This window comes from Accipiter gentilis, chromosome Z (genome assembly GCF_929443795.1).
Source record: "Accipiter gentilis chromosome Z, bAccGen1.1, whole genome shotgun sequence".
Lineage (NCBI taxonomy): Eukaryota > Metazoa > Chordata > Aves > Accipitriformes > Accipitridae > Astur > Astur gentilis.
In genome coordinates, this window is record NC_064919.1 from 66,211,822 (window position 1) to 66,471,018 (window position 259,197).

The window sequence follows — 259,197 nt, forward strand, 5'->3', positions numbered from 1 at the left end:
GTGAGTTTGTTAACAGCTTGCTTGGCTGTGGAAACCACAATGAAACATCCTGCGGTCCTGACATCCACAAGCCCTGGCCGGGCATGGGGATTCTGCACATCACCAGTACAGCTGAGCTCCCTGTCACACCAGGGATACTTTTTTTTAATTTCAAAGTCTCATGCTAATATGGTTGGTAACACTTCTACAGGCTTACTGCTTGCTTGTTTCCGCCACGGTGGCTCCAGAGTCAGGGAAGCCATCTCCATGTTGGTGGAGGCAAGCCAGCCCCGACCTACAGCAGCGGAGAGAAGGAGGCATACCAGGACAAGAGCGGGTGCTGTTATTGCCAAGACCCAAGCATATGTGTAAGAAACTTTCCAGTCCTACAACTAGAGTTCACTTACACATCTTTCCAGAGAGGGGCCCCAGGTGCCTTCCGCACCAGCCCCTCCTCACTCATGGGACGCACCCCAACAGAAACCTGCCCGGGGGGAAAGCTGAACGCTAGCATGGTGGCAGAGCATCCCATGCTGGTACCTTATACTGCATCCTCTGTAAACCAACAAGTGCCCTGAACACAGTCTCACAGCCCTTCTTAGATGGTTTCTGTTGGAACTGGACTGCTTGAGGCATTCACTGGCAAATTTGCAGCCAGGCTCTCTGCAGTGACACAGCAGAGCCAGCAAGGGACAACCAGCACCTTCCCTGGACTTCTTTCATAACTAACTGCTTTTTTCTCATTTTGGTCAGCTCCTGGCATGCATGGCTATTCCGGGAGCCACACCATTTGCAGGGTGAAGACGCTCTGGTGAAGGACTTGCAGTGTCCTCAATTGCTCGTGGGCTGTGGCTGCTCTGCTGGCTGCCATACTTTTGCCATGCACCCCTCCAATGGGGCATGTTGGCCACCCCACAGCAGCCCACCCTGGCCCTCCTCATTCCCCTCTGCCAAGGACCAGTGCCCCAAGGTGCAGCAGACTCGTCTTCACCAATGGCTTCTCAGAGGGGCTCACATGGAGCATGTGGAGAAACAGCAAGAGCTTCTGCAATGCAGATTATTCATTTTAAATGTGTTTTTATTTCTTTGGCTGGTAAGATGGTTTCTTTTCTGTTTTATTTGCCGCTTGTCTTCCCTAGCTTGTATGCTGAAATTGGCACTTCATTTTCACTTCAATCCCAGCCTAATATTAATGCAGGCAGCGATGTAAGAATGTGAAAAAAAGAAATCCAATCCTTACGCTCTGTGAACCCACTGGTGATGGATTAAATACAACATTTTTCCTTATATATTATGGAAATACTTCTTGCATGTCTGAAGACACACGGTATTATCTAAAGCACCCTATTCAGACATGCAAGCTAAGTTGCCTCTGCTGTACTCTGAGCAAACAGGATTGGGCTAATGGTGTTTTGTGTAAATGAGGCACATGTTAGATTGAGTGCATTCAGGTTCTGTTTATCTAGTTACGATTTTTCTTTGCAAGAGCATTTCAGTCTCCAGTTTCCTTGTACAAATGTCCCTTGCACCTGGTATCTGGGGGATGGGGGAAGGTCTAAAGAAGCTCAAGATTTTACAGCTGAATTGAATACTGAGGAAAATGGATACCAAGGTCAGGCTAAGAATAAAGAAATTGATTCCAAGGGCAGCAGCACAATGGAAAAGGCCTAGGCTCCAGCAAAACATTTTCCTTATGGTTGTTCTGCTATATAAAAAAAAGCCAGTTGTAATAGAAAGTGACGACAGAAGGAAAATGTTATGGAAACTGAACATAGCAAAATTTTGCCAGTGATTTATTGTATATGTATTTTGATTGCTCCTATCCCACTGTTCAGCTTCTCTGCACAAAACTGTGGCGTGGCAGACCCTGGTGATGGATTCCTTCCAACAGACCCCTGCCAGTTCTCGTCATTGATCCAGACGTATACGCTGGCTCAGGAGCAAGAGGCTGCATCTACATCCTGCCATGAATATTTTCAGGAGTAAGCTATTTCACACTTTAGTGTTATTACAGTTTTGAATATGTGTATAATGCAGTACTGTATATCAAACCAACCCCTACATAATACTGCAGATGTGACCCATTCTGTTTCATCTGTGGTACTGAGGAATGGGAGGATAACAGCACAGAATTAAGAGGTTTTCTATTGTGGCTCTCCACTAATTATTACAATATTTTCAAGACACTACCACCAAGTGTCACATGGAATGTATTTATATTCAGATAGATTCTGTATTGTGTTAAAAATAAGCAGCTTCACTTAAATCACATGGATATCTGCTATATGCTCAAAAAAGCCTCTGTATGCAGCAGTGCAGAAGAAATGATGTAATTTTTTTCTTTTTTTTTTTTTTTTTTTGTCATAGCAAGAGGCTATGGAGTTTTTCTAATCCACAAGGAAAACCAGAAATGGTTAAGCAGTGGTTTGGGGCATCTGTAGGCCAGAAAGCAGAGTCTAAATTTGCACAAGGCATATGCAGTCATTTGCAGAACAGCTGATTTCACCTAAACAAACATAGGAACACCTTCAACTAGCTAAAAAGATATTCATGAAGCAGAAGGGGGTTTTTTGGAAAGAGATAGAGCTGCCCAGGCATTAGATCAACAGTGAATCTAAAAGCAATGTCACCAAACCGGGCAAGGAGCTTCCCAGCTGCCCATGGGTATTATTTTGCCACAGCTCCTTTTGACTTGGCTTTGAGTTGGTTGGTTCAGTTGCACAAAACCACTGTGGTTTTGGTGGTTGTTTCAAGCCATGCAAAAGATTCTTTAAAAGACAAGCTTGAAGAGAAAAGCAATAAGATGTGCTTAACAGGGGTGGAACCACAAAGCTTGTCTAGAAGTCACCCCAAAAAGCTAGAGGATGAGGTTTCATTGGTGCAGACCTGAGGCAGCTGGAGGGGGGCAGCCTCACACCCTGCCAGGCATGGGCTGGTCTGGAGCATCACCTCTTCTCCCACCCGAGTCACCCACGTCTCCGAGGGCTGCCACCCCCTCCTGATGCCGGCGGCCATGCTCGAATGCAGTTCCCTCGTGCTTCTGCAGGGAAAATGTCCTCGGCAAACCCCCCAAGGCTTTAGAAGCCCTTCCTGCTGTCATGTGAGAGGTCTACAGCCGGGACAAGGAACTTGCCCACAGGACCTGTGGATGGGGTAAAGCCCTCTCTACAGAGTGTTTGTATCAGTCAAACCGGTTTCAGAAACTATTGATCTTTATTCTTACATGTACAGAAAACACTTACTGTGCTCAAAATTACCCCCAAAACTTTATTATATAATTTAAAGTCTGTTTGCAAAATTCTTCATATGGTACTGTTCTCTCAAGGGCATTCCCTAAATTGATTTAACAGTTGTACACAGGTATAATATCCTCTATGAACTAGGTGTTTCCCATCATTTCCAGAATTCCACAATGTCTAAAGGCTTTCAGGACTATATAAAAAAACCAAAACTCTGTCTTAAAGATAACTGCCTTAATTTTTCTGTCCAACCCCCATTATAGAAAGGCTATACCCGAATGCAAGACCATTTACAGCTACAGAGCACTGCTGAAAACTACTTACCACTTTACCACCAGATGTTCCCGCACTCTACCTCTGCTCCTAATTCTGCTCTGAATTCTGCTAAATCTGGTTCAGTTCTGCATAGTGGCAACAAGTTCTGTAATCTGGTTTATGTGCTGTGTGAAAAAGCAATTATTTCATTTTCAACATGATACCTTTATATTAATTAAATACAGCTTTATTAATTCTTCATGCACCTTTTCTGTACCATTTGTTATTTGACGTACTTTCATTGTGTCCCTTTCTCTTTGGTGGTATGCCTGCAGGATCAGCCTGTGCTGGGAAGCTCCAGTGACACCGTTTCCCAGGGCTGGAGCCAAGCACATTCTTTGCATGGGCTCACATTCACACGTACCTCAACACCGGTGCTCACTCAGGGGGCAGAGCTCCGCATCCTATCGACCTTTGGATACTCCTTGCAGAGCAAAACATGTACATGTGTGCTGCTGGTCTTTTCCATACCACACAGCACGAGAGCTTTTCCAGCCCTCTAAACCATTCTTGTCTTCGAAGTCGCCCCTGAGTTTTTACCTTTTCTGTCACATCTGTGGGGTGGAGCAGTAAGAACTGAACACAGCCCTCCAGGTGAGAGCATACGCTTGATTTATATAATTGCACTGTGGTCTCTCATGTGTTATTCTTGAAGCTACTCATGATGGATCCTTGCGCCCTGGTAGGGTTGCTGACTGTTGATGTTGCTGAGCTAAGGTCTTCATCCATTTGTCCACAGTGATGACTTCCAGGTGACTTTTACATGCTTTGCAAAATTATACTCTGGGTCTATTTTCTGAATACCTGCACTTAATTACTGATATCTCCACACAGCACTATCCGTGAGCACAATGAATGAGCCCTGTTGGGTACTGAATCACTAAATTCATTGCAGATCTGCCCTGTAGACATGCCCTTAGCATCTGAAAAATAATGTATGCGTAGGACAGACCGTTACACCCCTACAGCTCAGATAGCAACACTGAGCCTCACCTGCCAAACTGCTGTCTTGTGTTCATCTTGCTTGTCTCAGCCTGGGAATTTCCTCTAAATCATTTCAGTGTTTGATTAACATTAATGTGAGGGTTATTGCAAGAGCTCTACTCAACTTCCTAGCTTAATTTTTTTTATTTTAACAAATATGTTATGGAATGCTAATTCTAGAGTGGGATTTGGTCCATCTCTTTTATTATTAAATGAAACAAAGCACCATCCTAAAGAAAATGTCAGTAGTTTGAAAGCTTTCTCCCTTTTTTTTAAAAAATTCTTGTCCAAAAAAATAATTTCAATTTCATGCAGAACAAAAGTTCTGGAGGAAAAAAGGATTGAGGGCAACTGAGGTATTTTTTCCTCTGTAGGTTTTTTTATGTTTAATTTCAACTCTACTCAAATATTTTTGCTTTAGCATTTTGACTTATAGTAAATATAAGTAAAACAGTAACCTTAAATGTTCATGTCATGGAATGAAATTCTAGTTATAATGAAACGTTGCAACATAATTAAAACTGTAAAGTTCAGATGACTCATTTTGACCTTTTCTATAGCAAATTTCATTGAAATTAACACATTCCTATGAGACAATGTGATTTAAATAAATTTGCTTTTTTTTTTTTTTTTTTTAAAGCAGAAACCTGTTCTATTAAAAACGCATCCAAAAATTCCCACTGTTAACCTTTGCCGTTTCAGCAATTTACAGCCTATTCTTCTTCTTTTGTGTCCCTTAGCCAGTTTCTGAAGCAGGAGAGTTTTTTCCTCTGTGTACTTGGCCACTTTGTTTCTTTTGTAGCTTCTCTTGGTGGACTGTACTAAAAGCTGTTGAAAGTCCAAATAATTTTTATCCCTATTAATTTATTAGTGCATTCTAGATGATTAGTGAGTCACCATTTTCCTTTGAAGAAAGTCTGCTAATTAGACTCCATTGTGATCTTTAGTGCTTTTTTATTGTTTTAATTTTAATTCAAACAATTAAAAAAAAAAAACTAGCATGCCAGATTTTCCAGGTCATTCACTTTTGAAGGTAAATGGAGCATTTTCCATGCATAAATTTGCAGATAAATTTTCCAGTTTCAATGAAGTTTTGTTTGCTTCAGTTCAGCCATTTCATCTTTAAGCCTTCTGGTGCTGCTGGGTGCCTTCCACTAAACCAGGTGGCTTAGTCCTTTACAATTTATCACTTTGCTTCAGTATCAAGTTTTCTGGGACACCTCTACCTCCAACAGCACCTCATTCTTAAAATAAAGTATGTTTTCTTAGCAAGAAAACCATGACTTTTTTTTTTTAATTATTTTTGTGGAAGCTGGAATAAAGAAAATTTGGTAGAACAATTTTGCTTATCCAGATAGCCTATTTCAGATACCATCAGCTTTCATACATACAAAGACTGAGCTCTGCTGTCATCTTCTCCAGTACTGTTTTTCAGCAGGGTAGGAACACTCACAGCAAATCAGCAGCCTGAGCATTGCTGGGCTTTTATAGACACTATGGAAAAGGGGAGGTAAAAGTGAGATATGAGGATAATGATAGTTTTTTGCAGAGGTTTACAGGGAGGTTCCTCAAAGTGTCATGGGACACCTGGCAGTAAGAAAAGAAAATATTAACCAGCAAACAGGATGAATAGCACAGAATTGTAATTAGTTAAGATGGGAAATCATCTAGTCCAGTCACTTCCAAAACTAGTGGAGTAACCTGACAGCGTGTCTGTCTTTGCACCTGTGCAAGCGCCTGGGCAATGACACAGGGATCACACAGGGAGGAGACAGAAGCAATTGCATGTACACTACAGATGTCATTCTTTATTAATTTCTTTATTTTATAGCTTGAAAAATATGTGTATTCCTACCTATTTGTTATCATTTCTTTGAGAGCAGAACTGAGCTTCAAGGGAAGAAGTGTCCTTTGATGAGGAGCAGAGGCCCATCAGGTTAGCTCAAGGAGGGAGCTGACAGCAGATAGGAACACCTGGATGAAGGCAACACCTCAATGAAAAGGTAGCATCACCTCTCTACCCATTATATCCTAGGAATAAATTCAGCACTGGGCACTAGGTATAAAGACACTGCAGACCACTTGCACCTGTCCCAATATGACATGGGGTTGGGTCAGGGTCCATCTATGTTTGCATGTTTGGTTTGGAGCAGCAGTGTGCTTGAGAGGTGAGTTAACACCCAGCCTGTCCCCAGTTCAAAGCAAAACTGCTGAAATGCCTGTTGTGCAGATTTTGGGCACCGACTGCTTTGATCTGTTGGTCTTTTTGACTTTTCGTAATGTAGGCAGAATCAAAGGTGGCTTGAATCAACTTTATTTCTAGAACTGATCCAGTTTTATAATCCTGTAGTGCATGCAGCCTGGAAAACAAGAAAGCCTCACACAAAATTCAGGACTCCCTGCACACTGAGCCTCCTTCTGAATCACTGAGTGTTTAAATAAGGGGCATGCCATCGAGTCCCAGGTTTTGCAGGGCTGCATGAGTCAACCATCTCTCCCTTCAGCGGCAACTGGGTTAAAAAGAATTTTCCTAAATTGAACATTTGCAGCAAAACATGGCAGAAAAAGCTGTCATGCTTTGTCCCTGTGAGAGGGAAGGACGTAAAATCTGAAAGCGGGTATCTCAGAGAAAAGTATGTAGGTAAGAAGGAAAAAAGCATCCCATTGAAATGTCTAATACCCATATTGCTGCAATCCTCATAAGAGCTTCAGAGATAAGATGAACCACCAGTTAAGATGCCAATGTCAGGTGGAAATCAATTACACAGCTCTTACAGTAAATAAAGACAGTACATAACAAGGGCAGGAGCAGACCTGTGTCACTTGCCACCCCATCCAGGTGCATATGAGGAACGCTGGATTGAGTTTTGGCCATCTCGTACCAACAAAGCCTGCCGTTGGCTGATGAGGAGCAGAAGATTGGAGAGCAGTTCTGTCTTCCACGGGAGCAGAGAAATGGCATCCACTGTCACTCTGACTTATCGCTCCTTTGCCTTCTTCCACAAAAGCCTTTTTACCCTTGTCTTGTTCTCCACCTACGCTGCTTTGTTGGGGGTCACAAACACTGAAACTAAGGAATAAAAGGAAAGACGTACCTGGGTCTCATTCATTTTTGTATAGGTCTTTCAGTATTTCTGGCAGGGAGATTTTTCTGGGCACTGGCCATGTCATGGGGTAATTGCGTTCGTGGAAGAACAGATGCAATATCAAGGAGGCTGGGAGAGTTTGTGGTCTGCACGCTTGAGGATTTGTTTCTGCCCACCCCTCCAATCCACAGACTGAGAGGACCCTGAGAGGAGGAGAAGAGTGACTGCAGATTTTACATGCCTCATATCGTGACAGTTGCGTCATAAACAAACGATATAAACAAGCTTAGCAGCAAAGGCTGTAAATGGCAACACTTGACAATATTAAAGGAATATGTACAAATTACATATATCTGAGGTTATAGCCACCCACTGTGCAGACCAAAATCCTCTGGCTCTTACGCAGCCCCTGGTGAAACCATTCCTTTTCAGTGGGATCATCACCCACCTTGGTAAGGCATTTGACATGCACCTGATGAGCTTTTTGAGCATATGACAAGGTGTTTTTCACCAGGCCAAGCCCCTTGCACTCTGCATACCACAAGAAAAAAACAGGCAGAAAATCAAAGAAGAAACTAAAAGCTAGTTCTCTATTTGTCAAAATCCTAATTCAGGACATCAGGCCTTTTTCTCTTGTATTCACGTGGAATGTTTAGAATATATTTCAGCGTAACAAGAATTACTGAAGCACCCTTTATCTGGAGAATAACTCACCCAACTTAAAAACATTCTGGGTGCTGATTACTGTTAGAGAAAATCTAAAATGGAAAAATTAAGGAATATACATTCAAACCAACAACGGACAGTTTTCAGTTCTATAGCTTTTATTTATGTAAGAGACCATGAGAACAATTTCCAGTCTTTTTTCCATGTTAACAGTGAACAATCCCTCCAAACGTGACTCAACAGCTACCCAGTCACATACATTTATATGTTCATACACATTTATCATCAGCTAATATCTGACATTTCCTTGGTGTGCTAATCCATATACATGAAAAAAACATGATTTTTAAAATGCTATTTTATCAGCGAGTCTTGACGTTAGGGTGATTTTTTTCTTTTTAATTTATTTTCCTCATGTTCTTACATCGTGTTGTTAGTCATAATTTACAATATAAGGTAAAAGAAAAATACCTCAAGTTCAGAAATTTGAGAGTGGGAAGAGAAACAGTAGGGAGGAAGACAAATTTTTTTTTTCCCCTTTTTTTCTTTTTACTTTCAGCTATGCATTTGCCTAATAAGCCCCAAGACAATTAGGATCTGATGCTCTGAGGTGTTTTTGCAGGGCCCGCCACAAAGCCTGCCAAAGCTGGCAGAGTCCAATTCCCTCAGCTTCCACATAGCTGTGTGCAGGGCTGGGGAGGTATCACACGGGGAAACCATTGCGCCTCTCCTCTGTGCTCCCACTTTTCCTGTGCTTTGCCAGTCAATGCAAGCAGCTGGGAGGAAACTTGCTCTCTTTTATTCTCCTGGGGAAAGACAAAGATGGCTACAGTCAGCCCTTCTGTACTATAGGACGAATACGGACACAGGCACCTTTTCACCACAAATACCATGCGTTTTCTTTTTAATAAATGGAGAGCTACTGCAGTAAGATGACAGCTCTTTCTTATCTCCCTTTCTCCCCCCTTCCACCTTTCCCTCCTCCCAACAAAACAAGAGACAAAAGAAAGTCTCCCTCTCTGCCCCTTCATTACCAGCTTGCTCCTGCAACTGCCTAATAAACTGATTAGGGCAGTGTTCTTTGTGAGATGTGCTGCAACAGTCCACCACAAAAGAGTGATTTTATTATATGGTGGAAAATATTAATTTTCTTGCTTTGTGTGTTTAATGGTGATAATGATTATGACCTTACATTTCCATGGTGTCTCTCCTCCCAAAGGACCTCAGCTTGCTTTATAAACCCACACCAACACACCAACTCTATGCAGGGATGGCTTTCTCTCCTATTAAAGCGCAGTCATCTTTGCCATGAGTGCAGCAGTGATGCAAAGCATTACAAGCCAGCCCTCTAGGACATCCCACCTGGTTCAGCTAGAAACAACAGCTGGGGAGCTGTGGATGGGGAAGGTGGATGTGGAGAAGATTACCTCTTGCTGCCAAGTGGCCCCAGGTTCAGTCTCACATGAACCAGCATTACTCGGCAAATAAATATGGTGTAACTCACCTCTGGAAGGGGACAGGGCATCTGCCTCTACAACTTAACAACTAGTCCCTGTGCCTCCCGTCACGGGACGCTGAGTTTGTCTGGGGTACATCGCTAGCAATGACAGGACTCCCTTTAAGTTTCTAGAGGAAAGGGAAAGAAGGTAAAGGGAAAAGAAAAGGGAAAGGGAAAAGGAAAGGAAAAGGGGAAGGAAAGGGAAAGGGAAAGAAGGAGCTGCCTGACAGAGGTAATACCAGCCCAGCTGTCACTGCACTGCCTGAACATCAGTTGAGGGAGTACAAGGAAGTAATGCTGGTAACCAAATTTAGCAGAACCTGTCTTCCAGCCAGAGTACTTTTGTGGGAGGGAGTTACAGTCACAGGGATCCTTCAGTTCACAAGGAAGCCCTTGGACCCTGGGGGACAGTGAGGTGGTTAAGGGCTGGAAGGAAATGGCTACAGTCGTAACCTTATTTTAGATATTTATTTTCTTTGGTTTTGCCCTAGATTTTTCTCTAGAGGCAAGCATGGTGTGCTGTAGCTACACCAGGTGCTGGGCATGTTGTGTGGCTCAGGCATATCCAAGCTGGCTCCCAGCAAGCCCAGCCAGGTACTGGGAGAGTCAAGAGGGGACAGGACAAAGTTCAGTGAGGGATGCCAAAGTGGTCCAGACAGCAAGTTAAATATCTGGGCAGTTAGCAGGGACTGTGCTTCATGCTGCCATGATTAGACTGCTGTTATGGCCTGCGTTAACCCCAGACAGACAGCTGGGGTATGGCAGTACTGGGTTGTAATGTCAGTGCCACAGAGCAGCAAGTTGGTGCTGACACACTCCTGCTGACAGCAAACAGGGATGTAATAAAAGGGAAAGAGGGGCTTGGAAATGAGAATTTTGCCCTTCCAACTCCTTCACATCATCCCCCTTTCTCCTCTGCAGATAGTCCTGAGCTCCTGCATTGTTTCTTGCCTATCCACAGTCACCCCTCTTCTCTCTGCACAATATCCTGCTAATGCAGCTTACTGGGAGCAGGCAAATAACAGCAAGTAAAACAATATAACTGATTTTTCTTTCACCTGCTTGCACTTATAGTAATATTAAATAAAATTACTTCAATCTTCTTTCCCCCACCCTACCAGTTTTGCTAACTGTTTTGCGCCCTGTATGCAAGGATGTGGTTTCTTTTCTGTTTGTATTAGCTCCCAAGTAAGATTTATTTTACCAAAGACCACGAGCTTGGCTGCTGCTATTTAGAGTCAATCAACAGTGGGATATAGCACTCAGGGAAGTGTAATTCTAAAGTGGAGTTGAGGATAAGACTATACAGCCCTGCAAATAGCCTGTTGTCATTTCCCTTCCTACAGAGCTGTGCAGCTGGGCTGGCAAGGATTGGTGCAGCCACAGAAAGAGACAAAAAAGCTAAATGCACAGGGTCTTGTAGTGCCCTAGAGTCTACACCCCACATAACTCCAGTGTCCTGCACCCTGTTTAACTCCAGGGTCCTTCTACACTCTCAAGATGGAACCAATAGAGCTTACATTTACTGTGAAGCAGCCCAGCTGCACTGCATAAGCTGTAAGGAGCAAGAAAATAACCAGTGAAATCAGTCAAATCCCACTCCGCAGCTCCCCCAGCCGATCTTGGCTACATCATCTCCCCCACGCAGCATGCAGCCGTGCAACACCAAGTCCTGGGTCCCTGGGGTCTCTGCCACCACCCACCCTCTACCTCCCCGGGGACCAGATGAAGATCCCTCCTGGGAAGCAGGAGGAGAGATGCCCAGAGCATTTGCAGTGAAAGCACAATTTCTGTGGAAAAGGAAATACTGATCTGCTTCTGTAGTGTCAGAAATGAGGAAATCCCTCCCCCTCTCCTAGTGGGGAGGAATGAGGCAATCCCACTGAGGAGGGGAAAAATCACTCTTTGCGCTTTGGAAGAGGTCCCCTGGAGACAACCCACTGTCACAGGCTTTGCCAGGTTTGAAATTTAGGGGTCAAGATTATTGCAAAGACCTGGTTGGAAAAAGGCAGCATCTTCAAAGATTGTTCTTCACCTGCCAGCAACAGAGCACGTGAAGGTGGCATCCCACAAAGCCATTCGTCACCTCTCTGTGTTAGATCAGGAGGATGTTATTTACCTGAAGTATCACCCTCCTGGTTACATATGAAACAGCTCTCCAAAAAACAAAGACTGTGAGGGGAAAAGTTTGGACTGGAGCTCACTTAATGCTTTCAGCATGCAGCAGATCAGCCTCTGGTCTTACAATTTAACTACAACCTAGTGGTCCTCCATGAGGACCACAAAAGACACCTGCCTAGTCGCTAGACAACTCCTTTGCCAATTTTCAGACTACTAGAGGCCATCAAAGATACAAAATAAAGAAAACCCAGAACTGTTAACAAAACTGCCTCTTGTTTACTAGCCTCATTCTCAGAGTTCACTGAATACTTTTTGCTGAAAGTTCAAAAAGACTTATTTTCTTGCTGGAGGAGGAAGTACAGAAATGCCAGACCAAGCTGTGAGAGGCTGAAAGCCGGTGCCTTTTCTAGGAAGCGTTAGGCACCCTCAGCTGTGCCAGTGCTTCAGCTCTCAGGGTGATACTAGGCTGAGGCACAGCCTCTGCCGTAAACATTTTTCTAGTGTTTTTTCCTCAGAAAACTCTGAAAACTGGCTGTTGTTTGTGAGATCCAGAGCTGAAAAGCAAGGCAACAAGTTGCTTCATTGATAGTTTTATGTTTGGAGCTTCATCTACTTTCAGATAAAGCAAGTAGTGTATATGGCAGCAGGTCCTGTCAAGTAGCAAAGAAATCTTAAGCCCAGAACAAAAAAAGCACATACTCTCTGTGTTATTTTTCTCCCCTTCAAAGTCCTGTATTGATTTTATTAAGCTCTCCCAAGACAGAAAATTGTGGCAAGGACAGAGAGTGCACTCATACACAGGTATTTTACAGGAATGTATCTGCCATGTTCTGTTCTTTTCTTTCTGCCCCTTGCTCCCCTACCCTGTGTAGTCTCATTTAACACATTTAACAGGTTTTGATGTTGCTGTTTTGCTTGGCACTGGCCGATGGTAGGGGAGGGTGTGCTCCGTGAGATGGGTCACTCCAAAACTGCCACAGCTGATTGAACTGTGAAACTGGGCAGACAGGAAAATAGGTGCTTCCTAATGCAAACAGACAAGGCACTCATATTTTAAAATGAGTTAAGCACTGATATTGGGAAGAAATTTTTTATTACAAGAGATTGCCACAGGTTTTGCAAATGACTAGGGACTTTGACAACTGGCTATCTTGCATCTAATACTTTTTAAATTTAAAACCCAATGTGAAAATGTGCCCTGAAATTGATGACCATTGTATGCCTGGCAGTTTCTCTTACCATTTGTAATGCAATAAAAGAGGATCAGATAAACACAGACATAACCTCTGCCACAATTGATAATGTAAAACATCCCTTGTATCATTTGTCTTTCCTTTAGGCAGTATACAAAAGACATAAAAATGAACAATTCATGCCTAAACAAAGAGGAGCTTGAAAGCAGTGCATGTCAGATGTTTACTCTAGGTCATTATTAGGGGGTTGAGTGGATTTGCCTATAAACACAGGTTACTTTGTGGGTAGGGAAATGTGAGAGATAAAGTGTTTTCAGGCACAAGACATCTCTTTTAAAGGCACAATGTTGCTTTTTCTAGCATGCACAGTAAGTTACAGATAATGTTTTTTTATGGGATATGAAATGCTGTCTCATGAGCAGTGTAAAACATAACGTGCTGTAGAAACAATGCTTTTTCTCTCCACTTTGTGCAAATGCCATTTTTCATTACACAGTGAATCTGAGCTTGCCTGGGATTGAAATGAGATCAGAAGAGCACCCTATGACAGATGGATATGCAAACCTCTGATGTGCTGAAGAAAGATCTACTTGAGACCACTGGGAGGTGTTCCTTTGGTAGCTTTCACTTGAATCTAAGTTTGAAACATGGGATCTTTCAAGCATGTCACATCTCTTTATGTTATCCATTTTAACCATTCTTATTCATTGCTGAGTTTACACCCAGTCCAACCAGAGGCAGCAGAAGAAAAAGCACCTAAACAAACAGAAAGAGCCTTGGGGATTCAGTAATGGGTACAGAGCGTGCATGCCGTAATCATTCTTTTGATTTGTGTTCAGATGTGTTTTCTACTTGCCTTGCAAAGAATGCATGCTTTCCCTCTGGATTGCAAATAATCTGAATCTGGATAAAACCATTACGAAGTGCCCTTCAAAACGCCGAGCCTGCATTTGAAATGAACGTGTGACAGAAAAGCTCAACACGAGGATTAAAAAACTTTGGTTAAATGCAGAGGAGCCGAAGCATAGCAAACATCCTGCTGTGGATTTTCTTTATTCTGTCCCTTTCCTGACTTCTCAGCCCTTCCTTTAAAGTGAGTCACCACTGTCTATGAGCGTGAAGATGAGGTATCTGTCTAATTAACCAAACAAAGCCAACACACACCAACATAACCCCTCCAGAGAGGAAACCTACTTCCTGGCAGTCCCTGCTGCCCTCTCCCTGGGGTCACGGCACGCTGTGCTTCCCACGCTGCAGCGCATCCCAGGTCTTCCCAGGAGGCTTTTCCATTCTCCCCATGGCTCGTGCGACTTTTTGCATGAATACCAAGCCAGGCACATTGTGCAGTCACGTTGCTGTAAGTATACAAGCAGACTGAAATGAGGTGATTAACATGGTTGCTTGGCAAATATTCATTACTTCTTGACAGGTATTCTTGCTTAGTGATGTTAGAGTGAAGGCAAGCATCCCAGTTAAAGGCACAGGAGGTTGAAAGGAGAAACAGCACGGGTGGATTCAACACCCTCAAGTGTTGCAATAAATGCAGGTTAGGTACATCTCCAGATTGCATGGGCAAACCTTTAACCACAGGACTTGGCAGTGGCATATAACTCGCACTAGACAGCAAACCATTTTTTCCTTGTTAAATGTATTTATTGCGTCTATAAACCAGCATTACAACCCTGCTTGCCATGCTCATGCCTGACGGAAGGGAGGGACTAGGCACCATGCTTGGACGAGTCACCTCAGTGCCACATGGGAGGGTACCTCTGGAAACCCTCCCTCTGTTGAGCTTCCCAGTGCAAACAGCACTGGCCAAGCCACGTTAGCCATCGTGGGGGCCCGGTGGATTGGCTGCTCTGCACAGGTAGTCCCTGGGCATAGTACAATGGGCCTTCATCCCAAGAGTACCCCCAGCCTCTCCAGATGTCTGCAAAGGAGCATCTCAGGTGTCTCCTTTGCAACTGCTGTCGTCAAGAAGTCCCAGGCTGAGGAAGGCTGGAAGTTCTGTCAAGCACACGGGAGGGAAAAGCAAGAAATAAATATGAATGTGCAATACATTGCACATGGGGTTTGGTTTGTAAAGTACCCTACTAGCAGCCATGGAAAAAGTACAAGTTTTGAGTCTGTGCCTAGCACTGGATTTTTTGTCCCAAGGGCTCCTAAGGAAACCAGGTCACACAATTTAGAGAGTTAGAAAAGGTCTTGTCCTGGCAAAACTGATCACATGTTAAAACAAATATAATCTGTAGATCTGCTTCTATTGCTTTTGTGATTTAGATAGATATTTGGTCTAGAATAACAGCTTTCTTCCTGAGTTCATTCTCCATCAAAGTCATTATCCTATGGCTGTAATATTCAGTCTACTGAATATTAGAGTCATGTCATAAATCCAGCTTCATACTTTCACAACAAGATGCAGTGAGAAGGGAAGACGGGATGAAGCCAACAGAGGATGGTGACACGCAAAACCTCTCAATCTTTTCTGCTACACCCTCTCTTATCTTTTGATTTTCACGGCTGTTGATAACACCTTCAGCCTTCCTCAGCCTGGGACTTATCCTTGACTCCTCCCCTTGGCTCTCATGCTCAGGCTTTCCTGTTTCTCTCTCTGTCATTTGCTGAAGTTCATCACTTGCAGTCCCTCAAAGACCACACTTTGGACCGCTCCCGTGCTTGCAGTTATTCCTTTGTCACCAAGAGATATGCTTGTCTATGGATCAGATTATACCTGTATGACTGATAAAACTTGGAGAAAAGGCCTAAGCTCATCTGCAGAATGCCGTGTTTCTTCCTAGTCCCTTCTCACTTATAGTCACTCTCCACCCTCCCGCCTGTGGAAATCTCACTGGACGAGGTCTTACTCGTGGCTTCCAAATATGGTGTTCACCTTCCCTGAAAGAAATCTATTATTGTGGCTGAAATACACATAAAATAGTCTTGCTTTGGCTCAGCAAGTCTCTGAAGCAACCTGGCAGATGTTGGTGGGAGTGGCAGTCTCGGCAAAGGCGCAGACAGCCCAGGACACAGCTCTGGCGGAGTTGTGCCGGAGTGGGGATTTATGGTATGCCAAATAAAGACCTCGGGATTTGGTGTCTCATCCAGTTCTCATTAACACGCACTGGGAGTCCTGTCACTAGCTCAGAGAGAAACTGGGCCAAGTCTTACACCCTTTTAAAGTTATTTAAAGTCTTGTCGCCATCAACATCCATTTGCCATGCTTCTAAATGTCAGGATTTAAAGTTGTTTTCCTCAGATGTTATTCAGTAGGTTTCCATGTTATATTCCAATTCACATGAAATTAAATTATACTATTCTATAAGGATCTATATTCTATAGGAACCATTGTCATATTCCCTTCTAATGGAATCAAGAACAAAATTCAACAAGCTTTTAAAATTCTATCTGCTAAAAAATGAACTAGTAATATGAAATTCCTCCCACATACTCCTACTCTAATGTTTCTCTAAAATCTATTTATCTTAGTCACGACCTTATGAGCATGAACAGAATGTGGCAAACATTTCTCAGTGTAAGAATGTGTCTAAACTTTGGAAAAAGTTGTTATAGCTGAAAAGGTATAATTTCCACACAGCATTCAGGTTATATACTGTGATAAAAAAAATACAGATGCCAGAGGAGATGTTACTTTGTGTTTTATACTTGAAATTACTCCTCTCTATTAATTTTGATGCAGTACTGCAAGTTACTGAGTGCTCTCAGCCCCTGTGGACATGAGTGGAAGCTGAACACCGTCAGTCCTTGCTAGCAGACATTCAGTAACTCACAGGAGTAAGCCCTGTAAGAAATAAATAATTTCCAACTGACAAAACTGCTCACTTAGGGTAATTTTCTGCTGATATTGAAGCAAAGGGGAGTTTTCCATTATCTTCAAGGATAACAGGACAGTGCCTTCAGAAAATAGTAATAAATTAGTAAGGGACACAGAAAAAGAGTGTTCTTAAGTGTGTTTTGGCATTTAATGAAAAATCTGAATAAGGAATAGAAAAGATTAAGAAGTAGCCAAAACAAATGTGTTGGTTGAACATTGGCTGATTCTACTAGAATTGATTGGATTTTTCTAGAACAGTCTTTATATTTCTTGGGGGATGAGTGCTAAACAATAAACAGGCTTAGATGAAGATATCATTATGGATTAATTTGCATCCAAAACAAAAACTGAACTGCCCAAGGAAAAGAAATAGCCTGTCCATAGAAACATTGGACCATCCTTATGTATGTTTTGGGATAGATCCAAGAACAATATGTTCTGGAAAAAAGATGATGTGCCAGAGAAGTTCACCCCTGGTCAGGCATTACCTAAACTCTGGAAATGTGTAATCTGAGATACCAAAAGTATGTCACAGGCATCTTCAGTATTTATGGATGCCATTTAGCAAGCATGAGGTCAGAGGCAATGAACTTGCTACATAATGTTGTTCCATGTTACCGCATATGATAAAAATGAAGAGGCTTTTTTCCATACTAAATGACAGTATTTATTACACCATATACTAACGCTAAAGCAGGGAACGGTGCGTACTTTGTCCACATTTCTAGTGCTAGTCTGGAAGGTGAGACATGTTACCATGCTTCAAACTGAGAAACCTATTTAAAAATGCATTTCTTTTTAATTTATAATTGTCGCTTTGAAGACCATTCCATAGTTGGGTGGCCATATCGAAAGTAATGTAATTTGCACTCCGTTTGGTGGAGCAATATACTGCAAGCACATTAAAATCCTTTCCGTTGACTTATGAGTCAGAGAAAGAAATGCAAGTCACACGCCTCTCACTTACCCAAAGTCTGCAGCAGCATGACTCTGCTGAGTTCACTCCAAGATGTCTGTCCTGAGAAAAGGTGCTGGTTATAGATGAGCTGTGAAAGAGTATCTCGACAGAGTTTAGAAAGACTCCTCCTAGGACTACAGATGTCCCTCCAGACTGAACGACTTGTACTCTGAGCTTTGTTTTTGCAGGATAAAAACCTAGAAGTTTACTTCAAAAACAACAAAACAAGACAAATCCCTGCCCAACAAATCCCAAAGTTTAGATTTCCTTCAGCCACCCATCATTCTGTAATCATCATCCTCATGTCAATGTCTTTCTCAGCAAAAAAACTCTTGTGTAATCAGATAAATTTTGGCCCCAAGTATTAAGTCACAGCTCAAGAAGTCCAATGAATGTTTCATCCAATAAATTTTTTACCTGTTCTCTAGCTATGACTTTCAATCAGATCTTTCTTTTTCTTTTCTTTTTTTCTTTTTTTTTTTTTTTTAAAAATTCCATTTCAGGATATTGTGTCTGATTTTTCCACAGATTTTGTAGATAGGCTAGACCTGGCTTTAGGAAAACCTGTCAAGGCTGAGATCAGTAAGGCCAGGAGAGGAAGGAGTATAATTAGGCTTAAAATGGAAATTCTGGTGGGTTTTTGGTTTTGAAGTAGCTGCTGGTGCTATGTGACATCTTTCTCCCCTCTTTAAGCGCAAAACTCCACCAGCCAGCAGCCCATAGGGAGTGCGCAGGACACAGAGGTGTGCATCCTTTTCTGGGATGACCTTCCTTATAGCTCAGTGTTTCTCTTCCAGTCCTTCATTATTTTTCCCAGTAGCAGGCTTTTCCTAGTGTCTCACTTGATTTTAAATTGCTCCAGCTTAAGCCTAAGACTTGTTTTGGTCACCATGGGTGTGGAAAACAGATCATCCCCTTCTGCAATTTTCTGTTTCTATGTTTATTAGGGTTGATTCTTCCCTCTGTCCTCTGCAAAGTAGGCTAAAATAACCTTGCATGGTTTGTTCACTTCCTTTCTAGACTGCTGGTCAGCTTTCATGGTCTCCTCTGGACTTTCTACTGTTATTCCACATGCTGCTCAAAAAACATCGCCCAACACAGGACTCAGCCCTGCTGCTGTGCAGGCGGTTCAGGCTCACTGGGGTTGAACAGAGTGGAAGGATTTCTCACACATCTTAAGTTTCTGTTTATACTACTATAACTTTTGCCAGTTTTGCAAGTATTTCCTCTTCCTCAATTCATGAGTCACAATGGTCCTCTGATGGTTTCATGAAGAACTTGTATTTTGCCAACTGGTCTCTATCCTATGTTAATTTGATGAAGTCTTCCAAAAAATAGTACCTTGCATTTTACATTATTGACACTCTACTTTTTCAAAGCATCTTCCCCAGCGGTCAGAATAATTTTTAATTTTAGCTTTATCTCCCAAATTATCTGTGGTCGGTCCCAATGACGTGCCTTTTGAAAATTTAATAAGCATACTTTATTTTCACCCATATATCTTGATATTGAAACTATTGAAGAGAACTGGACCAAGGACTGCCTTCTGCAGAACCTCACCGCCTACAACTTTTTCTAGTAGTATACCCTGGCTGTTTCTTGTCACCCAGATAGTATTGCCCCCATATTAGAGGCTGCCCCATCCAGGCCATTCTTACTTACTCAGGTTAGGAAAAGATCACATGAACTGGCATGAAAATGTCCCTAAAATCAAGATATTGGCTCACTCTCATTTCGCTGCCTGAAAACTGTTTTATCAAGTGGTGTTTGACTGACTGGCATTGTTAATTTTTGGTAAGCCTATGCTTGCTTCTTGTTTTCCCCTAGATATTTAAAAATGGTTTCTGTTAATTATTTCAACATTTTCCAGGAACTAAGAATAAGCTGTGAGCTCCATAATTCTGAACTACTCTTTATTTTATACCACTTCATAAAGATAGGCACTTTGATCTTTCCCACTCTCTGACATCTCACTTTTCCAAAGCAGGCTGCTAAGGATACTACCAATAGCACTGAGACTACATCCAATAGTCCTTGTATTACCCTCTGAATGAGGGTCACTGAGCCCAGGAAGTGTGAAAGCATCTGATATACATGCAAAAAATAACTGATTTACATGCGAACTCCTTGAGCAGTGCCTCATTGCAGTTCTTCATAGGGTGAAACCTGGTGGAGTTATATTGGCAGAGAAAAAGAGTGTCCTGCAATAGACAGCATCGGTTTGCTCTGGTGATTGACAAATTGTCCTACACAGGAGCCCTCTAATACTAACCCTATCTGTAGTTTGATTATGATCAATAGACAGTGTGATGAGCCTGTGAAAACTGCTGTTTGATTACTTTTACATGAAGGCAGTATAAAAATATTCAAGTACAAATTCAAAGTATCAAAATATGAGCTGAGAAGCTGGCAGATAAATTATTAGAATACAGTCTTTGCACTGCTAAACTTTTGAACTTCCATTGAACTTGTATATTAAGTATAGACAGTTTTTCCAAGAGGAAAATTCACTAGACAACCTACAATTTTTCTTTCACATATTTAAGAAGATGTTCGATCTGGTAAGGAAATAATAGTAATTTATGTCTTTGATAATTGAGAAGGATTATAGTTCTATACACAGAGGGAAGCAGCCATCACCTGCTCTCTGAGTCACTGTCCTATTAAAGAGGTAGATACCACCTTAACTGGATGAAACCAAGGAAGTTTCCATCTCCCTGTGAAATGAAAACATCACTATCAGCCTCTTGCTGTCTTGCTCCTGCTTTAAGACTTGGCAAAAATTAAATGCTCCTTCTTATTCATGGCCTTCTCCTTAAAATGAGACAGTCATTTCCCCTCATGTGTGCAGAAGCAGGCTCTAGGGACAGCTGTCCTAATAGTTACAAACCCACCTTCTTCAGAATGGGCAAATTTGCAATTCTCTGTCTGGCATGCTGCTCTAAACAAACTAGTACAAAGTAAATGATTATATATAATTCATGATACAGGTGAATTTTTTTACTATTGAACCTTCTGTGAAGGAAGACTGAATCCATTAAAAAGCATCATCTACTGTCAGCACATAGGGCACAAACTAAGATTTCCTCACCAGGTTTGTTTCATCCTACCTAAAGTACACATCAAGGAAATGAGATAAACAGGAGGACATACATGAAGGACTGATTTGCAGACAAGCCACTTTATTCAGCTATTCGGGGCACAGAGGTCATGCCTTTTTGACAGGAGAAAGGTCAACCCCTTAAAATCCTGTAAGCCATGAGATCTGCAGTTGAGCAGTGATGTTCAGGTGAAAGTGTCACATGTAGGGTGTGTGAGCATTTCATTCCATGAAAAACAGCACAGATTCAGGAAAAATGAGCTGCCAGGAGTTCTGCTTTCCCCACTTCCCCTGGGTCCAGCTCACCTGCACAACGCAGTGAGGTTAGATGGGACTGGGGGAATCTGAAGAAAAATGACTGCTAACCACAGACCTCCAGACTTTCTTTGGCCTTTTCGGGGGAAGGAAGAGGTGAATGATCCCACCAGCCCCCAGGCTGGCCACAGCAAGACCTTCCTATCTCCACTGAAACACCCTGACTGAGCCCTGCTCCTGGAGCTTCCCTGCTCCATTCCTTCTGATCTGTTGCTTTCTCACGCTTTGAGCTTCCCTGAATGCTCTCGTGCTCTGGAGCAGCCTTCCATGCATCTCTTTCCTCGCTCATCAGGAACATATCCTTTTCCATCCTAATCTTTCTTTCTGGTCCAGTTATTCAGTAATTCACACCTGTGACCTTCAATCCAGACTCCTTCAAAATGCAAATTTCCCACTAACTTAAACAGGATTTACATCAGTTCTATGTTAACTATTTTCAGGGTACTGAGGACTGCCCTACTCAAAGAAGCCATTGCACACACTGCTTTCTGCTGTAGTTATAAATGAAAATTTCAGTAGTAATTTTCTTTCCTCTTTTCTATTAACTTACAGAAGTGAGCATTGCACAGGTGAGGTCAGAGGTGAGGAATGATATTAATCTGGCAAAACACAGATCCAGGCAGATGGATTAGCCACCCAAAAGACCCTTAGCAGAGAAAGGAGAGAAATTAACACCGCCAACGTGGGAGCACGTGTATCCTAAAGCAGATGTGTGGTTGATGAACTGACAACTTCTGAGATGAAACCCATCTCAAATGAAGGTGCTCCCAAGATGACTATCTTCCAGACAGAGCGCCTTATGCTGGTCTCCCAAGAGGATCTCTATGAGTACCGATCTGCCTTTTCCAGGGTATTTGAACTTTAATTTCCAGGATATTATTGTAACTCAGTAATCTGCAAGATAGAAAACAGCGTGTGGCCAAAAACCCCGTCTGTTTTGAGAAGGCAGACCCAGAAGTATCACACTGCTCCCTCCAGCACTGCAGAAAGGGTTCACAGCTCTGCCACTCCCTGGGAGTTTCTTGAAAGGGCTCATGTCAGGGAGCAAACCTGGCATGGAGTCCCACAGGCTTGCAACAGTCCCCATCTACCTGAGCAAACATTCTGACCCACAAAAACTGGGTGGCTGCCTGCAAACCACCTGCAGGGAATGGTCCCTGAACTGTGTTTGGGGTCTGGGCCCCTGTCAGCCACCTTGGGCTGGGGCCATCAGGAGGACTTTGCCATTTTCATGTGATCCTGTCCCAGCACCTGGGAACACTCCTGGGCACAGCTTGTTTTACCCTGTCATCTGCAGTAATTTTTTTTCTTTCTCAATGCTCCATGCCCAGTTACTGCCAACTGCTCCACCCTTCATCTCCCCAAAAGTGGCAGCTTTAGTAGTTTAATGTCCTCTTTGCTGCTGGTCAGGAGGCAAGTTGCAAGCTATACTGAATATTCCCCAACAAATAATTTCCCTGCTGCTAAATCCACGGGCAGGAGCCACAATGACAGTATCTTTTCCATTGCTTTTCTTGTCATTTGTTTTGCTTCTAATGGTCTCCTGGCAAGGTTACAGGTTAAAATCACTCGCGCAAAGTGAGGCTTTCCTGCTACGGATAGAAACTGGTACAGGTAACTTCTTCCTTCTTCCTTTAATCATGAGTTTAAACCTGGACATACCTTTCCTGTCTAGCAAAGTTTGTCCAAAACATTCCTGTAGGATTGTTTTTCATTGGAAAATGCAAAGCAGTTAGAACTCAAACCCCCAGTAAGGCTGTGAGTGTATCTGCCACCCAAAAGACCACACAAGGGAAAAGTCAAATGCAAGGAGAAAACTCTCACCTCTTCAAAATGGAACAATTTTTGTCTTATCAAAATCAAATGATAAAGAATGAAGTTGAAATAAATGTTCTTTTGATTTTTCTCAAATTAGACTTTCGAAGCCAAGTCAAACAAAAATATTCGAAATCCCAGCTTTTTCCCCTGGTTTCGGCTCTGTTATGGTGGTCCTGCCTCTTGGGCAGTGGAAAATGAAGGTCTGGTTACTCCTTGCATGGCAGCTGATGTGCAGAGATGGTCAGGAGCGGCAGGTTGGCAATATCCTGGGCACAAGTGTGATGAATTTTTTTATCATCTTACCTGTAAAGAGATTGAAGTGAGGTAGGTCTATTATGTTGATTTTCCAATATAATAAATGCTACCATGAGAGAGTTGTTTAGGTATGGCATCTGCCTCATGAAACACCCCTCACCGAAGACATACTGCAGCCACCCTCTCCTACTGCCCTCATTTTAAATGAGAATCTCTTTCTCCTTTCTCCCCCTTCCACCACTCTTTGCCCTGAGGAAATCAGGATTAAGACATTTCTTTCTGCCTTCTTTGAAGTTTCCCAAAACTCCAGACCCAAAAGTCTTTTCCCTTTAGCAATTTTGGGTACTGTAATTGCAGTATGTACTTTACATGCAAATTTTAGTGATTAGGTTAAAATTAGTTTTTCCTTGAAGGTGAGCAGCAGTGTCCCCTGAAACAAAACCAATCTCTTTGAAGCAGATCGAGAGCACATAGGAAAGCATTGTTAAACTGAGTACCTACCTTATTGTATACCCTAGCAAACTTATGTACAGGAGTTTCAAGGGAGAATGGAGAGAATGACAATATTGAGGTAAAAGCAGCATGTGAGACTGACAGCAACTTTTTTGTTAGATTTTTTGTTGGATTTTGTGGAAAATAAATTAAAATCTTAAAAAATATAGAACTCAAACCATTTGGTTCTTGCTTGAACTGTGGAGTCATCAGCAGTTTCAGATCATAGCAGAGAATGTTGGTGGTGGTTTCATTTCGTAGCAAATAGTTGGTGAATCTCTAGCTCTTAGGAGCCAGCAAAGAAGAGACATGAAAGTAAATAAGATGTTAAAATAAAAAAGAATTGCCTATTTTTCCCCAGAAGACAGTTCTAGCCCAGCTTTACAAATCCACAAGTTGAGGCCAAAAATACAGGAGTTTCTATACTACCTTCCATGAGATCAGTGCATCCTGGAGACGCAGAATGCTAAATAAGACACCAACAACTCATTTGGCTTCCTTACGTAATGCCAAATGTAACTGGGTGAATCAGGCACCAAGCTGGGAGGCTTTTTTCTATTCTCAGCTCTGCTCATAACTGGCCTCACAGATTTTGGCAAGTTCTTCACGTCAGAATTTTCATATGAAGGGAAGGGTGGCTAGAACCAGTGTTTTTAAACACAGGGGTTAATAGTTATGTGTATAATTTTAAGTGATATTAAATCTGCAGCATCCAAGAAACATAATACCTCTGAACATTAGACTGTTTATTCACAAGTTTGAGTATGGGTTTATACAACAAACTCACACTCGCTGTTGTGGAAGTGTGTACCTCTGTCTTCCTATCTGCAAAACAGGGAGAACTTATGAAATAACCACTGCTGTGCAGCATGCACTGTAGAAGCATGTACCCCACCTAACCCTTCCTACAAACAAGCTATGTAATATTGCTGCTTGGAATAACTGGACTTGCTGGGCTGGGAGCATTTCCCATCCCTGCATTCTTTAACCAGTCTGAACAGTCTGATGATGCTCACCAGAAAAATCCCACACTCTCGCATGCTCTGGTTTGGATAAGTCCTCATCCTCACATGGTATAGTAAATCAAGATGGGAACACATATGGAACCCAGACAAATGGGTCCCATTTCACATGCTCCACTGAAGCATATGGAGGACATGGCACTATAACCCACAAGATGTAGCAAAATTCTCCAAAATCTAGGGAAGAAAAAGATCTCCTTTGGACTGATTCACACTGCAGTTGAGAAATCCAGTTACAGCAAGGGCTTCTGAAAAACCTCCCTTACCTGCCATATGATTTGCTATTACAGACATATGCAGACATATATTTAGCTTGGCTTTTGTAGAATTAGCCTGTCCAGTGCCCTTTTCCCACTGTGTTAATGCAACATGTGCAGAGGGCAGTAATTTTTCCCTGTTTTAGGCAGACTGAGAGGAAAGGCGGCGTGGTGTTCTCCAGAAGCCAGTCTGTAGAAGGTGAAGTACTTAGTATGAAAGATAGATCAGGAATGCTCCAACAGAAAATATTTTCATCAGGAGAGACCCCATAATCTGCTGAAGATCAGGAATGCTCCAACAGAAAATATTTTCATCAGGAGAGACCCCATAATCTGCTGATTTACGTGATCTTTATCTGTTTGGCAGGTTCTTGTTCAAGGTCCTGCTCCGGAAACTTTTCCTTATTTATAGGAGTGAAACAGCTCCAGCATGAGAAACTGAGATGTATTTGTGATACAGCTTCAGAGGTCTGGGAAAGCTTTACAAATATAGTAGTTGTAAGCAGGAAAGTAACATAAATTACACTAGCAAGGAAAGAGGCAAAATACCTGCCTTGGATAATCTTACAAAGTACGAGGAAAAATTAAATGTCTTTGAATCATGTGGCGTGATGAACTCCAGCTTAAGGTGCTCAGGGGATAGGCTGAGTCATTAGCATTATCCCTGGGGACTCCTGAGTGATGGGTGAGGAACCAGAAGTCTCAAAATGATGCAACAATCTGAACATGGGGAAAAGGGGAGGAGAGACAGGTCTGCTATCTCAGCATCTGTGAAAAACACTGTAATGCAAGGTTTATAAAGTGGCAGGGACGGTGATTCAAGCTGGTTTTACCCCGCACTGAAGAAGTTTTTGAATGTTTTCATAAAGACCAGCACAGACCCTGGCAGTAAAAAGCTAAATGTGTCCCCGACTTGTGTACTGAGGAAGGCCACTAATAATTTGCTGTGACTTGGTCACGGCTGCCTGGCTTTGTTTCCATCCCCTCTGTGTTTTTCATTGGGTACATTCAGGAACGCCACTACACCGGAGGACACGCTGGAGAGGAAATCCTCCAGAAAGCTCCCCGAGCGCACTGTCGTCAGCATCCCCACCACACACCTGACTTGTGGGCGTGGGATCATGCATGGGCATAACAGAGCTGCACCACATGGCATACGTGTTCAATCAAAACAACTCATATTTTGAGTATTAAATATTTAAAACAAGTAACACAGGAACAAGTTGTACCTCATGAATTATTCACAGTAATTTGGTGTTTTGAAAAGTGAATATTTGATAAACTGTGACTTGTTCGTGGACAATTTGTAATCAGAAAGAGGTGAAAATCATCAATACATTATTCATTACAAATTATTTGTTCATTTCTAGTGTCAGGTTATCCAAGCTGTTTACTCACGCCTAGAGCATCTCTCTACAGCTTTCAGACAGCACCGTGCGCCCGAGGGTGCCCCGGCCCCCGCCGCTCACCCAAGGCCGCGGGTGAGCGGCAGAGCCATGGAGCCATCCCTGCGCAGCCACCCCTTGCCCTTCCCCACTGCACCGGCGGTGCTGCGGCACTGGCTGCTCCCTCTGCAAACCTGCTCTGACCGGGGTGTGGGAGCAGGGGAAGCGTGGGGCAGCGGCATGGTGCAGCTCGAGGAGGAAGGAACATAAAAGTAACTCCGTTCCTCACCTTCCCCTTCTCCTCCACAGACAGAAAGCAGCCCCAGTCTGCACCCAGGCCAGGAGGTGGAACGAGTCGAGTGACTCGGTGGTTTCGGGCAGTTTGCAGGGTCAGGCTCCCCTGCAAGCTGGTGTTTGACTGGTGGTGATACAGGCTGGACCAGTGGGGCCCCAGCCCTGCTTGCAGCAGTGGAGAGAGTAATCAGGTCAGCAGGGCAGTGAAGGGTCTGTTCCTCCTCCTGCTTGGTTATTACCCATGATTACTACACACAGAACCTGCTGGATTTTTTTAAGGAACCTTTGGTTGGAAACGTGCCTTTTTTTCTTCATCCGTTTTCAGTGGCAAAATGAAAAAAGAGAGAACTGAGTGTTGAGGATTTCTTGGCTGGGCGAGGGCATGTGAGCAATCCAGCCGTTAGGTGGGAACGAAGCATAAGTTTACAAAGTGCTGGAGCAGACAAGGACACTGTGCCCTTGTACGCTGGGAAAAAGGAAGACAAGAAGAGCCTGACAAGCAACTCCTGGATGCCGAAGAATGAGATAAGTAACTGCTGGACACCTCGTGAAGAGGCCCGCACAGCCAATAGAGGATAAGATAGCGTCGCGTGAACCGGGGTATTGTAGCAATTAGAGTATTGTATAAGGCGCGTGCACAAGCACATAAGGTATATAACTGTGCTAAAAGTTGTAGTAAATGGACTTCACTTGATCACATTGGTCTGCGCGTGATTTCCCCTGTGAATCCTCCGCAACATTTGGCGCCCGAACAGGGACCCTCAGATCAGCACTTTGTCGTCTCTATGGGAATTTCTGGTGCAGCTGAACCGATGAGGGAGCAGAGGAGCCGGCCGAAAGTGTTCCTGCTGCCGCGGCAGGATGGCATGAGCTTCAGCTAAGCTGGGAAGCACGACATGAGCTTCAGCTGAGCTGCGCGTAAGTTTGAATCTCGCCCTGAGCTGGGAAAACGAGGAGACGCGTGGAAGGTTGAATCTCGCGCTGATTAGGTGAGTGGTCGGAGAAGGAGATGGGGTTGGACAAAAGGCAGGAAGCAGTCCTAAAGCTCCTTTGTAATTTTCTCTCTGAGAGAGGACTGAAATTCGATAATTCTGTGTTAAAGGGGTTACTTTTATGGGCCTGGGAGAAAGAACTTATCCCGAATGTAAATGTCGCATTTGAAGAAGCGACCTGGGATAATATAGGCAAGGCGCTGTGGGACGCTGCTAACTGCAAGGGGGGTAAGGTAAAGGAGATGAAAAAATACGGAGCGCTCGGGAAAGTAATTCGAGACAGGCTGGAGGCGATGAGGGCGGACCGGGAGGCAGCCGCCGCTGCCCTCGGGCCGTGACCCCCTCTGCTGCCTCCACGGCTGCCGCGTCAGCCTACCCCGCTGGAGTTGGGGGGACATTCTCTACACAGCTATCTCCGCCCCCCCGACATCCATTTCTGTTAACGCTGAGACGCCTGCACAGACGCAGCCTTTGCCTATACCCAGCCAGGCCGCTGGCGCCGAAAAAATTCCCCCGTCTGTTACTCCACAAGAAACAGGGGATTTAGGGGGGGGCCGATTGTCGCCCGACAGATCCGAAGCCGACAGACTCGGGGGTGACTATAATGCGGATAAACAGGTTGCGGGGGTGAGGGAACCATCTCCATCGGGTGGTGCGATGGAAGAGCTGAGGGAGGTGGTGCACCAATTACAAAAACTGACAGTACGGCCGGGAGAGCCAGAAGGGAGGGAGAAACGTTCACCCTCCCGAAAGGATGAACCGGGAAGGCAAGAGAATGAAGATTCCGGCCGTGTACCAGCCCCGCTCCCTCCCCCCCCTTCTGGCCACGCCCTCCGGCCCCTCCCTCGGCCCCTCCCCTCCCGCCCCCTCCCTCCTCCCCTCCCTCTCCGCCCCCCCCTCCGCCCCCACGGAGCGGCGGCCGCCGCCAGCCGCGGCCGGCCCCCGGGCAGAACCGTCCGCGCCCCCGCCCCGGCCCGTTCATCCATCCCGCCTCTCGGGACCGGAGAGGGTGACACCAGCCGCGCCCGCGGTAGAGGCGGAGCCGCTTGTAATAGCCGCTGCAGAAGAAAGGCAGAGACATTGGAGGGGTGTAATAAAAGGTGCCGTTATAGAAGGGACTATGCTCCAAGCATTCCCAGATATTGCACCCAATGGACAGAAAAAAAATGGGAGGCGTTTGACTGGAAGGTCATTGAGAAATCAAGGAATGCTGTGAGTCAGTACGGAATCAAATCTGCGTTAACTCACCAAATACTGCAATTCATTTTTTCTGCTGATACGCTGATACCTCAAGATATTAAACAGCTAGCACAGTTGGTTTTGACACCCGCCCAAATGTTAGTGTTTTTCCGGCAGTGGGGGACGTTCTGTGATAGGGAACAAGCAACATCACGACAACAAACAGATCCCCTACGGGGAGTAACCACGCAGATGCTGATGGGTACGGGACCCTTCGCATCAGGGAACGCTCAGTTACGATGTGTCACTGAGGTTCATCATCTATCACAGATCTTGGCGTATCAAGCTTTTCTTACCATACCAGACAATATGTGCAGCCACGCTTTTACCCAGGTGAAACAGGAGTATAACGAACCTTTTGCACAGTTTATTAATAGACTGCATAGGGCAATCTATGACCACCCTGACATGAACGAGAGCATGAAAGAAAATACATTCAAAATACTTGCTTTTGGAAATGCTACTGAAAAGACACACAAAGCATTGTGTAATTTGCCGAAAAATGCAGACGTCGTTGATATGATAGAATACATGGATCGATCAGTGGACTCACAGAAAGTAGCCTATGCTGCCACAGCTCTACAAGGAGCTACAAAGAAGCACAAGGCCAGTAAGACACCCTTGGTCAAGCATTTTAACTGTGGCAAACGTGGTCACATTAGGAGCAAATGTACAGTTACTGCTAACAGTAAGTGCTGCAACAAGTGTAAGAAAGATAACCATACCACCAAGAATACAGGAAGCAGGGAAAATTCACCCGGACCGCGAAGGCCCCTCACGCAACGACACGAATGCAAGGGGCTTGGGCTGCCAGCCCTCAGGCAGCCTCGCAACCACCAGATCCGCCACTGCAGGAAGCTCCGGAGTGGATGTGGAAACCGCAGTACACATCCAACATAAAGGGACCATTGGGGTTTGGACTTAGTGCATTTTTAATGGGGCTATCTTCAACAGCTCTAGGAGGAATTCTGGTAGTCCCTGGGCTTATTGATGCAGATTATTGTGGGACTGTGAAAATTATGATTCATGTTTTAATCCCTCCTGTTTCTATTCCTAAAGGTACCAGAATAGCACAATTAGTTCCATTCAGGTTGTGTGTTCCAAACCCAGGTGAAGTACAACGTGGAGATGGTGGATTCGGCTCCACAGGGAAACCACAGGTATACTTTGCCATGGACACAACAAGAGGTAAACCAGAAAAGGTAGTGCAATTGGAAGGGCCTGATGGAGTTATCGTCAAGAAACTGATGACAAATCAATACAGGAGCTGATGTTACGATTATTTCACAATGCATTTGGCCTCCATCATGGCCATCGATCAATCCAAATTTTGGTATTGCAGGGATAGGGGCCACACAAGCCACCTTAGTAAGTCAGCTACCGATTACCCATTTGTGTTCCCCCATGGTGAACATGTTACGATGCGTCCATATATCATGACTACCCCAACTGAGTTGTTTGGCCTCATAGGCCATGACTTATTGAGCCAAGTGAAGGCAATGTTAGTGACCCATCCTTTTTAGGAGCGGTCACTGAGGGGCAGCCAATCCTGAAAATTAGCTGGAAAACAGATGAGCCCGTTTGTATTGATCAGTAGCTGCTAAATTCTGAAAGGCTGCTAAAAATACAAGAGTTAGTTGAGGACCAATTGAGAGTGGGACATGTTGTTCCTTCTACTAGTCTATGGAATACATCAATATTTACCATTCCCAAGAAAAGTGGGAAATGGAGACTGTTACATGATCTCAGAGCTGTGAATGCAGTGATGCACAATATGGGAGCCCTGCAGCCAGGTTTGCAGTCTCTAGTTATGCTTCCAGAAGAATGGGATTTGTTAATTATAGATCTAAAAGATTGTTTTTTCACCATTCCCTTGCACCCAGATGACGCTGAACGGTTCGCCTTTTCGGTACCATCGATTAACAAGGCAGAGCCCTATAAGAGATACCATTGGGTCGTGTTACCGCAATGAATGCACAATTCCCCCACGATGTGTCAGGTGTATGTGGCCTGGGCATTAGAGCCTGTAAGAAAGCAGTTTCCTCAGTCAATTATTTATCATTACATGGATGACATTGTGATAGCGGGAAGGAACTTGCCACAGGATGAAATTTTAACTCAATTGCAGGACATCTTAAGCCATCGCAGAGTAATAATCGCTCCTGAAAAGGTGCAAAAGGCAGCACCTTGGAAGTATTTGGGGTGGCACATAGATGCTAGCAACGTTAAACCTCAGAAGGTTCACATAACATGAGAAATTTCAACGGTACATGATGTCCAGAAGCTTATGGGAGATATCCAGTGGGTGCGGAATCTTTGCGGTATCACTAATGACGATATGGCCCCTCTGGTAGAACTCTTGGGTACGAGCGCACTGTGCAGATAAGAAACAGGAAATGACAGAGCTGACCAATTGGTTGCAGCACCACGGGAGCCTCCTCCAGGGAACCATTTTCAACAAAGCACGGCAATCACATGCGTTCTTGCACCAACCCGCTAGGATGTTAGCAAAGCAATTTGACTTACCACTTACTGATGCCCAAGGTATCATTAAAGCATGCCCCGATTGTCAAAAGGAAGGGCTGGGCTTGGGCTGTGGGGTTAACCCACGAGGTCTTTTGCCATTGCAGTTATGGCAAATGGATGTCACCCATGTCATGTAGTTTGGTGCAAAGTGTTCTGTGCACGTGTGTATTGATACCTATCCTGCTGCCATGTGGGCCACGGCATGAACTGGAGAAAAGGCCTTACATATTGAATGACATCTTTACTCTTCTTTTGCAGTGCTGGGTGTGCCTAAAGAAATTAAGACGGACAACGGCCCAGCCTATGGTTCTACACGTTTTGCTTGATTTTGTAATTTGTGGGGAATTCACCATGGTACCGGTATTCCACATCTTCCCACAGGACAGGCTATTGTCGAATGGGCCAACCAAACCCTAAAGAACATGCTGCAAAAACAAAAGGGGGGAACCCAGGGCTTACTCCCAGAGGAATGATTGGCCAAAGCCTTATTTGTGCTAAATTATCTTAGATTGACAGGTGATCACAAAGACCCACCAATGGTAGTGCATCATGTTCTTTTGCAGGCAGAAAGGATGCAACAAAGTACGGGAATCATGGTAATGTATAAGGACCCAGAATCTGGGAAATGGTGCGGATCAGCAGAAGTAAAACTTACTGGGAGATCCCGGCTAAGTGGGTCAAGCCATGGCTTCGCACTGATGCTGGACCCAGAATTGTCCCAACGGCAAGTGGCACGGCACCGGCGGGTGCTGGAGCCACTGATCCGACAGATTCTGACTAATAGAATATTACACTTTAGAGGACTAGTGGACATTGAGTCCTTCAGATAGGTTTTTAGAACAGCGTGCCTTATTGTATATAGAACTTGCTTTAGGTAAAAAGTGTGTTATGCATAATTTGATTAAACATAGTGTGATTATGGGAAGACAGTGTGGGGTAAATGTAAAAGTTAGTTAAAGCCAAAATCAGGGGTAAGGTCTATTTCCATTAATAACCTCGGAATGAGGTTGATTGTGTTTCCACAGATAGAGGCCCACGACGGACTCCTGTTCGATTTGCACGACCATCATCATCTGGAGCATCATAGATGATGTGGCAATATGGATACTACCTCAGTTGAAAACTAATGTATAGGTCACCTTGGCTAACATAACACGTCAAGATTCTCTGTGCATCTCAACTGTATCGTAAAGCCTATGAACCAATAGACAAGATGGCTATGACTCGTGCAGCACGCCTGGCCAGCAAGCACATGCGTCATAGATTGCAACTGAGGCGGACTTTTGGCACCCGCTGGCCATGTGTGCTAAAACCTGTTCCTCTGCAAATGTATAAATACCGGGATTTTCCGAAGAGCATGAGGCTGGTGTACGGTGAGGCCATCGTTGCCTCTGTGGGGACGCCCACGGAAAGCTGACACCTACCGATTGCTGGGCTGAGTTAGCGGAGCAAGACGGCACAAGAATGTATGGATGGTTCATCTTCCTCATAGTCCTCATGGTCTGGGTCATTAGGGGTAACGAGTTGGCTCAAAGAATTATGGGCATTGTTGTAGTTATTGTGATTTTAGCTATTGTAGTAATTTTACCTTGTTCAGCTTGTTAAGAAAAAATGGCGTCCCAAGTTATTAAGCAAGCCTAGATTGCTCAAAAACAAAAAGGGGTAATTGTTGAGGATTTCTTGGCTGGGCGAGGGCATGTGAGCAATCCAGCCGTTAGGTGGGAACGAAGCATAAGTTTACAAAGTGCTGGAGCAGACAAGGACCCTGTGCCCTTGTACACTGGGAAAAAGGAAGATAAGAAGAGCCTGACAAGCAACTCCTGGATGCCGAAGAATGAGATAAGTAACTGCTGGACACCTCGTGAAGAAGCTTGCACAGCCAATAGAGGATAAGATAGCGTCGCGTGAACCAGGGTATTGTACCAATTAGAGTATTGTATAAGGCGCGTGCACAAGCACATAAGGTATATAACTGTGCTAAAAGTTGTAGTAAATGAACTTCACCTGATCACATTGGTCTGTGCGTGATTTCCCCTGTGGATCCTCCGCAACAACTGAGGAAGGGAGAGAGGTACTGGAAGAGTTGAAATCTGGTATTCAAGCTCCTCCTTCCACCTCTAGCCCAAGTTCTTGCAAGGATTTTTGATAGATGTACACCAAACAGTGGGACTGATGTAAAAAAAAGAGAAAACCCTTCCAAAATAATAAAGTAGAAATTAATGCAGTAACTTTTTCTGCAAAAATATCTTAGCACTTTTTGATCAACATATTATCTCTGCCAAAGCAGGGTTCAAATGATTCTTACAGTACACAGAAGAAAACCAGACAAGTCATGTCAGGATACCAGTCATAGTATCCTCATGTCTTGCTCCTTCCATGTTGGGAAATGACTTTATCTCCATTTATCTCTGTCTCTACTCTGCCAGTTTCTAAACTGTGACAGAACATTGTGTTTTCCTCTGCAATTAGACTTCCTACTAGGCTCTTGACATGGATGGTAGCAAACTTTTTGGAAACCCAAACACATTTTGTCTACCAGTTCTTTATCTGATATCATCCCTATCCAAAGTTGTGCTATTGTGACTATAATTTTATGTTGCATAAAGCTGCATTAGCTTAATTTAGCTGATATAAAGTTACACCACTCATCACTCATGAATACGTAGACACCGATTATCAGTTGAAACCTTGCTTATCTTGGACCATCTTGCGCTGGTGAATTTACAGCTACAAGTTAAATGCATGTAACACATTTGAAAACTTTCTTAACAAAATAAACATAGAGAAGTTGCATCACTTTAACTAAAAATGTATTCTTTGTGGTGCTGTATACAAGCCCTGAGGGATGGGTGGCAATGTTTCTCTTTACAGAAGATGTAAGGAGTACAGAACTTGCAGAAGGAGCTAGTACGTATATCACATTTTAAAATGCCAGCTGCTCAAGCCATGGCTCTTCTTAGTGTTTCATTTCAGGAAGTATTTCATTGATATTCCTCCTTTCTATTCTCATTAGAGCAAGCAGAGATTGAGGAGAGAGCCTGGGAAGCTGACACTCATTAGGATCTAGAAAGTTGGTTGCTGGCAAAACCTTTCTGGCAATCTGGAGAGTGAACCCAGTTCTTTGTCTTATGTATATACCGTTGTAGGGCACTCATTTCTATAACTGTCTTTTTTCTTCTACCAGGCAATCTGTGCAGCCTGGTGCCATGTATTACCTGCTGTGTGATGAGTAGTGGTTAGTGTGAACTTCAACAGTTAAGGGCCCCAAATGAATACACTTTAAAGCTGTTCTCCATCAGTTCTGGAGTCACTTAGGCTCAACACCCGTAAAAGGCTGTACTTCTCCATATACACATCTCTGTCTCGTGGCCTTGTGGGAGAAGAAATCTTCACTGCAGCAAAATGAGGTAATGCCAAGTTAGCAGGGGAGCCAGGGCATCAGCATGGCTACAGGCAGAGTAAGCAGAGGTTTTACTACAGGCCATCTAAGTAAGCTTTCCTCCTTCATCTGCTGGGCCCCACCAAGCGGGAAGCAATCAGAGGTGCACTCAGGGTATCTGACCTGCAAGCATGGAAGAGTCGCCAGTCAGCCATCTGGGGGTTGTCTCCCACCTCCCCAGCTGGCCACAGTGTGACCACCAGGCATCTTTGCCCTCATTGCCCACATTTCCCTGCACAGAAATTTAAAAAGTCTGAAAGTGGCTGACTTACAATCATACACCAGCATTACAAATAAAACAACTCAATCCTGGCTCAAGCTGAAACCCTGGGATATTATTTCATCCTTCATACCTGGAGGCTGCTGTGATGGAAGAAGAGCTGGGAACACAGCCCAAGAGGAGGGGAGCGGGCTGCTCTCCCACCTTCACCTTCTGGAGCCTCTCATGCACTCCCAGTGCCCAGCACAACTCCAGTGCCAGGGATGCTTTTGGAGATTGCCTCAGCCATGGATTTCTTTTTAAGGAATAGGTGTTACATACAAAGATGCTCTCAGCAACAACTTAGAATAGTTAGGTGGGGCATGCGGTACCTGTGACATAACGATAAGCTGGTAGCTGCCAGCAAATTAATTAAAATAGCCTGATAAATGCACCCATGTTGAGAAGTTTATAAGTGCTTCAACCACAAAGACTGATAGGAAAGAAAGGTACCCATTCAGAAATAACGATGCAGTAGCTGTTCCCTTTCTGAATTAATATTCTGTCAGAAGCTATACAGAGGCTGCTCTACCTCTCTTTGGTACCAGCATATGTGCCAAAAGAATGTGGTTGGTGATGAATAGTATTTGTCCTCAATACAGGATTGAAACAGGAATAGATACAGAAATGGATGTGAGACAGGACATATTCGGAGAATGATGACTGTGAAGTTTTAGGACTGAATGTTAGAAAATACTTTAGATGGAAAAAAAGGCAGTCTTCTTAGACTTGACAGGTATGCAGCCACTTCTTTCCACAATAATACTTTCTAGAAAGATAGGAGGACATATTTAAGAGCTGTCTCTGTCTTTCCCAAGGCACTGTCTGTTTTCTTTTTCTATTTTCTAGATCCTATGGGGGAAAAAATAGCTTTGTCTGCTCATCCCTGTGTCACCATTAAACAAACCATATGAGGACAGTACCGCAGAGGGAACTTCTGTCTTAATGGGATCAGAACTGAAATTATACCATTCACGTAAACAAACAAAATACCAGCTGTCTTCAAAATCAAAGCCATCTCTAGCAGGTTGGCAAACTGCAAATTTTTCCAGATTTCCACGCTTTAAATGTAAGTCCTTGTCTAGCACCTGTGGGTGTTGGAGATCTGATACAGGCACTCAGCTGACAACTGCAGCAGCTAACGATGTTACGAGTTCATCAGCTGTTTGCTGTCACTCCCTACTGAGCAACACACCTTGCATAGCAGGGCTGGCAGAAAGAAACCTGTGACTTAATGCACTTTTTTCAGCAGGTTAAGCAAACATATGGGTACATGCCCTGCAGCAGCCAAGGTAGGAGGATACGCCCTTTCCTACCCACTCTGCTACTGAGAAGCTAACTTCCAGCAAGGAAGCCAAAAAGACAACTGCGGTAGTAATTTCCTAGACCTCTGCAGCAATATTTTCCAGAGCTTGTCTTTCAGAGTCTTAATGCTGTAGATTAATTTCCTAGGTGCTTTTGTTAGAGGATAATGAACCATTATTTATGTCAAGATTATGTGATTTCAAAAGTCAAAGAGATCACCAGAAAACTGAAAAGGTTATATTTTATTTGCACAATTGGTACAATAAAATAGTAAAATTATCATTTATTTGCCATTTTGATGACAATATTTTTTGAATGCGGCATGGTATAATGATGACTGTATATTTCATGTGATCTGCCATGTAGCACAGAAAGACAGTCTATTCTGGGGTGGATTGGAGCCAGCATTCTGCATGAGCATTTTAGACAGAAATATTATAACCTGCCTAATGTTATCTAATTATAACCACTTCTGGCATCTCTTTTATTTTTTTTTTTATTTTTTTTTTATTAGTAGTGTCATTGTGTGACATTTAAGCAAGGAAAAAGACTGTAAGATTAAGCTGAGCAGGTCTTACCTTACTGAGCACCCAATGACATCTATGATGTGACATCAGGAGCAATTATTATGCTATTTATTTATTTATACAGCAGCTCCCTGAAGAGCCTATTGGAGACTCGGTTGGATAGCTCATCTTCTCATTTGTGAGGTAGCTGAAATTTGGCTGGACATACATGTCTGCTTTAAAAGACTTGGAATGGAAGAAAAACAGATCTCTTCTTTGGGTTTGACATACAAGGATCACAAAATCAGGTTAAAAAAAAAAAGAGAGATAAAAGATGTGGCAATAGGCCAAGAGTCCTCGATGGATAGATAGTATGGAGAAAGGAAATAATACACAAATAAGGGCGTGAACATCAGTCAGAGAGGCATTATTGTCTGTGAAAGGACTGAATTTGTCTGAACTGTTGGATGGGAACATAGAGAAACAACTGAGCAGCTTGTGAAACTTTGATTTATATCGAAGTATCAAATACCAAATTTCACCTACAATAGTACTTTTTGTCAGCTACAGGGTTGGACTTAGAAATGGATTAATACCTCTATAAAGTTATTATAGAGATAAACACTATCAGGGACAGATCACTGTTGTGTCATTGACCTCCCAGATGTAGATTAAGAAGTAAATGCAGTAACTAATGATACAGCTTACTTATTCTTGGACATGATGGCTGACAAGCGTCTTGCCAAATAACCACCGTACCTACTAGAGATAATACTGTGTCTGACATGGGTTTGGTAGGGACTCAGAAAAGTATAGAACAATCAGTCATAGAAGATAAACTCAGATTGAACGTGAGAAGATTTAGTTTAAATCAAATGGAGAGTTAAACAAAAATAGATCTAGAACATTATCTATTTAAAAGGAAAACTGCAAAATAAACTGAACAAGTTGTTGATAAAGTCTGAAGTGCTGAAGAAATTGAACATGTAAAATCCAGGAATACTCTTAAGTAAAAGATACAAAAACTACTGGAACTGAGAAAAGAGAAAAGAAATTTGTGGAAAGACTTTAGAAAAGGCTGGATAAGCTGCCATTTTCAAAAAACTATTAGGATTAAGCAAAGAACACCCAAAATAGGAGAAAAACACCTAGGAAAAGCACCTTTTGGAGCAAAAAATTCAGCTTTAACTACACCTTGCAAAGAAAATTAGGAGCAAATTATGAAAAGTGAATTAGTCACCTAAATAACAAGGAAATAAGGGTGGGATAGTGGGCTTCCTTTGCAGTTAGAGAAGGGAGAGACCAGGGAAGTATGACTTCAAATTTAAATAGTTTGCTGTAGTTTCAGCAGAAAAAAAGATGTTGACCGGGGAGGTAGGAACAGGATGGCTGATGGAAATGAAGATTTAGGAACACAGCTCACCACCACTGGGACTGAAGTGAAACTTAAATCACTTAATGTGCTCAAGCCAAGGAGGGAAGGGGGGCAGTCAATCACCACCCAGCGCAGTAAAAGACCTGGCATGTGAAATTGCAGGTTCAGGACCAAGGACTTTTTATAAAACTTGCCAGTTAAAGTAGTGCTGCATGACTGCAGAATAGCATCCATAGACTCTGTATTTGAGGATAGAAGAAAAAGGACTTGAACAACAAGACTGTTAGACTCACCTCAGTATTATGAAAGGTTTTAGTCAGAAGACCATGCAACAGAAACTTTGGAAAGGTGAATCACAACAGGGCAACTTATTATGCTGTTTTACTAAAGTAGTAGATTTTTTCTAAAAAGAAGCTTGATTAAATCTAAACTGTATCTCAGTAAAACGTATTAGTTGCCTATTATTTAATATTATGCCACATGAGAAACTATTAGAATGGTGAAAAAAAGGCGTAAGTCGAACTTTAAGATACACATTAAACTAGCCAAAAGAGAGATAAAACAACATGTGTCTATGAAAGACAACTACCGGCGCAGATTTACCAATGCAGCCTCTTATCAATACATTTCAGAGCAGATATTAATTCATTCTTTTACCGTGGCACAGAAAGCAGGGCTGTGGAACGAATGTCAATCAGAGTATCATAGAGGAAAAAATCTGAAAGAAAATGAGATTGAGACTACAAAACAAGATTAAATTTAACCATCCAAATGCAAGACCAGGAACTTGGAAGTTGTACAGATTCATGCTAAAAACAGGGAGCTCATCAGCTGGAAATGGTATAACAGGAGAACGATTTAGACACCTTGATCTCTCTGAGGATGACAATATGCTGCTACTACTACCATGTTGTCCTGCAAGAAAAGCAAATACAAAGTGAGGATGTATAAGGAGCAGTGATGCCACAAGATGAGGCCTTGGGGAGACAACATCCACACACAGTTCTGTCTGCTGTGTTTCAAGGAACGGGATTTAAAACAGAAACAGATATGAGGAAGGACAGCTGGCAGCACTAGGGGATAAGAGACCCCTTGGGGAGTGGAGGAAAATACAACTTGTCTAGTTTAGTAAATAAAGCCTAAAAGGGACTAGAGCTGCCACTTACAAGTACTGAGGAAGGAGAAGTGCTATTTAAGGTAAAGGACTTGTTAGGAGGAGAGCAAAGGACATCAAACGGCCGTAAGTACCCATAGGCTGAAAATTGGAAGGAGGTTTCTAGCCATCTGAGAAGTGACCTTCTACAACAAACTTCCAGTGGAAATACTGGGAGCAAGAAATCTAACTGGCTCTAGGATGGATCAGGATAAAGCCATGAAGGGGGTGGTATGAGATATGTCTGGGAGCCCACGTGTCTAAATTCAGAGTCCCAAGATATGCCACACATCCTTCTGTCCTCTGTCGTGAAGGAGATGGAGAAGCAGAGCGCAGAGCAAGGTCCTGCCAAATGCCTGTGCTGTTAACTCCCCGTGAACTGATGCACCCACAGTCAGTAGATGGCAACTTCTAACCTACAGAGCACAACATGTTAATACAAGGAATTTCTATTTTCCAGTTAGAATTAATTTCTTAGCAGAGTTACAGAGCATATTACAAAAGCAGATTAAGTATCTGTAATGTTTTTTCTGATTTATACCTTCCCAGAGTCACCGATGACCCTTTGTGATTGTGTTTACACATCCATGCATGCAAACACAAAAACCCTATCATTTTCTGCACTGGAAAAATGAAACTGCTTCAACTAAGTTACAGTTTGGTATGAATGCAAACTTTACAGCAATTGATACGGGTCTCTTGATACTTTCCTGTTTGAAGCCTAGGGCATCCTGACATGGCCCTCACCTCCGGTGTATTTACTTTCTGTCAGCCAGTGTTTGTCCCCTGTTGCTGTGCTGCAGCTCTGCTGTACAGTTCTGGCATGAGGCTCTGTGTTTCTTCCAGCCCAGGATGGGGAAGGTGATGGCTCAGGAGAGAGGTAATGTCTCTTTCAGAGTTGAAGCACGGCTGGGATTGGATGTGATGCCTGCATATGGTGACAACAAACACGATGGTCCGTGCACACTGAAGAGAACTATCAACTGTCCCACCTTCAGTGACACATTAGCAGAGGTGGAGGGTTAAGTGGCTGTGGAGACTGAACCACCAGTCACCAGGAGTGTCCCAGATCAGCGCTGAAGCAAGCGTGCTGGGGCTGCACTTGCAGAGGTTGCCTTGCGCCTACTCTGCTGCTAAGAGAGGTATCTACAGCTATACGTTCAGTGCCTTTCCTCAATTCACTTAAATAATTAAACACTTTGTTAGTGCACACAGCATGCAGTGAGAACAACTGCACCACCCCCTTTCCATGTACACAAAACTTTCATTCCTCTCCTGACAGGGAAGTCTCTTGTCATCTAGTTTGATGTAGTTAAATTGACGTATCTTGTTAAATCTTACCTAGCCGCTGCCATTAAATTGGAATATACTAAAGAGATAATGGCTAGCAATATTGTTTCCTCGATTCACACAATAACTTATAAAAACAGAATAAATATTAACTGATTCTGCAAACTAGCATCTTTCAATTGCTAGAGCATTTCTATACTTTAATTCTTCAAAGAAAAATTGTCACATGCATAATGCTTCTGAGTGGGGGAAAAGTGCTGTTTCAATTTTAATATGTTGTAGAATTATAGGGAAGATCTAATTTCTTGTCGTGTTGTATCCGGTCCCAGAACCAATAAATATTCTAAGCATTTAATGCATTTATCAACTCTGCTGTATAAAAAGTACAGAAGAACCTATGCAGTGGTGTCAAAGACATCTCATGTATTAAGGGAGTCTGAGCAACCTCTTGGCTGCTTCTCCACCTCAAAATTTAACTTTACATCTTATCCATCAACTGAGTGAGAAGTGACAACAGTTCCCTGCTCTCCAAGGTAACCATGTACCGTTTTTGCTGGTAGGAATGCAATTCTTTCAGCAGTTAGACACTGTACATTTCCTTGCCCTGTGAAATTTCACAGGTTACTTTTATCAAGAAAATATGAGGAAATTATTAAGGATGCAATATCTCATTTAATGATTCAAACTCACCTTTAGTTAAATTGGTCCAGGCAAATTTGGCCCTTACAAATAGTGGCTTGCACTTATAAAAGAAATTGCTCCAGTCATTTTCTTTTCTTTAAGGTTAAGATTTTTAAGAAAAAGTAAGGAAGTCAGACACCTCGGTATGAAATTCCATAGGACTAAGCTATCTAATTTATGAACGTCACTGAAAAATCCCATTCGAGATTTATACACTGGAAATTCTTCTATTTTAAAAAAAAATAAATTAATAAAAGTCTTATTCTTTTTCTCTATGAACATAAACAAACGAGCATGTATACACACTCACAGGCATGGACACACATGACAGAATTTAGTATTGTGTTGGTTAAATCAGTAGTATCACTAAGATTGAAAGCATCATCAATACATATGAGGAACACAACATCATCACAGAAGCACCGGGTGATCTTAGGGATGACTGCAATACAATTAGGATTAACTATAGTCAGAATGAAGGTCATCTGCTGAGCTATAAATGACAGTAACTCTGGCCAGAAAACATAAGGTCACGTTGACTGGGAACAAAACACCAGAGAAAAAAAAAGCTCCTTTGGTATCAGAAAAGCAGGGGTTGTATCTGAACCACCAGCAAGATGCATGCCTTTGTGAAATGTGGCAGAAAGGAGCTCAATGTCTTTAGCAGAGCAAATGAATTATAAGGGAGATTGTCACGAATGTTTACAAACAGTGGAACAGGGAAATGCTATTTAAGCAAAGGGACAATGCTGGGGCAAGAACACATGTATGTAAGATTGACGGGAATAGATGTAAGAAGGAAATAAGACGGAGTCTTCCCCAGGGGAGCAAGGTGGTGAAACAACCTTCTCATAAGAATAATGGGGGCAAGGAACCAAATATTTCAAGATGGAGCTATTACACAGACAGATCAACCACACTGCAATTCCACAAAGTTATGCAACCTTGACAACTGCTACTCAAGAGAGATCTGGGACTGATATAATAAAGGTATCATACATGAGGAAAAAAGCCATAAAATCTGCGAGTAAAATAATAAGACTTTTTATTGTTCTAACCTGAGGAAGGTTACCTATAGGTTTAATATTGAGTTTTAATTTGAAAAAGATAGTTGGGACTTTCTAATTATTAGATCCTCTTCTATTGAGCATCCTCTGTAATGTCTATTGGTGTCTTTTAGGGTCTTGTTATGTTATTAATAACTGGGTTTTACTTTTCTAGCTTCCAGGCAGTCTCCTGTCCAGATGGAACAGGAGAGCTAGGAACTGGAAATCAGCATCTAAGCTGCACTATTTTTAAGATCAGCCTGTAAGTAGTGTTTCATATTGTATGTATCAGATATTAAAACCAGATCTCATTAATTTTAGTCCTTCATTTTTCCTAGTAGTATATCTAATGACATTTCCACTGGAACTGATTCCACGATTTTGTATGTCCTAACTGTCTCAGACTCATTTTGTCCTTTTCTCTCTCTTCTCTTTTGTTTTGGATCTAGCATAACTTCCTTGTTACTTGTAGCAATCCCTTGCCTCAGGCTGTCTAACTCAACGTAAGTTCGAAAGCCTTGAACTCTTCCATAGCCATGGTTTTGGGCCTGAAGTCCACCGTTTTGAAATGGACTCCAGATTAGAGAAGGTCCTTCAAGCTACCCTTGCTGTCATAGCAACCCACAAACTTCATAGAGGGACCAAGTGCCATGCCAAAGGTCTCTGCAGAGTCCCCACGAGCAGGATGGAGAGACAGAGGTAACAGGATGGAAACCTTCCACTCTTGCATGCAGAAGGAGAAGCTGAGCCCACTGTCTGATTTGCATAGCCACCAGTGTGCTCTTTGGTGCAGGCAGGGAGCTTGGCAAGCATTCATTATGGCATAACGATCCTGCAAAGCACTGCCTGATCCTTCCTCACTGCTGTGTTATTCTGTGTTTCTTTCTTCTCCAAGAAATCATGTGTTTCGGTTTATTTAATAGCAGGAATCAAGAAGACGTATTTATTTAACCTAGGTGTAGCCCAGACTCTGCAATCATTACCAAACTCTTAAATGAACCTGGTCAAAGGCCTTGGGGTGTTGTGTCCTGTCAAGCTTGACCTCTACCTGCACAGCAACCTGCCATCACCCATCTTCAGTTTTCATGAAATAAAAACCCAGGAGGGGATAGTAAGAAGAGGCAAGAGAAAAAGAAAGATGAGGCCCTAAATGAGAATATGGTAAAGCTGACTTACCTACAGAGACTGCTGTCATTGGCTTTTAATTTTAACCTGCCACATACTTTTGCTTTTTATGTCCTGAGGCTCTGCAGCTAGTAAGTGTCATTTTGCTGCAAATACTCATCAGAGGTTGGCGAAAAGACCATCATACTAATTAGCTTTACTGGGTCATGTTACATAGTGTGATGGGTTGACCCTGGCTGAACACCAGGTGCCCACCAAAGCCATTCTATCACTCCCCCATCCTCAGCTGGATAGGGGAGAGAAAATATAACAAAAGGCTCGCGGGTCGAGATAAGGACAGGAGAGATCATTCACTATTACCGTCACGGGCAAAACAGACTCAATTTGCAAAACATACTCAATTTATTACAAATCAACCAGAGCAAGGTAATGAGAAGTAAAACGAAATCTCAGAACACCTTCCCACCACCCCTCCGTTCTTCCCGGGCACAACTACCCTCCCGGATTTCACCACCAAGCCCCCCCAGCGGCACAGGGGGACAGGGATGGGGTTTATGGTCATCACACGTTATTTTCTGCCGCTTCACCTCCTCAGGACGAGGGCTGATCACACTCTTCCCCTGCTCCAGCGTGGGGTCCCACCCACGGGAGACAGTCCTCCACGAACTCCTCCAACGTGGGCCATTCCCACGGGCTGCAGTTCTTCACGAACTGCTCCAGCATGGGTCCATTCCACGGTGTGCAGTCCTTCAGGAGCACACTGCTCCAGCGCGGGTCCCCCACGGGGTCACAAGTCCTGCCAGAAAGCCTGCTCCGTGGGCTCCTCTCTCCACAGATCCGCAGGTCCTGCCAGGAACCTGCTCCAGCGCGGGGTTCCCACGGGGTCACAGCCTCCTTCGGGAACCCACCTGCTCCGGCGTGGGGTCCTCCACGGGCTACAGGTGGAGATCTGCTCCACCGTGGACCTCCCTGGACTGCAGGGGGACAGCCTGCCTCACCAGGGTCTTCACCACGGGCTGCAGGGGAATCTTCGCTCCGGCGCCTGGAGCATCTCCTCCCCCTCCTTCTTCACTGACCTTGGTGTCCGCAGGCTTGTTTCTCTTACATGTTCTCACTCCTCACTCCGGCGGCAGTTTCTCTCCGTCCCAACTTTTTCCTTCTTAAAAATGTTATCACAGAGGCGTTACCACTATCACTGATTGGCTCGGCCTTGGCCGGCGGCGGGTCCGTCTCAGAGCCGGCTAATATGGGCTCGCTCTCTCTTGAACACAGGGGAAGCTTCCAGCAGTTTCTTACAGAAGCCACCCCTGTAACCCCCCCCCCGCTACCAAAACCTTGCCAAACAAAACCAATACATTCCACCCCTCGCCTCTGTGCATCACATTTTTAAGAACTATCATTAAAATCCACATTCATCACACAAAGTCTTCACTCACATCACAAAAATAATTCCCCACACCAAAATCAAAATAATATCATCACAAAACTGACAAAAGTGGACAATTTACACACACAATCCACCCCTCATCCCTTCACCACAATTACAACAATAAAGATTCCCCACTCATCAAGCAGCTCTTAACTCTCTAGCTGCGTTCAGTCCATGTTTTGCCCGTTACCTCTCTCAGTTACTATCCTTATCTCAAATTCCTCACATTGCCCGCATTCTCCACCAAAAAGACTGTGATGGGTTGACCCTGGCTGAACACCAGGTGCCCACCAAAGCCATTCTATCACTCCCCCATCCTCAGCTGGATAGGGGAGAGAAAATATAACAAAAGGCTCGCGGGTCGAGATAAGGACAGGAGAGATCATTCACTATTACCGTCACGGGCAAAACAGACTCAATTTGCAAAACATACTCAATTTATTACAAATCAACCAGAGCAAGGTAATGAGAAGTAAAACGAAATCTCAGAACACCTTCCCACCACCCCTCCGTTCTTCCCGGGCACAACTACCCTCCCGGATTTCACCACCAAGCCCCCCCAGCGGCACAGGGGGACAGGGATGGGGTTTATGGTCATCACACGTTATTTTCTGCCGCTTCACCTCCTCAGGACGAGGGCTGATCACACTCTTCCCCTGCTCCAGCGTGGGGTCCCACCCACGGGAGACAGTCCTCCACGAACTCCTCCAACGTGGGCCATTCCCACGGGCTGCAGTTCTTCACGAACTGCTCCAGCATGGGTCCATTCCACGGTGTGCAGTCCTTCAGGAGCACACTGCTCCAGCGCGGGTCCCCCACGGGGTCACAAGTCCTGCCAGAAAGCCTGCTCCGTGGGCTCCTCTCTCCACAGATCCGCAGGTCCTGCCAGGAACCTGCTCCAGCGCGGGGTTCCCACGGGGTCACAGCCTCCTTCGGGAACCCACCTGCTCCGGCGTGGGGTCCTCCACGGGCTACAGGTGGAGATCTGCTCCACCGTGGACCTCCCTGGACTGCAGGGGGACAGCCTGCCTCACCAGGGTCTTCACCACGGGCTGCAGGGGAATCTTCGCTCCGGCGCCTGGAGCATCTCCTCCCCCTCCTTCTTCACTGACCTTGGTGTCCGCAGGCTTGTTTCTCTTACATGTTCTCACTCCTCACTCCGGCGGCAGTTTCTCTCCGTCCCAACTTTTTCCTTCTTAAAAATGTTATCACAGAGGCGTTACCACTATCACTGATTGGCTCGGCCTTGGCCGGCGGCGGGTCCGTCTCAGAGCCGGCTAATATGGGCTCGCTCTCTCTTGAACACAGGGGAAGCTTCCAGCAGTTTCTTACAGAAGCCACCCCTGTAACCCCCCCCCCGCTACCAAAACCTTGCCAAACAAAACCAATACACCTGGTCACTGGGGACAAAAAAAACTGAAAGGTGACCTTTATCTACCCGAATAGGGACTAACCTCATAGATGGTACAATTAGTGCTTAATATCCAATCTCAAAAGCTATTTAGGTGTGCAACCGCTCTTTGCATGCAGTCACTGGCAACTTGCAACAACGTACTTCAGATTATCAGGCCGTGGTGGTTTTTTTCTGCCCTCTGAAGTATCACCTGATTTGTTTGTCAGGCACAACAATGAACAGTGAGCATCTTCTCCACATCTCCTCAGCTCAGGAGCATCTCTTCCCCTTTGTCCCAGTGTGCTCACTACCACCTGAGACTGCTCCCGTCATCTCTGCTCCGCGTTGGGGGATGCACGGGAATAAAGAGAAACTGGGTGCTCAGGAACGGTGGCTCTGCTTTCCCAATCATACGACTACATTCCTGTTATTTTTGTGTGATTTACACATGTTGTGTGCGGCGCACCGAGATAGAATGACAGGGAGTTCCTTGTTAAGGGAAACTGGAATAAGTAATAAATACAGCATTATGAAAATAACCCAGGGGAAGAAGGAAGCTCTAGGAGCAAATGCGGTGAACTGCTGCCTGCCAGCCTGCTTCAACCCTTCCCGCCTGTGGAAATAAAACGGCAGAAGGGCTGCAGCTCAGAAACCCCACGTCCCCTGGGAGCCCAGCACCCCGCATGTCGGAGGGGGTCCCGTGGCTGGCGGCGGCTCCTGTCCCTCGACTTCATTATGAACGTCCCCATTACCCACCGACGTGGCATTTCCATCCTCCTCACCTCCGTGGCAGGGAGGCTTTCTTGTGGGGTGCAACATCGCGTCTCGACTCCCCTCTCGGTGGGGACAGGAGGGAAGAGGGTGGGATTTGGGCTTCCCAGGGAGAGACGGGCCCTTGCTGGCTTGGGGGTAGTGGGGTCCCACAGCGGTAGACCCCTCTCTGTCGGGCAGAGCCCAGCAGTCCCCAGCACAGCCTCCCAGTCAGTTCCAGCATTGTCAAATTGCTTCATGCGAAGTCATCATAATCCCCAGGTAAACTCTGATTTCCTCTTTATCAGGTTTAGCTGGAAAACAAAACAATTAATTAAAAAAAAGCAAAACACAAGACCTAAATGTTATTTATGCCCCTAATTATCTCATTCTAGTGGGTATTTTAGTCCCTGTCTGGTCAGAGCATTAATTATCTTCATAAATACAGCAAAAGTTAAATAATAAGCACCAAGGGCTACAGAAGCGCTGCAGTGATCAAGCTTAAATGAACATATAAATTTTATTAATGGATGCTTTATACAACTCCATATATTATAAATCAAACAAAAAACCCTATTTCCATCTTCTAAGGTTGCAATGAAAAAGCTTTAACATTATTGAGGATAATTTTTATTAAGTTTAAAACTCCTTTTTTTTGCAGTAATGAGACTGTTATGGGGATAATTTAATCTGGTTTGTCATGAGGCACCTCAGCTTGTTAAATAAGTTAATAAATGACTATGCATTAATCAAAGTGACAAAGCTATGAAGAGCTGAGGATGGGAGACAATTCTGGTGATAGTATTAATTAGTATTTAATTAGAAACTTAGGGGCCATAAATAAAAAAATCATGGGAGAGACATTTATGCAAATTGTTTTGAAAATGTGTTGGAGTTGTATTTGCTCTAGGAAAAAACCCTTCCTTCCTTTCTCTTTTTAATTTCTTTCCACACTGTATATAGCAGAGTTGCAGTGACATCACATGGATAGAAATGAGCTTATATTGGGTTTAATTTTTTCCAGTTAGGGGTCTCTGCTCTTGAAATTTGCTTTTCACTCTCTGGCTTGAATGGAAGATTTTTTTGAGATTTCAGATTTCTAGACAAGCAGAAAGAAAGAAGGAAAGAAAAACCTGAAGGGAGAAAAGGGAAGGGATTTCTTTTTCTGCTCTTTTACTCAAGACTTGCGTCACCTTTCTCTAAGGAAGAATTGATGTCACAACGATGCTGCTGCAATTCTCTGTAGGCAGCAACATCTTCTGTTCATGGGCAGGAGCCTTGTTCATTATCTCACATTACAGAACAGAAACAGTGTTTATAGTCACAGACCTTTTGTTGTTTCTCCCCACAAGGTGCCCATTTCAAAACAGATAATTCCTCCTAGCAAAAGAGAGTATATATCACTCAGTTACGTATTTCAGGCTGTTTTCCTGAGGAGCAGACTTTATTATTTGTTGCATTTACACAAGAAGTTTACCCGCAGTAAAACTGCTTTTTCTATTCACCAGTCTATCTCTGTCATGGCTCATTTATGTGTGAACATGACTGACTGAAGCCAACATTATCCACAACTGACAAGTCCCAGACCTACAGTTCAATCAGCCCCTTCCTTAAGATAATGCCAAGGGCCAGCTGTTTGAAGTGGTGGGACAATAAAGTGGAGAGAGACAATCAGGGTCAAATTGATCCAATTCCCTGTGTATAAAAGGGATTCTGCCTAATAACACACAGCTCTTTTTGCTCTCCAAACACATTAGACCTTAAACAGGGACTTGGCCTTCAAGGAAATGTGTGACTGACATGAAAATGCTGAAGTTTTAAGGTGGTTTCTTCTGCCATTTCCTTCCAGGGCCTTTCATTACAGTGCAATGTTAACCCAAGGTAAAATACATCTGGTATGGGGGCTTTTTTGATTATTCTTAGTAGAATGTTTACACTGAAGAGCCCAGTGATGACACAGAGTTCATCCTCTTTTGCTTTTTGCTTTATATTTGTTTAACAAATCATTTGCATCTGTTAATAAAATTAAACCTGAGAAATGAATAAGAGGCAGCTCCTCTCAGTGGCGCTCCCAATTCCCATTGCCAATATAGTGAACTGAGTTCCTGAATACATTTCTTTATATTAAGTCTCCACAGAACACAGCAGTTAACACAAATATTCCTTCAAAATTACCAGCTGCTTCTGCGCTACAATATATATATCAGGTCTGGAATTTAATAAGATACTTTACTGAACTTCTAGAAGATAAAGAGCTGAGCAGTAGTTACTAAAGACTCAAGAGAAATTTTGGTACCTTCAAGCATTAAGATACCAAACTTTTACATATTTTCCTCCCTCCATCCCCTAATTAATAAGCCCCTGGAGTTGCGTGTGAACATCTCTCTTTTTATTTTTTTTCGTGGATGGAGACAGATCTACATATTTCAGTAATCAGAAGGGGATTTTTTTCCCTCCGTCTCTCATTTCCCAGCTACCACCTACTTAGCATATTGAATGACCCACAAAAACAGATTTATTACCTTCCGTTTCCAGTACAAACCCAAAAGTAGGAGGCCAGGAGCTCTGCAGGTAGCAAGAAAAATTTCTGCCTCCTGGGCTTAATCTGGGTCTTTCCATCACACCAAACAAAAGAGCATGCAGCCCTCCAGGAGGAAGCATGTAGATCATGGTCACCACTGCTGGTGGGTAGCCATGAAGCCAGTATGACTGTGTTCGGACACAGAAAGGCTCCTGCAGGGATTTATGCCAACAGGGAGCACAACTGCACTACTCTGAACAATGTCTGGAGAAACCCATTTCTCTCTATTGATGAAGGAAGGAAACCTCAAGAACTCAGGCCAGTCCTTACAAATAGCACCCAGTCAATAATGTTTGGTGAAAAATTGAAATAATAATTAGGATAGAAATTATGTCTATGCAGGTGAAAAGCATTAACTATTGTAAACACCATCTAATGGATTTTTTTTATGTCACAGAGGCCAATCTATCAGAAAAATATAGTTGCACCATTTGTCTTGCTAGTAAAGCAGCTAAGATTTCCTGTAGAGCAGCATAAGCTTTGTGGATTACACAGAACACACCACACAAAAACAATGCAGTACTTAGAACTTTCATCAAATCACATATCCAAGGACTTGCTCTGTACATTATGTTTTTAGTGCTCTCAGTTAGAGAGGGTCCATGATTCAGGATCTGTGCATAAGCACCACACTTTTAGGGGGTCTGTATTTCTGAGTAGTAGAACCTCAGACTGCTCTTGTCTTAAGAAGAAGAATGGTTGCCCAGGTAGCATTTCATTGTGTCATTAATAGGTCTTCTCAAACTAGCTGCAAGAATTAAGTGCTTAACAAATCTAGCCCTATTTCATTTTTTTGAAGCACTCATTACCAAACTGTGAGTCCACAGCGTATGTCTTTCCAATAACACAGGGAAAAGAAGAAAAATGAAAACAGACTGCTAAGCTATCTTTAGGATACTACTCAGGAAGTTTGCAGCAGGCATTATATGATACAGTTGCCTTCAGAAGTAAAGAACTGGATGTGATGGCACAGCAAGTACGTCCAAATCTTATGTGCCTATGAATTTATGTTATCAGAACATCTTTATTTACAACACTAGAAAAATTTAGACAGACAAATAAATTATACCTTTCCTGAGCTTTATGTATCTGCACTGATGGCTAGTCAAAAAATTCTAACTACCTCTCTAGTTCCAGAAAACGTTTCAGTGTACACTGGAATTTGGCAAGCTTCCATAGTTTTAAAATTGTATTGGGGAACAAACACCTCATGTACAAGGCATGTAATTGCATATGAAAGTGCATGCTCTTCTTTTTCATTTGTTAGTGCCTGCTTTGATGTGTTTAAGTTTGATTTTTTATGGGCATGGGAGGATGAAAGTGAAATCTGGAATGCTCCAAAAAAAGCTAAAGCAAGAACCAAGGCAGTCTCTCAAGTCCTGAACTTTTGTTCAGGCAAATGATGGAACCACATCTGGATACAAAACCGAGCCAAACCTGCTTTTCTGCAGCTGCTCTGAAGTTTAAGCTAACCAAGGCTCATTAAGTTTACCAGGCAGATCTGATTCAGTCATCTCCAGGCCCTCGGAAGGGAAGTGGAAGCATCACCGAACACAGCCTTCGCACCATGGCTGTGACCATGGGCTGTTTATGTCAGCAACTGACCTGAGGAGCATTTCAACACAGGCATCCCTCTGCACTGTTATGCTGGGGAAGTTGAAATACTGAAAACAGACTGTTTCAGTTCCTCTCATTAACATTTTTTGCATTTTCCAGTTTTTAACCAGTGAACTCTCATATCACTTCTTAAGAATAGGCAGAAGCCTGCACAGGTGGCTCCATGGACAGAGGAGATATAGACAGCAGGCATGGAGGCGGCAGGACTTTGTCACACATCTGGAGGCTCTGTGTGCCCAGTTACATGCCTCCTTACTCCATTGCACATCCATGTATGTGTATATATGTCACAGCTTAGAAAAGTCAGCACTTATGTCTCCCGTACCAATTGTGTATATAGTCACGGGCTAAAGTGACATAACACCAGGCACTATACTAAGCTATTGTGATTTGGCCTGATCTGATTATTACTTGTGCTGTGAACACAGTGAACAGCGATTGAAGGTTGGACAAGAGCACAGTGAGAAGTAACACAACCACAGAGTCCCAAACCTCACCTTGCTTTGACAGTTTGCTGATATTAAACATCTTCCCACTATCATGTTAGAAGGTATACTGAGCTTTTTACATATACACTTTTCATTACAACTTTTCACTTCTATTTTTACGTGATCCTTTTCTATATGTGCTCTTGAATTTGCTCTGAGCACGCACAGATAAAGGTGGGGGAGTCTGCATCAATTCACCAAGATGAATCTCTGGCTCTTGCTCCTTTCTGTATCACTGCATTCTTCAGTGTGCAGCTTGAGGTACTGCCAGATAAGACAAAACATAGAGGAAACACTGCAAGTGAGTGGTGACACCCTGGGTGAAAATACCTTCTTTGGAATAGAACATCATCAGGGGAAAAAAACAGGGGAAAACTGGGAGGGGAAGCGGATTCCAGAAATTACACCAAATTGCCTTTCTGGAGGCAGGGGAGCTATTCCAGAGGTCATTAGCAATCTGGAGAAGAACAATTCTATTTTGAGGGTAAAAAACAGTGGGCATGGTAATCCTGCCTCTGGCGGCTGGCTGGAGGCTCAGGGAGCTGCAGGGAGGGAGCAAAGTTCCCCACCCAAGAGCCCAGTGAGCTCCACCAACAACACGTGCTTGGGAAGGGGCTCTGGCACATTGCAGGTAGCATCACATGCCAAGGATGAGCCGGGAGACCCGCTGGACGCCAGTGCTTCCCCCTGCCCGCCTCCCCGGCAGGGGAGTTTGGTATGGCGTATATTTAAAATCACTGCAGTGATGCACGGTCAGACAATATTTTAGGGTATGTCCGTGGTGGAGTCACCAGTTAGCCAAACCTGTGCCTGCAGTGCCATCGATGGTTTCTGCCTCCACTGCTGCAAGCATCTGGCTTGGGAAGAATAGAGATTTCCTAAAGTAGATTCCCAATGGAAGTATTTTACATTTCTTAAGGGTTCATTAGGGAGAAATGAGAGAGCAAAATATTAGTCCTTTGAAGACAAATAAAGCTTTTCTAAACCACATCAAATAGAGATGGGCTTGAGCAACACTGCACTTTCTAATTTTATGTAAACTTCCAAGGTGTCTTGCTCTGGGCTCCTCTCTCCTAATAGGTGGTCTGAGGCCCAGACACTCCCCTTCTTTTGAAGAATAATCTATTAAGAAAGAGCTAGGAACCCCTTCCTTTTCTAAATGTTATTCTGAGCTCCATTTCTTAAGTTTCTTCATATATAAAATGGGAATATTATTTTCTTCACAACCTATTAGGGTTGATTAAGGGATGACTGTACATGTATTTACCTATAAAGTGCAAGGCCTTATTACATTAAATTTAATCCTGTCCCATTTTGAGGCTGTGAAAAGTGTCTCTTTTTTTTCTACCAGTTACCCAAAGGTGCACAAATAGAGCTCATCCTATAGCAAGTCAAGACCTCTGTGTTCAGTTCATCAGGGTTATGGCAGATCTCAGCTATGGGCCTGTGAAAGGTCTAATGCCTGTCTCTGTACAGAGAAGACAGTAATAGGGCTGAGGTCAGTAGAAATTTATAGAAATAGTTCCAAAACCCGGTAGCTTTCATAACAAATAATTTCCTTTCGATGTATTTTAACAGTCCTATGAAATTCTGCAGTAACGCTGTATATTTCTAACATATTCTACATGTTGGTTAGAAAAAACTCAGAGGGGGAGTTATCATTTTCTCTGCAAATCCAGAGTGCTTTGCCAAACATGCTCCAGAACAGCACCAAAAAATAATAGTTTCAATGCTGGATGTGGGATATGAGAATTGATTGATTTCCATGAGAATTTTCTTATGGAAAATGAGAATTTGCCTGTATTAAACTGGGAACATTGTCTATATACTAATTCCATTTGATTTTGTGTGTTGACATTGGTGTGAAAACCCGATGTTAACTACAAGGCTTGCCTGCCTCCTTTCTGTTTTTATCTTCTTGTGACTGACAATTCTGGCAAGCGGTGACACTGAATTGGCAGTGGAGGGTCATTAAGCATTGACAGTCCTTTAATCATGGAGCAACATGATGGAGCAGAGTTTGGGTTCAGGTTTAGCGGATCTGGGCTGCCTAAGCAGCCACATCTCTAACAGGGTGTCCCTCCTCGGGCACCCTACAAGCCCACACTGTGAGGTACTTACCTGTGGTTATAGTTCTTTATATTATGTGAGCTAAATCCCACCATATATATAATCTAAATATATCATATAAGGGCAGGTAAGGGCAACTGTGATCATCTGGCCTGACCAGTTTTGTAACAAGGGTCGTAGGACTTCCCCAAATTAACTAATAAAGCTTTTTCATAGAAGAACATGTTTTCTTCCCCAAATCAGAGGCTGAGCATGCTGGAGATGGTGCCTTTCTAAGGGACCGACCTGCAGTGCTTCACCTGTGAGAGAGGGTCTTGTGGCCCCCCAAGCTCCAGCTACAGGAGAGGCAGGAGCAGCCAAAACCAGCTGTGTGGTGGGTGCCTGCAGGCTCAGGGGGTGGAGGGAGCTCTCTGTGTCCTCCCTGGGCAGAAGGCAGGATGGGCTTGGAAATCCCAGAGAAGCCTTGGAGGGCTTTCCTTAACAAATTGAACATTTTCTGGAGCAATTCTGAAGCTTTTGAGGTTCACATCAACTCTGAACTCTGTTTTATTTGCCAGCACTGCAGGACACCGAGCTTACCCCAATGCACATGATGAGAAAAAATTCTTTTTCATGTGTGATGGGAAACATCGCACCACAGCTACTACCCCTCTCTTCCAGAAGAGTGACGGCAATAAGACAAAGCTTACAACCATTTAGAACAGCCTAAGGGCAAACCCTTCCTTAAATTTTCAGGCAAAATCACTGCTTCTTGCAGGACTGCATGTGCTGGTGTATTTCATTTAAATACCATACATATCCATTGAGAAGGTGGCCAGACAAGTGCTACAGAAGAACATTCTTTTTCAGATTTTTTCAAAATATTTTGTGCTGAGGAGAGGAGTCACTTTACCATTTAAGAAAATGCAAGGAGTCTTTCAGCATATTGATGCCTTTCCTGAGACCATGACGAAGGCTTTGAATGCTCTGGGAGAATTTTATCGATACAGTCAAGATAAGTAGGTTGAAACATCAGTCCATTCCTCTTATAAGTGTTCAAGAGAGCTGACATTGCCAGGTCACCATACTAAAGGTCTGAGCCAGATTTGGACCCTGGAAAGCTGAAGTACACAAAGTGAAAACTTCTGTGCTTTGGGAAGCATGAATTGGAGGTATAAACTGTCTTGGCCGTTGAGCCTAGCTGAGTTACAGGTGAGCTTTCCAGAGAGGATTCCCAAATAATTCCTCTCTCTTCTGACTCATGGCTGTGTGCTTGCACACATGAGCTTTACCTAACCAGGCTATGTACACTACTCTCTCCTCTGCAGGCTCAGTTTTGTCCTCTTGCCATCCTCACAGTAACCCCTCTCTGTCCTGAACGAGCGACTCACCATGACAAGGGCTGCCACATCCAAAACAGTAACTGCCACCTCTCTTAGATATGGCTCAGATGAAATACATTACCATGAAGTTACTGGTGGTACCCAACCCACTTCAGCCAGTCTGGCAGTGCCAGGGGGCAGCTGCATGTCAACTCATAGTTGCACAACACTATGAATTTTGGAGGCTTTTTTGCTGCAAATGTTGATAAAAATATACCTTTTCCTCTTTGATAAAATAGTTCTTGGTAAATCCTTAGTAAATATGATTGATGACTGACAGTCTGCCATTGAGTAAGGGATTGTCTCTCATGGTATGAGATGAACACATATTCTACTGCTTCTAGGAACAGCTCTTAAGGTTCTGGCTTACACCTTTAAAGAAGCTGTCCTGATGCCAGATCTGCTTTAAGTATTACTTAAACTAAAGTCTCCTATGAATCCAGCTCCCCCAGAAAACAAGGCTGGAAGGGACATGGAGGACAGACCCTACTGCCCCAGGCAAATTCATCAAAATTTATTTTTATCATAAACAGATTAAGAAAAATGTAAAAACAGGTTTGCGTCCCCACCAGTACAAGGTGCTAAAACACCTCATTCCAATGGTCAAAAGAAATTTGCTACTAATTCCTCACTCAATTTTTTTCAGGGATGTTTATTATGCATTTGTTTTTAAGTTGGTATTTTCTCTTAGCTGTAGCTCTTTCTTTTTGTTCTTGGCATTAAACCCCTCCGCTTCCCAAGCTATTTACAGGGAGTGTCCATGTCCCTTTTTCTGCTGGCAAAGCCAAGAAGCTGGGAGCCCATCCCCTAGGGCAGGCTACCATTGCTGTGGCAGTCTTAGGAGTCTCCTGCCAAACTCTTACCTGAGTGCCTTCACTAAACACAGACCTATATACACATTTACGGATGGGATTTCTTCAGCATTGCACCCTCTGGCATGTATAAGAGATTTCCCTGACTCTTAACGGCATCACCTAGGGTTGCATTTTTTTCACAGGTCCATTATATCTATAGCTACTTTATGCTTAGCAGAGGGTCTCAGGACTTTCTTTTTTTGCCAGCCAAAAACATTACAGCAGCAATGTTTGTTCCCTGCTGAGTGACCCTGTGTATGCAGCAGCAAATCCCACTCTACATCTGTTAGTTCCATCCACAATTTCATCTGGTCCTTCCTCTGAGATCCTCCCATCCCCCTCAGTGCCAGCAATGCTTCCTACACCTCCAGCAGCCACCACCCAGCCCATTGTAATTTCTCATTCCTCATTTGGACAAAGAATGTCTTCACAAAAATAGCAAGAGGAAGCCTAGATGGCTGACTGCATTTTTACACTGCTTTTCATTCCTGTTTTCAGCCTTTCCACCAGCACATAGCTCCCCCGTCTCCTCTGCTGCATTAACATGCATTCCATTCCTCCCCACGTCCCCCGCCCAAGCAGACCTTTGTTACCAAACTGATGGCTATTACCACAGCTTGGAATTTATATTTTTACTGTGTAATCAAAGTCCATGAGCAACCTCATAGAAACCATTTAGCATATACTAGATCTAGGGAAAAGAGGTCTTTTTCCTATGCAGCAGAAAGAAAAATGCCAAAAATCTGTACCTAGCCTCTCTGCCTCCTCAGATCTATATTTCAAATATGTATTAAAAAAAAAACCCAAACAGCTGAAGAATGTCTGCCACTGAAGACATTAAGCTACATTCAGCTGGGAAGTTAAGTTCCCGAAAAGTTAGGAGCCCAATAGGAGTGAACTAGCCCTAGAAAAGGTGAGGTTAGGATCTCACTTACCCAGGCCGGCATTTCTCACCCATCCTGGGTAAGTGGATATAATCCTGCCTGCTCAGAGCAGAGCGGGAAGAGGGAGGGACGGTGCTCTTCACAATGGGAAAGCAAAGCTAAAGGCAAGGAATACTGACATCTGAAAACTTTTACAGATACTATAAAAATGAACCCAGGATCAACCTGCTTAGGGCCACCTTCTGCACATGCCATTTTCTTGACAGTATCATTGTATCCTTCGAACAGCAACCCATGAGGAGCAAGGCAGAGCCCTGCAGCACTGGGAGGACAGGGCACTGTCAGCAAGGAAACACAGGAAAGTCCCCTCTGAGCCAGCTGCACCATCTTTCATCAGCCCTACTTGCAGCACCCAGGCTGTCGCTACCTGCCAGCAAACCCCAGGGTGTCTCTTGTTGCGTGCACCCTCCAGCCAGAAGCTACATCGGGTTTGCCATCAGCCACATCCCTAGCAGTGGCTGCACCCGAGGCAGAGTACTCGAGCTGTTGGCATCTACCCTTTCTGCGCTTGCAGGAAGGGGTGTTGTGTCAACATCACACCACGACACCTGCCACAGGGGCTTTGGGCAACGTGGGCATTTGGGAATCAAATCAAACACAGAGGCTTACATTTGTTGGTCGACGAGGCTTTTGCAGAGATGGGCTGATGTTCAGCCTGAGTGCCCCAGAGGCAAAGACATTCCCTGATGCCTGTTGGGAGCCATAGCCGGTCCTTCAGCGACAATGCACGCGCACCTTCACCATGCGTGAAAGCCAGGCTGGAAAGAGCTGGAGCATTTTTGGCACCTGTATCCACCCAGACAAGCACAGCCATACTAGCTGTACCTTGGGCTGCTGAGTCAGGGCTTCCCTCCAGCATCAGTTTCTCCCTCCCAGATGATGGTGGGTGCGTGCTAGTTGCCTCTTGGCTAAACAAGCCAGCAAAGTGGGCTCCAGGCAAGAAGCCCATCTCCCCGGTGACCCACCTTCTGCATGCTTGCCGTCATGGGGTAGCTAGACACCCAAGCTGTGGGCTTCGTGCCGTTAGACATAGCTGTATGACTGTATGCAGCAGTGTGCCTCCTGCCATGTACCCTGAGGTGCCAAGTGGGGCCTTCATTAGTTTACAAGGGATTGCTGTTGCAAAACATGTCAGCATCAGCGCTCTCCCCAGCACAGTTTTCGTTGCTTCCTTCTTGCTTTGATGTGTCTTGAAGCCTAACATGAAAAAAATCAAAGAACAAACTGTCATTCACTGTAAGAGCAGGAGGTCTTTTGGGCTGTCTAGTCTCCTCTGAATAGCATAGACTGCTATGTTTGCTCCAGATGTTGTTTCAAGTCTGGACCGATGCATCCAAGCTGACGGCGCCTGGTACCTAGAATGGGAGGTTCGCAGTGTCCACTGTGCCCTGCGGCTGGGGACTGATCAGCTGAGCAGTTCCCTGCGGGAAGGCCACGCTCTCCAGCTGCTGCTGCCGATCGAGTCATTCCTCTGCACCTGAATCGCAGGTCTTGTGACCAGCGTGAACCTGAGCTTGCAAGACAAACTGGTCTTCCCAGGCGCTGGACGAGCTGTTCCAAGTCCCACGGCAGCACCAGCCATTCCTGAGCCATACATCTGTCATCTTGGAGCAAATCTTTGTGTATGGGGCAAATGGTCACGATGCTGTAATTTCCTTTCTGGGCCCTTGTAGTTATTGTTGTGCATGTCCTGTTTTTCATAATTATGTGATAGCTGGGTCAGTGGGAACCCCAGTAATCAACAGCAGAGCGGAATACAGCAGGTCTGACACAGAAGGAATCCAGTAATGAGATTGGTGCATTCAGTGTTTAATTGTTTAGCATTCTTTGTCCAGTGCTCATATGATTTTCTTCCGTTATACAATGGTTATCTTCATAGAATAGATTAGATTTCTATCAGACAAAAATGACTTAGTCTATAATTAACCATTAAAATGTATATATTATCTCCATATCCACATGTATACAGACACAACAAACGGCTTGACAAAAAGGATGCGAAGTGCACTGTGTTTTCCATTACATATGCCACTGAAAATACTACAGGAAAATGTAATCCCATGGTACTAGGGGTGAAAGAAAGACAATGGCACAGAAAAGGATAATGAACAAAAAACGCCTGCTGAGGTATGCTAAAACAACAAAATGTAAGAGACTGATACGAGATAAAACAAAATTCTGAAAGTAAAAACTTACAGAAAAATTTGGACAAAAACTTTACCACACATATATATTTTTAGCATGAAAACCTGAGAAAAATGCACCATAAAAAAAGCCTGTTGTATAGCAAGGCCAACTAGAGCCCCCGTTGCTGTCATAATTGCAGAGCAGAGCAGTTGTGTACAAAAAAAAATAGATAGGACACCCCTGCATCCCATAGGGTCCAATGTCCAAATATCTGCCTGCTTATAATTACAGTGCTTGGGGAAAAAAAATATGTTGCAGAATGAAAGAGGGAAAAAAAAATTTTTTCTCTGGATATTTTTCTCCTATTGTGTGTGGCTCATTTGAATGATAGTGTACTGTGGTTTGTAGCAGAAGATTTTGTGCCTGGAATAATGAATTGTCTCCTAGCATAAAATACCTATGCTTACCTTCAGCATCCATTGAGAAAAAGATCCTAAACATTGTAGTGATATACTGCAGCAGCAGAAAATTTCATGTTAATTGTATCATGTGATACAAAAGGCCCTGTTGGCATTGTCTGTGACACTGCTGTAGAGCTACTGAGTTTTTCATTGTCAGTGTTGATAACTTTTACTGAATTCAAATGTAAATAAATTCCAGATTAAAGTATGCCAGGAAATCCTATCTCCTTTAGAAAAAGAAAGCTGATATTTAAGTCTTAAACAAGCTGTTTTCTTCCTAAGATCTTCTCATAGGGTATACAAACAGCTTACCACAGACTAAGTTGAGATGTGAACAAACAGGCTGCTGTTGACTGCTCTGGGTAGCCACCCATGGGGATGGTCTTACTCCGGGGCAGATGTACACCACTGCCTCTCTGCCCCCTCAGGGAAAGAGTTGCTCCACATGCACCATGGGCAAGAGCATGCTCACAGTCTGTAATCGAGAAACAGCTGACGTGGTCTATCTGCATGCCCAAAATTACTTCACAAGAACTTTGTGCTGGAACCGTATTCCAGGCAGAGATTTACCCTGGCGCCACAGGGGATTTAATTTCTCCTTTTGTTCCCTGTCTATTGCCCCTTCCCCCTGCCCTCCCCCTCATCCGTGTGCTGGTGTTTCCCGTAGGAGACTGTATCTTCTTTCTAATTCCCCAGTTTCAGACACACACGGAAGGTAAGCGCAGTACTGGTGACATATGAGGACCACGCTGTTGCAGGGAAGGAAGAGGTGGAAAGGAAAGGTGCTAACACTTCTTCCTGGATGAAGATGCGTGCCACCAGCCTTTCCCCTCACATGATCTATCACACAAGGGCACCCCTGGTATATCGTTCAAAACAAAGTGTGCTTGCGTCAACGCACATGCCTTCACCGTCTACACAGAGTTACGTTAAACCCAGTGTGACAATAGGTATCTAATATACTCAATATAGATTTTAAAAAGCAGAGGTGAAGATAAATCACTTAAAGCAGTCACATCCCTCCCTGACATTGCAGGGCTGTTCCTTACAGTTTAGAGCTGAAAAGCACCAAATTATGGGCTTCACACACATTCTTGGCATATTGTTATACTTTCACAGGCAGGAAATATTTTTCTAATCTTCATCTAAATTTACTCAAGCTGCTGTTCCCACACTGCTGATAACAAATCTTTGGAAACTAGTACTCTGCAATAACTGCTTTGCAGATTTCCCCCTCCAAACTGCAGGCCTGGATTGCGGTGACAGAAAGATCCCGCCTTAGAAGTGTGCCAGCACTGCAGGGACATTACTGTTGCAATCAGTGCTGAGACCGGCTGCTTGTGCAGACATACGTGGGCAAGGCAGTTTGACAGTAGTTTGACTTGGGCGTAGCCAGCAGGATGTTACAGCAACGTGAAGCTCAACACAGGCAGAAAGCCTGACTGAGAGGATGGGTTAACGGTGAGGCTCACAGCTAACCTGGTTAGCATTCCTGTTTTTTGCAGTCACTCTGCTTGTTTCATCCAATCTGATTTAAATTGGTCAAAGATGGCACAGATATATTCAAAACTAGAATGCATTGAAGGAATGCCCTTAGGAAGGAGGAGAGCCTGTTCCAAACCTGACACTTGATATTTTTCTGGTGAGAAAAAGGATGGTGATGAGAAAAATAGAGGAAAGAAAGTTTTTATTGCTTCAGTTTAAAAAAAAAAAAACAAAACACAATGAAACATTGCGATCTTTTGACGTTTCACTCTTGTTTTCCCTTCTTTCCAATACGTCATAGCTATTTTGAACTAGAAGATAGAATACAGTTACAAATAAGAGAAAAATTTTCTTTGCGACTTTTGCCTTTTAGAAAACAGGTATTTCTCTGTTCTTTATATGCCTTGTTTTAATGTCTATTTGATTTTTTAAAAGCTTTTGAAAAGAGAAGTAGGCTTTTGGAGGGTTGATATTAAGGATTCCTTTTCTAGTCTCACACTTTCATGGTTGTTAACCCTGAGAGAATGACGTTCCAAGTTTCATTAATGGCTGTCCTTCAACAGGCTAAAGTGTGGGTAAAATTCTACTTAGCCTTAACCTCTGCCAGTTTCTCTCCATGTTGAAGGTACAAAGAAAGGATAGACCATGCCTTCATAATTTTCTCTAAATAAACTGGAATAACTTCAAAGTTTCTTTTTTTTGGTTCCCCCCCCCCCCCCCCCCCCCCGCCTCAAGCTTAAAATTATTGATGTCCTCCAAAGAGGAACCTAATGTGGAGATGTTGCAAAAGAACACTTTTGGTTAGGAAACAAACTTTGGGCGTAGAGGGATGAGATACTTTTCTGCACTTTTCTAGAAGGGTCATGGATCCTTTCTGGTTTTCTGTGGCTTTCTTGAAGATTGCTGTTGCAGTCTGTTCAGTCCCAGGCTGAGCTGCTCCAAGCAAGGACAACTGCCAGAGCTCCTCAGGATACCACATTTTCCAAGAGGACCTGCTGTCCTCAGTTTTAGTGACAAAGCAGCTGAGAACTGGCTCTCCAGAATTGGCCATGGGAGTTCTTGCTCAAATTCCTGGGACAACAATGCCCTAAGAGCCCTATGATTAAAGGCAGAAGTATAGGTTTATTCCAAAACCCCAGGCTGCTCCCCTCAGACCCCTTTCTCCCTCTGTAATAATCCAAACTCCCTTCCCATAGCTGTAGCTCCTCAAACAAAATAGTACTGGCCAGAACTGTTTCACTAACAAACCCCAAAGATGGAGGTCACACCTACTGTATAATGCCAAATCAGAATACAATTTACAGACACAAAATCTTCATTAAGCCACTTGGCAGCCAGTTCTTCATTTTGACATGCCTTTTACAGGCATGGACATAAAAGATGACACGATGACTGTGTGGCACTGCAGCCTGTGACAACACATGTTCAGATAACAGCCATGTTCTCTCCCAGCAGTAAAAAGTCAGAGGTTTGGAGGGGGGAGAGGGGGCGGGCAGAAGTCATCCACCCTTTCCCATCCAGATTTGTGGCTCTAGTAAAAGCACAACCTGATCCAGATTTCTGAAGTGTTTTGAGTAAAACCTAACAGCTATACAGCCACAGTACTTTGGAACTCTGTAAGGACTAAAGTTAAAGAAAGTGTCATTCATGTTCCAACCCAACATCCCAAAAGTTTGATGGTTTGCACAAAGAGAACCTGGATGCTCCAAAACACTTATGATTTCAGATCATCAAAACCTGAGAAAAACAAATCATCAACCTGCCTCTTGTATTTTTCCAATAAAAATAAAAGTGTGTATCAATGCTGAATACCAGCAGATTGTGCAGACTGAAAAGGAAAACCATTAGGACAGACCTGGACTTCAGAGCTGTTAGAAGTAGTAACTCAGCAGGGTAGACAACAAGGGTTATAAATCCATTTACTACATCTTTTAGATCAATTTCTTTCTGACTTCTTGTACAACATTTCAAACCTGATGAAGCCGCAAGGCATTCTTCTCCTATGGTGCCTTTAGAATAAACCACTCAATCATCAGAAAACATTGCATATTTTCTTTCACAGCCACAACTTGTGACTGATGTTTTAAGCGCTATTAAAGCTAAGGAGCTGAATGCTGGAAATAAAACAGTAAGATCTTTCACAAGTTCCTTCCTTTCTCTTCATACTGTTGTTTTTGGCTTACTTTCAAATGAATGACTGATTCAATTTCTTGTTACTGTTCTTTCTCCCACTGACAAACCTTAATTGCAAGCCAGCAACACATTGGCTGCATGGACAAAATTAAAATTGCAGTCAAAAATCAATAAAAGCATGTACAACATTTTGCTACAATTTACTTACCTGTGTTTGGCTTTATGACAAGTTATGGTTTGGCAAAACATCTTACCATGGTCTAGTTTTTCTTCTTTAAATATAAATTCACTGTTATTCCCCACTGCCCTTCAGTAACATTCCTAAGGTTTTGCCTTGCATCAAGCAGGAACATTTAAAAAACAACAGGGAAATTTGCTACTACAGCTATGAGGTTTAGCCCCTCTCTTCTAGATCATAACGTGGGAAATAAAATTCCAAGAAGGTGTTGGTCATGAGCTATTTTTATCTCAGCAGTTCAGGGTTTTTTACCCATATGATTAATTTGATGGGTACCTTAAGGGAAGAAAGAGTTATCATTCTGCTCTATTTAAATATGTGCCACAGCTCAGAATAAAACCACCAAATGCATGTAAAGCTGTAACATCCCCAAGTTGATATAAATGAGTACCTATCTTGCCTGCAAGAGTTGATTCAGATTATAACCTATGTGTTGCCACTAATTCAAGGCTAATCTACAGACAAAGGTCTCAACACAAAAGTAATATGAGGTGGGGATGTAGGCTAGAGTCTGAGTACCCACAGCACATCAGCCGCGACTGGGGTCATCATGTGCCGTAAACCCCAGACAGGTGCCATGCTGTTGGTGCCCAGCACCACAGTTGGTTCTCAGCCAACCGAGGTCGGCTCCAGAGGCGTCAACATGGAAAATGAAAATTACTCGGAAAGTGACTTTGCAGTGAAGGGGTAGCCTCTGGGTGAAGCTTACGTAGTCTGGCAACTTTTTCGTCACTTTGAATGATGCCTACCATGCACCACAGATTGCTGGACTTGGATTACTGTTGCTAGCACACAGTAAATTCATGCTACATAGACCCACAGGTTTTCTGAACAGCTGCTGCTGTTCTTCACTAGAGCTGGGTCAGCTTCTCCTATTGAACAATGCATTTAATTTGGTCCCTCTCATTACATCTACACACAGATTTCAGTGTTTTCATTATTTAGAATTATTCACTGAATAATGCATGGTAACATCTTGCAGACTGTGTACGTACTTGTTAATGCTGCGCCACAGTTATTGCTTGCTCACTAGTTGGACTGTGTGATTGGTCACCGAAGCCAAACAGTATTTTTTCTTCCCAGACCAAGAAGCATTTTCTAGTTGCATGTTTTAAAAATGAGAACAATCAGTCATATGCACTTTTTCACCAATACCTATAACATTTCCAATTCCTTTGTACATTCCTAAGAGAATAAATTTTGTGTGTTCATGTGTGCAGTCAATAAAATGTGAAACAAAACTGCAAATGTAAATGAATAAGTAAAGTCAGCTCTTAGCCTAGCAGGCAGAATACTTAGCTAGGAAATGGGAAATCTGTGTTTGGCTTCGTTCTCAGCCTGAAGGCATGCAGTCAGATACCCGCAGCTCCTGCAGGGCCAACCTTCCTCAGTTGAGTCCTCCAAGTAGGGACACACCTCACCCTTCATTTTGAAAATTTCCCTTTCACCAGTCAAAATGTTGAATTTCCTGAAGCCAGAACACAGGGGAGAAAAGAAAAAGCAAAAAAAAACCCCACACCAAAACCCAAAACAAAAAAACCAAACAAACCTCAAGAAAATCTGATTTTGTAACCTTGTAGCCTGGCTGTTGGGAGAAGGTAGCTCTGACCCAAGGCCCTTTTCTGGAGAAACCCTCTGAACTGCAGCAAGGGCAATGACAGAGGGTAGCACTGGCATGGTGAAAAACATCTTCTAAGCAGCAAGGCCTGCTCACCCAGCACCAGGGTGGTCACTGTCCTCTGGGGATGAGGAGGGGGTGGGGAGCACCCCGGGGTACAGCTCTGATGCAAGCACCGGTGAGGAGCAGGAATGGAGAAGGACATCCGGCTTCGTGTCTCCCGCCAGTTGGCTCTAGGTTGCTGCCTAGCTGGTATTGGGAATTTGGGGGTTACCCTCTGGAGCTGTAACACAGCTTACCCTTCCCATCGATTGCACAGGTCCTGTTTTGACCTCTGAACCACCCTGCTCGTGTTGGGCACTTGGATTTTTAGACAGTGCAAGGTCTACAAAGGAAGTCCCAAGCAGATGCTCTGAATCTGGCCCCTTGTTCCTAATTTCAACTATTTGTGTCCCACTAACCCTGGAAATTATTCTCCTGTGTCACTCCTCAACACCGGAGACGGAGGTGCAGTACATTGCAGGGCCTCTGGAAGAGCTGACAAACTTCGCTTCCCTCCAGCTCTCTGTGTGCTGTGGCCCTGAGTGAATTGAAGGCACAGGGGCAGGGCAGGAGACAGGGGAGGACCTCCGAGGCCAGGCCCAAGGAAAGGCATGAGATGGTCCTTCACATTTCCAATGAAAAAGGAAGGTTAACTTTTTAACAGATACCTTTTCAAAAGGAGGGGGAAGGTCTTCCAGAGCTGCCACAGAAGCAGAAGTGCCAGAGGTGAGGGAAGGCCAGGGAGAAGCTGTGAAGGTAGAAGGATTATAGGGAGGAGGGAGTATGAACAATAGTTGGTGGGTACATTTTTAATATAAAAGCAACCAGCGAAATGGGTCAAAAACCAAGCCCTGTGCAAGACCCTGTGTTTCTAATAAACGTTATTGATTTTGCAGGTTTTTAGCCTCAAAAAATGGTGGTGGCTTCTGCACTATATCCTGTGCTTTGTTACCCGAAACATCTGATTGTAAGAGACAGTAACAGAGAGAGGGAAAGAGATTGAAAAACATGCTTGCATTTTTTCACCTAGTGTGCTTGACTCCTTTGAACTATAAGGTACAACAACATGGTGTAAGATTTTTGTGTCTTCAATAAATGAACTCACACACATTTGCCATTGCCTGCCTTCACCTGTGGTGTCCATTGAACAAGAAATACAGAATGTGAGGACACAATGTGCAGCAGAAGATGCTGTCAGAGGAGTGGAACTACACAGTGAATGGCCCTTGCAGCAAATCCACGTCCCCAGAGATGTCTCAGTGCATTTGTCTCTGTCATTTTGTGTATTTGTTTTCACAGTGCCATCTTTGATTTGTGGCAGTTAGTCCTTCTTTCTGCCAGTCTCTCTTTCTCCATCCTTTTTTCCTGCTTCCTCTTCGTTTACATCCTTCCTTCTGCACTTTGGGTTTCTGTTCTCCTATTGTCTTTCAGAAGAAAGGGAAGTCTTGTGTAGGGAAAGGCTCAATTTGTCTCATTTCCTCCTCCAAGATGATGGAATGAGTCAACCCTTGAGCATGCTGCCCCCCAGCTCTTGATCCTCCCTTACATCACAAAAGCCAGGAGACTAAGTTGGGTTTCCTTAGTTAAATACACACTCAACAACATAATTCAGGTGCTACAAAGGTTAACTGATATTTGTACAGACCCTAAAAGCTCGGTGTAACATGAGCATGGTAATAACTGATCCCCTTCTCCATGGGTGTGTGATGGGTTAACCCTGGCTGGATGTCAGGTGCCCACCAAAGCCGTTCTATCACTCCCCCTCCTCAGCTGGACAGGGGAGAGAAAATATAACAAAGAGCTTGTGGGTCGAGATAAGGACAGGAGAGATCACTCACCAATTACTGTCACGGGCAAAACAGACTCAGCTTGGGGAAAACTAACTCAATTTATTACAAATCAACCAGAGTAGGGTAATGAGAAATAAAACCAAATCTCAGAACACCTGCCCTCCACCCCTCCCTTCTTCCCGGGCACAACTTCGCTCCCGGATTTCTCTACCAAGCCTCCCCCAGTGGCACAGGGGGATGAGGATGGGGTTTACGATCAGTTCATCACATGTTATTTTCTGCCACTTCATCCTCCTCAAGGGGATGTCTCATCACACTCTTCCCCTATTCCAGCGTGGGGTCCCTCCCACAGGAGACAGTCCTCCACGAACTTCTCCAATGTGGATCCTTCCCACGGGCTGCAGTTCTTCACGAACTGCTCTAGCATGGGTCCTTTCCACGGTGTGCAGTCCTTCAGAAGCACATTGCTCCAGCATGGGTGCCCCACGGGGTCACAAGTCCTGCCAGAAAACCTGCTCCGTGGGCTCCTCTCTCCACAGATCCACAGGTCCTGCCAGGATCCTGATCCAGCGCAGGGTTCCCACGGGGTCACAGCCTCCTTCGGGAACCCACCTGCTCCGGTGTGGGGTCCTCCAGGGGCTGCAGGTGGATATCTGCTCCACCGTGGACCTCCCTGGGCTGCAGGGGGACAGCCTGCCTCACCATGGTCTTCCCCACGGGCTGCAGGGGAATCTCTGCTCCAGCGTGTGGAATATTTCCTTCCCCTCCTTCTTCGCTGACCTTGGTGTCCACAGGGTTGTTTCTCTTGCACGTTCTCAGTCCTCTCTCCGGCTGCTGTTTCCATCCATCCCAACTTTTTTCCTTCTTAAAAATGTTATCACAGAGGCGTTACCACTATCACTGATTAGCTCTGCCTTGGCCGGCGGCGGGTCCGTCTTAGAGCCAGCTGGTATGGGCTCGGTCTCTCTCAAACACAGGGGAAGCTTCCAGCAGCTTCTTACAGAAGACACCCCTGTAACCCCCCCACTACCGAAACCTTGCCACACAAAACCGATACAGGGTGCCACTGAGCCAGGAGCCAGGGAAGGCAGTAGTCACCTCAGAGTGGCCGAAGTGGCCAAGGACCCAGCCCAGGCAAACACCCCAGTAAAACCAGGGAGCGAAGGGCAAAAGAAGCATCCCCAAGCATTCCTCATACTGCTATGGGGACAGGGGAAGAAATATCTCCTCTGGGGACTGGGAACAGTAGGACAGTCACAACTTCTGATGAGGCTACAGTGACCTTACAATGCATTTCAAGCTCTTTTTGACAACAGACAGCCTGCATCCACCTTTAGCTACCTCCCACCCTCCTAGGATGCTCAAATGCATTAGCTTGAATGTGTTCCTCCTGCTTTGCTGGCAGTGAAACATCTCATGCGTCAGCATGAAGGTGTAAGTGCCCATCAAGGCAATTAGATGGCCTAGATGCTCTCCTGCTCAGTGGAGGATGTCAGCACGGAGGAGCTGCTTGAGCAGTGCAGCTTCCTGCCACGTCTACTTTGTTTCATATCACTTAGGAAAGTCCTTGAACGTAGACCCTGTAAACAGAGGTGCAGACGCACTTAAATTGCCACCTGCATGTGGTGGCACAACACAAGCGCACGCTAACATTCTCAAGTTCAGGTCCCTCAAGGCTTGCATTTGAAGACAGCTCCTTGTATGTGCCTATTTTCCATCTGTAGCACAAAACCCACCAGCTATTGAGAAGCACAGCCAACAGCAATAGACACTGAAATTAATAAAACTTGGAAAGTAAAGCAGCAGGCTCCAGCCTAATAACAACGCAACACTCTGCTGAAGGGCAGGCTTGGTTCACATGAGCTACCTTGGGTCATTTGCTCTGAGAATTAGTGGGGCCAGCAGCGTTGCCGTGGTAATGATCATCACCTCTGAGAAAGAGCACCACACTCAGACCTTACAGGTAGCGGTGCAAAAAGGCACTCCGGTATTGCCATCCATACCAGGTCTGTGCTTAAGGCCACCTTATCACACTTTGTGTCCCTACCACATGTGGCTGGGCACTTGAGGACATCACCGCTCTGTAGATGACTCAAGCACCCTCCCTTTCTGAGGACTGGCAAAGTCAAATGCAACATCAAGTTAATTTTCCAGCCCTTGACTCAAAGCAGGCCTTTTCCTCAAGCTGTGTGAATAATGGATTCATTGGGTTTGTTGGTGACACCAAGAACATGTTTTTTGCTATGAGTCAACCTAAAGCAGTTTATTTGCTTTTTTGGCAAGGGAGAATTCACAGTGGATTAAAATGCTTAATTTGACCCCAAACCATGATATTTAATTTCATTCTTTAGATGGAGAAGGACAACTGTGTCTTTTCTCAAACTTAGGAAAAAAGGCAGAGGAGGAGTTGAGAAAGATTTGGGTGGATGTCCTAACATAAAACAAGTTGCTTTACGAATCATTTTGTTTCCCAATTTTAATTCAGTTCCCTATTCAGCATGAGAAGAAAATTACTCTTTCTGTGATTCATTCTCATATGAAATTCAAAGGGTTATAAAATGTGCCTGATTTTGGAAAGTTTCCTATGATGCTAAATAGCTTTATAGCTCAGGTAAGTTGTTCAGTAAGAAAGCCCAGCTCCAGCAAAGACTTCTGACCATGGGCAAGAAGAGAAATCCTGGGGTGCAGGGTGGCCCAGCACAGCACAGTTTGCAACCTCATAATAGTGTGTGCAATGCTGGTTGGGGGTGAGGAGGTGGAAAGAGAAGGAAAGAGAATGGACAAGTCTGAAGAGAAACAGGATGTGCAAGAAGCACCAGCAGAGTGAATCAGTGTGATTTCTGGTAACCGTGAAGTTACAAGAGGGGCCAAGGGGCAACACCCACACGCAAACTTCAAATTCCTGAAACCTTCAGGCAGGAGAGGGGTGGTGGGACTTGGGCAACAGATTTGGGGCTGAGTTGTTATCTCTAAACAGCATGGCCATTTGAAGACCCATGAACTCTTTTCCTGCCTTGCTGTCTTGAGCATCTGTATTTTCTCCCCTTTTAAGGAGAGACACTCAACCATATGTGCTTCTACATCTAATAAAAAGATGTGATTAGGCTAAAAAAGAAATAAATCTAAACCTGTTATAGCAAATGATTAACAATAATAAACACACTACGTTACTGCATTCCTTTTAACGGCATACACACAAGCAAGGAATGAGTACAGGATGCACCTCCGCTTGCCTCACTCCTGGATATGAGCTAAGAGCAGGAGCAAGGTTCACAGGTTTAGCGAAAACAACCAAGGTGCCTGAGACAGGCCTGAGGCTGGCTGGTCACTGAGGAATGTGCGCCGTGGCTGTCTAGACCATAAATGGCATTGTAAACACAAGAATTACATCATTGGGGTGTTGGAAATGTGAGCACTTGGACAAAATTTCAGCTGGAAGCTGAATAGCTGCATCCATCTAGAGAAGGAGTGTTTCTATCTTCCAGTTCCTCAAAAGCTGCTTTAGCAACACAACACAGGGGGAAAAGGCCACTTTGCTGACTAGGCAAGAAGTACCCTCTGAGCCTGCAGTAAGGATCTGGCCTTGTGTAGGACCTCAAGCAAATTACAGGGCAGAAACAGAGGATGGAGTCGGAGCTGGGGCTACAGATGAATAGCAACACAGTAATGCTGAACAGTGCTGCTAATTAGCCTGGGCAATTGCAATTCAGGCTGGGGGAGACTCCTTCCCTGCTAGCATGAACCAGAAGGAGTACAGCAGGTAGGTGGTTGAAACATGTTCACTCCTGTCCCTGGGCCTGCAGCGATATGAGCTGTTCCTCCAAAACATATTCCTAAATTCTGTCCTACCTCCTTGACTAAAGTCAAAGCCAGTTTCCCAAAGTTCTGTTTGCATCACCCTTGTTAAGAGATTCTGTGCATGTCATCATGATACAGATCTATGGCCTTAAGTGAAGAACAGCTGCAGAATATTTGATGTTGCAGTGTAAGTATAAGTTTTAGGTAATAAGAAATATTTCTTTATCCTAGATGTTGACAATATTTCAGTAGAGTAAATAAGAAAATAGCCTGCAAACTAAAGATTAGAACAAAACTTGCCAAAAGCAGGTTCTCAAAAAACTGCCATGTTAGTAAATTATCTTTATTTTAAAGCAGCAAGGAGGAAACCACATCATCCCTCTGCCATGGGGTACAAACAGTCCCTGTTTGGGATCAATGAATAGGCATGTGCAGCCAACCTTCTTGCAATTGCCTGCAGGTTATGCATTTGAAAGTTGGTGGAAAATTTCAGATTGAGCCTGAACATTCACTTGCATCTGGACTTTAATGTAACAGCCTAAAGGGACTGTTGCTCTAAATTTTAAATCACACCAAACTTGATGAAGGGCTTGACATGATCTACAGGAAAAGGTCAGAAAAGCTGTAAATGTTTATTTCCATGAGATTAAACCAGTGCTTTCAATCCTGCTTTTACACTTCCATCTATGTATTCTCTTACAGTCTCTGCAGAAGCCTCCTAGTGCTTTTCTGTCCTAGGAAATCTTTGGCATACATGCACTGAAAGGTAATGTACGTGGCATACAGCTCTGTAAGGGATCAGGGTAGTGGAATCTGTGGGCAACTGCATTGCAATTGCTAACTCTGTTAGCTCTTCAGTAGAAAAACCAGCTGGGCCAGAAAGAGGATGCTTGGGCTGATTCAGGAAGGCTAAGGGCTAGCCTGCTGACAGCAACACGTAATGAAAGGTACCTTCACTACCGAGAGACTACGAAGAATATAATGGACAACATAGCTTCATGTGGATCATGTGAGAGACTGTCCAAAGGGGACGTGCAGCTGGGAAGTCATCACACTGCACTACAAATACCTATCATCTGAGGAGGAAAAAAAAAAAAAAATCAAAGAAAATGAGAATAGGCAAGACAGGCCAAATCATTATACCCTTCTCACAGGAAAGAGACATCAGTAGGTGCCGAGGTACTTGTGAAGGGTGCCAGAGACTTCAGTGGCAATGGACAAAAGAGGAACATTTTTTCAACTGCTTGGGCTAGTTGGCTGCACGCATTGCAAAACACAGATGTGTCTGCCCTGCAGCACACTTCGGAAAAAATCACTAGACATTCCTGATCTTCAGCTGTGTCTACTCCAGGCTATAAGCAGCATTGCCAAGCTGTGTTTGAACTCTGCTTAAATGGCTGACAATTTCTATGGCCAAACTGCCAGAGAACTCAGTGCTGTGTCCTGTGTGGGAATTTAGAACCACTGGTCTAAAGCCAGCTGAAGCGTGCATCTTCATTCTTGAAGCTGGCTGCTAAAATTATCTGGTATAGGGGAAAAACATAATGACAGGGGTGTGATGGTAAAGTCTAATATTATTAATGATATGTTTTTGCACAAACGAAAATGAGAAATCTAAAAAATAAAGGAACTTTGTGTTTAAACTTCAGGATGATACCACTTCAACTCACAAAAGATGAGGTTAACCCTGGTCTGTTTCACACAACCATTTTATAACTGCATGGAGCTACTTGACACTGACATGTGGTCTTGTTCTCCTGCCTTAGGATATCACTTACAACACTATTCTATATTATTTGCTGTGTGCACTTTCTTGATGTTCGAATCACTGAACTGACTTGCACTTGCACTGGTAACTTACCAGCTTTAGATTTCTCCCATGCTTACCATGCACAAAGTCTGATCTGCTCCCTTTTGTGTGTGCTTTGCTGATTATGTTGAAGATGAATTCACTTTTGTGGTAATTTAGAGGAAAAGCACTGTCCAAGGACAAAACACAAGAATTTAGATGAATTTTGGAGTTGTTACATAACATAGAGCCACAAACGACCTCTTCAGCAGCACTTAGATTTGTCTGAGCCCAACTATATACAGTGGCTTGAGTGCTATTTAAAAGACCATAGCAAGCATACTTTGAGAGCATGTGCTTTCTAATGTTTAGACCCATGACAGGTGAATTCTTGGTTTAGTTTTCTCTATACCCTCTTCCTCTTGTTTCCGTCCGTGCTCTAACATATGGAATTCCCAGTCTACAAAGCAAAGCAAATAACCTGCAATGCAGCAGGAGGAAGAACACAGTGAGTGTTTATGCCACAAATGTCAGGTTGTGTAGGATCGAGTCCAGGCATGAATGGCTGCATACATATCATTCATTAAAGCAATGCTGCCTCTCAGGAGTATTTGCTGATTTCCAGTTTAGGTAGTTACACTGCTGCTCATTTAGGCTTGTATGCAGAAATGAAGTTTATAGGTAATATTTGGAAAACAGTTACTCAAACTGGCTCACTACATTTCCATAATGACTATGGCATATATTTAATAACTACTACTTTAAGCTATCAAGTATTTTGTTCTATCTGGCCACTTTCTATGAAATGCTTCTGTTTGTACTGGCTACTGAAAGTGAATGATGGCAATATTGTCCCGGGTCAAAAGCAAACCTCATACAATGCCCAATGTGATCACTGTGAATTAATAGGGCTCTCCTGCTGTGACAACATGTCCACAAAGATGACGTGATGTAGCTAATGCTATTCATCATTTGCAGCATCTCCAGTAAAAAGAGGTTGGGTGTAGGGTGTAAGAGTTTGAATGATTTTTAAATAAAGGTAGAAGTTTTTAGCATTATGATGCTGGACAAGACTAAAATCTCTTGACTTCAAAGAATGAATAGTTTCATATCTCAAGCATTTCATGCCAAATGTTTGCCAGGATTTTTATCTTAGTCCAACTATTTACAGTGGCTCTAATGCTATGTAAAAGACTGTAGCAAGACATCCCCAGGGGTTTATATTACTATTTGGCATTATACTTCTTTCACTACTTCCAATAAATCATGAACTTCTTCAGATGTGTCAGAGGGCATTCCATTTCCTCAACTGCAAATGACAAATGATGAATAATACACATTACTGACTTTTTTCCCCAGCCCAAATTCCTATCTAGCTCTCAAGTGACTCCAGCTGTTGCATTTGATCTGTTTTGTGGATGTGTCCTGCACAATGACTATGAATCTCTCAGATTTCATGTATGAAGATCATTCTTTTTCAGTGCTACACATATGTATGCATTGTATTCAGCTTATTTACTGTAAGTGTGAATTTAGCGGTTCTTCCTTCCCACTTGCACATACAGAAATACGTAGAAATAAAGGAAATAAAGTATGGAAATAATTATTCATTGTTCTGATGAACTTAGGCACTAAAGTAATCATGTGAGTAAGCACGTAGCATGTCTACTTTGTGCAGTCTGTGCTGAAGAGCATAACTTCACTCTTGCTATCCAAGCTAAACAAAGCTAGTGCAAATATGCCTTTAAAAGCTGCAATCACACATTCCAAAAAGTTAAAACCTATGTTTGTGGTAGCTATAAATGAAATATTTTTGCTCACTCTCCATGTGAAAAGAACATCAGTGGAGGAGGTGCTTGCTTTTTGGGAAGGACTGGCTGGAATAACAGGAGACATACGTCAGCAGAGTCAAAGAGAAGAGTTATTCATTCTCTTGCACTCAACAGTGACTATGATGCAAAAATGAGTTATGAAGCCAGTTAGACTACCCCAGTCCTAATACAAGTTTCAGCAGCCTGTGTTGGCTTTGGTCTTTCTGGGCACAGTTTACATCAGTTGTGAAATAGTGTAAGAAAACACACCTACATGTTCTTCTAGCCACGCAGCCCTGGGTGCCTTGGGAGCTGGCTTTGTCGACTTCCTGATGTGGGAGAAATCTCTTGGGTAAAATCAACCCTGTTCTGTCATGTATGGAGGGGGCATAACACCCGTGAGTGACAGAGATACCCCTTTGTCCCATCCTGGAAACTCTTACGAGCTGAATGTCATGCTGATGGTTCTGTATTTTAAAATAGGTACTCATAAAATAACACCTAAGAACTGAACATGCTTCAGCAAAAAAGACATGAAATAACCCGCAGGCATCCTCCAATCCATCGTTACCTGGTTCAGTAGGTATCACTAAAGCCAACTTCTGCTTGCTGAGAGCTTGTAGTACTACCCTCGCAGTGCTCTTTGGGGAAGAATAGAGGTACCTGTGAGGATGGCTGTTGGGAACAGTCTCTTCTGCACATGACTTTAACCAGAAAACTTTTGAATCAGGAATGACAATACATGTTTCAGGACAATAGACTTTAAAACATTTTTAACCAATGGACAAGGTTCCTCAGATCCCCGTAGGTTTCTTGTTTACAATGTCATATTTAGTAATGAATATAACCAGCTTTATCTGTAAGAAATCTGCCAAAATAGCCTAATGGTGAAGGAAAAATTCCTTTCCAGCCAGCCTCTCTAGGAGCCATGTTGAGGTGCTTTTCTCATATGTCGCAAACTTTCTGCCACCTGGAAGGCACTTGTCAGCACTCAAGCCTGGGAAATTCCTAGACCTTAAACCTGAACAAGTCACTGCTCTGGCTGGCTCTCTTCTGCTGTGTCCTGTAGATTACAGAGGGCTACTCTAGAAAAACAAAACAAAACACTTGATTACTTTTTGCTAATTAAGAAGTCCCTACCAAGAAAACCATAGCATTTGATTTCCATAATTTTCAGAAAAGGCTGCTCAATGGTAGTTGATTCCCGCAGTCAGTTCTGGTATGAGCCAAGAGGAGAACGCAGCCTGCTGTAGTTTAGGAAGAAGAGATTAAACTTTCTGGAAGAGAGATTGCTCTTTCTGGGAAGGTACACAGGAGAGGAAACACTGGTCAAGATCATCTGAAGAAATTACCTCAGCTAAGTAAGCCATATTTGAGGCAATTAATTTTCATATGATCCCATCAGGAACTGTTTAGAAGACCAACTAGTCACTCAGTACAGCTTCATTATTAAGCATCACTTAGTTTTGCCAAGTCCAGATTGTGTTTAAACTGAATTCCCAATCTGCATTTTAACAATGGACCTCAGAGGGGCACAGTCTGGGAACGTGGTTACAGCACAGGTGGTTCCTATCAATATTACCCAAGTCATGCTGTAAACATGATGGGATACCAATGTTTTGAGTTACATATCCATCATTACAGCACTTTCTACAAAGCAGATAAGATCAAAACAAAAGCCCATTGACCCTCTTGCATTTAAAGATTCCATTATCTTTATTATAGAAATCCCTGAATGCAGCTTACTTCCCATTACATATTTAAGTCCATGTTGTCTCTGACACTCTTTAATTCTCTCAAGATCTGAAAGCACTCTTTCTCTATGTTTATTAATTTTACATGGTACTTTGAGACAAGATAATAATAGGATCCAACCCATCCACTGTCCCGCTGTTGGGGAACCAAAATGCACAGATGAGAAACCTAGTGCTAACGGCAATGCTATTCAAACAAAGCTGTTTTTATCCAGCTGTGTCAGAAAGCTAAACAGCCTGCTGCTCCTGATCCCTCCAATTTTGTTCTGCTCTATGGAAGATGGTAAACAATCCCACAAGTATTACCAGCTTATAACTTAATTTTCCTTCCAACTACTGCATAAATCATGTTATTGCAATTTATATTAGATTGATTAGACAGGATATACTGCACAGCAGCAGCCATTCTCCCTTCTTGGAAAGGTACCAGGCTCAGGAAAGAAAGGAGCTGCCAGGGAAGTGCCATATAGTTTTGAATGGAAGGATTCTTTCTGTGCTGATGCCCATGCCTATGCTAGAGGCATAGGTGATGCAAGAAGACAGAGGCCCATGCTGGGGTCTTTAGATATTAGCATAATACAAAGATTTAACCTTGGCTGACAACTTCAATTCAGGAATTATTAGTTATCACAGGAAGCCACAAAGCAGCTCATAATGAGTGATTTATTCAGGTAATACAGACACTGCTGTATCTGTGATGAGTCTAATACAAACAGTAGGTTTCTCATCATTATTTGCAGTTCTGAAGTTCACTGAAGCAAACTCCCACATACACAAAAGTACAGCCTTGTTTAAAGACTGAATTTGTTGCACAGGTTTTCCTTTTTGTTGCCACTGGAGTTACATGCTGTGGGTCCCCCTTGGGGGATTTTACTTAAGAGTAGGACCCTAACCTGAGAAAGACACCTATCTCCAGGACAGACGCAGAAGACAGACAGATTAGAGGGAAAACTGAGTCTTTAGGGAAAAAAAAAAACCACCAAGCCAAACAACTGATAGATAAGCTCCTGGAGCTTCTGGATATTGGATTAAATGTTCTGGTGGTTTTTTTCACAGAAGAAACCATGTTAGATCCACATGCACAAACTGCAGACTTGCAGGAAGCTGGTGCCTTTGTGGTGGCTGTGCAGGTTACTTCGCAGACTACGTGCTCTCACCTAACATTTGCACGAAGGAATTCCTCATGCACATAGATGTGAAACTGTAACTGGAAATACTTCAGCTGAGCCCCTGCCTGGCTTGTTGACAGGGCAGAGCCGCCACCATCATGAGCGGAGGGCACCTGCGCTCATCCCACCCTGCGCTGTACTGCACCATCCTGCAGCTCACGTCTCTGACCTGAGGTTTTGAGGGAGATTGCTTTGCTCCCCGCTCTGCCTGTCAACTGACACAGCACCAAGCTCTCCCGAGCCTTCTGGCGCATGCTGGAAATTAGGAAGCTTCTGGGAGGTTTGCAGGAGGAATTTGCTCAGGATACAAAAGGAATTGTGTGATACCGCACCTCCAGCAGAGGGGAGAAGAGTCAGTGTTCTGCTTCTATCAGACTGTTTTCTACTGCCCCAATTGCAATAATGACTGGTCACACCACTGCTCAGAAGACACAAACTGTGCAAGCCACCTCTTTTTCTCCATCACAGAGATTTTTCACCATCTTCCCATCAGCACCTGGTTGAGCATTTTACCCCAGAGAAACCTGGCCCCCTTTTTACTTCCCTGTGAAAGCATGGCCCCAGAGTCTGACCGTGCAACACTCCCTGCCTTGTCTTTGAGCCTCCTCAGACATACTACACAATTTTTCACCCTACGGGCAACATAGTTTCATCCCACATGGTTCACTTGGGGCAGGAGGTTGCAGCAGGCTGCTGGCACACACCAGGAGACCCCACGCCAGGGGACATTTTATTCCATGGGGAACAACAATGAAACACAACAGCAGCAAAAAAAAAAAAAAAAAAAAAAAACCACCACAGAAAAAATGTGCTGTCGCTAGACCTCATGCAAGAGAAAGGAAAGATGGCAGTAGTGAGCCCTAGGAAAGGCTCCAGCAATGTCCAACTCAATAGCAGCGCTCCTGTGTTTAACACCCCTGTTCCCTGCTTGCGCTGCTTGCCAGGGTGAGGATGTTATCCCCAGGACCACAGCTCAAGTCCACACCATGTCACCGCACTCAGATCCACTTTCCCATCTTGAGCATGGCAGGCAAGCTTCACACCCCTGAGCAACCGCATGATGCTGCACCGCTGCCCCGCTCCGGCCCAAAGCTGGCTGCATCTCGCTAGCAACAGGGAAGGATCCCCTCCAAAAGCACTCTCAGGAGCTTCAGTAAAATGGTTTTGTGACTATGCTAAATGCTGCAGCGTGCTTCTATCTACTATCATCTATAGGAAAGTCAGAAGACTATTAAAATATGTAAGAAAATGATTAAGAATAACGTTAACAACAAGAAGGTAGGTTTCTCCTGGGACGAATTTTAACAAAAGCAGGAATTTGGTGGTTGCACCCAGTACACAAAAAAACTAGAAGAGTTGCTCCATATTGGGATTTATTTCAGGGAATAAAAAATAGGGAAGAAGGTGGAATACCTTTATGCACTCTACCTCACGCACACAGGTAAAATTACATGTTCTGAAAAAGGCTGTGGTTCCCATATTGCAATCGGAAAAGCTTTTAGATATCAAACACACTTTTTTGGTACATACTGGCACCATCTGAAGTGTTAGATATAATCCAGGACTGCTTAGATGCCATTGAACAGTCAGATGGTTTGAAGAACGGAAATGACAGGCTTCACTTCAGGCAGAAGCCAGTATATCTTCTTCCAGAACAACAGATATATCTTTTAAAACCTCTATGGGATTTATTATGGTGTTGCCTATTAGCATTAACATATTTAAGGATGTATCAGTGTTTCCATTGTAAATCCCTATTTTAAAGTGTTTTATAACTCAGCTGTAAACATATGGCACTTGGCAGAGACAGAATTCATCTGTTTCTATACCAGGACTTTAAAAAGTGTGCACGCACACACATACATATATAAAAGCAAGTGTGGGGTCTTAGTCTTTAATGTGGTTTTGTAGCCCAAAATGACCTAAAATCAAAAGAATAATTTGTCTTCCGCCTCAGACATAGCTCTTTACTTTCACTGCTCTCCTGTTGTAGCCAGTCATAATTTGTTTTACAAACCTTAAAAGCAACTGCTGCTGTACCATACCCACTTCTCCTGAGGGTTGTAACATTACTGCCATGGGAGTTTCACCTAAGGAGGGAGCCTCCTTCATCCTCCCTGTGCACATTTCTGCAGCAGGCCTATAATGAGCTATTTGGTAAACAAGAAGCAGTCTGCAAACCTCCTTGAGCAGGCTCTTACAAAGGCTACCTTTAAATAGGAGACATTTTTTAAACATTAGGCTGCAAAGAGCTTTGATACCTTTGCAAAATATCAGCAAGTGAAACAGAGCTGCCAAGAAGCAATTTGTTTAAAGTTTTATTTTTCACTCCTGTTCCGCTTTTTATTTTAAGCTGTTAAAAAGAAAACAAAGGACATGAAATGGAAAGCTCCTCCATTTAAGAAAGCCTGGCTGTTCCCTCCGTCAGCCTCCTTAGGGTAACCCCTGATGCCCGTTTCTGAATCTCTGAGGAGCACTGTCTCCCCCACAGGTCTCTCCAGGCAGAGCCAGGCAGGCTTCTCGTGGGACCCACTGGTGGTTCTTTGCAGTGAGGGGTGGAAGCTGGAGTCACCCCCAGCAGCTCCGGGCAGATGCCCCCAAGGATGATGTACTTTGCGCAGGTGTCCCGGCTCCCACCAGCTGCTGAAGGAGCAGGCTGTGCACTTCACTGTGCTTCTAAGTCCTCTTTTTACTGAAGTACTTTAAAGAAGCAAGAAGCACCATTGACCTCACAGGGACTATTCACACACAAAACCTCAGCCGTCTGCTCCTGTATCTTGCTAATCTAGAGACCTAAATCAATAAGACTGTTCCAGACTTACATCTGGTCTTCATGTTAGGGATCCCAGAGGTCTGCTGTGGGAACTGCTACTCACCCAGTATATAGCATGAGAATTCGTGGAAAAAACCCAAAAGCTAGATGCATTTACTTTTTTGGAATTACAGCTTCCAGAGACCTGTGTCGTGTAAGTGCTTTCTGTGGTGTTGAGAGGGCTCTGCAGTTGTGCTGCCAATCATGAAATAAATGCAGCAAGCTGAAAACCACCACTGTTTGGAAAAGCCAGACATCAAGGAGCCACCGAACAAGCCAAGGAATATTCTTTATAGGAGAATTCCAAAACTATATAATTTCTGAATTTAATCACAAATCCACAGTGTGGCAGTTCAATAAACAGTTTAATTCCTCACAATTCTTACACACAGAAAATCACCAGAATTGCTGGCAAGTTGAAACATCTGCAGAAAGCCAAGAGCTGCACAAAAGAGCGTTCACTTCAAACAAAAGGCACAGAGGCAGCAGTCACTCAGGCTCATGCACAGGATGGGACGGGATGGGATGACCCAGCACAGGGAGGCTCTGCGGAAGATCTGTGATCTCTCTCAATTGTATGCCCTGCACAGGGGTCACCCTGCTGCCTTAAGCCTCACCATCGTTTGTCCAGTAGAGAAGCAATTACTTCTGGGGAAAGAGGAAACAAGCAGTTTCTCAGGGCTACCTACGCCCGTGGTTTATCAAGACATGTAGTTGTGGACAGAAACAAACATGATGCCTGGTTTTGTCCCCCTTGCTGTCCTCTGGCCTGGCCATAGCATGCCCTTGTAGGATGTACACACTGCTCGGAAAGACTGAAAGTATGGATATCGGCCAGTGAGCCAGCCTGTTCGTGTATTGGTCCTCAAATGTTTCACCCAGCTGCAACACCCGAAGAAAACCTTGGGCCTGGTTAACAGCCATGTTTGGGCTTGGACAGCCCCCTTGTCCCCACACCATGAGGTCAGTCTACATATGCCCCCACTGAACATGCTCACCTGTAAGCATACACTTGAATAGCAGCAAAGACAAAACCCCTGCAAAATTACTGACAAATTCAGGCCCTAAACTCAGCAGTTGCTAAAGCTCAGGCTTCTGCTTAGAGCTGTCAGTGCAGCTGCACTTCTCGAGCACCAGTCCAAATGCTAGAAATGTCTTTCATTTTATTTCCCATCAGTAGAAAACAGAGACTCAGGATTGCTGCTGGTAACAGATAACCTAGATGTATTGTAAGTAAAACAGGGTGAGCAATGAGATAGCACAGGGAAATTGCCAATATGGCAGGCGTGCCAGAAATACATGTTATTCTCCAGTTCAGCAGGACAAACAGGTGCATAAACTAGCATTTTCACACTGGGCTAAATAGAGTTGGTGTCATTTTAGTGCATCCAATTATATCTCCCACACACACCCCCAAATTAAACAGACCATCTGGGTACTAAACAACAGGCAACTAAAAGACCAAATCATCCTGTCTGGTTTGTCTGGACTTTTCTAGGAGTAGAGAACTTGTGCCTTAGCAATGTATATGCTTAGTGATGCATTCCAAACTCTTGTCAGTAATTACTGTTTTGCTGATATGAGTCTTTCTGATGAAAAACCAAATGTTGGAAAAACTTTGCCTTTTACAAAAAAAAAAATTGCTTCTTGTTACCTTCTGGCTTTTATGGCCTGCATTTCCTGTGCGAGGAAATCAATACGCTCACAAAATGAATGACATCAAACTCTGAATACCATCGTATCACTTCCTCATGAGCTGTGGCCACTTCTTGCTCAAATAAAAACAACACACATGGTCCCTAATTATCTCTAAGAGGCAGGAACTGACCGGTGTAAGGCTCAAGGTTTCCAGACAGAACCAAACCAAACCTGGCCAAACTCTTATTTGCTATATTACAGTAATGCAGCCCAGCATGAAGAACATAGTACAACACTTGTGAGTGGTGAAATGGAAAAAAGGAATTGCTGAGGTATGGAAAAAGTCAGTGATCATTCCAGATGGAGAATATAGTGACAGTTGGGAAAGTGCAGGCTCTGAAACCAAAGCCACTGTGCTAGTGCAACAGTTAATCTTTCTCATATGGAATAGCTTTCCTTTAAAAGACTGAGAGCTTCAGAGAAGCTTGAAAACCTTGAGAGTACAATCTCCCTCTGCCATCACCTCTTCCATAAGGCAATGCTGAAGCTTCTTTTTCAGTATTTAGGTATCATCTCACAGTAAAATTTCTCAGCATGCCTGTTAGGCTCCTTAGTTGCCTATTACGTGATTTAGACACAGTATATGAAAGACCTCCTAAATGACTAAGTAGCAGCCAAACAACACTGCTGACAACAGAGTATCAAAAGTCGTGTAGCACTTGGGTGTTTTTAATTTAGACCCTGGATTCTTGAGAACGGTTGGAGAAGCTCAGTTTTCAGAACCAAACTCCCCAGACCTTGCAGAATGACAGTCTCCTCAAGGATGTAAAAACTGCAGTGTGCTGGAGAATGAAGTGTGAGTTGGGTCAGACATCCGTATTGACACAGAGACATGGTGGAGCAAAGACATCCTGAGTAACTGGGCAGAGTTTTCCCATGGTTACTGCTGCATCCACACCATACCTGGGAATCAGCCATCAGGTGGCTAGAGAAAAAGGGCTTTTAAACTCAGGAAACAAAACACCTTCCAAAAATACCTCCTTAACCCCTCTCCCACCAAAACCAGCCAGAGAGGGGTGATGGTTGTCACAGCACTGTCAGTAAGAGTTGCCTTTCACAGCTTTGTCTTGATAGTGTGGCAGGCAGAGTATGACTGTAAAATTCTTCAAGTACATTTGTTCCTTTCAGCAACAAGTTAGCAGGACAATCATGTCTTCCACTTTGGTGGTTATTCTGGGATATTTCTAGTTACCATACTGATCTATGAAACATGTTTAAAGTGTCAATTAGAGACACAAAAGAAAACAGGTTTTCTTCAGAAACCACGATTTCTACTCTTTTTAAGTGAACAACTGCTGTTAAGCATTATACAAATAGGATCTTGCTGGGAAAGCTTTTAATGTGATTTTCCCTGTTGCAACCTTAGTCTCCTGAATTGGTTTGGTTGTGTTGCTGAGGCTTCCTTAACATGTAGGCAAGATGGCCCAAGCAAGGCCAACCTTTGTCCCAGACCCCTTGTTTTCAGAGGGGAGAGAAAGCTTCAGTGATACCATTTGTAATGCATCTAATAAGAGATGAGTTGCAGTCTGCCTGACTTGTTTCCCTGCACATTGGAAAAAGCTAGGCGATAAAGAAAGCATTACAAATAGTCATTGTGCTGTTTAATGAGATTCAGGTCATCTGGAACTGGAGGCCACAAACCCAAAATGATTTTTCCTGCCCAATGACCGGGCAGAATTTGGCAGTACTTCTCTCACCACTGTTGTGCTTATAACTAACAGGCTTCCCAAAAGTGTCTGCCAAGATTAGCATTGATGTAATTCCAGCAAGTTCACCAGAGGAATATTTAGCTCTGTCCTTAATCACCCTCATCCTTTTTTTGACTTTCCAGAATCCTTCTACGAACAGTGATTTGCCTTTGCTTCCTGGGACACCAAACCAAGACTTCTCTGTGGTTGGACAAGCAATTCCAAGGTCAGAGTGGTGGAAAGGCAGACAGTGCTGGCTCTGCATGCCAGCTGTGGCTGCTGCCTTACGTCTCAGCTTACCAGACCCTACATAAGTGTGACTGAACAGCTCACCCTTCTCATTCACTGCTCCACAGATACTTCCAACACAAAGGATCACGATTACGAAGCAATAGCTCTATTGCTCATTTTGCATTACCAGACCACAAACACATCATATTCCAGGTAAGCATTTTTCCAAATACAAAGCTCTTGAAATTACATATACAAAAAAGACAAAGGCTAAAGAGGGAGAAAAGGAAAGATTTAACAGTGAAATGCAGTTGGTACCAAACTTGTTAAAGACTACTCACCGGCTGGCTCCTGGGGCAGTTCACGATGGTGGTACTTCCTAGTCATAATCGCTCTCTACAACAAAAGCTACAGAAATCTGTGAAAGTTGGTTTTAGGAGTAACTTGTGCTTTGTAACCAATACATGTTTATAGAAATCTTTGATCCTATGACCTTGCAGATGCCTGCAAACATAGCAGTTGATGTAGTTCTCTTTTTAAGGCAGGTTCTTTTTCTTGGAGCATACAGTGCTCTACTTTCACTAACTTGAGAGATACTGATACTACCAGTAAGGACAGATCACAAACATTTCAGCTGAGAGCTATGTGCTATTTGATGCTGAAAGCCCAGGGTGTTAGCCAAAGTAAGACTCTTGTCTTCCCACGTGTGGTAGGGAGCGTACACTTCTACAGGGGAGGCAAATCTAGCAACCTCTTCTCCCAAGTAAAGCTATCCCTGAAACTTTGTTGTCTCTCCAATTAAGAATCTTACAAAACTTTTCATCTCATATTCAGTGTAGTTTGTAACACAGTATAATAGCCCTAAATCTATACTACTGGTTGCACTGTCACGAGGCAAGGGTTGGTTGGACATAACACTTTATGGTTTGTGCTCCTTGCTTCCCCACTTACCCTTGCAAAAGGTATACTTTGAAGGGGACAAGCACTTAAAAGAACGGAAAACGTTTGTCTACGAACACTGTATCTCCAGCAAGAACTGCAGAGCAAGAGAATTCCTGATGGTATCATACTTGCCAATTCTGTAAAGGTATCAGATATATTGCTATTTCTCCAAATTATATCCTGCATTGAAAGTGGATGAATTACCAGGACTTCTGCTTTTAAAGCAGAAATGGAAGGCTGCATGATTTTTCAGTTAAAATCCATATTCTAATCAAATTGAAGGCATCTCATTGAAATAAATTTACTTCTAGGGTAAATCCACTCTGTGAAACTACAAATCTAAATTGGCACAACTCAGAAAGCAAAATTTCCCCTCCATGTAAGCAGCATCCCAGTTTTGATGCATTTATGTTACTTATATTCACTTATATGAAAAACTTAATTGCTATTAGACAAACCTGAAAGAAAACAGTAGCTCCAACTAATTAGAACTTTAAAGCATTATTGAAAAGTGACTTTCACAGAGACTTTTGAAAGCTTGCAGCAGGCAACAATGGAAATACAGGTTTCCTGTAGAAGATAAATATCTTCTATCCTTAAAAATACTAGGAAACCAACTCGTTTTTTTTAATCAAAAAGTAGAGTCCTCGAGAATTTCATCTCTACTGCAACAACTGTTGCTTGGTCATCCAAAACACTGATTACACCTATTAGGAGATGCACTGTCATGAAAGAGCTTCATCTGTCCTACTGGACAACCACGGTGAAATACAGTCCCATTCTTCTCATTGCAGCTCTAGCCTCGGCGTATTACCTGCAATTTCTCTCAAACAATCTAACAAATTCCTTTTCATGCACATGCAATACAGGTTTAGCTCTACCATCATAGCATTAAAAACAAAAGGTTTTGAGAATAAGACATGAAGCACTCCAAGTGAAGTGGCCTCGGATTTCAGTTGCACCTTAAAGTCCGAGTCTCCCGTGGGCATTTTTTTCCCTTTTTCGTGCTGAGTTGTGCAGTTTTCTCTAATGGGAAAACTGAACATGGAAATGAAGTTTTGAAACACTAAGAAGCTAAGTGAAAGTAATGTAATTTGGGTAACAAAAATATCTCTGGCTTTTGTTCTGGCAGAATCAATACAGGAAATCTGAAAACAAACTTGGGGGCAAAGTCAGTTTCTGGGGCTGTGCAACAGTCTCATAATACACAAATAATACCACATCTTTCAGGATTTCACTCAACTCACTAAAAGAACAAAGATTTAATGGTAGCCTACGATATGGAAGAATAGTGCTCTGTTCCTTTCACTACTGAACAGCAATCCTGGATTTAAAAAAAATTCTCATTTAAAGGAGTGTTGAAAAGCATTCAAACACTTGGAGACAATGACAGTGGTGTTCAGTTGTATATCTCAAATATCTGGCTCTGAAGACAAGGTAAGGAATTCAACATATTGTATTGTGACTAGGTGTCCTTATGCTTCAAAATGAATTTCAATATGTAGTTTTAGAAATTATAGAAATATTTGATCAGTTTTCACCAAGAGAGCCCTCAGGCTTTTTTATGGAATCCCATTCCTGGGTTCTTCCTACCTCCACAAAACATGAGCAGTACATATTTAGACATATTTGCTAGAGAGACTGGCCAAGCCTGTTGGTCCTTAAGGGCTTTTAACATGGTGTGAATTGCAGTGCGCAGCACCACTGCAGACACAGAAGAGATTTCACTCAGTCATGAAAACAAGCCAAATAAGCTTCCATCAGTTCTGAAAGAAAAATAAGCCATTGTGCTCGTCAAAAGCAGGTGGCAACCATCAGGACTGCATGTAATTCTAAAGCTGTCTTCAAATACGCATCGGTTTTGCAATCTACATAATCCACAATATCCTTACTGCTGAATTATTTCTTAAGAGGCAACCCCCCTCCATGCAAAACCTATACAGAATGGAGTATCCCCCTTGTTTCTTACTGCCTATAAGAAAATTCAGCAGGACAATCTAGGACAAAGTAATGAAGCAAAACTGTAATGAGGATTCAATACTTGGAAGGGATAGAAGTTGCAGAAGCTACAGAAGGTTAGTACTATTAGGTCAGGACAACTTAGCTATTCGCAAGGCTTGGTAAAGATTTGTATTTTACATGACAAGTTGTACAAAGATTCAGACCTTTTTCTCCTTAATCTTCCAGTGATGCAAGCCTGTTAGAACTCATGATTACACTGGCATCTCTGAAAGTTGCTTGCTGCACGCTAATTCTCTTTACAGCTGAAGATACTAAAAAAACCAAAGTGAAGGTGCTCAGATCATGTAGTCAAATATGGCATCATTTAACATTCCAAAGATGATAAAGATGCTGGTAAAGCAGAAAGTTCCTCTTCAATTTTCAACCATGCCATATCCCATTCTTCACTGAGGGCTAGAAAACTCACAGAACTCTGACAGATCAAGGGCTCCAAAAAAGCAGAAATGTTGGCTGTCAGCTGGTAAGGAAGAACTCCATGCTGGGTGGAATGAGCTTGCATGGATCAAAATACACACAATACTTTAAAAAAGCCAATCCAAGAACAGCAAGATCTGTCCTTGTATATATTGGTGTCACAACTTAAGTCCAGCCAGCAACTAAGCACCACACAGCCGCTTGCTCACTCCTCCCTCCCAGTGGGACAGGGAAGGGAACTAGAAAAAAAGTAAAACTCTCGAGTTGGAGATAGGAAAGACTTAATAATGAAAGTAAAATAAAGTGTAATACTAACAATAATAATAATAATAGTAGTAGTAATGAAAAGGAATATAATGTAATAATAAAAAACCAAAACCCAAGGAAAGAAAACAAGCGATGCACAATGCAATTGCTCACCACCTGCTGACCGATGCCCAAGCAGCAATCCGCCCCTCCCAGCCAGCTCCCCCTGGTCTATATACTGAGCATGACATCCTACGGTATGGAACATCCCTTTGGCTAGAGTCAACTGTCCTGGCCATGCTCCCTCCCAGTTTCTTGTGCACCTGCTCAGTCAGCAGAGCATGGCAAGCTGAAAAATCCTTAACCCAGGACAAGCACTACTTAGCAACAACTAAAACATCAGTGCATTATCAACATTATTCTCACACTAAATCCAAAACACAGCGCTGTACCAGCTACTAAGAAAATTATCCCAGCAGAAGTCAGGACAACTGGCAACGCAGCTAAATTCTCACGGTCACCTAAACAATCCACTGAGTGGGAACATACCACTCCCCCCCATCCCCTACCATTCTACCAGGGCAGCATGTCAAGGCTTACTGTTTGTTGTTTAGACCACATCTCTTCAGTCACAGGCAGCATTTAGTCCCTCCTCCGATGCAAGGTTGTCTTCCACCAGAAACTCTGAACACTGCCATTCCTCAGCAGATTTTTGAGGAACAAAACATTTCTTCTCTGGGTTTGGTGGTCATATTGCTTACCATCATAACACACCAAAGTTGCAAGCTGGGCATTTAACATCAATGAATTCTCTGTATGCAATTCAACTCCAGTAACAGACACCATAAAGGAGGCAGAATCAACTTTCAAAAAACTAATTTTAATCAAAACAAAAAAATTGTTGATCATTAACAAGTTTATAAAACAGTGATTTAGTTACATAAATAAATTGATATCAGTGTATCAAATCTTAATTACTTTCAACTTCATGAGCATGTTTACATGGGTGATGAAGTACAACCTTTTTACCTATTATAATAAATAAAATGGAGAGCATGAAATAGTTTTTCTAAACAAAAATACCTACAAACATACCTCTAGCATGTTCTCTAATGAAGGGAACAAGAGACACTGGACAACTTTTGCACCAAAACATAAAAACTGCTTTAAAAAGCACAAGGATACAGAACCATCAGCTAAAGTAAAGACACTATACTGTAACCAAAGTTGGTATTTAATAATATAATGAACAGTTTGGTAGTTAGATCTCCAGTTTGGTTATTTTAAAGCATTAAGACAAGGCAAGATAGAAGGCTGCTTTTGTTTGAGTAAATCTAGAGAAAATAAAATATATTAAAAAAACAAACTGAAAAGTAGAACAGTCATACCTACACAACTTTCTGTCCTGCACAAAGTCAAAATACCTATGCAGAATATATATATATAATATATATATATGTTATTTGTGCACAAAGGTTAGCTTATTATTAGCTCACTGCAAAGGCGTAATGTATCATGTCAATCATTTTGGAAAACATTTTGCGTTTTACGTCAAAAAGGATATTTCTTTAAGTCTTCTAGGCTAGGAGGCACAAACCCCAATTCTGGCATACTGTATTCTTAATGCTAAGGCTTGCTGCTCTGGCTGTGTATTTTTTGTTGTCCCTCTTTACTATAGTGCCTGTTACAAGCATGTGTGTATGTGTGTATACATATATATGTATACACGGGTTGTATAAATATATATATATAAAATTTTCCCCAATAGGTATCAGTCCAACCATGCAATCCAAAAGGTGGCTCTGCATAGATGCCCAGCATATAGTTCACCACCTGAGCCAACCCTGAAGCAAGGCGCACTTTAGTCCTTCTGATAGGTTTTCTTTTTTGTTTAAAACCAAGCTACTGCAGCTTCAAGTATTTTGCATTACATAGATTTTTTTATAAATTAGTTAATGTTATATTTTTCAATATTCAGACATATACTATAATATATATACAGTACAATAAATGCTCTCATTCTTTTTTTTAATTTTTTTGATAAATCCCTGAGAATGTATGTTGACAGTCGCTAAGTTTCCACATGCACAAGCATTGTGTGCCATGCTTCTGGATGAACAGCACTGCAAAGCCACGTGGTCAGCCTTTTAACTATTAGTATTTCACTTGTTGGTTTGTTTAAATATGCTGAAATGTAAGGATGAGTTACAAAGGAGTAAAGCTGAATCCATTCGAGGTACTTATCACAGGATGGAGGTGTTTTGTTTGGTTTTTAAAGCCATTGCAATATATGTTTGTTTTTGAGGCTGTGAACGTATACAGAAAGAACAGGAGAGCGATGTGGGCTTTTGCCACTTGACAACATATACTCAGTGTAAACCAAACCTTTTTTAACCTCTCTCTCATACAAAACAGAAAAAAGGAAAAAAAAATTAAACACACAAACTTTCACAACATGACAGTTTAGTTTGCAAACTCAATATAACTATACACATATAATACCGGTGTGGCTCTGTTTCTTTAAGTTAAAAAGGATACAAAGGCAGGCTCAAGTAAAAACAAACCATCCCCCCACCCCCCAACCCACCATTCACACATTTTCGTCAACCAAACCGCTCACGAACCAGCATCATCAGTTTCTTTTTGCCTTTGTAGATTTGTTTTAGGTTATCAATAAACTGTGTAAACTGGATGTGACCATCATGAGCCATTAAGAAGGTCTCTCGGGCCTTGCTGAGGAACTCTATAAACTCACTATAGTGTCGCGGGCTGATGTGAGTGAGACGTGAATGAGTTGTGTTAATGTAGGCTCCGATCGTGGCATCTAAGAGTTGCCGTAAAGGGGCTTTGTCCAGCGACATGAGCTTACCAGAGTTCCTCCTTCCATGAAGTCCCACCATGCCAGGAGTGGTCAAAGTACACCTACGCAAAATGTCTGACAGTACTGTTGCACATTTGACACTTTTGACCACCAGAGGTATTATAGCTGCTAGCTCATTTTTCCCAAGGGAGTGGCTGAGCGCACATGCCCACAGAACGTCATTAATGGCAGGGTGTGTGTCCTGATTGTAACTCAGGTTGAGATGCGTCATGGCCAAAGTGGCCAGCTTGTAGGCCCGCATGGGGTAACCACGGTGCTCCATGTATCGTGCTATAGTAAAAAGCTGCGAGTAGCTCATGCCAGTTGTAGCAGCATCTAGAACGATTTGGTAAGCGGTCTCAAAAGCTATGTGATCTTTTTCACATAAGGTCAGTGCAGAGAGGGCACAGTTTTGAGGATCCTTCATGGCACACTGTAGAGCAAGCGTCCTAGCACTGCCGGCCAACTTCTCCTGCTGATGACAGTCCAGATGCAGACGGACAATGGTGCTGTTGGACATCACTGTTGTAGCAACAATACTAGTGGCTTCTGTTGGAGTGAAAAGTGTAAACCAGTTTTGCATGATACTGTCCAGTGCATAAACACCTAGGAGAAAAAGAAAGGATTAGCCACAACTGATAAAACCTAGCAGATTACAGACCTTCAGCAAGAGTTTACATTTCCAGCAAAGTCTAAGAGGTTGCTAGTACATCCAAGGGGATGCTCTTCAGCAAGAAGGGGTAAACCAGATAGCATGGATGGAAAAGGACTTTAAAAGAAAGGCTACTGTGCAAACTCTGTGGCAATCACTGAAATGCAGAAAATAATAAAAAAAGCCTGCAAGATAAGCTTTAATCTCATGTGACAACTGAGCTGTTTTACTTGTTATTTAAGACAATCTGGATAACAAGTTCTGACTCATTTGGTCTTGTCACATCACTCAAAAGCAGTCCTCACACTGAACACTTTTAAAAGGCCATTTTAACTTGTTTTCTCACTGTGCAACTCAAGGCACAGTGCATGCACAAAACAATATCAAGGTATGCGAAGTGGCTTTCTTAATAGAACACCATGGCACACCTTAACAGAACACACTAAGGACACCTTAAAAAAAATATCCTAACCCCCACCTCCTCCCAACAGGCTTTTCACATACATCTTGTGTCAAATTCATATGCACCTGAACATCAGGATCCTTATTAGGGAAATACTCTGAGCAATATGAACTACTGACTATTACCTGAAACAAGTATTTTCCTTAGTATCACTTTATTCCTGGTGTGCGTGTGTGTGTTTGTGTGTGTGTTTGGCAGGGGAAAGAAGGGGGAAACAGTGACTAACGTGTTCCATAAATTGAACCTTAGAGCCAACTAGAGCACCTTATTATTGCTAAAGGCAGTTTACACACATCTGTGAGCCCACCTAAACCACACCCAGAGGTCCTAATTTTCTCTGTAGGACTCTGATGTTTCCTGTGTACCCCTTTACTCATATGCAACAATTCAGCATAGCCAGAGAATACCAGATCTTCATTTAAATAAACAGATTCGTTGCTTTACCATCTTGATTAAGTCTCAAGAGTACTTCACATGACATTATAGGTTCTTTATAGGATACTTCTATTAGTGTATGTAAACTAATTTAAAGCAGTATTAAACCCAGCATTTTATTTGCCAATATGCAACTGCACAAAATAATACCAAGGCACGAATATCTGTAAGATAGCCTCAGCAATAATTATCTTAGCAAAGATAAAAAAAGCAATAAAACAAGAGTATTGCATGAAAATTTGCAGACACAGACCACCTTCTGGCTGAGAGCATACAAAGGCAAGCTGTATTTTCCCATGCTACTGACAACATTAATTTCCCAGTTAAGCATAGAGCAAACAATAAACTAATTCAGAGAATAAGCAGCAGCAATCCTCTGAAGTTCTGAAACTCAAGAAGCATGTATGCAATACAACCCAACTCAGATGTATGAAAAAGGAATAAATACAGTAGGGAAACATGCCTTCTAGAAATACCTTTAGTGACAATTAAAACTGTTCCCTTATCAGAAGTACTTATATTGTCCCTATTACCACAGCTGTTGAATTTTATTTTTTTTTTTACAGCTACACAGTTTTTAATGCACTCATTTTCACTTTCAGATTCTGTATCCTCATTTTGCAGATGGTAAACTGGAATACAGAAGCTAAGGGACATGTCCATCAAGACACACAGGAAATCTACATCATAGCCACACAACAAAGATGCATTACACTCTAAGCTTGGATTTACCCAGGGGATTAAAAAAACCCAAACCTCTAACAATGAGAACCCCTTCACGAGATCCTGTCTGCCACACAGTCAAGGCATCCTCAACATTTCATTTGCCTGTTTTCTGGTTCCTTTTCACACAGCTGACCAGGCAGCTCTCACCTGCTTTTCAGAGCCTCACCTGTCCTTTCAGAGCAAAGTTGTAGCACAATGCAGCAGCCCATGACCACAAGCCTTCTCTCTACTGCAGCCTGAAACCCAAACCCATCATGGAGGAGACAAAGGGAAATCTGGGGTATTTCCCATAGATTAATCACACCCCCACCTTCCAGAAGGAAGAAGTCACACTGCATTACTGAACTATTGCCTCATTTGATCTGTGCCTAAAAAACCCTCTCATCATTACCATAGTGTCTTCTCACCAAAGGAATTCTATAGATCAACAAAAGCGAGAGACATTTGCAGAACCTGGGTGTTGACAAGCAAGATCAAGCCCTCTAAGATCAGCTGACAAACATCTCAGTACATACCCACTTCTGTTGCACATGTTACCAACCACCTCACCATTTCCCGCCGTCGCCAATTCAGTGTTGACAGCGTCATTCGCATTACCTATTAAAACAAAACAAACAAAATACAAATTAAACCTATTGCAAACCAAGGCAATATACCAACAACCAGGGATTTTAAAGTTACTCAAATACACTAAGGTTCAAAATGGCAGCCTCTTGCCCTCTCCACTGTTACCTCATTTTTAGCTGATATGTCGAAAGATTTGAAAAATATGGCTCAGCTATCTTAGAATAGCATGCAGAGAGTAATTCCAACTGCAGATCCTTCAAGACTAGAGAGAGACTGTTTTATCTGTTACGAAGAAAAAGCCCCCACCCCACAAAAAAGCCCCTCCAACAACAAAAAAAGCTCAATCAATTACAAATTATTCAAATTAAATTATACCATGTCTCATCCCTCTATGCACAGTAGTCTTTAATGTGGAAACATGTCAACTCTTGCTGGGCAAACTAACCCCTTTAATTTTTCCCTCATCTGTATTTCTTTTCATTGACTTCAATAATACTGTACTGTGATTCGACTGGCTGCTTATTCTGCAAAGATATATATACAAATCCAGATATATCCAGGTATTATTAAGAAGTCCATAGTGATGATTTCTCTCTCTGAACAAGGAGTCCCTGCAAAGAATGTCCATCATAAAACTATCAGAATCCTAGAAAAAGTACTCTAAGCTTCGATTGTAGTGCCTACAATTTACATCACTTGCAGTTATTGCCTATGTTGTTTCTCAAAACATGGGCAAATACGTTTATTCAGTAAACCAAACACAGCATGGGAATTGCATGTGAAGTTTGCTTCAGCTACCTGGACAGACCCCACAGATCTAGATGAAGCAAGCAAGCAAGTATTTTTCCCCTTAGAGTATCAGTGATCATACTATAATATTACTATTTGTAGCAATTAAATAACGAGCATAATAGGATAATCACAGAGCTCTTAGCGATAATCTTCACATATTAAACTCAACAAATGCACTCACAAAACAGCTTGGAGTCAGCAGCATTTGTAAGAGGGTTCTCAAGTCATATCCCCTCCCAATCCTAAGGTCACTTCAAAGTGGCATGCAGCCCTCTGTCATATTTGTTACTCCCGCCACCTCCTTTAGTCCTACACTGTAGACAGGATAATTAAGAAGATGGAAAGATTGCCAAGGAGCACAAATGCACAGATGATTTTTAAGAAGTCTCGTTATAAGCAACCATGAGTGGTTCCAAGCTGGCCTCCAAACATTCCCACCTTGAGACCCTGGTGAGTGGTTGTACATCACCCAAGTAACAGGATAAGGCCAGCTTTGTTGGCTTCTGATATTGTGGTATCATTTTAACTAAACAGTTATCTAAGTGCTAGACTGGAGAATAGCAATTTGAAAGAAAGCAAACTGATCTGTAAGGAGCAACCCAAGCAATTTTACAATATGAAAATACAGCTACAGTAAATGATGGAATCAGCCTTTGCTTGAAGTCCTTCTGGAAGAAAAACATGCAGGCCCAAGACAAAATGCTTTGGAGTCCTATTATCTGTCCCATTCATCCATCAAAGGGAAGGTGTCTAGGTGACTTCCTGTATTGATGCACACAGAAATTGAAGGCTAACACTCTTCCAATATCCATGACAAATTTTCAGATTCCCCCAAGCAGAGGTGAAGCCAAGAGAAAATACAGGGCTATGGACTGAATGCTGCTACTGGTGAGGGAGGGGAGGTAAAAAAACCAGCCAGTGTGAATGACGACTTTTTTGAAAGTCTTCCCTGATGACTTCCCTCACCATGGTGGTCTGTAAAAGGATCAGCATTCACAAGAGCCTTCAGCCTGTGTAGTGGGCATAATAATAGTCCCAGTGCAGACAGCCCTAACCTGAGAGCAAAAAACAATACCATATCTAGTTTCTTGACATGGAACAGTTTCTTGACAAACTATTCTGGAATTAGGTTCCTTTTGTTTGATTAAACTGGCAAGCTGAGAACAGCAAGAGAGGGGCCTGTTACTGATGATAAAAAACCCAAGGATTTCAAATAAAGCACGTATTGATGTCCTGACCAAGGAGGAGCTGAAGTTAATTCATACTGTAGCATATGTAGCCAAAGAACTATTTCACTTCTGCTCAGTACATTCTTGAGCTACTAATTCCTAAAAGGGAGTTCCACATCTGTCCAAGATCTATCCAAAATCTGCGCTATCAATTGAAGAGAGCTTCTCAACGAGTCAGGAAGTCTGAAAATGATGAGACACCCCTGGGAATTACATAGCTCATCAGAAAGCCAAGCTCTCTTCCACACAGAATAACCTTGACTTTGTCTTGAAGGATCTTTATGAGAATTTCTTATAGCGGAACAGATGATCTCACCACCCATAAGAGATACAAGAAATGGCCAACGATTAGCTCCTGAACCAAGGTGAAACCTCTTCGTCATGCACATTGGCAGAAGGTTTATTTATGTAATTATTTATTCATTCATTCATAGGTTTTGGGGGAAAGGACGCCACTTGCCAAATACACACAGTGATCACCTGCACCAACTTGTTCAGCAGCTCTGCCAGCAGTACCCGTTTACATGTGTGTGGTAATACTTACTTGCACTGATGTAGCATACAACAGGCAAACAGAGGAAAAGAAGCCCTTCCTGCACCTGCAGATCTTACAGTGTCTGTGCCAGTAAGGTTCTGAAGGACAGAATACACCTGAGATGCTCCATGCCCATTTGGCCATGCTGATGACCTCTTTCCACAGACAGTTTAAAAGCCTTCCCCCTGCTGAGTCACGTAACACATGCTGCCATCAGAAATAGGGAGAAAGAACCCAGGGGTCTATACATTACTCCCAAATCTAGAACAATATAAGAGGCTTTCTGTCAGAAATCCCAGTGACAGAGTTGTGAAATTGTTGGTATTGTCTCCTCAGCCCAACCAGGCCAACTTGCCATTGCTGTAGCTGAGGCAGAACAGTGTACCCGTGAGGACACTGCTGTTTAGTTTACCACGTGAGGTGAGAAAGTTTTCTAGGGCACAAAAATGTCATAAGTAGTCAGACACTAGATAGTGAATACAGACAATCTAATTGCATTAAGTCAGGGGGCAGGGAAGGGGGAAGCATGTGTAGGCCACTAGAGACAGTGCTGACAGGTTTTTGCAGGAAAAGCGTTACTGTAGAAATCTACACAGCTGTGAATTACTACCAGAAAATTGCTATGCATCTTCCTTCTGGAAAGGAAACTACCTTTAAGATTCTTAAAACACGCTCATAAGCTTGGGACAGGACAGTCGACAAGTTCTACACCAGTTTGTTCCAACTGCGGACAAAGGGACTGAGGAGAAAGTATGGGTTCATGGTACTTCTTTCACTAGATCTTACTGAAGACATTCTGATTACACCATCAACCACAAAGTTGTATCCATGAATACAGTGATATCCAAAGTGTGCTGCTACCACTGAATGATACTTGGTGAATGCCTGAGATGACACACAGGCCAGTCATAAGGATCTTCCTCTCTCAGGTAAACAAACATTTAAGGCAGAAACATACCAAGATGTGAAAAAATTAGTAGATTTCCACAGCAACCTTGGGAATATGAAAGGCTAACAAAGCATACAGAATCTCAGCTTTCTGATTGAAGACTTCAGCTTCTAAACGTCTAGTATAGGCAAACAGTACCTTTCTTTGGCATGAGAAGCAACTGGGATAATATCCTTTCCCCAGAAGTCTTTGGAGCTTTGTTTACTGAAGCAAAGTAATAAATGGTTTTCTGATCTTTGCATGGTATTTTTGAAGAACTCCCTGAAGAGGGATGAAGAGATTTGTTTTGGTTGAAATGAACTGTGTAAACTCCAAGATTCATCAGTGTCAGGCAATATTACTCCAGATACCTAAAACTTAGCTGTCTCCTTTTAGCTTGCAAAGTCACTCCTAAGAGCCTGAAAACTGATCTCAGGTTCTTGTACACTTCAAGCTGAGTCCGATGCATCTGACCGTCCCACTGCTTGTGGAGAACAGTATTTTGATGAAGGAAGTGAGAGGGGTCCTGTTAGCACAGTCTGCCTTAGAAATAGGTCGTTATGGCTAACCTTAGCTTTCTCTAGTAAGTCAACAAGCACTTATGAAATCTCATTTAAGGGAAAGGAAAGGAAGGAATGGTAAGAAACCCCTCAAGCACATGCAGAAAATACAGTGCATTTCTGGCAAGCAGAATAATTTTGCTTTCAAGCCAGTCCTACATATACTCCTGAACCCATTGCACTGGTCTTCTCTCACCCTTGCACAGAAGAATGCCCTGCAGCCAGCTGCTCCCAGCTCTCTCTTCCACCTGAATGGCACAAAGGGGATGCACAGACCCTTGGTCTGTGCTTACCAGTCCGTTGAACTCTGTGTCAGAAAACAGAATCTAAAAACTCCAGACAGAGCTCAAAAAGGGTATGGTCCTCAGTGCTTAAAAGCTATACCCAGCAACAGTGGGTCAAATTCCCTTCTTCTATTGTAACAATGGTGAACAAGGGAAATACCTGAAGGCCCAACTCCAGAGAAACTTTCAGAAGAGTGATGTCTGGCAAGCTGTCCATGAGTGTTGCTATTTTAAATGCATCCTGGGCAAGTTTGAAGATGTGTGATGAGGAGTGGATATTTTTCTGGATGGATTCTAACACTGTTTCCAGCCTCCGAACATCACCTGCAAGGTGTAAAAAGAAACACCAAAATGGAACAAGCTCCCAAAACATCCAGTGTATTATAATTGAGCCTGAGCCATTGAGGCATTATAATTGAGCCTGCCCTTGCTATGCAATAGTATGATGTTTCACTTATACACACTTTGTTTTCAGAAAACTTCCATAATTAAATCACATCTGAATGAAAGATATAAGACAGCACAACCTCCTTTAGTGCCTGATGGTGTTAGTACAGTACATGCCCAAAAGTCAGCCTGATATGTGAATTTTAGAATCAATTTGTCCACTCCTAGGTCTGAGAGTCTATGTTGGGTGTCAGAAGAACAAAGAGCTGTCTCAACAGCCTCAGATCAAGCTCATCTGGCTACCATCTAGCTAGCTTAACTACTTTGCTAGAAAACTAAGTGACAGGTTTAAGCCAGTTCAGTTTTTTGTACCCTTTTCAAGCTCCTGACAGACTGCAATTTGGATTCCTAAACACAAGTTTTATAACCTGTTTACTCCATGCAATATTAAAAGCATACATTTAGTTGAGTACATAACTGACAGCAACGTACCTTTGGCTGCTGTTAGCATGGTCGATGCCAGCTCACACTGCTGGGATTCAATGTGACTTAGGGTGAACCAGCGGGGATACCGGTTTGGAACAACTGATGCAATGTGGTGTGGGCGGGATATGTCTCCCGAAGGAGCTGTAGATTCCAATACTAGCAACCTGAAATAAGGAAGAGACCCTCTTTCATTAAATCATTATTACATTAGGTTACTCATAAGCAAAACTAAAGCTGCAAAAACACTTGACCTTGTTTATGAATTGTGCCTTTTTGGTTACAAAAAAAAAAAAAAAAAAGGACTTGAAAACCACTTCTCTTCTTGGGGAATCTTAAAAGTCCATTTGCCAAACTCCCCTACATCAGTGGGTATCTGCAGGAATTCACAGGACAATGAAGCCACCCATTAGCCAAGGCAGCAGAGAGTTTCTGCACCATGTACAAAGCCGAAGCTTTTCTCCCTGCCTTGTTTCAGTCTTTGAACTACAGTCCTCAAGCAAGGAAAGTGGATAAGTTCTACACTGTACTGAGAACATAGAACCATTTTTCGATATTTGGAACATACTTTCTTCACTTACAAAAGTTCAAAGTAAGGGATAGGGATATTCAATAAGTCATTCAGATTTTGACCTTGCAAAAAATTCAGACATGAATTTTGTCCAAAAAGGACATTTTACTGTTCAAATATGACTACTTTTTAAAGTCATTAAATTTTAGCCTACCAACATTTTATAATGTACCATAATCTGATGTTAGGGTCCCAAACAGCAGTGACAGAGGAAGTTTCTTTTAAAGTTACTTTTCAGATTCCATTTTCTAATCCTGAAGCAAAAATTTGGGTATGTCAATCTACAACAGTCTTATTTACCTTAGAAAATTCAAATTAATGTGTTTGTTGTTGACTACAACACAAATAACTACTACAACAGACTCAACTGATGGCACTTGTATTATACAAGTACACTAGATACTACATAAATGCCAATGCAAAAAGTAGGAGTGAACAAAAATAGGCATTTTTATTAAATACAATTAAGCATAGTTTCAGGACATGAATGTTTAGTGAGACATCAAATGACAGTAATAAGACTAGCCAGAAGAAAAGCCTTTCAGATGCTTAGCTTCTTGATCAGGGTTAAGATCTGAGTTCTGTTTCTAGCAGCTTTCATACGCAAGCGAATTTCTAGCAGGAAGTCATCTGGGAGGACAATGGAAACTGGATCTCTTTTGTCAATAAAACTGCAACTACTGAATATTGAAAATCCAATGTGTTGTGATTTTCTGTGATAAAATATTTCTTATGGAGTAAGCTCATTTAAACATAAGTTGCAATTTCTTGCACTTAAATACCTAAGTTCTTTAAGTAACTGGAGTGCGTGTCTTGTTTTTGCAGTAACATAGTTTTAAGTTCCATCAGTTTTCTGCACCTTCCTGAAACATTTGAGAATGTCTTTAAGAATTCCCTGAGAAAGGCTAATTTTGAATATACGGGAAGGTATCTAGAAGGCACATAAAAATACAACACACCATGTAAATAACTAACAGCAGGTTATATTAACATTTTCAGATACATGTATGTGCATGTTAATATAAAAAAAAAGAGACTTCCCTGTTGTTTTGTATCAAGAGTAAAATCTTTTCCCTAGTACCAGTGAGACACCTCTTTATATAGGTCTATATACATAAAAATAAAACAAATATAAATTCTCCAGCTGATTTTTTCTAAGCATAGAGGGAGGGTGGGGGGAGAGATGGATTATCAGATGGTTTCAATAAACCATAAAAATCCCAACTACCTAAAGCAAAAAGGGATTATTAGGTTATGAGTAACAGTAAATTGACAAAGCATGGAAGAAAGACACTGTTTTGGGGAAATCTTTTGTTACTTTGAATTTCATTGCCAGCTTCTATGTTCTTTTGCTGTGAAAAGAAATGCTGTTGTGAATTGGTGGCTTTCATGCAATTTTGGCAAGATTAGGGAACATCAGAACAAGCACAAGCAGATTTAGCATTCTTCACTTACTTGTTGGGTGCTCCTCCCCAAACATCAATTATTTAGCTAGGTTTTAGCAAAGATACCTTGTGATTAAACATCACCATTAAAGTCTGGCTCCCAAAGCCTGGGTAAAATTGAGGCTTAACAAGGGATGAGCCAAACATTCAAGTTCAGATTCCAAGTGAGCAGTCAACTAGGTCACTGCAAAGCCACATTCTCCAAGGTTCTGCTCGCTATGTTTCAGTACTGCAAGCAGAAAACCGTAGACAGAAGTGACCATCAAACAATAGCACAACCCTATCCTCACAGACCTGAGAGGTGTATGCATGAAAGCCTTTATGGTCTCAGCTTCCATCGATTTCATACTGAGTGTTCCACACACTAAAATAACATTCAAAAAATGACACAGCAACAGATGATTTTGAATACAGAGGGGTAAAATACTCCAGAGCCGCCATCATGGGTCATTGACCCGTGTAGACACTGAACACTCCGAGAAACGTCTTTTTCCTGATTACTGAAGACAAATGGGATGCAAGTAAGACACTTTGTTGTCATATGACATACTCCATTTAAATCCCAACATTCACCCAGATGTGGGCAAGACTGCTTTGTTATGAAGCACAAGAAAAAAGTTCTGGCTCAGACCAGACCATATGGTTTCAAATCTACCATTGAGAGCTAGTTTGTAAAGAAGGCCAGTGGAACAAATAGTCCTACCAAACAGGCTAAGCAGCAGATGATGCTGAGACTGCTGGTGAGATGCCTCTTCCCTCATTTCCTTGCCAACACCATCACACACACACACAACCACATGGGTGAGAGAACACACGTGCTAAAGCTGTCATTGTTTAACACAAAACCACTTCCCCCAAGAGCAGGATTCTATTAGAATTTGTAATGGAGACTGCTGCTTTACGGTTGTAGATAAACACTAATTGTACATTTATAAATGATTATACTGTAGCTACTACAGACACCAATTGCTTTTACAGATGACAGAACCAAAATAATTTCTCCTCAAAGGGGAGAATGCTTCTTTTAGAACAAAAGACTAGGTCTTGATTACCAAGCTTCCTCCCCTTTCCCCAACTGCTGCCTGTGCTCTTTCTAGATGACTCATGAATACATACCGCATGGCTCTCAGTGCAGTTTTGTATGCCAATTCAGCATCATGAGGTAGGAGAGAGGTGAAGAGATACTTGGCAAATGTGTGCATTGGAACGCTCTCTCGATGGATGACTTCGCCTAAACCACTATATGGTCCAGCTGCGGGGAAGAGAAAGAGAATGTCAGTCTTTACATACTGCTAAAACCCAACTTCTGGACCTTTAAAACCATCCACTATACCTTCAGTTAGAATTGGTATTCAGAGACAGAGTTTGCTGTACAAAAGGTAGTTATATTGCTGTTTTCTGTGAAATATGTTACACATATATCACATATATACAATGTATTACAAGTATATTAAATACCATATATTCTTTGAGACAACAAGACAGACTGCAAATTGTATAGTACTAAGCACACTACCAGTGCATATACAAATGACAGAATGGCTCCAGTGCTCCATGGGGCTCATTCAGCAAGCCTATAGTATGCAAAAGTAGAAAGTGATAATCCTAGCTTTGCCTCCATGTAGGCATATGAATCCCTATGCACCCTGTTGGTGCATGACTGCTTTATAACAAATCCACCAGAAAAAAAAAAAAGGGAAAAAAAAAAAAAAAAGAGTGGTTACAGTGGAAAAATGCATATCTTTAATTGAAGTTACATGACCAATCACCACAGCAGCACCTGATCCCTATTAATGTCTCACCTGACATTAGGCATTTAAATAACCCTTTGGTCTGCACTTGGTCTCCAGAGAAGACTAAGTCAGATCTTGCACCAAAGCTGGTGTTGTTAGTCCATTATAGCCATGATCTTAAAAATTGGATTTGTTGTGGGAAAACTGTTCCCATTGGTGGGGCAACATATTTTGCTCACACTCAGTGCAGCCAGCATAGTATTTCAACTTCGTAACAGCAGTGTCAGGATTGACAACAAGAAAAAAGTTAAATGCAACTATTTCCTTGTCAAGTTCTGAATGTTCACAGTGCATATGAATCCCATTTTTACATTTGCCCTGCAACCTGAAGACTGTTATTGCTGTTAATAGGAAAACGGTGTCAACAGTTTTTTACTTCAGCGACTACAGGTTCTGGCATTAAATATTGCAAGATACAGAGTAAGAGTCTTACATTAAGTATTATTGGACTATTATTGCACAGATAGCAGCCAGCAGTCCTAGAAGTTACTACTACTTCTTCTACCAGAGACTCCAAACCACCACACTTGGATGGACAGCTGAAGAAGCACACTTCTTCACTGCAGAGTCACATGTCATTTAAACTGCTTCCAGCAGCAATTCAAACTAACATGGCTGACTCTACACTGAAGCAGATGAGGAGGGCAGACAAGGAGAAACAGCCAAGCTGTTTCAGCAATATTTTCCTGACTGGTGCCTTAGCACAACATGCAAAGATAAAAATCACTAGGCATGAAAAAATTCTGAGCTTCATAGGTAGGCATTTCTGAAGACTGGGGCTGATTAGAAAGGAAATGTCAATGAAGATTTGGTAGGTGACAGTGTGTCTCAATCATTTAAAATGAAGTTGAAAGCCATTCAAAACTAGCTGGCATTGCTTCAATGAAAGAAGCCATTTCGTCTATGTTTGTCAGTTGGTGGTCCAGTCAGAAACTCAGTTAGGACACAAAGAATAAAGGAAAAAGCATTTATATGAAAATATATTCTGCCATTAACTTAGCAGTCAAGCAAAAAATTAGAACAGTTCTTGCAAAACAGCCTTACATTCTGCTTTCCCACACACTGAAATGGTAGCTACATACAGCACACGTTAATCTGCATTAACAGCACAGAAATCAGCTTAATATTGGATTAAGCTTTCTTTATTATATCTACAGGACTTTAAAAACACAATTGATATGATTAGCATCCTAAATCACTGCAGAGTTTTTCCTCCATGTGAGCTGGCAGTTTCTGCCTATCCTGGAGTAAACCAAAGCAATTGCAGGAAAGCCAGATTTCTCAGCACACAGTAATGCAAGACCATTGTTGCACACTGCTCACCACTGCAATTCTGTAGGTAGTTATATTAGCAGATTTCCTGCTACGATCACTTGTTTACTACCATAGGAAAACATTAAAAAACTTTCAGTGATCAAAGTAGTAAACTAGAATTATCAGAAAACACTTCAGAGAAATCCTGCCTTTCCCTCATTAAGTGTCCTTACCAGTAAACAGATGCAGGAAATTGATTTTATAATCCATAGGATCCCTGTATGGTGGTTAATAGCTGGATCCAGTGAGCAGCTGTTCTTGTCCAAAGGCCATAAAGGAGCAGTGCAGTCACACCATAAAGAAAACTCTCTCCATGCTATGGCTTCTCTGCATTTTCAAATGGCACCATCAGTAGGTACCATAGTCTTTAATGATATGGGCAAACCCAGTGACTCAAAGCTGAGAGCCCTAAACAACATACTGCACCTCTTCCATTTAAAAAGGAAGTTTTAAAAGACAAATGTCTTAAAGCAAAACCTGACTGCTGTGTAAGAGTCTTCACAGCCTACCTTGAGCAGTACCACACTCTCCACTGTCCCTTGAGCAAGCACTCAAAACCTGGACCATGCCTTTGCCTAATTGGTTCCTCTACAGTTTTTTCTTTCATTTAAGAAACCAGTAACCAGAAAGACAACCTCAGAACCCATGAGACTACTCTCTGAACATGAGGCTTAAGTGCTACATGTTAAGCCTTTTTAAAAGCTAAGGCAAAAGTATGCACTTTTTTGTACAGATTTTATTGCAACACACTGGCTAATCCCCAAACACAAACTGTTTGTCTTGGTCAAAATTTAGTCACAAGAGCAGGCCTTAGGCTTTTGACCACATACTTCAATTTTCACATATGATACAAACTTCAAAGGCAAGCCATTTTCCTAATTGCTACAAATAAAATGTTACATTTCTGTCACAGCAATCCTAAATGAATTATCTGAGCTCTTCACTTGGGAACAGAGGTAAAAATCTTCATACATGTACAAAGCTGCCAGTCCCTCTTTCAGGATACAAGGAACGCTTACGATTTTGCTACCTGAGAACTGATGATAACTGATGTCTATATTATTCAATGGTAAGCCTGGGTTGTATAATCAGGATACCGAGATTATGACAAGCAACAAATCTAAAGAACAAAATGTAATCAAAATTAAAACAAAAGGCTTATAGGTCAATAGATGCCTTATCTCTATAGTCATGTGATATATGAAATATGTTTGATTTTCACAACACATTGGAAACAAAATTTTGCTGGAGTTCTACATCAAAAAGCCATCTGAAGTATGTAAGGCAGTTTCCACAGGAATAGAAGTTCTGTGTGCTTGTGTAAGCGAAGACAGTTTAAAGAAGCAGTTAGCATCTGTATTGAGCTACCTTCTAATAGGAAGACTGCTTGTTTTCGAAAAATCTTCACCAGACTATCATCCAATTCAATTTCCTGTAGCTTAGAAATGAGCTGCTCCTCATTTCGACAAACTTTCTCTTGTGCATACAAGCCATCTGGCATTATTCGTTGCTGTCCCAGCCCTATCAATGCTACTTCCACAGCCAGCGTTAAATAAGATTCCCCTTCTTCTAAGAACTTGTGTGCAGGCAGGTGCTGGTACTCCAGAGATTTGCATTGCCCCATGTTCTCTGTAAGGGATGACACAGAAAGAAAAACACATCAGCAAATCATTCTAACCCATAGAATCTGCCTACAATGTCACAAGCAAATGCTTCCTCTCTTAGCATTACTTTTTTTTTAAGGGTCTAAATTACTAGCACACCCTGAAAATCCAATGATTCAATCTAAAATATCCCATCCAATTCCACATGGCAGAAATACACAGAATGATTAGGTTTTAAATAACCCACTCAAGTGAAAACTAAAGTTTTCATTTTTAAACTCCATGATCAGAGAAAGGCAGTTTCTCCAGCTTTGTTAACGAGGCAAAAATTGGAAGATACATTTCAATGTTTTTTCCCCCACCCATTTCTGTATCTCCTTAAAGCACTGATGTGTAAGAGGAAGGCAAAGGTGCTTATACACCTGCTTAGATTTCAGCTGAAGCTATTAGGATTTTGCAAATACAATAGGCCTGGGAACTCCACAACATTAAAGCATCCCAGCCAGAAGTTTTGAGGCAAAGTCTCAAGAAGATTGCAGATGTGCGTATAAAAGAGCTGCAGGTAGAGGGATGAATCCAGTTTCTGTCCACACAGGTGGTGGTAAGAGGCTACCGCAGAGGTGGAAAGAGACTGAGAACAAGGAATTAATCAGTCAAGCTCCTGGGAAGCAAATACTGAAATTAAAATGGGCATAAACATCCTATCCTAAATTGTGTATCAATACTGCAACGCTACGTTCCAATTCGTATCATTTATAGACCACGTATGTGATCAATTTTATGTGTTTTGTCATCTGTTTGAAGTATTATGTACACCTGTAGCTAAGTCATCCAATAACATCCTGGGCTGCACTAGGAGGAGCATTGCCAGCAGGTCAAGGGAGGTGATCCTCCCCCTCTGCTCAGCACTGGTGAGGCCACACCTGGAGTGCCATGTCCAGCTGTGGGCTCCCCAGTACAGGGGCATACTGGAGCAGATCCAGTGTGGGTGACAAAGATGATTAAAGGACTGCAGCATCTCTCATGCAATGAGAGTGAGACAGGTGGATTATATAGCCTGGAAAGGAGAAGGCTCAGGAGGATCTTACCAAAATGTATAAATATCTGATGGGAGAATGTAAAGAAGACAGTGCCAGACTCTTCTCAGTGGTATCCTGTGACAGGACAAGAGGCAATGGGCACAAACTGAAATACAGGAAATTCCGTCTGAGCATAAGAAAATACTTTTTTTTTTACTGTGATAGTGGTTGAACACTTCAAGAGGTTGCCCAGAGGGGTTCTACAGTGTTCATTATTGGAGTTATTCAAAACCCAGCTGGACACAAGTCCTGGACAACCTGCTCTAGGTGACCCTGCTCTGATCAGAGCATGTGGACTAGATGATCTCCACAGGTGCCTTTCAACCTCAGCAATTCTGTGATCCTGTGTTGTCCTGCAAATTTTCAGAAAGAAGACAGAGCAATGTATGTGGGGAGGGCTGCTGCTGTAAAGTCTTATTCAGTTTTACTTCAAGTGTGAAATACGGAATTCTATTCAAGAATGAGTAACTGGTAATTTTTGAAGTGCTTTCATATTTTATTTTAAACATTTTCTCTCCTTTGTGTTTTCTTAAGGAATGCAAATGTGGCTTCTTATACTATAAGAACACTGCCTTTGAAGCTGATTAAAAAAGGCAAGATAGAAAAATGCCTCCGGTAAATGGAGATGGATAGAAGATTGCTCCCTTTGCTTGGCCTTACCCGTGAAGTCTGAGAATCCATGGAAGCTCTCATCATCCACCCTGCAGGCTTCCATCAGGCTACTGAAGAGGGTGCCAATGGGGTCCAAAGGGTGTCCCACCCAACCTTCAAGATTCGTTATTGAGGTTACTCCTCTGTGGAGAAGTTCTGTGACAGAAAAGATGGAGGGAGGAGGTTGGGAAAGAGAGCACATGTTAGCTGCTCAAAACAATTACAAAAGTAAAACTGATTAAAATGCTCTCAGTATAGAATTCAAAGTATTTCCAGTAGCTTCCACTTGTAAGGAAAAAATAGAATCTTCCAGGATGAATTCATTGCCCTTCGTGAATATGTTAGAACAGGAAAAAAATAAAAAGAACAAAGGCCAAACATTTTGAGCACTAGAAAAATGTATTATGGGCCAAAAATTCAACTGCAGTGTCTTCTGAAATTCTCTTATTCAATACCAGTAACTCTTCTGAAAAAGTCTGCTGAAAAATTACAGCAAAGACTTTTTTTGGTAAAATATTCAAAAGTTTCCTTACTCAGAAAGGCGTAGTACCATTTCTACGTTTTAAGTAATCTGATGGCACTGACACAAATGAAAATATTCTGAAATATGTTCCAATTTAATAAATAAAATATGAGGTTATCCTGCACCTAAATATTTATTGAAGCAATAAACTCAGGACGACAGCTCCCTTAAAAAAAAAGTTCAAATGAGGAATACGAGAAATATTATCCTTTAAGTGGGTCAAGTGCATTTTTTGTCATTCTAAAACTTCAGCCAACAAACACCTTCATGGATACTTCATTTTGTAGCCCTCACCCCTCATTCGGTTAGAGAATGAAAAAATTGTTTAACACAGTGAATTGAAGGAAGTGGGATTATGGTAACGGATGTTACAGATTCCCCAAATCCCTTTTTTTACTAAAGAGTCTTATGGCAACAGCTCCCCTTTGACTCCAGCTCCCAACTTTTCTCCTCCTATGCACATATACACGACTGAACTATGAGAGATCAGACGCATTATGGGTGACCATTTAAAAACTGCATACAAGCCATTATGGATGCTCTGTTTCTCTGCCTGTTACACACTAACTTGTAGCTGCCTCCGCTCTCTGTTGTTCAAAGTGCCATCTTTGAGTAACCTATGCATTATCATAAAGCTTTTAAATCCTGCTTCTTGCCTATTTAAATGTGTCGGGCTACAAAATGAAACAGCCATACTGTCAGAAGGGTGGGTTTTTTTTAAAGAATCTACTGATATGTAGTATGAAAAACAAACTAGTAAATCACTGTCTTACTAACAAATAGCATGTAGTAAAGACAACAGGCAGAAACAAGTAATATTAACAAAAAGGATTAATCACAGTGACTTCTTACTGACTCACTTATGTTCCCTTTATTCTATTGTGCCTACTTATGAGCTTCCCTCGTGTCATGCCAAACAAAGGCTTCAGTCTTCCAGTCATATAGACATTTAATTTTAAATCATGCAAGTGGTTCCATGGACGTCAGATCAGTCACATGAATAAAAGCTAAGTAGAAGCATGTGGTGTTTGCTGAACTAAAACCTAAAGTGGGCTGTAGCTGCAGAATTCATCTGCTTATAAAGAAGACCAGCAAATTTTGCAGTATTGGGGTGTTTTTAAAAAATTCCACATGTAAGAAGAAAAAAATAAAAAAGCAGTGAGTGACAACATAGAAATGACAAACTTTGGTTTAGGGTAGGATGGACTGTATTTCATACAATCCATTCTTTTATTTATAATAGCACAATATTAGATGACAGCTACAGAAACTGTTCACAGGGCAAGGAACTTAACAGAAGTATTGAATGTCTCATACTGCACTAGCAACTGGGAATGAAAAGGACTAGTACTACAACCAGCACACTTGCAGCAGACCCTTCACACCTGCCAGTGGTAGGTACACACATACACACACAAACACTGAGATAGGCCCCCTCACTATTTATCCCCCCAGTCTGAGAAGCTAGAAAAGCTGCAAAACTTTTAAGAGAATACTTGTTAAGGGAAGATACATTACATGATAAAAAAGACACAGCAAATTATCCTATGTAATAATACAAAGTGCTTTTAAGTTTTGTTCAAACCTAGGATCCACAATAGTGCTCAAAACCCCTTTCTTCCTTGGGTACTGGGGGAGGGGGGGAATAAAAATGGAGGCACATAGGAACTACCAGCCAATTTTTTTTTCAGTCAGGTGTCTACCTTGTTTTCTAAATGCTCATTTCTGGGAAAACATCTGCACACTCACTTGAAAAATTTATACATATGACTTCACACTGGTATTTTTGCCTATAATACATGAGGATATATAGTTAAGAGTAGCAACGAAGATCTAAAAATTTGAATTAAGGGATTCTTGTAGCAGCTGAGAAAGTAATTCCAAGTTTCCCGCGTGCATTCTTTAACCACGAAGCCATTCCCTTCATCCACTGCCTCTTCAAACTAACGACAAAGTTCAGTGCAGCATTATTTTGGGTAGCAAGGATCACTTGGCACAGAAACTGTATCTGAAGGAGAACATTCTTACAAAAAAACCAGGGGTAGTCCTCATCAGAGGATCACAGAATATTTTATAAAAAACAGTGTTTCAAAAACAAACAAAAGCAATCCACCTTTATTCAGAAACACAAAAATTTTGAGCACTGTAAGAAACTCTTTTGGAACAAACTGCCAAATTTAATGAATGTTTGTATTGCAGACTTTGCCTCATTGTTACCCTCAATGTCAGTTTTGGGCTTACACCTCAGGAATATATAGTTCAGCTAAAATACACATCAGAGAAAACAATTATTTTAAACAACTCACTTGCCAAATGCAAAGCTTTGTTTAAAAGCCTGTAAATTACACAGGGTGAGTATTTTCACTGTGTAACCAAAAAACCTGATTGGGATAAAGGCCCCATCACACCATACATATTGCAGAAGACAGAACAGAGCCCTTGCTCTGCACAGCTCACAAGCCAGCTTACAGAAAACCTCTGGCATCCACAATGTGACATTACCACTATGATCATTTGGACCAAAGAGCTAAAGTCACCTCTTTCACTTTAGTTTCAAAACTGGTTTTCTCATGAAAAGTTCCAGTCTGGTGTTATTGTCACCTCCAACATCCTTTGCCCTTCTCTTTTCCCCACATTTACCTTTCTTCTGAGACCGGAACATTTCCAGCTGTTTCTGCTGCTGCCTTCTTAATGTATTAACAATAGCTATTGCTAGCCTCAGTGCTTCTCGTGGGTATCCATGAGATCGTAATGCATCCACCCTCGCACAGGCTGTAGGAACATGTTCTAAAATGGAGAAAATAATTGAGGAATAGCAATGCTTCCATGTCTGCAATGGCCTGTTTTGCTAGGTTACTCAAAAGGGCTTTTTTGTTTGTTTTTTTTTGTTTTGTTTTTAAAACTATGCAAGAGAGACTTAAAGGACTACTTCTGAGCCAGCATTTCAAGGAAGCCTCTGTTCTTTTTGCCAGGCTTTTCATTCATCTCCCCCTCCACCCCCCCAAAATAATGCCATAGAAAATGAACAAAGCAGCAAGTCATGGAAACGTCTTTCCGGTTTAGCCACTTACCATGCCAGAGGGGCCACCCGTGAGAGTCAAAGAGCAAGTTTTCAGTGTCGTCATGGTAACAGTAGTTGGTGTATAGGTCACTGCTGATAATGTGCTGTAAGTGGCTGTCCTGCCAGTGCAGATCGCACGCCTCAATGGCTCGAGTGAACACCGTCCGATGTGGCCTATTCGATGAATCTGTCATTTTCACAAGTTCAGAAAGCTGCATCAGCTTTTACTCATTCATATGTGAATCAGTCATTCACAGTATTCTTGTCTTCTGCCTATTCACCAACCCCAACCGATGGCAGCCTGCCTTGCCCCCCTCTCCACCAAGCAGCCCGCAGATGACATTTCACATCCTATTATTAACCCAATAGCTCAGATGAAGTGTGTGCCATTCATTTTGCATTCAGAGATATCTACAAACCAGCATGGTTGATGCTAACCAGGACTTTGCAGAGGGAATAGCTAGAGATGAAGGACATCCAACAGCACGTACAGAACTCCCCTAAAAACAAGCTAGAAAGTATACAGCACACAGCTACTCAAGCATCCTCACCTTCTCTCCTACTCAGACCCAGAGCTGCCAGGATGAGGGACAGATAAACATCACATGAAAAATTTTTAGTTATTATCTTTGAGAAGTAAGATTAACTTCGAGCACTTGTGTAATTTTTCTTTGTCATAAACACATACAAATACTGCAAAGAAAGTGAGGTACTGTGGCCATGGGACTGACATAATCCTTACTGGACACCTTCCTGTGGCAAAATTGCTCTGTCAACATGGCACTCTGTCTATGAACATTGAGATGCCATGTCAGTTACAACTAGCCTGCCTAGGTTGGGCTGAGCATCATGATACAGAAAGCAAAACAATCCTGTAGGGAGTTACACACTGAATGAAATTCTGTCCCTGGCTAGCTGCAAGATTTAAAAATGAACCAAGACTATTAACTTCAGAGGTAATCTTCCAAGAAAAAGAAACAAAGAAAAACCCATCTAAGTCCAAATCTGTCACCTCCCAAGCATTTAATTTATCACAACTCTATGAAATACATGTCAAAATACTGAGGGTTTTGAGGATTATGAGAGGTTTTTCCCAGGTAAATATGCTGGATCTTCCCCAGTTACTAGCGATTGTTACTGAGCCATATTAGCTTGAAGAGGACTGGACAAGGCTTCTGTCACATTTGATAATCACATTTTAGAGTAGAAAACATGATAGCGAGTAAGAGACCCCTCCTCCAAGACAGCAGTGTTGCCTCTGCACCCCCCACACACCTGGCAATGCAGACTGTACATACAGAGCACATCCCATAGATAGCCGCTTTAGTTTCTCACACACTCAAGTTTAATGCAGTTGCAACAGATCTCTCTTTAAATAGGTATCAAAGGCTTTGTAACTGCAAACAAAATAAAAACCCCAACACCAGAAGGAATACAAGATTATAGTCAAGCAAAGAAACAACAGGCTTTTACATTACATACTTCAAGGACAGCCAATTTTCATGCAACATGTATTTAGAAGCACCAAGTGAAAAGTTAGAAGACCTAACTGAACACAAATACTTCCTTTGAAAACATTGCAGCCCCAGCACAAAAAACCCCACCTATTTATCCTTTCTGCAAGGACAGCATTAGTCAAAAAAAATTTTGGCTGGTCAACCCTCAACAAGTTACTTGTCCCAGGAAAGAATGCTGAATTCTGCAAGGCTAGAGTATATAAGATAGAGGTTATACTATATGTTGCAGTCAGTGCATATGTTTAGGCTCACCTTGGTTAGCATTTGCACCCTGAGGCAAAGCATTGGTTAAATTGGGCAGCTCGTTTCCATGGTTTCCATCTTCCCAGGGACAAACATCCACACTGTTCCATTTTTTCAGCTGTTTTAGCCAACTGGCCTTCTGCTCCAACTTGCAGTGGGGATTTAAGACTATACACATCCACAGAGCACCTGATTTTAAAAAAATTGCTAAATTATGTTTTCTATTAAAAATGCAGCAGCCAATGACTAATTGCAAACTTCTATACTGTAACACTTTTTCTCCCCTCAAAGGCTACACTGCTTGCTTCCCAGCTATGCCTAACACCAGGCAGACTGAATTCCCAATGCAGGATCTTGGAGCTGGCATGGCCCATCTGAAGCATTTGAAAGACGGTACCAAGCCAACCTTCTCAATTAAAAGGCATTAAGAGGTCTTTTGTATTAGAGAATCCAGTGTTCACAATGTATGGCTCAGACAGCAATATCAATCAAAAGCAAACAAGAATTCACATAAAGTTACAGCAGGAAATTACCCAAGTTTTTCTTCTAATTTTTGTATCAGAAGCAAATGCTGTTTACTATGAACAAGAACTATGTATCTTCCAGCTTCACATTACAGGAACCAAAGAAGTGCATTAGTAAGACATGTATTTTGTAAACATATACTTCCATACTCAGAACCCAGCAGAAGTACTGCTGATTGTGTAACTCATACCCAAACATATCTGGGTCTCAGATCCAGTAAACACTGCTTTTGTGCAGTCTAATAGGAGTAAGACATTTTTACTACAATTACTTCAGTAATTTGGTTACACTAAAAAATTCATTTTACATTTTCTGTTTAGAGAGCTTGAAGGGAAAGCTAATTTGCGCACACATTTCACACATACCATCACTTTGGAACCTGCTCCCCGAGACTATATAGCAGGGCAGGCATAGAATGCATCAAGGTCTCTAGCAACCATTTTCAAATGGAAAGATTTTTCTCTAAATCAGCTGTTTCTTCATCAGCGTGAACTTTGACAGAAGTATGAAGACACCTGAAAGTACTGTGTAGCAACAGTTCATTTGCTCATTAAGAACGTGCCTTATACACTATAAGAGATTCAGAGAATACACTTAAACTATGCAATCTTCATAACAGGCTGAAAAAAAAAAAATGCAACTGATTCTTCCAGGATAATAAAATTCTCACATTCAAGTATTATTTTGCTAACTGAGAATGCCAAATTGATACCCAGAGCACAGGCCATCGCATTACATTCATTCCTAAAGTAACTCGGCATGTCGGTATGCAACAGCACAGGAACCAGTGGAAACACAGCTTGATCCTTAAGGTTTCAAGTCCCCCAATACTCAGACCAACATGGAATGGGGAAGTAATACCAAAGAAATCCGAAAACCACAGCAGAATATGATATGGTACAGTGCAGAACACCACAGACACAAAACTACTGCAGATTATTACTACATAGTAGTTAAATACAGTACAGCAAGTGTTTGGGGTTTGTTTTGTTGAAGTTTTTTTAAAGTGTCTGAAACTTGCCATGGAAGTAAATAAGGCCAATACTATTTTTAAAAACTTCTTTTAAAATCAAATCATATGACTTTCTTTAGACACGCTTGTCAACACACTTCACTCTCCAGAGTTAACTTACAACTGGTTCTTATTATCAAGCATCAATGCATTCAGCACTGCCCAAGACAGAGCTACTGTATTTCTTGCAGTCTGCATAACAAAACAGAAGACGGGGCATATTGGAAAGTCTTGCAGAATAGTTATGTTGGGCTTGCTTATTTATTTTCAAAATCAAACATCACTTGAGGTCACTAAGACAACACTGTACCTCAGCATCTAACAAAAAAAAAAAAAAAAAAGCCAGTATTTTGTAACCAGATTCCCAGTGTTCTCAGACTGAAGCGAAAGCAAAGTGAAATACCTTAACTGCATTCGGTAAGTATTTCAATCATCCATCAAGGCAGAACACACACTAGTGATTACACCATGCCCCTATAAAATGAACTTTCTTTCTCCACATCTCAGAAACACCACTAGAGGTAAAGGAATTCACTTGCCTTCTTCAGAAGCTCCACTATGCATGAGGTACATCTAAGAGGCAGGAAAGGGAAGAGATATCCCAAAGTATCAAAATCCTTTAAAACTTCTTTAAAGAGGGAAACTATGTCAAGCATAACTACATTGTTAGCAGCGATTGTCTCAGAAACCCAGGCTATTTTTATGCAAATGAAGCACAAGGACAAGTGTATTTCTAATAAACCCCACACAAAACACTTAAAATTTCAATAGAGCCCAACTGCACACTGCTCCCAGGGACTTCAGGGCGAGCTGCATGCACGTCTGACATCTCTCCCAGCTTTCACAGCTGCCCCATTCCCTGCAGGAAGAGGAGTGTGAGACAAAACTCCCCCAAGAGAAGAGAAGGGAACAGAAAGAGCCTCAGGCTCAACTCCTGTAGTCCTACAAAGGCTACCATCTGGGAGAAGGATGCATAATGCCAATGACCCCACACTCTTCAGCCTATTTGTGTTTCTAGGTTTTCTGGTTGGGGGGTGGGGTGGGGGTGGGGGTGTGTGATTCCCCCCCCCCCCCCCCCCCCCCCCCCCCGCCCCAGCATGTGTACCTTTGCCTGTATTCATATTTCTTCCTCCTCGTGCTTCCTAAGTGCCTTTCCCCTCCCCTGACATCTGCTCCATTCTGGCTTTTTCAATTCACTGCTTCCTGTCCTGCTCCCAGCGCTGAAAAGTCTGAAGAAAACGTTCACTTGTGCCCAGATTTTTACCACATGCCAACTGGAAGGTGCCTGGAGGATATTCTTCCTATTTCTCTGATACTCTCAGTGGAAGCCCCCCTGAGCTGGCCCTTAAATGTCACCACCAACCTGAAGGCTTACATTGGCCTCAAACAAGAAATTGTCTATTTTCTGCCTAATGGCTCCCATACAGGGAAACTGCTGATCACGCTTACCTCTTACTACAGACAAAACTTCTGGAAAAAATGAAGGGCAGCTACTTGTAATTTGTGAGGAACGTATCTAATCCATTTCCAGTGACTTCAGCCTGGAAACTGCTGTTGGTCTATACTCGAAAGAAGTTCCCAAAATTAATTCTTGGCATTCTCAAGTTTACCTGTTTGACTAGATTTAATGATGTCACCAATGCCACCTTCAGTATGAACAAATGTCTCATTAAAGAAAAAACCACCCAAACCAAACCAATAAAAATCCACAGAGAATGTGTTTGTGTTTTTCTTTCTAACACAGCTTGCTCTCTTCTTCCTGTCTGTCTTTCCTCAGGCACCAGGTATCTTTTCATACTTGTTCTCAGCAGGCTGACACATCTTCCCCCTCCGCAAACTACATGCTACTAACCCAGAAGTAAAGTTCTGCTTTGGGTCTGTTGACCGTGACCTACGTCCTTCCAATACAAAACTCCTCACAGCACAGTGGCAAAATTATCACAACCTAATAGACAGAAATTTTTCCCACAGAAGGTAACTGGAAAAGAAGACCCACTGCAACTGTAATTTGGTATTAATTTCACAAGAGAATATTATAACCATCATATTGCAGTGAGGAATTGCCTATTTTGGTTCAATACTAATCCTCTTGACCTGGAAAAAGCCAGCTTTGCTAAAACACATCTTTGGTTCAGACAGTCCTCCTTCTGAAAATGCACAGTTGTCATACATCTCTAGCATGCCTCACACCACAAAAAAACATAGGTTACATTACTGCTTTACACAACACACACCTTCCTCGTACGTACAAGGGAACGTCGGTACTTGTGTGTTTCTCAGTAGACATGCATACCTTTGAATTCAGGGGGCAGAAAGGGTCAGCACGCCTTTACACTGATTAGGATTTAAATATGCAAATTGAAAAAAAATTAAGAAGTATTCAGTTCACTGTAAAAGTAGATGTTGAATAATTACACATCCTGTGTATGCATGCATTCATGAAGCCAAAGGAAGTGCAAGGAATGTACACAGACTCTCCTGAGAGATGAAGCATTGCTTAGTTTTCACAAATCCCATTATATTTTACTCTTTCCCCAGTAAACAGTTTTAGTGAGGGGCTAGGACACTGACCATGATTGAAGATCCAGCCTACAATTCTTCCGACTGTGATTACAGTCTTCCCAATAAATCTGCTTTTCCTAGAAATATTATGCTACCTTGTCAGGGTTGCTGTGTAGCTAAGCTTCGTTCAGTATCTCCTCATTTACAATACCTGTGTATCAATGGCTAAGACTTGGCCTTTGCTTTGGAATTTTACGTTTAATATACTTAAGATCAATCCATTCATTTGCAAAATAAAAATATGGAAGTAACAGATGCACATCTACCGTAACATTTCTTTGCCCTTCCCATTAATGCACATCTCTCAAAAACTAAAACCCCATAAGCTACCAGGTTAGTAGCATTTGATCATTTCAAAGAAAACGGAGCCAGGTAGTCAAGATCATTCCCTTTGTGCAACAGGCAAATCAGCTTCAGTAATTGCTGTATACTTGCCACGGTGCCCCATTTGAGCGTAACCAATTCTATCACAAAAGCATCATTTTCCAGCATTGGAAGTACCAGAATAGAAACAATACTAGGAGACAGAACCTATGACCCCTTTAAAGTAGAAGTGTCAGTGAAGAATTTTAAAGTGGTTTACACCTGGACTTTCACTAGGACAGCCACTTGGAAACCTCAAAGGAGGTAGTGCATGGTATTTATTGCTTCTCAACGAGAAGAACAAGTGCCTTCAGAAGGACTGGCAAAGCCACCTCCCTCCTCTGGGCACGGAGAGATCTATCTCCATTAGAACAAAGCATAATCAGAAGTCCCACTGGAGAATGGTCCAATTAAACAGTTGCTTTTATGGAATAGTGAAGATAGGCAAAGCACTTCCGTGCTGTTCTCTCCTTGATAACCCCAAGAAAAAGTACCTTCAGCATTCAGCTGGATCCAAGTTGCAATTTTATTCATAAAAAAAATTCCTTAATGCATCCTGGTTTCTCTGTGCAGCCTTCAGAAAAAAAGGCTTTCTATGGGTGCTGTGTTTCTTGGAGGACAGAATGTTTCATTTTGCTCTAATTCGCTCTATTACTGAATTAAACTTTGATGTATTGGTCTTGACAAGTGCTTCATGCTGATTGCATTGTGTATGATAGTATAATCACTCCCTATGCATTTCACACTAGCTGGCTGATTAATGCAATAGATTACCTGCAGCACTGATGGCAAGGGGGAATCATTGCCCTTCTGCACACTAAGCTCTGAATGTGCATTAGAGGGAGTGGAGGTGTAAACCAGGGACAAAAAAAAATACTAATTCCTTAAGTTTCCCTTTCTCTCTTGCTGCATACTGCTGCTCCAAGGGTTAAAGGCACACGTGTATTTGGCTGAAAGGAAAAGGATATTTACATATTGAGATTCTATTCTAAGCTATCATCAACTACATGCTCTGATCTCTGTGAGTCAAGCAAAGAAAAACTGCTCGTCTTCCTATGTTTTCAACTTTCAGCACAATGGAAAAAGGAACTAACCAAGCACTTCTGTCATTTCGCATGTGCCCATTGTTCTGCGTTACGCCTTTGAGTTTGTTTTAAAAAATGCTGCATCTTTGCAGACACTCTGCCATTTGACCAAAGAGTTTCATACAAGAACAGAAATTTGCCTGAAAGGTGCAATTTACAGCATCACAGCCTAAGACTACACTCTCCCTAAGAGAGCCTTTAGGATCTGTCACAAATATGTTAAATGCCCCTCTATGCACCTATATTACCCTATAACCTAACCACTGTAGCAAGGCACAGGCTATTAGTCTACAAAGCTAGAAGAAACTATAAAGCACCTGCAAATAAGTCTCACTGATGAACTTCCCTAATAGTCACAGAACTATTCATTCATTTGTTCACAATCCATCAATTGAAGGTAAAAGCATTAATAATACTAGCACAAATGGTACAACAAATACTCCTTTATAAGTACCTTAATATGATTCTTCACAATTTTGAGTAGTTGCCAATATTTACAGCTAGGTGATGAACACAAAGTATGCTCCTGCCCAAAAAAGTCAGGCATTTTATCAAATATTTTAACTGTTAATACACTCCCAGCATTCACAGACTATTTCCAGAAACTTTGAAAATTTTCAGAAAAGTTAATGTGACAACTAACTATAAATACACTAAGCTACCTCTATTTAAATTTATTGTCAAGATAATTCCTCTCAGTTAATTTTTTCGGAAGATGCGAAACTGGGAAGTTTGATATATTCATCAAACAAAACAAGATATTCTTAAAATAAAGGGATGAAAAATACCTCTCATTTTTTTAAAAAAGCAGAGCAAGTACAAACACTCCCTTGCATAGTGGGAAGTTCAGAAAAAGGTATGATTGCCACAACTATGCTCACAGAATGTAAATAACCCACTGTAACTGGCCAGAAGAACACATTCTGACTGCGTAGTCTGAATTCTTTCCTACTCTAAAATATACTGAGTTACTTTCATCTTCCAGTCCAAAAGTGATTGTTGAGTTTTTACAAAACCAGCATACTTCAATTAAGATTTCTAATACAAGAATCTAGCACAGCTCCTGATTAGTTGATCTACTATCTACTGCCTGGCTACCACAACTCAAAACTCTAACCTTATTTCTAGTTTTCTAGTTAAATTTGCCCAGCTCCAATTACAATTTTCAGCCACCTTTTGTTTGCTTGGCAGAGTGTCTTCCCTATCCATTTTTTAGTCTATGTAGACATCTTAAACTATAAAAGGATGTCCTTTGTTTTGCTTTGACGGACCCAAGCAGGCTGAGATTCTTGCACCTCTCATTTTAAATTACTTTTCCAATTTTTCACTTATTTTTCCAGTATGCATTCAAGACAGAAAACTAGAAAATATCACAAGGCTAGATTGCTGGACCATAGTAAAGCTCAGAGAAATCACTGAAGATTCAGTAACTCTTCTCCATAAATCTATTACTTCTAGCTCCAGTATTTACTAAAAGTGGTATTGGAAAATTAAATGGCAGCTTTATGTTACTGAAGTATTAAAAATAAAGAGTGAGAGAAAGGAAAAAAAATAATGCCAAGTACCAGCTTGAGCTCATAGTAAAAAGCTGCCCTTAATCCCAGCAGTCACGATTCCAGTTAGGGCCACAGAAAGTTTTGTACCAGCTCCAATATAGAACAATTTTTTAGGACACTTATAAGTAAATCAGTTCAACAGTTTAGGAATAAAAACTTCAAAAACTGTTTTAATGTGAGTATTTCAAGAAATTTGGCTCCTGCAGTAAAGGTACTTTCCATCCAACTGAACTAAATGGAAACCCAAACTTTCTGTATGGTATTAAAAATAAGCCTCTCCAGCTATGCTTATTGACTAAAGTTAATTACTATCACCATTATTCCTCAAATCTGATAAATGCCACAGGAAAGAATACCCTTTTTGAAAATAGCTCCCACTTACTGTCATACTCTGGCCTCATATACCCTCATTTCATACACCATTATGGCACATGGCAATAATGAAGGAAGAAGGAAATAATCCTCAGGGAAGATGGACAGAACCTGTCCTTGCACAACTGCAGCCTGGCTTCATTCACCAGGGAAATGAAGGTGACAGCAACAACCAAGACACTCCAGGGCCATGACAGCAATTTCTTTAAGTTGTCATCCATAACTCAGGCCTTAGAGCAGCAAAACTGTCTTGTGATGCTAACTCAGAAGTACTGTTAATTTAGTGCCTCCAATAGCACAAATCATTGAAATACACTGACATATATTAACATCTTATTCTGTGAGAAGTAGGTGTAACCTTAAGCGCATGAACTGAAGGCACACGTTTTATAACTATGCGGCAACTACACCATGGCAGATAAGACTAAACAAAATGAAAGAAAGAAGTATTATCAGTTAAGCAAAGACAGCCTACTGGATGTGATATAGTTGAAGACACAAAGTCCCACAAGGAAAGACCAAGGGAAATGGTGCAAAGCAGGGTGCATACCACCTCCTTTGGAACACAGGTCTTCCTAGAGCTTTCACTTCAAGGCCAGAAATGTACTATGTGCAACTGATTAATCTAAACTTAGAAATTTGAAGTTATCTTTATTTTCTACATGTGCAGGGCATTGGTACTTTCCTTAGCTTTAAGGCAGAACATGATGCAATTAGAACTTAGGATAGTCAAAAAAAATCACAGAAGTATGGATATAAACTTTGCACTCAAATTTGAAACTTGAGAGCCTTGCTGTACCATTTTTTAAATACCATAACATACATGAAAAAGTGAATGTTTCTACTGCATGATCCTAAAAAGGGACTGCATGAAGTACACAGCTCCAGAAAAATGGTATTAGAGCACAAAAACTGTAGTGAATGCTTAACTTCAGTGATTCTTTATCATGGCAGCCCTGAAGTAGTCATCAAATCGGGCATCAGGAAGGAATTTCTCTAGGGGCATATTGGCAACAACCCTAGCTGCTTTTGTCCTTTTTCCTCCCTCCACTTGAGTACTAAGCAGAGATAATCTGTTTAGAACAGCTGGCATGTCCCATTCACACAAATTTGTCTCTCCAATTACAAAGGGAAGGAATGCCTCAGACAGAAATATAGATGGAGAACAGCTTCATTTAGTTAAGGTTAAAAGAATCTAACTTGGTATTTTCTAGAGAGGAATATAAAACTTTTATCAGAAAAATTCAGAGTGGGTTTAAAAAAAAAGCATTATTTAACACTCAATCATTAGTTTGCTCATGGCAAAATGGTAATTAAGTCTCTCTTAATTAATCTATAATGATTCCTTGCCTAAACTCAACATTTAGAATTAATTTTTAGATGATGAGCAAAGTGTTACTAATAAAAATTTAGGCATGATCCTTCAGGAAAAGTATTGCACTATTTTTCTACATGGCATGACCTTGTAAAATGGTATTTTAGTTTTAAATTTCAACATAAAAATGTTAACACTCTATGCCAGAAAGTGGCCAAAATATCAGCAAATGTGAACTCAAAGTAGACCATCAGGCTGTTACAACATTTAAAAAGCAACCCACAACAGGGCAAAGTGCTAGTGAAAAACTACTAGAACTGCTAAGGCAAAGACATGTTACTCTACTCAGGAAACACCTTTATGACAACAACCCATTCAGTATGTGCAACAGAAAGGATTCTAAGTGTGTCACCCAGGAAAGCTTTATCCCATGAACAAGGCTCATGGCAATATCATTGAGAGGTTCCTATGCTTAAAAACCTTTAGACAAGTGGTTGAGGTAAATAGGTGCAGCTGATGCATTAAAATGTGGTGACTACCCAGCTGGAAGTACAGAATACCTTTTAAGTTCTCCTTAACATCGTAAAATAAGATAACCAACAAAAGACCAGGATCAGCATGATACAAACCCAGAACACATTTGCCAATTTTATGCACTGCCCTGTCTTGCAAGAGCTCTTTGGACACACCCTCTTCCCCATGACACAGCCATCATACTTTTGTTCCACAAGAAACTAATCCTCAACTTGAAAAAAATCAGCTTCCCTCCCCCCTGAACAGGTCTTAAAGATAAGAATGGAGGAAATCCACAGAAATGTTTGTTTTGAAACATGCAAATTATGTGACGTTTCTTCACCATGAAGGCAAGCAAAAGCATATAAAGATAGTGAAAATGGTAGTTCACAAAAAAAAATCTGATCCTGTAATCTACATGTTGACAAGCTGTTGGGCTCCATCACTCCACCAAGCAGTAGATACTTGTCTTAGATCCTTCTACTTGACTGCTTTCATCAGATTAAGCATCTGGGATTTAATTTAACAGTTTCAGCTTTATTAAGCTGTCACAAGAGCAGCCCCGCTTTGATAACAGTAGCTGCTCCAATTATGGCTTGGTTTAGGGTTGACAAGTATAATGATTCATTCGTGGCACATGAGAAGCAATAAAAGGTTGTTTTGCATTACAGCTTTAAAAATGTGGGCACTTTTTTCATTTAATTTGTCACTTAGCTTTTGCTAAGAGGACATTTAAATTGCAGTAAAAGGCAAATGGGGCTTTTAGTTTAAATGTAATCCCCATATTTAAATGATCTGTAATGGCGTAGTGTTCGAGTGGGAACACTATTGTTTCACAGTGGGCCCTGATGGTGACATGTGACATTTGTATTCCGGTCCTGTATTATCCATGTGGCTAAAGGGCTTCCAATTTCATTTCACAGCCAGAAGCCTGCAGAAAACACCAATTAACTTGCAGATCCCATTTGCCGACAAAACTCAGCCTCTTCCCAATGTCTGGCATCTGGCAGTGCTCAACGTTTAATTCCAAAGCAGAGCCTCGCAGCCATCATGATCCCTGGGCTGGGGCACAAAGTCAAATTTCCCCCCTTTTTTAAGGAAATCTTTCTACTTTTGAACAGAACAAGCAACTTTTACTTAATTTTTCATGGATGAATATTAATGAATACTGCTGTAGTAAGATTGCATGGTCCATTTCTTCCCTCTAGACTACAAAGAAGGTTAACTGACCTTTTCTTCAAAACAGAGATCTCAGCTCAACAGGCATCAGCAGATACTTATTGTGCATTTCCATATCCTCCCATTTTACCAATGCAATTTAATTTAAAAGGTAAACCAAGGTGCTTCAGATAATTAATCATTCTGATATACTGAAGTCTTCAACCATGGTCATCAAGAGTTAAACACCTAAAGATCAGCATGTGAAATTTATCTGCTGAGACACCATTTACACAGCATCAATGTGAAGAATTCCAACTCCACTCTAAACTCTAGGAAGTGCATTCATGTATTATTGCGGCAAGTAGGAAGTATTTACCAATGCATCACTGAAGTTGCATCTAAATTCTCCTAGTATGAGAAGTATATTAACAAGCCTTATAGGTTTGACCTGTAATCTTGATCTTTCCAATACTACACCTTTAGAGTTCCATAAGCAGCATTTAGCTCAACCCATTCTTTGATGGGCAACAGGGGAATTTGCTGAGCCTAATTATTACATTCTTTCTCCTGACCAGGACAACTAGCTAGTTATTTGTAAGGCTTTTTGTTAATTTCAGGCTTTTGAATCATAAATTGCTTATGGAATTAGGACTTTGTATCAGAAAATAGTCAGGTCCATACTTAGATGTGAAGTATTTGTGAGGGGGTGTGTGTGTGTCTTTTTTTTTTAAATCAGCACCTTCAAACATTCAAATCCAATCTGACTTCTACTGAAGTCAACAATTTACCATAAACTTCAGCAGGAACTCTGATCAGAGCCCACTGTGTCCTTCCAGTACCCTTGCCAATGCTGGGCAGGAAGCATCAGTTAAGTTCTAGTGAAAAGGTCAAGTGACCCAGTCAAGGAGCAAAACTGAAGTTATTTAAGTATGCTTAAAAACCTATGCCAAGATTGAACTGACAAAGTGGCCATATGCCTAGCAGTTGGCAGACAGCATACCAGGGCAAGTAAGCAAGCCTTTATTAAGCAGAGTCTGTATTTACATACTTTTTATGCCTAAAATTTGCCATAAGTACTACGTTACATTGCCACCTCCCTGTAAAGTAAATGAGATCATAGATAAAACTTTGTTTTTTTGAAAGATATACATATATGCCACTACCAAATTACTCTGAACAAATACAAAAAGTTAAGTATGTAAAGGCCTGTTCTCACTCTCTTCATCGATATTTTAGTTCTCTAACATCCTAGAAGATGACAAGACAGGAAGCCAACATCATTTTAAAACACAGTGATAACATCACCCCCTTAAACCCAATGTCTGAATTATCTCTGCCAGTATTGGCACAGGGCCATCTGGCCAGGGTGTTCCTGCTCTTCCTTCTGCAGCTTGCTATTGTAATTCTGGACTCCCTTAAAATCTCCTTCAACTTTTGCACATTCACTTTTTTTTTTTTGAAATGTACATTTCACCTGGAAAAAGGTACCTGTTTAATTTGAGTGAAACTCAAGGCGAAATCCTAGCAGAAACATGGTAGCAGTTTGTAACTTTCACACAAGGTAGGAGTCAGGCTGGAGAGATTCATCTAATTAACAGCCATTTTGAGGGAACTTGCTAAGCATCAGTGGAAGGAATTCTACTGGTGTGGGGAAGAAATGGGACAGTTTAGCAACATAAACATAAGCTGGAGGTGGAAGAACCAAGTTCTACCCTTAGCCTACTGCATACCTGAAGTGATTCAAATGTTTTTGCAACTGAAACCATAGTACACAATCAACATATTTTGATAATGTTAAAGGCAGAAGAGCAGTTCTGGACTGAAACAACAGGGTCTGCCTCAGATTGCAAATACAGCAGCTGAGGTAGTGGTGAGGCTGAAGGCTGCTCTGCAGCTTTTTGGGAGTGGCATGTATAATTCTGATTAAACAGAGGTAAACTAGTTGATTCAATTAATCTAAAATATTGCTTATTCGATGCTGCAGGCAGAGAGGTTCCACCTCCTCTACCTTCAGACAGGTGCTGTCAAGAAAATGATGTTAACAAGAAACTGATGAAACAAGAAGAGGAGCCACTAAGAAAATTTAACAAAACCTTTTATGTTTATTGGCAGCATGTGGTAAGACTGCTACAGGTAACAGATGGAGAACACATTTCTGCCTCTCCCACCACCTACCAGCTCAACCCACACAAGCAATGAAGCATGAGACCCTCCAGTTTTCAGTATGGTGGGATACAATTTTGCTGCGTACATGTCCAGGCAAGCCCTGCTTTGCAAAAACTGTTATTCCCCAACAAGCTAAGGCATCATAAAAATGACACACTAAAAGGGTTGTTACACTTGAAGACAAGTAGTTTTATCTACACTCTTTCTGACAGAGCTTTACCTGCTCTGATATTAAGTCTTTCCACCACAGAGGTCTACAATGTCAACTAGGTAGCTAGGGCTTTTATTAGCCTAATGCTTCATTTAGAGTGAACATAATTTATGCTGAACAGGTTATATCCAGTCTTAGCACACCAGTCAACATGCAATCAATCATGGTCATCTTTAACAGCAGAAAACTTAAGTTTTGGGTTTGATGCTTCCTTTCTAAATGAAGCATGTTATTCTTGCTTGGATTTACTTTCATTTAGCTTGGTTTTGGACCGTTAAAATATATCAAGAGCATTATGGTCTTTGGTTCTCGTCTCTGCAGCGTTTACATAATGTCCCATAGGGCATCATCTGTAAAGTTTTTTGTTTGTTTGTTATTTAATTCTATGTTCCAAGCCATGTAAGTCAGGCATAGCAATATTGACCAGAACTCAATCTCAAGACATCTCAAGACAGACTCCTTTAAGTCTAGACTTGAAGTGTCATTCCAGATTGAGAGAGAGCACAGGCAACTACTCCAAGTTCCGTGAACCACAAGTTGATTCCGTTTAGGCCATGTATCTTCAGCTTGCTTTGAGAAAGCCTCCAAGACAGCATCCAAAACCCTACTACAGCTAAGATATACATATTAATCCCTCCAATTACACACTCTGTGAATTATCTTTTAGAGAAACAAATTAGATTTACCACTGTATTTTAAATAATTCAGGTTGTCTTTTATCACTTCTATCTTCTACACACTTACACACCAACTGGCTTTTGTTCCAGTACCTTATACCTAGGAAAGGAATGCTTGTGGTTACGTAATGTTCTTTGCACTAACCTTTAAAATATTGGTGACATTTACATTCAAGTTGTTTTGAATTACCCCACCTTACCACAGATCCCTATAGATTTTGAGAACTTCTGAAGCAGTAGTTCAAGACTAGATTAGCAAATTTCTGGAGCACTTCAGAGCAAGTGCCCTCAGACCCTACCAGTTTACATATACCTTTCCCATTTCAGCCTGTGTTCCTCTCTCCATTGTACAACTAAGTCATGTATCTGGTTGCAACTGACCTTTCCGGTAAAGCAGTGTTAATTGTTTTAGCCCTCTGTTATTTGATCTCCTTTCCTGCTCAGTAATGGACTTCTACTTGCCTTTGTTGCTATCTTCTGATACTGCTAATGAATCTTCTATTTTGCCTTCTATTTCTCTCTAGTGGTGAATCAATTTCTTCCTTAACCTTTACAGTTTAGCACTAGTGGCTTATATACTTATTCTCAGTTCTGTAGCTATGTTTCCACTTTTTGCTTTATTCTTTTTAGATCCTCAGGTACTTACGACCTGTTGCAATTGTACTTGTTTTACGTCATGCTTCCTCTCCTCCAACTGCAATTGTCTCATACTGTAGATCAGAAATTCAATTTCAGCCAACCTTAACAGAACACGTAAAACTGCAGAAAACTCTAACCTGCTTTACCTAGTACCACAATAAATTTCTCTCCACCCCAAACATGTAATTGTTTCTTCATTACACATATGAACACCTAAATGATTTTGAAGTCTGTGCATTTACCCAGTTCATCCCAGAGCTGCCTATACTTGTCAGTCATTGCAGTTCCTTGTTGTCTCCAAAGCGACAGACGAGGGTCAGCCATGAACTGTTCTGTTATCAACGTCAACATGCGAGCTCCATTTGAATCTCTCATCTTTAGCATCTCTCGCACCTAGGAAACGAGTCTTTTAATACAAACTTGAAAATACAAAGATATCGCAGTACAGACTATATGCTGCAGTGTTAAATATTCCACCGCTGTTAAATAAGAAATGTAATTTATATACGCGATGTGAAATTTTTAAGTAGAAAAAAGTCTGCCTTCCCAATTTTAACTATTTTTGGTTTCAGTATCCCATTGCAATTCTTCAAAGACACTTCTTCCACAAGTAATCCACAGATGTATTACGCCAACTGCTGCAAGATTAATTTCTACAGGCTTCTCCAACATTTTGGGGGTGGGAAGGAAGAGAACAGCAAAGCTGCAGATGGTTGAAATGTTACTTCATATCCTTACACTGATCTCGAGACACATCAGATTGCAGTCCATTGCTGTACAACTCATTATTAAGCTGCCATAATGTTCCCAAGGCTTTGTCTTGTTTTAGAACAACAGGACTTTGAGTAAGATGCGAACAAGTACAGACTGGCCTGGGGAATGGGGAGAGAAAAAAGGGAAGGTTTAGAGTACTCGACACACCTTTGCAAAAAGCAAATTGAGCTGCTTCCCTGATCCATGGTATCCGCCCTGGGAGAGGAAGAGTTTAACCTGTTCTTGGACCTGTTCCTCATCCAAATGCCAGCAGTTCTCATCATCTATGCTAGCACCCGCTGTTGGGTCAGGAGCACCTGCAAACATCAAGAAAAGAAATCATTATGTTCTATATAAAGCAGAGAGGTTCATGGGTCCAATGGAGAGGACTACTGCAGAGGTTTTTGGATTTGTGTTTTGTTCTGGTTTGGATGTCTTGGCTTTTATCTAAACCATCTTTAAAAATAGACTTAGATCGCTCCTCAGTAGTCTTAAGCACTTAAAAATTACAGCTTATGAAAAGGTATTTAAACAAATAATATTTTATAACAAAACATTGAAATAAAGGCGAGGTTTCTTCCTCCCATCCCAGCAGCTATACTAGAATGCTTTTACAAGGAAAATTAGACTTTGCATAGTATTTCTACAACTGTGATGTTAAAACAATTCTCCCCAAAACACTTGTGTAATTCCTGTACCTTCAGCTATCTTGCTCAGGTTTAAGTGACTGCTAGTGAGTGCTGCTATAGATGAACATGAGGAAAATCATTACCTCGGTGCCTTTGAGCTGTGATGGCTCTGCAAAGCTAAACAAAGATTAAAAAAAATCCCCAAACAAATCCAAAGTCTTAAAGCACTAAAGGCATTTCCACTATAAGTAAGAGTTACAGCTGTGTATGACCGGTGCTTCCAAAGGAGCATTTTTACATAGGCAATGTCATCAGCACAGCTTCAGTTCAGAGCAACTCTACCTGAATTAGCCTAGAGTGAACTAAGTGACTATATTTACATCAGGCAGTGCTTTGGCCACAGGCTGCCCTAACTCAAATTTTGCAGTTGAGATCAGTGATTTTCCACCAGTGGCCTCTTCTAAAGGCTGACAAAATTAACAAAAGCAAGTTCTTGCACCATCTAGCAATCTATATTTTTCTGAATAAGCCTGCACCTCCACTGGATACTTTTTAAAAGTTATTCAAACTGAAAAGGATGAAAAACACTTATCTAAACTGTCAGGGAAACAACACAAAGTAGTGCATCACCATACCAGATGTAAGGTATTTTAAGCATGCCCAAGACTCAAGTTAACTTGACATTTTGATTTTGGGCTTGTCACAACTGCATAATCTATATATCCGTTAGGTTTTGAAAAGATGTTAGAAACTGAATTGCGTTACACAATCTATCACTTAAATCCAAGTCCATGTCACCTCTGCAGCCAATAAAAAGGATACTGGCAGGGAAGGAAAATTACATAGTCAGATTTGCAAAAACTTGCTTTTTCAAAGAAGGCCTGAGAACTTGAAAAGCAAAGATAGCTACAACTCTTAAGATGTATAGGAATTAAACATTGATTCTATTGATTCAAGCCTTCATTTCACAATTGCAGCTCTGCCGTGTAGGTGAAGCTTTTAAGTGGTCACAGAGAATGCTGGAATCTTTATTCAATGAAAATACAACCAGAAGATGTAAAAGGTCAGAGAGATGTCTTGTCTACTAGTTGCTGAGAGAGTTTAAAAAAAATCTTCCAGCTCAGCAACTTCTTCAACTGCCTCCAACTTCACAGCCTACAGCTGTGCAGTGTGTGTGTGTATATCTATATATACACATACATACACACAGATATACAAAGACACACGTGCATATATATTTAGATTAATAAGAAATTGTTTCTTTGACTATGTGAATGAACTCTCCTGCCTTCCACAGGAACCATAAGTGTATCAGAAGACAGGAATCAAGCTCAAGACAGTACAGAAACCAAGGAATGAAAAACCTCTTCTTCTGTGAGTGCTTCCATCTTTAGTATGTTAGTTTTAAGGGGCTTTCAATTCAGTCTTCTACATGAAACACATACTGTTAAGTCTTCAGTTGCAAAGAACAAGATAAAAACAGAAATCAAGCCACTTGAGAACAAACAGTGCAGCTGTTGCACAGACGCAGGTTTGCAGTATCACCTTGCAAATAGGTTAAATATTTCATTGCTCTAAAACACAAAGAAAAGACCTATGAATAGCAACTATATAAAAGCACCAGTATACAACACACACTTATATTTATCCCTTGCTTAAATGGAAATTTATCTTTAAATAATCTTGGTATGGCTACTTTTAAATTGAATTAAAAATAGCCCAAGATTCCTCAGCTAAGCTACCCTATTTAGGGAAAAAAACCCCAAAATTCCTTCTGTAACCATTTACATTTTATCAAAAGCTCATCGGTCAGTTTGTGCTAGAAGGTTAAATTTCAACACAGCTCCTGCAAATCCTTGAACAAAAGGGTTCCCTCACAGGAACAAGGGCACCCACTGCCCCAGGACAGCAGCACTGACCCCACCAAGGCCTCTCCTCCCAGCACGATCCCAAATGTATCTTCCCAAGGGGCTCAGCATCGCTATACTTAAACCAGCGTTATTTTCATGACAGTAAGCTAGAAGACTGTAAAAGCTGAAGACACCAAGCTGAGGGTCTGAACTCTATGATGCTGTTCAGCACAGTACTACAGACACATCTGACTCTGAGCAATTTTTCCTTACAAGATCTTACATAGGCTACACTCAGTATGATCGAAGTTCTTAATTGGCATGTATAAAGAAATTTCAGTATACATTTAACTGGCAGCAGCTACAGCTGTAATTCATTGATCTTTCAACACCGTTGGCAGTCTCCAGCAATAGCCATGGACTAACAAGGAATGGAGACGGCATGCGCGATCAGGTATGAGTCCAAACTACCTTCCCACCACAGCAGCAGCCAGGCATCCTAGTGATGGCGCTGGGGAAACCTCTGCTTCCACTGCCCACATCATTCTTGTTTCAGGGTCGAGACACAACCATCTCCACGTCTCTCAACCACACACTTTTCAAGATCACTACATTCACTTACAGTAAGATGAACACTGATTGGTCTAGCCTGTTTCCTCTCCCACTCAAACACAGATCAATCCTGGGCAACAGACGGGATTTCTACACTGTCACTTTCCTTCTGAAGACATGGGACTGGGTGAGTAGACAAGAAACTACCTGAACAAGCAACTAGAGGGAGCTGGCTTAGGAGCTGCGAGACAAAGCCCTAGCAATAGCCAGGAGGAAGGCTCATGCTCAACACCAGGCAGAGCTGAAGGTTCAACCCAAAGGTGGTGGCTTCGCTCAGGGTGCAGCACAGCCCCAAACAGGCACCATGAAGCTTTGGCAGATGGACAGTTTGGCTGCAGAGAGGAACATGGGCGGCCCTGAATGTAATCTCTGCAGCGCAGTTTGGTGCCAAGACCAAATCCCATTCCCCACTTGTAAACTGGGGATAAGTATTACTTACATGCTTTAGAGGGGTGTCATGAAGATAAATTAGTTCACATTTGAACTATGAAAGTGAGAAGCACTGTATAATCATACTAAATATTACAACCTGTAATTAAAGTGTGTCAGTTTATAGACACTAACATATTAATCTCCCTCCCTCCAACCTCTGGCTCTAACTTCTATCATGACTGGTCTTTGAAATAGGTTTTATGCCATGTACTTACAGTTAAATACAATAAATAATTTATACTCACTATATAGATACAGCCATACATGCTTAATCACTCACTTTTACTAAAATTACTAAATTGCATTCTTAGCAATCAAAGCAGGAATATTATCCACAACTGTTTGTAACACTGAACACCCAAATAAAATCTGAAAACAGAGTAACAGCCTTTTATATTTATGGACATAGCAGGCTAGCTACATGTTAAATATAATCAACTCCAAAGTTCTAAAAAGCAGACGCATTTAAAAAAATAAACACATTGATCATTTATGTAGCAATTTTAAGAGCAACTGCTTTCAAAATGAGCAACCACATTCAAGAACTAATGGTGTATATGGAGAACTTAACCTCGAAAAGTAAGTAGAAACAAAGCAAGGAGCACTGACTAAAATAGGCTAAGAATTGCCTATATTGGAAACTACTTGGGTACAGATCAACAGTGAAATTTGGTTAAAACAACAGGAAGTAGTCTTTAGGGCAAACTGCTTCCCTGATCCTTATTTCTAAAATATCACAAGAGTTGTTTTAATCATCAAATGAAACCATGCCAAATTACTCACCCATAGCCATACTAAACTTTTTTGTTTATAAAAATCTTATTAATTTAAGTATACAAATGAACTGTAGATCAGTTGAATTTTATTGGATGTCATCCCATGGCAGCATTAAGGAGAAGAAGATAGGGAAAAATGATTACAAATGATTACATGACTTATTGAGTACTATGCAAAGATTGAATGGGCCCAGCTAGAAATTAATACTGCTGTACACTGACTCACAACAGAATAGTAATTGATTTTGTAAACTTAGTGTGCTCAGTATTATTCTAAACAATAATTATATAAAAGCAAAGATCAGAAAAATTAATGATTCAAAAATATTATTATGCCTTTGATTCCCCAAACAATTCAAAGTTTAGACATAAGTCACTTCATGTGGTACATAATTTCAGAACTCTTGGGTGGAATATAACACCTGTTCAGCAGCACACAGCAACTGCTGTGAAGCAGCTAGAGCTAACAGAAAATATTTTAGACAGGACAGGCTAGTCTAAGTTACTGAGGAAAGTTAATAAAACCCCAACAAGTTTTTAACTTCAAAAAAATTCTTTACCTTCCATCTGCGCATACAGCAAAATGCATAAACTTATCTGCTGACAATATCTAAACTCTCTTGCTAAAATCCAGGTGTCACAAACATTATATAGCAAGCAATAAGTTTCAAAGTCTACTTGTGTGTGGCAGTTAGAACTTTGTTATCAGTACAGACTAGCATGAAATTATTTTCATTTATTTTTACCTTCCATGTGTCAAAACAAAATCTCACTATTTACCTTTTATATAAGTTTTATTTATTGTTTAATGTATCCGAAAAAACCTTTCCTAAAAATATGAATTTCCTAAGTTAGTTTTTCATGTTATTTTGGAGCTATTGATCTTTCATTTTGTTTTATGTTGCGCTACTTACTTCTACTTTGGTTTCCGAAATTTCTCTAGTTTTGTCTAGTCTTGTTGTTACTTCCTTCCCAAATCTGTTCACTAAACAATTCTCATACTAAGCATTGGTGCACTTCACTTTCATCCTTCTTGAAAGGAAACTCACCTGCCATTTCCTACATTCTTCTTTTGCAACTAGTCTCTCAATCAATTTTCCCAGTTTAAGCAGGGCCATAAGGAAGATCCCAGCATTGTTTTAATAATGTATCTTCTTTAACATTAAATGCTCTCTCTTGTAGTAGATCAGCAATACACTGTATTCTGTTGTTCAGCCCTAGCCTACCCTCCAATTTTCAACTAAATTCCCATCACTTCAGTAAAATACACTAAGTCCATATTAACACATATTCACCTGTACCTCTGGACTGCCCTTTGGAAATTACAATATACAGGAACAACATTAGATATTTTTAAGTTTTCTTTTAAAGCATGTTTTTGACAGATGCTTCCTTCTTGGCTGCCTCCACCGGCACTCCTAATCTGTGTTAGGGAGTAATGTTTGAAGAGGATGGTACCGAGATCTTGCCTTGACAAATACAGGAACAACTACCTAGGTACCTCTGCTTCTAAGAAGACAAATGTACTTACACTGGTTTCTCCCAGGTCCTCCCTCTTAAATTTTAGTTCATCTGCATGAGGTTTTGTACTGGTGAGTGACTCATATTATGAGTCAAATAATCGGAGAATGGGAGAAAGTCTGGAGAAATCTGTGTACTTCTCAGAGCAGAAATTGCAACAGCAGCACTAAACACTTGGGAAATAAACAGTACAGCTTAAAAGGTAAAAATGAAATTAGTTTGCTAGGCTGTCCTTACACCAATAAAAAGGCAGACCCTTTTTCACTGTGCACATAATAGCAAATCAATGCTAACATGAGATTAATATGCAATCAGACCTCCTCCCTACCCCACCTCCCCATCTTGCAGTTAGTTTCTTATGTCCACATAAATTCTAAGGAACATAGTTTGACCTTCCAAACAATTTAAGTGATTTTCATACCTAAGAAAAGACAGATCCAAGATGACAAGCCTGGCTGATAATCTGTCGTCCTGACTGTTCTCTTCCTAGCTGTACACACCTGCCAGCTTCTTCTGCCACAATGGTACAAAAAATTAACAGGGAGGAAAAAAGCCTCAGCTAAGCAGGATCCAAATCTACATCTAGCTTCCTGAGTCAGCATCCCAAATTAAACCAAATGTGAAGCCAACAGTTATGCAGCACAGACATCAGGGTATTGGTATGAATACCTACAATTGTCTTCAGTAGAGAATATTAGACCACACAGATCTCCAGCTTTGAAATCAGGAACACGAACAGCTGTAGCAGTGCCACAGGAGAAAATCAGAACACAAGTAGTCCTCTCAAATATAAGAGGTGCTTTTGTGCTCTAAAAACATGCAAACTCCTCCTGTAATATAATCACCACCAAGTGGAAATTAGCATGGCAAATACAGAAGAGGATTCCCAATAAATCACTCTATTCTCCTGACGAAGTTAGTGAATAGACACCACATTCCTGCGCTTCTAACAGTATCCACTTATTTTTTCCTGCAGTGAGGCTCAGTCATGAAGCAAGAAAGGGTATTGCAACACTTGTATCCACCAAGGAACTCAAAGTGATTTGTCATTTCAAAACAGCATCAGTGTAACTCATTTCACTAGTTCCCCCAGTAACCTCCTTGACAAGGAAGGTGGCCAAAGCCACTTGTCGAATGCTAAGACAGAATTTTGAGCAAATGAACAACTATCCAATTCACATTTTGTGAAAGAAAAGTACTGCAGAGTTGTTTCATCTCCCTAGCCAGCTTACAAGCAAGTCAACAAGACCACTGTGGTCAGAGATCTTCAAGGTCCCGAATCATTCTTATGTACAAATAAATAGTATTCAAGAGCTGATTTCTTCTGCCTATTGCTGGAAATATATGAAAACTAAAACTAGTACAGCCACTACGAGAGAAAAAAAATTAAAAAAATTTGAAGTTTTTATATAAAACAACCCTGAAATCGTAACAACCACTAGGCAACATTGAAAAGAATTCCCTCATCTAACTCCAGATTCAAGACTTCCCTTCGATCAAAGCTGTTTCTGGTGTTTCTGTGCTAGGTATCGTCTTACTTTTATTAGCAAGTTTTTATAAATTTTTCCTCTTACTTACCTGTGCCTTCAAGCAGTATTCAATATAATTCCTCTTCAAACACTAGTTTAGTGAGGTTGAACTGTTCAAAGCAAGACAGGTCTACAAGACATTTTTGTATTACAAACTGAACATCTGCAGCACAGGAGATACAGAGTGAATGGTGATCTTATGTTCACCAGCCTATGCTATTCAAACCAGAGATAGATTTCTTCTGGTTAATTTTCATAGATTTGTTTTGGTTAACTTTATTGTTTCTGATTTAAGGAATTTGTTTAAAGATCAAAATAAAAGAATTACAGTATGAATCCTAGAATGCCACTTACTTGCTACATAATCAGAGGAACTTTTTCCTTAAAAGAATCCTGTGAATTTTTAACACTGTAAACATACCAATAAAAAAAAATCAGACCACGGTTTTATGGTAGTCTGAGAAGAAAAACAGGAGACTATAGAACCTCTTTTGTAACCCAGCTTTCTTTGCTAACAGCAGTTTATTTTCTTATGTTGCCTCGATTTTCTACTTCAGTTTTTGATATTTTATTAAGAACTACCAACAGTCAATCAAGACATACAGCAATCTCATTTACCAGGAAAACAGCAACACATGTAAGAAACATTTTAGTTTTGTGGATATTTTTAAACTACCCTACTCAAATTCATTGTGAAATTTCATGATTTATCATCAACTTAGTTTTTTGTTTCCTATTCTTTTTGCTATTTGGGCTGTGATATAAACATTGAATCTCTCTCTCAAAAAAAAACCACTTAAAAACTAATGCCTAATGAGATATTTTGACAACAAGAAAATAGCTGACAGAGCACAACATGTCTATGATTAGTATAATTACACTCTTCATGGTGATCAAGTTTAAGCACACCCTGCAACTGCTTGTCACTTCTCTTACATTAACCATAGTAGCTAATACAGCCATATACAGCCATCACCTGTCCTTCCTTTCCCACCTCTGCCTTCCCCTTTTCTAACCACCCTTGAGTGAATCTTCTGTGCTACTTTGATACTCACCATAATTCTTCCTTCCCCTTAATTCCTTATGTTCAGGGTATCACCAACTCTCATGCAATACAAGCCTTCAGCTTACAACATCTGAGCATCTTCCTCTATTGCTTGATGTCCTGCATCTGCTTTACCTTCCCTTTCATTGTACTATCATCACCTGGCAGCTCTGCCAATCACCTTCTCATGTTCCATAAGAACTAGAGCAACTGCCTTGCCACTGGCCACATCCCCCATAGCTCCCAAAGCCAAAAAAGAGCACTTCTCCTGAAACACACCATCTTGCAGCACTGCCAGACTGGGCTTGCTGGGGTCACCAGACTCTAAGGAGAAGGGCTACACTGCAGATCAGTCCTGTTATGGGAAAGACTCCCTTCTTTTGTTCTGCCTATTATCTAACAAACACATGGTGTTTTTTCTTTCTCTAGTATTAAGCAGCTTGGTTGCGTTTGTATTGCAAATTCTTCGGAATAGCGGTCACCCCTCTGAAATATCTAACACAAGAACTGTTCCTGTCAATGACCAAACAAACGAAGACATTTTTAGATATTTAGATAACTTACTCTTCCCCTCTAAGCTGCCCTTATGCTTACAGCTCTGGTCACCTTAGAGGACATTTCTATCAGGTGACCTTACAGGAACACACAACTCTAATAAACTAGCTGAGTCACCTCAAACCCACAATTACCCACTTTCAGTTCAGCAGAGACCATGGAAAAGCCTCCTCAGAAGCCTGAAGTCACACCCAGCACCCTCTAACAAACATGAAGATGTTCAATACAAGAACCTGAGAGCTATTAAACCATGTGCAGCAGAAGGAGCAGGAAAGATCAAGACCTTTGTTGATGCTACAGGCTGCTGCAGCACTAACAGGAAAAAGGCATTGAAATACAGGTTCTGTATTTCTCCTGACTTCATGGAGAAAAAGAAATCCCAAAGGATAATAAAACTGTATTTAATAAATGAAAAAAACAGTAACACCTACCTACTTTTATGCTTTGCCATTAAAACAAAATTATACAATTAAAATATCAGAAGATTAGTTAAAAGAATAAAATAACAAAAAGATGCCGTTGGTAAGAGAGGTCTTTTAAGCAATGTGGCTATACAAAGCACACCACTACCCAGTTTTTCATAGCTGGAAAATACAAGTGTGAAGCAGATCAGGCCACATGTTAACACTGCTGGAGATATCAAGCTCATTGCTTATGAATTCTTCTCTCTTTTCCAACATGTATTGCTTTCTAAACTTCTTAAAGCAAAGGTTCAGTAACAGAACCCTCTTTAGTAAACACCATAGAATCACAGAATAATTCAGGTTGGAAGGGACCTCAGCAAGTCACACTCCTGAACGCCACAAAAAAGCTCAAAGCCAAAGAGGGAATGAAGCAAAAGGAAGAACAAGTATCAAACTCACCATGGACTTGATTGATTTCTGAATTCTGAGAAAGAATTTCATCTGCTAATTTTTGAGCAGTTGGCAAAACTTCTGTGTGGTGCACTGTGATCAAATACTGTACAAATTTTTGAAGTTGGTCTCTGTTCATTTGAAAGAGTGTCTCTGAAATGGGAAGATGCAGTTTGACCTGATCTGGCTTGCGGATCCGGTATAAAGAGAGTGCCACAACATGCGCACAGTAAAATATGTCCTTGTTTCCACAGCTACAGGTCACTGAGGTAATCTTGCAACGATCAAAGCTGATAGCTACATTGCAAACAGTTTCTGGCTCCGATTGCATTGCAGGCTCTGTCACTGTGCCACTCAAGTGGAAACCTGTGCAGGGGGAAAAAAGAGAACTTAATAATGTAAGCAAAATACCACATCTCATTATCAATCACCTTTTGTTAATAAAGTAAAAGTCATCACCGATTTCTGAGAAATTATATACCCTAAAAAACTTGCTTTAATTACAAATATTATTAACCCTTTCTTTTGTATATACCCTTTTCATCTCCATTAAAATCGAAAGAGGAGTAAAAAGCTAGTTTACAAGCCCTCTTTGCCATTCCATCACAATAGTTATAAAAATTTGACAGTAAGAAAACATTTATTTGATTAAATCATAGCTGCAGAAGCAGAGCTGCATCTGATTAAGACCAATGTGAAACTCCCAGTATCTCAGCAAGTTGGCAGCAATTTTCCAAACCCCACGCCAGGGAGCCTGCAGCACCTACCAGCAAATTTAACCATCTTTCAATAAGTAAGAGGGAAGCAGTGCACTCTAGTGGCATGAAGCCAGGTCCTAGTCTCAACTCTGCCACTGTCACTGACACAAGTCACTTGACCTCTGTGGGGAAGTGAAAGCAAAGAGGTTATGTTAAAGCTCACCTCCACCCAAGCAATCCAGTTAGATTGCTATGTTCATGTAGCTCTTCGGAGATGGAAACTGCTGCCGTTACCAATACACAGGATAACAGATTTATAATACAGAATGAGACATGTGCGCATGGTTTCAGAAGTCCGTATTATAGTCCTGTTTCCCATTCAACATAATAAAGCACAAGGCAAAAAAGCTAGGTTTGCTTGTATTGTAAGAAGGTATGGTATACCGTAAGAAATACATTGGTTTCAGCAAAGATGGCACTAGTTGACACAGCACCCTGTTAAAGCAAGGTCTCAAACTCTGAAAATCAGACCTAAACCCACCTCTGTTTGCTCAATATGAAGGCCCAGGTTTGGCTCTCAATACCTTACCACTGAATAACAGAATTTGGGGGTTTCTTTTGGATTTTACGTAAGGATGACATTGATTTTGGCTCAAGCATTAAGTCAGAGGCATAGATACAGGGCAATACAACTAAATTTCATGTGCTGTACAAGTATTAAACTTGAATGGACAGTGCATATAAAATCTGGGATGGACACTACAAGTTGTTGTATATTAACTATTTATAATGGAAATAATATAAAACCACACTCCCTCAAAGTCCAAAACTAATTTAGCATTCTTGAAACACCAGAAAAGTGTATTGTAGGAAGCTGTATCACATGAAAATTAGGTCGTGAAAAAGAAGAAACATATACCTAACTCTAGTCCAAAATGTTGTAGCTCCAATTGTTGTAAAGGGGCTGCAAGTTACAGGAAACAAAGAGGAAAATCTCATTTTTTCCATTTGTTTACACTGTACATTTCAGAGCAGGTTGTGCAGTCAGCATCACTGTTTGGATTACATTCAGCTGCAGTACTCTGATACTCTACCCTGAAGAAGGTCATATGTACACACTAACCTTGACTTTGCAAGAGGATGTTTACCAGTTAAAGTAGCTAAGAGTCAAGGCTGAAGAAGCAGTAAGCTGTAAAGTGCACAGAGAGGAAGTGGGGTGAATGAACAAGCCCAAGCGTACACAGTACTCTTGCTCTTGTTTCCATGCAACACCCGCACAGAGAAGGGGAATGGAATTGCCCCTTGCATCATGAGCTCCTCCCTCTGCCTTTCCCTTAGGTTTTATAAGTAGTCACAGCATGTTCCTGTAAGTGCCTTCTCCCAAAAAACAGAGGCGTTGTTAAAACTTAGCCAGCTCTATTTATTTCAGGTTTATTTCCCAGTAAGTGAAAGTTGTATTGGTGGTCCCAAAAAAAACTGCACAGGAGATTTTTCTTTTCAATATCACTTTCCTATGAAGCATACCTAAAACTCTCTCTCTCATCCATGAGCTGAGGAAAAGCCTAACACCTGAACACTGAAATGGCCTGTTCCCACTCCCTCCTACTCTCAAGTACCTGAACTCCTATTAATTCCAAAAGGGAAAGGCCCAAAGATTCCCTATTAAACCAATTTAAAAAAAAGCCCGACCAGCGACTCCAACAACATTATCACTTGTAATTTGTCAGTGTATAATTCAAGCATTCAAAAAAGTTAAAATCTTCCTAGAAAGATGAATGTCTCCAGAAATACTTAAGAGTTAGCAGCAGGCCTGCCTTTAAGTCCCTACACAGTTCAGACACACAGAAAGCTCATGGCTCCCTCTCCCTCTCCACTGAGATTTTTTTGAGAATTCATGTTACAAGCAGCAACATTCATAAACACAGATCCAGGTCTAAACAATGACAACACTAATACAGTCAAGTTACCTAATCTCCCCTTCTTAAATTATATAGGATTTAAACAAACATCAGCTGCACTTGCAGGCTAAAATGTAGAAGCTCTGTATTAACTATGCCACAGTGATGTACTATGCCTGGTAATTATGAAACACTATTTTCTTCCTCTTTTTCTGTTTGTGTTTTTAAAAGAAAGAAATTGTTCTTAGTAATTTTGACCTTTAAAAAGGTTTCAACACACCAGAGAAAACAATTCAGGAAATTTCAGCTCAGAAGCCCTGATAGGGCTGTTATAATTTAACCTACCAGATAGCAAATGCCATCTTCTCCACTGCCCGCAATACTGCAGAGTACTTAATAGGGCTGTTCCCCTCCTGCAGACATAGCCTTAATCTCCAACCTAACCATCCAATATTCTCCAAATAACATATGAAAAGTTAGAAGCAGGTAAAAAAATTGATGCACCATGCTTTGCCAGAAAGCTTTCAGCAGAAGTAATTTATAGGCTGCTGAGAAGACAGATGTTACGTGCTCCTGGAAGAAGGCAAAAGGAATCCCCTTGTGGGGACTCGAAGATAATGACATTTCACTAACAGATCCAAAGGAGCAGAGAAAGTCTCTCCAGCTAAAAAGCTGCAAGCCCTCACTCCAAGTAGGTATCTCCCTTCAAAAGGAAAATTCCTCTTTTACTCAAAGTTACAAACCTTTGCTGGAAATACTTATCCATTCCAAAAAAACCCCAAGAACACCAATGTTTCACTTTTAAACTACAAAGCTCATTCATTATTATCTAAAGACAACAAAAGAGTTGCAGGCAGAAAACCATGTGTTCACTACAGAATCTATTTATAGAGCAGGCTTGTTTCACCTTTTCCCTTCAGCTGCTGCAGCTTGAAATGTTTTACTGTTTTCAAACCAGCACGTGACCAGTAATTCAAGCTCTGCTGACATTTTCAACGCACAGAGGCTTTGCATTCTGCAAAAATGCGTTTAGAAAAGCAATTGGAGCATTAAGACAATGTATCAAATGATACACTCTTTTACAAAGTGATTTTGCTTCTGTTGTGAACACTCACCTCACACACACCGCAAAGATTATTTAACAGCCAAAAAAATAGCATTTTCAGCTGCCATACTTTTGGTAGGGGACTGTGCCAAAGTGCTATCAGGAGAAAAGCATTAAAAAGTCAGTAAATTTTACAAAGCAATTTTTGCCAAAATCTGTTTGACAGCATGCGATCCATTAACTAAAAACATTCTGGGACTGTAAAGCTGCCTGATAAATGAAAATGAACATTACTACAATGTAGTATCTGCCAGCTAAGTATATATGTTTGTCATTAAAAAAATAAATACTTTGGAATAAAACAAAAGAAACTTCAAACTCTAAGGCCGTAAAGAGGAGGAATGACAGTGGCATGCAGAGAAGAAGCAGCAGGTTGACTTCTAGTTACTCAAGTAAAAAATTTTGGAATAGTTAGTTCCACTAATCCAATGGGATAAGTAGTGAAGTTACTGCACTAAATAAGCATCATCAATGGCATCTCACAATATTAATTAATTTCTACTGTTATCCTGGGCTACAAAGCAATATACCCAAGTCCAAGGATACATTTTAAAAAGATACAGACCAAAATAAACAAAAACTATCAGAACAACAAGCTATGTAAAATGCAGGGGAAGTAGGGGAAGAAATTATGCTGAGATTATATGGTGTTGTGGTTCAAGGAAATAAAACAAAAGTACAACACAACTTTTAAATTAACTATAAACAGTAATTCAATCTAAAATTTTAGACTATTGATTTCTTTTCTCTCAGGAATTTAGAACTCAAAATTCTAAGACGTTCCTGTAGACACAGGGAAAAAAGGAAATTAAGGAAAAAACCTCTCATTCAAGGGGAGCTGCATTCATTTGTGATTCAGTCAACAATACAGCAAGCTATTATGGAGTGAACTTTACCTGAAAAAATAATTCTCTCAAACTTTTTAGCTGCCTATTCAAAAATACCAATAACATGACATCAAAACAAACACACTACCAGCTTAAAAAATAGCGGGCTATTCTTATGAACATAGAGTAACAGTACTTTAACAAAAATGTATTAAAAATGCATACCTCCACTGTATATATTAAAAATATTACCTGTGCTGTCAAGAATTCCAGAGCTTAAAAAAAATCACTTTGAAGTTCACACTTGCAATTGAAAGCTTTGATTGAAATACAACCATACATCACCACTGGGTATTGCTTATCCTTTACAGAAAACAAAAACGTCAGAACTGGATTCAGAAATACCCTAAAGCTTGAAAAACAGTGCTTTTGAATAGCTTTCTGCCACATACATTTTGAGAACACCATGCATGCCTCATCCACTATGCACAAGTTATCCTGAAATTAGGAAATATGCTACCAACTGTATTTGGAAAATGGATGTGTTTCTTAATGTTGATCCACTGACCCTTTTTCCATACATATGCTCCTAGTCAGGAAAATGCATGAGCTATTTTACGTTCACAGAAGAAACAACCAGCAGATGAAGTTACTGATAGAGAAAAAATATTATGGAAGAGTTTGTTCTGGGAGCTGGGGAATCTTCAGCATGCAAGACCTATGCAGGTAACCTCCACCTACGTAGCTTTACCTTGGTAATCAGAATCATACCCTCTATCTTTAACAGTCATTTAAATTAATTCAGACTATTATATTACTTGGCAAACACATAATCACTGTGTAAAGTGAAAAACACCTCTGTTTCATCTTGCCTACCAAACAACAAGAAAGGCTTATGGAAAGTAATTTCCAAATATGCCCATTAGCTATTTTTTCATAACTTATATCAGTGGTTGCATTTTTTTTTCCCAAGACAAGCAAAAGTCTAAACCACATTTACCTCATTCAAATTTTGTCTTTTAAGAAGTGGTTTTCCTTTAAGATGACAAAGTAGTATCCTACATTCAATTCTGTCTGAACTCTGGAACACTCTAAAAACAGATCAACAAAACACTTTGAAATTATTATTAAGTCAAAACCTTGCATGCCACCACTCAGCCTGAAGCTAATATTAACAGTCTATTTATAAACCAGAGAAAACATTTGATTTAAAATGGAAAATACTTACCCATAGTACCTGGTAGGTATTATACAAACATGCTGGTAGGTATTATACAAAGGTAATGACAAGTCAGGGGGGAAAAAAGAAGATTAATTAACAAGAGCAGCACATAAGATGTTTACTATATGTAATGAATGCACAGGGTATAGAAAAGCTTATGTTTTGAGAGCACTGCTACTGAGAATAAAATTGGCATTACCACTGCACCCAAACACTAGCAGAGGACCCATCACAAACAACCGCCTGGATTCCATGACTCCCTTTCATAAAGACAACAGCCAGGATTTGGCATTTCAGGACTTTTGCAAGCAAGAGAGAAAGTAGAAGTAGCATTAAATAAATCCCTACATACACTCCACTGACAACTTGGAAGTTCACTACTACTGGCACGTGTCCAAGAACATGCATGCTGTAACGGTGACAGCACTAGTGACTTGAACAGCAAGATTTATCTGTCCCAACACTGAATTCAAGTCGCATTTGGAAAAAAAAATCTTCCAGTACCTCCTTCAGCAGACCAAACATTCAAGTCTGAGAACTGTTCAACTCATTACATTCATTAGACAAAGGCCTCCACTAATCCCTCAAGCCAAGCTTGATGACATCTCTGCTGCTCAAGAGCAGCCGCCGCTTATCACTGTGGTCCAAGGAGGGGTCATAGATAACTGTATGGGATACATCCATGCAGAATACTCTTCCCTAAAGAGAAGGAAAGCCTGTTCAAACAGCAAATAACAGCAAAATGCCTTCTCTGCCCAACAGACATGTAAGTTCTCGACTGTTTTAAGACAGATGCAGACTGCAGCAGCTCATGCTGTCTGGAGGTGGAGGCATTGAACAAAACATACACCCCATGAGCATGGCCACAAAGGTCCCTCAAGGTTTCACCACTATCCCTGTGGTAAACAACTTGCAACCCACCCCATAGGAACCCCATATGAACTACAGAATGACATTCTCGCCAGCACTGCTCACAGCCTCGGATCACATCTCTGCAAGACCTGAAAGTCAATCCAACTCATTTAATATGGACATAATCAACCCCATTTTATGTGTTTGTAGCATTAGCTTTGTAGGCAAACCAAAGCAGCAAAACCTTAGTGTAAATAAGAGGTATGTTAAAAAATGCCTTCCAGACAGCAGTCATATAGAACTCTACCTCTAGCATGGTGATGCTCAAACTGTTATCTAGGATGCTACAGCAAATGATGCTAATGGCTTACAAAGCAGAAGCAGAGCAGAAGCAGAGCAGGCAAGTCTCTTCAACTAAAGGCTTAACATAGTGCTGAGCATTCACGGGAAGTGTGAATGCTGACTGACTCCTGTCAGGTCAAGAAGGCTAGCAATCCATGGCTGCAGGCCACCCTCTATCAGATATACAATCCAAGCCTTTTTGTTGGTTTTGGGTTTGGGGCATGTTTTTTTGTTTGTGGTAGTTTTTGGTTGGTTGGTTTTTTAAGAAGGGCATCCTTTTAAAATAAACTTTGCTCCTCTACACTGAGTTTAACAGCTCCTCTCTCAGCACAATATATCATAAGAGCACCAGTAACCAAAATAAAAAAAAAAAAAAAAAGAGATCTCAATGTAAGCCTGCAATCCCTGAAGGTGACAGGTAGAAAGGTACAGTTTACTGTGAGGCAGCAGCAGACAGGACATTTATTTTTAAATATGACAGTTTTTCTAATAACATACCCCACAGAGATCATGTGACAGCTATTAAAAAAATATTCAAGAATGTCGAAGAGAATGTCGAAGAAATCAGAAGCTTTTCAGAATGTGGGCAAATTAACATTTTATGATTTATGATGCATGGAATATAGTAAGCCTCAAACTTTTGAGGGAGACTTAATAGGCTACCTGAGCTGACAGAAACTGGCTGGATCCATCATACAGCAGCTCGCTGCAGCAAAAGCGTGAAGTGGGAGTCATCAAAACTACACTGGTACTGAAGAGAAACTGGAAGTAAATTCAAAATGAAGAGTAAGGAAAAAAAGGGTAATTAATACTGAAGAAAGTTGCTAGAAGTAGAGCTACTCCAAAATAATTGAGCTTTTAACTAAGCAGACTGCCCTGACCATCTAGCTAATGTACACTGTTTACAGGTGAATTGTAATAGAATATAAATGTAGGCCAGCATCAGGCTCAAGTTTACATTCAGCCATAACAAAGGCTGGAAACAAGAGGTTAAGACAGATTACTAAGCCACATTTAAATTTTGATAAACAAACCTTCACTCTGCTGGTGAACTTCACAGGCCCTTGTTTGTTGCAAAGGGAACAGATTCAGACAGCAGATGTGCAAACAGTCTGCAAGGGTCTGCATCCTGGGAACAAGGGTGCCAAAGAACAAGGACTGATTACCACCAGTCTTCAGAGGTTCAGTAGAAAGACATTTGTTGCTAGCTTTTGAGGAGGAATTTGCTCTACGATGGCAAGCAGAAGCTAGCATCCCTCCTGCAGGAAGCAGGCAGTAAGAGATTCACCACGTAGCCCAGGGTATCCATCTCCCAAGGTGATGCCATTTCAGCTTTTACTTCTACCTATTTTTTTGCATCACAATTGCAGGGAGGAGTTATGCTTACTTGCTACAGCACAAGCATAAATACCACAAGTGGGAAAGTGACTGCAAGTAAGGAAGAGCAACAAAACCTAACAAACTTAGATCAAACCTGCTGCTTTTATTAAAACATGCTTAAAGCAATACAACATGAAATAGGCTGCTTTTACATTGATGAAAGTGTTTAGAGACTACCAGTTGTTTTAAGCAACTTATAAGATGCCCTGTCTGTCAAACAGATAGAATATGGTAATTTTTTGAAGTTACAATTTACACTTATTGCTAAAAGAAGAATTTTTCTGTATTACATGTCTACAGTTAAAGGCTTGCCTTCAACTAAGAATCATCTGTCTCCACCAAAAAGAAGTAACAGTAAAGTAAAAAGAAGTAACAGAAGTAAATCATCTGAGACTGAAGAAAACCTCCAGCAAGACCTGCTCATTTTTAAGGGAGGGAAAGAGAGGAAAAACCCAATCTAACCAAAATTTTTTGTTGTTGTTTCAAAATTTCTCTCTGCCAGGCCAACCACATCTCTGCTCTTTTCATACTCTTTATTGCTGGTACCACATCTTTTGTTTCTGTCACACAGGCTGCCACACAGCTTTACTTCATCATCTTAAGTTAGGGTTCATCTTTGCCTTAATTTATACATTGCCTCTGTAAGGCTCCACCATTGCTTGACTTTTACAAATAAAGCATGATTAGCAGCAGTTGTCTACATGGATTTTCAAAGACAAACTGAATTCAACTAACATAGGCCACAGAATAGCACAGAGCTTCATCAAAAGATAGGTGAAGGCAAGAAGGAAAAACCTTTAAAAATTACATCCTGCTTGACTCATAACACTGCTTTATCATCAGGAAAAACTACTTTCTCATCCTCTTGATAAGTGTTTAATCAAACTCCCACTGTATTTTTTAATGGGAAGTGGATAAAAATCCTAAAAAGGAAGACAACAGCAATCACTGATATAAACTTGGGAAAAGATTTTTTAAAAGATTAGAAAATTACTACTTCCTGAAAAGAGCATGTCTGGATTTCCACAGCCATACTTAAAAGTTTGGGAAAACCCAGCACAGGATGTCTGAAACACAGGCATCCTGCAGTAAAAGGTATTTAGGTCATTCCAACAACACAAAGCTTTTAACTGATTAAGTAATTTAAGATCATGCTCAAACAGTTCAAGTTTAAGCTATGCAAAGGCACAAGCCAATATAATTTTGAAACTAAACTGACCTTACACCAGGAAATGTTATACTTGGCCTAAAAGAGGAAACTGGCACTCCTATTGCCACTACTAGTTGTGGAATAAAGCATTCTTTTGTTTAAAAAGGGAGAAAAAGAAGACATCAATGCTGCACTTGTGCCAAATAAAAATGGCATTAAAACTCCCAGAAAGTGAGACAGACCTTTTCTTATGGCCATGATTCTATTCTTCCACTCGTATACTAAATATTCACAAAGTCTTAATTCTTAGCCTTTACAAAATGTTTTCATTGCCTTAATTTTTTAACAAATGTTTCTGTACTACTGCAATAGTCAGAATGTTCACTGACCTGTTTTATTCGTAATCAAAATGGAAGTAAAAAAGTGTTTTTCTCTTTTAAGTGTAGAAACAACAGTCACTATGTAAGACTTTGGGAGTGGCTCAGTTCAAGTTGGACAGTAAATTTTACAAGATAAATGTTTTCAGCAACTTCCTCTGGTCACCAGAGCATTACAAGGGATTCCAGCAAAAATAACGAAGTACAACATAGTATTTCCTGACAAAGCAGCAGAAAAAAGCCACTAAAACCATAGTGTTGAAAGAGTTCCAGGATGAAAGTCTAAAAACCACCAATATCACAAGTGAGTCACCCTGGCATGGCTGAAGCTAACACTGGGGTAAGTGTCTTTTTTTATAACTGTCCAGGGCCAACTGCAGTGGAGTCCCAAATGCAGACTGGAAACCCAAGGAACTATTCTAATAAAAGTGTTTAAAAAAAGGTCATGCAAAGTTCACTTATACATCAGAATATCCTTGATAACACTGGCACATAGTCTAAACTCACACAAGTGGACATACTGTATGAAATCAGGTTGTGGTTCACAGTTTTTCCACACTGTTCGTAGATCCTAATTTACTTCTCGCTGTTCCAATTTTTACTCAACAAAATCAGATCAATATACAGTACTCATGGTTAGCACACACCATCATCAAAACTGGCAGATAAGACTTGCCATACTAGTACTCCTCCATATAGACATGCATCACCTCTTTCCAGACATGCCATGCAGAATGAACAGACTTCATGTAAGAAAAATGGATTTCCAAAGGCACAGACAATTTTGAGTGCAAGTTGCTCACATATCTTTTTATATTTATAAAATACAAATATCTGTTAGTTCAAACAAAAAAATTATGTTCCCAGGCCCTAATTTCTTGGCATCTGATTTCTGGGAGCTGCATGCACAGCAAGCACTTGAAATAAGTAAGGGTAAGCGTGTGTGGGTGGGGGATCCTGATGTACACTCTTCTACTAAGCCAATGCTAGCACATTCAGAGCACACAGCTGCTCTTCAAACAGTGCAGGTAAGATTAATATGCCATTTTCTTAGAGGTAATTTAGGATCCCACCCCCTCCTCTATAGCCACACACCAATTCCCCTTGAATGAGCAAGGCATACCATTCTTCCCTGCCAGAGTCAAGAAATTCTTAGGAATATTCTCTAACCTGCCATACCCAAGAGTTTAACAAGCTACAGTTATTCTGTTAATCAGATTGTAGACAGTATGCTAGTATATAATGTGTTATCCAAGCCTCTATTAACATGCATAGGGTTGAACAATAAAATGCAACATGAAATTTTCTTTTTTTTTAAATCATGCCTCACCCACAAAATCAAAACTTTCCAGACAACAATACAGAGATAGTGAAAAGTTTGGAAAGGCAGGGGGAAGAAGGAAAAAACAGAACTGCACAATCAAGGAAGCAAAACTTCCAGGATAAACTAAAGAAAACAATCAATCTAAGGAAGTAGGACAAATTATACAGCTAAACACAACCTAATTTGTCATTTAGATTTATTAAGCAAGTTACAGGAATTCAGCATGCTGTAATTTGGCCTCCAGACCAGGTTTTACAGTACATAAGCTATCAGACTGAGGACCCCAACAAAAAACTCATCTGCTAACATACAACATTTCTAACTTTCACTGACAAGCCAAGGAACACCCTACAACTATCTTTTGACAGAGGAAAAGGAAACAATTACAAAACCACCATCATTTATTTCAAGTTTACAGTGCACTGCGTGAGACGCAAAAACAAGGAGACAGAAAACAAAAACATCAAGGATGGCAAGTCTCTCCACCTACTAGTGAGCCAAGCAACAAGCTGCTTCCATGCAATGATGAAGTAACTCTCTCCCTTCCAGATCCCTGCATTCTCTTGCCATTTATTTTTGGGCTTCAGCTTCTGATAATCTATCTATACTGCAACGACTAGCACTTGTGATAAACTAGTAGGTGGTGTACTTGTGGATGTGTGGTTAATGCCTCGTTTTCTTAGCTTTGGTTGCCTACTGAAACAGGCAGGGTTAGGCTTGCTGATGAACATGAAACCCCGCCCACAAGACTAAGTACATTGCTGACTAATTTTGTAACTCAAGGCTGTTTGTCGATTTTACTTACCTCAAACTAGACATTGGTCTTGTAGCAGTACTAGATCTCCTTTTTGATACAGGTCTCATGCTTACAGGGCTACTTTTTGCAACAAGGAAAGGTTCTCTGTCTATGCTCTTAACTTTTATCATAACCTGCATAAACCATTCCAAGGAAGACCATTCCATGTTCTTGAAAAAACAGATGTTTACACAAACTCTGAAACAGATGCAAGTAAAGATGGAGGGTGCCCTTTGCTGGCAGAAACACTGAACAGTAACTATGCCTCTAACATTAGTTGTTGATACTACTAATGGTTAAAGACTGTTTTCTGGTTTAGATTAAATTAAATTCAGCAACTGGACTATTATGTCATAACCTTGTCACGTACCTGAGGTCGTGTTGTCACAGTGCACTTAAATAGCAAGACAGAGACAAGATTACATATGAATTAGTATTCAGTGTTGCCCAAGATACTCAGATCAAGAGACCTGGTAGTATTTGAAGTAGTTCTCTATATCACAATAAGAAAGGCAGACCAGAACAGAGTTAAATTCTGTATCTAGCCTCTGTTACAAAGAACTGTGAACTGAAAACTGGGCCTTTAACACTGTCAATATCCCAGGTCTCATCAAAATAAACAGAAATACTTCAAAGTCAGACCCCTTACATAGAAGACTAGCGATTTGTTTTCTTTATACTTTAAACAGTTCAAAAGAAATTTAAAGTACCCAGAAAGAAGGCCCTCAACCTTGTCCCCTGCAACAACATCCCCATCCCTTTCCGCAAATCTCCCCTGCTCTCTCTCAGCAGACTAATTTGAAGGAAGCAGCTGGGTATTATGCCGGAGTTGTCCACTTCTTAAAATTAAGATGACGCCTCCCCAGAATCTATCCACACCCTCTTCAGACAAATGGGAAGGAAAAGAACTGTTTAACTAGCATCATGCTTCTAGAAGGTTAACCATGATTTAGGTTATTTTTATCTACTCAGAAATGGTTTAAATAGATCATTCACTACACAGTGGTAGACTATGTACCAAGGATTACTATTCCCCACATCTGGTTTTTCCTGTTTAGTCAAACAGGAGGCTTCCTCCTCTGATAAGGAGTGAGACAGATATCAGGAGCTGCAAACATTATCAGCCATTTCCTTTGAAATCTGCCTTTCCTCTCTGCAGTCTGAATCTTGGGATGAGAGTGTGACAGATGCCGATATGATACATCCTGCCCTTCTTAAATTCTCCAAGCAAGACCTAGCTTGATCCTAACAAGCAATTATGATGTTTTAAGATTAAATGAGGTCACTTTCCTACATAAATACTGAAACAACAGACCAACTGTTTTCAAAATACTTTAAAAACACAGAATAGTATCAATAATGAACATGGAGTATCTGAACCTTGTTGGCTGCTGCTTACTCTGCAGGAAAACCCTGTTCCTCAGCAAGAGAACTCCTAGTTCTCATTTCACAAGACAATGCCCATGAGATGTACGTGTGCCAGATTCAGTTGCTAACGGAATATTCCAATCTGTGACATACATTAATTGGATCAACAAGCGTCCTCACATGCTCTGAAAGACGGATGAGGGAAAACACTGCTCACCTTTTCAGTGCCAATTCTCACATATGCTTTTGCTTGTTTTTGTTTCATCTGTTGGTTGCACAAACCCAAAAAAAAAGTAAAAACCAAGACATCCACCACCTCAGAAGAGGCACCAAAACCTACCACCATCTCATCTCTGCAATGTACACTTCACATGCCTGCTTGTCCATTTGCAGCAATAATTTCTCAGTTTGAATACAACGTAAAAGATGAGCACCCCTCTTTATGAATTTACCCACAAGAGCTCAGAAATGTTGCTCCATTAAAGCACATCTAAGCACATCCTGCTGGTTTTGGCTGCTGGAATGCTCTACCCCTCTCCAATCCCCTCTGGTCTCTCATGGACTATAGAGCCAAAATTAGCTATTCATTACATGTGAAGGAGTCTCACATAGAGCAGCACCCTGCTGCTAAAGACTGCTACTTTACACGGCAATTTCACAACTACAGCATCTGCTACCTTACTAATATGTATATTTAATGCTGCTGCAAAATGTGCAGAATTATATGCTGTTCATTGCCTGTTTGTTCAGATATCATGTACTCTTAAGTAGCATTATTCCCTTGGAAAAACACTGTACTTTTTAGTAGGCCTTCTCCCTGGTGTTCTTTGTAAGAGAGCCCCAAACGAGCAGCTCATTGACTACTCCAGACCAAAAAAAAACAGGACTCGGGGTGAGATAACCTAACATGACAAGCTTCTGGCCTACAACTACTAATATAATTTAGTTTATTTCCTGGGTCTTACTGCCCGGTCTACAGTTTTACCTTGTTTTGATACAAAGGGAAGAGGAAATGGAATCATATCTTGAACAACTGGTAGGAAACCTACTCCAGGCTACTCTTGCCACTGGAAATGTGAATACTTGTATTAGAGCAGTGGCCTTTGACACAGGTTTCATGCTTTCTACTACAGGACACTCGAAGCAGTAATATTAAGTTCTATTACATATAGGTATTAATCATTTTGTTCACAACAGCAAACTACCTCAGAGTAAAAAAATCAAAGTTTTAAACTAGAGAAACTAGGGGTTTAGAATCAAGTGTTGGACCAGCATATGTAAGACATTTCACATCCTTCAGGAAAGTCTTCGTTATGTTACTATGCCAAATGTCTTCTTAAGTCAGTGTCATCATTCCTCCCCACATCTAACTCAGGGAAAACTGATTATGAACATGGTTATTCCAGGTGACAGAATGATTGGCCATCTAGTCTAGAAGGCAGTGAGCACTGGCATGTAAGGTTCCCAGCTCAGATTTTGACTTGAATTATGTACTTCCAAAGCAGCCCAAGTAAAGGTAATGAATCTACTCTGCATTACTGAATTGATGCCCTCTGAGAAACACTACTTTAAACCTGCTTTGGAGCAATCAATAATCTGCTCTCTGTTGGAGGGCAAATGTAATGCAAGGCAAAGGAGATTCCAATATACTTAGCTAAAACAAGCTTTATCTCAATTAGACACTCAGGATTATGCAGGCAGATGTTTGCTCTAGAATTAGTTTTGAGATCACTTTGACGTTAGGAAGATTTGGGGGCTGTGACAACACTGAAGCAGCCCAACAGGCTGCTTTAGGATGTTAGGAACAAAATCCCAACCAGTCCATTCTCCTTGTTCCAAGCTACAAATAGACCCACAGAAGAGAAATAAGTTGGCAGGGACAACCCTTGTTGGCCAGACAGAGCCTCAATCTAGTCTTCTCTTATCTGCTATAAGCATGGGGTAGTCAAATAGCTGTTGTTTCAATATAAAAGGATGTCCAAGGCTTTCCTATCCCTCCTTTACGCAGTACACAAGCCTCACTCCTGAGCACAAAGGACTCCAGTGGACTGGGCCTTTCTGCTCACCCAACACACACACAGACTGCTCTGATGTGCCCCCAACACTGCCCCCAGAATTTCGTAAAGCACAGCATCACCACATTGCCACACAGCTTACAGAAATCAGCAGGCTGAAACAGGTTGCTGCCTGCTATGCATCACTGATCAGGGTACCGACTGCAGAAGCTGAGAAGACTGTACCAGGGAGGAACTGCAAGAAGGAAAGACCAACATCCTGCCCCTTACACACATACGCATGCACACACAAAAGAGTTTGCATGCAATCAGAACAGAAAAATTGTTAGTTAATGTTCTCCAGTTTGGATCTGCATAAGATATTCTATAAAGCAACAAGAATAATATTTTAATCTCTTTTTTTTGTGCTGTTACGGGAATATACAAAGTTTCTCTTTTTAAGGCAGTAAGCTATTCAAACAACACATCAACACCTCTCAAGATGAGGCAATGGTGACCCCATCAGTAAGGAAGGACTGTCACAACTATTGTGAGCATGAGCAGACTCATTTCTCAAATGTATTATGCCAGATTCAGAACAAACAAACAATTTTTTTCGCCACAGGCATATTTAACAAAGACAACCTCTTGTAGTCCACATGAAGAGAAACAATCTGAATACCAAAATCATGAAGCACAAGCAAGACTCTTCTAAAAAAGGCTAACATATATTTATTTTTTTATTCATCTACAAAAAAAATCATGAAGTAGGAAATGGAATTTATATTCTGGTTTCTCATATTTAATATGCTTTTAAAATATCCCTGCCAGAGATAAAACTGGTCAGAAAAAAAGAACTTACTTTCTTTTTAAGAGTATGTCACACTCCACACATTTTATTTTGAAAGGTGATGTTTGCTTTTTGCCTGAAGGCAATGCAAACTCCAAACCTTCTAGACCATGAAAAACAAAAGACAGCTGAAGAAACCACCTTTTAAAGCAGGGTAATAGATGACTTCCGGAAAAAGCTAAACCAAAAAAAAAAATTGTCCAGTTGTCCAGGATATTGAGAGAAGTAACTTTTCTATTTTTTTCTTCAGCCTGTCTTCCAAATAAGTGAACACTGGAAAAGCCACAAGCATTATTTCTATTTCAGGTAAGTTTCAGGTATTTTGTTTTTGATCTAGCTATCCCTGCAACTTTATTGTTCACCACATTTGGACAGGGAATTTTTCTACAAACTCATTTTTTATAGGCAAAGTGTTTCTGATGACATTTGTAGGCTCTACTGCTGTAATGAAACAGTGGTTTAGTAAGAAAAGGAATAACTACTTTAAAGATGTTCTACAATCTGACCAGCCCCAAACAAATACTACTTGTAGTTATTTTTTCAGAGTTAATATTGAAATCAGGAGTAGAACTTACTTAAAACAAACTACTTAACCATTTTTTTTCTTCCTTAATTACCTGTTAAGCAAGAAAAAAGCCTTAATAAAAAGAGAACATTTGTTTGGATTCAGAGCTCCTGGCCAGGAGTTCTCCAGTAAGAAAGAAAACCCCTTTCTTGAAAGCACAGGAAACATCCCTGCTTACTGTTCTTTAAGAGTAATGAAGAGGCAGAAAATGACTGTAATCTCACCAAGTACCTGTGCCACCAAAGACCTAATGAAGTTTGTTTTGCTTTATTTTTCCCAGGACTCTAAAGGCACTACTGTAAGGAAGTTGCTCATTCCAACAACAATTCGATGCTGCACACCACTGACCCACTCCACCACCACTTCAAAGGGCAGAGCAAAAGCTTCCAACACACCAGAAGCAGTCAGCTAATGCTTGCAGCACTAGTTATTATTTAGATTCCTAATCTACAAAAATCATCTGCACTGGGGGGGGAGGGGGGGTGGTGGAAAGAATCCATTTCTCCCTTTATTATGGATTGCACAGGGTCATGTTGAAGAAAGGCAGTGAAGGCACAGTGTGACAGCAGAGTGAGCTAACCCACGGCAAGGCTGACAGCTATCCTGGAGGAATGCCTGGATGACACCCAGCCTCTCCCAGCCCCAGAGGAGAGTCAGGCTGCAGTTGCCAGAAACTGCTTCCTATTTGCAGCTCCATGAAAAGCAGAAGTTTCTATGTAAAAAGCTTGCACATGACAAGGATGTCCAACACCAGCAAAAGGTGAACTCCAAACAAAGCAAGCAAAAGAGCCCACACTGCTGCTCAGAGGAGCGAGCAGCACAACCTGTGAGTAATGTCTGCTCCAAGGAAGAACAGTGCATGAGAAACAGGCAGTCTAGACAGGATGGGGGGGGGGGGGGGGGGGGGGGGGGGAGAAGCTGTCCCGGTTGTTTGCTTCAACTGTTTCACAATGCACTTTTCCAACATCAAAACGGGGGGAGAGACAGGAAGAGGCAGGCAGCCTTGCAGAAAGACCCACCCCATTTTTTAATAAAGAAGTCTGCCACCATTTATTGATGATACTTACTTCATGTCTTAGAAAAAGTTATTTTGCTGCCTAATACCTCAAGGATCATATTTTCCCATACCTGTGTCACCAAGAGCTGGATCCAGTTTACTATCTCCCACTAAATCTGACGGTGGCTAAGCTAACGCTAAGAATCTTCCAGCCTAGTCTACAGGCTACTGTTAGAAACTAGGCAAAACCACTAAGCTGACTATTTCAATGCACCATGGTAAACAATTACCCAACTGATTAAAAATGTAAAAAGAAGAACAAAGTACTCTGGGCACCCACATCCTTCAAGAAAACTATTTACCTTCTTCCCTCAACAGCAGTTCTCTAGTCATACAGCAGCTAGCCAAATGTACCAAGTTTGAACCTTTCAAGTAGGAGGATGGAATGGAATAAGGTTGAGTAAAGGACCTATTAAAGAAATTAAGCTTTCATGAAACCAGAAATTATTTGAAACCTAGTATTTAACAGTTGTTTAAAATATGCATAACTACGTTTGGAATTGTTATCCTGATGAAGAGCAGGAACACAGCTGTTTATGTGTAAGTAAATACAGTCTGACAGCAATTTGGATCATCTATCAGAGAAAAAAATGAACTGGAAGTTTAATAAGCATTATTTGTATTCTACGTAATAGCCTATTTGTTCTTTCAAGCCACTGCAGTGATAAGACATTCAAAGTCTTCCACTGTGTACTACATCTAAGGTACCTAGGCAAAGGACATTGCAGTTGGACGCTTCCCAAACCATATCGCTCAAGTTTTTAAATATTACTGCCATCTGGCTACTAGGCTTTGTTTACCAAAACAGTAGCTGTGCACACATTTCTACAGCAGCTACAGCCAAAAAAAAATTAAGTAATGCCATTTGGTTAAGTTACAATTCACATAGAAAATTGAAAACTCTAAAACTACTTTGCCAAACCAGTTACCATTGAACCTAGAAAAATTAAATATATAGCTTTGCATTTTGCTTTCTTTCCCATTTCACTGCTTTAATGTTCTTCAACTCATTTCCCATCTACACTGGCACAGGAAAGAAGCAACAGTGACTGAAGAATGTGTCGAGAGCAAAATTTAGTCTTTCTTGGATTATCTGTAATTCTCTTCTGGATAAGCACTGGTGCTATAAAAGTACAACATGGAAATGCTGTTATGCTAGTACCTCAGGTTGTTCTTAGGGTGCATATCAAATCATACAACCCTCTCAAAGAGACCCCAAAACCAAGCTGCTCAGAGGCTGAAAGCTCTGATAAATTCCAGGGACTCTTCCCAGTGTCTGGACCGCACTAAACAAAATAAATATTTCAATTATGACTAATCTGAAACAATGCACAATGAAAGCTGTGGAAGTCTTGGGAGCAGCGGGAATATTTAAATTGGAAAAGAGCCTGTGGGGGTTTTTCCTATTCCTAATTACAGTACATTGTATTAATCAAGCCTGGAAACCACAAACCCAAGGCTCTTTGTGACCGAGTTGTCATGGCAGCGCAAAACACACTGAAGGCCAAACAGATGAAGAAGCATTTTCAGCAGCTTACTGTGTGGATATCTTATAGGTGTACAGCATATAGAGGATTCCAATCTTTAAAAAAAGGCTGTGGCCTTGCAAAGGAGATAAACCATGGCTGGATAAAAGCCAGTGATAGTGTTATTACAGCAGAAGTTTTTTTAACGTTCTGCTGTGCTTAAAACCTCACCTAAAGCTCCATTCAGATACTTAGTCATTTCAGTACTCAAATAACCAAACATAAAAGAATCTAGCAGTTCCTTAAAATATGTACAACTAGAATTAAAATAGTTGAACCAATTTAAAGCAAAAGCACATGTGTTTGTGTGCAAGAAACTACAGTCTGACAGCAATTTGGATCAACTACCAGAATCAACTGCAAACTTAATAAGCTATGGGATAATTAACAAGTTTTGTTCGTACTTATGTCAGTATGTTGAGCTATGTGCTGTTGGCCCAAGTTTTCCACCAGCAACTCTGTATGAGTTTGGTACATGCATATGCATTCCTTGTGGCAGTCACAGCTCGTTCCTACATCTGAATGAAGACTGCAGACTTAGACAGCGCTTTACTGTCCAGAACAGCTCTGCAGGCTGATTTTGCAGACACTATAGTAGAAAAGAAGGGTCTCTTTGTTCTCATCCAGAGAACAGAATTGTCCCCCCTACAGTTTGTTCATGTGTTGATGTTTTAGGAAGAATTCAGTATTTCTGGAAGCAATAATTCAGCTTTTACTTTTGTTTCTCCTCTCTTCGGCATCAGATAACCCCAGTCCCTGTAAGAAGTGGTATGTTCTGGTCTACCATGACTGACAGAGGTATAGCATCTGGCCAAGTTTTAGCCTCAGCTGACTTGAGTGCTTTATAAAACATTTCAGGCTAGAACAACAGCTTCCTCTTGTTGGGATCAAAGCAAAAAGAAAATTTTAAAGAACAAAATGTATATACACTCCAGCCATAAGCACTCAAAAAAACCAACACCACGCAATTATATGAGAAAATCATGCAATACACATGGAAACCTGCCTGTTCAAAGTAAAATACCTTCATGAATGGATCCTGAAGTATCAGAACAGTTAGCATTAGGGGTTATATATGAACCATCTACTAGGCCAAAGAGAGAAACCAAGAAAGTATTTTCTCTTCTTCCTGTTTTATACAAAACAGCTTTGAGAAAATCATTTAAAAAGAAAAGCTGAAAGAACCACATTTGGTTTCTAAACCCTAACACAAAAGAGTCAGGTAACCAAGTATTAATGAACAGTAATAACATGATCCTGAGATTTTATGGTACTGCTCAGCTGCTGAGTATTTGAAAGTGACCAGTGCTGCCTCCTCCCACCCAGGTGGGAAACTTATGGCAGGATTGTGCTTTAGATAAAGCCAATACAGATTATACAGGAGAACATGCCAGGCACATCTCTGAACAGGTAAGTGATGTTAAAAATAGTGAACAATTAAAGGATGTCTTTCTAGAGTCTGAACAAATTCAAGAATTAGATATTCCTTTTTTGGATGCAGATCAATGAGTGAGCACAGACAAAAAAATATTGATAAGACAAAAATAGACATAATACAAGAACAGCAACACCAGATTACTACTCTAACTCTACTTATATGCTAGAGAAAAAGTTTACTACTGTGGTGGTTGCTTGAGAAACATGTCACTCTTGAAAAAGATTTCAGATGTTACAAGCACAGCTGGCAGGGAAGAATGGTACTCAAGTACCAAATTTAGTTAAACTTCTTTTGGGGAAGAGGTAGAAAAAAAGAATGCATTACCTTATATAAAGACATATTCATTGTTTATATTGCCTTATATCTTCCACCCTGACCTTTTATATGTTTCTTTTATCTCGTAAATCTGATAATGACAGAGTTGGCACTGAAGCACTAAGGTTTTTTGCCATTTGTACTGCATATACTTACACAGTTTCAGTCTCAACAAAACCGCTGGTAGCTAGAAGAAGATTTATATTTAGTTTTTACATCTGACCTCCAAGGTGTATACAGCAATCTAAACACTTAAATGAAAGGTTTCAAAAAGTGGTGGTTTTATTTCTCTCCTCCCCCCTTTCCTCCTACTCTTCAGTTTTGTCACAAGAAGAAATCCCCTTTAAATCCTCCCCTCAGCTTCTGACCCACACCTAACTGCTTTTCCAGTGCTAAGTAATACCAGCTGGGGTAGCTACAGATGAAAGCATTATTCACTTGCCCTGGGCTTCAGGAGCTGAAGCCTATGGTTCAATTTGCACAGGTTGTCTAGATTCCATCACTATCTCTCCAATGATGCATACACATCTAAATTCAAATGTAGCACAGGCCAAAGTTTAATTTAATGTTGTTGAGAAGAGGGAGGCAGAATTGTTTTGAAATTCTCCCTGAAAAGCAGCCTGTTGTATTAGAACAAAGCAGCTTGTTTCTATCGTTCCTTTGTTTGACAAGTTTGGGCTGGTTAGAAAGGTCGTTTATGCCTCAAAGCATCAAATTAACATTTGAGGACATGAATTTTAAAAATGGCTATTTGCTTCTGCTCTCTGAATTGCTAATGATTTTTTCTTGAAAAAAGAAAAAAAAAAAAGAAAGAGAAAAAGACATAGACAGACCCGGAAAAGAAAAAGAGCCTTTTCCTCAGGCAAACTAGGCATTGATTATATGTCCATGTCAGCACAAGCTGACTATATCTTAATTAAACCTCACAAATTAAGCAGGTAGTTGAAATGGTGTCAAATGAAAATACTGTTTAATTACTGAAGAAATACTTTTTGGCATGTCACATACAACTTTCTCCCTCCCCTCCATGTAGACAAGCTCCAATACTCACAATGTGAAATCCCCAGTCACAGCAACAGCTTCCAAGCATGCTTTGCACTGACTTGCAATCATTAGCACAATACTGCTCATCTTGCTAGTTCTGATTTTAATAAACTACATCTCCACTCATAACACAAAGATAATTATTTATAAGTGTTGGTGTTTTTAAAAGAAATAAACAAAGCCTATGTGCTTTTAAACTACATAGCAGTAAGTATTTGGGACCAGGTTCTCTAACACCAGGCCTTCCACTCTCCACCTCTGAAAGCACCCATGGTTCTCATCAACTCTTCACAACTAGCATCAGCTAAACTAACTGCATTTCTTAAGGTGAAGAGTTTACAAGCTTACAAAACATTCACAAACCCATAAATACTCTTCAAAAACAAATCAAGCTGAACTCAAATTATTCCAAACAGGTACAGTTTGAGCAAAAGCTCATACGTTCATTTGCTTTTTCTAGCTCTCTGAAATCTGTTTGGCTGTGTTGCATTCATTTCCCTTTCCCAGTAGATGGAAGCAGGAAGACAAACTGCAGATAACGTTCCCTGCCATATGGAGGTCTTGCTGGCTAAAGAGAATCTAACTTTAGGCAGTAATTCCCACCAGCTCAACTCCAGCAGCCTGCACAACAGTGGCTGGCAAAGCCAGTGCCAAATAAGTTGTTTCAAAGAGGTGGGGTAGCAGTAGGAGCCCAAGGTAGCGTGCACATACACACACGGTGTTTATATTGGCAGCCTCCCTGGGAAATGTCCCACTTGTCAAAAAGAATCACCGAGAATTCACCAGGGATTGATTTTTAAGGCTTCATCCAATGGCAAATTTGTATTTATGGAGAACATGCCACATCCACCATAAAAAAAACCTGCAACACTTAAGAACTGTCCAAACCTTTCAGCCAATTAGAAACTCCTCTGCTCTTTCACAGTCAGAACTGTTTCAGACTCAGCAACCCCAACAGATCAGGTATCCAATAGATATGTTAACAATTCACTACCGGCCAGGTTAAGACTCAAACTCAGACAATGTTCACCTAAAAATCAACTAGATAGTATACACTCTGGGACACAGTCCTCTGTAGCAGCAAAAGTACTGCCTAGATGTTGCTAAGCACTAGTTCATAATAAATGCAATTGTAAATTGCTAGTACAAAAACAGCTGTTGTTTTGAAGGCAACAAAAAATTTCAGACAACAGATCCTTACACAGGCAAGTGAAGTCAAAGTTTTCTTCGTGTTTCCACCTGTCAATGTAAAAAAGTGTTTCATTGCTTTATGCCAAAACAGGGACAAGAGCAGTGAGCAAAGAAAAAAAACAAACCTGCACAAATCTGCTTATAAAAATGCTGGTTTGTCACTTTCCTGTAATTGTTATTTGTTGAAACATCAATGCACGGAAAAGAAAAGAGTTTTAGTACAGAGTTACCCCAGAAATTACTTCTGAACACAGAGGAATTATTCTTTTAGAGTGTGCCATTATTGGCATGAAAAGCCAGATACTGTACTTTTACATTATCGCAGCTAATAAGTTTTTAATAAACTCTTATTAAAACCACCATGTAATTCTAGACAGCCAGGAGCAACTATGTCAAAACTTGTATCCTTCTCCTTATTACTTTTAAATTCAGTTAGCTTTACAACAACATGTCAATTATAAGGATCTGTGCAGCAACCATCACTTCAAAGAGCATACTTTGAAACACCCTCAGGAGACATTTCCAAAATTTCATGAAATCGGCCAAAACCAAGCCTGTAGTCTTCCAGTCTGCTCTTACAGATACAACAGATCTCAAAGCACTGGAGAAATGCAGCTGACCCTGTATCTCAATGTACTATTACAGTATCTCTGTGACTTTAAGTACCACCCTACGTTGCAAGAATTTGTCAGCTAGTACAAAAGAGCTCTGTAACACATTTCAAGGCTAGAACAGTGTTATACCATGTTTCATAGAAAACAGTCATCCGTACTTGAGCCATAAGAAGCAGCTAACAACAAAGAGGACAAAATCTCTTCGACCAAATTCTAACTAAGCAGGATCCAGCTTTTCCTAACACTCTGGGCCTTGTACTAGCACAGGCCAACCACATCCAAACCACAACTGGTGTCTTGCTTTTGGTATGCAGATAAAAGATACACTCAGCACAATGAGCTGTGCCATCTACATCTTAAAGTTAATAAAATGCAGTTTATATTTGCAGAATAAGGGGAAAGAGTGGACTACAGTCAAATCAGTATCAAAATTCAAATAAAGATAGAAGATTCAAATCAAGGTTCCAATCAAAGAGTTACAAGAGTTCAAAGTTAACAAAAAACTTTTTATGGGGACTGAAAAGACATTTTAACAGAAGTTTAAGAAAAGGCTCCATTCGCTCATTTAGCTACAGTCCCCTGTGAATACAGTTATTTTACTGTTATTAGAAGCATTAAGAGAAAAATTTAAATGGCTGTTACAACAGTCAAGCCAGCCACCACCCGCAGTCAAATCTACACTGTGCAGAAGAGCTCTGAGCCACGCACTGTGTTTTATGTGGGCTTCCCAGAGACATTACAGCCAGTTCATCCTCGCTGCTGCTCAGCTGAGACTCCTGCAGGCCCAAAGGATCTCCTGGCAAAGGGCACCAATTACACTGTCACTATGGCTCACATCCTGGTGTAGGGACAATATGGGATGCTGGGCAGACAGACTTGAAGCAAAAGCTGCCAAGTGTCTGCGGAAAGAGAGATGGAAAAAGAAGTGATATGCAGCAAATGGAATGGGACAGAAAGGTTGTTTATTTGTCCACCCTACCATATCCAAATCCCATCAAGGCAAGTGTCAAGCAAGAGAGATTTTCATTCTCCTGATTCACCAAACCAGAGGGAACAGAGCAAAAAATCCAACAAACCACCAACAAAAAACCTTCGCCTTTTTAAAGCCAGTAAGGCATTTCCATCTCCACCCCATGAAAACTAAGAAACAGCTGCAAGGGACATGACACAGGACACTTGCTAAACTTTCACATTCACATTTTGCAAAGTTCTACTCAGAATCACTAGAAATGCCTTTTGCTGCACTGAAAAACAAATTATTTTTGGCTACTCATAGTACTCAGGAAACTAGTTCTGTTGAGTGTTATTGTCTTACCTAATCAAATAGCTGCCTAATTTTTTATTCCTAATTTATCCACCAGCTGTGAGAGTGCTCTGTTCTCAGCTCTCTGGCTGCAGGAGTTCACCAGATGAGCAGTCCCCAAAGATAGACCTGGTGGGGGGAAAGGAGGGGAAGAAAAAGTGGTGTCTTAATCACAACCCTTGCTAAAGTAGTTTGTGTAGAAGTGCTGTGTGAAGTTGCCCTTTAGTTAACACCTCTAGAAAAAAAGGGAGGCAAGGACATGTTGTGTTTCAAGTTTCTTTAACTATTAAAACTCAAGATGAGGATGCAAATTTAGCCCAAGTACCCCTTTGCCCACATAACAGATACAGGAAAAAAACCAACATGGCACTTAATACTCTGTCAAGGAAAGGAGGATCACCCAGGGAAAGCAGCTAGTACACACAATGGCATTTATCAGGAGTTTGATTTCTTTGACTATTATTCTTTGCCTATTAGCAGAGGGACACAACACCTGTAATTGCCAAGTGGTTCCTACTACATTATTTTAGCTTTTTCAGAAGCATTTTGCTGTTTTGTTCCTGCACACTTACACTGACATTGTACTGAATTGCTAATACTGCATCAGTACAGATGGACAAGACCTGTACAAGACAGGACCATCAGCCAGTACAGCACAAAGGGAAAACAACATGTCATTTGGGTACCGGTGCTGCAGCACTGCTCTACACTTCTGTCCTTTTCAGAATTACAGTAAATGCTATGCTGTACAGCATTTCTTAGTGGATACGTTATTGGGTACATTTCCTTTCAGTTTACAGGGGAAGAGCCTCTCTGTCTCCGAACTGCTTCTAGGTTTCTTTCATTATGAGTCACAATGATGAGGGACTTCGAGGTACAAGAGCAAATGCACTGCACCTTGAAAAACCGAGCCCTGAAAAGGAGAAGTGAAACAGCAAATACGAGGTACACTATCTACCATAACACCCATGAAAAGCAACTATACAACCAAGGCTGCTTCTACCATGTTAATTCATAGATTTAATAATAATAAAAAAAACATGCACACCTACAAAGACATTTTAGTAAGATCCACAACCTTGAAGTTTAATCCATCTCCACACATCAAATTAAACCTCTGACAATGAACTTCAATAAGTCCTTCATGGCTCAAACCCAGTATACACTATTTCTATTCAATACACAGCAATATTTAAGAAGCTTGAAAGCTCCAAACTCCTGTTTTATATGGTCTATGCTGCATTTAACTAGACTTAGTCATTTTATAGCTCAAGAGGAAATCCCAGATTGTGCTCGCTGGAATGAGAGGTGTAAAACTAGTCTGATTCACAGCGGCAACCCGGAGGCTTCCTCGTAGTCACACTACTGTATTACTACTGCCTGGATGCCCCAGACAGAACTTGAGGCACCACTGTGGTATGCACTGTCCGGCAGCAGTCATGAAATTTAGTAATAATCTCCAACAGACAAGACAGGAAAAGGATAGTGGAGAAAGCAACACACACAAGCAGAGTGACTCACTCAGAGTCATGCAGCACCTCAGTAGTACCAAAGAAATTCACTACTTCTGACTCCTAAAGCCCCAACCACTGACTAGGTTATGCCTCAAACAAATTTTAAAAGGCATTTTCCATACTAGTACATCTGGTCTTTTTTTGGCTCCACTTAAGACTTGGCCCCAATACCATCTGACAATTTCATGAACTAGACCTGCCTTGCACAAACAAGTTTTTCTTTTTAACAGTTTCAAAATTTGTTATCTCCAGTCTGATGACTGCTCTCATTTGTCTTCGTTATTAGGAACAGGTAACAATACTGACACCACCTACATCTGCAATACCATTCACAGGATATGAAGTGGGAGAGCAAAGAGAACTGGGCTTCTCTTGAGGTTTTTTTCCATTTCCCCTCTCCTTCATAGAGCCAATTAGTAAACTGGTTCCTTTGTGTATTTAAACTCCAAACGGAGTCCTGCAACCTGTATCTCTAGTTTTCAACAGGATGAAGCTGTCTTATACAAGACTTAGTGACAAGTACACACTGACCAGAGACCTGTGATGACAAACACTGCCCCAGAAGTTGTGCAGACTTACTAGTGAAGATGAGAAGCAACAAGACTTGTTACAGTAGGAAAGGCAGCCCCCAAAAAACTGAATTAAAAAAGCCAAGGGAGCAGCTTCAAACAGCAGCCTGGACCTGCTTAGCAAGTATCTAGGCAGCCCAGAAGCTTCTGCAACCAACAGTTCTCCCAAAAGCCTTTAAAAGAAAAAACATTTAAGTAGTGCTCCATTTACCTATATTGCCAGTAAGGCTGATGGTGAAACATGCTTTCTGTCTCCTGTCCTGAGCCTGCATATTTTCCAGATAGGATTTTTCTTTTTATTTTTTTCATAATAACCAAGAACCATAGATCCACACTGAATCTCATTATAGAGCTGAAGAGAACATCACCCAGAAAGCTATCAAATCCAAAACCAGGCTAATTTCACTAATTTTTAACTGAAAGCTTAACACCTTGCCACCCTCAAAATACTTTTCTACACAAGTTTTCCCCTAATTTAAGAAAAAAGGGGCTGTGATGGCACCGTGGTGCCCTTCCAGCTACCGTGCCCGACAGGACAGGCCGGGAAAGAGCTCTGTCGGTGGAAGACACACACCGCCTCCCAAAACCCACCAACCCTGAAATCCTGAAAGGTGAAGGCGATCTTTTGCGTCCTTCTCACGGGCTCAGCCGCAGCACTGAAAACGAAATACACGAGCAGAACTTGTGCCGTCGGGGTGGGGGCCGGGGGGACACGGCACTTACTGGGTTTGGTTTTTTCTTTTTTTTTTTTTCAGTTAAACGGCAACTTGGCCTCTACAGCGTAGGCCCCGGTCTGACGGCGCGAGACAAAGAAGGGGAGGGAAGCGGCGGGGAGGCGGCAGGACGCCGGCGGGGCGAAGCGGGCATTTTGGGGCGACGAAAAGGGCACTTCGTGGAGAAGAGGCCGCCGGGAGGCGCGGCGGGCCGAGGAGGCCCGCGTCCCCGTCCCGCCCCCCCCCCCCCCCCCCCCCCGCTGCCGCCGCCAGCCCGCCTGGCCCTCAGCTGAACCGCCCGCCCTGACGTCAGCTGGCGGCGGCGGCAGCATTCCTCAACAGTTCAGACGAACCCACGGGTGGGAAGCTTACAAAGCCCTCAGCTGTAGCGAAGAAAGCAACGGCTTGGCCGGGAGCCAGACTACTGAGCTCAGCATTTTGTAATGCACTTCCTTTTTACTTAACAGCTTGCATAATGCCTCGGCCCCGTCCACCTTTAACCCCTTGTTCGCCCGCCCGCCCCCCGAGATCGGGTCTACGGCTGCGGGGCTTTCCCCCCGGCCGGCGACTCTCCGTCAGAAACGGCGGAAAGCAAACGGCAGCGGCCGCAGCGACCGGCGGCTTACCGTCACCGAACACGGCGTGCCAGAAGAACAGGAACTGGCCCCCAGTACCGCCGAGCGGGCGCGCTTCGGGCGGTAAGGTTCACCGCCCCGAGATCGCCTTCGTCTCCGCTGGTTCTAGCCGAGCCCGCGCGTTGACAGGCAGACGCAGCGACCGCATTTACGGCGGCTCTGACTTTAAACCGGACTTTCGAGGATGATCCTTCCACACGAATCCCGGAGGTGCCGCTGGTCACGCAGCCCGGCCCCTGCACTGACCGCCGCCGGTGCCGGGCTCGGGCCCAGGGCGAACGCAGCCGCCGCGGCCCGTGCCGCACCGAGCTGGCCCTCCGAGTGAAGAAAAGGCTCAAAACAAGCAGATGGAAAAACAGCGGTGGGAGGAGGCCAAGGATAGCTGCGGTGACAGCCTGCTACATCTGCTACGCAAATGATTTCCAATAATCTCTACAAATCTGAAGAAAGTGAGGGAGACTCTCTGAAGGGCACGTAACCTTAGTTTCCACATTTCGTTCACATAACCCCGCCGCTCTTGAGACCACACGGCTCCTATTCTAAAGCTGTGAAGACGGCGCAGTGTAGTAAATTCCTTCCCACCACGCCACCCACACCGTTTTGTGACTCTGAGGACGACGGCGACCCATTCTTAGACTTCTGCACCCAGACTGCGGCTCTGTTACAGCCACAGATCTGCCGCTGCTCAAGCTCTCCTCCTCCAAACGCACACCAGTTGTTTTGCAACTAATACGAAGAGCAACAACAAGCACTGAAGAACGCTTCGCTATCCCCAAACCTTTTTCAGAGAATTTTTAAAAGTGACATTAAACCCAAGAGCTAAAACTAGTTGAACAATGTCAAGTGCAAGTGTCACCAACAGCGTACAACAAATACCCAGATGAAGTGTACTCACACTCTGCCATTTTGTAACGTTCTCTCATGACAGATCCCTATTCTACACCATCCAGCTTAGCTCTGGTTTTCTGAGCACATGCCATACAAAAATGCTTTTCTAGAACATACAGTTTTTACCCTTTTGTAGGTGAACATCCACCTAATACATGCTGTCTCACTCAGCAAGGGGCACTCACTTTTAAGTAGTGATCACCCTAAGAAATATTTGTTTAAAATTCTTTCATTTTGACTGTCAGCATCAATCACCTCAGTGCCACAACAGTACAGGTACTGCAAACTTGAAGCAAGTAATCTGAGAAATGTCACAGTAAAATTAGGTAATTTTTAATTCAGCTAGCAAGTGGATTGCTGGCAACGTGCAACTCTGTCACAGAAAATTCTTTACAAAAAGCAGGAAAGCATTTTACACACATCTAGTTTTGATCAGCTGTTTCCAGATCCCCACTACCATTTACAACACAAGTAATCATATTCCCGTAACCATGTCAGATACCCACGTACAAAGAAAAAAAATAATCCACGTAATTCCTGAAGAGGGGCAAGTACAGTGTTGGCAAGGTCCCATAAGTTTACGGTTACATTTTTTAAATTACAAACTACATGTCCTAAAATGGATGTTCGTGGTTTTAATCAGAAAAAAAAGTTCTGATTTTTGAAGTTCTCCACTTAAAGAAAAAACAAAACGGGGACATAGCCATCTCATCTAGGATTCCTCAGAACAGGACATTGCTCAGGGACAGTTAAAGCGAAACAAAAACTTTTACTTCTGAACCATAGGTTGGTTTGGAGTTTGTTTTGTTTGTTTGTTTTTTTCACACCACATTTTAATTTGAAAGAGATCATGGTATCAACCTGTGCTCCTAAATTGAATGAGCAGGTAGGATGGGAGAAAAGAAAGGATGTCTCTTCCATCACACTCCCTCCATACCACCTATGCAGTCTAAAGCATGGTTTCAAGGAAAGTCCCTTTTCCAGTCTTCTGTAACCACCACTGTTAGGAAGCATAGTAGCTCCAGCTGTAAAGCTCTCCAGACATTAAGCTTTACAATGTTGTAAGACTGCCAACACGTGGCACATACAATTTTTACTGATAGCATAAAGGATTTCAAATATTAACAAATAACTAGCATTTCTGCAACTCCTTTCACATTAAGTTTTTATAAATCTTGCACAGATTACATGTGGTGGCAAGCTGGACAAATTGAGACATTAACTACAACAAGTAAAAGCATTTTATCTGGATGCATAACTGACACCAGTATCTAAATGCATGGAATGAATCAGTTCAATGCCTTCAAAGCACCAGGGCGCTTATTTGAAAAAGTTCCCCACAGCTACTATAACCGCCACAACATATATATTTTAAGGCAAGATTTTGATTGGTATATACAGCAACATAAAAAAAAAAATCAAGCACACTAGGGTATGACTTAGTATTTGCTGTGGGGGCCATAACTTTTAGTTTTCTTGACATTTACAAATTTGGTCTCTGCTTTAAATAGGAGCTCTGAATTTCTTTTACATGTCATAGATAACTGAGTTGGAAAGGATCTGTTGCTATATCTGATGTATTCTATCATTACAGTGTACAATTTGCAGATTTTAAAGACGTTAATCTTCCTGAAATACTCCTAACAATGCCAATTCCACAAACTGACTAAAGTGTTCCACTGGGTAACAGACAACAGCATTAAAGGGATTTTCAGTTATTGAGCTTCCACCTTCCCACTTTTAGGTGTTCATTTGTGGTACTTGTGTAAACTATTAAAAATAGCTCCCCATAAGCCTCCCCTGTTTCTTCGTTCCAGTAATGCCCTTAAATGACCTTTGCTGACAGAACACAAGCTGAGAAATATTTAGTGTATCTCCTTTTCAGACACTATACTGTTACAAAATTTAAATTAACAATTACTTCCCGATGTAGAAGTGGACAGGCATTTTAAATTTAGATTTAACTTTCTGCCATGTTTATAACACTTCCTCAGGGTGATTCCAGGTAGGGCTCTCATTTGAGAACAATGCCCTTTGGGTGGTTTTTACCCTATCACCATCACAAGTACCTCAGTAGTCCTCAGAAGAAAGAGTCATCAGCACAGAAGCCAACCATATCATGTGCTGCTTCTGGCTCCTCTTAAGGATCTGAAAACAGGAGAATGTCTGATGGTCTACAGGCCATTATGATCCTGGCAGCATTTACTATCACCAGGTTTGTGTTTCACTACTAGCTTACCATTTGAAAAAGCCGAACATCTTGATGCTAGCATGGGCAGCTGCTGCTATCTTCAAAAGTCTTCCTAGAATAATCCCATTCTTAAATTTCTCAGGGTTTCTACTTGTTGGGCTTCTCATTTAAAACAGTGAAGTTTTATTTGTCTGGTTTTTGGCCTTTGGATTATTTTTAAGCTTCTCTTTTTAGCTGCAGAGAACAGTTTTAGAACTGCAAACCCCTAAAGTATTAGAAGAGGCAAATAACTATGGAATTTCAACTTTATCTCCTAGTGTCTTTTATGATTACTTTTTAAGCCTTTTGATTCAGAAGTTAATCATGATTTTTGAACACTTCAGTTGACAATTACGCAACACTATAATTATGTACCTATTTAGCCTGTGAAACCACATGTTCACATCTTTGTTCTCATTCACTCTTCCCCTTCCCATGTTTTTTTGCTTTTGCATCATAATTTAAGAATAAACTTTTCAGAGCTAGGACTGACTGGTAATGTGAGTTTACACAGGATCTAGCACAAACAGGACAAAATAGACACCATGCAGCAGAGTACAGGTGGGTAAGGGCAGAGGCAACAGGGAAGTACTGGGGTGGCAGTGTACACAAGCACTAAAGAAGTCCTGCAGTCATCTACAGACATCTCCTCTACCAAATCAACCAAAGATGACGACTTTATAAACTCTAAACAAATCATTCGTTCTTTGTAAAGTGGATCAGTCTGATTATAAAAAGCTTCTAAACATTAATAGTATGAAAGAGAAAATCCAGAGAGGAAAAACTTCTCTTAACACATGAAGAAGGAAGTGAAGGGAAGCGAAAGGACAGTTCAGCATAAAGATCATACAGTTATAATTTTCATTTCAAGAGAAAAGCTAAGGTGGCTCCTATAGCCAATAAGCACCTTTGTTATTGCAGTTAAATACAAATTACGAGCCTTGCAACTATTTTTAAAGACAAACTCCAGTGTTAAACTGCACCCTTTTTAAAGTTGGCAACTCTTCACAAGTTCTATTTAAGAACAAACTGAACTCTTACATTTCATTTATGCAGATTAAGACATGGTTTTCTCCTGTGAGCACTGCACTTCAAAAGCTCTTGTTGGTCATCTCTGCAAACCTTTATTTTATTCATAAGACGCCTAAAAAAAGGGAGTTTCAAATGGCCTTAACTTGTTCCTTACCTACCTCTACAGTTTGTACTGCAATGGATAGTTAAGTGCGCAGACACTGACCAATTTCAAGCAGCTGTTACTACCTTGCATTGTGGTGTATCAATGAAGCTTTGAGCATCAGGCTATTTCATGAACTCTACAGCAAAGACCTAAGGAACAACAGATGCTGAAGAGGGAACAACTCTCCTTCCATCTTCTCAGCCAAACAGGATATATTTCAGGAAGCAAGGCAGCATACATTCCTTTTTTTCAACCAGCAAAAGACCGAAGTAGCAAGAAGCTTGCCCACTGAGGCTGTTACATGGTCTTCTTTACAGGCAAAACTAGATCAGATAAACCAAATCCTTGAAAAAGCCACCTGGGGGAAAGGGACACTTTGCTGTCAGGTATTCTTCTTCCTCCTCTTAGTTTGGGGTGGCAGGGGATGGTTATTGTTTCCTCCTTCCATCTTGTTTTTTGGAAAAACTTCCTTCAGCAGCCAGGCCTAATGTAATTTAAGAGCTGGCTAGGAGAGACTAGGAAGCCAGATACAAAGAGGACTCCCCACTCCTCCTCAGAGGAAGATTTGCTGCCTTAGTATAAGCACAGATTAGTAGAAAGAAGGTAATGAAGTATTCCATTAAAGGCTTATGATTAAGATTGGGAAATCCATAGCACCTCAGGCTAACATACCTACAGGCGTGACCTCATCTGTGTTACTTTCAGCATCAGGGAAGCAGCAGAAGCTGCAGAGGATGGCACCAGCCACTGACACTCATTTTCACCCGCTACTCTAAGCTCTCGAGTTACACCAAAACTCCTCTCTGTGGTCTTCTATCCTGAACTGAATCAAAGAATGGACCCAACTAGGAGGGGGAAAAAAAAAAGGGGGGGGGGGGGGGGGGGGGGACAGGACAAACCACCATCTTTCACTGGGTAAATTCCCTGACTCACATCACCACACCAGGCCACACAAAAAAAAAACCCCACTTCTGCTGGCACAAGTAAAGGAGTAAGGCAAAGACAGGAAGAAGCTGCTGACAGTGACTCCAGCTCATAGTGACACTGCAAGAAATGTATGTGAAACCACAGCCTAAATCATACTTAAGCATGCATTGAGTTCCTCCACTGGCCACAGCACACAGTAAAATGTACTTGCAAATGTTTAATCCATCTTGGGAATTATTTTAATGGGTTTTCACTAGTTTGAAATGTAATTTTCAAAGTAAAACTGACTAAAAAAATGCAACAGCTTCCACATGAAGACGGGAGGGGGGGACGGGGGACAACGGACCAAAACCAAACAACACACACACCAATAACATTTGTTCTCTCCCCACTGCACTTTCAAACCCAGAACCTACATGTCAGTTACGATGCTGACCTGACAAAAACATCAGTCCCTGAACTTTTTATTATCACCACTACTTTAGCTAACAAGCCACCACAGCATAAACACTCACGCAGCAGCAGTCTGAAACTTTCACAATCACCCTGAATACACAAAACTGTACCCCATGCAAATTCAAGTAAAAGATACTAAGTTCCAACCTTTGTGTTTCATTATGACATGGTTCAGTATGTATTGCTAGTTACTCTTTCAGAACAACTTTGCAAACCTCTAACAAGGATTAAACCCGTTTTCTTGAAATATCAAGCTCCTACAAGAAGAGGCACAACCCCTGCTAATACAGCATACTGGAGTTTACTACGGTGTCTTCCAGCCCTTACAAATGTTCTAGTTAAAACTACAAACTCTCTTGTACCTTCTGCCTACGGTATAATGTTCGTAATAAAATGCAATAATCTTCAATGAAGCATCATCAGATAATTAGAATTTCAACTCTAGCAACTGAAGGAGTGTCATCATCACAGGGTTCGAAACAAAACGTAAAAATACAATGGCAGTATCTTAGGATGCTCCAGCAGTACAGTGCTTACAATTTTGTATCAGACAGCAGAAATTATCATACAAAGAAGGAACTTCAGATATATAAAACAAACATAACTCATAAGCTGCTAGCCAATTATCTGTTCAAAACAGACTCTTTGGAGGAATCACCCATTCTTACTGACATTTTAATGGATCAGAAAAAATTGGAAACATTCCTGCCTTGCACCAACACAGAAAAGCCAGTTAAAATGGTGGTATTGCTGAGACAAAACATAAAATGAACAAACCGGATTGCCAGGTGCGTTGAAATATTGCAGTGTAACTGCTATACAGCAGAATTGAGGCATTAGTGACTCAAATCTACCCCAACAAATGCCAAAAAAGTGGGTAATATCATATTTACTATCCAAGAAAACCTACCATTACAGAAAAAAAAACTGAGACAAGTAAAATGCCAAACTTGCAGGATGTTTAAGCATCATAGCAACAACACCGCCTACAGTGATAATGTTCACAGTTAGTAACAAAGCCTCCAGGCTCTAATTCTATTTAGAGAACACTGGGGGTGTAGGCAGGGTTCATTATGATGCATTAAAAGATTTTGTCCCTAAGTTAAGGATAGGATGTAAAAAATAGGATGGACTGTCCTAGCTAACGACAACAGTACTGAGGTCCCACGGAGTCTGATCCACACTGCCTTTGTAAAGGGGCAGTGTCTCTGAGAAGATGAGGATGAAGGTCAAAGCAGATTAGCAGCCACCTAACATCTTAGTAGCCTCCTAGAAGCTTCCTGACAGACAAAACGACAGAAACTGGCTTTGCAAAGTTGAGACCAACCCAACCCTGCGTTAAGTCATCTTCTCCAAAGATTTTTAGGTAAGAAAATGGTCCCCAGGGAGTACCTGTTTCCTCAGAATGGCCAACTTCATTGCAGAAAAGTCTCCTAAGTTTTAATACAAAGAATTTAGCAACCATGATATGCAAACAACATTTACACAGAATTTCCTTCTCGTTGCTCCTAAACTACTGCATTTCTCAAGAACTAACTCATAATCAAAATTCTCTACTTCAAACCCTTTTATTTCATTGCTGTTCCTTCAGGGAATGCAACTTTTAAAAATTATCTTTACAAAGAGCAGCCTTTCAAGTATTTTAATTAGGTGGTGGTAGTTACCTCTGATTTTATCTGAAAACCTAATACCATACTTAGTCACCATGCAAGGGCATAAATTATAACATGTAAGGCAAAGCTATGCCAAAACTCCTACTGAGAATTCACTCCATGTCTCATGTTCCAGGGAAGCTGGCTTTTGATGGAAGGGACAACCTTAATTACTGCAGAAGGTGAAGACATGAACAGGTTTACAGATGAAACCAAAGTATTTAACTGTTGTCACAGATTTGGTTGCAGCACCAAGCTAGAAAATACTTTTCTAAATTACATTATCTTCTCCCTCCAAGATTGTTCTGGCCAGAACCAGAGCATCACTTCCCTTTCTGTCAGATGACATGGGCTAGGTAGAATCTACTGAGGTACTTCCAAGCCAGTCTCTACTGTTGCTTCACTGGCCCTGCACAGAGAGGACTGGGAAAAAAAATACAACTTCATCCTAGTTGCCTCATAAGACATGGTCTCATCCCTCGAGAAAACAGTAACTTCTTAACCTAGAGACACTGCAGAAAAGACAGGGTCTCTGCTGTGGCAAAACAGAAGCACATCAACCCAAAGCCTGACCCTCACAGAGCTCTATTTTGTGTTCCAAAAATTTTAGGAAAGACAGGGATTATCCCAACCTGCCACTCTTAATTACTGAGAAAAGGCTCTGAAGCACAAACAGCTAGAGCCAACAGCCTGTGGTTTGCCTGCTTAGATCCTCTGCTGCTGAGAACTTCTTGTCACTGTCATCTTGACAAAACAGATCAGAAAACTGAATAAAGTCTGCAGAACTTCTTTAGAAGATCCCCAACACTTCAATGTCATCTCAGTCATACTGCTCTCCAGTGACAGTTACAGTGAACTGTAGAGGCAGAGGACCCCAACAGAAGGAGCCAAGATTCATTTTATTAGTTGGCAATTTCTCTGTCAGGAAAACACAACAAAACCCAAAACAAAACAAAAACCCTACCCACATATTTGCACCAACAGTCCTGCCAAACCAAGCTGCTTAGACCCAAATAACTTTGTCTTCTGGACTGAAAGACATTTGCCTCATTTGGTTAGGTATTTAAATTCAAACCCATTAACATGCTCTTCAGTCCCTAAATTCCATTACTATGTCACTTCATTGTGGACTTGTAAAACTCTGAATTCTCCCTGATTAAGTCTGCCTTGGAAGAATCTAATTTACTCTAGCTCCCTTGTACTCAGACATTTTCTTACCAATTTCAATGACTGGACTGAAATAATTTTAAACAAGATGCAAGGCAAACTTTTAGTGGGGATGGGATTAGTGAAATGAATACTTTGCTAGGCATGTTCATGGCATGGAGGGAACATGAATAAGCAAAGCATACTTGTCCCTAGTGTTATGAATCCTCCAGCTGTACTTGAGGTACTTTCCTGTGTCTGGCATAATCCTAAACATTTTAATTTTTTACCTAGTCACACATCTTCAGTGATCCATTACACAATACATGAACTTATCTGTAATTACCATGAAATCTTTTGTATCACATTCAAGGTCAACACCATGTCTTTTCCTGTAACTTCCTCTTAAAAGCAACAGTAGTATTTCTGCAATGCATTCTAAACAAAACACTTTGAGTCAGCCATATAGTCTCTGCCATGACCTTTTCCTGCATGTTTATCTCCACCTGCTGCAAGATGTCCTCAAGAGTGTGTAGGAAGGCTACAGCTTTACAAATTCCAAGTCAGCTTAGGTCCACCTAAACAAGAAGCTAGTATTTGACAATTAGGTTGTGGCTATGACTTCATCCTTACACATCCACTGGTAAATGGCCGAAAACGCTTGAGGTTTTCCACCAAGTGTTCAAAGACATAAGCAGATCTTCACTGTTGCAGGGGGTAGGAAGGAGTAGAAAATTTTGCCTAAACTCCCCCAAAGGAAGACCATTTTAGAACATGAGATTTTGCCAAGGAAACAATATATTAGAATTCTACTGAGACAGGGTCAAGCCCATAAACTAAAGTTAAGTCAAAGACACATTGCTTACTTGTTTCCAGAGGATTTTATTCCTTCCTTTTTGTTTTATTTGGGAGGAATTATCTGCAAACATCTATAAAGCTGTATCATTACTGCACCTCAAATTTTCCTGAGTGAGGGTGACATTTTGACTGAAAGGTCGTATCTCTATCTGCACCTATTTTATCACCTACTTTCCAGTCTTCAATCCATACACCAAGCAGCCTTCTATCTAAACCATAGCCTACCTGTATTTCTCAAGTATAATCAAAAAAGAGAACTTGAGAAGTTATTACAATGACAACAAAAACAACAGCAGACCGTATATGTAAGCTTTAGGAAAGAAACCTGTTTTAAAAATGTGGTAATCTTTTTTTTTTTCTTCTTTTTTTAAATCCTTCCTGCACTACCTCTCTTCTGCAAATACAAGTGGCTTCTCAAACACCATGGAAGGGAGAACAGAGAGGAGCAAGGATCAGTTGTCTACCATGCCATTTGAAAGCTAGCTTCTGAGTTGAAGTGCAAACAGAAAACCCACCTTTTCTTTAGGGAAGGGGAAAAAAGTCATCAGTACACACTTGCTACTTAATTACCCCTTCACCTGCATGATAATGCTTATTTTGTAAGTCTTGCTGTACACAGAAAATTCAGAGGCTGTGGAAACAGAGCCTCTTAAACCACTTTTTAAAAAGATCTGCTGTTAAAAGAACATCAAATAATTTCACTTCTCAAATGTAATTTTGAAGCTATTTTTCTTGCCTGTCACTTTCTCTAACTGTGATAAACTGAACCTATAAAAACATAATGCTTGTCCTGAAAACTGCTTCGCTTTCACAGCGTTCTCTGCTCTACATTAAAACATTCTTTGCCATTTGACCAGAAAGTAGCCACTCGGATGTATTTTGCAAGTATAACTTTTGGGTTTAACTATCATGTAGTTTTAAGAGATGCATCATAAGATTTATTTACATTCTTCAAGAGTCAGAAAGAGCTATCTTGACATTTGTTGGTGAAAGGGAGATCGGGAGAGAAAAGAAAGGGCAAGGTACAGATCCTGGCAGCCTTCTCCACCTACACTGTTTCCATTTCAGCTGAGGCTAGTAATAAAGCCAGAACATTAAGTACTATAGAGCTCTCTGATGACCTCCTATTAAAAGCACCTATTAAGCACTGCAGCAGTTTTCTACTGTATGTGGAACAGAAGATACAATAACCAAAATTTCTCCAGGAGATATCCTCGATTCCTCTTAACCCATGCTTTGCTCTATTCAATATAACCTGGGGGAATTGGAAAAGGAGGGGAGAAGGGCAATCCAGGCAAACCTTACATTAGTACCCTTATGCCCCAACAGACCTGTCTGAAAACCAAAGCAGCAGCAGATCACCTGCAACCAAGTTCTATTAAGCAGAAATCCAAACAAATCTTAGAAACGACTATAACTAACACTAGTTGGCAAACAATATGCTGAGAGAACAGAAAATACACAATTCATGAAGTAATTCTGCAGATCCTCCCACATAAAAGCAGCACCAATTCCAATCTCCATCCACTAACAGACTGGTGTTAAAGCTGGTGTTACAAATTCAAGCTTGAAAACTATTCCCTCTTAGAGTTAAGAATTAAATTGTTCCAATTACACGTGCAGGGCAAATGAGGAGTTCTGATTGCTTTTTAAGCAAGTGTTTTTATTTCACTGTTGTTTGGGGTTAACGGTAGTCTGAAACTAGAAAAAGTTAAGTTGCTCTCTTTTGATTGATAGTTGAAAAATAATTAGAGCCTTCAAAATGCTTAAAATCTTCGCTTATATCAGGAAAAAATATCTATACAACAAGAACAAAAAAAATACCAACCACAAACAAGTGCTAGCGCTCATTCATTAACAAGCTTGGAAGGATACGCATAAGTAATTTGTATTCCACTTTCAGCCAGAATCACCATTAACTACTCTGAACTTCCAGACTGAAAAAAGCAAATTGTTTCCACTGAGTCCTACTCCACCAAGAACTACAGTTTGAAGAGAGTGAGTGGAACCTGCACTTCTAAATAGAGCAGAAATTTTTTTAAACCTTCAGCACATGACCACGGTCTACAACTATCTCCATGGTATCTGCAACCTGGATTAAGAGCACAGCTAGCCATTTTACATAGCTTTTCTTCCTGCTCCAACAGTTACCCCCTTCCCAAGCAGAAGTTGAGTAAATTTGAGGAGTCAAGTGATTGAAGATGTTGGGTTTTTTAACTCCCCTCTACCCCCAAAGTGATGCATACTGTGCTTGAAATAAAGACCGAAAATGTTTCTTAAAAGGTACAATGGGACAGAGTGCAAGACTACTCAGCCCCAGCAGTCATTTGCTGTAAGCTAAACTGCACCTGCACAACATCACTGAGCTTACTGAATGAGACCCAAACTCTAATGTGCCAGTCCATCCCATGAGCAGCAGAAAGGCATCTACCACAGGCTCAGATCCACAATCCACTGTCTTAGTCACAATTTCTTTGTGTGAAGCCTCTCATCCCAAGAATAAATCAAGTTCTGATGCGTTACCTTCTATGCAAGCCTCTGGTCACTGACGTTCAGCTCTGCAGTAACACAAGCTGTATCTGCACCACTGCACAGAAAATGTAACATTCTCTTCCATCAACAGCCTATAAAAGAAATTTTGTTTAGGTGGCCAGGTATTTATACTGTGCTATGTATTGCGCTGTAGCCCAACCAACTGGAAAGCAGCTTTGCAGAAAAGAACCTGGGGCTCTCCATGGACACCAAGTTCAACAGGAGCCCTTGCAGCAAAGGCAGCGATGGCATCCTGGGCTGCAGGAGGAGGAACACTGCCAGCAGGTCAAGGGAGGTGATCCTCCCCCTCTGCTCAGCACTGGTGAGGCCACACCTGGAGCGCTGTGTCTGGCACTGGGCTCCCCAGGGCAAGACAGACATGGGCATACTGGAGAGAGTCCTGCAAAGGGCCACAAAGGTGATGCAGGGGCTGGAGCACCTCACACAATAGAAAAGGCTGAGAGAGCTGAGCCTGTTCACTTTGGAGAAGAGCAGGCTCAGGGGGATCTCATCCATTTGTACAAGTATCTGAAGGGAGAGCGTAAAGAAGATGGAGCCAGGCTCTTGCCAGTGGTGCCCTGTGACAGGACAAAGTAAAACACAGGTTCCTCCTGAACATAAGGAAACACTTTTTTTACTGTGAAAGTGACTTCCTCACCAGTCCTCCAGGCCATGGCTTTAAACTAGGCAGGTATGTCGGGAAGAAGTCAGATAAAATAGTTGATGCCTAAAGAGCTTGCATTTATTGCCCTATCAGTTTGACAGGCATGCCCGTCAATATTCTTCAGTCTTGACTGAGAGGTCAAAATCCCAGAAACAGAACTAGTTTTCTCCCTGGATTAACTCTGCCAAAAAATACAGACTAAAGAGTTTCAATTTTCAGCTAGTCAAAAAAAAGAAGAAAACAAACAAACAACAACAAAACACACTATCACCACACAACCGACAGAGACAATAGGCCTAAGCTGTCCTGATAACTGTCCAAAAATTCTAAAGATTTCAGCTGCCAGCAAACACAATCAAAAGTGGTTAATGCCTGCCAAAAGATTTGAAAAACTCAAAAGGTGCAGTGCTGTTTTTGTTTAAGAACCTCTTGTTAAAGCTCATTCTTGATGGAGCAGTTATTTCTTGAAAGAAACCAGTGAGGACCTGTTTTTGTTGTGGGGGGGTTTTTTCCAAGACATTTTAGTGCCAACAAATACAAACATGCACCAAGTGATTAGCTGCATAACGGCTGTTGAGCTATACACTTGTCCACAGACTTGGGTATAAAGCACTCTACAAATCTGACTCCACAACCATTTCAGCTTTCAGTGAAAATTAGGTTTAAGTTCTGCAATCACTTAATCAGCTTTCAGTAGGTTCCACATTAGCAGTATATGCCTCACAGCACATGAAATTCATGTGAACTCATTTTAAGGCCTGTCAACACTGCAAGAGTACATGTTCTTCAACTGCAGATGTAGCCAAAGCTACCTTAGCACCAGGAACGTCCAATGACATACTGCGTAGACACATGTTGTAGTATAAACCCAGCCTCATCTTTCTACAGAGGCAATCAAGTTCTAAAACAGCAAAGAGAAAGTAAACTATAACTTTTATAAGCCTTACTGCATGCAGCTCTTTACAATATGAACCACACTTCAAGAACTGCAGATGTCCCTTGAAAAAGGTTTAAGACTTTTTATACAAAGTTTCAAAAACACAACCCATAATAAATACAATAAGAAAAAGAACTGATCTAAGTATCAAACCACAAACAAACACAAGCAAGCTTTCAAATGACATAAGAAAAAACTATAGCAATTAGGGTCATGTACAAGAGACTTCATCCCACTATTCATTTGCAACAGATAAACACAATACAAAACAGAGAGGAGAGGGGACCAGAAGAGCAGGAAAGGGAACATGTTGATACCAGTATCTAGCCAAGGGGAAACCCAAAAGGACTTGAGCTCCAGTATTACTGTTCTACATAATCCAAAAGGTGCCTTGAGTAGGTGACAAAGAGCTTGCCACAAGCAATATTAAGAAAAGAAAGGTTGTCAAGTCTATAATAGAGACAGGTCATTTTGGCTTGGTGGGGCAGAGTGATTGCCATTCATCATCTATGTCAGAGTCAGTTCAGCTTTATCTCCAATACAGAAGAACATTTTGAATAGCATAATTCACTGTATTGTTTAGTGTTGAGCACACTGTGTTTTGATAACCCTATACATAACAAGACAGTGAACTGTTCTAAACAGTTTTCAAATATCCACTATGCCCTTTAAGAAAAGAATCCTAAAATCTGACAAACCTCTTGCTCTTTACAGACAATATAGTTGAATAATTGCAAAACAGAGTGATTTAAAAAACAGTGTAAAGAGCTTAGAAAAAAGGTGGCTGTAACCAATTTTAAATTGTTTTCTATTGTTCAGTGAACACATTGCATCTTATCCCCTGTAAAAGCAGCCTAAGCACTCAATTCTGCTGTAACTAAGCTCAATGCCTACTACACGAAGACATGGAACTCGGAACCACAATATTTAAGATTTCACGACAGGCACGGAACTGAACAAGATAAAAAAATATACTTCAACTAATACAGTATAATAAATAATATAAAAATATTTGTTTTCAATATTCAGTATCAGGTAAAGCTCCTAATGAAATGTTAAACATGGAAATGTTATTTTGTCTGAGATCACATAACTCAGCTAGGTTTAAACCTCTTTTCTCCAGGAAGCCTCCCAAAGTGTTCAATAGTGCACGTTTTAAAAGAGGCAGCATGTTGTATTAGAAAATGGTCTTCAAATGAAAGAAGTAGCTTCTGTTGTTCTGTTTTGACTGGTAGATTTGTAACAGTTTATAAGCCGAAGTACAAAAAATCTGTTTGCCAATTATGACGGTTGTAATAAAATCTTTTTTTTGTTTTGCTCTTCAACGCAAAACAACTTACTGTCAGCAAATGAACAAGCCGAGTTGTACAACACTGCCTTGCTCCATTTGTGCAAGAGCTTACTTTCTATATGTCATTTAGCCTGTGCAGTGCAGTTGGGTTGCTTTCTTGTTATCGCGCTGTCGCACTCAAGTTGCTCTTCTTTGTGCCTGGAGAATTTGATTTGATTTCTGCCAGCACAGCCCTCCCCCAACCTAGTCACACACATTAGCAGCGGCAACCCTTCAAAGCAGAACACACATTTCTCCTTAATATTAAGTTCTCTCGGAGCATGGCTGCCAAGTTACAGGGTTAAACGGCAGAATAAACAAACAACTCAAGAGTTAAAGCAGTCACAGAGCTAGATCAAGGCTCTGTGGTAATGGTTTAGGTACGAACTAAAACTAAAGGGGAGATGAGTAGCATTCCTTTAAGGTTATCTAAGTAATAACACATATGCAAAGTAAGAGGTACTATGGCTGTGGAAGGAGCATTACAAAAGCAAGCACATCAAGATACTGGTTTACAAACATCAGGGGTTGCTTATTTTGAATTAGTATTTCCGTAACACTCCCACATAATGCTGAATTTAGGAAAACCTAAGAGCTCCAAGACCTACAGGGTTTATTTATTTAATCTAGTTTAACCCCAGCAATCCTCCCATTCCTCAAGACAAATGACACCACTTGCACAAGCACTTCCTTCCCTCTATTTTAACAGAATTACTCTGTGCACTACAGCATTTTTTTACAATCCAAAAAGCAGCACACAAAAGCATACAGTTTTATTTGCCAAATACTAACATCCTTAAAGACAATAAGATAAAAATAAATCCTTGCACTTCAGTAACACAACAATTGGGGGAATTAAGTTTCCAGATATGTTTCCGATTTGCACTCAGGCCACCAGCTGCCTTTACACTTGTGCTTCTGGAGAAAAAAGCCTTTCCCCCCCTACTAAAGGTCTTTGTTCTACTCAGAGGCCAGCTCACCTTACCCCTGAAAGCCTGAGCTTTTGTCAGCTGTTCACACAATAAACAGCTGTGGATGTATGGAAAACCTATTACCACTGGCAGAAAATGAAAGCTGGCAAGTAATTTCTGTGTTTACAATGAAAGAAAATGTCCTAAACACATAAGCATTTCAGTATATTCCAAGAGATTTCCCCCCACCCCATCACATCTATTTTGTATAAGCCTTCAAAATTAGTCTGTGTACACAGCATCACAAACATAATTAACATCAGAGTGCGAAAAATAGGCTGTCCCCCTGCTAACTGCTAATGGGAAATGCGAGAGCATTAGCAAGAGAAGCAGCATCACCGACACATAGGGTTAACGAAGGTTTTCCTACAGGACCTGTTCCTGCTTTAAGTGAAATGCTAGGTGGGCCAATATAAATCTATCAGGGTAAATGTATATCAACTCTGAATGCTGTCAACAGAATAAATGTTTATTCTACCTTTCCAGGCATGCTCAAAAACTTTGTAACTTTCAGTGAACTGGTTAAAAGTCAGATTCCCTTCACCTGATACGTTTTCCTCTCTAAAATAACTTGCTAATTATGGTACAGTTCTCAGTTTGATACTTTATTTCAGGTATAAACTTCAAATGATGACCAAGATACAGCACACATTTTATTCTGTCTTCTGAGGAAATATATTTTTTCCTAAGTGACCAGGTTGAGTGAAACTATTCCAACTTTCAGCTGAGGTTTCTCCTTTGTGTTCTGTTCACTTTCTCCATATGCATCAAATTAAAGCAAGCTTAATCAAGATGTGCCAAATTGTATTCAGAATAACCAGAATGCCAAAAGTTAATAAGTTTTCAATCATCAGGAATGTACTTCAAGTTTTTAGCAATTAAGAGCTGAAGGATTTCAAAAGGTTCACAACCATTGCATGTAATGAGGTCAACGTCACATTCTGCTTACAAATAGGTGGTTTAAATCTCAACTGCCTCTTCAAAATAAACAGCATGGGGTTCACCTTTGCCTTTGTCTTTCCTTCTCATCACTACTACAGGGGAGGGGGAAGGAAGAGAAGGAAATGAACTGAAACCATTATGAAGCTCAATGAGAAGTACAGTGTAGGCCTGTAATTCACCATAATTCACCATTCAGTATAGGTTTTTCCTTGTTTTAAGGATGCCAGTATTTCCAAAACTAAGACACTGCTTTTCTCAATTTACTAAGCATTCACAATAGTCTAGAGTCAAGAATAGCCACTCCTATCTAAAAGCAAGTTTCATATACAATTCGAGTGAACAGTGTCCTGAGGCCTCCCAATAGCCAAGGTTTCACTCATTATGCACAAAACATCTATCTGCTTTATTACCTGGTGCAGTGGTATTCTTGGGAAGATACTATCAAAGGGCACCTCTTAGAAGACTCAGCCTTGTCAATTTTGTGCCTGTTTATGCCCAAGTACTGTAAGCTAAAACAGACCCAGTACTTGTATCCTGAATCTGTAACAGATTCAACTTGATGAAGCCTATCAAATCACTGTACATGCTCTTAAGTTCTTCTGGGATACACTTAGCAGAAATTGTGTGGTAAAAGTAATTTCATGAGTCCCAGCTCCTAGTTTGCACACAATTTTATCTTTAAAGATGGATACATTTAAAGAGACTACTAGATGAACTAAACCTGCCATCTGCACAGCATAACTGACAGGAACTCTGGCCTGAATTCAAATAGCACCAAAGTGGATAAAACTACATGAACAATTTGTAGTAGTAGTTCTCTGAACCCAGTATGGCCTCTTCCTCATATCTTCAAAACTTAAAATCTGAGTTGTCTTAGACTTCTCCACTAGGTCAAAAAACCCTGTATAACTTCACACCTACCACAGCAACAAAAACTATGCAAAAGCACGGCTGGTGGCACATTCATCGCTCCACAGGAATTGCCCTGTGGACAGTCTCCCAACAGTGACTGGAAAGTAATCCACAGGACTTTACCCTTTGGTGAAAAGCGGTCAGCTGTCTTTCAGGAAGGTGCAAGATAAAGGTCTGAAGAGAGGAAATTACAGCAAGCAGCTGACATGCAGCAGCTTCTGGCCATGCACCCACAGGCAGCATTCTCACCTCCAGCTGGTGTGAAGGTATTTACATAATGCTTCTGGAGGGCTTTGGCAAGGATGGCAAGTGCAAGTCAGGATTCCTGAACCAGTTCTGCAAAATTCTGAACTTGTGAGCAAATCTGTATGCAAAGAGCTAGGTATGTTCTTTGGGGTTTTGTTAGCAGACTGTTTTTCACTCAACCCCAGAGCTGTGATGAGAACATCCACTCTGAGCTGTCTGTTCCATTAAGAAACATCAATCCCAGTAAGTTTTAAATTTGGCAGGTTTGAGGAAGCTCACTCAACTGTACTGCACAAAAATCCCAGGTTTTTAACCCTCTTTTAAGTGCCTTTCCAATAAAAAAAATGCTTTTTCACTGAGGCAAAAAAGTCTTCCCCAAATTAAAGACAAAACATACTCAGTTATGAATAAAATGGAACTTAAAATACTTTTTCTAGACTAACCTGAATCTGTGTCACAATCTTGGATTTGTGCAAATACAGTAATTAAAGTACACACATCCACCTATAGAAGATGAGATAAGAATTTCATGAAGATAAAGGAAGCCTACAAGCACTGCTCCTTTCCTCTTCCCCCACTCAGGTCCCATAAGCCTTCATCCTCCCTGGGAGTGTAACCTACCCAAGCTTCAAAATTGAACACTTGTTTTATTTCACGGTGTTTAAAGAACCTCTTGCATTACTCATGGGGATTGTTCTTCTTCCTATTTGTTAGCTTCATGTGAGCAACAGCACTGTGTATAGCTCAATACCCTATTCTGAATAGCCAGTTTCCCCTGATTGTATTTGTCTTCAAACAGCAAAGAGGAAGTAGGGGTAAAGGTGGAGGGGTTAAAAGGAAAACAGCCATGAAACCACAATAATTGGCACAAAAATTGAAGGACTGATATACCTCACTATTCTTCATTCTCCTAAGTCGACAAGAGTTCAAGCTGGTACTTCTTTAACAAACCTGGCTTGCAGAACTTATGGTCAACTTACAAAGTATCACATTAAACACCTGTGATCAGCCTAAAACACCATTTGAAAGCAGCCATGTAACTTTGTAAGACTGTTAGCAGTACAGCAAGGGAGCAGGAAAGATACCAGACTAAGTAACTTCACCTTCCTCAAATAAGAAATACTTAGTTTAGGAGCCTGGATAAACATGTAAAATAAACACCACCTGCAGAGGTTAGGAAAGAACTAGACACTTCAATTAGGGTTGGAGATCATGTAGGCTCCCTTCCAGCAGGAGACAACCAAGAGAGGTAAAGTACCCTGCTTAAGCTCTGTACAACTTAAGGAAAATTAGGACATGGTCTAAAGAAAAAAGTCTTTTAAGGGGCAGCTGATGGAGCTGGGGTTGTTTAGCCTGGAGAAAAGGAGGCTGAGGGGATACCTTATCGCTCTCTACAGCTACCTGAAAGGAGGCTGTAGTGAGGTGAGTGCTGGTCTCTTCTATCAAGTAACTGGGGATAGGATGAGAGGAAATGGCCTCAAGTTGTCCCAGGGGAGGTTTGGATTGGATATTAGGAAAATAATTGTTCACTGAAAGGGTTGTCTAGCATTGGACCAGGCTACCCAGGGAAGTGGTTGAGTGACCATCCCTGGAGGTATTTGAAAGATCTGTAGATGTAGCACCTAGGGACATGGTTTAGTGGTGGACTTGGCAGTGCTAGGTTAACAGTTGGGCTCAATGATCTTGAAGGCCTTTTCCAACCTAAACAATTCTATGATTTTTTGGCCTGGTCTCTTGCTCATGTGTGCCTTAAAGAGTCTCACAGCCACAACTGTCTAGGCAGAGCTATAGGAGGGCTCTAGGAAGTGAGCAACCCAGATCAATCCTTCTGCACTGAAGCAGGCTACTGGTGAAAGCGAGCCAGTAATAAGCTTTACTCTCCACCAGTGCAAGCAGTTGAGAAAGCCAAAGCATCCTCTCCCAGACAGGCCCACATAAAGCCCCATGAAATCTCTCTTTATAGTAAATGGAAGCCATTTCTGCCCTGAAAATGCACTCAATCTGCACTGTGAAGTGTGCAACAGGGCTCTCAATGCACTTCTTCCCTCCATCATTTATGGGCAAGCTTAGTTCTTCATTAGTTAAGTCCATCTGGAATAGATCAGACACTGGCTTTATTTGAGTCCTGAAAACAGATCATTTCAGTAAATACACCTCACTTAGCCGAGCAGCTGTCTGTCATTTAGCTTCCACACTAAGCAAGTTATACAAAAGCACCAACATTCTGCTCAATTGCTGTTCTACTTGGGGAAGCAGTAGTGATACTGGCACCCCACAAAGCTATTTTAGACTCTCAGTGAGGTCCATATCAGAAGTACTCAGCTTACAAGCAATAAGGGTTTTTTCCACCCCTACATGCCAGCCCTACAAACTCAGCTTGAGATCTGCAAGTCATGCTCATCATTTCCTTCTCAGACATTACTACCAGTAATAAAGACCATGCAAGACAACAGAAGTCTCTGCTATACCACCATGACCCTGCAGCCTCCAGTGAGACTGCTGAGTGGCAACAGATCAAAGTCCAAGAAGCAAAGAGGAGACTCCAGCTTATTCTTAGCTACATTGGTTCAGCAGGCCTAACCTGATAAAAAGTTGTGAATACTTACTTTAGCAAATGAAGGCAACAGATATGAATGAAAATAAACACAGAACACATTATTTGGTCACCAAACAACTACATAATAAGCAGAAAAATTGCCTCAAATGTCTGTGCTATACATAAGTATGCTGAAGCTGAGCACCATCTCAGAAGGGAAGATATGAACTTTGAAGGCAAAAAGCACCTTTTGCAACGGCTACGCAGATATAGAGATGTGAACATGTATGATTGGAGTAAATAGTTCAGTATTTTCTTCCCCTTTCCTGTACTTTCAAAGTAGACATTTGTCTGGCTTTCTTTTAACCACTGGTGGAGTGTAGGAGGGGTACTCATCACTTGACCAAAGTTTTGTAACACAGAAAAACATTGTGGATGAGAGACATGGAAGGCAGCTCACTCATACAGGCCTAACACACAACCTTGGCTCAGGAAAGGCCCATGCTGCTGTCTCTGGAACAAACAGGCTGCCTTTTGCCACCGGTAAATTCCCAAGCACAGCAGCCATCTCCTCTCTACAGGCAGCAAAGTCTGACTTAGCCAGTCTAAGTGTGGCTGACACAGAAAGGAGCCCTGCCCTTCTCAGTACCCCTGCTCTTGCAACCTCCTCTCCCTTGAATCAACAGTAGCATTTTCTTGGCCAATAAACCAGGTAAAACTCACTCGGCAAGATCTGAATTCACAAGCAGGCCAGTTCTCCGGCTCACCGTGCAGCTCCACAAGCCCTGGCACATGCTGCAAGTTTGAGGAGAAATGCAGCATCCCTTTGACAGCAGCCTGCATTTAAGCCAGCCTAAAGCAACCATGTAACTTCAGAGTGAATAACACTGTGGTCTTCACAGTGGGTGAAGTTTGCAAATGACAATCACAAAAAACCTTTCCAAAATACAAGTTTATAAGCACAGCAATGAGCATTTTCTGTTCTAAGAGTTACACAATGAGGCACAGAGCAGTAAATGAGTCACAGCACAGCAAATGAGTCAGTTATTTCATTTACCATATTCATGACTAGAGTATTTCACAATGGAAAACATTTATTTTGATAGGCCTGTTTCATAGTCCGTCCTTGGAGGAGTTCACTGAGTGACAAGAGGGAGCAAGTCTGCTGGAATGGACTCTTGGAGAAGGACTCCCACTCTCACATCCACACTGTGCCGCTGTATCAGCAGCTTTCCTCGGGGCAGCAGGCTTTGTCAACCAGGAATGTGCCCACTCCCTAGAAAAAGGGAGGGGCAAGAGTGATAATGCTGCTAAATTGTAACTGGAAGTATAGTTTCAACTTCTCACAGAGTAAAGGTTTACAGCCTTTGGCATTTATAATCTTTGTCGAGCAACCTAAGGTTACCAGCCTTAGAAAGAAGATAGACATCAGGCTTGTATTTTAGCTTTAAAGCCGTATTTACAAAGACCATAGACTACTGGTCTCGGCCTTTGATCAGCACACCACGTTTACAACACAGCCCAGGTTTTGTAGCCCAGTATGAGAGCCTCTGAACAGCCGACACGCACAGCTCGAGCTAATGAAGGCCCTGTATCACTGCACCAGCATGCCCATGTCAGGGCAAACGCGCTGTAACCACCACGCTGGGCACTACTGTTGGTCACCTACAGCACATATTACTAACGAACCTCACAACAGCCCCCTGCTCACAAATACATTCATTCCTGTGGGAAAGCAAGCTGACCAAAGGCCCAGCAGTGCTCTTGCCTGTGGAAGAGGAACTGCTCGGTGCCGACAGCAGGGTGTGAGGACACTGAGCTCTGCAGGGGACGGGCCCATCAAAGGTCCCTCCAGCCCGTGCTGAACGTGCTGCTGGCGACTTGTCCTACTTGCACCCAGCTACTGATGGAAGACTAAATTGCAGGCTACCTCCGCAGCAGTCCCACAGCTAGCCCACCCTGCAGACATATCCTTCCGACTCTACTTCTGGCACTTCAAACCAGCATCAGCGGCAACAGAGGCGGACCTGCTCTGACTGTCTCATTCACTCACACCATACTCCGCCATCCCCAGGCTCAGGACATTCGTTTCCACACCAAGGCTGAATACAGTGCTATCCCTCCCAGGCTGCCTGGCCCAAAACACAGCTACAGATAGCCCCCCCATGCCCACCAATCAAGCTACATGGATGCTAGCCTAACATACAAACTTCTTTCTGCACTCCTATGCTGCCGACTCTCCCACCTCATTCACCCATTAACTTTTGCCTGAGGTGCCTGTGTTGTATCACACCACCACCTGTCCCGCATCACCACCTTCTCTCTCGCTCCCACAGCCAAGTCACTGAGTACGCCAAGGCCCTTGCCTGGAATGTGGTTCTGCCATTGGGCCTTTGTTGGTTCCAGTGCAGTGCATCACACTGGGATGGCTCTCGCTAAGGGCCTCAGTGGAGATCTTTTCTGGATGTGTTTTGGGATTTGGATTCCTTTACCTTTCAGCACTTCTATAAATCAATGACTCCTCTTCCAGAACTTTAGACCTTTACTGGCTTTTGTGGTTCCCCTTTCACTTCCTAAAATCACAGCTTAGCGTCTCATTGCACAGTCATCCTCCTCTGCTTCCTCCTTTCAGTAGTCATTTCTCAACACTTTATCTTTACTCCTTAACTTCCTTTTGTTATTCAAGGAGGGAGGGGAAGATGGACTTCATAACAGGCAGGATTCACTGAAGTGCACACGCATGATTCACATCTCTTTCCATTCATCCAGTCTAGCATTTCACTAGCTATCATTTCACACTGAATGATCAGGAAGTAAGGCTTTGATCTTACTGCTATATTGCTCCCATCAGGCTTACTCTACATGCTGGGAACATTCAGGTTTGTGACCACATCGGCACCGTTCCTTGCCTCCCCATGCACATACAAGTCCTGCCTTTTAAATCCAACACAACTTTGCATCTCTTAGCTACTGAGACTACAATGCTCTCATTTGTTCTATATTTCCAGTCCTTACCATTTATCTTCTACCCCTACCAGCATCAGGTTTGTCTTCCACACGGCCTCTTATCCACAGGATAATCTTCTCTAGTCCTTCTGATCACAAGTGTAGCAACTCAAGACAGCTCTCTTCCTCTTTGCCCTTCCTACTTCCTACCTTTGTCTAAAAAAGTGGCTAATAAAGCTGTGCATCACTCTTCACCACATTCCTGTCTTTCATCACTGCACCCCCCCATCCTTATTCCCAGGTCAGCACAGCATATAGGCTGGGGCGAGGGGGCGGGGAGAACGAAATTATCTGTGTTGTTCACAAGTCTGAGTACCACAAATATTCACCACTGTGGGAAAAAAAGATAAGAAAACACATCTCCTCTTTTTGCAATATACAATGCTTTAAAATTAAGCCATTTATTGCCTGTTGAGGAGAATTAAACCACAATTTAACTATGGCTTATAGTAAAAGAAATTCAGTTAAATTCTATGATCTTATCAATGCATATTTAACTCTATGAATAAATCTGTTTCTAATAGTTGTATAAAATGAAGTCCATGGTTTTGTTTTACCACTATAACGGCAGAGCCTCCACCATGACTCAACAGAAATAGCTTCTGCTTCTGATGAAGCACAATATGACAAATAACCTTTCAATAAATAGGTCAGTGCTTTCTGAAAAACAAAGCATTTCCTTTGTGCATCAGATACATCTTATTTATAATATTTAAATTGGGAGGTAAGGTTGAAAAGAGAGAGTGAGAGAACACCCACTTCAAAACTTTAAATATATTTTTAAATTTCAAAAGGTACAGTACAGCTAAGTTACAGCTTGCCAACCTGCTTTCCATTTTGAAAGCTTTGTTTCATTTTGTAGGAAAGAATCTATCAGCTTCCATGCCTTCTGTAATACCCATATAAAATAGACCGTATAGTGGGAACAGTCATTCAGACTATATCCTCCTTAAATACACCTCTTCAGGGATCTACTGAGGTCTTTGACCTCTGCCTTATCTCAGGCATCACCATTTCCCCACTTCTCTTCCTAGCCTCTCATCTCTAATGGGTCAACTTTGCATTTTACTACCTCTCTTTAAGTACATCTTATTCAGTGAGCCAAACTCTTGTTTACTCCTAAACATTTCTCCACTCCTGCCACCAAACAGCCATTTACATTTATGTTCTACATAACTACCTAGAAATCAAACCTGTAAATTATTGCCAGGATACATGACAATGTAAAGCTTCATCACTGAAAACTGCCAGTGAAACTAAGTGGTATGCTGCTTCTAAAATTTTTAAGAAGCGCTAATCAAGTTATTCTCAGACTGCCACTGCATCTGATACATCAAGTCCCATTCCTAGTCAACCCCTACCATTCATGCATTAGTAGTACGTTTAGCTGAAGTCAACTCTATTAATTCATGCATTTAGATTTGACCAGGAAAGCTGGATGATGGCACTCTCACATATGATGGCTTGCAATAACAAAAAGCTAAAAACAGCTACATATTTTACATCATCCTCATCCCTCTGCTCTAGAAGAAGCAAAATTGAAGTTTCATGCTGCTGTGTAATACAGCTACACTAAATCCAGTCACAGACACAGAATATAATGGACTTGATATTTTATCCCCAAGACACTAATTGTAGTCGGTTTGCAAGGTTTCAGTTTACAACCTAAATCAATGGAGGAACTGAGACTCATTTTGCATGTACAACAGCAGCAGCATAGCCAGTTGTCCCAGTTGTCATTGGTCATAACACAGTATTTCAGAATAAAAGCACTCCAGGTTTCCCTTCTTTAGCTAATATATTAAACAATTCATTTAGACTATCGATTTTCCCCTGTTCTTGAACTTTTAAAAATCAGCGGACTCAGCAGAATTGTCTTGAAGAAGCACAAGCCATGCTTAATGTGGTCACTGAGGCCAGCTTTGTAAGTATGCAAACGAGTGTTTTACTAAGACTACTTTTCACACTCCCAAAGCAGTGCATTGTATTCCACAAACAGGAGAGGCAAAATAAGTGCTTAATTGAGGCAACTGCTCTGCAAGTAATCAATAGCTTACTGCAAGGTTCTCCACTCCACTGATTTGCTCATGTTTTCCAGAAGATTCCAGGAAGATTATCTGTGGATGTATTTGTAAATGAATTCTTAACACAGACATTTTATCTACCATCCTTTCATTGCTGAAGCTGCAGCTAAGTGGCAAAAATGACCAACCACCAAGCATATGAAACCCTGAAGGCCACACTACCTGCATTCATTTGTACTTTCCATAAACATACTATCAGTCGCGTCATTAATCACTGAATATGGATTGGTGCTCTATGAACTTTAGGCCAGTCAAAATATCAAAGCTGAATGTAGAAATTAAATACCAATAATAAAGCTCACCAGCTGCCCTTGACAAGAATGAGCTAGAAGCTGATTTGTTGAAATTAGTTTGTGCTGCCACTATGCCTTGCACACATAGCTAGCTGAACACTGCTCTGCAGAGATAAGGCAGGCCACTAGTATAAAATAAGAAAGAGTCAAACTTTAAGCATAAGGAGACAAATCCGAGAGAGCCAGTGCTAGTAAAAGCCTTTAACCCAAACTGTTGCTTTTAACACAGGTTTAAAAATATGAAAATAATTAGAATACATGCAAGCTTGATCCTCTATTACAGATTGTAAATTTGTCTCACACTTTATAAAACAGTTTATCCAATTTTAAGTGCCTGAATGGTCGAATGTTCTTTATTTCATTAGTCAGTATAAATTAAACATTGTAGTCAGCTGCACAATTCCTGCACTGTATTTGCATTACTACCGGCTGTCAGTAACTAGTTAGCAGTTAAACTTGGCATGCGTACAACAAAGTGCCTCATTTCTTAGAAGTCATACAGCTATGCAACATCTGATTTTCCCAGCCTTTAAAACGATCATTTGAATGCAATTAACTTTTGTCAGAAAAAAAAGACACAATAAAGATATATATTAACGCCTACCCCTGTGAAATTTCTTCCTATTATGCCATTTTCCCCCACTTATTTTTCCAACAATCCCATAATGTATTAAAGGTCTGACACCAATTAACAATGAAAGATGACTTATGTAAACAGGCAGATTATTAAATAAAGCAGGACAAAAGGGTAAGTCACCTGAATTTTCAGCACATTAATTCAGTAAATGAGCTTCCGATTTATCTGATCAGCTAGCTCTACTACTGTGAATTTAAACTTACTGACAGGTTTTACCGCATCCTTCCAATTAACGTCAGACCTTCTCAGCCATTGCCCATGCATTTCCAAAGCAAAAATTTCCTGATATTTCAAGACTGTCAAATGCACTCACTTGCAACAAAGAGTAGAAGGTTAAAGAATAATAACCATAAAAAAAGATTAAGCTTTCCTTTTTAAAGTGTGTGATGGTGCGCATCACAATTACCTTAAAATATACTTTAAACGCTGTTAAAGATTGCCCTCTTTCACAATATTTTTTTCCTTTTTCAGAAGAGTTTAATAGTGTTGGTAAAAAGCCCACGTTAGGAGATACTTCAGTCTATACTGAAATGTGTCAAACCAGAAAAAGTCTTTTGTATGACCGCTCAAGCTCCTACAACAGGCCTTTTATCAGTTCTGACTTAACCACAAAGGAATTCTCTGCACTGTAGTTACTATTAGAAGGCTACATTCCTCTGGTCTGTTTGCACATTTGCAGAATTAAGTCAGAAAAACTATTTTAAGATAGTGACTTACATCACAAGTTTTCTAGATGTCCTGATCTTCAATAGCAGGGCCAAGGCAACAAAGCCTGGATGTGTATTGCTACTTTGTCAGAGGACAGCAGGGTAACACACCGCAAGGGCATCACATAAATCACGGTAATTGGCATGTAGCTAGAAGGAGAATGCAAACCAGAGTACAGTACCAGCCAACATCTCTAGTGATCCAGGTCACAGAAGGTTATGAAGCCATGTCAAGGGCTGCATACATATCCAGCCAAGAGAAGCATTTTACATAGGTAGTCTTAGATAGTAAAACAAGAGGAAAAACTGGAAGTTCAAGGAGACAGATCTCCCAGAACAACAAGTGCAGTTGTTGGACAGTACTCAAGTATTCACATGCTGTCAGGCTGACTGCATTCCAGGCAATCAGAATTCACATTAAATCTGTACCCTTGTTGCACATGAAAGCTTTTTAAAATTTCAAATTAGTTCCTGTCACACACAGCATATTCATAAATTAGGATAGCTTTTGTCAGTTAAAATAGTGTGGTCCTTTTTTTCCTTTTTTTTTTTTTTTTTAAATGCAGTAAATTGTCCCACCTAATCCCCAAAGAAAAACAGCTAAAGAGAAAGCAACTTAAGGGATGTCAGCTGCATTCTTATACTACCACAACTTTCCATGCATATTTTGTTTACACTACTACAAAACTTCACACTTTGTCTTGACAAAACTAGATTACCTAGACACCAGGTGACATTAAAATTGAACCCATGCAGACATATCTTACAGTGTGCCATCTAATATATTTTATCCTTCACCAGTAAAAACTACTGTACGTTATAATATTCCTTTCACTCGAATTAGGTTATATTTTTGAAATTAAACCTTTACCAGAGTCTTATGTAAGGGTTCAATTTTAATAGGTTCATTTAAAAAAATAAAAGTGATACAGCAAAACACAGCAACTAGCTACTGATTTTTAGAGGAAACCAGTTTGTCCAACGCTGACTTTTAAATAGTTCCAGCCTACCCTCACACACAGATTTTGCTTCTAACTGATCTTCTCTGAAAGTTAGAGTACAGGGAGAGAGAGGGCACATGCAGGCATCAGTTGAAGGCATGACAACTGGCTCAAATTCAAGAATTACTACATACCAAAACATCTGATCATATACAGAGATGGAATCACTTTCTAAAACAGAAAGCAAGATTTGAAAATGAAAATTGTTTTCTTAGAAGTGAGGAAAGCCTTGAAGTTAGGGGAAAAATGAAACATGAGAAACATTAAAACTGACCTAAAACAAACAATGAAAAATTTTTTTAGGTCAACCCAATAAAAAATTTCTATAGAAAAGATTCCTTGTTTTAAAAACTGTGATGGAAAGTTATTTACAATTCATTTTCTCCTTAAAAACCAAGTAAATTCTAGAGTAGTATTGACACTGCCCCATTACATTCATCCTACTATTCATAATTACATAGAAAGATAGCATAAAAGTTTTATTTTCATATCTTGAAATCTCTCTAAAATGCTTACTTTCTCTTGAAATCTAGAGTAGATATTTTCAGAATGACTGAAAAGAGGCAGGAGCCAAATTTACAAAAAGTTTTCCACATTTAGTGATCTGGTCATGAAAGAAGGCTTTTTTCCTTCTTTTCTCTCCCCCCCACCCCCCACCTTTTTTTTTTTTCTTTTAGGGTTTCCCAAGAAATTATTCAAGGTCAGGGATAGTACCTCAGAGCACACACACTGAAAATAGCTTGCACATTCCCCAATTAATGCATTGCATTCCGAATCTAACAAGGAAACTGGAATGCATTCACATGTCTCCCTTTCAGGAAGAAATATTTTAAAATTAGTTTACTTGTTTCTGTTCTAGAACTTGGAAAATTTGCTAGCTATTTCTTAAAGCAAACTGAAATTGGAATCAATTAAGATATTTTTGCAATACTAGTAGTCTTGGAACTAAGTCAAGAAAAGTCCAGCAAAAAGTCAGACATTATTTGTTTACTCCCGTACCACAATATCGTATTAACAAATCCTGGATTACTAGTTTTAGTCATACATTCCTAACCAAACCCCAACTTCAGGCTGACTGTGGAGGAAACCATGCTTGTTCCTTTGGCATGTCAGCAGATAAACTTCTCAAACAGGCAGAGTTTAACACAACCTTTCCCGTTGGAAAAAGGTCACTACACATACCAGGACAATTTGGTATCATAGGACACCAAGAATTTAATGCAAAACACAGTGCTTGCATCTCCACAAATGACAGCCTTCATTTTGTCACGCAAGCTAGTATTACTTGCGTTAAATAATATTTTTTACTAAATCCCTATGTCCTACAGGTTTCATCAACAACTAGATATATATTGCATGCAACAGTGAAGATCATCATGTCTATTAAAAGGCACATTTCAACTCACAGCAGAACGTTTGCGCCAGCTTTGCTAACAACATAGTTGGTGTGGTTTTATCAACGGAAAGGTGTTTCACATTACATTGTTGGCGCTCAAACAACTAAACCTTGAAAGAAGAGAAATTACATTTGTTTTACTTGCTCCACAATTTCACATTAGTTTGAATAAAGACGGCTAGAAAGAACAAAAAACTTGACTAGAATCATCTTCCATTAAAAGGATCTGAAATTTGCCAACTACAATGCACATTCCACCAAAATTACATGCAGCAGTTAGCAACATGGTCTTGTAAAGCTTCCTATTCTTCCTGGTGAAAAAATGGCTTCTCCTGGTTTTGAATGCAATCACCAACTTTTAAGTCATATTTGAAAAGGAAAAAAAAAAGGAAAAAAAAGAAAGGGGAGGAATAATCAGCTGTAATAATAGATGATAGCACCTCTGAGTCAGAAGATAAATACTTCTCATTAAAAGAAAATCGGGGGAAAAAATTCGCAAGTCTTTACCTTCATTTAAGAATCAATGAAAGAAACATCCAGGGGGCTCCAACCATTATTTTACACTTAAGAAATTTTACTTTGTTTTTCTCTTAAAAGTATTTTGGTTACATCCCCCAATCACATATCACCAAGGGGCCTCAGAAAAACAAGTCTGCCGCTCCACATTGATGATGCCATTTCACTGAACCTCTTCCACAGACAAGGCAGTTTCCTAGCTCACAATATTAACATTAAATTCTAGAGCTGTGATAAGTGCCAGTCAATTAATTCTTTACATTATTTTCCTTCCCTAGGAGTCTCTTCCCTCCAACTCACTCCCTTGCCATTCATACCTAAGAGGCATGTCTACCGTAATTACAAAGCCTCATACTGCCATGGAAAGGACTGTAACGCCTTAAACGAAGATCTGTATGAGCAAGCAGGGTCTATGCAACACAGACAAACCGGCCTCAAATTACAGACAGACAAGGATACTCTAGAAGTACGTATATGACATATCAAAAAACCACTTCAAGTACTTCTAATGTGGATGCAGCTACAGCAGTAAAGCCAACCTTTACAGCACTACCGTGAAGGCAGTCTCCGTCTTTCCCCAAGCAAGAAGAGTCATACCAGCAGAGGCACAGGGGTTTTTTTCCTTCTCCTGCATTAAGGGCTCTTGCCAGGTCAACTATGTTATTGAGGGATCGCACCTCTTCCTAACCTTGACAGCCAAAGCTGTGACGACAATACAGTACTGTATACTAATTCAGGACAAACCTCAGAAACCAAATATACACTTCGCCATCTAAAACTGTCTGCTTGCTCCTGGCATCTTCACAAATTTGGCCAAATGAAACACAGTCAATTTCTAATTTTCCTTCCAGATTGTTGTATTTACTCACATAGTGCTTTCATGTTTAGACTGCAATTTTTACTAAAAATACTTGGTTTGAAATAAATGAAAAACTTGTATGGTAGAAAAGCTCTGTTCTATGCAGTTGGAAAGGTTTGCTTTAGGAGCCCACATTCTGTATTTTTTTTTAAATAAACTAAAAAAAAATCCTTCACGTCTAATTGAAACATATCAAAAAGCTATAAACACATCAATAAATTAGATGCAAATGGAATTTTGAAGCCAACTTCTCTGGAGAAAAATCTTTCAAAATTAAGTGATGCTAATTATTGTGCTAGGACAATATCATTCAACTTCAAAACAGGCTAACAGACAACTTTACTGCTTGATTATTAAGAACATTATTTGTGCATTATCACTAATGTGTCATCTTCCTTTTATTTAAGGTTTTCTTTCCATCACACACGAGTTGTGGGGGGATGAAGCAGGATCACATGAAGATTTTTAGCAGAGCACAGACACAAGTTTTTTTTAAATTCTCCCACTTGAAATATTCAGGGCTAGACTAAAAAAAAAGTAACATTCAGAAGCAAAGGGTTCCATTTAACTACCACTGAACTGAAATTTATTCATCTCTCTCAGAAATCAAATCCCGCATTCCCTGTTTATAGTAATACTTAGGGTTACAAGTAAGGCTGTTAGAATTGATATGTAATAAAATCTGCTTTGTCCAATAATTGCACTTTTCCATAGTACAACAGTAAACATTTACGGAGTTTCCATTACTCATACTGCAAAGAACATACATTCACATTTATATGGTCACTAAACATGCACTTACATAAACTCAAAGTTTTCCTCAATGCTACATATTCAGCTGTATTATATGGAACCAATTCCATTCTCCACCCAATATAACTCACTCCAGTTGAATTGGCTTTAACAGTTGCACCTTTCTGCTTCACAAGGAGTATCTTGCCGGCAAGAGCTGGCCCTAATGACACAGCTACCTACCCAAATTACACAAGAACTTTCCTACAGCAGGACCCAGCCTACCCAAGTGCTCCACGGCTCCCTTGCCAGGCAAGCCAAAGGCCTCTGTCAAAACAACTGACATGTTTCATATCACCAGTTTCCACTACTATTTTTGTGCAGTGTTCCAAAGGAGGCTCACATAAGGTTGGGAAAAAAAAAACGCAAAGCAAATGTATTTTCAGCAGTAGGTATAGCATTTGTTTGGAATGCATTTAAGGGCTCCAGAAGCAGCAGTCAACACTTCAGTTGTATTTATGCATATTTTCTTTCTTCACATTGACCCTTGCCAACATTACTCAATGCCCCCCCCCCTTGAAGCCATACAAAAAGTTACTTTTTTTCTTTCACAACTACTCACTGAGGCCTATTCCACTGCTGAAAGCAAGCGAAGCAAAGCCCACGCTGGGTGTCTGTCTCCTGGAGAAGATTGCATCTTTTATTTATCACCCCTTGGCTTTATTTTCACAGTGAATTCCTGGCTTAAATGTAATCAGCCAAGAAACCCTCCCTATGTGCACTCCTGTCATTCCTCATCGCCTGCAAACAGAATCAAGTGCAAGCAAAAGGGAAAAAAAAATATAATAATCTCAGCACTGCCAACCAAACTAAAAAAGCCCTACTTCTGGTTTTGCCAGTCCTGAGGAACCACAGATGCGCCTCAGACCTTTGGAAAGAGAAAGCCAAAAGATGAAACTTATAAGAAAGTTAATTAGATTAAAAAAAAAATTGAAGTCCCCCTTAGGCAGAAGGGAAGGGCACTGAGCCTAGAAGCAGGGACACGGCTTCCCTTCGGAAAAAAAAAAAAACAACAAACGATGGCACGTTTGTAAGATGCCTGCCAAGTCAATCCCGCAGCGGGCAGGACCGAGGTTTTGGGGGAGGGTGGAGGAGGGGATCCCGGCATCCCCCCACACCCCCCACGACCCACCGCCGCCAACAAAAGGTGAGCAGCAGCCTCTTTTGTCTGGCTTCCCCTTTTCGGGGGAGGAGGAAGGGAAGCCACAGAAAACTGGGGGGGGGGGGGGGGGGGAGGACACAAATAAACATGAAAATGAGAACAAAGTGGCCGGGTCGCACAAAGAGCATCACTCACCGGGGGGGGGGGGGGGGGGGGGTGTGTGCTGTCTGCCGGGGGCGGCTTCCCCCCACCATGGCGGGGGGAAACCACCCCCGGCAGACAGCCCCCCAAAAGTGGGGGGTACCCACCTCTGCAGCCCTTTAAACACAGGCAGGGAGGAGTTAAGCAGGGGCGCCCGCAGCGGGTGAAGAGCAGCGGCAGGCGGCGGAGCTTGGGGAGGGGGGGGGGGGGGGGAGGAAGAGGAGGGGGGTATTGTTCCTGAAGGAGGAAGAGCAGCGCTTCCCCCCACCCCCCTTGTCACGAAGCGGCTCATCCCAAAGCAACCCCCCCTACCCCCTCAGGCGGGGCGGATCGCGCCCCCTCCCTCCGGCTCGCCGCCGCTGCCCTAGAAATGCCTTTGTTCGTGGATTCCCCCCCCCCGCCGCACACCCGCTGCCGGGGTCTCGCACCGCATTTATGTCTTTATTTTGGACGGCGGCGCGTCCCGCCCCCCGCTCCTTCCCCCGTCGGCCGCCCTTCTGCTGATTCATTTCCACCGGCGGTCCCCCCCGGGATGGCGGGGGCTGGGGGGGGCGGCATCTCCTCGCTATTGTGGCTCGGGGTAAGGCGATGACCCGGATTACCGGGGGTGGGCGCTGGGAGGGGGCAGAGCTAAACGGGATTACACGGGCTGGATTACCGGGAGCGAGCACGGCGCGGGGGGGGGGGGGGGGGGGGGGGGGCGGTGGTTAAAGGGACAGGCAGGGGGGCGGCCGGCCCGGCGGCGGGGTCCGCGGCCGTGTCACGGAGCGAGGGAGTTACTCTGTGCCCTGGGCGCTCGGGGGAGGAGAGCGGCGGAGGAAGTTGCCCGGCCCGCATTACGGACAGGGAGCCGAGGGCTCCTACGGGCCGGGCCGTGGCGGGCGGGGGGAAGCTCCCCGCCCGTGCTGCCGGACACCCGCCCCAAGCCCCCCCCCCCCCCACCTCCTGGCCCCGCCAGGGGCTGCCGGGGGAGGCTCCGGCTGCCGGGGCCGCGGCGGGCGGGCAGGCGGCCGGCGGCAGCCCGGATGGCAGACGGGTGACACGCAGTGGAGGGGCGGGGGGGGAGGGGTGTGGGGGGGGAGAGACCGGTGGCGGGGGAGGCCGGCGGCGCCCTGCCCGGGTGGCGGCGGCGGCGGCCCGGCTCCGGAGCGCGGCCCCGGCCGGTGACTCACCGACTTGCAGGACGTTATCGACGCAGCCGCCGTCGAGCAGAGCGATGCCCCTGCGGAAGGGCAGGCGGTTCTCGTCGGCGGCCGCGGCGGCGTCCGCGGCCCCGCCGGGCGCGGTGGCGGCCCCCCCGGGGGCGGCGGCGGGGTCCTCGGCGCCGGTGTTGAAGGAGGAGTACATGCAGATCTCCCTCTCGCTGCGGGGGAAGGACCAGTAGACGATCCTGCGCTGCACGGGCTCCGGAATCCGCTCGAACCGCTCCTCCACCCGCTGGAAGGGCCACTTCTCCGCCACCTTGCGAGCCGCGATGTCCAGCAGGGACTCGGGGCTCTGGGTCTTGCCGAGCGGCAGCAGCCCCAGGGCGGCGGCGGCGGCGGCTGCGGAGGAAGGTCCGGCGCAGAGCGCCCCGCTGCCGGGTCCGGCGCCGCCCGCCCGCTGGCCCGGCCTGCACCCCGAGCCATAGCCGGGTCTGCAGCAGAGGCGCTTGGCGGGGGGAGGGAGCTGACCGCGCTCCGCCATGATCGCGCCGCTTCTAAGCAGACAGCGGAAGTGGCTGTACCCTATAAACGGCTCCAGGAAGGCAGCGAGCGGCCGCGAGCCCCCGCGGGACACACCCCCTCTGCCCTTATTTGGCGGCGGGGGCGGTGCCGGGCGCTCAGCCAACCGCGGGGGGGCGGGGCGGTGCCTTATGCAAATCAGCGTCACAAACGTAAATAGAACGGCCCGAGGAAGGCTCGTTCCGCGCGCTGGCGGGGGGTGGGCGGTGGAGGGGGTGACGCGCGCCCTTGCCGCCATCCCCCAACCCCCCCCCTCCGTCCGTCCGTCCGTTCGTCCCCCCCCCCCACACACACACACACACCCCCTCCCGCTGATGTCACGCGCGCAAGCCTGGGCGCGCCCCGCGCGCGTGGTGGGAAAAGGGGGCGTGGCCGGCGGCGCCCCTCTCTGCCACCATATAGGGAATGGAATGCGGGGGCGGGGCCGCCGCGGCCTCAACCCGGTCACCTCTGCTGGGAAAGCCGGCAGGGCGGGGGGAACCGCGCCTCGCGGCCGGAAAATACGGTAACGGCTGAGGCGGCCGCCCTCGGTGGCGGAAAGGCGGGGGCCGGCACGCCTCCGGCGCCTCGCCCCCTGGAGGGGCCGCAGGGAGGGCGCCCGCCTTTCGCCGGGGCTCCGCGGGAGTCGGGAGCTGCGGCGGAGGAGTCTCGGAGGGCAGGGCGGGGGTGCCACACGGGCGAAGAGGCCCGCGCCCCTGCCTCAGAGGCGGGCTGCGAGGGGCCCGCTTCGCCCCGTTTCAGCCCGCCTGTGGGACGGGAGCCGCCACAAGCCCGCGAGGTACCCGCGTGAGGCCTTCCCCTCTGTTAGAGGGAATACGGTAGCCGGGGCCGCTGGGCCGCGGGGTGCCCGTCGCGCGCGGGCGGGCCGGCCGGCCGGCCGCCCGGTGGCAGCGCCCGGTTCGCTTCGCAGATGGTCGGGCCTGGAACGGCTCCGGCGGCCCAAGGCGGAAGGGCCGGGCGCCGCAGACCCGCGGTGAGTCAACCGAACGCAACCGGCGCGTTGCGTTTGCCTCGGTGTCGGAACGGTTCTGCGCAAAGGCCGGCGCGGGCCACCTGTCCCGGTGAACGTTTAGCAGAGCGGAGCGGAGGGCCGAGAGGATCCCGTCTGTGTCTTTGCGCTCGTTAAAAGGCACACCGTTCGGGGTCGTACCGACCCCTCAGACTGAGTGGCCTTCCGGGGCGGGGGAGGCGGGGGGGGTAAATAAATAAAAGGGAGAGAATGAACCCGAGTGGCAGGCTGAGGAGGGTACCGCGCTCCTGCATGGATAGCGCTGGGTGAACACCAAAGGCGGCCTCTGCTTGTAGCGGCGAGTTCTGGCCCCAGCTACAGCCTCGCTGCTGATGTAAAGCGTCACGAAAAGACGGTACAGGAAGGATCGGGGCTAGCCAATGAAGCCGTTACCGGCTTCCCTATGGAGAGAGACTTCGACGCATCATTCTAGAACACTTTTTATTAATTGCGCATTTTGGAACCTTAGCTTGAAAGGGGCGGTTTTGGCGACTCGCTGTTGAAAACAACACTCATTCGCCTGGCTTGGACTTAACGCCGAGCAGCACTTGCTGGCACGTAATGCAGAAGCCCTAATTTTTGTGCCCAGTGGCTTCGTTCACGCAGGCTGGCTTACCCAGCCAGACTACATTTTCCATGGTGCAATGCAAGCAAGTCTTCAGCTGGGAGGTGCGCAGGCGGGAGGTGGCTCCATCAGGGAACGCAGCGAAAAAATGTCGAGTGTGCCGGGCGTCAAGATCTAAGAAGTACAAATCACGTCGAGTTGACTTGTAACTTGACATCTACTTTTTCTTTCCACCCAAACCCCTGACTGCAACAATAGCTTATTTTCTGAACAGGGGATTGAAGCGCTTTGCAGAAACTGCATTTTCCATTAAAAATGGATGGAAAATTGAATGAACCGTATTAGACTTGCTGACTTTGATTTTTAAAGAAAGATCAGCACAGACCTGAAGTTGATTTAGAATATGCAAGTGTTGGCTTTTTTATACGCTTGTAAGCTCTTAGATGGTAGCACTGATTTGCGATTTCACAGAGAATTTTTTTTTTTGTCTAGATATAGAACTTTTTTTTTTCCTTTGCTGCTGTCAGTTGCTCATACTAAGGAAATGACTGATGTTTTTTGACCAAGGAGTTTGAACTTCAGACTGCAGACAGGGCCTGAACTATGTTCTGCATAGTTTATTTTTTGTTTATACTACAAGTTGTTTTTTCTTTGGGATCGTGAGAGCTACCTTCTGGGTGAGAGATGAGTTTAAACCGATGCTTGTGCTTCTGAGTATAGACTGCACGAAAGAGTTACTCTTGAGGCGACAGTTTCATAAGTCCACTGATACCTTGCTGGGATATTAGCTGGCTTCTTCCTCATTTTAGGCATTCATTTTACAAGAGATCTACTGGATTTATAAACTTAACTCCAACTCAGTTTTGGAGGTGTTAGGGAGCCTGAATGCTACAGGCCAGAGATGAGGAGGTAGTACGTTCTTTTACTATTAATATGGTATTGATTTCGGTATTTCTGAAAGCAGAGGAACAGAATAAGTAGAAGGTAAAAAGACTTCATGATTGCATGTGTATGAGAGCAGAGGAAAATGATATTTAATTTTTGCCTTATGACCTACTCTTTCGTAATAACTGTTCACATCTCGAAGCAATTTTTCTTCCCTGTTGTTCTAGTGCTATTTCTGTTTTAAACAAGTGTCTAGCAAGTCAGCAAAAATGCTCTTCTAAATTGAGTAATGGCTGTTCTTTACCAGGTCTTAGCCACCTGCTGCAATAAAAATAACACACTAATGCCACTGGAAGAATTCTTCCCTTCATAGTAAAGAAGCTTTACAGTAAAAATTGAGAAATAAGAAGAGTGAGAGGAATGCCAATGAACAACAGAACATCCACAATAAGCAGAAGTAGCCCATGTGTCAGTCATCGCAACTTGGTCGTTCTTCTGTCTTTTCAGATCTGGGCAGAATTTACTACATTTGCTTAAGAAATCCCAGAGAAAAGCAAGTGGAAAGGCCCATAGATGTACCTCTTTCATCCGTCTACCACTCAGCAGGAATAGCTACTTCCCATTAAGTCCATGAATATTAATAGCTACACAGGATGCTGGTGAAGCTTTTTTATTTCTGGGCTAGGGAGCACATGAAGAGGTAATGGCATCTGTGCTCTTGACATTCTGCCATAAGCACCAGGTATGCTTCTCCTTGGGCTCCCTCTGCACTGGTGTAGCACCGTAATGGCTTGAAAATTATCATCTGAGGCTGAAGTTCCTTTGTCCTGCCAGTTTTGCCCCTTGAGTTCCTTCCACTTTCTGAAAGCAAGTGGGAAGATGTGTTAACTCCAGGGAAGAAATTAATATGTATGTGTTAAAGCCATTCCTGAACTGTGGTTTAACTTCTAGTTAGCTTTTCTTTCAGTGGATGTTCTTCTTGTGGAAAGACCTTGCTGGGCTGGGCAGTCATTTCCTCTTTTTCTGCCTCACGGTTTTGGGAGGTCTATATTCCAGAGCTACACAGAAAGAAAGAAATGGCTGGAAAACAGCAACCTTAACTTGGTTAAGTTCCTGCATGTAATCAAAGGCTATTCTATGAGCTCCTTGGAAAAATACCGTTGCCCACCACTCAGTGAAATTCCTTCTTAATAGTCTTTCACAGCATTAAGCCACTTGCAGTCATTTTTGTTCATTCCAGTAAGACAGACAGGGCTGGGAGCATTCTACCAGTTGTGCTGATTTAAAAGAAAGATCGCATACGGCTGCACAGTTGTCTTACTATGAAGGAAATAATGGTCTAAATGTAGAAAAATGGGTGGCAGGCAACCTAATGCTGGCCGACACAAGTCACCCTGGTGGTTAAAACTTCTCTGGAAAGATGAGACTCGGCATTCCTGCATTGAAGCTGAACAAGAATCTGGATTCATGTGCTGCATAAAATATTTCTAAATGCTGGGAGGGTAGCAGGTCAGAGATAAAGAGGAGGAAACTCAGAAAGGGAGGCTAGGGCAGTCTCAGAGCCAGAGATTTAAGGAAAAAAAAAAAAAACAAAACCACAAGAAAAATTACTTGAGGTGACAGCACTATAATAATCAAATACAAGAAAGATGGATGGCCTGCTGAAACAGCTGAATTTACAATGCTAAACCACATATTTTTTATCATGTTTCTTTAAGCGTTCTTAGATAGCTAGGTACTTCAGTTCTTATAAAAAAGCTATAGGTTTTACAGATAACAAATGTACTCTAACATTTATCATTTGAAAGCTTGAAAAACACTGCTGTAGTAGTGAATATCCCTACACTTTGCAGTGTAGTGACTCTGGAAATTCAAATACAGTAAAAGCAGACGTTAGTCATGAGTGTCAGTGAAGTTACCATCTTAAGATTGGTCAGTGAAGAAAACAGTGTAGCTGGTCAGTATCTTCGGTTTTACAATGTTTTCTTAACGTAGTTTCCTTCATTATGTTCAGAAACTATTTTTAATTTAAGGAGTTAAAAAAAGAACATTTGCCTTTTACTAGCCTTTTAAATAAAATACTCAGGATAAATATTGCCAGCTCTTTAGAGTCTGTCTATTAAAGTGAAAATAAATGAGCAGCACTGAATGAGCCCTTTCAACATGCAGCTTTTTATTCTAATTGAATTCCACGATGATTCCAAAACTACAGTCAGAGGCTAGAATCTAAAAGGATTTAGGAAAATGTATTTAAAGTGCTAAGAATGCTTTACCAGTATTCCAGAATAATGAAAAGATACAAACATCTCAATTTGAGCTAAATCCTCTTGACATTAATTTTTGTGTCCTCTCCCTTTTTGTGGCTTGATACTTGAAGTATGAAGTCATTCCGAGATGGACTGAAGGGAAAGGCATTGTGTGTGCCATACTCCCAGAGCTGTGTGAATTAATGCTGCTCTGTATTTCCTCAAGGAATGAGCACACTCAGTTTACGTTTATTGAGAATAGACCCTGGGAATGAATTATTTCTTCCTTATAAGGAGCCTTGTGTTGAGGTATCTGTTGGGAGAGTTTAGCTCACTACTAAGTTACCAGGGATAAAAGCATTGCTGTTACAAGTAAAATGATAATGTGCAAGTGACTTCTTAAAATTAAACATGTTGAACTGATTTAGAGGGTTCAGAATCTCCAAGCCTTGGAATAGAGGAATAAGAGCGTCTCACCTTTCTTCAGAGTTTGAACTTATTCACTTAACCATTTGCAAAAAGTCAAAAGCAGAAAATCCTGTCACTGAGAGGACTCTAGATTTAACATCCCTCTGGGTTTGTTGTGACCTTCTGTAGATCCGAGCTGCAGAATTTGTGAACACTCAAAGCAAAAAGAATGTTATTCCTCTCACAGGCTTTTGTAAACTTTCTTTTTAAATGATTATATTTTCTAATACTGAAATAAAAGCAAATTTGATTAAAACTTCAGGTTTTAAAATAACTTGCTTATAGGTATTCTCTGTCTTTACTGCAAATACATACACTTAATTGTGGTAAAGTGGTTTAAAAAGAGAAAAAAGATTCCTCAAAGCTTTATCCTCTTCTGGTCAGACGTCCTCCACCAAAAATGTGATAGGCCAGTTCAGAAGTTAATCAGGTACAAAATGCCACCAATCAGTTTACCGGCATGTGTAGGAACATCTCAGCACATATAATGTAAAGTGAAGTGGACTGGTGGTCTAAAAGGAAATATTACTGGATTGCCTTCTCGTGGATAAGAATCCTCCACTAACAAACCTCCTTTTTATTTTCTTGGGCTTCCTGCCTTTAAACTGCACTCTAGACTTCCTTGCATTAGACCAAATTATTACATTGCTGTGGCAGGCAACATAATAATTCTTGGGCAGAAACTCTGCATGAAGAAGGGCATGCAAACCTCAATCCACTAATGTCAGGAACAAGAACCATTGCTTACCTAGATTTTTACCAGTGACAAAGAAAGAGAAGCAACATATACTACAATTCTCAGAAGTGCATTTTCCAGGATGCTAAGTGCTGGTAAAATGGCTTTAATGAAAAAAAAAAAAAAAAAAAAAGAAAAAAAGAAAAAAGAGAAAAAAAAACCCAACCCCTCTTTTCCCCACGTCAAGAAGACTGAGTCCAGATTCACTCGTGATGGCAAGAGAGTTGTACTTACAAGGGAACAGCTTAAATATACCAAAAAGTGAAGCTCCTGCCCACACCACACACTATAGAGATGCAGCGCATATCAGTGTGCACACCCTTGCTGTGCTGGTGCTTCCTTGTCTCCACCAGCAGAGCCAAGACAGCAGTGCAAAGAGGAGGAAAGTATAGCTAACTGGCCAGCAATTACTTAGGATATTTGCCAGTCTTCTGCAAACTTCTCTGCCTTTATAAATTATAACTGAGGACCCACAGAAAGTATGGAGGTAAATAAAAGACAGAGATAGCTGAGCAACACTTAACTGGTTCCTTTTCAAACAACTGGCATTCTTTTAAAAAGCTTGGGTACAATCTCTGCTTCCCCTAACTTGGTCACCAGTGATTGCATTTAGCAAGCTGGGGAAACTGAACTGGAATTCAAGATTTTTTTTTACTTAACAGCCTATTTAAAATTTAATCCCTACCAGTACTTAAAGTCTTAGTTTACAAGTATTTGAACAATATTGCAAACTGGCCTCTAGCTTTGCTGGGACTGAAACACCCTGTCAGGATTTACAGACGTCTCTTTTCTTGGGCTGTATCGGAGACAAACTTACAAGGTAGTGCTCTAAATATGGGAGTGTCTGTATAACTCAGAGGAGAGACAGAGATTTTTGTGTATGTTATGCTATCTGGTTAAGCTTCATTTGGTCAAAGAGGGCTATGCACTGAGGAATAACTAATAAAGACCTAATGCGAGGCTATAACATTTTGAGGAGTTGGTTTCACTTCTTCCCACCCCCGAGTTTTCATCTATTTGTATCTGTATAGCAGTATTTGGTGTCAACCTTAAGCAAAGTGCCACTTCAGTACTTTTGCGGGTTGGGTTTAACTAAGTAAAACTTAAGCATTTGTCCCAGGGCTTTAGAAAGCATCTGAAATTTTGTAGCCTACATACTAATTAGACTGATACGTACTTGTTTTACCATGTTATCCCTGCAACACCAAGTGACTGAGCCATGGAATACTGCATCTGTTTGGAGCAGTCAGCTTCCAAAGCTAAAAACATTTTACTGACGTATATCTTGGGTGATGTTGATATACTTTCACCTTTATTTTGTACGCCAACTGTTAACTAATTTCATTGTCTATTTGTCTGTTTCTATCCCTTCTTCCTCTTTCCTGTCTTCCTTTGACCATACTTTGGTGCTGCCAGTTCACTGTACACTGTACTGCTCTGTCCCGACTAATGCCCCATAAACTTTCCATCCACTTACTTTCCTGCTTCCTATTTTTCCTGTCCTGCAGTCTTGGAAATTGTACCAAAGCTAATATCTCAAGCTAAGCCTTGTAATCAAATTCAGAAGACAGAGATAAGCTATGGTTAGAGCTCTGCAGTCAAGTGTTGTCAGAGAAACCAGTACTTCCTTTTATTTCAGTAGCCTCCCAAGTTTCACTGGAATCCCTGTCTTGGAACAAGGATTTAGGATTTTTTTTTTCTACTGGTCTGTCACTAAACAACATCTAAATTTTCAAGCTGCTCTGAATAGCAGCATCTAACTTTTGAAGTTCTTAATAGAAAGGGTTAGCATTCTTCTTTTTCCTCTTTTGTGCTCCAGGGATTAAGATATTCTGAGAGATATTCCTCTGCTGCACTTCACCAGTTGGAATAATAGTGGCACAAAATACTCTTGTATTTCTGGAAAGTTAGTGCTTTGAGCCTCTTCCAGGACGGTATTAGGAGTTGCAAGAATTTGGCAGTTTTCACTGAAAAGGAAGGGACCCCTTGATACTTAATACGTATCCATGCTTCTTTGCTTCAATAAATTAGGCAAGACCTATGGGACAGCTGTCTTACTGCTAGACACTGTCCTCTGCTGGGCTGTATTGGGGTCCTTCAGAGGGAATAGGTACAGGTGCTGTGTGTGGTGTGATTCAAACGGTCCAGGAGATACTGTGTCAGATACTGTGACTGTGAACTTAGGCAGATGTCACCATCAGTCATCCTACGGATGTTGTGATCCACAAGCAGGAGGGGTAGAAGTCTATTCTGATATGTTCATGTAAAATACATTTTTCAGTGATTCCAAAAAATGGAGCCTCTGGGCAGGAACAGGTCTCTGTGGAGCCTCTGAATTCATCTGGTTGTAGTGAAAGGCCGATGCTATGTTATTGCTCCCCCTGTCTGAGAAGATGGAAGAATCTCTCCAGTACCCTAACTCAGAACTGCTTCCCAGTTAGTAATTTTAATATGTACTTCTCAGAGCTTTGTTACAGACAGCACAAAAATCACCTTGTTCTTCTGTGTTTTCAGTGGTTCTAAGTAGCAGCAGCAACAAAGCCTGAGCACAGTGAAAACTCAGGGCAGCAGCACAGGCACCAAAGCTCTCCATGTGCACACTTGGACAACCAGCACTGAGTTGGTTTGCACCCTACTCTGACCTTTCAATTTATCTCTGCAAACATAAAGGCTTTGATTTTTGTTTTTTAAAACAAAATTTGCTGGCTGCTGTTGAATGGCTGCTTTTGAAGTTCACTAGGAAAACTAGAGATCTCTTCTTTAAAAAGAAAATAAGAAATCACTAGGATATGAGTTAAGAGTGGAAGAACTGAGGAAGAGAAGGGCAGAACTAATGCGAGTAAGATTTGAAGGATGAATGTATAAACCCAGTCCCTTGCCAACTCCACCCTCTAAATGGCATTTACTGCCAGGGAAATTAGATCCACCCTGGACTGATTCTAGCGTCGGGAAAATCCTCCTAAAATAGCTCTGGGCCTTGCAAAAGTTGCAGTTTCCTCTCCCAATAATTGATGCTGTGGTGACAACCTCCATCTGGTACTCATGAGTCGCAGCCACCACATCTGCTAAGGGGAAGAAGGCAACTTTTTCCCTTTGGTCAGAATCTCTTGCCTTGTCTGCAATGATGGTCCTAGGAGTGAAAAATTGCTTGCTAAGTTTGAGCACTTCTTAACAGGGATGGTGTCCCCTATACCAGCAACTTGGAAATGAAACTGCAATCTCTGCTTACTCAGATTTTAAGAAGTGTAAATGAAGAGGAACCACATCAAGAGTACCCGGGGATTGGTCTAAGTTGCATTATTGCCCTTGACGGTGGGTTTATTTCATACTGTTTACTAAATGGAGAGTATAACCATGGCAACAGTCATGACATGTTCTGTATGGATCTGCCAACACGAGACTGAAATTAGCATTCAGAAGACAACCATTTGAAAGTAGCTTGAGAACTGAAAAATAATGTTGCAGACTACAGTCCGGATGAGAATACATTTCAGCATCTGCAGAGTGAAAATTATGCAAAATTTACTACTTTGACTCATCCCAATCTCAGCAAGAGTGTATGTGGTATTATTTGTATAGATCTTACCTTGATGAGTGACAGCATAATGGTATAGATAGTAATAGCTGGTGGTGATTCTGACTGCCCCATAACAACCATAATTTTGTGTGAAGTGTACAAATCCTACAAGCCTTTTATGCTCAGCTGTAGTGCAAAGATAGTTAAAATCTTTTTTCCAAGTTTACTTGGAAAAAAAATAAAGAATGACAATTCTTGGACAAGATGAAGGTTCTACTCTCTGCATATAAAGAAAAAAGGTACAGGGTGAATGGGACTAAGGAGGGGAGTATAAAAGGATATTCTAGATCTGAGTTAGTCCTCCACTGTCCCAGGTATAAAGTGTTGACAAACGTAGTCTGATAAATATTTTTTGTTGCTGCATGTTGTGATGTTCTTGCAGAAATCTTTTATATGGGAAGTCATGGTCTGGCAGAATGAAGGTGGATTGAATTATAGCTTGCTTCTTCATGTCTTTCCACAGGTCATTTCTTTCTGAAAGGAGCAGAGTCAGCGTAACTACACCTTTCTCATTGAGTCATATCAGCTGTTGCAAGTAATGCTGAACAAAAATAATTCCTGGTTACACTGCCTGCACTTTTATCTGTGGTTAACTTCACTGTTTTTGTTTTAAGTCAGTCTCTTCTTTTGTGTGCATCTGCCACATACCAGGAAAGACATGTTTCTGTAAATAAGCTTCACAAGTTGTTTAGGAGATGTGTAGGAAAATACAGAACTGCTTTTAACTAACTTTTGAAAGTTGGCTAGATTTTAAGCTGACTCTGCCCTTTCAACAGATGCTCAGAACAGTGACTGCTCTTTATTGCCTCAACACAACATCTTGGGATAACACATCACCCAGTCTGATGGAATATTTTATGTAGAGTTACTACTTCCCGTGAGTCAGTGCTGTAAATGCCAATTACGTCTGTGAAGAACACAGCATCATTCATGTCCCTTGCTGCCCTCATGGCTAGAGGTGGTACATTTTAGGGAGGGTTAGGTTAGTCCTAAGAATCATATGGATCTATAGAAATGATGGAAAAGTTGCTAGTAAAACACAAAAGACTGGATAATTAAATATTTTTTCTATGTTTGAAGCATACAGGTAAACCCCAAACTTCTATCACTTTTCAAGGTGAGAAAACACATCCTATTCCAGCAGCAACTCAGGAGTGTGTTGGCCATCAAAGCTAGGTTTAAAGTAACGCATTCAGGTAACTTTAATTCAGTGTTTATATTCAAGCTGGCCAAGCACCTATATGTATTGTTGCTGTTTGTTTTCAATAAATTGAAACTGGGAAAGACAATCCAGAGGATCTGATAAAGTTAAAAGTACTGACAGTAAAGAGAGTAAAGAGGCCAATTCAGATTATTATTGGCTAGTATCCATGTAGGCAAAAAAAGTATAACTGATATGTAAGCTATTAAAGGAAATCAGTAAAACTAATGTTGGTCAATATGAGTATATGAAAACCAGATCTGACCACAGTTTTATTAAACAACACACTTGATAAAAACAATGTAGTGTTTACATAACAATAGTGTTTATGTAACACTTAGACTTCTTCCAAACATTTTGACTTACCACTGCATGACACTTTTTATATGTCATACTAATTTGATCAATATGATGTGTTAATTAACAGAATATTGGTTAACTGACTGTCAAAACCAAAATAGTAAATGGAGGATTCTCACTGAGCAAGTATATTCATATTAGGGTTATTTTAGGAATTGCTTCTGGCCATGTGTTATTTAATGTTTGTTTTAAATTGCATCAAACATTGTACAAAATTATTAATGGTACTCATAGATGACCCAAAAGATTGGGGATGTAATAAGCAACAAAGGTAAGTCATTAATGCAGTCCGGATGACTTTTTAGTAACTTGGGGGCAAGCAGACATATATTTTGTGGGTAACTGTGAACAGTGAAAGCAGACTGTCCTTTTTACCTGTACATTTGGTCTGCCCACAAATATGAGAGCTCAAGGACAGAGAAGACACAAAAATTTGAATCCACTGAAGGTCAGATGAGCAAGATGTTCTCAAAATAAAATTCCCTAGCAAACACAGTGTTTTGTTTTAGGGGAGTCTAACCTTCCAATTTGTTTTCCTTGTTTTCCTTGTATATCATGGCTCTGATCATCTCTAAAGCATTCAGTTATGGTACATGCTTATACAACTTTTATTTTGGCATTTCAGGGTAATGCTACAATATCCCCATGTTATTGATTGACTCTACTTTTGAAACTTGAGAGAGTCTTTTTTAAATATGTCTTATACCATAGATGTGTCACTACTTCTGTTACCCTTTCTCTGCCTTGCATAGCCTTCTCAGATGTATTGGTACAACTCTAGCAAATAACAGAATAAAACTGTGTCTGCCGATAATTCTCATAGTATGATCATCAGTCACGTTTTGACAAAGCTAATGCTGCTGTTGCCTTTTTTATCTTTAGAAATTTGTGTTTTGCTGGGTGGACCTAAGAAAAACTGAAAATGCTAGTTGGAATTTTTCTTCTGTTAACGAGTTTTTATTTGGGTATTTGGAGGAGGAATGACGAGGTGCAGAGAGATTTGTCAAGGAAGGTAACAGTGAATGAACTCTTAAATATGGTGCTTTGGTCAAAACGCCTCATGTAATTCTTGGCTATACAAAGAGAAATCTCTAGGGACTACAAAGACAATACTAGTTATACATTTGGCACTGAAACAATATTTGTTGGAATTTGCTTTGTCCAGTTTAGGATTCAAGAAGGCTGTTGGTAGACAGAAAAGGTTGAGAGAAGAGCCAGAAAAATCATTGATTCATGTGACATAATACAAGGAAGTTTTTCCGTTTAGTTTATCAAACAGAAAAGTGTATTGACTGCAGTCCAAATGTATCTGCAATGAAATAGAAACTTAATACCTGGCTTTTCCATCTAGCTAACAAAGACATAACAGGATATGATTGCTGCATGTTGAAGCTCAACAAAATCAGACTAGAACTGATGGAGTGGTACAATTTTCCCTAAATAATGAGCAGTTAAACATTGGAAGATTTTAATGAAAATTATAATGGGCTTTCCATCTCTGGTAGTTTTAACCTCAGGAGATGTCCTTCTTAAAAGATGTATTCTAGCTGAACTCAGCAGTAGTTCAGGAAATCTCAGGGATTTCTATGACAGAACAGATCAGCCCAGATGGTCACAGTGGATGTTCTAGCCTTATCTTTGATAGGAACCAAGGTGGTTTTGATTCTTATTTGAACTCTGCTATGGGCTTATGTCATGATCGAATTTTTTTGCCTATGGATGCTAACATTTGTACTGGCACTTCAGTGCAGCAGTTTAAGAAAGGTCATAAACACCTGTAAAATGGTGTAGTATGGCAAAGGATCCAGACTGCATAAAAGTCTGTTCTAAAGATGTACACGGAGGACAGCCAGCCACACATGGAATTTTAGCACTTCTTTTTCATGTGTGTTCCAGTTTCTGCGCAACAGTCTTGTGAATTAACAGTGCATCTGGTGATTCTATGCCACTATATAAGTTTGTGGTCATGTACATAAGGTGGAATACTGTTTTGGATTAAGTCTTAGCTTACTCTTGTATGCATGTGTGATTTTAAATGCACCAAGGGTATGTCCATATTGACAGTTGGTTTTTTAGCTTGTCCAAAACTTGCAACTTGTGTTTGGGCTCTTGTTTGTGAAGTGATATTTAGTCCTTCAAATAAAAAGTGCAGAAGTAATTAGTAACATTAGCTTATCGTTATTTACAGCAAACCAGTTCCCTCTTTGTGCATAGAAAACTCAAATTATATCTTTGCTTGGCTGAAAACTTCCTTTCTGCAAGTAATAAAAGTGTAAATAGCCCTTACAAGGGCTACTTCAGCCTTCTTGCAGCTTGGGGCAAAACCACATTGGCAGAAGGACAATGTCTTGTCTCTGGTGGCTATGAAGCCTCTCTGAACTCGACCTGAATGTGAACTTATACAAAAGGCACCACTGTGCAGTGACAAGAACTTGAAAACAGAGTATAATTACATAAGAAATTTAAAATAAGTTAGGAAGCATGTTTCAATGAGATCAGCATTCCAAATAGTCCCTAACAAGAATTGGATATTTGTATCTCTGTTGCCACTCATTTGTCTTTATGACTGATCATCTGAATTTTTCTGGTAAGCTTCCTCCAAGCTGCAACTTTATAACTGATAGCAATCCTTAACAGACTTTTGGTGCAAAGTTGGCCTCAGTATCTGTATTGGGTTTGCGTGGCAAGGTTTTGGTAGCGGGGGGGCAACAGGGGTGGCTTCTGTGAGAAGCTGCTAGAAACTTCCCCCATGTCCGACAGAGCGAATGCCAGATGGCTCCAAGACGGACCCGCCGCCAGCCAAGGCTGAGACCATCAGGGACGGTGGTAGCGCCTCTGGGATAAAATATTTAAGAAGGGGAAAAAAGTTGTGGCATGCACAGAAACTGCAGCCGGAGAGAGGAGTGAGAACATGTGAGAGAGAAAACCCTGCAGACCCCCAGGTCAGTGAAGAAGGAGGGGGAGGAGGTGATCCAGGTGCTGGAGCAGAGATTCCCCTGCAGCCCGTGGGGAAGACCACGGTGAGGCAGGCTGTCCCCCTGCAGCCCAGGGAGGTCCACAGTGGAGCAGATATCCACCTGCAGTCCGTGGGGGACCCCACGCCGGAGCAGGTGGATGCCCAAAGGAGGCTGTGACCCTGTGGGAAGCCCATGCTGGAGCAGGCTCCTGGAGGACCTCTGGCCCTGAGGAGAGATGAACCCACACTGGAGCAGGTTTTCTGGCAGGACTTGTGACCCCATGGGGGACCCACGCTGGAGCAGTCTGTGCCTGAAGGACTGCAGCCCATGGAAGGGACCCATGCTGGAGCAGTTTGTGAAGGACTGCAGCCTGTGGGAAGGACCCATGCTGGAGCAGGGGAAGAGTGAGGAGTCCTCCCCCTGAGGAGGAAGGAGCGGCAGAGACAACGTGTGATGAACTGACCAAAACCCCCATTCCCTGTTCCCCTGCAGCACTGAGAGGAGGAGGTAGAGAATTCAGGAGTGGAGCTGTGCTCAGGAAGAATGGAGGGGTGGGGAGGAAGGTGTTTTAAGATTTGGTTTTATTTCTCATTACCCTACTTTGGTTTGATTGGCAATAAATTAAGTTAATTTTCCCCAAGTTGAGTCTGTTTTGCCCATGACCGTAATTGGTTGAGTGATCTCCCTAAAATCTACAGGTAAGCAAAGCATCAGATTTCTGGGTAGGCCTTATGTCATATGCCTGAACCTCTTGGGTGGGTGGTCTTATGTTTCCATACCTTGGGAACTCCAGTTTTGGATTGCGTGCTTTTAAGAATCATCTTTAACTTTTCATCTTTGTGTGTCCCTTCCATGGTAAAGACTTTGCCTGGCAATTCTCACTGAGACAGGAGGCTCCAAAGTACAACTGTCATGAGGCGATGGCTTAGTACCTCACACCTGCACAGATGATTTTTGCCTTCTCCTAATGGGAGTCTTGTGTCTCAGATGCTATTGATTGTGTTGCAGCAAAGTCACAAGGAGAGACCTTGCAAAGCAGCACAGCATTTGCTAGTCTACGCACAGCTACACTTGATCGTCATTTCCGCCTTTCTCATGGGCATCTGAAGAAACAAATTTTGATCTGTGGCTTTAGGGAAAGGAGGATGGAGAAGGTTTTGTCTCCTTTCCCCAGTTTTGCTTTCTGTCTTTGCATTGAAGGAGGTTTCTTTTCTGAAAGAGCCCATATCTTTAGAATTCTGATGAGGTTTTCCTGGGATACACACCAGGCTTATGTCAAAGTGCTGTAGTAACTGTCAGTTATTTGGAGCAGCAATCTAATTACTCTTCCAGGCTGAAAGTATTCCTGGCTGAGGTACTCTTGAAGGCAGTTTCAGCTCCATAGATACAATCTTGTTTCTGCTACAAAATGGTGAGTGTAATCTGCACTTTAAATTACAATGAAATCATATCCACAAACTGGCAGGCATTCCCCAGACTATCACACCTTGCTTTTAACATATGGGCTGACTGACACAATCAGATCAAATGATTTTCCAGACTTTTTGTTATATCTACTACACAGCATTTCTCATTTTAGATTCCTGTAGTGAGGCTGTATCTTCAATGATAGCTTAGATTCTCATCTGGTGTAAATTATCGTAGTTCCAGTCAACTTCAATGGATTTGATAATTTATGCCATCTGAGGTTCTGCATTGAAAACTCAGTAATAAAAAGCAGCTGCTACTTTAACTAATCTGAAAAATGATAAGTGCCTAGTATGTGTCTGAGTCTAGTTATCTTAATACCTGTTACCCAGCTGCCAGCACACCACTGTATACTGGAGAATTAAAGTCCTTTGTCCTGCATCTGAGTAACTGGGATTGTGTCCTGTATTTTACCAAAAATGAAAGTTGAACAGAGACTGCCGTAGTCCTTGATGGCAGCTTTGCTGTGAGACTCAAAAGCCAACACTCCCTTGGCAAAGCCTCTGAGTTTGGCTCTGCTAGAAGCTAGTCATATCTTTAAACTGACCGTGAACATTACATGTATTATACATATGCAATATTTTAGAGCAGTTACTTAGGTTTGCCACTTTAATGTGCTTTAGTTTTGATTTCTATGTTCATCTTCAAGCCATGTGAACATTACTTGATGTTTGGTTGATTTGAACTTGTGAATAATATGAGATTGCATGGATATCAACTATTTATATCAAGAATATTTATATCAAGAATTTGTAAATTGTTTCATAGAAAACATGGTCGCTGAACTATTCCATAATGTGATACTGTAAATAAAGTGCCTATCACTATATGTTTGAAGAAAATGTGTCTTCTTTATTTACAGTTCTTGATTTAACTCTCCACACAGTATAAATCATCATTTTTATGACTAGAGTACATTATGCAATTTTGCTTGTAAAGAACTATTTATGCCATAAAGTATCAAATTTCCCCTATCACTTTAAAAATTATGTACAATTGTGCTCTTTCTTTTAGTAACAACAGGTCATAGCTATAAACACCACCTTTTCTATAAATCACGTTCAGTCCTGGCTCAAGCATACTCCATGACTGCTACCCAGTGGTGACACTTTTAGTGAATGACAGAAGTTTCTGTCCATGCTCAGAAACCATCCTTAATAGGTCAGCAAGAAAAAGAATAAACTTTTATTCCAGCTGGTTCCTCGGAAATAACTGGTCTGGCTGTGTTTACGTCTAGCAAAGACTCTACATTCATCTAGACCTAAAAGTAACTTTTCCTGGTATGCATGAGTAGAAGCATTGATAAATGACAGACTGGTGGATTTTAGGAGATGAACTGTTTTTCCTGGTACACGAAGGTCATCTTTTACATCTCTAGGGCTGGTTGTTTTGCATTTCCTCTGCATCATCCCCTTTTTTACTACCCTACTACATACTTTAGCTAGTACTAAGATCTAAACCCTCCAATTATGGTGGTGGTGCTGGGGGGGAGAGCAGGGGAAGTATTTTTGCTTTTTCCTCCATTGTTAAATTTTCTTCAGAATGTTTGACAAGAATGAGTTATGAACCATCAATCTAAAGAAACTAGGTGTTTCCAGTCCCAGCGTGGGAGAGATATTTTGGCAATATGCGTCAAGTTCTACTACAGTCATGGGACTTCTTGTTAAGGGCATCGTGGGTTAGTTGCCTTGGACGATAGCTGTAGCTGCATCACCCAACAAAGCCTAGTACACGTGAAAGGAAGACATTTGCCCTTCAGAAGGCTTTTGGAGGTGCAAACAGAATCATGACAAAAATTATCCAGCTGACCCTAGGTAAATAAAATACCATCAAGCGCTGCTAAAATGTCCTTGTCTATAGATTGCTGGTAAAACTTAAGCAAAGACCTCCCCAAACTTCTCTTTTCCTTCCTTTTCTTGGCCTCCCAGTGTCTTTACTTTCACTGCTGTCTGACCACTGTCCACATATTTGGGTGACTCCCTCTTACTATGGAGGGACAACATCCTCTGCCCATCCCAAACTCCAGATGCTTTCCAGCTCTTAAATTCTTCATCTTCCTGCCACCTTGTTCCCATGTAGTGGCCATGTGTGGTAAGTAATCACCAAGGGTGAGAGAAAGGGCAACAAAGACAAATAAATGTATGGGGATCATCATCTTAGTGAGCCTGCAGGAAGCCTGAGGTGTGGTTGAACCAGTCTGGTAATGTTCTGCCCTTTGGCGCTATGTTATGTGTACTTGGGGGGAAATATCAGTAGTACAGTCATTTTTACATTTAGAGTATACAGAAAATTTGTGAGTACAATAAACACTTTGTTTATGCAGCACATATGTTTGAGTACAGCTTTACCTGCTTATGAGAAACGATTCTTTATTCTGCACGTGCTTCAAAATTTGGTGCTTACTTTTTGCAATGCTAATATGGATAGAAAAATAGAGTATGTTATGTGTTGGACACAAATATGGCAACACTTTGTATTGTTTTACATGCTGACAAATTGATTTGAGTTTATTTGCAGCTAACTAAAGCACCATATCAAAAACCTGATCTTAATTATGGATATTCAATTTTGCATTTGCTAGAACAAATATACATCATCTTATGTCAGAGATAAGTTTGGATGATAAAATATAAAATGAGATGCAGTACTTCTAACTTCTCCTGGGGTCTAGCCAAAGGATGCCCCAGCCACTGAGTTATCAGTTGGCTCCAGACCCCACACAGCAAGGATAAACACCTTGGCAGCTGGGGAGGAAAGTACTTGGGCTCCGGGGGAATCTTCAGAGGCAGGGAGTCAGCCTGAGCAGTTCCCGCAAAGCTAGTTTTGCAGCCTCTCCTGCCTTTTTCTAAACTGTATAAACCGGGATGTAATCAATTACTTCTTGTTTTGCTATTCCCAGCAACAGTCTTTTGAAAACTTAACCCAAAACGTTTTACTAAGCTGAACTGGTAGGATTTCCCCTTCAGCTGTGAGACATTTTATTCTTGTTCAAGGCCTCATTCAGGCCAGCAATGGAAATACAGAAACTTGGAAAGGGTTACAGGCCAAAGCCAAGCTGCCAGAGAGGGTCTTTGGTTAACTGCAGCCTGGGAGGAGCGGACAGATCCCTTGCTCATTTTTCTACCTTTCTTCTCCTTTTCAGATCACTTCCATGTCATGTGTCACTACACATCACCTGATTTACTAGATTTTGTTGTTCTTCCTAGGAAAATGATATTCTGAATAAAAAGGATTTGCCTCTTGGGAGGTTTTCGTGCCAATTTAGTAATAACACAGGATGTAGTGTACTCTAGGCCCACAGTGCATCCATCTACCTACCCAGAATCAGACCCAGTACAGGCAAATGCAGACAACCTCCTCATAGGGAAATGCATCTGTCAGACAGTGGCAGCTTTGGTACAGTAGCATGGACCTTCATACACCGTAAGAACATTCACAGCTTCCTTTCTATATGGGTCTGAATGCACTCACCGCTCATAAAAGTTCAAACTTCATAGAAATCCTATTCATGCAAAAGAGCTTTTTGCTCCCACTCACCTTGTGGGAGTGAACTCCAACTGCAAAATCCTTTCTTTTATGTAGAAGGCATTTCCCTTGATAAGTTTTCTAATTGATATCCTGTTGATTTCACAATATGTCTTCTCCTCGTATTCTGAAATAGTAAATAAAACCCGTTCATTTCCCCTCTTTATATTTTTTGTACTGTACAAAAATTTCTCTTGTATCTCAGATTCGTCTCCCTCCAAACATTGAACTGTTTTCTGCCTCTTCCTACCAAAGCAATGGATACTAATGATTTCCAGAACCTCCACATTTCTACTGGGCTTTTTTAATCTTGGTAGATGTTGGGTTTTCACGTTTTTTATCTTAAGTGAGGGCACTCCTCCTCAGAAAAATAGCATGAAAATCCTCCACACAATATCTGATCAGTACTTACTGCTAGCCCTTATCTAGATAGATGGCTTTTTTATTAAGATCCATCTGACTTCAAACAGACACAATTAAAGGCTATAGCAGAAGAAATCAAGCTGAACTGACCGCTACACTATTTTAAAGTATATTTGCAATTACTAAAAGAATTTGTGTGGGGATAGAAGGATAAATAACAAATATATTAAGAACATTAAAATCATTTTAATTGTTAAATGTTTGCTGTTAACAGTCTGAATTGGCTAACAGATTCTCTCACGTAAGAATATAAGGTCTGAATGATATTGGTAACACCTCTTTTCTTCCTCATAATACAAGAGATTTGTGTGCACATATAAATTTGTGTAGTTGTAGTCTTCGTTGCTAATGTTTAGCAATGCATATTTATACATCTGAATCAGTATAACAACTGAACACATTTTGAAGAGGTAACAGTATTCATTTGAATTTAAATGTGTTGTTTTGAATAAGCAGTTATGTTATGGAGCTAAATCAGTCGGCTTAACAACAAAGGGCAGTATGCTGATGAATTATGTATGTTATCTGCATTTTCTGCCTGCTGATAATTGACAGGTATCATGGCACCTTCTACAAACTTCCTGTAATTATATGCCACATATCAAACATCGACTTATGTGTAATGGTCCTCCCCCCACACATGCACACAAAATGTTTTTATGTGTTATTTAAAGCTTACAGCATTTTTAAATTTCCTGTTTCTCTCGCTGTGGTTTACAAGCTGCTTTGCCACTCAACCCATTCAACAATGTTAAATTAGTAAGATTTCTTCAGTGTTAGTTTGTCAGAGTCACTCATTCAAGTGTTTGTTCCGTCCTTTCCTTTGTTTTGTTTTTTTTTTTAAAGAAAGAGTTAGGATAAACCAATACCAAAGAAAATTTACCTTGTATTGCTTAAGAGAAATTACCTGCTGTTTGGATACTTGTAGTAAAACAGATGTCTCAGTCTTAGATATCAAGTTCCTGTCTTACTGACAGATATATTTTCATCATTATGTAGCACCTTTACATAGTAATAGGTTAAAAAAACTGGTGTATTAACAGAGCTGATTAAATAGATAGTTCCTTCTTGGTAGCATGCATTTAATTCAGACTAACTCCACCATAACAAGGATACATTAATTGGGTAGCTCTGCAACTGGACTCATTAGATGCAGTGCTTACTGATTAAACTTAACCGCTACTGGCTATCTTAGCACATGATTCAGAATTACTTTTCTTTTAATTCAGTGTTCTGTTCCTTGGAACAAAATTAATTTTGCTGAGAAATATTTTAATAAACCTGTGATAATAAAGCTATAATTAAAAAGGACTATTTTAGTTACCTTGAAGGGCTTTTTACTTATATTGCCTTAAATACACAGTTTATATTTTAATCTAAAAACCTACATTCAATAAATGATATGCCTGGTGTACCTAAAGAAGCACCACGAGTACATGCTGTGGAAGAGTCCCTCACTCTCTACCATCACATCTTTGACAGTATACACTACCAGAGAAAGTGCGTGAAACAAAGACCCAGCAATTACAGAAAGTTTTTGTGCAGAAAGAAAATTAAATAAATACTTCTTTTGTTCCCATTAATTTAGATTTGATTTGTGAGCTTCTTTAGAAACCAAAGCTTATATTCTTACCCTGTATCATTGACTAAGTCGGTTCTGAGGCTCATACCTTAGTGAAACAAGTGATCTGATTTGCTCTTTCTCACTGAATTAGAATAAATTATTAAATGTATTTATAAAGCCCCTTTCATCAAAAAACACTTCAACTTTCAAAATATGATAGCCTGGGACTCTGGTAGAAGGTGACAGCCTGCGAGCAGTCAGTGATGGCAAAGGAAAGGTAATGTACTACCATCCCTGCTCTTTACTGAACTGAAAGACAAAATTTCAGGAAGCGGAAGGAAATGACACTATTTTTTCCCGAAGGCATGATTTTTGGCAAAGATCTCTGGATGTAGGACCTGTCTGGCTTGAGACCTCTAAACACCTGAGTGCAGAGAAACAAGGTAAAAAGCAGAGTGCAGATCTTTTAGCAGGTGTTGGCAAGTGCTTATAGGAACAATCATCAGTGAACCATCCATAAGTCCAGTTTTCAAAGCCTTAGCGTTCAGCTGAAGTAAACGCCAAATTCATAGGGACAGGCGGAGGCACTCTGCTATCAGGCTGAGTGCTAACTTCTCTGTTTCTACCCCAGCATTGAGGCCCTATAGCTGATTCTGCAGCAGAAAATATTGCCTGAACTTTTTTTAAGTGTGCCTTTAGGCAGAAAGTTATGAGGAACTGCAACCATGATTTAAATAGAAATTATCATGCTCCCTCTCCGATTTTTATTTTACGTTGTCACCAACACACCTAGCGCTTCTGAAGGAGGTTTTCTTTTCTAGCCATCGCTTGCCCAGCTTCGCCTGAAGCAGCACGGAGATCTCCCAGAAGGCTATCGAGTTCAGTGGGAGAAGCTTTCCAGACGGTCTTGGATGTGTCTGCCCGGCAGGAGGACCTTGGGAAAGCGAGCAGGCTGGGGTGCTTGAGGGACACAAGCCTTCCAGAGGCGGAGTGCCCCGGGGACGTACAGCAGCCCCTCTCGGAGAGGAAGTGGCAAATCCAAGACATTTCCATCAGTTGGCTTATTTAGCGTCCTAAAATGAAGGTTAGGAGAGGGTCGGATTACTTTTGATAAAAACAAAATGCGAATGTCTTCCACTCTGTACCCTTGTAAAGAATAATCAAACATTCAAAAGAAAGCAGACTCTGTGATACCTTTTCATCTTTTAATGGTCTCCTCACCTGTCAATCTGCTTAGCATGGCCTAATTTGTTTAGGGCTAAATAATACAACACTTTCTTCACAGGAGTGGTATGTATTTAGGCAAGTAATCTTATGAAATTAACAGGACTACTCCTTTAATTAAGAGGTTCGGGACGGGACCTTGGCAAAGACCTTTCCTCGTCTGTGAACACTCACATCAAAAGGGCTTATTATTATGTTAGAGCAGCGTTATCTGATTTTTTTTCTTTAGCGGTGGTGGGCCCCGTTGCCTCCTGTTGGGGCACTCACAGGCTGCAGCTCCCCAGCTTTCCACTATAATGCGGTCAGAAGAGAGAGTACTACGTACCCTCCTACCACGGGAACAGACCCGTCACGTCACGGGGGCGGACGGGCGCGTTCCCCAGCACGTAGTGGAGGAAGAAGCACAGAACCCTTAGGAGGGGGGTGAGACGGCTGCCAGGGTGATTCCCTGGCCCCGGTGTAGGGGAGGGGAGCGGCGTGCAGCATTTGGGGGGTCTTCCGTGGGGGTGGGCAGCACCCCTGAGCCCTAAGGAAGCATCCCCGCGCTGGGGGTACTTCAGTTTTGGCTGCGGATCGCCGGCTGTGGGGTTGCGGGGATTCGGGCTCGGTGGTCAGCCTCTGAAAAGGCGGTAAATGAAGGAGACACACTGCCAACCTACGGACGCTGTGTCTGAACGGAGCTTTCCCGTGCAGGGGAGCTGCGGCTGCCTGCTCCACGGACCCACGCGTGGAGAGTTCCCATGCTGTCCTCTCAGCTGCAAGGAGCTTCTGACGGGGCTTACACCTATATCATTTGGCGGGTAGGCCTTCAAAGGGTGAATTGAAAACACACTGGTCTGTACTTGCCCCTAGAGAATAAGCGCATCATTTCTGCTTATTTTGGCACTTGAGTCTACCAACAAAAAAAGTCCCACTGTGGCAAAATAGGCTGTCATTCTCATAGCAGGCTGACTTGATTAATATAGTTGCAAAGCTTGTTTTACAATTCAAACCTTGTAAAACCAAATCCAAAGTGATTTTCCTGGATAAATCCAATTACAATATAAATACCGAACCAGAATGCATTTTCTGTAATTACGAAGGCATTCCGTAAAAAGGCTCGCGGAGTAGGCTAAAGTGCCTCTCTTACCCTGCCAGCCCTCCTTGCCCCGCGCCAGGAGCACCTTTCTGGAGCAGTGCTGTACTTGGCAGAGGAGGCGGGAGGTCAGCCTGCATGGGCAAAGCCCCCAGCTTCAGGCTGGCTTGCAAGCGGCAGTGCTCCGCTCAGCCTTCGTGCTGCTGCGGTGGGAGAAAGGTTTCCTGACAAGTTGGTGTCTAATGGAAATGGATGCTTCTCCTGTCCTTTTTTTTTTTCATTTGAAGTCCTCTCCTAGCTGGATATGCTTCTGTCAGATCAGTCAAGGTGTCAGCAGGCTTTGCTCTGCGTTGTCACAAAGACAGTGGTGTTTTAAATTATGGTAGTCATTTGTTGTATGCTTCTATTTCATTTTTTTAAAAAAGAAGCCAAATAGACACTTTCTATCTCTATAAAAAGGTCCATAGGCAAGTGTTGGAAGTTTCCTCTTCCTGTAAAGCTGGCAGACGTGTTGTCAGATTTACTAATTCTGAGAAGTTTGAAGAAAAAATGCCAAATTTTTTTAAAAACTGCTTTTTTGATTAGTTAGAAACCTTGATATCTGTAGTAGCTTTGGGTTTGTAGGGTCTGATATTTAAGTGAGCGGCAGCTGGAAGGGCTCAAATAATTAATAACAGCCCCTTCAGTTTTGTGTTACTATTTTTGCCAGTTAAAGTAATGGGATAGCAAGCTGGGGCGAGGGTCTCGCAAGTAACGACTACTGCGAACAGTCCTTCCAAAACGACTGGGTTGCGCACAGGAGTGAGTACACGTTCAGCACAGCAGGTGGAAACGTTTTGTGAGGAAAGCTCTTTTCCATCTAAAAGTAACCGTTGTTTAAAACGCATGTTTCCCAGGAATGCCACGGTTTTGACAACAGCAACAACAGCACAGAAATGCGAACGGCGTCCCTGGGCCAGCGCGGATTTTGCGGGGTGAGAAGGAAGAGGATGCCCCCGCAACAGTCGGATGCGTCGGGAACAGAAGGGTATTCCCACCTCCCCAGCCAGCGTCCTGACCGAAGAGCCACGCTTTGTCCTTCTTGCTCTCCTGCTAGAGATATTCCACTGTAGAGAAATGATGAGTAGCTGTCTGGGCTGGGCTGCAGGAGAGATGCTCCGGCTGCCCGCGCTGGCCTTGCGGGTGGGTGCCAGGGCCGAAGCCCCTGTGGGCCAGCGAGGCCGATGCACTTTCCCCTCTCCGTGCCTGGAAATACCAGCGCTTCTGCAGAAGCCGTCATTGCGGGATCGTCTCGCTTCTCTTTTCTACTTTTATTGGGAAGTGCAATTTTACACTTTCTGTTTAAAATGCAAAAGGAATTATCTGGTGCCCACACAGAAATAAAAGACATTTTGGATTTTTTTCACAGACAAAGTTGTTTTCCAGCCAGCCAGAAACATTGACAGGCCATTGACAAGGCTGAGGACTTCCTGGAATTCTCCAAGCTGCGACCAGATTCCCATTGCATTTTTAGTGCTATATTTCACCTTAACAAAACAAAGAGGAAAAGAAACAAGCTCCCTATCTCCAGAATGTTTCCACCCATGCCAATAAATGTCCTTGTGCTGATGATGCTTAGACTAGGAATTTATCTATCGTTATATTTCAAAGATGCACTTTAAGTATTTACATGTTAGAACTTCCAGAGTAATACAGACTGTACTTGTCTAGAGCTGTTTCTACAGTACATTTTTTCAACACCCAATTACTCCATACTTGCCTCAAGATAATTTGTGGAAAATGTCATGAGAACTACATTAGCCCTGATTTTTACAAGATGTTATCAGAATCAAATAAAAAAATCATTACATAAATATACAATGTCTCTATACTAGTTTTGTGTACCACTTCTGGTTCTATAACATGCAGAAGTTCTACATCTCTATTTCATCAGTATCTGTCATATTAATAAAACATCAGTCTCAAGACCCAGTAAATATGTAAAAGTGTGGAAAATGATGCTAAAATGCCTGTGACTTAGAAAAGAAAAATGGAGAAAAAAGTTTAATAAAACCAGGAGATCATTAAACGCATCAAATCAATTACTTTGAGATCACGGACTAAACAGTGTCCCAGTTCTCTGACGAGAGAATGGAGGAACAGACTGTGCTTCATTGACACATTTCAGGTTTATTGTTATATTTAATGGTAGAAAGGGTGAAAGAAGGACAATGAGGTGAATCCAACAACCGTAATGATGAAAAAAGTACAGCTGTTCTGGAAAGAAGAATAATGATGGGCTCATCGGTGAGAATGTGCAAGTGAAACTGGTCTCCTCTCGCTATTCAAGCCAGACAAACAGCGATGGGACAGAGCAGCAAGGCAAGTTTAACATCATCTTAGTATCCCTTTTAGAGCTTAGAAAACCCGAAGTACAGCACTAGCATTTAAAGAATCTGTTCAGTTTTAGCTGAAAGAAGTGGGGAGACCCCAAGCACTAGTCAAGGGCTTTGCCCAACAAGTGTAAAAAGGCCAAACATAGTTTCGAGGGAAAAGCATCCACTGCAATGTAGCCTGCCCCTGGTCCTGCAGTAGGGTAGGCACCGTGGAAAAACAAGCATGCCGGGAAAGAGGAGCACGAGCAGAAACGCCCAGTGTAGTGTGACCTTGCACAAGCCATCCAGTGAAGGCAAAGGCAGTCTGGATCTCACACCCCAGCGGACTGAGATGGAACCAACGCTGCTCCCTTCCCACCATCTGTTACACACCCCCCGCAGCACGGACGCTGGCCTGGCACACCTCCTGGCACGCTGGGTGCTGTGCAACCAAACAACCGTCCGTGCACCTGGAGCGCTTCCAGTGGGAGTCCCGGAGCCATGCTGGTATCAAGGCATTAATCAAATGAACGAGCAGGTCTGATGCGTATCATAACCATCCTAAGGATTTTTTTAAAAGGAGTGTGCAGAACGGTTCAATTTCAGCCTTATTTCACTCAAACTTTGTTAGAAGCTCAAAAACCCACTGCACGTATATACTGAACATGTTGCAAAAAATATTCATCTTCTGGCAGGGCCAGCTGAGGGCTTGGAACATTTTGAGCAATGCAGACAAAGCGTAGCTGAACCTATAACTACAGTGACTGAAGTTGTAACAGATACTACATAGCTGTGCCAGCTGATAGCAACTAACCAGGTGAGAAGGCTCCTCACTGCTGTGCAAACCCTGTTCATGTTGTTTTCCCTTTAGTTTCCCCCCTCACTCTCCTTTCACTAAAAGCTGTTACACCATGTCCTAAATGTAGAACACCTCCAGGATAGGATGGGAGCTGGCATTTTGGTATTTATTTATGCAGTCTGTGACGTTCAAATTTGATTTTGACCCACAGGTCCTGTTATACTACAAAACACTATAGTGACACAGTAGATTGGAGTTTGGCTTGAGTAAGGGCTGCAGGATGTAGCCAGTGCCCCAGCTTGGCCTTCTGACCTTTGCTTTGGTCTCTAGGTATAAAAAGATCTGCAAACTGGTACAAGATAATTATCCATATGCATCTTCCTTCTCCTTTTGGTTAAAGATTTTTAGAAGAACGCTCCTCACGGAAAAAAACATATATATAGTATAAAACTAGTGCTGTAGATGAGGAAAGTGTTTCTTTAGTAGTTAAAAACAACAAAAACAAGTTAAAACATCACAGAATTTAAATTCTTCCCAATTTCAGTACTCCCTGCTTTGCCTGCACTGCAGGCACTGATGCTACTAAGCAGTAGCACCCGTTTAGGATCAGGTATGCTTGTCTTATGTGCAATAAGCCCCATCTTCTAATAACATTGCAAATTAATTAGAAAAGCCAATATACTCTGTTATAAGAGGGGAAAAAAATTGTGTTCCTTTCTCTTTGTCACTGACATATGAGACCCAGCCTGAATACTTTTTAATAAATACATTGTTTAAATATAGGTGTTCTGGTCTGAATCCTATTAACATACAGAGAATCAGTTTTAGTGTATCAGCTTACCAACATTTCAGCAGCAAGATCTGGTCTAAATCAGCATACAATTTCCTTTTGTGAACCATCAATCAGTTTCATGATACCTAATGCACTGAAAAGCTTCTTGAAGCTTTTTTTTTTTTTGGTAGAGAGAGAAGTTCTTGACTTGGGATGGGTCATGGGGAGTTCTGAGAGAAGATGCAAAGGACAATAGATATAATTATTCTACTAAGGTTTGGCTTTTGACTTTTCTTTTTTCTTCCGACAGGAGCAAAGAAGGGAAGCCTGAATAATTCCCCTTTTTTTTCCTCCTAAATACCAGATTTGTTGGTAAAGAAGCAGGAATTTTATAAATAAAATAAGGTAAAATAAATAAAAAAGATGTAAAAGCTGATTGTGCATAAATCTAGTGTTGAACTGCTGCAGAAGGTAGTGTTAGAAGAAGTTTGGCATCCTTCCTATGACCCATTGTCATTAAAATGTTTCCTATTTAATAAACAGCTGGTGGTTGGTTTGCACTAGATTCCAGGTCCACTTCACCTTTGGATGTTGAAACAACGTGGATATGAAGCCACACAGGTTGCTCCATACCTTACAGTGCTAGACTGTCTCAGTGTCTTCTCAGTGTCTTTTGTCTTTGTTGCCCACATATAGTCATTTAAGAAACAGTTATATGCTCCTTCTTTCAAGTTTGAAGATCACTGACATCCACCTAGCTGTGCAATCACAGTAGTAAAATTAATGAATGACATTGACCTGTTTAGTGTATGTGAGAAAAAGTACATACTCTATTGCCCCACACAGAAATATTTTTATACTACATTTCTCACTCCATCACTCGATGTTACCTTTCTGGAGTCCTGCTTTGCCAGAAACATGGTGGAATGTCCACGGGACCATGGATTTCTCCTGATGACCAAGTACACAAACGGTTCATTCTGGAGGAACAGAAAGCACCTATCTGCAGTGGCAAACCAAGGCTCTGAGTTCACCCACTCTGCTGGTCTGCCAGGGCTTGCAGGGTGCATGGCATCTGGTTGCACTCCAGCACACACTGTTATCAGTCAGGGAAGAACAAGACTGGGCATCTTTGTCCTGTTTCTTACAGGGAATTTAAACCCTACTGTTGCACTTTCTAGGCTCTTGCAAGCTGCATAACATGCTATTAGAAGAAGCAGTTATATTTTTTTCCTAGTGTCACGTGTCTTTGCACACATACAAATACCAGGTGCCATACATGTTGCAGCACTGGTTTATATTTGCACAGTAATTGCCTAAGCAAATTACAGTCCATGAGTAAGCAGAAGGGGAATGGAGAGAGGACTCCTCACCTGGATTAAAGTTTTCCATTACCTGTGTGACGTGTTTATCCCTGTGCTTGCCTTAGAATGGTTCTTGCTGACCCAAGAGCATGACACTGCATTATTTGGTGCTATCAGTTTGCTGAGGTCCCCACATCACTGGAAGTCAAGAAGCAGCTGACTACATCTGTGGCTGAAAGCACCAGCTCTCTCTATTTCCACCCTATGTATTCATCTCAATCTGCCCAGGTTGAATTCACAGGTTTCACCTCCCAGCACTTATAATTGTGAGAACAGAGGTAAAGAAGCCACAAGGATTACTAATTTCTTGAGCAGAGATGGGAAGATGTCCTAGGTAAAAAAGGAGATGGTCTTCAAATTCACCTCTCTAATTGGGCAAGGAGCAGAAGAGTTGGGAAGAGAGGTTTGGGGAAGAGAGACTGGAGCTATGCAGAATGCTTCAGTTCTTCCACTGCTGCTTGGTCATTGCTGAGTTTTGCAGTGATAACAACAGGTTTGGGGCTACAGCTGAAGGTGGCTAACACTCCCAGAAAATAACTGCAGTTGGTACGGCATCTCTAAAAAGACTTCCAGCTAATTTTAACCCCAAGGTTTACGCCACTGTAAGTCATGTTGGCCAATACTAACTTTGTGTCACCGATAATGGCAGCAATGTTAGTATCACAGAAAAGAGCCTTGAATTATGATTCAATATTTGCCCTTACGATGTTTTGAAAATTATTTTCAGCAGCATTTTACCTGTTTAAGTGCACTGTTTTACATCTCTCTAGAGCGGCATCAATAAAGACCTAACGTTCTACCTCTCCAAATGCCTCTCAGATATTGAAAAAAATATAATATATATCACAAATAGTCAACTTTTAATGTTGTCTTTTGTCACTGGTTCACTCTCACTCCAGCCAACATTAATCTCTGTTACTGTCCTGACACTATTCTGTTATGAGGTTTAAAGTGCGCCTGCTACTTCACTGTGTAGGGATAGATAAAAAAGAGACTAAGGGGAGGAGTAATAACTCTGTAGTGAAAATAAACACAGCCTTGGATGCAGGCAGAGTCAGGATTAGCAGATGCGCACACTCCCAGTCCCACTGCAGAAGGCTGCTTATGGAGTTGGGCTCACACTGAGATCCTTTGCACGATCAGCATCAAAGCTCTCCCCCAAGTTTCGCATTTTATTTCATTTCTCAATTCTCACTATTTTGTTGTTGTTGTTGTTGTTGGATTCAGCAACGAAACTTAAAGGTGGGAATGGGGCAGCCCACAGGAGCTGTGAGGTTGTCACAGAAACTGGGGAAGTGACTAGAGCAGGTACGCAGGCAAGGGAAGGAGGCCGAAGAGCTGTGGGAGCTGGTGGAGTGGCCAGAAAAGGAGCAGAGAAAAACTCCAGCAGGAAAGCCATAGCCAGGGAGATGGGTGGGGAGCAATGAAGTGGAGAAAGAGATGTAACATCAAGCAGGCAGATCTAGAAACCATTTGGTTTCAAATGTGCTCTGACACTCTTCGCTAAGATAAGCAGAATGTTTCAGATGGCAGACTATATGCCTAGGAATGCCCAAGGTATTCTCACCATATGGTACATGCAGTCCTAATGAAAGCCTAGGGCAGTTCGTTATTATCTTGCTCATGTAAAACATACAAGATGCGTGCTGACAAATTAATATTGCACCCTGAAGTTGGACAATTTTCTAACTTTCAGTATTTGGTCGCTCAATCCCAACGTTATTTTTACTTCCCGCACTATACATTCAAATACATCTAAGGAAAGTTAAGAAAAACTACCACAACTTACTGAAAAGTCATATTCTCAGGTTGTCATCAGAGTGTAATGTTAAATCTTTGACTTGCTTAGAAAACTAGAAATGTGTTAAAAATGCATTCAGACTTAATTAGGTGTGGTATTCCTGTTATGCAGGACAAACCTCAGATCAATGCGCTCACATGAAAATACCAAGCATGATATCTTTTTAAATTTTTCTTTTTTTAATAATATCCTCTTAAGTGTGTTTCTTTTATCCCAACACTTGGCATAGTTAGCAATCACTGGTGGGCAGTATGCTCTGCTGGAGCTTATTTCCCTTAAAAAAAAAAATAAATAAAAAAAATGATCAGGCCCACCCATGTCTAACAGGGTTTTTTACAAAAGCAGTTTTGAGGAGCAAAGCTGCTTTCTCATCCCATGCTCTCCCTCACTCCCCCTGCTTTTCCTGCTGTGAATGTTCTTCCAAATGGTTAGGCTGGCTCTGCTCAGCATGTCATTTGTTAACCTGTATCTCTCCATGAATAATAGGCAACAGAGTGTAAAGTGCATAGGTTGCAAAGTGACTCCTCTTCCTTTATCAGTTACAGACGCAGGCAAGGAAACCCCGAGTCTTCCATATTAAAGCCTATACCTTCAGCAGAGCTGTTCCCATAAAACCTCCTCTGAGTCTCAGGCAAGAAGGTCAACTATTGACCAGGAAGTATCAAAGCAATGTCCACACGTGAAAGAAATTCAGTTTTCTGGTCCAGCCAGCTCAGCAGAACTCTCTTTAGGAAGCATATTCACAAGCTCAGACCTTCTTCTTTAGCAGTCCTGAGCAGATCCCATTCTTGGAAGCCACTTTCTGCATGTCTTCCCAAGTAAGAGGGTAAATACGTTTTCCTCCTCATGAGTTTGGCAGAAAGACTCTCCGATTAGACACTTAAGCAAGACCTCTTGACCAGGAACAGTCTATTCTCTTTTTTCATCTGTACCTGGCTAGTTAGTGATATAAACCTGTTTGTGGAGTGGATACCTCAGACATGGCGATAACAATACTTCTACCCAGCCACCATCCTGCTGGATCCCTCCAGTCCCTTCACCATGTAAGCCCAAAGTTATGGCTACCAGCACCAACCCAATAGGAAAAAAACAGTACCTGACAGTTCATTAAATTATGTGGTGAAACAGCAATAGGATTTTACATGCAAATAAACTTCAACCAAGTATATAATTGCTGAAGTATGACCTCTGATATCTAAATTACACCTCCTGAATACTTAATCTGTGAAGGTCATGAAACCAAAAATAAATAAAACTGACAAAACTTGTACTGGCTTGCTTTTGGGACCGTCTGACACCCTCAGCCACAGTCCCCTACCCACAGAAGCTCTTGTTTTAACCCCAGCTGAGCTCCTCTCTGTGAGAAGCCATAGGACAGATGCATTGGATCTGCCTTTTGGATCTTACTTGCATTCAAGCTAGCTCAGCTGGAGTTGCACCAAGGGAGTGTCTAAGCCTTCGTGTGCCTTCATGGACCTTCTTCAGGTGCAGGTGCTCTCTCTGGGGATTATGCAGTCAATGACATAGCTGTTCCAGTTCCCAGTTTAACTCTCTGAGAACTACGTGATAGGTAGAGCATTTACAGACTTCACAAACAAACTTCTTACCATGCAGTCAGCCATTTCACCTGTAGGTGAAACAACAAGAGAGCTAAGAGCTGGACAAAAATTAGTAAATGCCTCTCGGGGGATCTTCAATACATCTGGGCAGTACAACTCTTTCTGCTCCCCTGTATTTGTCCTCACTCTTCCAGTCTGGGCGTGGTAAGAACTTCTTCCCCTTTACTGGGTGTTGCCATTCTCCTTCCTTTTTTAAACTTGCTCACCAAGAGTTGCTAGTAGTCTGCAGCTTGTACCCTTCATTGCCTAGGCAAGACAGCTCTATTGGTTATTACTGTTAAAGGAACATCTGAGTTTCTCAGTTTCCCTTTCCTGACATAAAATGGACAATTCAGGTTGCACTGAAAGTCATGGGGAGTTTGTAGAATGGAATAAATGCACATTGCAGGGCGCCTTTTGCAGCCTGGGTTAGAGCCATGTGTGTTGCCTTGCCCAATACGCAGCAAAGAAAAACTGCTCAGAGAACAATCATCTGGTGGCTAGTGTGTATTCTTTGTACCACCTCTGAGGAACATGAAACTGTGTCCACATAATTAAGGAAACCAGGGCACATTCAGTCTTATTCTGGCCCTTCATCTCATGTTTGTGTATTTTACCTCTTAAAAAATAATTATGACTATACATGCTATTCACTGACATATTTGTTTTGTTTTATCAAACCTGTTTTTCTTGTTACAATAGCATGTGATCCATCAACTATTTAATACAATTAAGAAAAAACCCAGTAACTCTGCAAGTAAGGCTGTGCACACCTTCCAAGGCTGTGATAATATCACAAGTCATGAGACCTTTGCTTTTTTGAGAGTATAATTTTGTCGGAATGACTGGGTGTGGATACCTTTGGGTTAAAAATTAGTTTTGTAGGGTTTTTTGGACACAGCTGTTGATTTCCTTGCCTGCATTTTTAAGATAGGAAGGAAGCTTCCTAGTGCCAAGTGCTGCATCTAAACATGTGACTAATTACACCAGAGACAAGCAGTGCTACTGCTGATAGGAAGAACAAGTTCTGAGAATGAACATTTCCAGGATCACCCCAGCATGCGCATTTTAACAGCCTAATGGTATTTAAACTGCTTATTCTAGAAACTTTCTTCCCAAAGTTCCCTTTTTAGGCAACTTGAAGTGACTGTGTTGCACAAGATCTCCCATTTCCTTTCCAAAGCCGTTTGGAGCAAGGAAATTTGGCCCACTCGTGCTGATCTCCAAGGTGCAGCTCTTCTGACTTGCAGTACTGATGGATTTCCAAAATAACTCTACATCCCACCTCATCCTAAGGTCTCTTGCATACCTGATGGATCAAGAGATATATTCCAGTGGTTTTATCTCTACTGAATGCATTCAGCATAGTACCTGCATAATAATTTCAAGGTCTAGCATTTGTTGTTTAAATCGATGAGGCATTATTTAAGCTTGTGTTTCAAAAGTACATAGTGCTTCAGTGTTTTTGTCTCCTTTCCTTCCTGGCCTTTGTATGCCAGGTATTTTTGTCTGCTTTTCCTGCTGGCTATTTCATGCCTACCAACTTATTGCTATGGCACAGAATATACTCCATCTGTCACAAGCATTTTTAAACAGAGTCTAAGCTGAATGTTGAATGCAGCCATGCCTTATGTAGAGGAGTTTTAATTATTCTTCGGTCTGTGGAAAAGGGGAATAAGGCCAGGATGAGGAGGACTGGGTTGTCAGGAAGATAGCTGGAGGGAATCAGAATATATCATTACCTAAGGGAGTGGTATCCTCAGACTTCATCTACTTTAATTCTCTCACCAGACACATCAAATGACAGTGCTGTAGGGCTTAAAAAAATTGGGGCAAAGCTGGGGCAGCAGGTGGCTGATAATGACAGCCTGTCTAAATGTCTGAGTGGCAGACAAGTGGAGAGAAAGAAGTTTGCGGTACGGGCTACCTATGGTGGAGTGATAATATATTCGGGTTTTATCTGCTTTCTTTCCTGAGCAGGGTTTGGCAGCTTCTAGCTGGCTAGCTCTACATGAGCTTCACAATGCTGTTTATTAATTTTTTTTGCTAAGAAAATTGAAATTTGGCACTCATCTCAGCTTGCCCACAACTGATCATTATTGCATGGAGCACAAGAATGAATGACTTGAGTGACTCTTGCTTTATTGGGACAAGCAAGAGGTGGCCACAGCCTGATTTCTTTCCACACCTCCTACAAGGGACCCAAGTTAGAAGTCTGCTGCAGATGGAATTACTCAGGGTAAAGGAGGAGATCTCCAGAAGGGGTGTAGCTGTAGTTCTGCCAGTGTCTCCTTGCTATGAAAAACATGTCTATTGCATGTCTGTCCCACTATTTACGGGTGGAAATCTATTTCCTGCTCCCTAGGCAATTCTGACATGTGTTCCTCTGGATCATTCAGGTCTTGTGGCACACGCATATATACTTGGCACAATAGCCACCAGTAACTGCAGAACCCCTGCTGATCCCACCCCAAGCTCTGTGATGCCAGGAGGTTCTGGTTCACCTCCCACGATCATGAGCCCTGGCACTTCCCACTGATTCTCATGGGAGATGAGGTGTCTCATCAGCCCAGAACTTCCCTTCCCTGCCCAGACGTGGCAATTACAGTGAGCTGGCAAGTGAAGGGTTGTACAGTGCTACCCCATCACTTCAGCACAGAAGACAGTTCCTGACTTAAAAAGCTTTTCCATTTCCAGTGAAAGAGAGCAGATGGAAAGGTGAGGAGTGCGCACATGGAAGGGCAGGGTTGCTCTTACTCAGCTGTGTGTATTTAGAAGTTAGGCTTTTTGCTGGGGTAGTCGTGAGCCTCCACCTACAGACAGAGAGAAACAGACACTTCCAGAGACACATTCGTGCCATTTGAGACAGATATCTGAAGACAGCACCTCTGGCAGGTGATTCATCCCATCTAGCACTTTCTTCACAGACCAGAGAGGGAGTCCAGACAACTGGGTGTCTAACCTCCAGATGGCAAATATTAGGTGAGACGAGTTCAATAAATATCGATAAAAATAAACATGGGCATGAGAGTTTCCTTTGGATACTATCCCCCAGCTGTTCTTCTACAAAGTTAATGTTGTTGATTTTTTCTTTTTTAATGTTAACTATTATCTGAAGCCAAATATTTATTTAGTAGCAAAACAGGTCAAACCAGCCATTATAGATCTGCCTGTTGATCAGCAGCAGTTTTGTTACCGCATAAGACAACTAATGCACCATTCCCATCCTGTGCCATGATAGCCTTTTAATCAAAGTCTATCCCAGATATCATAGAGCCCATGACATCCCAGGGGAAGACTCTCAAAGGTTTCTCTCTTCCATTGCCTGCTGTTTAAGCAGACAACAAAGAATTGCTCAGATGTAAAGGTGGCTGGCTACATATAAATATAGCATATAGATTCTTTGAATTTTTACACGACTCCAGATTTCCAAATTACTTATCTGTGATGGTAGTCAGCAAGTAATTCCTTACCAACAAACTGCTTATAAAAAGCTCACCACCAATAGCCCTAATTTCTGCTCTCCTGGTTACACATCAGGTGACACTGCATCTATTCCCTGAATAGATGCAAGAACACACACAGAGTAAGATCTGCATTTCTTTCCTGGTCTAGGACCAATATGAACTAATGTCATGCAAAGATCAAAAAGGAAAACAAAGAGCAAAATTACATATCCTTCCCTAAATGCCTTACAGTCTTAATATAAAAAAGAGAGAATAAGCAGGCACAGAGCGGAGTACAAGAAAAATGGCAGTGATGGACAGCTTGTCAGGCAGTACACATTGCACATCTGCAGCCTGGCTGATTTAGGCCTCTGCAAATGTCATGGAAGAAAAGAGCTTGGTGGAGACAAGCTGGCATTCTTTAGAGGCTTGCAGTGGGCTCCAGAGCACCAGGGCGACATGGGCTTTCTCAAAGCCAAACATGAAGTCCTCTACTCCTTCAGAGAAAGGAGAAGGTTCATCAGAGTGGTTCAAAAATGATATCTTTTGTTGCCCAGAGTAAGACTGTCAATTGTCAGCAAAGGATACAATTTAAAACATATCCTCCTCTCCTTAGCAGTGCTATTGCCCAGCTTTGGCAGCTCCCCGCTCAGCTGCCTTCCACAAATCCCACTCCAAGGTGCCAAATTTCCAGCGTGCCCATGGATCAGATTTGGATGTTATAAATGCCATTGGGTGCCTACAACTCAGGAACTATGACCTTCAGCGTTATAATGTCCAAGTCTCTTTTTGGCTACAGACCAAAGACACAGACCAAAGACCTCATAGAAAGAAATAGAGAGGCTGTTGACATACGTTTTAGCTAGCAATAGGACATCACTTCTTAAGCTGCCTCAGATCGTGCCCTGCCGGTTTCCAATCTGCAGCATACTGGGCGTTCAGTCCACCCCTTTCTAAAGAAAAGAAGAAAGACTCCAGTTTTACAAGAAGATCCATAGGGCAGGTGCTACATTAAGAACGAGGGCCAAAGGTCTACCAAATTCAAAGAAGCCATACTGCTGAGCGCAAAGGAACCTGGAGCACTCCCTTACAGGAGATCATCGCTAAACGGGGAGGTTTAGGTTTGGAAAGGAAAGGCATTAGGGCTTGCCTGGCTGCTTCCCATTACCCCACACTTGCGGCATGGTGGGGAGAAACTGTAGCTCATTACCCTACCTCACGAGCCCTAACTGCTCACCTCCTGTCCTCTGTGGCCTAGTGGCATTGGCGGCTCAGACTGAAGGAGCAGGAGCAAGGTGCTGGGGGTTCATGAGGGGCTGTCCTGGTTTTGGCTGGGATAGTGTTCCTCCTAGTAGCTGGTGCAGTGCTGTATTTTGGACTTTGTGTGAGAATAACGTTGGTTACACACTGATGTTTTAGTTGGTGTTAAGTAGCGCTTGTCCTGCGTTAAGGATCCTCCAGTTTCCCGTGCTCTGCCGACTGAGCAGCTGGGCGAGAAGCTGGGAGGGAGCATGGCCCGGACAGCTGACCCGAACTAGCCAAAGGGGTATTCCAAACCATAGGATGCCTTGTCCAGGATATAAACTCGGGGGAGTTGGCCAGGAGGCACGGATCACTGCTTGGGCATTGGTGAGCAATTGCTTTGTGCATCACTTGTGTTTTCTTGGGGTTTTAATCTATCTATTTATTTAATATATTCCTTTTCATTATTATTATTATTATTATTTATTATTTTATTATTTTTAATTATTATTAGTAGTAGTATTAAATTTTATTTTACCTTAGTTAAAACTCAACACACAATTTTTACTTTTTTTTCAATTCTCCTCCCCATCCTACTGGGTGGGGAGGGAAGTGAATAAGCAGTTGCATGTTGCCTAGTTGCTGGCTGGGCTTAAACCACAACAGGGGCTCATATGCTTTTTACAGACTTGGAGCAAGGGTTTGTTTGCTTCAGGTCTAGCTTAGTATTCAATCTCTGCAGTAATCAGAGACCATGGAAATATTTGTAAGAAGCAAACAAAAAGGCCACAAACATCTCTTTCATATTCAGACAAACATTTGTACATCTCCTCATTCCTTTTACCCTGTCTTTAGGTGTGTATTGCTCAGCAGTAACATTTATCTGAGATTTATTTACTTATTTATTTACATGCTTGGATTTATATCTCACAGGGGTCCATATTGCCCAGCTCAAGGCAAAAGCCAGAAAAACATGAGGTTGTGCTTAAAATATAACTTGTAAGTCACTCACAGAGTAGGAAAGGATCCGACGTGAAGTTATTCTGTTCTGTCCTTCATTCCCCAAAGGAGAAAAGCTTTTAAATCAAGCAAACACATTGTACAGCCACAGTAACTGGAAGCGAGTTATATTATTGGTTTCCAAAATGAGAAAATATGTTTTCAAGAGAACCATAATGCACAGGCCCATGCATTAGTCTAGGTCCCAAGTAAATTTGAAATTGAGGACTTTGGCGACCCATGAGTGGCTTCTGGCACTGACTGTGCCTGATGGGTGTTGCAGCCTTCTGTCTCAGCCTATCACCCCATAAAGGTGGTGCTTGATCGGCCACTGCTGAAGGGCAGAATATGATGTATTGCATCCTAGCCTCAGTCTGTAAGTGACTTCCATATTTCAAAGACAAAAGGCAGACGGAACTAGCAGTGAAATGAAAAACATATTCCAGTAATTAAAAAAATAAATTCTTAGAGCATTCACATCTGCATTTTTCATTCCACATTGCACTGCCAAAATGTGCAGAGCCAGCCCTATCTGTTAAAAAGGGGTGTTAAAGACTTAGAAAAGCATGTAATTTTCCGAAGCTGTAGACCAAAGAACCAATAGACCAAAGTCTGCAAGATGAGAACCTCTTCAGGGCACATGTACTAACTTATTCAGGAATGAGCAAACTCTGCTTTATCCTGTTGTTCTTTGATTTGCACAGAATAAACATTCCAGACTGATACACATCATACACAAAGGCCCATTTCTGGCTTTGGGGACTAGGGACTGTATTGTGTTTTGTTTGGTCCTAGACCTGAAAACAAAAGACTTCAATTAGGGCTATTACTCATTTTCTGAGCAGTAGCAAAAACAATCTGCACTCTAAAAAATGGTATTCAGGTATATTCTACTACTTTAGGAGAAGTGTAGGTGCTCAGCCTGGTGCTGCAATGTACTCCCTCCTCATTTGTGCTGACACTGGACTTTGCTGGGCTGTATTGTCAGCCAGGGTAGAGGACTGACACGGCTTAAATCCCTCTTGCTGCCTTTTCTGTCGGAGTACACGGACTTAGAGATGAGCCTCTTCACTTTCTGGAGGGCTTCAATGAAAGGACAATTCATTCACTGGCTGCTGGCCCTCAGCCCTGGATTTGGTCATACATTTGGGCCAAATTCTCCCTTTGGGCATGGCCTACCATGGTCACACAATGCCTTCAGTGGCAATCCTGCCCACTGAGCTGAGAGCACAATTTAGCTGTTAAAGCTGACACAAATCCTGATGTAAAGTCTCTCCTTTGTTCTTTGTTATCTCAGAAGGAATTTCAGCCTCCCTTGCAGCTGTTATTTTTATCCAACAATAACAACACTTTTGTGGTCTTTACAAAAAAATTAATATCTGCCAAAACCCTCTGCTTAAAATAGCGCCGTACAGCATTTAAAGTATCATTTCTCTTGGATTACTACTTTTAGGCATCACGCTTAACTCCATGGGTTGCCTTTTTGTATGTTGATTTAGGTAGTTGCATTTCCTGTTGCAGGGATGAAAATAACACATATAATTTTTAAAACTACTCTCCAACTTCCAGTGGACAAAGCTGTCCCCCAAATGGCACAGGACCAGGCTCTCATTCCTTTTCTGGTATTGAACAGTATTTTACTGTGCAAGTTTTCCTACTGAATCAGTGAAACTACCTGTGGCATAAGGCACCATTTGGGAACAGTGAAGATACTGATGTTTAACCTTTCATTACAGCAGTGCCTCTAACTGTAGCCATGTACCAAGCCCAACACATTGCCTAGGATAATGCCAACAAAAAACCCTAAACAAATTAGCAAACAAAGAGTAAATCCTCCCTCATGATTAACTGCACGCTCTTACATTTAAATGGGCAACACATTATATGTGAATTCTTGGATTAGTATTTTCCAGATACAAAATCTTTTATGTCTCTATTTTATATAAAAATTTAATTAAATAATTCTAAAAAATGATCATGCAGAAAATTAAAGGCTGTTTATATGCTCTGCTCCTCCAAGATGCTTAAAATATTGATAAAATTTGGGGAAAATGGGTCAAGAAGTCAGGGAAATTTGCAGTTTAAAATGAGGTTTTACCAGTTTCTGAGGATTGTACACACACATACATACACACAAATTTAGGCTTGCGACAATGTAGAATGTCTTGTTCTAGGGCATCACCATGGCTCAGATGTATTATCCTTGTGTCATTGAAATGGCGTTTTTCATTGCTGATGATCTGTGCTGGCAACGAGGGGGGACAGAAGATCGGTAATCTTATGGGGCTACCAGAAATGCTCTGCAGGCTGCGTGAGGTCCTGAACCCCTCGCCTCTCCCATCTGGCGGTCCTCGCTGTGGCAGATACTGCACAGGGACCCACGGTGAGGACCAGGACAATTCAGCAATGAGAGCAGGGGGAGAGAAGTCATATGCAGAGAAAGGAAGGCAAATGGACATTCTCACAGTATCTGCTGATGGCTTGTATATCTGTGATCACTGTGGAAAAAACCAGCCCAGCCATAATGTAAGCCTGAATTTGACAGGGAGTGCCCCAAGACTTTTTTTTCTTTCAGAGTGATATGCCTCAGATTTTGAAGGAATAGAGATTTCATATTTGACTAAAAATTTTCTGCATGTAAAGTAATTCTGTTGGAAACAGATTATCAGTTCTTAAATTTCAAAAGGGCTTTGGGACTATTACAAAGCTCTTCTTCAAGTGCAAGTCTGGTTCCTTGTCCATATTATTGAAAGGACCTGCTTACTACTTGTACTTCAGCCAGGGGGCTTTTACTTAAGATGAGTAGAAAGTGTGATGTACAATGACGAGAATGGGAGTGCTTTGCTTTAGTAGTCACTCATTTGCCCTGTCCTGAAGATGTGATTTTTATTCAAGGATGTTTCAGGGAATGGAAAGATACTGACTTTATTTTTGGTGGTCGGGATGACCATTTGGGGATTTTCTCTCTTAAAAAAAAAAAAAGAATTCTTGGAACAAGATTAAGCTCATGGTACATAGGCTTGTACTTAAAGAACATGACATTTTGTACTACAAAAGTATGGACAAAAACAGAAACACTTTTGCAAAAATACTTCATGGACACCATAGAAAAACAAAGTTATAATTGCCATAGGGAGTTGAAAGAGAGTGATAAAATATCTTGACATTTTAAAAAAAGACCACTTAATGGGTGCATTTTGTTTTCTGGGCTTCTAAATCTGCCCTGCCTCTTCCCTTTCTGTCACCTGGATTGTAACCTATTCAAGACAAGAAGAATATGTATTATGATTCAGAATGAACTCTATTCATAGCAATTAACAATGAAACAGAAACAGGTACCATTGAAGGGGGAGATTTCCTCAATAAGATGTGTCTTTAGCAGGAACTGTACGTTTCTCTTCAGGAGAACAATTGTACAGAGAAAGGATACTTGAGAGCAAGCATGGCATCTGGCACTAAATCTTAAGTGCAGAAGACAGGCAGCTCTGCTGCACATTGCTCCACAGCATGCAGCCTGGCAAAGCAGCATTTACTATACAGATTAGGAAAGAAGGTGTAACAGTGAAGGCTGTATACTAATAACTCATGTTCCAGTTAAGACGTGGTTATAATAAAGGCAGAAATGCCCCTGACCTGGCTGTATAAAAACTAGGCATCCCATCCAAACTAGTCATCTTGACTCTTTCCCTGTTGTCAGTGGTGAGACAGACACTCCAGAGCATGTATGCAGACACATCTTAAGGGTGCATGCCCTAGGATAACATCATTCACATGAAAGAAATTTTGAATAGAGACAGGTTATAGTCTTAAAACCTTGTCTCTTCCAGAGATTTTAGCAATTCCCAATTAAGAATGGCAGTACTGCCACAGTGGTGGAAGCACCTGTGAGAACGGTGAAGGAAAACAGGATTTTTGGCTACTAGTCATGTGAACCTGCTTCGGGATGTTGTAGGTAACATGGTAATGCAAATGCCAGTGGTTTCCAGAGCCAGATCTATACCCACATTTCCTCTGTGACTAGCCGAAAGGGAGCTGAGCTGGCAGTAGGAACAGCAAACTATTTTTGCCGTGCAGCGTAAAAGGGCAGGATGACAACTCTCCATCTAGCTCCAGCTAGCTACAGAAATTAAAATTCTCCATTAACAGAGTGGATGGCAACACAAGAGACACAGCAAATTTGCCAAAGAATTCATTATAGTGGATTACTGTGGTGTGGATTGCACTGCTGTATAATGATCCCTTTGTTAGATGTAAGCTGCACATCCCTACATGAGAGGTTTGATCAAATGTTTCATCATTTTAAATTTTCATCTAAAGATGAGATTGCAATACAGATGTAAATATTGCCTTTTGTTTCCAAAAAGATGTCTAAATCTTAACAGAGGGGGTGTATTGCCTCCTTTGCCATCAGTATGTAGAAGTTGCACTGCAAGGAATTCCTAGTGAGGTTCTTTTTGCATACACCAGCCATATTTTCCTCTTAGATGTATCTATTAACCTGGTTTCGCTCCACTGAAGTCAGTGAAATAATTCCAGCTTTTCACTGATGCAGAGGAGATCAGAATCTGCTGGCTGTTACATTAGCCTTCGGATTGCCTGTTCAAGCAAGTCCCGCATCATGAAGAAGTTTTTTCGTAAGACAGCAAACTACACGACAGAGAAGGGGGAGATGGCTTTGCAGTTAAAGTTCCAGCACTGGAACTTTAAGGCCTCTTTGTGCTACTGTTTAGGAGGTTTAAGGGATAAACAGCTGTACTAAGCCTGTATCTCTGTATGACTCGGACTGGGAGACTTAGGAGCCCAAGGTCTGGCTTTATCACCCCTTTTTGTATACAGTGTGCAAGCACGGAGGGAGCGATGCCGTGGTGGAACAGAGATCCCTCCATACCATAACCATACACAAAACTTACAGCTGCCCTGGATGAAGAGCACAGGTAGTGTCTCGACTACAAAGTCCTCTCAAGAGAACGTAATTCTTTTCTGTTGTGCAACCTAAATCTGCAACATAAATGCAAAGTGAATGGTTTAGTGTAAATGTGTCTTTACATAAGTATTTATCTGGGTATGGTTCAGTTTTAGTATACCGTTGATATAATCACCAATAAGAAACAAATACTGGCATCTGGTGACCCCATAATTTCAGAGATGCTATAATCAGAACAAGAGAGAGAGCTTCAAAGAATCTTTCCCATTCCAGAATCAGATCTCTTGCTGATATCTTAGTTCCTCCTCTGAATAATAATGCCAAAGCTTTATTAGTTAATCGATAAGACATAATACTGGGTATGGTTATCATAAGATAATCACACCCTGGAGCATTTTGAGGCATGAGCCTTATGCCTCTAATCAGATTGGGGTAAGATTATCTTTTGATAACCACACCCTTGGGGACTGGCTCATTTCTATTATGAGAAAATTTTGTGGTTGGGGAAAATGTGCATTTCTGCTGTAGAAAAATGAAAATGGTAGTTTAGAATTAGCAGCCATTTCTCCCAGGCTGAAAAATCAGATATCTTTTTGGAATGTTCTGGGGGAATTCCTCACTATCCATGCTATTTTAAAGCAAAAATAATTTCTAAACAGGTAACATACCTGTTTAACCTACCATATATATCATTATAGATACATATACACACACCAAGGAGGCACACAGGAAAAAAATATCCAATGACAAGTTTGCTGTATAGATGTAAAACAAAGAAAGGCATTGCCTTGTTTTCTTTAACACACACACAAAAAAAAGGCTAGCTGATTACGTATTGTTTCTGATGTCATATATGCTACACATCATCTCTGTTTATATACATTAGAAGCCTATCTGCAGTTAGTTTTTGTCTACTATTTACTAGTAGGAAATTGCAATGTCAATAAAGTTTCATTTAAAGGAAAAGGAAAAAAAAAAAAAAAAAAAAAAAATAGCACATTGCACTAAACCAGGAAATAAACTTTTCAAATTATAGTGATTAGAAGTAGCAATCTCACTTGGGTGTGTACATTGAAGAAGTACACATACACTCTGTTTTTATAAACAAACTCACTGAAGACACTTTTAGATATTTTGCAATTGCTTTCTATGAGAGTTCATAAGAAGCGTTAATGAAAAAAAGTCTCAAATTTACAATTAAAGGTTATTGCAAAAAGCAATTTTTAGATGTTTATGAACAAATATCTGTACAAAATGTGTGTGCACACAATCAATCCATGATCAGTAGTGTAAGTATTCAATTCTTTTGCTGAATAAGAGTAATATTAATATTAAAATGTCAAATAACAATAATTTCAGGGCTTCACACTTAACCTAGTATTTTTTATCATAGGAGCTCACCTCTGTGTTTCCCCCCACCCTGCTCCAACAGACTGGGAAAGGAAGGCACAAAGAGTTGAAATAACTAGTCCTGACTTACCCAAGACCCCAATGACAGAGCCAAAAGCAAAATCATAGTCTCCATGTGGAGCAAATTTCTATGCTATGACTTACTATGTGTCTGAGAGGGCCCAGTCACCAAACTGAGCGCGTGTTAGGACTCTTGTTTATGCCTATGCAGGTGAAAAAGTTCCACTGGTGAGAATACACAAATTGCCTGCCTGGGGAGCCACTGAATATTGCGGAAAGCAGAGAGCACAGGAGGTGAGCTGTGACCTTTCAGAGAAGATCCAGCTGATAAGAACGCTCCAAATCAAAGAGGTGTGGTAAAGCAACAGCTGCTTCAGAGCCCGTGTTCCTACTTCTGTGTTCTTCTGTGCTCACCTCCATCCTCTCTGCTGGGTATGATTTTTCTAAACCTTGTCTGCATTTTGTAGGTATGTGTGGTTCTTCCATAAAATGAAGGTAGATATTTTTAGAAAGGGATTTTTCTTGCTGTTCCCTTCAGCACACACACCTTTCCCATCTCTGTTTGCTGCCATTATTTTTAGCCATAGCTGTCTGTACAGCCCAATAGCACGAGATTTTGTGATCATTTGGGGATCAGAACAACTACTAAAACTATTGCAGCTAACTCAGGACCTTTTGTTGATCTACCAGGACAACACTTTGTTCCTACACATTTCAACATGGAGCTATGTCAATTATTCTGGTATTATGTATATTTGTGATCAGAGAAGGACTCATGGACGATGTGATGGTAGGTGGCTGTCTTGGCCGCAGTGATCATGAAATGGTTAAGTTTAAAATTTTCAGTGTAATAAGAAAAAAGGACAGCAGAGTTGCTACCCCAGACTACAGGAGAGCAAACTTTAAGATATTCAGGGAGCTGTTTAGCACAGTACCCTGGAAATCTGCTTTTGAGTGTTTAGGAGTTGATGAGTGCTGGTCAGTCTTTAAGAATCACCTTTTAGAAGCACCAGAGCAGGCGATGCCATTGTGTTGTAAGTAAGTCAAGTAAGAAAGGTGGAAGACCAGCTTGGCTGAACAGCGAACATCTTGTGGAGCTCAAGAAGAAAAAGAAATTGTACGGTCTCTGGAAGCAGGGTCAGGCTTCACAGGAAGGTTACAGAGCTGTGGTTTGTATATGCAGGGAGAAGACATGCAAGCTCAAAACTTAGCTAGAGTTGAAACTGGACAGTGTTGCATCAGACAACAAGAAAGGCTTTTTTAAGTATGTTAATAGCAAGAGGAGGTCTAAAGAAAACACTGGAGAGATACTTGTTGAAGTTGGTCATCTGACTTACCGGGACGAAGAAAAAGCAGAGGCATCCAATGCATTTTTTGCCTTGGTCCCCTGAGTCAGCGAACCACAAGTGTGGGATTTTCCATTTGTGGACACTGAAATTGTAAGGGACCACCTGTATCAGCTGAATGTTCACAAGTCCATGTGGCCTGGTCGGGTTCATCCTGGAGTACTGAAGGAGCTAGCGGATGTTATGGCAGGACTCCTCTCAATCATCTACCAAAAGTCTTGGGAGTCTGGGGAGGTCCCCACTGACCGCAAGCTAGCCAATGGTACTCCAATGTACAAGAAGGCATGAGGGAAGACCCAGGGAGCTACAGAGCTGTTAGTCTAACCTCAGTACCTGGAAAAAATATGGAGAAGATTATACCACTTGCTGTTGAAAGGCAGTTAAAGAATAATGCAATCATCAGGCACGGTCAACATGGATTCACAAAGGGAAAGTCCTGTTTAAATAATTTGATATCCTTCACTGATAAGGTCACGCACCTACTGGATGAAGGGAAATTTGGTGGATATAGTTTTTCTGGATTTTAAAAAGGCTTTTGATACTGTCCCTCACAGCATCCTTCTGGAAAAGTTGTCCAACTGTGAGATGAGCAGGTACACGGTATGCTGGGCAAAGAAATAGCTGAAGGGCAGGGCTCAAAGGGTTGTGGTAAATGGGGCTACATCTGGCTGGTGACTGGTCACCAGCGGTGTTCCTCAGGGCTCAATTATAGGGCTAGGCCGGTTCAATATTTTTGTTAATGATCTGGATGAAGGAGTTGAATGCACATTTAGCAAGTTTGTTGGTGATACCAAACTGGGATGTGCTGTTGACTGCCTTGAGGGACAAGATGCGTTGCAGAGGGATATAGATAGATTGGAGCTTTGGGCAATGATTAATGGGATAGTATTTAACAAGTTAAAATGCCAGATTCTGCACCTAGAAAGGAGTAACACCGGGCACAAGTATGAACTGGGTGAGGAGTGGCTGGAGAGCAGCCCTGCAGAAGGGGATCTGGGGGTGCTGGTTTGATGCTAAGCTCAGTAGGAGCCATCAGCGTGACCCGGCAGCCAAGAGGGCAAACCGCATCCTGAGTGCAACTAACACAGCGTAACCAGCCGGTCAAAAGAGGCGATTATCCCCCTGTAGTCAGCGCTGGTGCGGCCTCACCCTGAGTGCTGTCTGCAGTTCTGGGCTCCACAATTTAGGAAGGATGTTAAGTCCTTGAATGCGTCCAGAGGAGGGCAACAAAGCTGGGGAAAGGGCTGGAAGGCATGTCCTGTGAGGAGCAGCTGAGGACTTTGGGCTTGTCTAGTTTGGAGACAAGGAGGCTGAGGGGGGACCTCATTGCTCCCTGCAGCTTCCCGAGGAGGGCAAGTGGAGAGGGAGGTGCTGAGCTCTTCTCCCCGCTACCCAGGCACGGGACGCAGGGGAATGGTTCAAAGCTGCGCCAGGGGAGGTTCAGACTGGACATGAGGAAGCATTTCTTTACCAAGAGGGTGGTCAAACACTGGAACAGTCTTCCTAGAGAGGTGGCTGATGTCCCATGCCTGCCAGTGTTTAAGAAGCATTTGGCCAATGCCCTTAATAACTTGCTTTAACTTCTGACCACCCCTAATTTGGTTAGGCAGTTGGACTAGATGATTGTTGTAGGTCCCTTCCAACTGAAAATACTCTATTCTATTCTATTCTATTCTGTTTTGATTCTGATCTTCCTTACTGCAGTTTTAGGTAAATTTAATGCTGCTGAAATTGGTGGAATTTGTGGAAACCCTCATATACAGGAAGAACAGGATGTAACTCCAAAGAGATGTAAGCAGCAGGATCAGGCCTAATACTTAGATGCTTAAAAAAAAAACCCTCAGACTTAATGAAAAAACTTATAGGATCCAAGTAGCTAAAAGATTCTTTTTTTCTGTCTTACAGCACTGAGCTGTGAGCCTGTGTGTGATTTCTGTCTTATTTCATGGTGAATCACACTCATACCAGTATAGGAATTGTACAGCAGAATTTTTAATAGCTCATATTGTTCTATGCCATTGCCCTGAACATACTCACGAGTACAGCAAAGATCAAAAGTTGTTGTGGCCTTAACATTTAAACAATGCAGCATGTGTTAACAGTATAACTATGACTAGTCTTATATGATGCCCTTAAGTGTCCAAACTACGTAGGCTTTAGTCATGCAGCTGAGCCTTCCAGCTATATTTTCTGAAACATCTTTCAGGGCCAATTTACAAAAGTAATCCCAAAAGGCGAGCGAGTGCCCTTTTGATTTTCCTTACAGGCATGTTATTGCAACAGTGTCCAGTGTGGGGTTTTGCATCTGAAGCACATCAGACAGAGCATGTCACAAGACAGCATTCCTTCTGTCCCAAATGCCCAATGACTTTGATGAAGTTTGGCATGTGTTAAGTGTTCTAAGAACTTCTATTTATATGGTGATTAAAACCCCCCTATTTGATAGTTTGCGTCAGCTGCGGTTTATTGTATAAAAGAAATGGGTTTATTTTTTTAATTGGTAGGTCTTTGTAATTGCAGCACAGCTGGAAGATCACGGTTCTAAAATAGAAAATTAGATACATATGTCCATGGTGATCTTTTGAAGATGATCATCAGCTAATCATAGACTGTCCCAAAGCTCACCAAAGTCAGTGACAATCTTTCCATTGCATCCAAGGAGAGAACTGTAATACCTGACAAATTAGGTATTACACTGAGGAGGTACAACAGCAGTTCAGCGCATGCTGAGGGAAGGCCAATACACACGTTGTTACACAGCGTGAGCTGTGACAGACGTACGGACAACCCTGCTAGGATGCTCCCCACAGCTTTGTAGCTTACACCAGGGACCAACCTCTGCATGATCACCTTGCACAGCTGTCTGCGGGTTATTCATGGCCCGGGCTCCTGAGACTGCCCTGCCTTCTCCACTGCTGCTCCTACTACTCCCTGAAGCAGAAAATGTTTAAGGCTCAGCCTACAGTAGCTCTGTCCTGGGAGTACTTCTGAATTGCTGCTACACCGGCCACTGCTGTTGTAACTGGACAAGGCTGGAATGGAGCCAAAATCTGGGCCATATGTTGCCCAATTAGCTAAATAAACTTGGATTTAAAAAAGCAAAGATGGCAAGGGGATCATCTTTGACATGAATGCTAAAGTTGCATTTGGCGCTTGTTAGCCCTAGGTCCTTTCTTCTTTTTATTATTATTACAGCATGTGTCTTATTATTGGAATATTTATTTTTAATTCCTTGTTGACTGGAATGCCAGAAAAATTGAAATTAACTTGTATTTGTTTGCCAGCTTTGTTTTGGCAAATATTGCAACACCCCTGTTTAAGGGGAATGATATAAAGAGATCCTGTTTTATTTGCTTTGGTATCTTAGACATGTATGATTCCAACATAATTTGGGGATTAATAATTACTTATCAGCCTGTGCTCCATTTACTGATTGGCTGGCTCTGTAACAGCAGAGCAAGCGTGCTGAATAGAGCCACATTAGCATGGATTTTTTTTTTTTTTTTTTTTTTTTTTTTTACAAACCACCAATGGATTAAAAAGTAAACTAGAAATAAAAGGTCATCTCATGCAGCAGAACGGTCTTGGAAACATTCCCCAATCTATTGACCAGCATCTCCTTAATATCAAAGCTGCACAGACACAATAACTATATTTTCTAAGTTCATCTAAACTTGATAGATATGCAATATAGATACCAGAAATGTATATTAATACAACAGGGAAGAATTAGTCTGTTATTGGTAACAATAAGCATATTTTGACCACGTGCCATCAAAAGAATTATCAGAAACTTTGATTTATCAACAAACACTGTGAACATTTTAAGTATCACTAAAACTGATTTACAAAGCATAGATTCATCTCTAGGGCAATAATAACACTGTTTCTCCGGAAAATACTGTATGTCCAAGAGAAAAGCCCAAGAGAGAGAGGAGGAAGAAAAAACTAAATATAAAATAAGTTCTGTAAGCAAAACAGTAATGTTCACAGGTATTAACTGCTGAGAGTTTTAGATTATGTGCATAAGCAATCTATGCCAAAGCATGCTTGCTCCAAATTCTTGCCATTAAAATCTGATTAGGCTTTGCACCATTACAATCTAATATACTGATTAAATGTGTGTGAGAGAAAAATAAAACACGTTTTTGTAAACACTGCCGAGCATTTATCAGAGTAGTCATTTTCTAAACTGTCAGATTGGCTATGCAGATGTGGGATTTTTCATTTAAATAATACACTGGAATGTCCCCTAAAATAATTTTTGTCTATTAGATAAGTGATTAAGTAGAGTAAATGCTAGCATGAGACTTAAAATGATAGTAACATTTCTATCTAGCCTCCATGGATATCTAAAAACACTAGGGGTATAGGGAAATGAAGGAAAAAATACAAGCTGAAGGGGTAGGACTATCATTTTGACCTTAAGTCTCTCTCTGAATTACATGGTGTCAGCTTATAATGGATGTTTCATACTTCTGCTTACATGAAAACTTCAGTATTATGTATCTGTCTCTCTTAAGTATTAAACACTAGTCAATTTTTTCTTCACTAACAGCCATTTGCAGAGTGGAAGCAGATCCCTCTTTCCTGCTGTGCTCTCTGTAAACATCAAACAATCATGTTACTTGCCTTGACAACGTGTCTTCAGAGTGTAGCTTTTTCAATATAATTTTGCTCTTGTATGGAATTTCCCTCTTCGAGGAAGAATATTATTCATTTTAATTTCAGGATGTGATTCCTGTCTAGAAATTTTTCCTATTTCTTATAAACTGTTTTTAGTGGCAGTGTTTTGGTGGGATAGTAAAGGTCATTCACCCGACTTAAAGAGTAATGTATTTTCCTAGTTTTGTTAACAGGAGAAATAATTTAAGATCTTGCTTACTAAAATCCAACCAAACAAAAAAACCCTTCAAGCCATGTTACCATGAATCCAGAGTAATATTGGCAGCAACATACAGAATTCGGAATAACATGGAACTCAGTTGTGGATAAAGAAAACATCCTTAATTTTACAGCAGCCAGTATTTGTCAGTGCTGGTGAAATGAAATATACTTTGCTATTTCTTTTGGCCTTTTTGAAATCATGCACTTGAAAAGAGTCTATCCTGAGTCTTTGCCACTGTTAGAATTGTTAAAGGCAGGAAGGCACCTCCTGAGATCCACTAATCCCTGCTCAAGCAGGGTCTCCTACAGCAGGTTGCCCAGGACCAAGTCCAGTCAGATTTTGAGTATCTTCACAGATGGAAACTCCGCAGTCTTTCAATCTGTTTCACTGTGTGACAGTGAAAAGCATTTTCTTGTGTTCAGATGGAATTTCAGGTGTTTCAGTTCGTGCCCACTGCCTCTTGTTGTGTCACTGGGCACCACTGAGAACAGTCCGGCTCCCTCATTCCCTCCCATCAGGTATTTGGACACATAGGTAAGATTCTCCCTGAGCCCCTCTGTTCACTGGGACAGAAGAAGCCATGTAAAATGTCAAGGATCTGCCCCTACAGAAAAAAGTACTGTGTGATCTCTAACTGCCACCTGCAAAACTATCTGATCAGCAAAGTGAATTCTAACGATTCACTGAAAGGACAGAAATACTGTTTTCTTTAGAGCTGCACTGTTCTACCAGCACTTCCCTAGGTTTTCTGATTCAGAGGAGAAAGTCTTGACAATTTAGCTTTGTTGTGCATGCCATGAGAACAGATGTGCTACCACAAATAAGATTTCCATCCTTTCACCAGAACAGATCCATATGACAGGATCATTTGGGCATATTTTTCTGGGCCTAGCTAAACTGAATGCAAACACTACTGCTGCAGCTTTCAGAATGCACTTTATTTCTTAGTTTCAAAAGCATTTTCAGAGCACAGTGTTCTTAGCATGAGCTACTGAAGGGGCTGTTATGTAAAGACGAGAAGACTGGCCTGTCTCAACATCCAATCATTCTCAGGAGCCATTCTGTACAGCTGGTGAACAAGTGACAGCGGCTTCTGATACAGAGATACAAGTGTATTAGGAACTGGACTAGACAAGTGCTCTTTCATTTCATAGGCAGTGGCTGCTACGTAAAAGAGAGTATTTGTCAGCTCCTGCTGTAGATATTTCTTTTTTTTCTATTGATACAGAAACTGCTATTATAGAGAAAATTCTGACCCAAATGGAGTTAAATGCCCCAAAGCATTTAAAAATATAAAATCACTAAGACTAAAATGAGAATAAAGAAAAATTGTGAAGGCTAAAAATTAAGGAAGTCAAAGCCAAATAGTCAGTTCTGCTGCTTGGCATCTGTGTCCCATGTACTCCATAGCATACTGGTTGGACACATCTGGTTGGCTACTGAAAACATGTAGTATCTTAGAAGCTTTCTATTGAAGGCTGTTTTGTGGGGGTTTTTGTTAGATACTTTCTGTGCCAGGGGGAAAAGTCAGGAGGATCTACATTCTCCAGAGCAAGTAACTGGACTGGAATGCAGGGTGGTGGCCAGTCTTATCCCCCAGAGAGCAGTTCATGAGCAATAAATTTTTCTTACCTTGCTACATTTTTTAATCAAGATTTTTCATCAAGTTAAAATGTCCACCCCCCCAGTTCTTGTCACAAGATTTGCAAACACTTATCACGAAGACATTACTAAGTTGCCTTTCATCTAGGTTCCTGAATGAGAAAAACCCAGGTTGCTAATATTGAACTTTGCCCAATTCTTTCCAGTAGCCCTCCCCAATGCATGAAAAACCAATCTACTGCAGTTAGTGGCAAAGCTACAGTGACTTTAATTGAAAGGATTTTCTCAGCCACTCTTAAACACTTTATGGCAGACATCCAATATCTTACTGTAAACTCTACATGCACACACTTTGCAACTTGTTAACAACTTAATGTTTTTGGTCTCAGGGGAGCTTATCACATGTTAATCATTGCTCCTAGACCAGTAAAATCATGCAATACATATTATATTCATTCATTTTAAACCTATAAAATAAAGAATGCCTTTGTCCTAGTGAAATGGACACCCAAGAAATACAAGGGAAAGAACATGTGATGGCTCTCCTGTTCCAGCATTCCTTGGTAGTTCTGATGTTTGCCATTACCCGAACTGGAGTAATTGTCTAGGAATCCAAAGCAACATTTGCCATTCTTTGCTCATCATTAGAGTCCATTGTGTATTTTCCACAAAATTAAAAATAACACAAAACACAAAACCACAGTAAAACTGGGAGGGAACTAGAACTCTTAGAATAAAGATGGGCTGCCAGTTCAGCTGTTGTCAGCAAAGCTGACTGACAAAAAATTGTCAAAATTTCACCTGCATTTGCAGCTGCTTCTGCAGGATTTAGATCAGGCACCTTCACAGAAAGGAACTGTTTCTTGGTGGTAGGAGTGAAGGCCCCCAGAGTGGTGAATACACTAGTTTTTGTCCACAAAATGATGAGCAAGAATGAAAACCCCATCACTTATGATTGACAGAAAGGATCTGAATTCACTGGCCGCAGTTACAGAAGAGACAAGGGCACCGAACTTGATTTCACTTTAAAAAAAGTGTTCTATAATGTCTAATTTAATCACAAATATACATACTTTGTCTCTGAAACCTCATTTAAACAAAATCCTTATCCCCAAAGCTATTTTTAGATCACCTAACAAAGGCCTATTAGCATATTAGTAAAAGTATGGCACTCCAGTATGTGAAATGTCACTCCAAAAACTTTCCACCTGAGACTGGTTATTCTTGTACTCCAGGTGATAATGAATCAGTTATTTTTAATGAAATCATATAATGTCATACTTTATAACTGAGAATTTGCAGCCAAATACTTCCTTCTAAAAATTTCTTTCCACTCTTCTCTTTGAAGCCTGGATCTACTGATGTTTTTATTTTTCTGTAATGTCCCTGGGAACCAAAATCAGTAATGGTAAATGTCTTAGAACAAAGAATCTAATCTGAGACTAACATAGTGCAGCAAAGCCCGATTTTATCCAAACAGGCTGTTAAAGTCACTGAGAGAACTTAAGCACTGAGACCTACATACATGAGTTTTGCTGAAGCAGGGTTTTGAGCAGAAGAATTTGGTCCAGAGAATACTCTGGATTCTGCTCCCATCTCTTCTGCCTGTTATCTCTTGCAGCCTTAGTCAGATCTAGCAGTGGATTTGAGCAATCAGAATCAGACCTAGGCATGCTGGAGGTGTTTTAAGGCCCTATCTGTGATGCCACCCTTCATCCACACAGTGGCGATTTCATAAATTAGGCTCACAGCCTTTGGGCTTTAGAGTCCCATAAGCACTATCTGATTTGTGACTGCTCCCCAGGCAAGTACTACACAATCACCACAGGACCTGGAAACTTAAGAGAGTGACATGTAAGCCGTGCTCAGTAAATGTTCTCCAAGCACACCTAACTGAAGCTGACGGAATGAGATCCTTCACAAAATGCAATTGTATTTGTTATCCCTTTCAGACCATGTTCCCAGTGGCACAGGTAACTTACCTATCCAACCTAATGCCTAGAGCACTTATCTGAAGTGGGAAGTCCAAGTTCAGATCCTGGCCAGAACTCACTGTTCCTGACCACAGTGAGTTCAAGTCCACAAATCTCCTTTCACAGAAGACAATCTAAATGCCCAGCATACAGAATATGAAGCCAATATAAGCAAAGAAGTGAGATTTACTGGACAGCAGAATAGCAAGCAAAGGGTATGATTCTGCAGTGCTTAGTGGCTCTCAGGCCTTCTCCTGGTGAAAAAGTCAGAATCAACCTTGTGCTTCTCCTCCAACTACAATATCCAAACATGTTTGGAAGGGAAGGAGTGAAACAAACATAAGTGCAGTGTTCATTTTAAGGCCCACAATACTCACAATATTTTGACTATGCAGGCATGCTTCTTTGTAAATATTATGCCTTTATCACCAAAGCAATTCTAAATGGCTACTCTATCAGTGGAATTTCTAGCTGGCTAGCTAGTCAGCTTACTTACATCTTAGTTTCTGGGATATGCATGTCACATTCACAAACTCAGCTCTGCCTAATTTCATGCCAGGAGATATATAAAACCCATACACAGGGAATCGATTACATTGTAAAAAGGAATAAGAGTTTAAGGATTCCAGGGGAGCAACGGCAGTAGTAATATTAATGAGGGCTGCAGGTGCCTTTGTTGTTCTAGTAAAGCACACAGACAATGTGCCAGCTCTAAAGGTATTATGCCCTGACTTAGGAACACAGAGCAGTACAGAAATGAAAATAACAGTGGTGTGTCTTTGCTGAAGAGCACAAGAGGAGAGTTTCATGGAAGGAAGGAATTTTAAAGATGGATTTAATGGTGATAAAGAAGAGTACACTGGGCATACCAAGTAGGAACCAGAGGTAAGGGAGACAGAAGTTACATCCTCCCCATATGTGTGCATCTGAGTTAAAGAGTCAAGGGCAAAATGTTGTGGAAGAATACAAGTACTTGGGAACATACAAAGGATAAAAGCTTGGAGTTCTATGATAAGAAAATTATTGTGGTTTAATTAAACACTTCTGAAGGCCATATTTTTAACCATTACACTGTTAATAAAACACCAGGTGCAAATAATTTTAGGGACAGAATGAGTCACAAAGTTATGTGGGAGATGGCAGGGCCTAGCATGAGCATTACTGCACAGGGAGCGTGGCTGAGAGGCAGGAGGCAGCAGATCTATTTCAGACTGTGCCACTGGCTTGTTTCTTAGCTGAGTGAATCACAAAGATTCAAATATTCACAAGCACCTTCTAATTCCAGACGCTTTGCCTTAGACACGGAGTCTGTCTTTTCAAAAGCACTGGACACCTGCAGCTCTCTCTGCAGTCAGATGGGACATTCTCTGGATGAAATCATAACTATCTGAAGCCAAGTTCTGAATAAGAGTGAGGTTTCATGTTATGGCAAAACTGATCAGCCAACTAACTGCTGGTAAAAGAGCTGCCCTGCTCCCACCCAATTCTCCCACGAGCTGCTTTTGCTTTTCTTGGGATAGGTCTGACCTCACAGAGCCAGGGGCTAAACTGGCAGAAATACTCACTTGTGGGGGCTTGCATATCTTCTGGATTAGCTCCATGAGTCATCCTCCTTTGTGGCCTCAGAAGCACCGGAGGGTTGCAGGGGAGCATAGAGGCAGTAAGAAGGAGAAAGGATTTCCTCTGAGGCAGCCACATTTAAAGACTAATTTTGGACCCATATGTCTTATCCTCACCATTCATTTGTTTCAGTCTCACCATTTGTAAAATAGAGATGGGGAGAGGTTATTGTAAGACTGCACTAACAGGAATAAGAACGACAAGTACAAAGACGAAGAGCAACTCCAAATAAACACAAATCTTAACTAAAATGTTCTTACCCTCATGTTTCTTCCACAGCCCTGCCCACTGTATTCCTTTCTCATCATAGAATCATAAAATCACTCAGGTTGGAAAAGATATTTAAGATCAAGCCATTCTCACCTCTCTCCTTATTAATGCTGTTGAACAGCAATTTGTTTCAATCCAAATTTAACTGAAATACACCCACTGTACAGTACTTTTAATCAGGCCTGTATGTTGAAACCAGGCCTATCACTTTTAGTTTCACTCCAGCTGTGCTGCCGCTTCTTGCACCCTGAAACAGCACTCCTCAATCAGTGCCTCTTATCAGAGCCTGACAGGAGGTGCTGCTTCCAATTCATCAGCTGGGAGGAAAAGGCTTGCAGTAGGATAGCTGCTGGTCTGCCAATGACATTCCACAATAGTCAGCCTTTGAGAGGCATTACTACTTCAAATACTCAAATAGTGAAATTCTGGCTGTACTGAAGAAGGCAGTGGGATCTTTGCCACTTGCGTGTAGTGAAGCCAAGATTTCACCCATTGTCTGTATGTGGTCACAGCACACTGCGGCTCAGGATTTTCAGGCTCACCCATAAAAGGTTATTCCCTGCTCCTGAGTTAACTCAGTTGTTGGAGTTATAGACCACTCAGAATTTCAGCATGACATCTCCCACAGAGATAGATACATCAGTTAGCATGGCTGTGAGAAAAGGAGGGCAGACGTTAAACATGAAATCATATTTAGAGCTAACAGGTGCTGACGGGTATGGTGGATTTTTTTGCCATACATTTTAGACTGAAAGGTTACCTGCAGAAGGGCACAAGAAGCACCAAGCTACATTTGTCAGCAACTAATTATAAAAAAGCCACATGAACTTAGCTTTTACCTTCCGCATAAGCTGGTAGTCTCATTATGCAACTCAGTGATAACAGCAACAACCAATTCAGTTATATTAATTTTGCTTCTTAACTATTTTATAAGCATATTTATTGACTGAAACACAAACTATGACCAATAATTAAAAGCCAGTGCTATGTGGTTATACCCCCATAACCTTCCTATAACCTGATAATATGGACAAAATATGGTCCCTACTCCCAAAAGTATACCAATATCCCCAAATCCATGCTTTATATATAACTGATAATCCACAGCTATTATTAAAGACTAAAATCTAAACACTATTTTGAAGATTGATAATGTGATGTGCAGCCACATTAGGGCATCATTAGGACCATCTAGCTGAAATCACAGCAATTATTTATGTACTGACTACAGTGCATTCAGTAAGAATGACCTTCATCACCTGCAAGTGGCCTGTGTATGTCACACATATCTAGAATTATTCCTCATCCAAAAGAAAGCTGAGAAATTAAATGAATAAAGTAGTAGGACTGCGGGCACAGGACAACCAGCTTTCTATAGGTGAGGAAGCTGCACAAACACAGGGCAGCTTGTGTTGTGAAACATTAGCCTATAAATAGAAGTGCAGTATGTTATAAAATAAACATGGAGAAAAAAGAAAAAACCCTAACAGGTTGTTTTCTTTGTGTGCTCACTGCTGGATTCACAATTATATTTTTGTGCATGGAAAGTACTGTATAAACAGTATAAACGATCTCAGTGAGGCATTTTTTTAGTGCTTCCTGTTGAATATGACTTTAAAAAAAACCTATAGAAAAAAAGCATAATGCAATACTTCTCTCAAAAATAGGGGAAAAAATCTTGCGACACTTTTGTTTGCAACTGGCTTGTTACACTTCAGCAATGAAATAGAAACTACTTAATACCTGGAATATACACACGGTCTGTAGAAACTGGCATCAACCCTTTGGCTAAATTTCAAACAACTAACTAATTTCATAATTCCTTAGCCATTTACTCTGCACTTGGAAATGTCATTCTGTGGACAAAGTAGACTATGCTCCACGTTAGCTGCACTAAGCAAACGGCCGTTCAAAGTAAATATTAACAGAACTTCATTTAACACAGGAGAGAATGTCCATCTGCATTGTTTTGTTTTCCTTAAAATGCTGAAGTGTTACACTTGTGAACAAAGGAAGACATCTATATCCATTAACATACCCGAACTTAAACCAGACCAGGTCCCAAAATGGAGGACCACAGCACCAGTTCATCCAGTACCCACTGAAATTAACAGAAGTCCTTCCACTAACTGAGTTCAGGCTGGAACTGGAGTTCTCTTTACAAATATTCACTTGTGCTCCACAGAAAACAGGGATTACGTTTTTTAAAGTAAACATTTTGCATGTCCAAAAATAGCTAAAATAGAAAAGTTTTTGCATGCATAAAGAAAGATATGAGTTTTGTCATATTCTCATATGCTTACCTCTTAACTTCTTACTTCCACGTTAGGTAAGAGGACTACAATCAAGTTTAATGGATACAGCAAAGAGCTAATTTTAGTCCAGTGTAGGACAACAGAAAAAAAAGTCAGTTTATTTTTTTCCTATGAATAGGTAAATACATGGCACAACAAAACAGAAATTGATCACAGTTTACTACCAAAGGTGAGAGTTCTCCCATGCAATCCAAGTGTATCCATCCCCTGGGGATGCCCACAGCATTTTAGATATGTATCCATGCAAGTGCCAAACAAAGTGAAAACGAAAACAGTTATTTCCAAAGCCTAAAGGAAATATGTGATTTTGTTATATAAGAACTACATACACCAGAAACAAGAACTACTTATAGTAACATCTCCCTGGGCTACCTGGAGGATATTCTGAGGCAAGCTGTTGACTTCCACAAAGACGAAGATTTAAGCACCAGCAAAACACTTTATAAGCTTTACATTGTGTTCGAAATACTGCCTTCATGTGGGGCATAGCAGCTTCAATGCACAGGCTCTGGACTTAAGTGTTTCCTTGGTTTTGGACAAGAGACTGAGTGAGAAGGTACAAGAGATGAGAGTCTTAGAGAGATTCTCAAAACTATTGCCAGCTTATCTATTAATCTGTCTGTTTTGAATTCTACAGTGCTTACAGCTAACAGAAAAGAATTTCACAAATGATGCATGCACACCTTCTGTGAAATAAATATGGGAAGAGTGAGAGCAAGCCAAAGCAAGATTGCCCTGAGCATCCCAGTTTGCAGCTATGGGTCATTCAGCACTTTTGCAGTGCTATTCCATAGGTTACAACCCTGCTGGGTGCAGGGAGGCCTGGGAGGGGCTTGAATAATGGGAGTGGGACCCAGGAAGGAATAGTACTGCTAGAAGAAGAAGAAG

The 259,197-nt window shown here is 41.6% G+C and overlaps 2 protein-coding genes and 1 long non-coding RNA gene across 5 annotated transcripts; 2 read left to right on the top strand and 1 right to left on the bottom strand.

Moving 5' to 3' along the window:
* The first annotated feature begins 26,794 nt into the window (after nucleotides 1-26,794).
* LOC126036079 (uncharacterized) lies at nucleotides 26,795-33,574 on the top strand. Its single transcript, XR_007505091.1, has 2 exons — nucleotides 26,795-27,798; nucleotides 30,100-33,574. It is a non-coding gene; the product is annotated as an uncharacterized LOC126036079 (long non-coding RNA).
* Nucleotides 28,725-33,574, top strand: LOC126036072 (endogenous retrovirus group K member 5 Gag polyprotein-like). Its single transcript, XM_049795396.1, has 2 exons — nucleotides 28,725-30,200; nucleotides 31,825-33,574. The coding sequence occupies exon 1, from the start codon at nucleotides 29,137-29,139 to the stop codon at nucleotides 29,938-29,940; it is 804 nt and encodes a 267-aa protein (XP_049651353.1). The 5' UTR covers nucleotides 28,725-29,136; the 3' UTR covers nucleotides 29,941-30,200; nucleotides 31,825-33,574.
* Nucleotides 33,575-88,359: 54,785 nt separating this feature from the next.
* Nucleotides 88,360-200,267, bottom strand: ZSWIM6 (zinc finger SWIM-type containing 6). Of its 3 annotated transcripts, none has more exons than XM_049795336.1 (14): nucleotides 199,753-200,267; nucleotides 136,925-137,281; nucleotides 127,281-127,429; nucleotides 126,602-126,752; nucleotides 112,212-112,391; nucleotides 110,453-110,629; nucleotides 110,022-110,168; nucleotides 106,868-107,014; nucleotides 104,893-105,153; nucleotides 101,534-101,669; nucleotides 98,411-98,568; nucleotides 97,692-97,855; nucleotides 93,152-93,233; nucleotides 88,360-90,966 (listed from the first exon to the last, which is right to left on the bottom strand). In XM_049795336.1, the coding sequence occupies exons 1-14, from the start codon at nucleotides 200,264-200,266 to the stop codon at nucleotides 90,104-90,106; spliced, it is 3,486 nt and encodes a 1,161-aa protein (XP_049651293.1). In that variant the 5' UTR covers nucleotide 200,267; the 3' UTR covers nucleotides 88,360-90,103. The 3 variants fall into 3 exon arrangements, with proteins under 3 accessions (XP_049651293.1, XP_049651295.1, XP_049651294.1); XM_049795338.1 differs by lacking the exon at nucleotides 199,753-200,267 and adding an exon at nucleotides 199,009-199,495; XM_049795337.1 differs by lacking the exon at nucleotides 112,212-112,391.
* Nucleotides 200,268-259,197: the final 58,930 nt, after the last annotated feature.

Bases quoted from the DNA above. Each gene is read 5' to 3' on its own strand.
- LOC126036072 (XM_049795396.1), top strand. From the start codon at position 29,137: ATGTTAGTGTTTTTCCGGCAGTGGGGGACGTTCTGTGATAGGGAACAA.
- ZSWIM6 (XM_049795336.1), bottom strand. From the start codon at position 200,266: ATGGCGGAGCGCGGTCAGCTCCCTCCCCCCGCCAAGCGCCTCTGCTGC. The intron at 110,630-112,211 runs GTGAGCCTAAAC...TGAAAATGACAG, and splicing joins GGGTGCAAATGCTAACCAAG to ATTCATCGAATAGGCCACAT. The intron at 90,967-93,151 runs GTATGTACTGAG...TTTTTCTCCTAG, and splicing joins AACATGTGCAACAGAAGTGG to GTGTTTATGCACTGGACAGT.